The 244,821-nt window shown below is 42.2% G+C and overlaps 1 protein-coding gene across 1 annotated transcript; it reads right to left on the bottom strand.

Annotated features, from left to right (window-relative positions):
- Nucleotides 1–38,264: 38,264 nt before the first annotated feature.
- Atp8b4 (ATPase phospholipid transporting 8B4 (putative)) lies at nt 38,265–196,470 on the bottom strand. The gene is made up of 28 exons (XM_075962061.1): nt 196,327–196,470; nt 186,096–186,160; nt 183,308–183,366; nt 165,782–165,895; nt 162,184–162,282; nt 161,189–161,250; nt 147,595–147,667; nt 142,353–142,423; nt 138,906–138,988; nt 129,040–129,198; nt 122,503–122,591; nt 120,025–120,221; nt 115,713–115,921; nt 111,397–111,440; nt 106,830–106,995; nt 100,631–100,819; nt 91,820–91,935; nt 87,688–87,852; nt 86,666–86,777; nt 77,885–77,990; nt 71,510–71,657; nt 68,994–69,177; nt 68,255–68,478; nt 58,005–58,088; nt 51,974–52,219; nt 46,166–46,304; nt 42,391–42,521; nt 38,265–40,247 (listed from the first exon to the last, which is right to left on the bottom strand). Exons 2-28 carry the CDS (start codon nt 186,124–186,126, stop codon nt 39,966–39,968), a joined length of 3,582 nt encoding a protein of 1,193 aa, XP_075818176.1. The 5' UTR covers nt 186,127–186,160; nt 196,327–196,470; the 3' UTR covers nt 38,265–39,965.
- Nucleotides 196,471–244,821: the final 48,351 nt, after the last annotated feature.

Here is a 244,821-nt window from a genome sequence, read left to right on the forward strand (position 1 = left end):
CCTACCCCTGTCCAGTAAATCCACCAACTGTGTGGACTTCAACATCACACAAAGCCTCACTACCTAGGGAGCCAACAGCATCAACCAGGAGCTTGGGAGTAATGCAAATTTATCAAACCCCACCATGGGCTGCCTTGTACCAGAAACTGCAGTCTGATATAGTTTCCAAAGGGCTCATTAAAGTTTGAAGAACACAAAGGATACTGCAGAGCTCTTTCAGAAAGAAATTTTAAGTTGGTGGTCCTCAAGCATGTACAATTGGAATTACACGGAGGAGGAATTACCAGGTCAGCTCCCTGATCTGCTGCTGAGGACTCTGTGAATAGGAACTGGACAGTCTGCATCAGCTGTTTCATTTTGTTTAATCTTATCTTGCTGTGTTTTGTTTTTGAGGCATGGTCCCTTGTTACTCAGTTTGCCTTGAAATTCCAAATCCTCCTGCCTCAGCCTCCCAAGTGGACCAGCAGGCTGAGCTAGTTAGAACCTGTTTTTGTTCTTTGAGATGGGGTCTCAAGTTGCTCAGGCTGAGCTCTACCTCTGTATGTAGTCTAGGCTATCCATCCATTTGCCTGCAAATCTCAGGATGTCATTATTTTTTTTTGTTGTGTAGTACTCAATTATGTAAATGTACCACAATTTCAATATCCATTGTTTGTTCGAGGAACATTTAAGTTGTTCCCAGGTTCTGCCTATGCCAAACAACGCTGCTATGAACATAGTTGAGCACATGTCCTTGTGGTACGATTGAGCATCCTTTGGGTATTGTGATATTGCTGGGTCTTGAGGAAGGCTGCTTCTTAATTTTCTGAGAAATTGCCACACTAACATCCAAAGGGGCTGTACCAGCTTGCATTCCCACCAGCAATGCAGAAGTGTTCCCTTTCCCCCACAACTTCTCCAGCATAAGTTGTCATCAGTGTTTTTTTTTATCTTGGCCATTCTTACAGGTGTAAGATGTAATCTCAGAGTTGTTTAGATTTGCATTTTTGTGATGGCTAAGGGTGTTGAGAATTTCCTTAAGTGTCTTTTAGCCATTTTAGATTCCTTTGTTGAGAGTTCTCTGTTTAGATCTGTACCCCATTTTTTTACTGGATTATTTGTTCTTTTGATGACTAATGTCTTGAGTTCTTTGTATATTTTAGAGATCAGCCTTCTGTCTGATATGGGATTGGTGAAGATCTTTTCCCATTCTGTAGGCTGTCATTTTGTCTTGTTGACCGTGTCCTCTGCCTTAAAGAAGTTTCTCAGTTTCAGGAGGTCCCATTTATTAATTATTTCTCTCAGTATCTGTGCTACTGGGGTTCTATTTAAGAAGTGGTTCACTGTGCCAATGCGTTCAAGCGTACTTGCAATTTTCTTTTTTATGAGGTTCAGTATGGTTGGCTTTATATTGATGTCTTTGATTCATCTGGACTTGAGTTTTGTGCATGGTGATAGATATGGCTCTACTTTCATTCTTCTACATGTTGACATCCAATTATGCCAGCATCATTTGCTGAATATGCTTTCTTTTTTCTATTTTCTATTTTTGGTTTCTTTGTCAAAAATCAGGTGTTCATGGCTGTGTTGATTAATATCTGGGTCTTCGATTTGGTCCTCTTGTCTGTTATTATGCCAATACCAGGGTGTTTTCAGTACTGTAGCTCTGTAGTAGAGTTTGAAGTCAGGGATTGTTATACCTCTAGAAGTTCCTTTACTGTACAGGATTGTTTTGACTATCGTGTTTTTTCTGCCCTTCCATATGAAGTTGAGTACCGTTTTCTCGAGGTCTGTGAAGAATTTTGCTGGAATTTTGTTGGGCATTGCGTTGAATCTGTAGATTGCTTTTGGTAAGATTGTACAGGTAAGTCTTATAGGAGGCGTTTTCTCAATTGAGAGGCCCTCTTCCCCAAAGACTCTAGCTTGTGTCAAGTTGACAGAAAGCTAACCAAGAAATAGGGATGCACCAACACCCAGCTTTTGAAGGCATGTTTGCAAGAAATTTGAACTACATAAGAATGAAAGAAGTGTCCTGACCTCCAAGAGTGTTGCTCTATTTGGGGACTCCTGGGGTGGGTGATGAGAGCTTAGCAACTGTCTCTGAATCACAACACAAAATAACAAAATTAATCTGTAAAGGCCACAAGAGAACTGAAATTAATTAGCCTTGTGTGGAATATGGGGCAGACCTGTAGGGTGACTTGCTCTTGATATTAGCACCACCCACAACCACTTGTAAATCTGCTTGGCTGCCTTCTAAAATATGGTGTCTTAGTTAACTAACTTAGTTCTGTTGCTGTGATAAAACACCTTGACTGCGGTAGTTTGAGTGTAATTGGCCCTTATAAGCCCATAATCTCACTGGGAGTGGAGTTATTAGGAGTTATGGCTTTGTTGGAGTGGGCGTGATCTTGTTGGATGAAGTGTGTCACTGTGGGGGCAGGTTTCGAGGTTTCACATACTCAGGATACCACCCGATGTGTCAGTTCACTTCCTGTTGCCTGCAAGATGTAGCAGTCTCAGCCCCAGCACCATCTCTGCTTGTTGCCATGTTCCCTGCCATGAGGATTGTTGACTGAACCTCTGAAACTGTAAGTGAGCCCCTCAATTAAATGTTTTCTTCATAAGAGTTGCCATAATCATGGGGTCCCTTCTCAGCAATAAAAACCCAAACTAAGACAATGACCAAAAGCAATTTGAAGAGAAAAGGGTTTATTTCATCTTACACCTTATGGTTCATCACCCAGGGAAATCACAGCAGAAACTTAAGGCAGGAACCTGGAGGCAGAAGCAGATGCACAGGCCATGGAAGAAAGCTGCTTGCTGACTTGCACCTCACGATGACTCGCTCGGTCTGCTTTCTTACAGCACCCAGGACCAAAAGCCCAGGGATGGCCTCACCCACAATGAGCTAAGTTCTCTCACATCAACCACTAATTAAGAAAATGCCTTACAAATTGTCTCCAGACTTGCCAAGAGCCCAATCTTACAAGGCATTTTCTCAGCTGAGGCTCTCTCCTCTCCAGCACCTCTAGCTTGTGTGAAGTCAACAAACAACTAGGCAGCATAGGTGTACTGTAGCACAGCCATGAGAGAAGAAAGAGCTCATAAGACAGAAGAGGAGACAAAAGTCCCATGAGACTGGGTGGCAGATGATAAAGGAGAGAGGACTAAGGACACCTGTATAGAAATCTATGCTGCTTTCTTTGGGGTGGATTCAACCATCCTGATCGTTGTACCTGGAAACGACAGAAGACGAAAAACACATGCCTTCTATACACTGGCACTCGGTAAGCACCTGCCATCAAACAGAACCTCTTAACCCAAAGTAGTCTAGAATTTTCCCCAGAAGCAACCACCCTGTGAACTCAAAGGTGACTGCACAGCTTAGTCTCTCTCTTCTTCCCTCTAGATTTAGGGTGGAGCCAGGTAGTGAAAATGGACCCAGGACTCCTGAAAATCTAGGAAGAGATTTCCTCCTGTAAAGGCATAGAAGAGATAGTGCGTGAGCTTCTCAAGGGAGGCCCCTATTCAGGAGTGTATGCTCAGATGTCCTCAGATGGAGATCCCCATCTTAAACCCACTTCTGAATATTCAGGACTCCAGTGAGTCCCAGACAAGAGAGGAAGGCTTCAGCAGCATAGTCGTGGGATTCTGGCTCGGGTGCCACCATCTATGAGGTGCAAACATAAATAATAAATTCCAAAAGTGCACAACCCTGGATGGATACACATGTGGAATGCTTTGGCACATGCAGACTCCCGCCAACAAAATGACCGCCATTTGTTAACTATGCTCCTGGCAAATTGCCCATCATTCTACCTTTATTGCCTTGATCAGTCCACACAAGGGATCCTTTCAAAAGGCTCCATTTGCTTCAATTTCCAAATGGAAGAAACAATACACAAAACGAGTGAGAAGTCTTCCCAAGAATAAAGTGAGGTGGAGTTTTAGCTTAGTGATCACTCTCTGAAAGCAACAATGTGATTCCATCCTCATTTCCTCCAGGAACGCTTTTATGACTTCCCCCTTCATTGGGCACACATCAGCTTTGATGGCACTTGCAGAACAGGCTTTAAATGCTATGAGGTAATTACTTAAGACCTCATGCCCTCTTTGAGGGTCTAACCCAGCTCAATACCCAGCCCACAGTTGTCCATTGACACTTATAGAATAAAGAATGCACATAAAAATATTTGTCTAGATTAAAAGGCACGGGCTGACAGAGAGAAAAACTGTCAATCACACTTAGGAGCCCAACTGAGACTATCTGGCTGCCTTCCCTTCTAGCCCCAGAGATAACATTTGTCTTTGAGACTTGTACCCAGCCTCTTCAAATACCAGCGGGGAATAACAGCCCCTGGAAGTCAGGACTTTGACCTCCTCTTTGCCCAGTTAACCACATCAGAACATTCTGGTCTAATCAGTTTGTGATTCTAGCTGTGCTACAAACATCTTTCCCCGTGGACTGGGAGCCAAGGGAATGACTTAGGATGACTCACAGGGAGTCCAGGGAAAGTGAGGGCTGCTGTGGTTTCTCTTCTTTCTGGAAAGGTCAGATGTGCTGGGCTGAACACCCCAAGAGGGCTGAACTGCTGGGCACCCCACGGGGTCTGAACAGCTAGCCTGACATCGTTTTTCTCTTCTCATTTATCCTCATAGCTCTTCCTTCTCTTCCCCTCACAACCAAATGACCCCTCAGGGGACTCATGTCTGAATCATACCAGGAGGTCAAGAGCGAGGAAATAAGAGATTTGGACGGACATCCTTCCCTCAGCTAAGTGGATAATAGTCCAAGTAGTCATAATAGCCAGCAGCCATTGACGTGTGTGGTATGCCAGCCACTGCGCTTGGAGCTGTAACGCATAGCAAATGTGAGCGCTCTCTTTTGTTGAGTCCTCTCTCTGTACCAGCCACAATTCCAGGACCCTCATAAGCACAGGCTCCAGAAATATTCAAAACAGGCCCATGAGGTGGGTCCTATTATTATTACCTTATTACAAACCTCACAAACCCACAGTGGGGTGGAGGGAGAATAGATTTATTAACTTGCTTAAGGCAAGCAGAGCTAGAAGAGGAGGTAATGAGGGATTTAGAACTAGATTTTGGAGCTTATTAAAGAGCCTACTTAAATACATGATCCTTACAAGAGTTCCTCGCTGAGATCAGCCCTGAACTTCACAGATGGCAAATTCAGCTCAGTGCTGAGAGTTAGATGCTGGCATTATCTTAGTAGCAACTACCTGAAATGGAAGGGCTGAGACTCTTCACTGGTCAGTTTCCATAGCGCCCTGCAGAGCCGAAGCCAGGTTGAGATAGATCACAAAAACTATTATTAACAAATCATCAACACTGAGTTCTCCAGAAACAGTTTTCGAGAGGACCTGGGGAGTCCGACTTTGTGCAGGACACCTTTTCTTCAGCATGGCTGATGCCTTCACCTTTCCACTAGTTAACAACCCTCCCAGAGACTTTCACACACATGAGTGAAGCCCACATGGGGACCATGCTGCCCACTGTGTCTCTTGAAGCTGATTTCGGAGCCCAGGAAGCAGCTCAAGGATCGGGCACAGGAGCTATCTTATTGGCTTTTGTTGGCCCTAAACTCAGACCAAAAGCTTAGACCCCAGAGGAAATTCTGCACTTGTACATTCTCTTCCTTCTATTACCCAGCTCTCTTGGTTGTTTACTAAAGAGTGGAAAAGAATAAACAGAACATAGGTAGCCATTTTAACTCCACAGTAATCTTAAAGACTGGCATTGGTGATTTCTTTATGAGCTGGACTAATTCCAGGACTGTGTTCTTAATTTCTGGCTCAGATGCGGAGTTGCCACTTGCTTATATTTCGCTTCTTAGAGAACCATATTTGTCTTGATTCCCCTCCAGGCATGTGGTTTGAGTTACCTTGTCCCAAATCCGCATGTGGGGCTGGATCTATATTGAGTCTATGGAGACTTCACAAAGGTTTATGTATGGAAAGCATTTGGGGCCTTCTCTGGTTCAGCGATGGGGACAGGTGAGGTAGGATTGACAGCTTTGTTTCCAGCTGCCAGGTATAGGGAGACACCCTCCTCTCCTGCCTAATGTGCTTCTAATAAAGCAGGCACATTTCATTCATCAGCATTCAGGTAAGCACAGAATGATGATGCCATGGCTTTTTTGCAGAAGAGGACACTTTCTAGATGTCCCTTATGAGCTCCTCTGAAACACTTCTAGGCAGGTCTGGCATGAGCAAGACAGGAGAGTGGAGAAGGGAAGAAGAGTTCTCCCACAGCTCCATTATCCTCGGTTCTCCAGAGCAGAGATGAGGCAGAGCTGTTTGGCCAATTCTCAAACATTTGGCTTTGAAGAGCTGTAGAGTATACAGCCTCCCTCCATCGCAAGTTCACAGAGCCAGGGGAGACTGAAGAGACTCATTAATTGAACTATAATTGACTCAAATTCTAGACCCTAAGCTAGCTCAGTATAGCTCCTGAAATAGTCCCTGCCATAGAACCATATAAACACCCAAATACACACTTACTCAAGGGGGACTGAAGTTTTAAGACAATATTTCTTACCCTAGATTCATGAGCACAGACTGTTTGAAAATTCAGCAGCACCCAAGCTTCTTTATACTCTGCAATCCAATTTAACTGGACTGGCTTGATATCACAGGATGGATATTCTTAAGAATTCTAGCCATAAACAAAAGGCATCAAGCCTATAGTTCATGATCCTAAAGAAACTAAGTAATAAGGTGAACCCAAAGAAAAACATATATTGACTCACCTGGAAATTGGAATCAAACAAAAATTTGAGAGCAGGGGGCAAAGGGGTAGAAAGAAGGGGAGAAGTAAGGGTTGAGGAGAACTTGAAGGAATGGGATAGATAGTCTAGATGGAGGAAGGACAGATATGAGAGCAAGGAAAAAGCTGTCTTGATTGAGGAAGCCATTATGGAGTTAGCAAGAATCCCAGCTCTAGAAAAATGCCCAAGAACCCACAGGGATGACCACAGCTAAGACCTTAAGCAATAGAGGAGAGGGTTCTGAACTGGCCTTACCCTGTAGTCAGACTGATGGTTATCTTAAATATAACTATAGAACCTTCATCCAACAACAGATGGAAACAGAGGCAATGGCTCACACTGGAGCACTGGACTGAGCTCCCAAGGTCCAATTGAAGAGTGGAAGAAGTGAGAGTATGAGCAAGGAATTCAAGACCATGAGGGGGTCATCCACTGAGACAGTTTGCCTGAGCTAATGGTAGCTCACCAACTCCTACTGGACTGGGAGTAAATGAGATAGGGAGATGCTATAGGAATAGTGAGGTGAGAGCTTCTATTTATTCTGCATATGCTCTGTGCCAGTCATTCTGACTTACGTTTCCCATAACTTCCAAAACTCCCCCATATTTTTCCAATAGAGGTCAAGTACTGCCTCTAAAAGTCTCATAATCACTTGGTATCAAAGCAAATATTGCTTTTTAATTATAACAACACTTCTGATACACTATTTTGAAAATGTTTTCCTTTTGCCAATTTCACACATGAATGTACTGAATTTTGGTCATTTCACACTATTTCCCTTTCTCATTCTTTTTCTCCATTGAAACATTCCTTTTTCCTAGTCAAACCCCTCCTATTTTGATATTTTTTTGATCCCCTGAACTTAATTAGGGTTGCTTATTGGAACATGATGGGGGGGGGGGTTATTTACTGGAACATGGGCAATTTATCAGTGAGCACATCATCAAAGATAATACTCTGTTTCTCTACCACCCTTAACTTCTCAAAGTCCTACAGTGAGTGGTCTCCTGAGTCCCTCAACCATGAATGATGAAACGGTGTCAGGCCAGTTTTGTGCATATCCTGCACAGGAAACCACAGCTGCAGTGAGTTCCTACATATGATGAAAGTGTCGTGTTCAAGAGGCACTATGTTGTCAGACTTCTCCGCAACCTCTGGTTCTTACATGGTTTTCAGTCTTCTCCTCTATGATGTTTCCTGAGCCGTGATCACCTCGAGGGTGATACAGATGTCCTGCTTAGAACTCAACACTCCATAATCACTTAATCTTTGCACTTTGGCCAGCAGTAAGTCTCTGGTTTAATCTGTACACTGCCATAAGAAGTTCTCTGATGAAGGCTGAGACCAGTACTAATCTATGAATATAAACACAATTGTTTGGAAGGCAGTATGACATTGTTTCTATTTAGTAAAGCAACAATAGTATATTCCTAAATTCCATAACATCCCTGGCCAAAGTGTTTTGAACAGGCATACACACTTCATCTTCAGACACTTCAGAGAGCTAAAGAATATGACATTTAAGATGTTTTAATAGTATAGGCTTCCTTTATGACAATGAGACACATCTTCTCCTGGCAGCTTCAGATAATGGCCATCAAAGAAACTCCATATGGAGTTTACTTTCTTTGTGGTAAAAGTAAGCTACTGGGCAAGAAAATTTCCTTGGCTGCTGACAGTATGTTGTCCTAATTGGACAAGCAGAACACAAAAAGAAACTGACTGCCAAACATTGACAAGACAAGGAGAGACAGCCCTTCAGAATATCCTGCTTCACAGAAAAGTCTGTTGGATATGCTAAGCTTGTAGACTGAAGATAGATATCCCAACATTGCAGAGGAACTTTGGGTGACTGTCCAGGCAGCCAGCTGTTTCTGTCATTACTCACATTTTTTAAAAGTTGCTTTCTTGCATTTCCTGTTTACTCAGTTAATGTTACTTCCTTCTTGGGTTTCTGAGGGAGTTGAAGACTAGATAGGTATAGTGATAGTTTTTCTTGTTTACCAAATGCAGAAAGCAAGTTATGATAGAGGTAAATTGGGTACAGGACTTTGAACTCATCAAGATAGGATAGATATGGAATATTTTCTCTGAATTTGTCAAATGTTAATGGAGTAGACATTGTTAATGTATTTATTGCCTGTATACATTGTATATAGTCATTGTACTTATTGTATTATTTATATACAATATTTTTTATTATTAGCTATAGCCTTCTTTTTTATTTTAGACAAAAGGGGGTAAGATAGTGATATTTCATTGGTATTTTATTAAATAAAGTTTGCCTGAAGACCAGAATGCAAAACAACCACACTAGTCAGTTATACAGACCAGGCAGTGGAGGCACACACTTTTAATCCCAGTAGCCACACTAGTTAGCCATAGAAGCTGGGTAGTGGTGGTGCACACCTCTAATCCCAGTACTAGAGAGCAATATAAGGTGGGATTAGACTAGAAACTACTCTCATTCAGTCTGAAAATTTCATAGAGATAAGAGCTTTCTAGTGGTTTGGCTGCTTTTCCTTTCTGATTTTTAGGTTGAGCCCCAATATCTTTCTCTGGATTTTTTATTATTTGTGCTACAGTTTTGTTTTGGTATCTTTTTGTTTCTGTAAATTTAATGGCACTGAGTTTTTTTTTATTGCCTTGAACCTGTGGGTTTGGTAGAATGACTATGTTGCAAGGAACCTCTTGTTCGTTCTGGCCGCTCAGAACCAAAATAATCACACCGAAACTGTATTAATTAAATCACTGCTTGGCCCATTTGCTCTAACTTCTTATTGGCTAACTCTTACATCTTAATTTAACCTATTTCTATTAATCTGTATATCACCATGAGGCCGTGGCCTACCAGCAAAGTTTCAGGATGTCTATCTCAGGCAGCAGATCCATGGCATCCCCTGGCTCTGCCCTTCTTTCTCCCAGCATTCAATCCAGTTCTTCCCTGCCTACCTAAGTTCTGCCCTGTCAACAGGCCAAGGCAGTTTCTTTATTCATTAATGGTAATCACAGCACACAGAAGGGACCCCTGCATCACAACTACTTTTATATTGATTCTTCCAACCCAGGAGAATTGAAGGTCTTTCCATAGTCTAGTGTCACATTCAATTTCTTCTTCAGTGTTTTAAAGTGTTCCCTGGAGAGGTCTTTCACTAACTCTAGTTAGGTTACTCTAAACCTTTGGAGAGCTACTGCAGCTATTGTCTTTGAGGATTGTGAATGGGATTGTTTCTGGGTTGGTTTTTTTTTTTTTTTTTGTATATCTGCCATTGATATATAGGAAGGCTACTGATTTTTGTATGTTAATTTTGTACCCTAACACTTTTTGTTGTTGTTGAAATAGGGTATCACTATGTAGTCCTAGCTTGCCTAGAACTCGCAATGTAGACCAGAGTAGCCTCAAACCCATAGAGCTCTGCCTGTCTTTGCTTCCTTGTTCTAGGATTACAGGTGTGGATCACCATGGCTAGCCCTTCAGGAGTTTTTTTAAGTGAAGTCTTTAATGTAGAGGGAGAACCATGTCTTCTGCAATAGAAATCCCTTGACGTCTTCTTTCCTGTTTATATCCCTTGTGTTTTCTTCTCTTGTCTTAATGCTATGGCTAAGTCTTCAAACACTATATTGAATAATAGTGGGATAACTGGGCAGTGTAATTTTGTTCCAATCTTAGTGAGGATGTTCCAAGTGTTTCTCCATCTATCATGATGTTGGCTCTAGGTCTGTCATGTATAGCTAGTTCTTGTTGTGTTCAAATGTTTTCTCTATTCTTTACCCCTTTAGGACTTTTATCATAAAGGGATGTTGGGTTTGTCAAAGGCTTTTTCTGCATCTATTGAGATGATCAAGTGGCTTCTGTCCTTGAGTCAGTTTACATGACAAGTTATATTTAATAATTTACACATATTGACCTATCTGTCCATCACTGGAGTGAAGCTCACTATTAATGACTAATAATTACTATTACAATTATTATTACTAGCCTCATTCTTCACTCTAGTTGACAAGTCAGGAAATGATGTCCAGAAAAAAATATAATAAATTTTCAAGATCCAATACCCTATTAATGGGCCCAAACAGTCTGCCTGTGCCAAACTGCATGGCCATTTTCACTGTTCAAAGGAGTCAAGCACTATGCTCTGTTCCTTCCAGTCCCCTAAATCTTGGTACTGCTCCTATTCATTCCACTGGTCTCAGATTTGCATTCTGCTGCTTCCTTTATTGACCTTTTCAAGAATCTACCACTTTGTAATGACCCACCCTGGTCCTACAGTTCTTTGAAATAGAACTCAGCAATTTTTTGGAAGTCAGAAGGAACAGATGAGTAGGCCTGGCCGTGGGGTCTTTTTAGTGCCATGATTAAGTTACTAATTGGAGGGCAGAGTAAGGAATGATAGAGTCACACTCATTTGCTTTTTCCATTTGGTTTTTCAAGACAGGATTTCTCTGTGTAACAGCTTGGCTATCCTGGAACTGGTCTTTAAAGGAATGATTTCCAACTGTTTCTATGAATTACAAAAGCAAAAGAAATTGGATGGTCTGTCTGTGACCATATGTTGGGGACTGTAAACCCCCAGACCCTGAATTTCTTGTGCCAGTGTAAATGCTTGCAGCTGCTCCGAGCAAAACAACTTGTTTTCCTGAGCCTTGCAGCTGCTCTGAGCACGAGACCCTGATGGCAGGGGAGTGGGTTCTGATGGGTCTGCAGCTGAAAGATTCCTATTGCGAGAGCCCTATATAACTGCCCCTGAGCATAATAAAGTTGGCATTCTTTTTTTTTTTTTTTTGGTTTTTCGAGACAGGGTTTCTCTGTGGCTTTGGAGCCTGTCCTGGAACTAGCTCTGTAGACCAGGCTGGTCTCGAACTCACAGAGATCCACCTGCCTCTGCCTCCCGAGTGCTGGGATTAAAGGCGTGCGCCACCATCGCCCGGCTAAAGTTGGCATTCTTGTATCAAGGATGACCCGTGTTCCTGTGCCTCTGTTCCTGTGTCTCTGTCTGTCTGTGTGGGTGTGTTTTTAAATCTCCAGGCTCATGCCTGAGGCTTGCATACTGTCCCGTAGTGGCCCGGTGCTATAACCATAGATAGGCTGACAGACACCAGTGAGAAAGAAGGTAAGTTCTACACACTTCCCCTCAGAACCTTCCATCTTTGTGACAGAGCAGCATCTTTTTTCTAGCTATATTCCAGCTCATTTTCCAAAGAATTGAAAGAAACTTACAGCAGCATGCGTGCATAGAATAACAGTGCTGAAATATAAACAATGAAGTCGACCAAGGCTTGGGAAAAGATAAATATAAAAGTCATGTCTAAGGAAAAATGCTTTATTATTCAGAAAGGAAAATATGCTTAAATCCCCAATGGCTGAAGCACATTTAAAATAGACCTTCCATGCACGTGGTAAAATAGACCTATGCATGTATTTTAGTCAGTGAGGTATTTTTGAGGGCTCAGTTACTGCTGTCATGGAATTTTCTCTCATGACAGTTATATGCCCAGAATGATTAGATCAACAAAACTATAGAATTTATCCTCAGGATGTGGTCAGCACAAAATATTTCAACATCCTTGGTAAATTTGCATATGGGTTTTCCAAGTCTAACATTGCCAGAAAAACCCACGTCAATGCCTTTTATTTCAACAATAAGCCTGAATCATAATCATTCCTTCATTTAACAAGTATTCTGGCAATAAATTTTATGCCAGAAACTTTGCAATACACTGAAAATCCAAAGACGAATGAGACATTGGCCCTTTCCCATAGGAATTCCCTCTCTAGAGGAGAACATAGGCTTGCAACCTGTCATGCATGTAGCAGGTGTGATTGCAGAGGTATATACTCAAGGGGGTGCAGAAGCAGAGACAAAGGTTGGTAAATGCACCTTAACTTCTAATCAACACACACCTGCTTACAAGGGCACAGGGGTTCTTACTTGAAGACACTGTTCTTATTCAAATAATCCCGAGGGAGCCATAGAATACCTTTGTGACTTGCCAGATATGCCCATATTTCTGTTTTGATTGTATAGAGAAATAAGGTCGGGGAAAAGGAGTAGTGACAGGTTAAAATGTTGGTCAGAATGAATAGGATAGAAAAATATAGAGAATTTCTGCAGTAAATAATTTGCAACATCCAGGTTAGTGAGGCTGATTGCTTAGCATAAGAGGGACACTGGTTTTGTGAATCTTCCCTGTGATCAAGGGATCATCAGTTTTAGAATCAGCTTTCTGGATCCATTCAAAACCTTTTACAATCACATTTTAAACCAAGTCTAGCATAATGAGAGACAGTAGAAATAGGACGTTTATCTACTAATGATCTACACAAAAATCTAAAAGCCAAAAGCCACGATCTTTCAAAGCTCCGGTACAAAGCTCTAAAGTTTGGAGCCTTCCTGCTCTGGTTGGTCTGGATTAAGATTGCTTTAGTAGCCAAAACAAATAGTGGCCCTCCCTTGTCTTTGAGGCACATGTTCTAATGCCCAGTAAATACATGAAATTATATGTAATGTCAATTCTGTTGTCATTTTCCAGTACAAGCATATTGTCTTAGCTAGGGTTTCTATTGCTGCAATGAAGCACCATGACAAAAAAAGCAATTTGAAGATGAAAGGGTTTATTTGGCTAATACTTCCATATCACTGTTCATTACTGAAGGCGGTGAGGACAGGAAATCAAATAGGGCAGGAACCTGGAGGCAGGAACTGATGCCGAGGCCATGGAGGGGTGGTGCTTGTTCCTCATAGCTTTCTCAGCCTGCTTTCTTATAAAGCCCAGGAGCAGCAGCTCAGGGATGGTCCCCTCCACAATGGGCTGGGTCCTCCCCCATCAATCACTAATTAAAAAACATTAAGAATATTTTAATGATATTAAAAAGTGTCTTTGTCTAACTGTCCCCGCCCCCCCCCCTTGTCATTTCTCTCCCTAAGCCTTCATAATGAATTTGAGACGTAATTAAGAGAGATGGATTTGTGTTTTTAGATAAGAAGTTTGGACAGAAGGCGCTGGAATTAGAAGCTCTTGATGTGACCTTGATTCTGGCCAGGAAGAACCTGTCTCATAGCCAGAACCTCCTGCACTGTCTCTGGGCACTGCGAGTGTTTGCCTCCAGTGGTAAGTTCTAGGCCTGGGTTGGGACGTCTGGAAACCATGTGGTGGTGTGGGGGAGTGAAGGTTTGCATGGAGGTGAGGATGCATGCGGTCCCATTCAGACCCAGAGAGGAACAAGACAATCCAGAGACTGCAGAGGCCAGGAGCTGTTTATTTATTGCCTTGGCCAGATAGAGCTCTTGATCTACTTCCGAGGCATTGAGTTTCCTTTGAGTTGCATTCACAGCATCCCACGGTTCTCTATCAGCACCACCGGATAAAGAATTCGCGCGGCAGGAGAAAGGCAGGCTTCCTTCAGGCCTTGATATAGCCATAACATTATGTGTTATGTTTGTTTGTTTTTATTTTTTTTAAAAAAAGAAAGCAACATAATGGCTGGGGAGATAACTCAGCCAGCAAAGTTGTTGACTTGCAAGCCTGAGGCCTTGAGAACCCATATGAAAATATTGGGATGGTGATATGCAATCGTAATCCCAATGCTTGGGAGGTGGAGACAGGAGGACTCCTGGAGCTTACTGGCCAGCTGGCGTAGCCTGATTGGTGAGGTCTAAGCCAATGAGAGACCCTGTCTTCAGGGAAGTGGACAGCATTCTTGTGGATGACACCTAGCCTCCTCTAACACGTGCGTGTGAACCCATCCACACGCTTGTGCATCTATGCACACACACACATTAAAGAGGGGGAGTGGGGAAATGTTTAGCTCAACTAAAACCGATAAATTATAAAGAAATATAAAAAACAAAAAATAAAGGCTAGTCCTTCTTAATCCCATGAAGCTGCTCACTGTTATAACAAAATTGTTACTGATTTTTTTTTCTAACCTTATGCTCTTTCCCAACAAATCCTCTCTCTGGGTGATTGCATCAAAACATGTCAGCTGATAGTTATTAAGCATCTACTTAATTCAACTATTTTTAATTATCACAATAATTATGCGTTTAGATCTACATTTTTATATCTCAGCAAAGAAAACACCAGCAGCTTAAAAGAGTGAAGCAATTACTTAAATTTATACAGATAAAAAGTCCTGAAGGCTGGCTTTAAAATTCCAAAAATCAGCCGGGCGGTGGTGGCGCACGCCTTTAATCCCAGCACTCGGGAGGCAGAGGCAGGTGGATCTCTGTGAGTTCGAGACCAGCCTGGTCTACAAGAGTTAGTTCCAGGAGAGGCTCCAAAACCACAGAGAAACCCTGTCTCGAAAAAACCAAAAAAATAAATAAATAAATAAATAAATAAATAAATAAAATTCCAAAAATCACGTTAATTCTACTCCACGCGGAGGCACTTTTCATTAATAGATTAGATTCTATACCTCCTATCTCACATGTAATGAGTGTAGACTTTCATTTCTCCTTTCTGAGCTCCCTTCCTGGGGAATAACAGTGACAATTATTTAGATGTAATATTCTCTGTAGGGGAAAGAATGTGGGCTTAGAGCCAGGGAGCTCTGGCTTTGACTCTGGTGCTATTTCTTATGAGTCATGGAACGCGGTATTTGACCTGATTAACCTCATTTTTTTTCACTTTGTAAAATTATAGCAGCAATAATTATTGCTGTTAATCTGCTAGGTTTTTGTCTCCCTAAAACAATAGGAATTAATTTTCTCATGGTGCTAAAGGCTAGAGGTCTGAGATCAAGATGGGGGCGAGGCTTGTTTCTTCTATAGCCTGTCTCCTTGGCTTTAAGAAGAATCTGTCATCTTGCTTTGTCCCCACGAGGTTTTCCCCATGGGCTTGGCTTGCACATTCATAGTCTCTTTCTATGCTTGAATATTCCTTATGACAGGCACAAGACAGATTAGGTTATATTCCTCTTCCAGTGTGCCCCCTTTAAATTAATTACTTACTTCTTTGCATCATGGGGATGAGGGCTTTAAAATTCATTTGGGGGGATGCGGGCAACCCTCAGCAAATTTCATAGACTTGTCAGATGGGATAAGATCGTGTGCATAGGTAACACCATGACACAGCAGCTGCCCTTTCCCCACCCAAAATTTCTCTAATAATTTGAAATCGCATGTAGAGTACATGCAGGAAGAGTAACTATGTAATTTCTCCAGATAGTCTAATAACTGCTGAAATATGCCAATTTTAATCATTTTTATTTTGCTTTAAACATAGGGTCTCATGTAGCCCAGACTGCCTTCAAACTCATCATAAAGCCAAAGATAACCTTGAATTCCATATCGTCCTGCATCCATCTCCCAAATGCTGGGATTGCAGCCATGTGCGGCTATGCCTGGCTCAGTATCTCAATTTTCTCTGTTGCATTTTCTTAATAAACACGGGGAATACATAAAGAGACAATTTTCCTTCAGAATAATAATGAGATGGATTATTGGCTTTTTGTTCACAGACAGTGGTTTCTCTTTCTCTCTAGCCTACACATACCTACACAACCATGCACGCACGCGCACACACACACACACACAGAGAGAGAGAGAGAGAGAGAGAGAGAGAGAGAGAGAGAGAGAGAGAGAGGACACAAAGACTATCAGAGTACATTTGGTAATATCTGAATGAATCTATACAAACCTGTCTCCAAAACAGTAAAAGAGGAACCGTGGCATTTTATGAAAGACAGCTGTCATTAGTGAGTAACCTAAAAGCATGTCAGCCAATCTGGATCTTGGGTACTCTTCTCAGTAGGAGCGCAGACAGAGGAACATGTACTCCATACAACATACAACATATAACCCCTTATAACAATCAAGGCATTGGCCACAGTCTCTGTCTTATATAAAGGACTCTGATATCGCCACCTCCAGAACCTCATTCCTTTCCTGTGCCCTGCAACAAGTTAATCTTGTTCATCTCTTTGCATCTTTGAGATGCCTTGTTCCCACTCATTTTCCCAGAATAAGTCAGGCCCAAAGTACCAGGCAGTCTAGATCTACCCTCTCTGAAGCACTAGTACAATGGAGGAGAGAGAGGAGCCACCTTATCGGAGGATCATTTTTCTTCCTTCACATCCTTGTCCCCTCCTACATTTCTGCATCTCCTAGCTTCCTCTTCTGTGCTTTTCTCAGATTCAGCTGAGTTGAGAAGGGGTATGGACCATATTGGAAAGAAGCTGGGGCATCCTGGGAGATGTCAGTGACATCTGGAAGTTTTTATTTACCTGGCGTTCCCTTGACTTTCTATAATTCAGATCTAGGACCATGTTTTAATAACTGGATGAAAAGGGAAATATTCTCAGGCTGGTTATATTGGAGCAAAGGACTCATTCTTCTACTGGTATTCTAATAGAAATCAGTCAACTTATTGCCTCAGTTTTGGGGGATTCTAGTATTAAAATTGAGGAGGACTAGAAACTGAGGTAGAAAGAAAGAGCTACCCCATTTACTATACTGCTGGAAAGAGGTTTTAAATTTTTTGTTGTTATTTTATTAACCACCTTAAAGTTGTCAATGATTAAATCCAAATTGTATTAGCACATGTTCCTGTGACAATAGCTACTAACTACTGTCCTTTTCGTCATCAGTAACCACAGGAGCAATGCTGGGAATTAATGGAGCCATGGAACTTCTCTTCAAGGTCATTCCTCCTTACACCCGAAAGCACACAAGGACAATCAGGTACCAGACATGTTCACAGTACCTCTGGGCTCTGTGTGAAGGCTGGCAAGGCGGAGATGGCTGCCCTTATATCTTGATGCTCCTGGTCCAATCTGTTGCTGTTTTCTTCCTTGTAGACATACAGTGTCTGCATCTCTACTTGCTCCAAAGTTTCTTCCTTCCCCTTATCCTTATATAATAATACCAAATGAGCATATAACCCACAAGCTAAAATGCAGAGAGAGCTGGATCTAAGGTTACAGTGCCAGGGGATAGGAGAGGTGAAGTTAAAATCCGTATCATTCAGACTGGAAACCTCATGTTCTCTTTTGTTGTTGTTGATTTTGGCCTGGTGCTTTCAGATAAGCCCTTTTTACCTGCAGTGATAAATGAGCATAACCCTCACACGATAGCCCAGAAGTGACAGGGTCTCCAAAGAATCAACCAGTTAAACTGCTTAGATGAGTTCCAAGCCTCCCAATAGCCCATCATTGTTGTGTGCTGGTCTTGTTACGTGGTTATATGATTGGAGAATGAAACCTGGCCTATTCCCTCTGCCTCTGCATCCTAGAGTGGAGTGAATCACTGAGTTAAAAAGGGGAGATGGCTTCACATAAAGGCGTTAGAGATATTCCGAACCACTAAGATCCATCATTTATGGGAGTGACTCAGCGAGGACCTTGAGAGAATATTAGAAGAAATTTAGCCAATTTCTAAGATCTATGGTGTCATTTGGCAAGTAGCATTTCCATGCCCAGCCATGATATTTTCTGCATCCTGGCATCAATCTTAGGCTCGTGTTTCACCTGATTATTTTTCTCTTGGGTCACCACAGTGATGCCATCATCATCATCCATTCTCCCCTACGGTTCTCTACACCAGCATTTCCTGAAGTGAAATACATTACATATCAGTCCCCAAAAATGGCCCCATCAAATAAACTGAGACGTTCTGGCTTACACAAAGTGAGATAGGTTTTCTTTACTGTGAGACTTCACAAAGCCCTCTATCCACACTGGGCCTAACTCTAGTGTGCTCCATTACAAGGCCAATTTGGCCAGGGAATTCTGCTTCTTACCTACCACCTTTGTAAAGGGGCTAGGACAGTGTGCATTTCAGTTGCAAAACGGAGTCAACACAACTCTACCAAGGGACCTTTTTGTAGTAGCTGAAAACCTCAGAGTTAAAACCAGGGGTAAACATAACCCCTTTATTTTTCTGTAGCTTTACTTTATTTTGGTCTTAAATGTTCCCTGCATCAGATGACAAAAATTCTCATCAGGCATTGAAGTCAGATTAGCGATCCTTTAGCCCATGATGCCTTCCTTCCTATTGTGTTCCTCTCCTGGGACTGTATTCTAGATCTTAAGAAACTGTGACTGCTCTTCGGACTGAAAAGGGAGGGGGAGAGGAGTGGGGGGAAGGGGAGAGGAGTAGGAGAAGGGGGAGGGAAATGGGAGGATCAGGAGAGAAAAAGGAAGAATAGGAGGCTTTGGAAGTAGAAAGAATGGAGAAAAGAATAAATGAATATATATATATTCCAGATGTGCAATATATATATAAATTCTGGAACGAACATCTGGATTGCACATCTAGAATGACCACAGATGTGCAACAGATGTTCATTCCAAATGTGCAATCCAGATGTGATTCAATCTGGAATGAACATCTGGATCCCACATCTGGAATGACAGCTGGATTGCACATCTGGAATGACATCTGGATTGCGCATCTGGAATGACATCTGTGGTGCACATATGGAATGACATCTGGATTGCACATCTGGATTGCACATCTGGAATGAACATCTGGATCCCACATCTGGAATGACAGCTGGATTGCACATCTGGAATGACATCTGGATTGCGATCTGGAATGACATCTGTGGTGCACATCTGGAATGACATCTGGATTGCACATCTGGATTGCACATCTGGATTGCACATCTGGATTGCACATCTGGAATGCACATCTGGATTGCACATCTGGAATGCACATCTGGAATGCACATCTGGATTGCACATCTGGAATGACATCTGTAGTGCACATCTGGAATGACATCTGGATTGCACATCTGGAATGACATCTGGATTTGCATCTGGATTGCACATCTGGAATGACATCTGGATTGCACATCTGGAATGACATCTGGATTGCACATCTGGATTGCACATCTGGATTGCGCATCTGGATTGCACATCTGGAATGACATCTGGATTGCACATCTGGAATGCACATCTGGATTGCACATCTGGAATGACATCTGGATTGCACATCTGGAATGACATCTGGATTGCACATCTGGAATGCACATCTGGATTGCACATCTGGAATGACATCTGGATTGCACATCTGGAATGACATCTGTGGTGCACATCTGGAATGACATCTGTGGTGCACATCTGGAATGACATCTGGATTGCACATCTGGATTGCACATCTGGATCCCACATCAGGAATGACATCTGGATTGCACATCTGGAATGCACATCTGGAATGCACATCTGGAATGACATCTGGATTGCACATCTGGATTACACATCTGGAATGACATCTGGAATGCACATCTGGAATGACATCTGGAATGACATCTGGATTGCGCACCTGCAATGACATCTGCGCTGCGCACCTGCAATGACATCTGCGCCGCGCATCTGGAATGACATCTGCGTCGCGCATCTGGATCGCACATCTGGAAATGGACATCTGGATTGCACATCTGGGCCACACATCTGAAAATTAAAGATACATTTTACTCAAAAAAAAAAAGAAAAGAAACTGTGGGTGCAGTTTCAGGCTTGCCTACAGCCCAATCTTATGGAGACATTTTTTTAATTGAGGTTTTCATCTCTCAGATGACTTCAGCTTATGTCAAGTTGACATAAAACTATCTAGCACATATATCTATGATGAAGTTCAATTTATAAATTAGGTACTGTAAGAGATTAACAAAAATAAACAATAAAAAACAGGAAGGTTACTGTGGTAGTTTGAAAGAAAATGGCCCCCAAAGGGAGTGGCACTAGTAGGAGGACTGTCTTTGTTGGAGTAGGGGTGGCCTTGTAAGACAAATTGTATCGCTGCGGGAGTAGGCTTAAGTTCTCCTTTGCTCATGCCACACTCAGTGTGATAAGACAGTTCACTTCCTGTTGCCTGTGGTTCAAGATGCAGAACTCTCAGCTCCTTCTCCAGCACCATGTCTGCTTGCACAACACCATGCTCCACCATGATAATAATGGGCTAAACCTCTGAAACTGTAAGCCACTCCAATTAAATGTTTTCCTTTATAAGTGTTGCTGTTGGCATGTTGTCTCTTCATAGCAATAGAAACCCTAACTAAGACAGACTTTAGTACTAGGGACTGGGATATTATTGTGATAGGCCTGACCATGTTTTTATTTGGAGGAATTTGGACTTGGGTATTTTGGGTTAGAAAGCAGTGGAATGCTTTAAACACTGCTTAATGGGCCATACTAGTAGGATCACTGAAGATGTGAACTTTGGGGGCCTGACTCAAGAGGTTTCAGAGAAGAAGAATTTTAGTATGTTGCCTAGAAATCATTCTTGTGTTATTTTGGCAAAGAATGTAGCTACTTTTTGCCATTGTCTAAAGAGTCTGCCTAAGGCTAAAGTGAAGAGTTTGTATTAATTCTGTTGGCGGAGAAAAATCTCAAAATAGCCTAGTATAGGCTCTGCTGTGTGGTTATTATTGTTAAGTCTAATGAATATTAAAATAAAAAGGAGCAAGTTGAGCAAGAAAAAATACAAACTGTACAATTTGAGGAGAAACATAGCACCATGAAGTGGGATGGAGCTAAGTCCTGTGTTCAAGGAGATAAACAGATTAAGAGAGGAATTGAGAGAGTGGTGACCTCAGGGCAAGAGCACATCCAGTTAATTTTCAAACTTGTAAAAAGGAATTAAAGAAAAAACTCAGAGCCAGGAGTAGTGGTGCATGGCTTTAATTGCAGCACTCCAGAGGCAGATGCAGACAGATCTCTGAGTTTCAGGAGAGCCAAACATAGATAGTGAAGGAAACTGTAACTGGAGATTTCTCATCCTGCCTGGTTCCACAGCCACTTTTAAAATAACCACTCAGAGGCTTAATATTAACTACATACGGTTTGACCTATTAGCTCAGGATTTTTATTAATTAGCTCTTACATCTTAAATTAACCCATTTCTATTAGTTTATGTTTTACCACGAGGCTTGTGGCTTATATCCTCACACCTTGCTTCTCTGATGCTGCTGGCATCTCCCTGACTCCACCTTCCTTTTTTCTTTATCTTTGCTTAGATTTTCTGCCTGGATCTATTCTACCTGACAATTGGCCAAATTAGCTTCTTTATTAATCAATGATAATTAAATATATTTATAACATACAGAAGGGCATTCCATATCAGGAAACCATCAAAAACAGAGAGCTAATGAAGATGTAATTGAATAAGGGGCTATCTTCCAGCCCCAACCAGCAGAAGAACTTGGCAGCTTTGGCCATGTAGTTTTAATTTTAGGGTCCAGGATAGAAGAAAGGGATTGTGGAAGCTTCTTCACAGCAACAGAAACCCTAACAAAGACAATTATAATAATAAACTGGAGTAAAGTTATGTGAACATGGTTATTCTCTCAACCATCACAAGCCAAATAGCATACAGACAGCACATATATACTGAGCGAAGGGATGGTGAATAACGTATGCAAGAATAATCAACACCAGATTAGATTTTATTACCCTGTTCTGACTATGTGCAAATTAAAAGCTTATCAATTGTTTCTAGAATTTCTACACATACTTCTGATAGTTAACCATGAACTGGGGCATGGAAAGTAAAACTACAAAGAATGGATTAGGGTTAGGGTCACAGAGCTACCATAGTGTGAATGCTGAAGAATGGAAAAAGGCAACCTGCAGAGATTTGCCAGGCTCCCTTTCTGTGTCTGCGGGGACCCCAAAGCAAAGGGCTTCATGGACAATCACAACTTGCCTAATGTTGTCCCAAGGTGAGAACTGTATTTCTGTTGCAGAAACGAAAGCAAATACAATAATGTTTCAAGAAAATAATCTATTGTCTTCCTTATGCTGGATCATAGATTGAAATGTTCTGGGATATTTGATAGCACTATGTGAAGATGCGTCACTGTTTTACCTGCCTGCCTAAAGCACCTGACTGGTTTAATAAAGAGATGAATGGCCAATAACTAGGCATGAGAGAATAGGTGGGATTTTTAAGCAGAAACAGGAACTCTGGGATGAAAAAGAGGCAAATTAGCCAGCAAGACATAGGAGTTGGACGTACAGAATGAAGGAGAGGCAAAGAGCCATGAGACAGAACACAGATGAATAGAAGTGGGTTAATTTAAAGTATAAGAGCTAATGGAACAAGCCCTAAGCTAAGGCTAAGCTTTCATAATTAATAATAATTCTCCATGTCATTATTGTTGGTTTCAACAAGTCCAACAAGAAAACTCTGCAACATTGAAAAGTTGGGAAAAAATGTGAAAAACCTGAGGAAGACTGTAGAATGTTTGATAAGAAAATTAGTTAAATGGAAGAACCTTCAAGAGACTTGTGCATATTGTGCCCCCAAACTAATCCACTGGGAACTGAAATGACTGAGTCCGTGCACTAAAGGTCTATGAGAAATGGCATTAGTTTGAGAGTACACGATGCAAGAGAATCCCATGCCAAGATCTGAAGCCCAGATCCTCCATTGCATGTCTCTGAGAAGGCTACTTACCCTGTAAAGGCTTTTATCTCACTTAACAATGGGAGAAATTATGGTGTTAACCTGGCTGGGTTGTTAGAACAAATGTAACAAAACTTACTCTATAAAGAACTGTCCACCAAGCCCTGCTTTTCCAGGTGGGTAAACAGGCTTGGAAAAGGCATCTTTGCTATACAGTTTTGGGGGTGACTTAAGGACCTTCCAAGTGACAGGCATAGCCTGCCTTCTCTCCTCCTTTTCCTAGGAGCATGGTGTAGATTCCCTTCATTTCTTTCCTACAATTCAGTTTTCTTCATGACTCTCTCACAATGATGACTTGTTTTAGAAACTTCTCATGATCAAGCAAAACCAAAGGTTCCCATGATTCTTAAGCCCTTCCTTTTGCCAAAACATGCCAACACTTGAATTTTGTTGATGCCACTTGCTCATAGATGCTTTTACACCAAGAACACTGAGGATGGGACACTATTCTCCTTTCCTATTTGAATTTCAGAATTTTGGGATTTGGAAACTATTCTTCAACTACCATCTTTCCCTTGGTTTCTCTATTTCCTTAGTTTGTTAGCCTTAAGGAATTCCCTCTCAGATCATGCTGGGATTTCTAAGAAAGATTAAAGTACATTTGAGGTTGGGAACTATTCCAACTCAACACAGACAACTTTAAAGATCACAGGAGGTCAATAAAAGCAAGATTTATTGTCTTTTCTCATAGGCAGGAGCAAGGGAGTGCATTGTGCTAGTAAGGAAGCACTTTGGGCCAAGAGAAGGGAAGTTCCTCAGCACTGGGGCCATCCAATTGACCTGCCTGCTACCCTAAGTTACAAGCACAGCATCACTGGAAGAACTGAACAGAGGGTGAATGCCAGGTATCAGCTTATTCTAAGGTGATATCTGCATTGAATTGAAAGCACGTGATCCCCGGTCAGAGAGCAAGGTCATCACCTGTCACAGATGATGACTAAGGCCAGCTCAGAAGAGGAAGGGGCTACAGGAGACGGTATGAAAGAGGACAAGCCATCCACGGCAAAACCCTGTCTCAGTCATCTCAGATGTGGACACTGGAATTCTAATCATGTATGCACTAAACCAAGGCAGCCCCGTGGCCGGAGAGATGACTTGGTGGTTAAGACCTACAGATGTGGTTATCAGAACCCACACGGCAGCTCACAACCACTTTACTTCTAGGAGTTCCAATGCCTCTTCTGACTACCTCGGGTTCCTAAACACCAGGCCGTGTGCATTTATGCCTTCAGGCACACACACTCATACACACACACACACACACACACACACACACTAATATTACAATATTAGTAAACACAAAGTCGCAGATTAACTTCAGCATATTACTGGTGTGTGTCTTCCATATTCTATTCTCACCAATAGATAGATAACCCAGACCAAAAACAATAGAGAAACACTGTAACTTATGACATCATACATCAAACAGTCATTTACAGAACACCCCACCCACACACTACAAAATACACATATTTCCCAGGAACCAGTAGAACTTAGGACAGATAATATATTGAAACACAAAATACATGCCTTAACAAATACAAGAACATTTAAATAACTCCTTGAATTTTATCTAACTGTAACAGGATAAAGCTAGGAATCTACAGCAAGAGAAACTATGGGAAATATGCAAAGTCAAAAAGATGAAACTACACACTACTGAATGATTAGTGGTCATTGAAGAAATCAAAGAAGAAAACAAAGATATCTTAGAGTTAAACAAAATGCATACAGCAAAACAAACAAGATAAAATAAAGGTAGTCTTAAGGCAAAAATTTATAGCTCTAAGTAAGTGGAGACATTTAATAATTCGAGAAACCTCAAAAAAAACCCTAAATTATACACCTTAAGACATTACAAGACTGTATTAACTAGTTTGTATGTCAGTTTGATACAGGCTAGAGTCTTTTGGAAGAGGGAAACTCAATTCAGAAAATACCTCCACCAGATTGGCCTGTGAGCAAGCCAGTAAGCAGCACTCCTCCCTGGTCTCTGCATCAGTTCCTGCCTCCAGGTTCCTGTCCTGAGTTCCTGTCCTGAGTTCCTGGGAGGATGGAGTGTGACCTGAGAGTTGTAAACTGAGTCAGCCCCATCCTAGTCAAGGACTTTTGGTCACAGTACTTTCAGCACAGCAATTGAAACCCTAAGACAGAAATTAGCAACAAACAAGTCCCAAAGCAGTAGATTGAAAAAATAACGATAATCAGAGCAAAAAATAATTAATTAAAATCAACTAAACTAAAGTTGGTTCTTTGGAAATATATATTAAAAAAAAACTTGATAGGGCTGGAGAGATGGCTCAGAGGTTAAGAGAATTCACTGTTCATTCAGAGAGGAGACTCAAATATTTACCTAGGGCCTTGAGAAAACTGGAGAGAGAGAAAAAAAAAGATATGGCTCCTTTAAGAAACTCTGCTATGAAGAAGAACATTTAAATAGGCTTTTTCATGCTAAGCAGAAACAAAAAAACTAAGAAAAAAAAAAACTCTTGCCTTAGTACAGGGTACTGGCAATCCAGAACTGGGGGGTTGAATCTTACCAAAAGCAACCTACAGATTCAAAGCAGTCTCTGTTGAAATATGAACTTCATGTTGATGAGCACAGAACAAACGATTTTGAAATTCATTTGGGTCGGGCAGTGGTGGTGCACACCTTTAATCCCAACACTTGGGAGGCAGAGGCAGGCGGATCTCTGTGAGTTCAAGGCCAGCCTGGGCTACAGAGTGAGTACCAGGACAGACTCCAAAGCTACACAGAGAAACCCTGTCTTGAAAAAACAAAAAACAAACCAAAGAAAACACAAGCAAAAAATTCATTTGGGAGTACAAAAGATCTCACTTCATGAAAGCAAAAAGAGATACTTGCTCCGTCATGTCTCTTGCTGCTCTGCTTACAAAAGCAAGGCATTCCTCTACAGATTAGTGGAAAATGGAATTTTGGGACCCATACATAATTACATTTTATTCTGCCATAAAGAAAAATAAAATTGTGTAGTTTGCAGGAAAATGCCTGGAGCTGGCAAATATTATATTAATTGATGTCACCCAGGCTCAGAAAGGCAAGCAGCACTTCTCTCCTATGGGGATCTGAACTTCTGATCTTCTATGTGTGTGGATCTATGTGGGAGTGAGAGGGGGCAGGAAACCAGGCAGGGGCCTATGTGGGGGAAAAGATTCCTTTAAATAGCAGAGAATTACTCTGTAATTAACCTCATTTAAGGTTTCCTATCTTGTATGTATAGCCTAAAAGACCGTGGTTGATGAGATTACTGTCAGGCTATATGTGAGATATTTTAAATCCCCGATTATGTTCTGTGGAGAATTGCTATTGGAATTTAGTTCCCATTGTATTGTGGCCAGGCAAGACAGGGCAGAGATTCCTCCATCTATATTCTGGCCGAAGCCATTTCAGGTTGAAGCTAGAATCTGATCTCCTTGACGGAGAATCCCATTGAAAATTACCCAGCTCTATTCTAGAAACCTGAGGTCAGGATGCCCCAGATGATTTACCTTAGATTATGCTAAACTGCTTGTTTGTGTGAAAACCCCTCCAATGTCAGGAACCATTTTCCCAAAAAGTATAGTGGGCACCATTGTCCTGGGGATGTTTGCAGAGAGCCCCACACCCCAACTGTATTGAGAACTGTTTGTTGGCTGAGCCCACCCCACACCCAACTATCTTGAGAGCTATCTGTTAGCGGAACCTGCCCCACATTTTAACTATCTAGAGAACTGTTTGTGGTTGGAATCACAAAAGGAACGATTCCGCTTGCATAGAGAACACTAGGTGTGTTGACTCGTGACCTTGTGAGCGACGACTTGTGACCTCGTGACCGACTCGTGACCAAGTGTCAACTTGTGACCATTGCTGCAAGATCCATTCTGCCCTTGCCATGCTCCTGCCCCCCATCCCAACCCAAATTCCTCATCCAGGGGCTATATAAGCCACAACCATTATGCTAATAAAAGGAGACCTTGACAAGAACTCTGCTTGGTCTCCTTCCTCTTTCCCGCCCGTGTCTTTTCAGATAGTGCCTTTCGGGACCCTGGAATAACTGACCTGCCAGGCGGGTTACAACCCTGAAATAACTGACCCGCTAGGTGGGTTACACTTCAGCCAACAGCTTACATTGGCTTCTGCTAAATTGCCTTCTTGTGCAGAACCCCCTCCAGCTACACACCAACCTTAGCATCTGTTAAATTGCTTGCTTCTCTGAATCTCCCCTGCAGCTGACAAGCAAGATTCCAGGGTGTGGTTTTGGCCTTCAAAAAGCCCATGCTCTGGACATTCGGGGCTATACTTAGGACCTGAAAACTGAAGTGTAGTATCACCTGACTGGAATAAAGACTTTCAACAGTCTCTAAGCTGTATCTGAGCAGGCATCTCTAGTTGGCTCCCTATACCAGTATTTCCTCTCCTAATCAGTAATAATGAAAAATTAGAGAATTCTGGGTTTTGCACATTTCTGTACACTTAACTATTCCCATTGAGTTTAACTTTCATTTTGATCTTGATGCCTTTCATCTTTTATCCATTCTCATGTCTGTTTTGTGCTCTGTCTTGGGTTTAAATGTCTATGCAACACGCTACCTTCTACACAGAGATGACCACAACAGAAGCCAGAATGAAACCATCAGACTTTACCATTAGTGCTTGCCTAGAGCACAGAGAGTTTGGAGCAACAGATCACAAGTTGAGAACACCCAGATTGATCATTATTTTAGTTCCAACTTAAGTTAGCCACCTATGTGCTGTATAAGCATTGCAGCTTGGACAGAACAGTATCCTGGCAATTGGGATACTCGTGAGGTCAGAAAGAGATAGCGATATGCAGAAAAGACAGAATCAGATGGGAAAAAAACTTTAAATGGTTTACAGTGTATTTAAAAAATATACCTAGATTTTGGAGAGAAAAGAGAAGGTATATACATTCATAAAATATAGTTTTAAAATAATAAAGTCCTTAAAGGGGGGAATAAAGTCATATGAAGGAAATAAGTCATGTAAAGAAAGAAAATATACAGAGAGTCTAGTACTATGAGTTATCTTTAAATTGTTTGATTGATGAAGAAGGAGCAACAGTTGCTAAGAGACATTTGGTTATAAATGCTGCTGGATTAAACCAACCTATATATTTAAAAAATATCTTGACTTCAAAATTTAAGTCAAGATATGTTACTTTGCCCAGTCCTCGGGGCGGCCGGCCGGGCTCCAGTTCCTTTGTTTCTGTGGCCTGCCTGCACCAAGCAGGGTAGGAGCTTTGTTTGCGAGCTGCCCAACCAGCACAGAGGCCTGATCTCTCGGCCCCAGGAGAACCAGCGTTGGGGTGAGTTTTTGGCCCGTGGCGCCAGCCTGGGACGGGGAGCTTGGGGGTTCCTCGGCCCCCTGGCCTTCTTGGGCTATCTGCAGGGCTTCTACTCCCTGGGTGCTGCCTCTTTCTTCCTGGCCCACCCAGCTTCCATCCAGAGGCCTCCCCACTTTGGACCCACCGCCCTCTTTTGGCGTGTGGCATCGCCCAGCCCAGCCTGTCTGGGCGCTAGGTCCGAGGCCTCGGGGAGCCCGGGCGGGCTGCAGTTCCTTTGTTTCTGTGGCCTGCCTTCACCAAGCAGGGTAGGCGCTTTGTTTGCGAGCTGCCCAACCAGCACGGAGGCCTGATCTCTCCGCGCCAGAAGAGCCAGTGTTGGGCACAGAGACCTGATCCCTTGGTGCCAGGAGAGCCAACATTGGGGAGGCCACGTTGGGTAGGCAAGGAGACCTGATCCGGTAAAAGAAGATCCATAAGGGAGCATTTGGAAGAAGAGATGGGCAGACGCCAAGGCAAGAATTCACCCAACAAACTGAAAAGCAACACGAAGCCACCAGAAACCAGCAACCTCACAACAGAAGGACATGAACACCTTAATCAAGAAGGAGAAAAGATTGACTTCATGAAAGTGATTGACGCCCTTAAACAGCATGTAAAAAACGCCCTTATAGAAATGGATGAGAAATATAACAGAAAGTTTGAAGAATTGAATAAATCAGTGAATGATACCCTAGAAAACCAAGGAAAAGCAATCAAACAGATAATGGAAACAGTTCAAGACTTGAAAACTGAAATGGAGGCAAAGAAGAAAACACAAACAGAGGGCCGGCTGGACATGGAAAATCTAGGTAAACAAATAGAGACTACAGAAACAAGCATAACCAGCAGAATACAAGAGATAGAAGAAAGACTCTCAGATTCTGAAGATACCATAGAGAAAATAAACACTATGATCAAAGAAAACAGCAAGTCCAACAAACTCTCATCACAAAACATTCAGGAAATATGGGACACAATAAAAAGACCAAACCTAAGAATAATAGGAGTAGAAGAAGGAGAAGAAGTGCAGCTCAATGGTCCAGAAAATATATTTAATAAAATTATAGAAGAAAACTTTCCCAACCTAAAGAAAGATATACCTATGAAGGTGCAAGAAGCATACAGAACACCGAATAGGCTGGATCAAAAGAAAACATCCCCTCGCCATATAATTATCAAAACACAAAGCATACAGAATAAGGAAAAAATATTAAGAGCGGCAAAGGAAAAAGGCCAAATTACTTACAAAGGTAAACCTATCAGACTTACACCTGACTTTTCCATGGAAACCATGAAAGCCAGAAGGTCCTGGATAGATGTACTGCAGAAACTGAGAGACCATGGATGCAAGCCCAGATTACTATACCCAGCCAAACTTTCGTTCACTATAAATGGAGAAAATAAAATTTTCCAGGATAAAAACAAATTCAAACAATATTTAGCCACAAATCCAGCCTTACAGAAAGTAATAGAAGGAAAATCACTAACCAAGGAGTCCAACAACGACCACAATAACTCAGACATCTAGAGACCCTTCATCAACACAAACCAAAGAAGGGAAACACACAAACTCTACGACTAAAAAAAAAATGACCGGAGTTAACAACCACTGGTCATTAATATCACTTAATGTCAATGGACTCAACTCACCTATAAAAAGGCACAGGCTAAGAGATTGGATAAGAAAACAGGATCCAACATTCTGCTGTTTACAAGAAACACACCTCAACCACAAAGACAGGCATCTATTCAGAGTAAAGGGTTGGGAAAAGACCTATCAAGCAAATGGACCTAAGAAACAAGCAGGTGTGGCCATACTAATCTCTAACAAAGTTGACTTCAAACTTAAATCAATCAGAAGAGATGGAGAGGGGCATTTTATATTCATAACAGGAACAGTCCATCAGGATGAAGTCTCAATCCTGAACATTTATGCCCCTAATATAAAAGCACCCACGTACATAAAAGAAACATTGCTAAAATTCAAGGCAGCCATCAAACCGCACACACTAATAGTAGGAGACTTCAACACTCCTCTCTCACCAATGGACAGGTCAATCAGACAGAAACCTAACAGAGAAATAAGAGAATTAATGGAGGTAATGAAGCAAATGGACTTAACAGACATCTATAGAACATTCCACCCAAATAGGAAAGAATATACCTTCTTCTCTGCAGCTCATGGAACCTTCTCGAAAATCGACCACATAGTCGGTAACAAAGCAAACATCCACAGTTACAAAAAAATATCACTAACCACCTGTGTCTTATCAGATCACCATGGATTAAAGTTAGAATTCAACAACAATGCTACCCCCGGAAAGCCTACAAAGTCATGGAAACTGAACAGCCAACTACTGAACCATACCTGGATTAAGGAAGAAATAAAGAAAGAAATTAAAGTCTTCCTGGAATTCAATGAAAATAAAGAAACAACATACTCAAACTTATGGGACACTATGAAAGCAGTCCTAAGAGGAAAGTTCATAGCACTAAGTGCCCACTTAAAGAAAACAGAGAAAGCTCACATTGGAGACTTAACAGCCCACCTGAAAGCTCTAGAAAAAAAAGAAGCAGACTCACCTAGGAGGAGTAGGAGACTGGAAATAATCAAACTGAGGGCTGAAATCAATAAAATAGAAACACAGAGAACAATCCAAAGAATCAATGAAACAAAAAGCTGGTTCCTGGAGAAAATCAACAAGATTGACAAACCCCTATCCAAACTAATCAAACAGGAGAGAGAGAATTTGCAAATTAATAAGATCAGAAATGAAAAGGGGGACATAACCACAGACACAGAGGAAATTAAGAGAATCATTAGATCTTACTACAAAAGCCTATATGCCACAAAACTGGAAAATGTAAAGGAAATGGATACTTTCTTAGATAAATATCATTTACCAAAGTTAAATCAGGACCAGGTGAACAAACTAAATAGACCTGTTAGTCGCGAAGAATTAGAAGAGGTTATCAAAAACCTCCCTACCAAAAAAAGCCCAGGACCAGATGGTTTCAATGCGGAATTCTACCAGAACTTCCAAGAAGACCTAATACCTATACTCCTTAATGTATTTCACAATATAGAAACAGAAGAGGCACTGCCAAATTCCTTTTATGAAGCTACAGTTACTCTGATACCAAAACCGCACAAAGACTCAACCAAGAAAGAGAATTATAGACCAATCTCACTCATGAACATCGATGCAAAATTCCTCAACAAAATACTGGCAAACCGAATCCAAGAACACATTAGAAAAATTATCCATTATGATCAAGTAGGCTTCATCCCAGGGATGCAGGGCTGGTTCAACATACGAAAATCTATCAATGTAATCCAGCATATAAATAAACTGAAAGAAAAAGACCATATGATCATCTCATTAGATGCTGAAAAAGCATTTGACAAAATTCAACATCCCTTTATGATAAAAGTATTGGAGAGATTAGGGATACAAGGGTCATACCTAAATATAATAAAAGCTATATACAGCAAGCTGACAGCTAACATCAAATTAAATGGAGAGAAACTCAAAGCCATCCCATTAAACTCAGGAACACGACAAGGCTGTCCACTCTCGCCATACCTCTTCAATATAGTGCTTGAAGTTCTAGCAATAGCAATAAGACAGCATAAGGGGATCAAGGGGATTCGAATTGGAAAGGAAGAAGTTAAACTTTCGTTATTTGCAGATGATATGATAGTGTACATAAGCGACCCCCAAAACTCCACCAAAGAACTTTTACAGCTGATAAACAGCTTTAGTAATGTGGCAGGATACAAGATCAACTCCAAAAAATCAGTCGCCCTCTTATACACAAAGGATATGGAAGCAGAGAGGGAAATCAGAGAAGCTTCACCTTTCATGATAGCCACAAACAGCATAAAATATCTTGGGGTAACTCTAACCAAGGAAGTGAAAGATCTATTTGACAAGAACTTTAAGGCATTGAAGAAAGAAACTGAGGAGTATACCAGAAAATGGAAGGACCTCCCTTGCTCTTGGATTGGGAGGATCAACATAGTAAAAATGGCAATTCTACCAAAGGCAATTTATAGATTCAATGCAATCCCCACCAAGGTCCCATCAAAATTCTTCACAGATCTTGAGAGGACAATAATCAACTTTATATGGAAAAACAAAAAACCCAGGATAGCCAGAGCAATCCTATACAATAAAGGATTGTCTGGAGGCATTACCATCCCTGACTTCAAACTCTATTACAGAGCTACAGTGATGAAAACAGTGTGGTACTGGCATAAAAACAGAGAAGTCGACCAATGGAATCGTATAGAAGACCCGAATTTTAACCCACAAACCTATGAACACCTCATTTTTGATAAAGAAGGATATGGAAAAACAAAAAACCCAGGATAGCCAAAGCAATCCTATACAATAAAGGATTGTCTGGAGGCATTACCATCCCTGACTTCAAACTCTATTACAGAGCTACAGTGATGAAAACAGTGTGGTACTGGCATAAAAACAGAAAAGTCGACCAATGGAATCGTATAGAAGACCCGAATTTTAACCCACAAACCTATGAACACCTCATTTTTGATAAAGGAGGCAAAAGTATACAATGGAAGAAAGAAAACTTCTTCAACAAATGGTGCTGGCATAACTGGACGTCAACCTGTAGAAGAATAAAAATAGACCCATATCTATCACCATGCACAAAACTCAAGTCCAAATGGATTAAAGACCTCACTATCAGTCAGAACACATTGAACCTGATAGAAGAGAAAGTGGGAAGTACCCTACATCAGATGGGCACAGGAGATCGCTTCCTATGTGTAACCCCAACAGCTCAGACATTAAGGGCAACATTGAATAAATGGGACCTACTAAAACTGAGAAGCTTCTGTAAAGCAAAGGACACTGTCACCAAGACAAAAAGGCAACCTACTGACTGGGAGAAGATCTTCACCAACCCCACAACAGACAAAGGTCTGATCTCCAAAATATATAGAGAACTCAGGAAACTAGACTTTAAAATGCTAATTAATCCAATTAAAAAATGGGGCACTGATCTGAACAGAGAATTCTCAGCAGAGGAAGTTCAAATGGCCAAAAGACACTTAAGGTCATGCTCAACCTCCTTAGCGATCAGGGAAATGCAAATCAAAACAACTTTGAGATATCATCTTACACCTGTCAGAATGGCTAAAATAAAAAACTCCAATGATAGCCTTTGCTGGAGAGGCTGTGGAGGACGGGGTACCCTCATCCATTGCTGGTGGGAATGCAATCTTGTGCAACCACTTTGGAAATCAGTGTTTCGGTTTCTCAGGAAATTTGGGATCAACCTACCCCTGGACCCAGCAATACCACTCCTGGGAATATACCCAAGAGATGCCCTATCATATGACAAAAGCATTTGTTCAACTATGTTCATAGCAGTATTATTTGTAATAGCCAGAACCTGGAAACAACCTAGATGCCCTTCAATGGAAGAATGGATGAAGAAAGTGTGGAATATCTACACATTAGAGTACTATGCTGCGGTAAAAAACAATGACTTCTCGAATTTTGCATGCAAATAGATGGAAATAGAAAACACTATCCTGAGTGAGGTACTCACTCATAATTGGTTTCTAGCCATAAATAAGGGACACGGAGCCTACAATTGGTGATCCTAAAGAAGCTAAGTAAGAAGGTGAACCAAAGGAAAAACATATAATTATCCTCTTGGCTATGGGAAGTAGACAAAGTTTCCGGGGAGAAAATTGAGATCTTGGGGGTGGGGTGGGATGGGGGTAAGGGGAGATGGGGAGAGAAAAGGGAGAAGGGGAGGAAGGGGGGAACTTGGAGAAAAAGGAGGATTGGGATAAAGGAAGGTTGGATAGGGGAGCACGGAAGCACAATTCTTAGTTAAGGGAGCCACCTTAGGGTCGGCAAGAGATTTGAACCTAGAATGGCTCCCAGGTGCCCAAGCCAAGGTCCCCAGTTAATTCCTTGGGCAGCTGGGGATAGGGAACCTGAAATGACCCTATCCTATAGCAATACTGACGAATATCTTGCATATCATCATAGAACCTTCATCTGGTGATGGATGGAGATAGAGACAGAGACCCTCACTGGAGCACTGGACTGAGCTCCCAAGGTCCCAATGAGGAGCAGAAGGAGGGAGAACAAGAGCAAAGAAGTCGGGACCACGAGGGGTACACCCACCCACTGAGACAGCGGAGCTGATGTATTGGGAGCTCACCAAGGCCAGCTGGACTGTGACTGAAAAAGCATGGGATAAAACTGGACTCTCTGAACATTGCGAACAATGAGAGCTGATGAGACGCCAAGGACAATGGCAAGGGGTTTTGATCCTACGTAATGTGCTGGCCTTGTGGGAGCCTACCCAGTTTGGATGTTCACCCTCCTAGATATGGATGGAGGGGGGAGGACCTAGGACTTACCACAGGGCAGGGAACCCTGACAGCTCTTTGGACTGGAGAGGGAGGGGGAAAGGAGTGGGGGGAGGGGGAGAAGGGTGGGAGGAGGGGAAGAAGGGTAGGAGGAGGGGGAGGGAAATGGGAGGCTGGGAGGAGGTGGAAACTTGTTTTTTTTTCTCATTTTCTCAATAAAAAAAAGATTAAAAAAAAGATATGTTACTTTGGGAAATAGGCTCTACTTTATTTCCACAGAAAATGAGAGACTGGATTATGAAAAATCAGGTAATGAACTATAGAAATGATCCCTAAAACAACCTACATGTCTCTCAACTAAAGAATGGATAAAGAAAATGTGGTACATTTACACAATAGAGTACTACACAGTGGTAAAAAATAATGACATCTTGACATTTGCAGGCGAATGGATGGATCTAGAAAAAAAAACATATTGAATGAGGTAACCCAGACCCAGAAAGACAAATATAATATGTACTCACTGATAATTGACTTCTAGACATAAATCAAAGAAAAACCAACCTACAGTCCACAACCCCAGACAACCTAGACAACCAAGAGACCCTAAGAGAAACATACATAGATCTATATAGGTAGAAGTAAAGGCAAGATGGCCAAACTAATGATAATGGGAAGGAGAATGGCAGAGTCAGGAGTCACAGAGGCACAGAGGGAGCAGGAGATGAATATGCATGCTAATAAAGGTACCACCACATGGCAGAGCATAAGTAAGGAATATGGTTAACTTAAAATGTAAATGCTAGTTAGTAATAAGCCTGAGCTATTGTCTGGGCATTTATAAGTAATATTAAGCCTCCAAGTCAGTTATATGGGATGCAGTTACCAGGTATTTGGGAACAGGTGGAAAGGAGAGGAATGGCAAATTGCAAAGCAAATCATAGCAGCTTACAGCTCTGCTCCAGGGAAAGGTTTCTGGGATGTTTCCCCGGTGAAGTTGTTACAGCTCTGCTTGGGTCTTCCAGAGTCTAACAACTCTGCTGCACTAGGGGAAGGTTTCCCAGCAAAAAAGTTGCAGTTCTGCTCAACTCTGCAAGATGGTTGTCTCCTAGACCTCGTTCAAGAGATTTATTGGGAGGGAAGAATTTAGGATGTATCTTCCAGGGAGTTTTGAAATTTCAGGACAGATAGGTCCCTTTCTTCATTAAGTTATAACTGTAAACTATAAAGATTCTCCCAGAAAGCCTCCAACTCTGTCACAATGAGCACTTTGAAATACAAGGGCAGTGTATCTCTGGCTTCCAGACAGCTCTGAAGAAGGCTTAGCTTAGAGAATTGCAAAAGTCTGTGATTTCCTAGTGAGGACTCGGGACATGACGCAGTAGAGTGAACTGTAGACCTTTAATGCCAGATGTTAGTACAAAACTGGAAATCACCATTCCCTGCAACTATCCTACCAATGTCCTGCAAAATTCCATTAAAGCTTATAAGTCACAGCTTCTGGATTCTGCCTTAATCCTCTATTAATTGATCCAAAATCACGTCAAGGCATAGTTAACAATATTACCGACTTAATCAGTCTTAGGGATTTTGATCAGGTACATACAGAGTGATGCAACTTACTGTGATAAAATAGTAAGTAAGGCTTTCTGGTGTATCTTTTCCAGTGATTTTTTAAAAAAAAAAATTTGAGACATGTTCATTTCTCTTGTGTGTGGGGGGTGGGGGGTGGGGCGTCTGACTGGGAGCAGGCCTTTCTGTAAAATATCAAAGATTCAGCCCTTCATCTCACCATACCTCAGTTTACCAAAAACAGGCTGAGCATGGATGTGCTGAACACTACCGGCTGTAAGGCCCAGCAAATACAGTCTGAGGCCATGCACACTCTGCCCCATGACCATGAAGAATGTTACTCCGGCACTGTTTCTCAACCTGACTTCAGACAAAGAAAAGCTACTTTTAAGTGGCCTTTCTCTCACTTGGTGGGAGAATCTGACCTTCTGGTCTGCATACCTTTGATATTAAAACAGTAGCAAGGAAAGGAAGGTGAGAGAAATCTGTCTCCAGAAAAGCCTGGGAGAATCATCTCTGTCAGGAGCCCAAGACAGGGACTGCTTAGATGAACACAAACAGTACAAAAGCCAGGCCCCACCCTCAAGAGAGCATCCAGTTCGATTCCCCTTGCCTGCCCCTTCTCTCCTCCCCACTCCCCACACTCTTAACAATCAAAGTCAATTGCACATAGCAGTGCAGAGGACCAGAAAAGTCGCAGAATGAGCAAATGAGAAAGGACCTTGGAGACCCATCTGTCCAGCTCCCAGGTGATGGATGAAGAGACAAAGCCCCACAGGAGGCAGCTGCAAGTCTTGGCCACACAAATCAAGGCTTCGCTGATATGAGAAGCCAGAATTCCTGGATTTGTTCCAAAGGGTTTTTTGTGAACTCATACAGGATGTAAAGAAATTTTGTTATTCAAGTCTCTAATCTCATGGGTTCTTTAGAGCGATCGTATTTGTTTTGCAGAATCGTAGCATCTCAAGAGACGTAGAACTAAGAATGCTTATCCTGCCTCCCACCTTCTGGCTTTTCCTTTCTGTCTTCTCTCCCTTTTGCTTGCTTCACCTTCTCTCTTTTCTTTCCTTCTGCACACATATCCCAGGGAAATACAATTAGCTCTTGCCTGGAATTGTTCAAACTTGGCCTGAGGTTTTATTTTTTATTTTTTTTACATGCAAAATAGAATTTTATTCAACTCACTCAGGATAGTGTTGGCCTGAGGTTTTAAAAGTTAAGATCAGCACAACTTAAGATCTAAGGACCTTTGAAAAAAGGGAGTCTCCCCAAATAGTCTGATACATTTATATAAAATTAAAATTGTATTTTTTTTATTTACATCGCCACCGCCCCACCAACTTTCATCTTCAGGTTCGAAATTATCCCATCTGGTTCAGTATCTTACAGTGAGCTGTGTAAGTTTCCTTGGTTCTCACAGGACCAAAGCAAACTAATAAAATGTTTCTCCCACAATCCTCTGCACTATCTGTTCATAATTAGCTTTTCAAAAATTGAACTGAACTTTCCAAAATTGACCACTTCTATCTAGTACTATACATGAATCCAATTGGTCTATCTAATTCTTGACTCTAATGGACATTTCCCCATTTTCCCCAGGCATATAAAGGAGGGACAGAGGGTGAGGAATGAGGGGAGGGGATAGAGAGAGAACAGTGAAATGAAAAATTTCCCCAGTGAGTTCCCAATAATGAACAAAACACCAAGAGTTGCAAAAAATTTACTGAAAATTTCCAAAGTTTTTGAAATTGTTATAAAACATAACCAAGTACACTGAACCTGATCATGACACACACACACACACACACACAAATCTTACTTTTTTTCTAGGTAGATATGTAGAGAAAAAAGAAATAGCTACAAGCTTTTGTCATTGGTTTAAGCTCTAGGTATTAGACTCCTGCATACATATTGTCTCATTAAGTACCATCCAGAAAAGAATTACCCTTAGAAACCAAGACCACCTGGGCAAGGGACACTGACCTATTAAAACCATCCTAGCCCATCATCTATCAAGGCCACAGAGGATTAGCAAGCTCTCTGTGGAAGGTACTTTCACCTGATCAGCAATTGGATAGGGACCAGAGAAAGGAGAAAACCAAAGGCTGATTTTGGAAAACTAGCAAGACCTGATGCTTTATTTCACTTCCTTGCAGCTAAATATACTCCCCGGGCTATAATTTCACTTGCTTTCTATCATACTTAGCAACCTCACCTCATCCCACTCACGACTGACAGCCCAGGTCCTGAGGTCTCTTCCGGTGGCTCTGTTGTTTGGATGAGGAGCTGTCTGAAGCCTAACTTGTACATTCCTATTGAGAACTGTATTTCTAATAGTTTGAGAACTTGTGCTTGATGGTCATCAACCACTTGAGGTAGGTAGTCCCTCCTCATTGGGTAGAGGAGGAAACCCGGTCTCCAAAGGCACATCGCCTGCCCACCACAGAGGTAAAAGGTGGCAGAGCAACAATTTGAACATAGAGCCTATGGAGGAAATAAATTAGTGGCTCGTACAGCCATCCCAAGTCCGGGCTGCAGTCTCTGTTTTAAAGCTCAGCCCCACCCATCCATCTATTTAGATGTTTGAGTTATAAACAAGACAGCTGGATACTAAGAGGAATTGCGTCTCCATGACCTAAACCTGAGTAAATAGTAACAGTAGAGATTGCCTATTAACTCACTCCCTTTCAATTCTTAACTTTTGAAAATGGGATCCATCAGCAGCTTTGGCCCCTAGGCTATACGGAACACTCTCGAAAGAGTATGGCGGTCTCTGTAACGTGCTACAGATCGCTACTGACATTGCTACACAAGCCACGGGGACATTCGGAGACTTCCTGGGGAGCCACTCCTGTATTTGGTCCCTACATAGAACAGACTAAACACTTTCTGAATAAATCTGACCACATTAGCAGCCCCTCTGCAAAGATATTCGGCCTGTTTTGTCCCTGGCCTGGTTTGGAAAACAGGGAACTCAATGGGCTTTTGTTGCATGTTCTTCAGGCATGTGACGGTTTGTTGTCCGGGATGGACTGGTAAACTGAGGTCACAACTGGAGAGAGACTGACTCTCAGTCTGAGAGCACCATACTGCAGACTGTAAACTCTGTGGTTGCCTTTGAGAAAGGCAGAGCTTCACCTACACGGTGTATCTGTAAACCTGCGTTTCACCCTTTTACAGACCCAGGACCCATCCAGTGTAGATGCTAATTTACAAGCTTTTTCTCCCCCATAAATAAGATTCAAAATTCAGATCATTTGATGTTTAAGTTAATAAAATTCTGTGCTTGTCTCTTGACGGAGGGCTTGGTCCACAGACTCACAAACTGGATGGTGCCCATGGGGCCCGGTTCCCTGCAGAACACACCAGTATGTGACAGGCATTGACAACTGGAGGCCACAGATGTATGCAAGGCGATCTGCCCTGTTCTTGGCCGCTGAGCAGCTGAAGCTCAGCCCCAGACGAGGTGTAAAGAAAGCCTTGTGGTTCAAGTCCGTCTTGACTCACAGTTTCACTGTCTTATCGTGACTAAAGCCGCTCACCATGTCTGTGGTTTTCTTACATAAATTTTCAATCCAGCTCGTGTTGTTGCAAAGCATCTTTTCCAGCCCTGATGTCGGGGCTGGATTTTTAGCTCGCATATTTTTTCCAGATGTGATGAGCTCTCCGTAGCCCTCTTGGTGAGCAAACGCGTACCCGGATCTTCTGGAGCTTGACCTGCGGGTCTGAGGCCTTCGGCTTCGGATGGGCCTTTCCTTTCTCTGAGCCTTCTGCCACCTGCGGATCTGAGGAGGACGAGAGCCATGGTGAGATGATGAACCCAAACATTAGACTCCAGACATTCGGCCACTGAGTAAAACCTGAGTGTCTGCTGCAAGGAAACATTCCCCTTCTCTGCAAAAGGAAACTTTAAGCCAAAAAGCCACAATATTCTCCACCCCAAAGATCACACTAGGCACCAAGCAGGGTTTTTTTTTATTCCTATCGAGAAAATCTTATATAAATAAGAAATATTCCAATAAATTTCATTACTGTCTCCATTTCATTAGCCTTCTGCTGAATTTGGGGGAGGTGTTTGCTTTGCTTTAGTAGCAATGCTGGGAAAAAAGCCCAGGATCTCGAGTATATTTTTGTATAGAAATATTATGAACATAGTCCCAATACCTATAGTCTTTCCCCTTTTCCCCTTTTACAGTCTGTCTGGGTCCTGCAGTTACTGGATTAGGAGAAAATTTGGAAACTTGGAGTCAGAATTTTCCCCTCTTATAGAAGATCAACTTATCATGAAATTTTCAGGATTTTTATTTATTCTGTTTTGGTGTGTGTGTGTGTGCTTGTGTGTGTTTGTGTGTGTGAGATGCACGAATATGAATGTGTGGATGTGTGGACTTTTAAAGAACTAAGCCTGCTGTTGAGAGCTGATGGGTGGATTCACTGTCTCAGGGACACTATCTAGAGCTGCAGCTCTTCCTGCCCCTCTTCAGGAACATTTTCTGAGCCTCAGGTGTAGGGCTGTGTTGCAGATGCAGATATTGTATCATTGGAGTTGTTCTCTGCATTTTGGTAAGTGCAGCTCTCTACAGTCGGCCCCACCTGCTGCAAAGAAGTTTCTTTAATGCAGGGCAGGGACTACACTTGTCTGCAAATTTCACGGAATCCTATCCCAGGTGAAGAGCTACAGAGAGTCGGTGGCTATGGGAAAGGAAGAGTCAGTTTCCTCAGGGACAAGCTCCCATACAGGTTGTCTGGTCTCAAGCGGTCATCCCTAGAAGTGTGTGCCCTATCTGCCCATGTCTGTACAGGTAACAGTAAACAGACTCAGCAGAGTCATAGAAGAAGAAATTATGAATTCGGGAGGGGGAGCACAGAAGGAATTGGAAGAGGGGGGAAGGGAAAATGATCTAGATGTAATCCTCATATGAAATTTCAAAAAAATTAAGAATGAAACATCAGCCGGGTGGTGGTGGTGCACGCCTTTAATCCCAGCACTCGGGAGGCAGAGGCAGGCGGATCTCTGTGAGTTCGAGACCAGCCTGGTCTACAGAGCTAGTTCCAGGACAGGCTCCAAAGCCACAGAGAAACCCTGTCTCGAAAAACCAAAAAAAAAAAAAAAAAGAATGAAACATCATTTAGGTGGGTTTCCAACATATCTTCTATCTCCCTGTAAAGGGTTAAGTAGAGAAAATGACCAGAGGTTTTGCACGAGTGCTCACTTCTAACTTTCACGTCTGAAGACACTCATTAAGCAAATCATGGTAATCATCTTTAACACAAGAAAAATGAGCATCTTCGGGTTGCCCATCATTTTCTGGGTTGGATTGAGCTCAGAACCAACAGGCACAAAGGACTCTGCCAATCATTTCACACTTTGCCCCCCTCCCCCCCCGGAATGTAAGGGACATCACAGTAAGAAAGGCCACCTTGAAGTCCTCATCCTCACTGATCTGGCCCCATTATCTTTCCTCATGGGATGATGCCAGTACGTCTCCCCTCCTCCTCTTCCTCCCGTCCTGTGTTCCAGCGTTGCTTTATTTGTCCTCTTTTACCTAGAAGCCGCCCAAATGATGAGATCCCTTGCCTTGACTTGTCTGGATTCCTTGTATGGTGCCCTTAGCTTTCCCTATAGCTTGCTCTTCTCTTAAAGAAATACTACAGCATTATCCCAGTGAACTTCTTTTCCCAGAGTCAGGGGTAAAAATACTTTAACTCTCCACTCCCTATCCACATTTAGCCTGCTACAGTTCTCTTCGCTGACATTTAGTCCTAGGACACTAGCGTGGGGAGGAGAGATTCCGTCTATTGCGTCCTGATGCTGTGGACCTGTGGGAATGTCACTGTTCATTCCTTGTGCACCTGTTCAGACAGAGAAGGACACCATTCACGAGAGCCACCAGCCAGCTTTCAAGCACTCACAGTATGGCAACATACCTGATCACTTAGGCTTGGGTACAAATACATCTTCAGAAATCTGAATGCCACCACCGGCATGACCGAAGCCACTGCGATCAAGAGAACGACAAGCCAGACGAACTTCTGACTCAAGGAGTGCCATGCGTTTCCTACCATTAGAGAGACACAGACATCCCAGGCATAAAACACTGCATCGCTATAAAACATGTATAATTACATAAATTAATTTGCAATTATAGTTAGTGATTATTAATTAAATTGATAATCATATAAACTTAAAGAAAAAAAGGTTTAAAACTATTACAAAACCCTGGGGAACTGCTAGCCCGATCAAGCATCCCCTCTTCCACATTCCATCCCATTTGACTCAATTCCTTCTTTCAACCTTATAATCTGTGATCAGATTAGAACTTCTGATTAATGTTTTGATTCAGACCCATTGTCAAGCAAGGGCCTCACTAGCTACCTATGTCGTAGGGATGCACTGTGTCTAGCACAAAGCTAACCTCTGAAATGCTAGGCAGCAGCCCAGAAAAGCTGCCTCCAAAGGAGCCTGCTATTCCTTCAATGCTCCCTCGGTCAGGAGCTAAAGATCTAAGATGATCCTGGAGGCTTCTGGGTTGATGAAAAGAGTTCTCCATGACCACTGATACATCTACCCAACATGAGAGATGGTGGACCAGAGAAACCCATCGCCAAGCCTGAAGCCAGCTTCCAGACTTTATACTCGTTCTTTACGTATTTATTGTCTGTCTAATCAAGGGAGCAAGGGGTAGACAGGCAGACTTCATGGGAAGACACCATCCCTGTCCCAGCTCATTTTCTATGGATTTATCATGATATCTTCAATCAACCGGGTCTTTCCCCACCTCCCACCCATGCACGTATGTTAACACCATTCAAATGGGTTTTGGATATGAGAGCTTGGCTACTGATGGCTATGTCTGCCTTTTCTGGCTTCGGAGAGAAAATCTGTCTACCAAAGAGCACTGGCTCCAGTTGCTGTAAACCAAGGGCAGAAGCAAACTTGACCCAATCAATTAGATGTCTTTTTGAGCTCCTTGATGCTCATTACCCACAGGCAATGCTGAAAAAAAAAAAAAGCTTTGCTTTAAAGCCACTCCCCCCACCACCCATCCGTTGCTGCTAGTTACTAAGGAAAAAAACTTTTTTTTTTTTTTTTACAAAACCCCAGTGTTGATCTAACTTTTGTAAACTTTCATTGGATCTCAGTAATTAATTCATGGAATGGCATGCGCTTAACTAAAAGGAATTAGTCTGTACACAAACTACATTCTCCAGGGAAGCAGTCCCATTTTGCACGTTAGAGTGGTCTTTAGGATTGGAAATGCACAAAACGTTCAAATCTGGTAACACAGAAGTAAATAAAGTGAGACTTAGAAACAGTTCTCGAGTCTTCCTTTCCTAACTGGCGTGTTCCCATGACTAACCAACATGTTTTTCCGCATGATTGGAATCTTTTGGTAAACAAAGTATTAGTGGTGTATTGAGCAAGACTGTTAGGATGTGAAGAAGTTACTGTACATGTAAGAAGGGACAAAGTTGAAGAATGGTGTCTGAGCACAGCTGAATGGAAATAGAACCCTAGCATCAGTGAAGAAGCCACTTCAGAATCCATCTGGTGGCACATCCTGCACAGATCGGTCTCTTGAGAATAGTTCTCTAGGCTTGATGTGGGAAGTCCTTCTGTATATGTATTGCTTTTATTGGTTAATGAATAGAAATATCTGCCTTGGCTGGTGATAGGGTAGAATAGAACCAGGCAGGGAAAACTAAACTGAATGCTGGGAGGAAGAAGGCAGAGACAGATGTTAGATGGAACTTTACCCGGTAAGCCACAGCCATGTGGCAATGCACAGATTAATGGAAATAGGTTAGTTTAGGATATAAGAGCAAGCTAGAAATACGATTAAGCTATTGGCCAATGAGTGATTTAATTAATACAGTTTCTGTGTAATTATTTCAAGTTCTGGGCAGCCAGGAACGAATAAGCAGTCGGCCTCCTACTACATAGACTGGAATAATCATAGGATGGATTTGAAGCACTGTGCTGCCTGCTTGAGCTCACAAGACTTGTCTCTGTGCATCATTCCTTCCTATGTTGTTGAAGTGAACTCCAAAAGTCTCTGCCCTTCACTTACTCACCTCTACTAGAGAATTAAAAAAACTACTTGGAAAATATATTAATAGTTCTTGTGTAAAAGTTGGTGACCTTTCCAGAGTCATTTGGAAGTGTGAACTCAAGCACAGGAACACTGGATGTGCCCTCCTTATTGAATAATGCAACCTCAAGACTTAAAGGAATTGTAGGGGTTCCTCACCACCCCATCAGACAGACATTCAAATTCTCCCATGGTGCTCCCAAACATAATCATCAGGTTATATCCTCTGGAAGGATAGTGTTATTCTGGCTCGTTTTTATGTCATCTTGCACAAGCTAGAGTCATTTGGAAAGAGGGACTCCAGTTGAGAAAATACCTCCATAAGATTGCCCTATATGTAAGTGTGTAGCATTTTCTTAAGTAATGATTGATGTGGGCAGGTTCATATTGTAAGCCCACTCCTGGGCTAGTAATCCTGGACACCATAAAAAAATCAGAATGAGTCAGGTATGGTAGCACATACCTTTAATCCCAGCACTTGGGAGACAGAGGCAGGTGAATTTCTGTGAGTTCAAGGCCAGACTGGTCTACAAAGAGAGTTCCAGGAAAGCCAGGGCTGTTACATAGAGAAACCCTGTCTCAAAAACAAAACCAAATAAAAAACAAAAAGAAGAAAGGAAGGAAAGAAGGAAGGAAGGAAGGAAGGAAGGAAGGAAGGAAGGAAGGAAGGAAGGAAGGAGAAAAATGGAAAGAAAGAAGGAAAAGTCAGATTGAAGAAGCCACGGAGAGCAAGCCAATAAATTGTGCTCCTCCATGGTCTCTGTGTCAGTTCCTTCATGTCTGGGCTCCTGCCTTGAGCTCCCCGTCAACCTCCCTTTATGATAGACTATGATCAGAACACGTAAGATGAAATAAACCTTTTCCTCCCCAAGCTGCTTTTGGTCATGGTATTTATCACAGCAACAGAAACCCTAACTAAGAAAAACAGTACCATCAGAGTTAATATTTATTTTACTAGAATATATCTTCACATTTCATATGTAGCAACTCATTTGATCTTCAATTTTTTCTATTGAAAATGGGAACAATTAATAACCCAGTTCATAAATAAATCCTAAATCATGGAAAGGCTAGAAAATGGGTTCAACATCACTCAATTCGTTAAGTGGTGGAGTTGGTGTTTGAAGCCTGACTATCTATTCAGCCATCTCTTCTGGCCACCTCTGGAAGGATGTTCAGAAATCTACAGAGGGCAGTAACACCTGCAACATTTCTCTCTTATCTAAATGCTGGTAATGTCTACGGGGGAGCTTTGACAGATATGCTTATCCTGGAATAAGGAGAACTGGGCATTTTTTCCTCTTTTCTCTGCATAACAAATGAACTTTTCACAGCCTGTACAGTTGTCCCAATGCACAAGCTATGCCCCCTTATTTTCTAGGGCACAGTGCATTGCATCTGGGCTGTTAGCACCTCTACGTTGCCCCCGGCAAGGGAAACAGCAGTCTCTTGGGATCCCCTTCAAATCTGAAAGGCTTCAGAGACATGAATCTCTGAAAAAGGCAAAAGGTTGTTAGCCACGTCTAGTCCCACACAACACAAAAAAACAAGTCACAAAGACAAAGAAATTTCAGTGTGACCCAGGGCCTCACAATGGTAGAGCTCCTTACCGACAAAGGGGAACTGTTGTGGGAAGATTCTAAAGACGCCGTTACTGTGCATGGCCAGTAAAATGGAGAAATACGTAGCCACACTGCCCCAGATAAAGACATGATTAATCACCGTCCAGTAACTGGTGTCCAAGGCTATCTGCAAATACAACCAAATGCAAAAAGAGGAGTCACTGTAAGCAGAAGCTTGCCCCAAGGACTGCTCCGAGACCACCAGGCCAGCTGCGCACACCTCCACATCTGCAAACACACCAGGAGACGGGCATGTTGGACAAGTGGCAGGAGCTCAGCTCTATGGGCAACTGCATCTGCCAAGGCTGAAACAGTCTCGAGGAGTGGAATAAAACACTAGGGGTTTTATTTTTTAACAAGAAATAAGACAATTGAATGATTTTCTAAATTGCTATCAAAATATTTCTATTGGGAAAAATCATGAGTGGGATTAACATCTTATGAGCTGTGTGTAAAATTTCATAAGTTATTTTTACACAGGCGATTTTTATATGAACATTCCCACTCATTTTGATGACCCCTGTCTTCATTACTCAAATCACAGCAATGAAAAATCTTTGACTTTTTGTCATAAAATTTGGGGTGACTTGAGAGTGTGTTCCCAAGCCCTTCTTCCCTTCCAGTGTCTTTTATGGGAACAACAATGTGATTTACACGGCAGAGGCCTCAGGAGATGTTCAGGTAAAAGATCATAGGCTCCTTCTCTGCCTGAAAGGACCCTTTCTGAGACATAAACATATCCTCTGTCGACATGGAAACAGGCTCCCCACCCACTGCAGTTTGCTTCCCTCTAAAGGATTGTAGCAGTGGGACCCTGGAAGCAGAAGATTTGAATTACAGAGTTGTTATACCTGAAGACAGACAGCCCTGCCGTCCACCCTGGTCACAACCCGCTAATTATCTGGTGTTTTTGGTTACCAGGACACTAAACCAGGACCACCAATCCATTTTCCCATCAACTGTCAGTTCATCACTAGCAAAAGGAAATAGCCTTTTTATTATATTTATTATATATATTTATTATATATATTTATATTACAAGCAGGAAAAGAAATTATTACCCATATAGAAGACCTAGCAAAACGAACAAACATCTCCCATTGAAATGAAACTAATAAATGTGGCAGACAAGGACTATCGCAACAGCTAAGCATTGTGATATCTCTTAAGGGGATACAATGCAAGCCTGAGGGGAAAACACCACTTCTAATTTTAAAACTCGAACAGAAAACCCAAACAAGAATCACCATTGATGAGAGCTAAATTTATATCCTGGGGTGAACGGATGCAAACAACAGGGAACACAAACCAAGAAGTGGAAACAATTTGTGGACCTGTAGGTATCAGATCTGTGAGCCCAATATACAATTAACAGGATCTTTGAACAAAGTGAAGGAATAAGAAAGAAGATTAAAGATCTGACAGAAGCCAAGTGCCCTCAGTCAGCAGCAGCCTAGGTTTTCAAACTGAGAGGACTCTTTAAATCTCAGGCAAATTAGTGTGTCGGGGGGTGGGAGGATCACATTCTGCTGGCATCAGAGAAATAAAATAAAGAGCATAAGCTTTTAGACCGAAAGGGTACTGAGGGGAAAGGATCAGCTGACATCACCCTACCACAGGGGAACCGGGAGATAGAAAGGTAGCGGTACAGTTGACAGGGGTGCCGGGTGCGGTGGAAGGTGCTCTCGCGCTCAGTAGTCCCGTTATCACCCAATATAGTGCTTAAATACACGATAAAGAATATTTAAGCTCAAAATTTTAACATTCAAATCCTCTTTCTGAACTATTTCCTGAAAGATATTGTTGTACCCAAATCAATCAAAACAAAACCTCAGAACAGTTGTAGCATAGAATTAAAAAAAAAAAAAGGTGGCTCACAATGATTCTAGGAAATTTATAATTAGTTCTAAATAAATAATGATGTGAGCATTAGCTAAAGTGTCAATTTGGAAAAAAATTGGAACCTTTAAAACCTATACTAAAGGAGTATTCGGCAGCATTCTGAATCAAAACCATACCATTGTTTACATGTTAAAATTGAAGATAAGAGTAAAGACAGAGAGAGAAAGGAAAAATAAAAACAGTCCTAAACTACAACCCAGCCACAAAGCCTTTGGAACACAATGTTGCCTGCAGGATATGCTGGTGAGATTGTGGCCCAGGGCTTGTGGGGGTAACCAAGCAATATCGTACTTGACATAAGGCCCACTCCATGAGATGGAACCCATGCCTGACACTGCTTGAGCGACCAAAACTCTGAGACTAAGCAGCACAGGGACCTAGTGTAAACCCAAACACCACTGTTATACAAAAAAGTAGCAATAACACGACCCCTGATGACATTCCCCTGTACTCATAGACCAGTGCCTTGCTCGGTCATCATCAGAGAAGCCTCTTCCCACACCAGATGGGGACAAATACAGAGACCCACAGCCAGACAGCAAGCAGAGAGTGAAAGAACACTCAGCCCTAAGTGAACACCTCCATCAAATCCTTCCCCTCAGGGTAACCAGAGGAAGAGGAGGCAGAAAGAATGTAAGAGCCAGAGAAGATGGAGGACACCAGGAAAACAAGGTCCTTTAAATCACCATGACTGACAAACATGAATACAGTTTTTGTTTTATTATATAGTATAGTATAGTATAGTATAGTATAGTATAGTATAGTATAGTATAGTATAATCATTCTCCCTTAGAAGCCTGTTGGTTTTCTAATAAGAGACAGAAAAGGAGTGGACCCAGAGGGGAGGGATACCAGATGATGGAGAGAAACTGGGAGGAATAGAAGGAAGGGAAATCATAATCATGATATATTATATTAGAAAAAAATACATTTCAATAAAAAAAGTTTAAAAGACAGAGAACAAAACAAATAGCTCAAATTTGTTTCATTAGAGGTAGATGAAGAATGATCTAGAACAAGAGTGTAAAACGTTTGGTGACAATTAAAACTACTTAGAGATTCCACCTCAATTAAAATGGCTAAGATCAAGAAAGCAGGTGTCAACAAACACTAGTGAGGTGTTGGGAAGAGGGGAACCCTTTCACGGTGTTAGCAGGAGTGTGAACTGGTGTAGCTACTGTGGAAATCAATGTGGTAGTTATACAAGAAGACTTAAAGGAAAACTATTTGGTCCAGCTGTAGTATACTACTTGGAGTGTCTATAGAGAAAGCCAGAAAGTGCTTGTGAAAGGCAGGTGGAAACATACATGTTATAAAGGAGAAGGGAGGAAAAACTTAAAATGAAAACGAGGCAGGTGGATCTTTGTGAGTTCGAGACCAGCCTGGTCTACAAGAGCTAGTTCCAGGACAGGCTCTAAAACCACAGAGAAACCCTGTCTCAAAAAACCAAAAAAAAAAAAAAAAAAAAAAAAGAAAGAAAGAAAAGGAGTTTGAATAAAGTTCCCTGTATTGGTGGTGAGTATTGGTCCCACAAGACAAGAAGTATTAAATAAAATTCTCAGAGCCAGGCATGAAATATTCCCTATTGTTATGAGCCCACCCCTCACACAACACAGGCTATCCACCGTTGCCCTTGGTCGCCCACCATCACTAGACAGTAAGACTGTACTGGTGAAAACACCACGTGCTTTGTTTGCAGGGCATACAGAAATCAATTTCTCACTGACAGGGAAGCTTTCTCCTTGCTGGCTAGCTTACATGGTGCCAGTAGATACTATGGAGATTTCTAGATGAAAAAATGGCTATACCCAGTGCTTGGACCCTGCATGCTACAGTACAACCCGACAGACTAGAAATGGAATCAGCCTAGATGTCCATCAACTGACAGATAGACAAGGAGAACGTGATCCATACACATGGCGCTCACGGGTACAGAGCGGTTGTGCTCCAGAGAAGAAGCATGAAGAACACAACACCTCTCTCTGACCCTTCCTAGAATCCCACAGACGTCTCCAAAGGAAACATCAGACATGCAAACTGCAGAACAGTTTACAGACCCTCTGACCACGATTCTTCAGATTTATTACAGATGGAGAAAGACCACAGAGCCGTCAGAGGTCAGAGACAATGGCAGCATGACAGCGAAGTACCCTGTGGAACCCTGTGGTGGACAGTGGAACAGAGAAAAGTTATTAACAGAAAAGCTAAGGAAGCCTGAGCCACGCCTGTAGTTTAGGTAACAATACTGGTAATTTCTTCTAATTTCCGTAGGTGCCATCATGGTTGTGGGTCAGGCTGAGCAGACTCGGGCACTGTCAACTACAGTGTCAACTATTCTGCAAATCTACAATTATTTCAAAAGAAATGCTTTATTAATTATTCTTGTTTAAATTGTGAACATAACAAAGACTTTTAAACATCAATTATTTCCCAGGCAGCCAGAGGCTGTAGACTCAACATTGTGAACTAATGGTCTCTTATTGGTGTAGGCCTGGCTGAGAAGGGGGTTTTACACTCATCTGATGAAAAAAAATCTAATTAAGAAGATGTTTTGCAATGAGTTAAAATAAGAACATCAAACTTCCATATAGTCTTGGACCTAGAATTCCCCTTTTAAGAAGACAGCCTGGCTGAGCATGGTAGCACATGCCTTTAATGCCAGAACGTGGGAGGCAGAGGGAGGAAGAGCTCTGTGAGTCAGGAGCCAGTATGGTCTATATTGTGAGTTCCAGCCCAGACAGTGAGACCCTATCTCAAAAAAAAAACCCAAACAAACAAACAAACAAACAAACGTGAAATATCAATAAAGAATATGCTTTAAGGCAATAAAGACATACTGAGGATTTGGCATATGAAAGTTTGCCACTGAGCCATTTCTCATAGTGAAAATCATAGAAGGAATCTAACAGTGTCCTGGATGCTATGTTCATATGCTCAAGTATTGGCGCCATAAAAGGGACAGTTCAGAGAATAATCCAAAGACAAGTTCATACTTAGGAGACAAAGATAAGTACGAAACAAAATTATAAAATCACACAAAATTGATTTCTATAATTTTTGCCATGTTAGCACCAGTGTGGAACTGTAGATGAATTTTAATTTTTTTCTATACTTTTCTGCTCCTTCCAAATTTACTCTATGTGCCCAAGTTCTGTGTGGGCCTCCCCCCGTGCAGAGCCTTGCTTTTTTTTTTTTAAGGCTTATGAACCTCAGGAGAGACCACAGCCCAGGGTGCATCCGTGGTTGTCCTAGGCTCAGCATGGGGAACTGTTTCTCAGGCTGTTTGAGAACTAGCCTTAGATGTGTCTGAAGACTGTAGACGTAATCTGGAGAAGCAAGTCAGTTTTCATTATTCTTCTCTAATGGTTGGGCACACCCTGGCAAGCTGTTTATGATAGGATTGGAGAGAGGAAATTCCCCTTTTATTATCTCCCCCATTTATTTAATACTCAAGAAATGCTCGTGTGACCTGTGACATGAGATCATCTGATTTTAACAGTTCACTTAATAACCAAAACCAAAGTAACACAGAGGCTGTATCACCCACCACATCAGTTCGGTGCTGCTGGTATTCATGGACCAGAAGTTTGTATGAACGCAATTGCACTAGAAAACAAACCAAATCACAATGAAGAAGACCAAGAAAGAAGACCTATCAGAGTGTCTCCTTAATATGCCATTTGAATAGCGCACTGAGCCTCCTCACGCACGGACAAAGGTGAGTGCACCCACACACAAATGCATACATCTACACACAAACAGAAGGAATTCCTTGTACTCCCTTAGAGTTATTCCCAGACTGGAACCTTAACAAGCAGAATCAGCAGATAGTGAACTTCAACATATGTGTAAACCAATCACACCAAGGCAGAGCGGCTTAGGGAACAGGGTTACCTGTACACTGACCACAATGACCAAGGATGTGGCCATGGTAACCGCAAAGGACTGGTAGTCAGCAATGTGCTGCCCGTCTTCTCCAGCCACGTTGTAAAAGGACCCATAGGGAATGAAGAAAAGGGCTAACGAAGTGTAGATTCCATGTGCCATACAGATGAAAAAGATACGCTTGTTGAAAAGTAGATTCAGTTGGCCAGGTTCATAGAGCTGAGGATAGTCCATGCTGTTCTGGTCACTCACATCCTGTAAACAGAGAGTAGTTTCAGAGAAGAGTCAGGGAGGCCCTGTATTCCCTATCCTCAGAAACAGACAAGGTCATTGTAAGCATCACCTGCTACCTATTACTCACTGGGCTAGAATAAAACATTACCGTGTTTTTATTCCCAGAAGAACCTACTTACCAGATTACAAATGACCCCTACTTTGATATGAAGACATTTCCATCCCCAATAGAAACAGAGGAGAGGGCACCCAGATCTTAAACAGCACAGGCAGGATTTGTCTGAACTTGAATGCATATATTTGAAATCCAGTCAAAATTTGTTTGCTACGTCCTCTACAGGCTGCTCTGGCTGCTGCCATCTTGGAAGGATTGAATGTCCAGGATTCCAGCACATTATGTATAGCCGTGGATCGTAAGGAAATTGCTAACATAATCTGCAGAGGGCTCCAGAGTCAGCACTGGCCCCCTGGGCATGAGGTGAGCAGGAATGATGAGAAAGGGGGGGGGGGGAACGCATGTGGTGTTCAAAGTGGGAAGGGGGCTGAGACTAAACACTAAGGACCTGAGACTAAACACTTTGCCCAGAGAGAATTCAGCAATAAATGCCAAGGGCTCAGGACAACAGAAACAGACAGAATAGGAAGCTTCAGATTTAGCAGCCACCAAATTCTAGAAAAAAACTGATTTCTCTAAAACTTAATGGACATATGAATCTATAAAACAGATTCTGCATTTCTGGCTGTCTACAAAAATGATGCTAATAGCCACGGTGTGAGCATCAAAATGAAGGGACAAGACTAAAAGATGGCCAGCATAGAAGTCTAGACAAAAACAGAAGCCCAGCCAGGGAATGGTGGCACTCAGGAGGCAGAGGCAGGCAGATCTCTGCGTTGGAGACCAGTCTGGTGTACAGAGCTAGTTCTAAGATAGCCAAGGCTACACAAAGAAGCCCTCTCTTGAAAAACAAAAGAAACAACAACAACAACAACAACAAAGTCTATATGTAGAGAAGAAGCATCCATGGAGCCATGCATGATAAATTCTAGAAGTCTAATACCCCTTCATCCTTGCCGAACGGCCCAGACTGCAAAGAATGGGTTCTGTGAATCCTGACACGTTCTCTTTAAGAAGTCCTCCCTGCAGAAGCCGTCATATGAGAGTACTTTCTTCTAGAGTGGTGACTAGTACAGTTACAGTCACAAGCTCTGAAACCACAGTGATGAGCTGAAGGCCTGGTAACAGGTTTTGGCAGTATGTAGTCTTGTTACTTAACCCAAGTCTTGGTTTCTTCATCTGTAGAAATGCAGACAGTAATACCTCCCACACAGAAAACCACTGTCATGACTAAGAATCCTTGCCCCGTACTAAATGGTCAATAATCTATGCTCTAACATAAAATGTTGATGAAATGATGGTAATAATAAATGATAACGATAGTAAAATGTAGCGGCCCAAACTCAAGTGAGCTCGGGATGGACTTAGTTCCTCCACTTATTGGCTGGTCGGTCTGTGACTTAACCCCCTGGCCTTGCTCCTTTTACGAAATGAGTGACCCCAGAGATGACCCCTGCGGCCTTCTGGCCCATCATCCATGACTCTGCCATCAGCTTAAGGGCCAGCACAGACAAACCAAAAGAGGAGAGGAACAGACATTCAAGTTGATGTCAATCAGGAGACTTATTATATTTTGTTTTGCTTTGCTCTGCTTTTTTCACATTGCACAATGACTGTTTTTGGTTTCTTCTTGTTGTTGTTTTCTTCCCAGAACTGCTTTATTTTTACTATTTGACTCCACGTTGTGGGCAGCTACAAAGCACCAAGAAAAGAAACAGTTGTGAACAGCAGCCCTTGGAAGAGCGTGTGCTTAATTAATCCTTTACATCTAAGGTCTTTTTGAAGTTCAGGACTTTGTGCGGATGCCCTTTTTCCATATGGACAGCGACTCAGAAGCAACTACAAAGCAGACAGAACGGGAGAAGGGAGTGACCTCACTGCGCGGGGATGTGCATTGCGCAATAGATTGCTTTGGGCCAGAAAACGAAGTCTAGTAAACAGGTCTAATAACAGATTGGAGAAAATCTGGTCTCAAAAATACTTCAAAAAAATGTTTTAAAGTAATACACTTTAATTGTGCCATGGAAACTCTACTGGCTAGGCTTCTACTTCCCCACAGGCAGCCAGACTTCCTTCCTTGCCAGGAAGTACGTTCCAAACCAGAGTAGGCTATGAAGCACCATTCTGGTAATTGGTTTCTCCCCGCTCGCCCATCTCACACACAAAAACACTGAATAAAGTCTGGGTTCTTTCTCTCCATCACTGAGGACTTGTGTGTGCTCACCTGTCTTAGATGGGCCGGTCGGTGCCCTGGGGTTGCTCCGTACTGGCCACGAAGGCCTCACTGTACATGCTGATATTTTATGCACTGCCCCTGCCGCCCCTGTCCCTTCATTTTTCCTTAGCCCTGCACAGCTCTCTCCAAACCCCCAGAGGCTAACACAGCACTTCCCAGCATGTGGTCTCAGAGGCACTAATTCTGAGACACTTTAGTGCTGAAGCCAGAGCAACAGGTTCACAAAGTGACCTGAATGAAAGAACCCTCCAGAATAAGGTTTGTTAGGAGAGAGGGAGAGCCTTGTTAACTATGAAGGAGGCGGGGAATGACAGGGCTTGAATTGGGAGTTCATTAGGACATATAGACACTACCAGGTCCCAAAGAAACCCTAGACAAGGCTCACTCAGTACCTGTGGCTCCTCCCAGAACTTCTCACCATGCCCCCTACCTTAAAATTCTTCAGCCCAAGGACTTTGCTTCCTTTCTCATGGCTTCTCATTCCTATATAAACCTAACATTCAGTTCTCTTGATCCTGTCTTGGTCCACTTCCCTCACTCCTCTTCTCTCTCTTCTCTTCCTCTCTTACCTCCCACCCCCACTTTCATGGCCCAGTTCAGTCTAGACTCTTTCATATGCCTCTGGCCCTCTCCCTTGTATCTACAATAAAATCCTTCTCAACCATACCTTGGAGTGGTCATGGCCTCGTTTTCATTCACCCACCGTGTCTAACATGATGGGAAGCTAAAGAAAAGCCTTCAAGGCTCCCAAACAAAGGAGATTTACAGACTTTCAAAGGGATGGCAGGAATTTCCATACCACATTGTTTGGGAGGCAGATATCACAGTTTCAAGTTTCCTTTATCCTGGACAGCAGAGGAGGAAAGCTAGCCAAGTGTGTGTGTACTCTAAGTGTCACTGAAGTGTCTTGTCAACTCTTTGACAGACTGTAGGGTTGTTGTGACCCGGTGAAGGGTGGAGAAAGCTAAGGAATCTGTTCGCTAACATTTAATGAAAAAAAGGGGGGGAAGAAGTAAAGATATATAGCTAGATAGCAAAGTGAGAGACCTGCATAATGAAAACCTTCAAAACACCAAAGGGAAAAACTGAAGAAGACCCAGAAGATGAACAGGTCTCCCAGACTCATGAACGGGTGGATTTAACATTGTAAAAATGGCCATCCTACCAAAATCGACCTAAGGACTCAAGGCAATCCCATCAAAATTCAAATGCAATTCTTCACCGAAACTACAAAGCATTAGCATTAGTAGGGAAGCAAAATAGACTCAAGATGAGCTAGGACCATCTGAAACAATGAAGACGGCTGGAAGCATCACCGTTCCTTAGTTTAATTTAAACCATGGAGCTATGGTGTTAAAACAACATGGTACTGGCACACAAACCAAGCACATTAATCAATGGAATAAAATGGAAGCCAGAGATATAAGTCCACACACCTAGATCCACCTGACCTGTTTTATAAAGATGACATCAATAAACACGAGAGTAAACAGCATCTTAAGCAAATAAGACTGGAGAAATTTGATAGCTACATAGAGAAGAATGAAACTAAAGCATGTATCTCACTGTGCAAACAAATCAACTCCAAATAGATCAAGGACTCCAAAAGAACTACTAGGAAGAGTAAGGGGTACATGTCAGGACACAGGCTCAGTTAAGGGTCTTCGGAATCTGACCCTGGTCATTCAGGAAATAGAATCAAAAATCAATGAATAGGATCTCATTAAATTAAAATGTTCTTGTTCACCAAAGAAAACAGTTAATCAAGTAAAAAGAGAAGCTTCAGAATGGAGGAAAACTCACCAGCTACACATAAGACAGAAGGTTAGTGTCTAGAACAGGGGTTCTTGACCCCTAATGCTGAGACTCCTTAACACAGTTCCTCAGGCTATGGTCACCACCCAAACATAAGCTTATTTTTGTTGCTACTTTATAACTGTAATTTTGCTATTGTTAAGAATCATAATGTAAATATGTGTGTTTTCCAATGGTCTGGGCAACCCCTGTGGAAGAACTCTTTGGCCACCCCCAAAGAGGTCATGACCCACAGGTTGAGACCTGCTGGACTAGAATATACACACATTTCAATAAAAGAAATAGCACAGTTTTCAAATGAGTTATGAGTCTGAGCAGAGATTCTCAATAGAGAAGTATAAATGGATAATAAACATTTAAATTTTTCAACATCCTTAGCTATCAGAAAATGGAAATCAAAACTACTTTGAGACTCCGTATCACCTCAACTAGACTGGCTATCATCAAGCAAACATGTGATAGCAAATAGTAGTGAGGATGTGGGGACCAGGAACCCTCATCCTGACAGTGGGAATGCAGACATGGGCAACAACCATGGAAATCAGTGGCAAGGTGGCTTTAAAAGCTACAAACAGATCTACCATGTGAACCCTGGCAGATATCCAAAGAACAAACATCCTACCACAGAGATCCATGCTTATCCATATTCACCACAGTAACTAGGATATGCAAACAGCCGAGATGTCTACCAGCTCATGAGACAATAATAAAAACGTGGTAAACATGCTCAGTAGAATTCTATCCAGCTGTATAGGAAACTGAAACTATACAATTTGCAGGTGCGTGGGTGGAACTGGAAAAATATTATATGGAGTGAGGTAACCCAGACCCAGAAAGACAAAAACAATGTATTCTCACTCATCCATGGAGCCGGCATTCGCCCTTTAGATTTATGTGTTTAACTTTAGTACCTGCTGAATCCAGGAAATTGGAGAGGGCCCATTGGTGGGGAAAGAAAGAGCTTAAGGAGGGAGGATAATGAAATACAAGCAATGTGAAGGAAGAAAGTGGAATGATGGGAAGGAAGATCTAAGTGGGGAAGGAATGGAGGGGTAGGATAGAGGAGGGAGCAGGAAGAGGGATAGCCAATGTTAGGATGTTTTGAAAGTCATGTAGAAACCTATTCTTTTACAAACTTTCTACACAGAGAGTGAGAGAGAGAGAGATGTGAAGCTAAGAGGGTCAGTTGGAGTGTTGGGGTAGATCTGGGAAGACTTAGAAGTAGGAGTTGGGGAACAGTGAGTGTGGTCATAATACATTGTGTGTGTTTATCAAAGCCTCAAAAAATTTAATTTAAAATATTATAATTTTAAAGATACGATCATAGAAATTTGAGAAATGATGGACTTAAATGAAAGAAAAGACTTCATGCATGACTTCTCAGAACCTTACATCAATACTGTGAGATGTGAAGCCCTAAGAACAGATAGGGCACACTTGGATGGAGAACGTTTTTGGAGAAGCAGCAGGCAGGGGAGGGAACCCAGAAGGACTTGCGACCCATGTAACACTTCTAATTAAAACTGCATTCCTAAGGATCTTCCCATGAATCAGCCTTCTACTTAAAAGCTATCTAGCAATAGCTGAAAGATTCTACAGAGAAAGTAAGCGACAAATACAGAAAAAGAAAAAGCACATACCTGGTCAAATATCCCCATGGCTAAAACAGGTAGTGATGTGTAAACGATGTTAAAAAGAGTGATGAACCACTGGTCATAAACAGTCTGAAAAAAAGCAACACATCCATGAGAAACACTGTCCACAGAGTGAAAACAGGCATTGGAGAAACACCGTCCACAGAATGAAAATGGGCTTTGTCAGGGCTAAGTAACTCAGAGTCAGGGGCAAAGACTGGAACTCTTCCTAGGTTTTCCCTCTTTTGGGGGTTGTTGGATTTTGAAGGTGCTGTCTTCTCTGGGTGTTTTGTTTGATTTGTTTCTTACTGTTTTTAAGGAGGGGCTTTGATCACTAGGTAGCCCAAACTGGTCTCTAACTTGAAGCTATCTTCCTGCCTCTGGCTCCACGTGCTGGGATTACAGGCATGCATGACCATGCTCAACTCTTGTTCATCTCAGAAATGACATCATATCTGCCATGTGTGTCAGTGGGGGTGAGCTGTACCAAAGTGTGCAACATACCAAATCAACACACAATACCAGACATATGTGAGACCCCAGACTCTTGTAGTGGGTTACTATTGTATTCTCCAAGTTTTTAATAGCTTATGACAAGTTCAAATGCATGATCTAAGTGATATTCAAAGAATCCACTAAAGTATTTCCAAAGAAACACAGAAATGAGCCTTTTATCCAGACACTATATTTAAACCATTTCTTGGGAATGGCTTATAGCAAAGGGAGCACAAATCCCAGGGTTCACTGCACTAAATATAAACAAGACAATAAACTCATCCCTCACATGCACAGAGTAAGGTGCTCAAGACAGGATTGCATAGGGGACAGGGAATGCAGCTCAGTCTATGGAGTGCTTGCATAACGTGCATGGTGCCTTGGACTTAATCTTAGGTACTAAATATGCCAGAGCTAGAAACACAGGCTTGCAGTCACAGCACCCATGAGGTGGGAGCAGGGGACTTTCAATTCTAGGTCGCCCTCAACTACATAGTGAGTTTGAGGTCAACCTGGCCTAGAAAAAGACCCTATTTCCAAAAAACAAACAAATAAAATCTTTGCATAAGTCCTAGTAGAACAGTAGAACAGAAATTGCATGCCACTTGGTTGATGACATAGAAAAGCACAAAGAAAATCTTTAAGAGTTTTTTTTTTATTATAGGAACATGTAAACATTAAGATACAGATCTCTGGCTCCTAACCAGTGATTATCTTACCACTTTCATAACATTCATTTATTTATAATTCGGTGTGTATTGAGAAATCGATACGCACTAAATACTAGGTTCTGTGTAGCAATAACTCAACATAATCACTCACACAGGAATTTATAGAGAAATCTACGTTGTAATGGCAAAGGGAAGACACAATAAAAGGTCAAATTTTGAAGGAGGAATTGAGTGAGCAGGTGAGCAAGCGAGTGAGCATGAATTAGAAAATAATAATTACCAGGGAGGAAAGGAGATAGGGATGTGAGAGGGTTATCATTGTACAAGGTGATTGCAGATGATCTAACAGAGAAGTGACATTGAAAGAAGGGATGGAGGGAGGAAGGGAGTAAGAGAAGGAGAGAAGGAAGAAGAGATTTAATGAGCAGATTTCTAGCACAGGCATACTCCCATGATCCAGAAAGATGTAGTGAAGCGTACCTTAGGCAAAAACCATCCATATGCCCAGCAAACAGCACACCTGTCATTGACTGACTCAGGGTTACCAATAAAGGGGATGATAGACATCAAGAGCTAAGGTAGAGCAGCCAGGCATAGTGACAATCCTTTACAACACCAGCACTTCGGGGGCTAAGGCAAGGGGGAGGGGAGAGCAAGTTTGAGATCAACTGAGAGAACATAGTAAACTACTGTCTAGATAGATAGATAGATAGATAGATAGATAGATAGATAGATAGATAGATAGAGCCCTGAAGACAAGGTCACTGTGTGATTAACTGATTGAAAGCACTAGAGGGTTGATACTGAACTGGGAACAGACTGAAGGACTATGATGCAGCAGCAGCAACCAAGGAGTCTTCAACAGCCTCTTACTAAAAGGCAAAAAGCCCTGGGCCAATCTGTCAGATTCTCAGTAGATTATGAAACACGACTTCTTTGTGAGGAAGTGCTAATGCATTCGAGAACTTTAGAATGAAATGAGTCAGAGATGGTAAAGTGGGCTGTACTTAGTCACATAAGTAAGGTGATCCTTTCAATTATGTCCTGGAGATGCAAAGCATCTTGAAGAGAAAATAGTCTGGTTTCTTTAGATGTTAAATCTGCATTTGAAGTATGCTGTGTCTTAGCACCATCATTTATTTTTGAGATGAGGACAGATTTGTTAAAGAAAAAGAGAAGTGAAAGCAAATTCATCCAAGGCAGAATCTGAACCAACAAGGCTCTGTGGCGGTCTGCTTGACTAACGCAGACACACTGCAGTGCTGGCTACTGGACTTGGAGACATTGTTAGCATGGCTAGATTCTGTGGTGAGAGAAAGTCACCAGAGCATCGCTGTCCTTAACTAGAGCTGAAGGGGGAATGAGGTGGGAGAAGGGTTGGCAAAGGACTGAGGAAATGTATGAGGCCCTTTCCTGCCCATGGAAACATTCTCTCCAGGAGAGGGAAGGAAACTCGAGTGGTAAACAGACGCTTACATGCATGCAAAGGCATAAACTTGGAAGATTCTGGAAGCCCACTGCAACCCCCAGCTTTATAAAAGGAGGAAACAGCCACAGCAGCAAGAGAAGACCGACCAACTGAGCAGCAAAGAGAGACTTAGACCACTCGTGCTACCTTCAAGCTATCCAGAGTGCTCCAGGGCGATAGCTTTCATGGGGGTTACCATGTGGCTTTGTGGTGATGCTGATGTTTGGGTGCCAACTCTGACCCTGTATCTCCTCACCCATGCTCCTGCTAGTAACCCTAATGAAAGTTCATTGGTTCACCTAGATGGACATCACTGTAATTGTTCTTTTGACCCAGTGTGGGTTCCATTTCATGGGTGAGTGAACATATGTGCTGTGTCTCCTCAGGAAAACTCTCACACAACAGAGAGAAACATTTTTATTCTCGCTATCTGTGCTGGTTTGTAGACAAAAATTTCTATCCTGCCCGGTCTGCAGATGTTCAATCACAAATAAACACACAGAAGTTTATATTAATTATAAACTATTTGACCTATTGCTTAGGCTTATTACTAACTAGCTCTTACAACTTAAATTCACCCATAATTCTTATCTATGTTTAGCCTTGTGGCTTGGTATCTTTTCTCAGTATGGCATTCTCATCTTGCTTCCTCTGAGTCTGTCTTTGTGATTGTCTCTGCCTTTCCTCTACCCAGAATTTTCCTAGTCTGGTTGCCCCGCCTATACTTTCTGCCTGGCTACTGGTCAATCAGCATTTTTTTAAACCAATATGAGTGACAAATCTTTATAGTGTATAAGAGCATTATCCCACAGCACTGGTTAGTTTTTTGTCAATTTGACACAAGCTAGAGTCATTTTAGGAGAGGAAATTGGAGATTCCTTCCTCTCTCCAACAACCCTCATCACCAAATTGTTCCTCAAATTCATGATGTCATCCTGTTCAATGGCTGTACCCCTACCTAGCCAGTACTCACTCCCCCTCACTTTTCCTACAGCCCCTCAGCTTGGTTACCTCTCCTCTGATTCCAGCCTGTTTAGCTTTGATTGGTCCTGAGGAATCAACTTGGTGTAGGTCTTTTCAGGAGTCTTTCCGAGCTAGTCCACCCCCATCCCTCGTAGTGAATTAACCATTCACCTTAGGGCCTGCTTTCCCAGGTAATGGGAAAAAGCTTGAAGCAGTCTGGAAGCCAAGAATATCCAAAAGCAGAAAAGCCACAGCAGCCTTTCTCCCACAGGCTCATTCCAGGGCTGGATTCCAGGCCACTTGTTAGTACCATGACTCACTACATTTCAGGGCTTTATAACATTGACCTGTAATTGCTTACATGCGGGTTCCAAGCCCCATCCTATCAACCTGTCAGCTCCTGGAGACTTACCCATCTAGGAGCCCAAGAACCTAACTCAAAGTCTAGCATGTGACAAGTACAAACAATGTCATAAAAGGGTTTGGTTTGGGGACACAGTGCTTGCCTAACATAAACAAGGTCCTGGGTTTGAGCACCAGCCACCAGCACTGGAAAAAAAAAAACAGCAAACCTCTTTAGAAATGTATATCCCTGTATTTGCTGTGTGTTGTAGACAGAGGAAAGCTGTATAAATTCCTTCAGCCCTCAAAAACATTTGTCTGTTAAAGAAAACACACTGGAAAATAAAGAGGAGGTGTCTTATTTTAGTTTTTTAGTTGCTGGTCACCAATTAGCAGGGACTCACTAGGAGAATCAGGTAGAGGGGTCAAGCCTGAACAGCAGCCTGGCCCAGGGTTTCCACAAGGCACATCTGGATGGGCAAAAACAGAGGAACTCCCCTGCCTTGTGGAAACAGGCTTCGGGTATCAGAACCCATATCACCACTGGCCTCAAGGTTAGTCTCACTCTTTCCCATCACTTTCCAAAGTTTCACTGTGCATTTTCTTGATAATCTGACAAAAACTTTCCCAGCCTTGACAAGATAATTGCTTCCATATTACATGGAATTTTTTTCAGATACGCATCTCTGTATCTCCCTGACAATGATAAATTGTCATCAGATAATATCATCTTAAGTGCCCTGTGCCAACATTTACACAGTTTTTCAAATGTGAATCTCCTAAACTGGGCCTCAGCAATTTTGAAAGGGAACAACTCATCTTTATTAAAGCCCCCAAAGGACTGAGTGCTTTTAAAATAAGTTACAGATATTAACAACAACACACACACACACACACACACACACACGTGCACGCACACACGCACACACACACACAAAAAAAACCCTCAAAGAACATCATGTGTGCTCAAACAGTGGGTCAGGGTAAGGCACGCCCTGCAGAAAGACACATGATCCAACCTTTATCCAATCTCTGCTAAACTAGAAATCCAGCTGAAAAATCTCATCAGGATAGGTTATGTTTATTTGTCCCCCAGGGGCGGTTCAGTTGGGTACTTGTCAACAGAAGGCAGACTCAGGCTCCCAGATGATTCTAGAAGGAAGGCAGTTCACCTGAAGAAGCTTGTTTGAGCAAAGTAGCCAGAGAAATGAAGGGGCAAGAGTTGCTCTCCTGACCATGCTCACCACTAATCCCCAGCTCTTAAGGGATTCAGGTTCTTTCTTTGTAAAATAAAGGTTTACACTCCCTACCTCCAAACTCTCAGCCAGAACAAAGGGTCTACTTTCAACAAGACACGCTCTTTGGGAGCCATTCAGATGGCTCAGCGGGTAAAGAGTCTTGCCCCTCTACCTGATGACCTGAGTTGAAGTGTAGAACCAACACAGTGAGGGAGAGAAGAGACGCCTGAAAGTTGTTCTCTGACCTGCACATGCGCTCCATAGTACATGAGCCCCTCCCCCGCCCCGACATGCACAAAATAAATTCTTTAAATATTGCGTATTTTCTTTTATATGTAGATGTTAGTATCTAAACTTTTGATATGTTTGCTATAACCTGAATAAACACAGAAGTTATATCTCTAGTAAGGGACCAAGGGGGAGAAGAGGGCCTTCCAAAGAAGAGAAAATAGAATATAGTGTTATGGAGAGATAAAGGGAAAACCAGAATAGGAGGCTGAAGTGTGGGGATGGGAGAGAAGGGTTAAGGAGGGAATATGGAAAGGACAGCTAACACTAAAGGCTTTATGAACAATCATATGGAAACCTATTGCTGTAGAAGTTTGCGGTGGCTTGGATAGGAATGGCCTCCTTGGTTGTTGTATTTGAATGCTTGGTCATTAGGGAGTGTCACTACTTTAGAGGAATCAGTAGGTATGGTCTTGTTGGAGGAATTGTGTCACTTGGAGTGAGATTTAAGGTTTCAAGGGCCCTAGCCAGGCCCAGTGGCTCTCTCTTCCTGATGCCTACAGATCTGATGTAGAACTCTTAGCTCCTCCTCTAGCATCACGTCTGCCTGTGTGCTGTCTTGCTACCCTGCATGCTGACACTGGACTGAACCTCTGAAACTGTGAGCAAGTCCCAGTGAAATGATTGCCTTTACAAAAGTTGTCGTGGTCATGGTATCTCTTCACAACAATAGAACACTAAGACAAGGTTCTGAAAACATATACATATATTAAAGGAATTTAAATGGTGTTACAACATAATGGGAAAACATCTTATGCCACCAAGTAAAAAATCCCCATTGCCAGGAAGGGGTTATATTCTGCCGAGTCATTGTTCAAAAGGGTGCCATGGACCCTCAAACATTACAAGCTATAGCCAAAGCTACCGGCAGCTCTTCACAACCCGGCAGTAAGGCCCTATTGTGGAAGACAACATGTACATGGAATTGAACAAGAAGACAAGCTGGTGCCCAGCTAAAAGCTTCACCCCTACTCACTAGCACTCACAGTGCTGAAGGAACTCTGTGTGACACTGGAGGAGAAGGGGAATCATTAATGTCACCCAGCTACAAAATCTACAACCTGTGAAAGCAACTTGTTGTGGTGTGACAGTGACCCAAATATTAGGGGAATAAACAACCACTTTTAAAATTTGTGTTTACGACCCATTCCACGTGATGGAACCCATACCTGATACAGCTAAAATGGCCAAGAACTTCAGGCTGAATAGGTCATGGACCTAGGATAAAGTCTACTATTATTAAGTAATAATAATAGGGAAGAGAGCAATAAAGCGACTCTTAGAGACATAGTGCTTTACCTCCACCCTCTTCTTCTCACAGTAGAGGGAAATTAACACAGAGACACCCAACTGAGCAGCGTACAGAGAGTGAGAGACCATGTAGTCCTCAGTCCTGAATGGGATGTTTTCATCTAACCCCTCCTGTCAAGACTCGGGGCTCTATGGAGATGAGGAGGTAGCTAGATTGTAAGAGTCAAAGCAAGTGAATGGCTGCAGAGAAACAGAGTCTTCCTCAGACAATAGGACTCACATACATACATGAGCCTTGTGGCAGCATGCGTGTGTCTTGCACAGGCTCAAGACAAAACCCCAACACTGCAAAAGGAAAGTAAACACAATGTCCTACCCCTAACCAAGAGGCAATTGATACCCATTGGGAAAGGAAAAATCCATTTTCCTGTGGAGTGTCACTGGGTATATCAACCACAATTCGGGGCAGGCTCCACGCCCAGGAGTAGTTGACCGACATACCAGTAGTGTTTGTTTGTTGCGGGGGGGGGGGGGTGTTATTTCATCCTGGGGGTTGGGGGAGGGAGGCATTTTTGTCTTATTATGTTTTGGAAGTTTTCATTTTTTTTTTTTACTGTAAGTTGTTTTGCTTTGTTTTTGAGAGAGAAAAAAACATGAAATTGGGTAGATAGGGAGGTGGGTTCTGAGAGGAGTTTGGGGAGGGGAAATACCAAAATACATTCTATGAAAAAAAATTTAATCAAAAAAACTTGGTTGAACAAACAAGAGAAACATGACAATGGAGTGACCGAACAACTGTTTCACTTTCTACAGGCACACAGTCCTGTATATATGACAGGGAGCTGCATCCATAAAAGCTCAACAATATGAAGTCTTAACACCTAAATAAGACCAGCACAATGACAACACCAGCTGACATGCCAGCATGAATAGAGGAACTCTCACAAGGTCACACCCGAGATGAAGAGTCACAAACAATTAATGGCTGCAGAGATGGAAAATCAGTCTTTCCCAGGGATGAGTCCCCTGATAGTTTATTCAATGGTCATCTATAAACAAATACACATAATAACAGCACTAAATGGACTCAGAAGGGGATGTATGTATTGCATGCATGTGCGCATGCACAAACATAACAGTAAATAAGGAAGAAACCATGAACCTGAGAGGGAGTTGAGGGGCATAGCCATTGTTTGAGGAGAGGAAGAGATGAAAATGATGCAAATTCAGTTCTCATAAATGATGTGCCCAAAATGTTCTTAAATCCAAAACAAGAATAAAAGTACATAACCATACAAAGATGATCACAATGGTTACTATAAACCTGATGTGTGAATTCTAAAGCCATCAAACAAAATTTTCTCAAGAGTTTGTAAACAATTGGGAGGAGAATTCAGCAGCAGGCCGCTTGGGAAGCATATGACAGGAAGAATTTCTTCCTTTTACATGACAATTACACGCCTCTATGTGATCAAACCATGCAACCCTGAAGTGGCCAGATTATTAGGCACTCAGATCTCCACATGGGCCTGAAAAGCCATGTCCTCCCACGCAAGCTAAAACAGCCCTAGAATGACCTCAGCTTCTTCCCCATGATCGTGTATTAACTTCAATTATAATCTTTCTGTTTAGACTTGCTTAAATATCTATTTCTTAATGAGAAAAGTTCTAACTGGGTAGGGAATGTATCATTCAATATTTATCTTTTCTACCCAAGATGGTAAGTAAGCATCCTACTAGCAGTTTGTGATACTGAGTGGCTTGAACTAGAAGAGGAAAACGATGACATCTAAATGTCCTCAGATTCAGAATAGTTGAATAATTTATAATAAAACAATAGTTCAGAATATTATAAAGGAATGTAAAATTCTTGAAGAGCATAAATCAGAGAGGTCTCTCAAAAAAATCTGTGTTTTAACAAGAAAAATACAAAAGACTATAATCACAGTCATAGAGTCAAGACATGGTCAGGTGTAAATATTTTTGTAATCTAAAGAGCACAGTGAAAAGCATGGGGAAAGGCTTTGCAGCATTGAAATGTAAACCACGGTGTTGCTGTATAATATGGTCTATTCTCAGAATGGAAGGGGACCTCAAGTATGGATAGGATAGAACACATGTGTGTGATGTCAGAGCAGAGGCAGGAGTACTGGGAGGGGACAATTCATACAGGAGCGGAGGGACAGGTCAGGGTGGGGATAATCACAAAGGATGTATAAAAAAGCCATAAGGAAGATCTACCTCTTTATAAGTTAATTAAACATATAAAAATGTTTTGAAGGATTTGTCTTTCTGAGTTTGGATCACCTTACTTAATATTCTACTTCCCAGACCTGTTCATTCCCCCATGGAAGGAGGAGAACAACTCATTGAGAAGAAGAAAGGGATCAGTGGAAGTAAAAGGAGGACCAAGAAGGAGGAATGGGAAATATAAATGGATAAGACACATCATAGACAAAGTGAAATATCAACATTAACTGTTCTCTACATTAGATAGATGTTTACATCTACATATACATTCATAAACAGAATACTGTATATGAATGTGCTATTTACATGATATCAACATCGTCTGTAGATGAACGTTAGATGTCAACAACTCTGACGTCAGAGCATCAACTACTACTTCTTGACATAAAATTTCACACAACCTTCTAAATCCACATCTCTGTACCCATAAATTAGTACAGCTTTTAGTTTCTGTGTGCAGTGGTTGATGGTTAAAACAGGAACTCACAATCGAACCATGTGTTCAGGGTCTGTGGAATGCCAGGCCATAAATGGGACATCTAGATTACACTCCATCTCCCCAAGAGACCACTGGGGAGGAAGGAGCAGAAAGATTATAAGAGCCAGAGGTCGGAGCAGGGGAGGAAGATACCAGTGAGATGAGAGACCTGTCCCCTCTGGACGTGACAGGCCCTGCACTCATGAGCACACAGTGACTATGATTGCCTGCATGAGACCTACTTGACCCAGGCCAGTCACCATCACAGCCTGCATGGGAGCAGTGCTCATGACCCGCCAACTTGGCTAAGTTTTCACTGTTGATGGCTGACGGTGGAGGAAAACTCAGTTCTCTTGAAGGCTGCAGTCCCTGGAAAGTTGACCATGTGCCAGTGAACAACCACATGCCTATGAGTTTCTGGGCAGCACAAATTGGACTTGGCAGGTGGTAATTTTTTAAGACATATAATTGGGCAGGGGTGGAGTTGAAAGAATCTGGAAGGAGTTGGGGTGAGGTGAGTGCGGGATGATCAAACATATTGTAGGCATATGTGAAAATTTTAAGGCATAAAAATATAGTTTAAAAACTCTTTATTGAGCTTACCTGTTATCATGCCAAAACATTTCAATAAAAGCGAAGAGATATGTGGGAAGTAGTAATTAGTTATTCTATAAATAAGAAAAATTCCAGCTACACTTTTTTTTTAATGTGGGATGGTGTCTCAAAGTGCCTTTTCTCTATTAGTAAAATAGTGTGAAGAAGAGTGGGTGTCTGTCACCTGTGGGAGAAAACTCGGGGTGCTTTTTACTCACCTGTGCCGAGAAACCACAGAAGAAGGCAAACCAGAAATGCACGAGGGTGAAGGCAAAGTTCTTGTAGAAGAAATAGCATAAAAACTTGCACATCCTGTAGTAGGACCACCTTCCGTGAACAAGAAGCAGCCGCTGGAGATACTTAAACTGAGCCAAAGCATAGTCGCTGGCCAAGACTGCTTGCAGGCCTTCCTGGCCGCTGATGCCAATGCCAATGTGAGCACCTGGGGGGTAAAGAGGAGCTTTATCACCAAACAAAATGGCAGGATCTGTAAGGAGCTTCTTCCTCTTTTATGTTAGTCGTTTATTGTAACTGTATAGCCTCAATAATTATTATAGTTTTCACATATATCATGCATTCGTCACATAGTTAAGTATCAATTCTAGTTTTATATAAAAACCGGGCCAGGAAAAGTTTGGAAATTTGCACCTTACACAGGTACAGAACTAAGATGGGATCAACCCAGCTGCCTAGAATGAAGACCTGGCTCCTTTCACCTGTTCTGATGAGTTTTCCCCTCATCTTCAAGCAGGAGAAAGCGAGAAATGTGCAAATGATTTCACTGAAGAGCAGTATCTTAGGGATCCTAATAACTGTGGATGCGCTGGGCCCAGAAAGTATCATTCATGGAAGAACCATGGTAAAGTTAAATTAATGCACATTTCAATGACGTATTATTGCATGCTGAAACAGGACTCCGAACATGTCGTGTGCCTTGTTGAGAAGACACGCTCTTACTTTTAATCATGCTGACGTCATTGGCCCCATCGCCGATAGCCAAAGTTACAGCGTTCCTGTGCTTTTTGACCAGCTCCACCACTTGGGCTTTCTGGAGTGGTGTGACTCTGCAGCAAACCACAGCTTTGCACATGCAGGCGAGTTCCAAAAGATCGTTCTCCACATCACTTTCTAGGGCATGGGCCTGTATCATCAAAACACACAGAAATGAACAGTAACAGAGCATATGACCGTTGTCAAAGCAAACGTCTTGGTTCTTAACTGACTTCACTTCAGAACCATCTCATTACCTTGTCGAGTCAGAACCACAAAGGCAGTAACAAGAATAAAGGCATGAATATTGAGCCATCAGTGAGTTTCAAGGAGATTTAACATAGAAATAAGAGACAGGCCCTTCGTCTGTCTCTTTGACATGCTACCTTGTTTTCTTGGCAAGATATAGCTATAATAGATGCTGGAAAAGTTCTAGGAGCCTTCAGTAGAAGCAACAGAGAGAACCCACACACATCTCAACAGTTTTAAATGACCTGCAAACCACGGTGACTTCTACATTTTGGGCTGCTAGTCCCCTTTGTATTGTCTTGCACAGTTACTGTTTGTGAATGCCAGTGTGCAGACAAGACAACATGGCGCGGGGTTGGCCCTGAAATGCACAGTGGGTGAAATCAGAAGCCTGAACAATGGGCTGGCAGGTAGCCTGTGCTTCAGCCAAGGTTCCCCAACCATTTCCGTCCTTGCTCGGCATACCAAGAGCCTTTCTATGCTCTAAGACACCACTGAGAAAAAGAGCACAATTCTCTCCACGTAACTGGACAATGACCTTTCTAGAAACATTTTATTTTGCACTTTATAATAGACACGTTCAAAGGAAACAAGAATCTATTTTAGCCACAGAGACAGCTGCTCTGAGCTAGTAGACTCTCGCGGACTCTGGCCTGACAGCTGGGGAATCTGCGTGGACGCAAACTAGGCCCGGTGAATACGGGGCGACAGTTGTGTGACTTCATCTGTTGGGGGAGGGGCTGGCAATGGGACCAGGACACATCCTGGGGGCATGAACTGGCTATTTAAAGCCCATTCCCTCTGGTGGGATACCTTCCTCAACCTTGATACGGGGGGTGGGGCTTGGTTTTGCCTTAACTTGGTACTGTAGACTTTTTTGACTCCCCAAAGGAGGCCTTAGCCACCTCTGAGGAATGGGTGGGGGAGGGTGGGATGGGAGGAGGTGGGAAAAAGCAGGAGAAGGGAAGGGAAACTGGAATTAGTATTTAAAATGAAAAAAAAAGAAAGGAGGAATCTACTTTTAAGTAATAAATATTTGAGTAACCTGAGCAAATCCTTAGCAAGCAGGGCTTCTGAAGAGCATCCATCTTAGCTCTTTCTTTCAACCGAGAGAAAGACAGGGCAGGTGAACATCACCTGAGAGCCCACACCCCCGTGCTGGCTTCCTCAAGCCCAAAGAAGAGTCAGAGCATACATAACCTATTAGGGATCCTGTCCTACTGTGTTGGCTGGGCCATTCAGCTCTAGATCTTAGCAGACAGACATAACTTTCAGTTGGTGTTCATCTGTGCAAGGGAAAAGTTCATGTCATCTGGACCAGCTTTCGACTGAGCTTGGCCTGCAGCTGAGCTCTGTAACTTTCCATGGTGTGGAAGGCAACACATCGCTGTGTCTGGGATCCAGCTGGATGGAGCTTAGAGCAGGCAGATGGCCACAAGGGGGAATCTAATAGACTCGCCTCCAACTCCTTTTGTCCACTAAGAAACCGTCCTCAAGAACAAATGTTCATTTTCCAAACTCCAAAGTGAAAAATGAGCATCAAAGCCAAAGAAAGATGTGAGATTAAGTCCTTTGTACACATAAACGATAATTTCACTAGACTGCAGCCGGGGCTTTTGTATTCTAATTAGAGACTTGGAGGAGCCATTTGAGTTTCATTCGGAGCTTGGAACCTGAACTGCGTAAAAAGTACAATGCAAGTTTATTCTATTATGACAAAAACCAGATTTCCTAATCAAATCAAATTGTTTGGCTTTGCTGTAGAATGTTGCTATTTAGAAAAAAAACACACCAGAGGTATCTTAATGGCAATGATTTGGTGTGGTAATTCTATGAAGGTCAGGTTATGACTCGCAAATCACAAACATTAGCAAGAGCAGTAACTGGAACCCATCCATCCAGTTGCATTACTTCAATTAAGTGAGACTGAGCTGTGACATTCCCCCCCTTACACAAGCACTTAAACAATTCTCCTAAGTGACTGTTTAGGCAGAACTCATAGATCCGCCGGGAACTGTTGCTCCAGCACCTCGCAGCCAGTGTAATCATCCAGACGATGTAGGAAATGCACCCTAGAAGTCTTCCCTTTCGTAAACAGGAAATCCTGTGCACGCCCTGGTTCTTGTAGTGTCATTTGTTTGGAAAACACAAAAGGGGTTCTCATTATGACAGCACAAAAGAGATGATTATTGGGGCAAAGAAAAAGAAAGGACAATAGCCTCCGGCCAACTCACCAAACTGTGGCCATTTATGACTAAGGCATAGTCTCCTGATACCGCTTCTTCTGCACCCGAGTCCAGCTCCAGCTGCTGCTTACTTTCATTAAGTACGTGTCCATTGGAAAAACTCGTGTTTTGTCCAAACAAATTTTCCTTGGCTTTCCTTAAAGAATAGGAGAATTTAAAAAAGGCATAACAAAGTACACAGCGCCCATCTATATAACTCTACCAAAAGGCTGGCCTAGGACTTAATTTATTCCATCACTATTCAGACAGAAATAGGCCCAAGAACTAGGTCCACCAAACAAGCTGATAGGCAGACAGCAGTACATGTCAAAGAACCGTATGATGTGGGGGCGAGGCACAGGAAATAGACAGGGAGGAATACCGAGCTGGGTGGTGGCACACACCTTTAATCCCAGCACTCAGGAGGCAGAGGCAGGTGGATCTGTAAGTTCAAGGCCAGCCTTGTCTGCAGAGCGAGTTCGAAGACAGTCAAAGCTGTTACACAGAGAAATTCTGTCTTGAAAAGAAGGGGGGAAAAGAATGTTTTAAACTACCCCAAAACTAGTTTTAACTAAGGGATCTTGATAGCTTTGGCATCTAAAGGTGAAGAAACTATTCTCTGGCATACAATATTTTAAATACGCTAAACAGACTAAAGACAATGACTGATACCTTGCCATTGCACGGCCAGTGCCCTCCTCCTTCTCCTTCCTTCCCTCTCCTTTTCTGAATTCTTCCCTCTCCCTCCCCTTCCCCATGCACACATACGCACGCTCGCGCGCACACATACACGTGTGGTGTATGTGGAGTAAGTGTGGGGGATGAGTGTGTGCGCATGCCCATCAGTTTGACATCCAATGTTAAAGGAAACTACAAGTACCAAAGCCGGAGGCTGTGGCAAATGGAAATCCCTTGCACTGCTCTAGACCTGCTCAGCAATAGTTACAGAGTCCTGCACACATCTTCCCCATGTCTCCCGTTTAAGAGAAAGTTTGTTTGGTGACATAACACCATGAGAAGTGGCATTTTACTGTCCTTTTAAAAAATGTGATGATGTCTTTAAAGGAAGGGAAATTCCCTCCGAGAAGACCCGTGTGGCACGTGGTTATAAATAACGGTTCTATTGGCATAACCACGGGAGCTTCCATCATAGGAATGCCAGCAGATGCTGCCGCACCAGGGTACCCAAGCTGGCCACTTGCAAGGGAATGTACAATTACATGTGCAGATGAACGCCAGGGGAAAAACAGGAAGTAAGGAATAAATTAGTAGATGTTTTGACTGATGGCAAAATGAACTGTCTCCCCGAAATCCCACCCAGTGTGGAAAACATTTATTAAAATAGGTTTATATTGAAGTTCCTCTGATAGGAGAGAACGACCATATTAAAACAAACATGTTGCCTTCAGGCTTTTGAGGCATTTAAAAACGCATCACTAAGAATTTACATTCGAAACTACAAAGGAGACCCAGAAGCCCTGAAGCCACCTTGTTCCCTGGCTCAACATTGCCTTCTGCTGTCCAGGACCAAAATCGCGGCTCACTTAAAAATCCTATCCCTCTTCCTGGGTTCCCAAACAGCTAACAGACAGTTCTCAAAAACAAACACGAGGATGGGTAGAGATGAGAGTTCCGTGGGAAATGCACGGCAGGAAGGCAAGCCCGGAGAAGGACTGTCGCGAGCGGGAGGTTCAAGCTTCCACAGGACACAAGCAATCCAAGGAATGCTCATCGTGGCCCTGAAAACTGACAGCGCCACATGCTGAATGGGAGAAAAACTGGGCGCGAGCTCTTCTATGAAAGTGCTGCAGATCCCACAAGCTGGGTTTTGAGAAGGCACTGAAGCAAAAGCCCATCTCCCAGGGTTCCCTGTGTAGAGAGGCCCTCACCTGCTGTATAAATGACTCAACCTGTGTCCCTCTTGGAGAATAAAGACATTCCCAAGGAGAGCGAGGTTCGTGACCACACTAGTTGAGATCCTATTTACTTAGTTTCCCCAACAGTGTCTTCCTAACAGGTGACACAAACCCTCATTCTAGGCAGAAAAGGGACAAATTTTATACTCTGCTAAAATTCCTAACGCTCCCTCCTCCCAGACTTTGACTCCCTGCCGGACTGGATGCGCACATGCTCAGACCTAGGTGGGTGTGCATAGCTGTCATTTCTTTTCCTTCCTGAAACCCAGTTCTCCAAATACAAGCTCGTTCTCACCAAAGCAATTATTATTAGGAGGGGGGAAGCTGCTCATAACACCTTTCGATGAAGACGTGCATTGTGTAGGCATCACACACACTGTCTAACAAACAGAGGCAGAAACGAAAGACTGCCTTGCTTCCGAGCATTTGTAATGAGGGGCAGTTTAGCACAATGCTGGAGTGCAGGAGGTGCGCCGACGACAGCCCAAACCATCAGAGGCTCAGTACAGCAGAGCGAGGCCTGTACTCGGGCATGCCTTCCATTTTGTCAGCCCTTTGCTGGCCCTCGAGATCCCAGAATTAAAAAGATCTGTTGGGCAACAGGTTTAAATTATGACATCGTGTTTAAAGGGAAGGAATTTGGACTTCAGTACAAAGGCCAGTTGCTTCGTGGTTGCTTATCCCTGGGCACTTGGGTATGCCTCGGGCAGATTAGCTATCTGACTTTTGGTCACTTGATTAGTCCATGGCAGGCCCGGGAACTGGTTACCACAACAAATGGCTTCACACGTGCAATCCGCCACAAGCTATCTCTAGGACGGAGTAAGATAGGATGACAGAGGCAGGCAATTAGAGACCACACGACACGACCACTACCAACAGTGGAGGCAGGGAGAAGGTGAATTAAGTTTCTAATGCAAGCTTCGACTTTATCATCCCTCACTACCCCCAAAGACCTATAAAGACACTGGTCCATTATCAGAAAGTGGGAACTGGCCTAGATAGGGGCACGAACCCCTGAAAACAGGCTGCATATATGCTATGTAACTTGAAAATTATACATCCATATTGACAACATCTAAACATATTTGACAGGTTTAACTACAAGCACTTAAGTAGTTTCCCTCCATTGACTCCTATCCCCCAGGTCCTACTCTTTGACACACTTTTTTTTTTGCATGAACTTTCACTGAACTTAAAAACACAACACAAGAACCCAGAATGTCACAAATTTATGATTTTAATATCATCCCCAAAGCTGTGGGCTCGGGTATATAAATCACCAAGATGAGGAACACAGCAGAGATTTCCACACAGGAGCTCTTAGGTGCTCGCTTCCCTCAGCTTCCATAGAAAGCAAATGCATTCTGGAAACGTATTCATTCTGCCAGGGAATTTTCTATTGTACATTGCTGCCATGTTAGATTCAAAACATGAAGGCACCTCCAAGTCTGGACTGAAATTAGCATTGCCAGCCTTGTCAATGAGCAATGGAGCCTCATGGGATGTGAGATGCTACACCGACCTGTACATATTTTCCTTTGACTATTTTTCTTCTCATTAAAAAATAAGCATGTTTTTAGGTTTTTAACCAGTTGCAAAACTTTGCACAAATACTACTATTTATGATAACATAACCAACAAGGAGATAAGCTTGTTGCTTAATTCTATTACCTAGAAAGAACCATGGCGTGTATTTCCCAGGGCTTGATAGGTAGTTAGGTAGGTAGATGTATAGTAGTGTGTGTGTTTTCAACATTTCTCATTCTATGTGTGTTTTATAATTTCATTTTTTCACTTAAATATGTCACCTATCTTCCAAAGTCAATCAAATCAAAATCATTTTTGCTGACTATTTTGTATTCCATTACTGCAAATATCACAGTATTTGGCAAAATTCTTCACAACTAGGTCTATGAGCTATTCTTAATTATCTAATATCATACCCAATGCAGCAATAAATATTTCCTCAGTTACATATTCATATATTTGTTCATTGTTTCCTTAGAAGAAGTTGCTGGAACAGGGATCACTGAGTCAAAGGCATGCGTGTTTATATTTCTGGAGTGCATTGCTACTTTCCTCTTATAGAGAATTCTACCATTCAAAGGTCCCAACAATGATACGTAAATAACACATGTTTTCCCATGTTTCCTCCATGGAATGACAGCTATGACATCTAAGTAGTCAACTAGTTGTAGTTGGATAAAATCTTGAGGTACTAACTCAACTGCTTCTCCAACTAGTCCCATGAACTCAGGGGCCTTCTCTTTACTCGGGGGCACATCTTGCCTGGGAAGGGAACTAAACACAAAGATGGGGGGTCAAATTCTTGGTTTCTGAGATCCAAAATAGACTCTTGAAAGGTATACTATCAATATCACTATCGATATCACTCTGAATCTTAGCTGCCAGGAATGTTGCTAACTGAGTATTTTTGAGAGGAAAACAGTAAGGTTTCTTCAGGTCTCAAAAGATGAATTTGTGCTGTCTTCAGGAACAGAGTAGAAGGCAAATCTCTCATGACGACGAGTGGCTAAATGAAGGCTTTGCCATGTCTGTAAGAGAGTCTCTTGATAGATGGTTGATGTGGGAAGGCCCAGTTGGTGGCAGATCTGGGGTATAGGAAAGCTAGCTGAGGGTTACTAGTGAGCCAGTAAGCAGCATCCTCTACGGCTTCCTCTTCCAGGTCTATGCTTTCAGATGCCTCCCTTGAGTTCCTGCCTTGACTTCCCCCCACTGATGGACTGTTTCCTGGAAGTGTACTATAAAATAAACCCTTTCTTCCCCAAGTTGTTTTTTGAGAGATTCAATGAAATGTAACTTCTTTGGAGGCATTATTTACCTCTTCAAACATAGTCTAACAGAAAATAAACGGTCTCCTATGCTCAGACACAGCCAACTCTGCCCGCTGCCTTCCATTCCTGGAGATTCACACTGATGCTAAGATTTTGTTTTGGAGGCTTTTGTTGCTAGTTTGGTATTTTTAGACTTCCAAAAGAACTGGGAAAGTCATCATTAACTGCTGCTTTGGTTTTTTTTTTTTTCTCTTAGCCTCTGTGAAAATTCAATGCCCATGCCTTAAGCTTTGTTGTTTTAAAAAGGTCTTCATGAAATCATTTTCTCTAAAATAAGTGGATACATTTTAAAATTGTGCCTCACAATAAATCTTGACAATGTTATTTTTGAAATTTTAGGTTTACTTGTGCAGGTTAGTTGCAAAAAAAGAAAGTGGTTTTAGTTTTAATAATTAAAGTGCAAATCAACTAACTACACCAGGAAATAAACGGGAAGAAAAATCTTTTGATTAATTGGTTTTACAATTTGTATAAAACACCAGAAATACATATACATACATATATGAACATAAATGACAGTTTACCTTAAATTAATATTTTAATTAGCCTTCCAAGTATTACTATTTCTCCCAGAGACTCCATGAATTCTATCATAAAAATGACATCAAAAATTATCAAAAATCATTAACTCCAATAAAAACATGGCCAGTATGCTGTCAATAAACAAATAATGCATTTTAAACTATATAAATAATTAAAATATATCAGTAATAATTAATGGAATTTTCTATTTTTATTTGACAAAGACATATGTGGTCTCCTGCTAGAACTCCTCACCACCACGCATGAGTCCTTTTCTACATGGGGTCACACAGAAACAACAGCAGATTCGACCTACAGGTATCAGTTGGTGAGATGCCGTCTAAGCCTCCCTTCCCTATCCAGCAAGCTTTAGTCAGAGAAGCTGTGGTAGCAGCAAGCAGAGCTGTTACAAGCCAGCCTTTTTCAAATCTAGAGGAAAAGAATTATGTAGATTTCTAATGTTTTTGTCCAAATGAAGTGACAGGAAATAAATATAACGAACGGAGAAACGTTAAGAAGTATTAGTTCTCCGAATTTAATATTTCTGTACTCCTAAGTCCAGTGTTTCCTAGCGCTAGGGGGTAGCTGTACAAGCAGCAGGCAGCCTGGTCTGAGCACTCGCTCTTCCGATCATGCGGCATCTCCTACTGTGTTCTCCAGAGTTACCTTATCACACTCGGGTGCCTAGTAAACACTAATTCCAGTGCTCTATACCTCGGAGACAGGACTCAAAGGTGGAAGGAAGCCAGGTAACTGGTATTTTTAAAACACGCCTTCCTTGACATTGTTATTCATCGTCACTTAATATCGTCCAGGCTTTTGCTAAGAAACAATTTTAAAGAACAACATACACGACTTGAGATTCTTCCCTTACAACACATGGGAAATGTAGGCACCCCGGAGACTCGTTGCCAATGTTAGCTTCATCCTAGCTTTTGTGTCGAGCGTGAACGAGACTGAAGGAAAGCTTGCAGGAACACCCGCACTAAGAGGAAGCACTAGGGATGGCGGCTTACAAACCTCTGCTTTCCCAAACTCCTGGCAGTCCTTTCCCCTTCCCAGACTTCTCCCTTTCCCTCCACACACACCTGAGTTCTTGCCGCACTTCTAGAGCTGTGTTCCCCGTTATCACAAACACGGCATCCATGGCGTCCGTCAGCACATTGCAGGCGTAACCAATATTAATGGCAGTCTCTGGTACAAAGAAAGATCGCCTCTTGTTACATAAAGTTTTGAAGCTGTGACTGTGTCCCCAGAGACTACCAGACCCACTGATGTTAGCACACACACACTGCAGCAGAGGTCTAGACCTGAAGCCCAGAACCAAAGTCACCCCTCACGAAGCTGTTGGAGGTTGATTTTCAAAACTACCTTTAGATTCTCAAATCAATACTCACTTGTATATCCTAAGCTCCTGTGATACAATGAAGAAAAAAGATAAACCTTTTTTTACCAGAAACTATAAATAATTTTGAGTGCCAAAATACTAGACTTGGCTAATATTCAATTCTAATATGACAGGCTTAAAGCATGGGATAAAACCTGACTCACTGAACATAGCGGACAATGAGGACTACTGAGGACTCAAGAACAATGGCAATGGGTTTTTGATCCTACTGCACGCACTGGCTTTGTGGGAGCCTAGGCAGTTTGGATGCTCACCTTACTAGACCTGGATGGAGGTGAGTGGTCCTTGGACTTCCCACAGAGCAGGGAACCCTGATTGCTCTTTGGGCTGACGAGGGAGGGGGACTTGATTGGGGGAGGGGGAGGGAAATGGGAGGCGGTGGCGGGGAGGAGACAGAAATCTTTAATAAATAATTAATAAAAATAAAATAAAAAATAATAATAATTTAAGACAAACACATAAAAAATTTTGTAGTTTTCATGCTAAATGAAGAAGAATGGAATTTACTAATCAGTTAAGAACCATCCAGAACTGCTCTGCCAGAGACCTGGAGAATTAGACGGTAATTTCTGTTCGAGTTTTATAATCTTTTATTCGAAAAATACAGAATCATGAAACACTAGCTAGTTCTACAAAATGGTTAGGCTTGTCCTAAAACAAAAAAGACAAATAATGAAATCTCAGTGTATCTTTTATATAAAGAAATCAGATAGATAATGGTAAATGCATTGGTACTTGTAGTAATTGAATAGTTGAGCCCATAGAGAATAGGCCTATAATCCTAGCTATGTGGGAGGCAAAGGCAGGGAGGGTCACAAGTTCAAGGCTAGCCTGGGCAGTTTAATGAGAACCTGTCTCAAAACAGGAAGGATGGGATATGCTGAGTGGAAGAATGTTTCCTAACATCTGTGAATCCCTAGGTCAAGTCAACAGCACTGCAAAGAGACAGACAGGCAGACAGTAGGAATATAGGTGTGTATATATAGTTACATAGGGAATCAATTTATCTCAAATGTAAGACGCTAAATGTTCTATAAGGTATCTAACAAGATGGATAGATGTAGTCTTTAAAATAGGCACATGCTAGTTAACTGAATATTTTCTGTTTTCTAATGATCGAACATAAAATTTTAAGCTTTCATTGTTAACAGCAGATTAAAAACTTATTAAACTATTTTTCTTCCTTAAGAAAACAACACTCAATTCTATCCCCCAGGACCCTTCCCCTTGCCCAGGCCATCCCAGCTTCTTACCAGATCTGCTGCTGGGTTCTGGGCCCCAACCTCAACCCCAACATTCAGGCACAGGCCACACCAGTCAGAACTGGTAAGAGACCAGCCTGCCAACAAATTTGACCTACTCTCTCGATTCTATCCCCTGGGATCTCTCCAAGCGCATATGCCACCACTGCTGGGCCCAAGCCCCAACCCCAGCAGACTTCTCCCACTCAGGAGCAGGTCACACAGGTTAGAGCAGGCACAAGTTACACCTGCTTAGACTCCAGCTGCTCAAGTGCAGGCCACACCAGTCAGAAGAACAGAGACCCTCTGCTATACCAGAGTCCAAGCTAACCACCAGAAGGATAATTCCCAACTTGGAGAGAATCTCCCAACTAGACCAGAGATCATGCCAGCAGTCAGAAATCCAGGCTACAAAAACTAGGAAAAAAAATAGAAGAAACAGAAAGCAAAGAAGAAAACACCCATCTAACAAAGACAAACTCAGATATCAAAGACTAGAACTTATCATCCAAAACCCAGATGACTAAACACCAATGTGAAAATACAATCAGCTACAGCCAGAGCAATACAGCATCACCAGAGCCCAGCTGTCCTATGACAGAAAGACCTGAATATTCCACCACAGACAAAGCACAAGAAAATTACATATAAAAAGCTTTATGAAGATAATAGAATTTCTTAAAGAGAACATTAAAAATTCCCTTAAGGAAATCAAGAAAAAGACAACCAAATAATTAGAGGAAATCAACAAATCCCTTAGAGAATGCCAAGAAAGCCAAGAAAAAAGACAACAGGTGAAGAAAATTATTCATGATATCAAAATCACAGTAGAAGCAATAAAGAAAACACAAACTGACCAACTGAGGGAATGATGGAAATGGAAAATCTGGGGAAACAAATAGGAACTACAGATGCAAGCATCATCAACAGAATACAAGAGATGAAAGACAGAATCTCAGGCATTGAAGATAAAATAGAAGAAATAGATTCATTGATCAAAGAAAATGTTAAATCTAAAAATACCTAACACAAAATATCAAGGAAATTGGAACACCATGAAAAGACTAAACATAAGAATAATAGGTATAGAAGAAGGAGAAGAATCTTAGCACAAAACCCCAGAAAATATATTTAACAAAATCATAGAAGAAAATTACCCTAACCTTAATGTGGGATTCCCCTCTGTATGCTGTGAATGTGTTTTATTACCACTGGTTAATAAAGAAGCTGCTTTGGGCCTATGGCATCACAGAATAGAGCAAAGCGGAAATTCCAAGCAGAGCTAGAGGCAAAAAGAAGGCAGAGTCAGAGAGATGCCATGTAGCTGCTGAAGGAGAAGCCTGCCCACCGAAACGTCATCTATAAACCATACGCCTTATGGTAAAATATGAAATAATAAGAATGGGTTAATTTAAGATGTAAGAGTTAGTTAATGAGAAGCCTGAGTTAAGAGACCAAGCAGTGTTTTAATTAATATAGTTTCTGTTTGATTATTTTGAGTCTGGTGAGCTGGGAAATGAACAAGCAGCTTCTGCCTACATAACCTAAACAAGGGCAGGCCTATAAAGATAAAGAAGCTTACAGAACACCAAAGAGACTAGACCAGAAAATAAATTCCCTTGTCACATAACCAAAAAACTAAACATACAGAACAAAGAAAGAATATTAAAAGTTGCAAAGGAAAACAGCCAAGTAACATATAATGGAAGACCTACATCAGAACTACACCCAACTTCTCAACAGAGATTATAAAAGCCAGAAGGTCCTGAACAGACATTCTGCAGACTCTAAGGGATCACAGATACAAGCCCAAACTACTATGCCTAGCAAAACTTTCAATCACTAAAGATAGAGAAAACAAGATATTTCATATCAAAGCCAAATTTAAGCAATATCAACCCACAAATCCATCCCTATAGAAGGTACTAGAAGGAAAATAATAACTCAATAAAGTTAAGTGCACCCACAAAAACATAGTCAATAGATAACCTCACACCATCAAAATTGAAAGTGAAACACACAACACTACCAACAACAAGAACAACAGGAATTAACAATCATTGGTCATTGATACCTTTCAATATCAATGGACTCAATTTACCAATAAAAAGACAGACACTAACAGAACGAATATGAAAACAGAAGTCATCCTTCTGTTGCATTAAAAAAAAATCAACATCAAAGATAGATATTATCCCAGAGTAAAGGGTTGGAAAAAGATTTTCCAATCAAATGGACCTAAAAAAAAACAAGCCAGTGTATCTATTCTAATATCTAACAAGATAGACTTCAAACCAAAAGTAATCAAAAGAGATGAAAAAGGACATTTCATACTCGTTAAAGGAAAAATCCACCAAGGTGACATCCCAGCTCTGAACATCTATACCCAAAATGCAATGACACCCACATATGCAAAAGAAACATTACTAAAGCTTAAATCACACATTGAACCCCACACATTAATAGTGGGGACCACGCACTCTCACTAATGGACAGGTTATCCAGACAGAAACTAAACAGAGAAATAATGGGACTAACAAATGCTGTGACTCAAAAGAACCTAACATATATCTACAGAACATTTCACCCAAACACAAAAGAATATATCTTTTCAGTACCTCGTGGGACCTTCTCCAAACTGGTCATATACTCAATCACAAAGGAAATCTCAACAGATACAAGAAAATTGAAATAACCCCCTATATCCTATCAGACCATCATGAATTAAAGCTGGATATCAACAACAGAAACAACAAAAAAATCTACAAACTCATGGAACTGAGCAACTCTCTATTGAATTACTACTGGGTCAAGGAAGAAATAAAGAAAGAAATTAAAGATTTCCTATAATTCAATGAAAATGAATGCACAACATACCCAGACTTATGGGATACAATGAAAAAAAAGTGCTAAAAAGAAAATTCATAGCACTGTCTGCATGAACTAATTAGAGAATTATCATAAAAGAGGCTTAACAGTACACCTGAAAGCTCTAGAACAAAAAGAAGCAGGCATACCCAAGAGGAGTAGGTGACAGAAAATAACCAAATTCAGGACTAAAATCAATAAAATAGAAACAAAGAGAATAACACAAAGAATCAATGAAACAAAGAGTTGGTTCTTTGAGAAAATCAAAAAGATAGGCAAACCCTTATCCACACTAACTAAAAGGCAGAGAGAGAACATGCAAATTAATCAAATCAGAAATAAAAAGAGAGACTTAACAACAGACACTGAGAAAATCTGAAGAATCATTGAGTCATACTTCAAAAACCTGTACTCCACAAAATTGGAAAATCTAAAAGAAATGGACAATTTTCTCAATAGATACCACCAACCAAAATTAAATCAAGATCAGATAAATTATTTAAATAAACCCATAAACTCCAACAGAAGCAGTCATAAAAGTCACCCAACCAAAAACAAAGGCCAGGGCCAGATAGTTTAAGTGAAGAATTCTACAAGACCTCCAATGAAGAATACTCCTCAAGTTATTACACAAAATAGAAACAGAAGGAACAATGTCAATTTTTTATGAGGCCACAGTCACCCTGATACCCAAACCACATAAAGACTCAACAAAGAAAGAGAATTACAGACCAATTTCCCCTCATGAACACAGATGCAAAAATACTCAATAAAATACTTGTAAACTGAATCCAAGAACACATCAAAAAGATCATCCACCATGATTGAGTCAGCTTCATCCCAGAGATGCAGGAATGGTTAAGATATGTCAATGTAATCCACCATATAAATAAATTGAAAAATAAACAGACCTTGAAAGAATAATACTCAACTTCATATGGAAAACAAAACACCCAGGATAGCTAAAACAATCCTGTACAATTAACGGAACATCTAGAGGTATCATCATCCCTGATTTCAAGCTGTACTACAGAGCAGTGGCAATAAAATACTAATGTATTGACATAAAAATAGACAGGTGGATCAATGGAATGGAATCAAATCCCCACAGCTATGGACAGTTGATTTTTGACAAAGAAGCTGAAATTATACAATGGAAAATGGTGCTGGCATAATTGGATAGTGGCATGTAGAAGCACTCAGGAGGCAGATTCTCTGTGTGTTTGAGGCCAGCCTGGTCTAAAAGAGCTAGTTCCAGGACAGGCACCAAAGCTACATAGAGAAACCCTGTCTCAAAAAACCAAGAAGAAGGAGGAGGAGGAGGAGGAGGAGGAGGAGGAGGAGGAGGAGGAGGAGGAGGAGGAGGAGGAGGAGAAGGAGAAGGAGGAAGAAGAAGAAGGAGGAGGAGGAGGAGGAGGAGGAGGAGGAGGAGGAGGAGGAGGAGGAGGAGGAGAAGAAGTAGAAGAAGAAGAAGAAGAAGAAGAAGAAGAAGAAGAAGAAGAAGAAGAAGAAGAAGAAGAAGAAGAAGAAGAAGAAGAAGAAGAAGAAGAAGAAGACAAATAGATCCATCTCTATCACCCTGCACGGCACAAAACTCAAGTTCAAGTGGATCATCAAAGACTTCAACATACACTAAACCTGACAGAAGAGAAAGTGGGGAATAGCCTTGAACACATTGGCACAGGAGACAACTTCCTGAACCAAACACCAATTGCACAGGCACCAATTAATAAATGGGACCTCAGGAAACAGAAAAGCTCCTTTTGACACTGTCAAAAGGATAGAACAGAAGCCCACACAATGGTAAAAGCTCTTCACAAAGCCCACATCTGAAGAGGGCTAATATAGAAAATATATAAAGAACTCAAGAAACTAAACATCAACAAACCAAATAATCCAGTTAAGAAGATCTAAACAGAGAACTCTCAACAGAGGAATCTCAAATGTCCAAGAAACACTTAAAGAAATGTTCATCATCCTTAGCCATCAAGGGAAATGCAAATAAAAATGACACTGAGAGTCCATCTTACACCTGTCAGAATGGCTAAGATCAAAAACACAAGTGACGGCTCATGCTGGAGAGGATGTAGAGCAAGGGGAACGCTCCTCCACTGCAGTGGGAGTGCAAACTCGTACCACTGCTTTGTAAATAAATATGGCTATTTCTCAGAGAACTGGGACTCAATCTACCTCAAGACCCAGCTATACCACTGGACACTGGCTCAACTATGTTCATTGCAGCATTATTTGTAATAGCCAGAACCTGGAAACAACATAGATGTCCCTCAACCTAGGAATGGATAAAGAAAATGTAGTACTTATACATAATGGAGTATTATTCATCTGTTAGATACAATGACATCAGGAAATTTGCTGGCAAGTGGATGGAACTAGAAAAAAAAATCATCCTGAGTGAGGTAACCCAGACGCAGTTAAGACAAACATGGTATGTATTCACTCATAAGTGAACATTAACCATAAAGTAAAGGAGAACCATACTGCAACCAACAGACCCAGAGACGCTTGTTAACAAGCAGGGGTGGCTCAAGGAGGGATGGGGATACATGAATATCACTGCAAATTGGGAAATAGAAGGGGGAGGAGTATGGAAGGGGTTGTAAGGATGGAAACAGGAGGGACCAGGTTGGGGGAGGATGGAGAGAGGAAGTACTGGGAGAGACAGTTGGAATCTTGGGGCATTTCTGTGATGAGCTAGAAATCTAATTCAGTGGAAACCCCCAGGAATCCATGAGGGTGAACATAGCTAAGACCCCTAGCAATAGGGCATCCAGAGCCTAAACCAGCTGTCTCCTCTAAGCAGGCAAGACTTCCAGTGAAGGGACTGAGACACCAACCCAGCCAAAAGTCTTTTGACCTACAGTTGTCCTGTCTACAAGATGTGCCAGGGTAAAGATGGTGCCAAAATTGTGGGGGTGAGCAACTAATGGCTAGCCCAGCTGGAGATGCATATCCTGCAAGGTACCCAGAGGGCCAGACCCCAGACGCAGGATACCCCAGAGACCTAGGGTCTAGACCTAGAACCAAACATAAATGGCAAAAAAAGCCAACAAAAGATCCCTAATGATATTCTGAATACTCATAAAATTAGTGCCTAGCCCAGCTGTCATCAGAGAGGCTTTACCCAGCAACCAATGGAAATAGATGCAGAGACCCACAGCCAAACATTAGACAGAACTCAGGGAATCCTGTAGAGGAGGGGGAGGAAGGATTAGAGGACCAAAAAGGGTCAAGGACACCACAACAAAACCCACAGAACCAACTAACTTGGGCTCATAGGGGTTCACAGACACTGAACCAATAACCAGGGAGCCTGCATGGGACTGATGTAGGTCCTCTGCAGTACCATATATGGTACTGCTATGTAACTCAGTCTTTGTGTGGGACTTCTAACAGTGAGAGCAGGGGCTATCTCTGACTCTCTTGCCTGCTTTTGGGACCCTTTCCTCCTACCGATTGCCTCATCCAGCCTTAGTAGAAGGGAGGTGCCTAGATTCACTACAACTTAATATACCATGACAGGCTGATATCCACAGGAGGCCTCCCTGAAACTGAAGAGAAACAGTGGAGGAGTGGATGGGGCAGGGAGTGGGGTAAGGAGGGGAAACTTTGGTTGAGATATAAAAACAATAAATAAATAAATAAAGCTTTAAAAAGAAAACAACACTCACTCAGTGTCTAATCATTCCTAAAAGTGGTTCAGCTTCCACAGACAATCCTGGAATTCAGCCAGGTGCACAGATTGGTACAACTGTAGTTGTTAAGATACATTAACACGACCATAAACAGCTGAGAAACAGCTCGTGCCCTTAGCCTCTCGGGAGGTTGCTCAATACTCTGAGTTCTCCTAGAAGATCTCCCACACCTCCCTGCCATCAGGAAACTAAAAGACAATGTAGGGTCTCCAGTGTCTCCCTTCATGACTGATATAATAACGCTCGTATGAAAGCAGTGTTGAGAATGTTTCTCTATAAGCCGGGTGGTGGTGGCGCACGCCTTTAATCCCAACACTTGGGAGGCAGAGGCAGGCGAATCTCTATGAGTTTGAGGCCAGCCTGGTCTACAAGAGCTAGTTCCAGGACAGGCTCCAAAGCTACAGGGAAACCCTGTCTTGAAAAACAAAAAACAAACAAAAAAAGGATGTTTCTCTGTAAAGGCGGCAGCTCTATAGAAACTCTGCTGACCAGAGAATATACTATAAGAGGTATCGTTGTTAGTTTTTTCAGAAAGCATAGAGAACTAGGAAAATGTTGACGTACTTAAATTTGCTGGTTAACACATTTTTTTCAAAGAATTATTTCTCCTTCAAACATTGTCACCCCTTTCCAAGTTACCTTGTTTGTCTCCTGTTAGAATCCAGATCTTAATATTGGCTAGTGATAGACTTGCAACTGTTTCAATAACACCTTCTTGTAACTTATCTTCTACGGCAGTGGCACCTAGTAGCTTCGATGGAGAATGAAAATTAATGTTAATACATGCAAAGAACACATATAGCACCTGTAGCTTTCAGAGTTTAAAGATAAAAGAATGGAAAATGAAGACAGCTTATAAAATGTGAATATAGCAAGCACCCTATTGTGTATATAAATCGATCAATTGGGTAGAAACCCAAAAGAAAGCTCACAAGCCAAGCCTACTCAATAACAGAGGCTCAAGGAGGTAGAATTCACATGAGGAGGATGGAATGCGCAGATAACAGGCTTGCAGAAATGAGCCTAGGCTAACCCACCTCTAAGGATTTAAGAAGTCCCTAGCCGCTTCTCCACATTGAGCAGCAAGGGAGAGGTCCAAAGAAAAACCCTCCCCCCATAGTCCAAAAACTAAGGGGACAAAAGGTAGTATCATTCCATGAATTAAGAGGTCAGCGATAATCTAATAAAAAGTCAAGATTGTTCAATTTTCACCAAGTGATGAGACCTGCTTCCTATAACTCCCAGCTACCAACCCCCTTGGTCACTGGGATCTCTGAGAAGAGTGACTTCTAAAACAGACCACACTCTGGGTAGTCATCAGTCTTCTGGGCCTGGAGTTCACGCCTATAGCCCTGCTCCCTACCCACATCAATTGTCTCTGCACTAAAAGTGGGGTCACAGAGCATAGAGAGGAAATGAAGAGGCTGTATCAAAGATAAACTGGCAGTTGAGAAATAGGGCGTCTACTGTCCTTTACTTTGGGAGTATTTCCATTTCATAAGCTATTATTGCTGACAAAGCCAGTCCTCTAGATTCACTGGGGCCACACGTAGTAAGCTCAAAGCCAGCATACAAAGCGAGACTCAGCACCGAAAGAGAACTATTGCAAGATGACTTAGCCAAAGGTTTAAGCCTAAGAAATCACACTTCCAAACTTATACCATCAAATCTCTTTCAATTTCTTCATAGAGCCCAGACATCCTTTCATCCCTCTCCGTGGTGGCGGCATTTGCATCTTCGAGCATCTCCTGCCACACTTTAAAGTATTTGTCGTCAAGCTCTCTATAAGCAATCGCCAAGGTGCGAAGGCCTTCACCTGCAAATTCCTGTAAGAAAAGATGTAATCTTAGGAACAAGAAGACACCAGTAAACACAGCCAAAGTTCCCACAGTGTGGGAAGGGTTTCATTCACATCCATTTTGTCCCAAGAGCACTGCATGGCCATTCTGACTCCAGCTTCCCATCTCCTCAGACAGAGGAGAGAATGGTTGTGTTTTATGTTCATGCCTACAAGGTTTGACCTGCAGGGCACTAGTTTACCCCCTAAAAGCTGCTGAGAATGCCTGTTGAAGTGCTTTAACTGGGAGGAAAGGAATAGTATGGAAGAGAGATCTGTTTGGAACAACTGTACCTTCTTTATCTATAGGAAACGTTCCTGTCCGTGAGTCACAGGCCTAACTCCCAGTGATTAGAAGAGAGGCACTTGGAGGAGCCACAGATCTCCAGGCAAAGAGAAGAAGCCCTTTTGCAGACTGTATCAGGCTCTCTCACCAAGCCTTTCCACAGCCCCTAGTATAGTATCCTTGATGACCATGACCTTCTGGTTTTCATTGTTTCAATTGAGAAGTCAGGTGTAATTCTGACAGATATGCCTTTATATTTTACTTGGCCTTTTTCCTTTGTAGCTCTTAATATTCTTTCTTTATTCTGTGTGTTTAGTGTTTTTATTATTATGTGGTAATGGGATTTTTTTTGATCCAGTCTATTTGGTGAAATGTAAGCCTCTTGTATCTTCATATGCATATCTTTCTTCAGGTTGGCAAAGTTTTCTTCTATGATTTTGTTGAATATATTTTCTGTGCTTTTGAGTTGGACTTCTTCTCCTTCTTCTAAACCTATTATTTTTAGGTTTGGTCTTTTCATTCTGTCCCATATTTCCTGGATATTTTGTGTTAAGATTTTGTTAGATTTAACATTGTCTTTGACCAATGAATCTATTTCCTCTATTGTAACTTCAGTGCTTGAGAGTTTCTCTTTTATCTCTTGTATTCTACTGTTTATGCTTGCATTTGTGGTTCCTGATCATTTTCCTACATTTTCCATTTCCAGAATTCCCTAGGTTTGTGTTTTCCTTATTGTCTCTATTTCAGTTTCCAAATCTTGAATCATTTCTTTCACCTGTTTGATTGCTTTTTCTTGGTTTTCTTTAAGGGGATTTGTCGATTTTTTTTTAATTTTCTATTTGTCTTTTCCTCCATTTCTTTGAGGGAACTTTTCATTTCCTCTTTAGGGGCCTCAAACATTCTCCTAAAGTTATTTTTAGGTCGTTTTCTTCTGCTTCATCTGTATTAGAGTGTTGGAGTTGTGCTATTGTAGAGCCACTAGTTTTTGGTGGCATTGTGTTTTTCTTTGTGGTGTTGAGTGTGCTTTATTTTTTACCTTGTCTACCCATATTTTCCTCTGGTGTACTTGTGGCCGTGTCTCTGGTAATCACTCTTCCAGGTGCTAGTAGATCCAAAGCTCAGATGGTTGTTCCTCGTGGTGAGTCAGGGCCATGGTTCTAGTCACCCTGGAAGTCACTCAGCATAATAGGATGTTTCTCAGTGCTCCTGGAGTTTGCTCTCCAATCTCGGAGGTCGTTTGGGTCTGCTCTCAAGGATGTCTCTGCTCCAGAGGAGGTCCTTAGCTCCTGCATGATCCTGCAAAGGTTGCTGGCTCAAGCCTGCTCCCATGGAGGTCGTTGACTCGGGCCTGCTCCAGTGGAAGTCACTAAAGTTTCATTTTTTAATAATAAAACTTCTTTGAAATCATGAAGACACAATCATCAAGTCAGACAAGCTCAAATATTCATTATTTGTTAGAAACTATGTTTTCTGGAGTTAATTTTTTGTAAGTAATCAAATATTGGGAATTCATACTTTTCCTAAGGTTAGTGTTAATTGTCAACCTGACACAGCCTAAAGTCATCTAAGAGGAGACTCAGCTGAGGAATTGCCCAGATCACACTGACCTTTGGATATGTCTATGGGGGGATTGTCTTGATTAACGGATGCAGGAAGGCCCAGTTCACTGTGGGCAGGACAATCCCTAGGCAGGTAGTGCTGGACTACGTAAGAAAGCTAGTGAGCAAGAGGCTGTGGGTGGGTGAGTGAGTGAGTGATCCAGAGAGTGAGCCAGCAAACAGTGTTCCTCCGTGGTTTCTGGTTGAGGTGCTTGCCTTGAATTCCTGCCCTGTCATCCCCAATGATGAACTGTGACCCAGACATATAAGCCAAGTAAACTAGACCACTTGGTAAACTGACAATCTCATGATTCTTCTGGTACTTTATCCTTCTAACAGGGGTGAGGGGTAGGAGACTGGTGGCTCCTATGTGTCTCACACAGCCATATTAGCTAGAAACATACATAGATATGAGTTCAGGGGCAATGTTGAAAACCTCATGTCACATCTGCCTCCAGTGGTCACTTTATGGGCCTCCAAACTATGAGCAAAGCATTTTAATGGCCATTTCTGCTCCTTTGGGCATTGCCAGTCTTTAATCATGTTTCTCTGTCATCTTGATGTATGGTGCAGATAGAGTTTTGGGATCAGACACGTGCTAAATCATGATGCATCCTAATGAGTAAAAATGAAAAGCCAGTGCACAGTGCAGAGATGTGCTTTAGCCCAGAAAGACCACAAGACACATCAGCTGAATCCGTCACCCAGGCAGTTGGTAATAGCGGGGACATTGCATTCACATTTACAAGCCCTATCTTCCAAGAACATCACCGCATCCCCTTCTGATCTAAAAATCTAGTTACAGCCTCAAAACCATCCTTTGTCTTTTCAATTTGCACAGACGTGTCTTTGTCTTTAACTCGCAACCCCACTGGGCATTGCCACTGCCTCCCTCTCTGTTCCGCACAACAGTGAATCAACTCGAGGAGGATACTAGAAAAGAGGACAGATGCCTTAGGTCATCTAATTAGTCATGAAACACACAGTTAATCCGGAATGGTCATTTGAGCAAGGCCTTTTCCTATCATTAAACTATCCAAAATCAATGATTAAATACGGATTTACAGGGCTAGAATGCAGAAGCCAAAATGACGAACGTGAATGAAGGGAAGGGCGGGTTCGATTGATCTGCCCTCAAAACAACTCAACTAGAAAGGAAAATGAAAAGACCAAATTCAACTTTAATATGAAAGGAAAATGTCTACAGCCTTGGTGTTTGGGTAATGACAAAAATCATATAGCTATTACTCCAATATTGTTTTAATTAAGAAAATTAAACAACCATGTCAGTCTCTGGAAAACATTAAGAGAAAATCAAGAATGTTCTATTAAAAAGAAAAAAATAGCTATGTTTGTAACAATTATTACTAAACCATCACTTTAAACTTAAAAAGTCAAGCAGAATATTTACATTTTGTTTGTTTTTTAGAAGAACTGAGGGGATGTTTATAATAAAAACAACATCCAACAAAGGAACATGAACCTTCAATAATTTTGATGGAGGAATAAAAACTGATAAAATGGTCATTTTGAACCATTATCTACAAATTTCGCTGGACTCAACCAGAACCTCAAATAAATTATTAGTATCCCACATGGACACAGGTTTAAATCCACAGTGGTCCTATAATTTCATAGGCCCTTGCCTTTGAGAGGAAAATGAAGGTACAAAAAACCCTCTATGCCCTTCAGAAATTTCTGGAAAAACTTGCACTAGTCTTGAATGTGTCGGTTGACAACCAGAAGACATATGGGACTCAAAATTTGTAGCCCAAGTGAAAGAAGCCGTAAAGGAGAAAGTTGGTTATCTCCAGAGATTCTCTTTCCCTCGCCCTGGAGGACCCTGAGCTCACCCCCATGGTGTGGCTCTCCCAGCTGTCCAGTGCTGATCCACCTGTGCCGAATCTCTGAGTGGCAGCAGGTTTCCAGACACTCCCTGGCACTGCCCTCTGTGGCAATGGCTCCCCAGCTGCTTTCTATTTCAGAAGTCAGCTTGTTTGCTGATATTCACTAACAAGTACCATAGGGGATGGCAAAGGGCTCCTGTGCTGACCTTACTATGGGGAACTTACACTGAGATGGTCTGACGTCAAAGACAGCAGGTCTTTGTTGGAAGGATGGAGTTTCTCAAACAAAATAGTGTCTGCTCCTTTGGAATAAAGTTTTATCTGTCCTTCTGGATTTCGAACTGGGAAGAAAAAAGAGAGAGAGTTTGGAAAAGCAGGTTATATTATTGAAATCTGTGAAAAGCAGACTCTCCCAGGACTCCAGCTAGCCCATCTGGGAATGGACATATGGGTTGAGTCAAGAACAAAGAAACTATTCAGGGCCTTTGGCTAGACAATCACTACCTAAGTCAGTAGGCTTTATTCCTGCCCAATTAATTTAAAAACACTCCTTCTACTGAAAGTTTTTGATTTTCCATACTCAGAAACAAGTATTTTTATACTTTTATACATGACCTACCAACCTCCCTATTGCAAAATGGTGGAACGACTTAAATTAAGCCATATGTATTAAAGAGAATTAAGAGCTTTAGTTGAGAGTTGTTGGTGTGGAATTCAAGATCTTCTATTCAAGTAAATATCACTGTCATACCAACTCATTTCCACGTGGAATTCTAGCCCTGGAGTTGTTACCATCTAGGGGTCTTGATAGGGTTCATTTTCTCTGCCATTCGAAGAATTAAAAGGCAGCAAAAAAATCACAGAGAGAGCTTACAGAATCAAGCAGTGAAGAAAGACTTTTATTAGAAGCAAGAATATACACACAAACACAAACACACACACACACAGAGAGAGAGAGAGAGAGAGAGAGAGAGAGAGAGAGAGAGAGAGAGAGAGAGAGAGATTCCAAGCAGAGGGGAACTCTAAAGTCCTAATATCAGTCTCTCCTTTAGGACTGGGAGCTTTAAACATCTTTGGGAGCTCTCCCTCCTCTACTTTAGAGCTGGCCAGCTGGCCAGTCTGAACAAAGACAGGGTGACTAATAGGGCCCCAACTTGGTGAACCTGTTCTAATCCCTCCTTTGTGGTCCAACAGAAAAAGAGCCCTATTGGTGAAGACAGAAAGACTGCCAAGCCTTTGTTTTACACTGTCAGGCTTTTGCTCGGGTCAGGAGGGTGAGGGGAAAGCTACTATGGCTGGAACTTAGTTGTGGATTCCTCCCTGCCTGTCTGGCCCCCTCTGTACCTGATCCACCCAACTCCTAGTCCCTCCGGGTGTTAGATGCACAACAGTTTTGGTCCTTGCTTTGCTGCTCTTTTAGGCCCTTTGTTGTGAGGAAAAGCTCGTTCATTTCAATGGTTTGTTCTTGGGTCAATCATAGCTACAAACATACTTCACAGAATTGAAAGAAATAAAGCTTCTACCCTTCTCCCACAGGAAGTCTGCTATTTGTAGGGCTGTTTTCCTTTCTTCTCCAGACACAGGAATTACAGCCATCACACTAATCTCACCTACATGTTCTACCAAATCTCACTCTCAAGTCATAAAAGAGTTGACCCAACTTTGTAGGCTTGGTTTTACATTTTGTCACACAGTAGGCACCCAATAATCTGAATTAATTAATTAATTAATATGAATATATTTCTTCTTAGGAGATCCAACAATGTGAAACAACTACCTGGGCCACAATTTCACTTCATAGTGTGAATACACGCCTTCATAGTTAAATCATAGAGATCAGTTTATCAGTTAAATCATAGAGATCTTTCCATGCTTTCGGCTTCCTGTATCCTCTAAAATCAGAATGCCTCCGCGCAGGGTAACATAAACACACTTTACTATTCATTTAGTGGGAATAAGGTGGCAATAGGAAAAAGGTTGGAAAGGGGTGGGTGTCCCTGTACTCTTTTCCCTTCATGAAGGTAATTATAAGAAAAACTGTACCAGGTCATGCAGATAGGAAAATTGGCCAAGGGTCTTAAAATAGAAAGCCATGACAAGACCCAGGACTAAGAGATTCCCTGAGTGCTGTGATCTGCTCAAGCCGGGAGGAATCTAGAAAAGAGTGTGCTGATTAAGCACTTGTTCTTCTTTATTGGTTACAGTCTTTTGATGAAAGTTTGATGGTTTTAATAATTTGGGGAGTGGAGATCGGGTCTTAGACTTCCTATGTGCTGAGATTAAAGTAAACATCACACCTGGATATTAGACCCATAAGCTCTTAAAAGTTTACAGTTGAGAAATCTTCAACTCAGATCAGATTTTGAGAGTCAATGTAATTTATTCTTTAGTGGTTATCTGTCACCTACCTCTATTCAATAGCTTTTTTGTTATTGTTGCTTGTTCCTTCTTATCTCTAGACCTTAGTGTACTTAATTGGTGCAATGGGTTCTTCCATAATGGTATGAGATTCATGTTAGCTAATAACCTTTGACAAAATACTATAGTTTATTTAAATAACTTGAATAAGGGCCCTTGTCCCCAATTGAAAGCTAAGCATGCTGGTATTGAAATTATACATTAATAAGTTGATGAATGACAGTCCCCAAAACAAACAAACAATAACACAGAAAATGAAGAAGGAAGCAGAAGAGGAAGAAAGGAAAGAAATGGCAATGGGACACTGAGGAAGAGATCTCAGCAGCAGTGCCTGAGCCCTCACAAGGACATTGTCCTCATAGAACAAGCCACACGTGACAATCAGGAGGCTGGCATTGCTTTTCGCCTATAATCAAACATACTTTTGTACTCTAGCAAAGCCCCTCTTGAATCCCCCTGACACACCAATTGAAAACCAAGCAGCCAGAGCGAAGTCTGCCAGCCCCATTCTGCACTGAGTGTTGCCCTTACCCATATGGGATCCATTAAAGCAGACATCTGATGTCTGTGGTTAGACTGAGAATTCCCCACAGCCTGTAATGGTGACCAATGCTGAGCAAAAGTCAAACTTCTCCCCATATAACAATCTTAGGTTTTTGTCAACACCCTCAGAACAAAATGAAATCCATGCTGAGCCAACTGAGGACCATTGACATCTCCCCTGGGGTTGTAAATAGAGGAAAGCTCCTGCTGATGCAATGCTAAGCCAGCACCTAGGACAGCCTGTGTGCTTCTTAGTCAGTGGAAACTGCCTATGGCCTGTTATCATAAAATAATTAAAATGAACAATCTCTCCATACCATGTTCCAGTAAAGACCCCAAACCCTACCACTATGGATACATACATTTTCCATAGTAGGAATTAATTTAATACAATGACCAAGGTGTTTGTAAATTACAAGGTGAAGCAAATTAGTAAAACTCAGAGGGAGAAATTGGGGTTCAACCTGAAGATCCAAAAAGCAAAGCAGCCAGTCACTGGCTGTTACCTCGACCTCAGACTGAAAATGGCAATTCTACCTCCAGGGATCTCAGAATGAGACTATGTTGAGAGCTGATTCCTCCCATTTTATAATCCTCTCTAGGGCTGGGATTAAAGGCACGCACCACCCAGTTTCTATGGAAGACTTGTGTGGTTGCTGGGATTGAAGGTATGTCACATTGCAGCCTGGTCTGTAAGACTGGCCAGTGTGGCTATTTTACTCTCTGAACTTCAGGCAAGCTCTATTTATTAAAATACAAATGAAATACTGTTACATTTTCCCTTTTTATCTAAAATAAAGAAGGCTACAACTAATATAAGAAAACTATATATAGTAGTACAATAACTATGTACAATATATACAGGCAATAAATACATCAACAATGTCTAGTCCATTTGCATTTTAAAAATTCAAATAAAATACTCCATATCTATCCTATCTTGGTGAGTCCAAAGTCTTGCACATAACTTACTTTCTATCACAACTTGCATTACCAACCAAAACTATCTTTTGTTATCTCTCAACCTTAAATACTTTACATTTCTTTAGTGAATTTCTTTTTTGAGTCTTGTAAACAAGGGAGACTCTAACTATAACTATCTAGTTTTCAACTACCTCAGAGACCTGAGAAAAAATAATATTAACTGAATAAGCAGGAAGTACAAGCAAGTGACTTCCAGAAAATGTAACAACAGAAACAGCTAACTGCCTGTAGAGTCACCCCAAAGTTCCTCTGCAACACTGAGGCATCCATCTTCAGCCTACAGGCCTAGCATATCCAACAGACTTTTCTGTGAAGTAGGATATTTTGTGTTCTGTTTATCTAATTAGGACAGCATACTGTCAGCAGTCGAGGCAAGGGCATTTTCTTACCCAATGGCTTACTTTTACCACAAAGAAAGTAAACTCCATGTGGAGTTCCTTCAATGCTCACTATCTATTCTGAAATAGATTGGTGCTTCCAGGAGCATACATGTCTCATTGTCATAAAAAAAAGAAGAACCTAAGTTATTAAAACATTTTAAATGTCATATTCTGTAGATCTCCGAAGTGTTTGAAGATGACCTGTTTATCTAAAATATATCTTCATTTGTCCTTAAAAACATACCTAATGTGACTACAAGTTTGATTACACTAGGTTATTAACTACTAACCTATATTTTCTTACTATCCTAAACAGTTGGTAACAACAGTTTTCAAGGACTAGAGATTTGCATTGCAAATGAGCTATATAGGTGCAATACCTTGAACAAGATTAGAAATGTATGTACAGTATGTTTTAACAAAATTAACCTCAAATTTGTATCAATATACAAAATTTGCATACAGTATACAAAAGTCAACCCAATGTAAAACATTTAAAACTAATAGCTGCTTTTTAAAAGTAAATTCAATAATCTACCTTTTTATCTTATCATTATATCCTCCCTTTTTCTGAGCAGATTCAGTAATCTGTACTTTTATTCTACTATATCTATATCCCCATTTTTTTTCTTTTCAAAACAAGCTTATACCTATAGCTTCCCTTTTTTCTTTTCAGAGTAGATTCAAGAATCTACTCTTTTTCCCTATCATATCTGTATCCCCCCCTTTTTCTTTTCAAAACAAAAACTTGAATCTAGTTTCCTTTGTTAATCTTTTTTTCTGACAATTTTCTATACCAACTTGAAAACAACACTCTAAACAGGGACAAACATCTATAATCCATTTTGGGGAGGGTGAATGTGGGCATAGTTTTCTAGGCAGTTCCTACTGATAGAGATCATCACTAATAATCTTACAGGGACCCAAAGAAAATTTAGGGTTATGTTCAAGTACTGACTGGAATATTCTGTGAGGCAGGGTCATCTCAGCCTGCAGTCATAAGGATTCATGAAGATGTAGTCATGGATGTAGAACTCAGATGAAACTGCAAAAAGGATGCTCTGAAATGTTGGATCATCTGGGCCATCTGCTCCTATCAGAGATTTCTCAGGGGGTCTTCCTCAATCAAACCTTATTTTTATTAACCAAGAATGAATCCACAATTTATCCAACCTTATTTTTCGTAACCAAGAATGAATCCCCAGCCTCTCATGTCCTGTGGAAACGGAAGTAAAACCTCTTCTCCAAAGTAACATATCTTTTGGCTTAAATTTTGAAGTCAAGGCATTTTCAAAATATATATGTTGGATTAATCCAGCAGCATTTATAATCAAATATCTTTTAGCAGCTGTTGCTCCTTCCTTGGCAATCAAACAATTCAAAGACAATACAATAACATACAGTATCCAGACTCTCTGTGTATTTTCCATCTATGTATGGAAGCTAAACTAGGGCAGACGGGAGCAAGGAAGGCTAGTTTTTTCTCCTGAACCCAAGTGGATAGGTTTGGGTCCGACTCTGGCCTGAGGCAGTGACTAAAAAGCCTCAGGCAAATGGCTTTTTCATAAATTTGTGCCCCAAAAGTTGGGTGCCAAAATGTAGCATGATTAATAAAAACTCAGAGAGAGAAACTGGGGTTCAATCTGAAGATCCTAAAAGCAAAGCAATCAGCCACTTGCTCTTACTTTGACCTCAGAACAAAAATGGCAATCCTGCCTCCAGAAATTTCAGAATGAGACTGTGCATGATAGCTGTCTCCTCCCGTCTCTCTAGGGCTGGGATTAAAGGCCTGCACCACCCAATTTCTATGACAAACTAGTGTGGCTACTGGGATTAAAGGTTTGTGTTATTGCAATCTGGTCTGTAAGGCTGGCCAGCATGGCTGTTTTGCTCTTTAAACTTCAGGCAAGCTTTATTTATTAAAACACAAATGAAATGCCACTACTAAATACTACCACAAAGAATTTCATTTGATGAATATTTATAGAGTTTATGGGACAGTCCAGCGATTGGCCCTGGGTAGTGTGAAGACAAGGCTTTCTGACCTCAGTTAGCACCCAGCCTATATGCTGCTGCTATAACAGGAGCCCCAGGAGAGAGAATCTCACCACTGTGCTGAACAAAGCATTCTGGGGAATACCATAAGAAACAATTACTTGAAAAATAAGAAAAGCAAATGACATTTAAGATTGGACACTATCGGATGAGGAGTTTTCAGCAAAAGGTAATTAGGGGAAAAGATTGTTCTATATCTACATTAAAAAATACATACACAGAATATAAAAGTATGCAGTGCATCCCAGGAATAGTGAAGTATGATGACACTTCAGCATAAAGTTTAGAAAGTAAAGATAAATAGGTTGGCATCACATTGCATGTGACCTCTCAAACCAAACTAGGAGCATTGCCCTGTGAATACTGGGAGGCCAATGTTATTTAAGTGGTGACATAATCAGTCTATGGTTTAGAAAGAGTGGTATATTGCCAGCATAGAGGGTTATTTTAATGGGGACAATTTTGAAGACTCTGCAATAATTCAAGTAAGCAGTGACAAGACCCCTAAATGAGGCGATGATACTAGTAACTAAGAGGAAAGGACAATAGAATTTTTATGGGAAAAAAATGTGGTTTAGTAGACACTTGATTTGCGAATAATTCTAGAATGCATTTGGAAAGGGAAGATTTAGTATTCCGTTGACAGGATTCTAGAGAAATTCTGGATTTAGAGAGTAACAAAGAAGGATATGGTTTGAGAAACATCTCAAATATTACTATGAAAACTGATGACTAAAAATAAGGAAATGATAGCCTGGTACCTTGTTTCTCCCCTGAGGTGTATCATCACCATCACATAGGAACTCATCAGAATTGCAAACCTGGAGACTCTGCCTCCAGTGAACTAACACACACCAGTGGCCAAAGCCAAGTGATCTGTATTTAATAGATCTTCAGCTTACTCTAATGGGAGCTAAATTCTGGGAATTATTATCCTAGTACTTAAAAGATATGGAAGTATCAAAAGCAAGTGAACTTCCAAGAAGTCAAGAGACCAGTTTCATTTGAGGAGTGGCCTTTTTGGTTTTCAGCACAAGGGTTGAACCCAGAGCCTTGTGCATCCTATAAAGCATTTTACCACTGAGCTACGTCCCATAGCCAAACTTTAGAAGACAACCCCACATTTCATTATTTTCTTTGCATCTGACGGGCTGTGTAACATGTTATATGCTATGTGATACTCTTGGACAAATGTTTGGTTTCTTGTGTCCTATGTGAGGATAATATATTGTTGCAATAGCCCTCACCAGAGAAGTTTCTGTTCTCAGTAGATGATGATTGGCTTAGAGACCCATTACTGATCAACGTACAGAGAACGAGAAACTGTGGGATATTCAGCCATAAATGGAACATCTATACCATACCCCGCATCCCAAAGCTTAGAAATCGTTATGGAAGAGGGAAACAGAAAATATCTGAACCCAAGACAGGGGATGACTACAGAGAAATAGCATCTTCTCAACACAGCAGGCAGCGGCGCACATGAACCCCCAGCAGTTGCATCAGCATGCAGAAGACCTGTGCGGGCTCAAGGCTGATGAAATCCCAGCATGGAGTGGGGAGGGGGTGACCATGAAGTCTCCTAGCCAAGGAACTTTTGAGATTAATAGCTCTGGGAGAGGAAGAGTCCGTTTTCTTTAAGAGTGTAGAGCCTGGAAAGTTGACCACACTCCAGTAGGAGGCCACACACCCAAGAATACAGGGGCAACACAAATTGAACTTGATAGGTTAAAGAGGGAAAAAGGGAGGACAGAGTTAGGTGAGTGGGGAAGGAGGACTTGATCTGGGAGGAGAGGGGAGAGGGAGTAGAGATGATTAAAACATATTCTATAAAATCTTCAAGAAGCTAATGAAAAAAAGGATAATTTTAAAGGATTTTTTTTAAAAAAAACTGCTCAGAGATCAAAAAGAACTGGGAAAAGAAGCATGTAACTAGTCTGAGACACTGAGACGGTGCTGAGGGTTAGTGCTGAGTTATCGAAGCTTGGATGGGATGTGGTAAGTAGTGGACCATTGTCTCCAGCAAGGGGATAATCACAAATAATGAATGATGTGAGAAGAGACGATGCTGCTGAACAGAAAAGATGAACAATATGAGAATGGCCAACGAGGCCCACAACAACCAGCACAAGCTACAACAATTCAGAAATTCTCCTGAGCCAGAGCTGAGCAGTTCTCTGTCAGATTCTCGTGAACTAGAGCTGAGCAGCTCTCTCAGATTCTCCTGGGCCAGAGCTGAGCAGCTCTCTCAGATCCTCCTGGGCCAGAGCTGAGCAGCTCCCTGTCAGACTTCTGGATTTGACTTCACTATGTTACCAGCTTTGTGGATTCAGTCAGGGAAGTTGCTCAACTTTTCTTTATCTCAGTTTGATTATTTATAAAATGGGCATAAAAAGAATATCATGTACTTTACTAGGGTTGTTGTGACAAAGCAGTTACTTTGGGTAGAGAATTCAGAATAATGTTGGGCATGGAATAAGCTCTTGTTGAATTTTACTCACATGTTATTACACTTCTGAGGTTAAGTTGAGGATCATGAGAGCTCATAAAGTTATGAAAACATAGCACGTAGCCAGGAGTTAAATTACCCTTGAAAAGCACAAACAAATTAGAGAAGCATCAAAAGATAAATCATCATCTCAGCAAGCAAACATACCTATGACAGACATCCTTTTCCTGATGTTGTTGAAATCCAAAAAGGCAAGTAACTGATAAGTAACAGGTGTTCCCAATTCTTCCACTGTTATTGTCTCTGGGGTCCGAGACTTGAAAACAAACCCAAAATTTCTAGCAGCGGTAACTAGAGCTCCCTCATCGGGTGATTGAACTTGGTAAACCAGCTGTCCTAAAATGAAAAGAGACAAGCACATTCAGGGCTGAGGGTAATAACTCATGTTCATAACTCCAATGCTAACCCCAATGCATTCTTTAATACCCAACTTTGGCAGCAACTCTAAACATGTTTCTGTCCTTAGATTACATCCTCTCACTGACCATCTAGGAGACCCCAAGTCTTCATGTGTACCACCATGCAGTCCTTCCCACCAAAGTATCCAACTGGAAGGCTGCCTCTCCTCTGGGATCAAAGTTTCTTGGGTCATGTATTATAGCTCTTCACTTTCAGTGACTAGAGGTTCTAACTAAAACATTGTAATACATTAACTCATATGATCCTCAGGATAAGCCTTTGGAGGAAATGATGATTTAAATAGCTATTTTCATTTTTATACAGATGGGGCCTATGGCTGAAATAGATGATACAATCATTAGGAAGATCAAACAAGAAGTGAGGAAGCAGATGCTCTGGCCTTTCCTTCATTAAATGTTAATGACCATTTTATGAGACCAAATGCATAAAAATTCACCAAAATATAAAGGATCAAATCAAGATGTTAAAGACTTGTTGCTTACTAGTGTGTGTGCTGGGGAGGAGTTAAAAGGAGAGAGAAAGAACAAAACATGTGGGAAGACTACATGGGTAGATAGATGTTTACTATTTATAGTGCTCAAGATATATTGTTAATAATTGGGTTTTCTATTAGTAGATATACTATTCCTTGTGAACAATAAAAATCCTACTTGTCTTCATATATTCTTGAATATACATTTACAAGTAAGTCCAAGAGCAAATCAGTTAAGAGGCTAACGCAGAAGGATTTCCATGAGTTTGAGGCCAGCCTGAGCTTCAAAGTGAATACCAACCGAGTCGGGATACGTAGCAAGACTCTGCTCAAAAATCAAAACAGGAAGAAGGATGGTAAAATAGTTACTTCAGACTCTTTCATAGCTTACCAGCAATAGGTAAGATGCAAATTTATCACTAGTAGGTAGAAATTTCTAAATAAATAAGCATCATCTATGGATTAAAGAAGAAACAAATGTTACAGAATATAAGATAGGTAATTATATGAACAAATCACACAAACTGACTATAGTTATAAAAATAGCACCTGTGAGTTTTTAAAGAAATGGAGACTATGATGAGAATATTCCATGTGCCAGGACAGGCTTGAGAACCACCGAAGGCTCTTTGTTTTACTCAAAAGATGCCTCATGCTTTCATGAGTTTACTATGTTAAAATCTTGATGTTAACCACTAAAATAAAATAATAAAAATACATTGTTTCCAAAGTAACAGGCTTCAAAAGGACTAAATCTATGAAAAGACAAAAAAATAAGCGTGTAAGAAAGGAAAGATAGGACAGACTAAGATGGTTGAAAAGAACTTCAAATGTTATCAATACTTGAGCTTTAAGTATTAAAACTAAGTGCAGTGGCAACAGATAAGCAAATGAACCTTGTGCTCTCTTATCCTTAGTGTTGTCTACACTGGTTTATTTTTAATGTTAAGATATATCATATACAAGAGATGTCTCCAAAATATAAGGGGAGACAAAGGAAGAGCAACAAAAGCTGTCTACACTGGTTTTATTTTTAATGTTAAGATATATCATATACAAGAGATGTATCCAAAATATAAGGGTAGACAAAGGAAGACCAACAAAAGCTGTCTACACTGGTTTATTTTTAATGTTAAGATATATCATATACAAGAGATGTATCCAAAATATAAGGGTAGACAAAGGAAGACCAACAAAAGCTGTCTACACTGGTTTATTTTTAATGTTAAGATATATCATATACAAGAGATGTATCCAAAATATAAGGGGAGACAAAGGAAGAGCAACAAAAGCTGTCTACACTGGTTTATTTCTAATGTTAAGATATATCATATACAAGAGATGTATCCAAAATATAAGGGGAGACAAAGGAAGACCAACTAAAGCTAAGTACACAGATGTCTATGAAGGAAGACCAGTCCACTACAGTAACCTAAAAATGATTACTGGAGACAATGAGATCAGACAGGCTATGATTCAATGAAGATGGAAGTCTGAACTATTGTCTAGCATGACCTTATAAAGCAAACATTGGCAAAACTACAAATATCATACAAGTATGCTGTTCTATTTGGTGCTCTAGGCATATTTTGATGAGCTGAGGAAGTGAGCTGTCAAAATAATCCATTAGAAAAACCCGGAAGATTGCTCACACCTTTAATTCGAGCACTTAGAAGGCTGAGACAGAAGGATTGCCATGAGCTGAGGGCAGCCTGGGCTACAAAATAGCAATCTGTCATCAAACAAACAAACAAACAAAAGAACAAGAAGCGTTAGCAATATAATTAAAATATTGTTGGATATACATGTTTAGAACACAGTACCCTCAAATTATAGAATATGCATTCATCTCAAGCATTTATTAAATGTTCATGAAAGTCAAGCATATACCAAGCCATTTTCAAGCTTCAATAAATTTTAAAATTAATACAAGTCAATAAAACAAGTTTTAAAAATATAACAAAACTTATGTCATTTACTAAAACAGAAAATAAAAGAAAAAGTGTCCTACCAGGTGGTAGTGACACACACTTTTAATCCCAGCACTCTGAGACAGAGCCGGGAGGATCTCTATGAGTTTGAGGCTAGCCTGGCCTATACAAAGTAAGTTCCAGGATAACCAGTGCTACAGAAAGAAACCCTATCTCAAAAACAAAAAATCTCCCTAAAGCACTTGTGTTTCTCACTCTCTTATTCTGAAACTTCACTCTGTCAGAGACTGAAACCACAGTCCCTCCAGATAACTTCCCCATGAAACAAATGCCATATGCAAAGCAATCTTCTCAACCAGGAGCTGAATTTTAAGTATTAAAACCAAATGTTAGATGTGAACTCTCTCCTTTTCTCTAAGTGACATTTAAGCAGTGAAGTTTTGTTTTGAAAGTTCCTTAACATGTATGGATTTGTTTGAGCCTGACCTACACATTCCACAACAAAAGCTTTGAAACAAAAGCAAGTTCACATTACCTCAAAACATAACCCTATCGGTGGGATTTGATGTCTGGAGACAAGAGGTAGAAACCATTGAAAACATGCCCGTTTCTAACTCTTGTCTCTTCAGAAATCCTTGTGAGTGGCAAGAGACATTGACCAGCCCCAAGAAAAGCTGAAGAGTGACCTCAGGAAATGCCGAGTGTGGAAAGCAGACTGGAGCTCTCATTTATGTACAGTGGTGATATAAAATGGTATATTAATATTTTTAAAAAGTGGTTGAACAGTTTCTAAGAAGTTTAAACATATCCTTATATGATGAGCTGGAAATTTCCATTCCTAAGTATTTAGACACCCTCCTTCCAATTTCTTAAACAAACAATTTTTAAAAGACATAAAAAGTCTTCGTGGCAACTTTACTCACAAAAGCTGGAATAACCTAACTGTGTATTAACAGAGAACTGGAAAAGGTTGTAGCATGTTCATACAGGGAAATGCTACTTTAATAAAAAAAGAAATTAGTAACTGAGATACCAGTAGTGATGACAGAACACGGCACAGAGAGTATACACTGTACAGTTCTGCTTATATGGAGGACAAGAAGGGCAAACTCATCTTTAGTGATGGAAGTCATGGCAGAGCTTGGGTGGGCTAGAGTTTCTAGAAACTAAATAGGAAGGTCAGGAGCAACTTCGCTGCACTGATGAAAGAAATTTATGTCTTGATCCAACTAGTACTTCTAGGGATATTTGTAGCTGTCAAAGCTAACCCAATTTCAATGTTTATGCATGTGTATGCATGCATGTACTTTGAAGATCTGGGCACTTCAATGCATTGAGTTGTAGCACAATGTAAATTTTTAATAATACCAGAATTGAAAATGATTCTACAAATGTGAGAACTATCTGAAAGATAAAATGCCAAATTGATCAATAAAGAAACAAAGATAGAGGAGGAAAAATAATAGTTCAAAACAATTGCAGAAGAAAAATGAAGGCAGAGGTGAGAGAAAGAAAGCACCAATAGTCTCCAAACTCAGTCAACAAATGGGAACAGAATCTTGGAGGCCTCATTAGTTAAACTACTTAAAGAGCTCCATTCGGCACCGCTGGACACTGGGCTCCTTCTCCAGCAGCTCACTCTGAATGGCAGGCTGAAGCAATACTTCTTCTATGGATGCATCCTTAAAAATATTTTTCTACACTGGTTGGGTTCAAGCCACCTCATAAAAAGGTCAAGACCCGAGTCTGGGACCCAAGACTAGAGGTGAGAGAATGCAGTCGCATTAGACTACCACAGACTAGGAGGTGAATGAGAAAGCGAACCTACCTATACATAATTCTATCTCTAATAAGAGCCCTGGCAGACTCCTTGTCCTAGCCCTGGAAAAGTAAGACAGTAACATAGGCAACATGACTTCCAGAACAGAGACTCCATATCCAGAAGGTCAGTTACATGATCTTCTTCATCCATACAATCTTGAGCAACAGATTGAAGCAATAAATGCCATTCACCAAACAGGAATTCTCTCACACAAAGAGGAACAGACAACCAGAAATCACCAAACACTTGAGAACAACACAAAAGTTAGATGCAGAAGAGGGGGAGGAAGGGAGGGAGTGAGGAAGGGGGGAGGCAGAGAGGGAGGAAGGGAGGGAGGAAGGGAGAGAAGAAGAGAAACGACAAAGAAAGAGAGACAAAGACAGAGAAAGACAGAAAGAGAGAGAAAATACTCAATAAAATACAGTATACTGGATGAAACAAAAGCAAATTTCAAATTAACTATAATTAATATCCTCAATGAGTTCTAAAGAATATCATAACATTAATGGAAAACAGATTGCTATTAAAATGAAATAGGGTTTGGGAAATGAAATAAGCTCAAAAGGCAGAAATAAAAGAGACCTCCTTAAGGCAATTCCCAGAAGGGAATATAATAATTCCTTGTGGTGTTAATATTATAAAGATCAATTAAAGCCATAAATAAAATTATGTGGATCTTCAAAGCAATTAAAATCTAAAGAATGGGTTAACCCAGCACTTATTACTTCCTTGGGTAGTAATTTTAACTTAATATTTGGTAGCAGAAGGGAAAAAAAACCTACAGGTGAGACCGTTAGGTTTCAAAGGAAGAAGCTGATTCTCCAGCATCATGAATTACCTCCAAGCATCAAAATGGAAAGTAAGCCAGCTTGTTTTGATGCATTTTATGAACTTGAGCTCCACCAACCATGTAGCATGAAAGAGGCCTTGACCAGAATGATGACCACAGTGCTTTAATATAAGTTTACCCCCATTCTATGGTCACCTTTATCCATTAGACATTCATGTGTCATGTGACTCAACTCTGTTATCCATTTGTTCTGGGTTCTAGAAGCTTCACAGCCAAATGTGGTGCTCAATCAAAAGAAGCATTTCATCCAGCTGAAGGACCTACTTGGAGCTTTCTTTTCTTATTTATTTCTTTTTTTCTGTAGCTTTGGATCCTGTTTTGGAACTAGCTCTTGTAGACCAGACTGGCCTCGAACTCACAGAGATCCTCCTGCCTCTCCCTCCCAAGTGCTGAGATTAAAGATGTGCGCCACCACCACCCAGCCTGGAACTTTCTATTGGTACTGTATCTTTTTTTTCTTTAAAGTATTTATGGGGACTGGAGTGATGACTCAGCAGTTAAGAACACTGGCTGCTCTTTCAGACAATCCGGGATTCATATCCCAGCACCCACATAGCAGCTCACACCTATCTGTAACTCTAGCCCCAGGTGATCAGACACCCTCTTCTGGTCTCCATGGGAACTGCACACAAGTGGTGTACAGACTCGCGTGTGGGCAAAACACCTATACACATAAATAAAATTAATACAAAATAAAAATATTTCCTTGTTTATGAGAAGCACCCAGGATAAAAACAAACTGTTTGGAATAGTCTACCTTTATTTAGTTCAGAAATCTTTCCATTTTAATATCAGGTCTTATCTTTGTTATATTTTTTAAAAGATTCCCTACTCGAGCACACTTCATTTACCTGCACCGTCCTCCTCTGACATTACAGTGTGGCAGAGAGCAAGCAAGCGAAGGAATTCGTGCACTTTGGGGTCCCCCAGGTCAATGGCTTCCATCAGACTGTGGTTAGAGAAATGAAGCACTCTTTCTGACTGACATTTGCCTGGGACGTCCACAGCCTCCCTTTTCTACAAGAGAACACCACCACCGAGTCAAGCTTTTTCCAACAATAATCCATTGTTGTCTTTTCATTTTTGACCTTTGTACTCTTCATGGGGCTGTTACTTTTAAAAAAACACCTTACTTTAAAAAAAACCCTACAACCATTAATTAATCCCAAATTGTTTGAAAAATATAAACTCTAATATCCATTTCACATGCTGCTGTGTATCAGAGTAAGGCTTCCATCCCAGAGGGAAGTTCATAAATACATGGGATGTTAAGGATGAGGTGAAACATTTCACCCTGCAAAGAAGATTAATTTTAAACTCAGTGAGGACACAACTCAGAATAACTTCAGGAAGTCCCTGAAACCAAACAGATCCAATAGACCCCCCTCCTTCCACAAGTATATAAGCAGTAAAGACGTGTATAAGCCGTGAAGGATGCTCACCAACAGGAAACACTGCCTGAAAGGGCCAGAGACCAGCCAGCTGCCTGGAAGAGACTCAGACCCACTGAGCTGCCTGGAAAGGACACTCTCCAATCCTGAGCTGCCTGTAGGTTGTATGGGTTTCCAGCTTCCATGAACTGTCACCACTCTAAGGTGGGTTCTGGTAATGCAGCTCTCTGAGATAGTCTGTCATTTTAGTACAATGGCAAGATGGATTGGTGACCCCAAAACAGACGTCTCTAATAGGCAAAATCCTGCTGCCTGGGCAGCAAGGCTATATATCCTGTATTATGGGACTTCATGTCCCTGTCAGTCCCCAGACCATAGGTGCAGGGCATGCGGCTCATTCCCACTCCCACGGCCTGGACTCTGGCTGAACTATTTAGTAAAGTGGAGAGAGAGACATGGGACAGGGAGGAGCCCTGGTGAGGGACTTACAACAAGAGCAGGCTGCAGAGTCAGAGCCAGCAGCCCTCACTGGTGTGTGGCCGTGTAAGACTGAGAGCGTTTCTATCAGCTTCTGCTGCTTGTGAAGCCACCAGTGTCGACCTCTTGGTGTGGGATTTAATTGTCCGTCCCACCAGGCCGGTGAGTATGCCTTCCTGGGCCAGCATGGAGATGAAGGAGCAGGTTAACTGCTAGTTATGGGTCCTCTTCTGCTCACCAGTCTTGAACTTCCCTTTCTTCATGTTCTCCCTGAGACAAACCTCACAGTTTACAGTCTTGGCTTCCACACACTTCAGCAGGGTTAGCTAGTACTTTCCTCCACTCATGGGCTCACTGGGCCTTCTCAGGCCAGTCTTCTCTCCACCGTCTGTCTTCTACCATCTCCTTCTCCCCAGGGCTGTTGAACCCTCTTGTCTTGGCTTGGTCTGATAGAAAATGAGGAACCTTTCCCACCATCTGTAAGTGCCATGGGATTCAGTTCACTACCCTCAGCAAGGTGCAGCAGGCCCGTGCTGATGATGGGACCCAGGTCACTGACATCAGCACCCAGTCAGCTGTGATTGTCTCCTAAAAGCACCTTGGTGATGTGGGAGATGCCAGGCCTAGAAGGCTGTGTTGACCTGACAGAGAAGATGGTGAATGAAAGTATTGCCAATCTTGGGAGCTATGTCTGTGTGGTCATTGGTAGAGGCAGGAAGGGTGGCCAATACGCGGGCACAGCCACCACACAGCTGATCTTGATAAACAAGAACTGATAGATCATTATGAGATTCTTGAAGCTTCCCAGCCAAGACATTGATGGTGTTGGGCTGCATCAGCGACAGCTGCCTATCTGAAGAACTTATGATCTCGGCTACTCCGTCCTCTCTGCATGTAGCTAATGGCAGAACTGAGTTCTGCATGTCACCCTTGTCACTTAGTTGTCCTTGCCATGGGAGTGCTGCTGAGGTGGGCACACTGCAGCTTGACTGCAGCCCTTACCTGCTGCCATCTCTTCTCCTGCTGCATAGGGTCCTTGATATAGCTGTGATTGTCCAGAGAGGCTGGTAGCTACTGGATAATGTGGATGGGAGTCAAGGGAACCCCACTGAGGATGCTTCCCAGAGGTTTCACCAATGGATAGAGTTTGCTGGGAGAAGTATGCATTTGAACTCGTAGGCATGAATCAGTCACCTCCTCCATACCACTGGTGCGGGTGCCCTCAAAGTTAGCCAGGGCCCTGCCTGTCTCCAGTACCGGGGCGGTGGGGCAGGGGGGGAGGTCTTGCCTCTGTCTACATTGGTCTCCTCAGTCTGAATTGGCTCTGGTTTTGTTACTGTAATCACTGCAGGGCCTGCATGGCTGTTTGTCAGTTCACCTTCAGTACAGATAGCCTAGCGTCATACTTAATCCTGTGACTGGATACCACTTTCAGTAGCAAGGCCTGCATGCTTCATGATAACCCATCAGGCTTCATCTGTCTACTCCTTACCCCTCCCCCAACCCAGGGCTCATGACCAATATGGTGACTTTTCAGCCCAACCAGCTCAAAGATAGGCCCAGAGATGACAATGCGGCCTGCGCTGTTTCTTGGAGAGGTGATGTGCTTCCGGCCTGGCATGGCAATTATGTGCTTGACTTGCTTGGGGGCATTGCCAATTGCATAGCCTTGGCTCCCAGGACTGAAGGGCTTTAGTGACATCTTTCATGTGGCCCGGGATAGGGCCCACATCCATATTTCTGCAGTTCAGTAACATACTAAGCATGAGTGTTCCAATAGCTGAGAATCAGCTGATGGCAAAGGTGGTGGTATTCACGATGCCATCTTTAGGCATATTCCCACCAGTGTAGAGACCTTACCTTGCTGTGAAGATGAACCCATATGCCGCCCCTGGCATTTGATCTCAACGCCACAGAGCTCCACTTGTACCCTTTGACACCAAAACTAATGGGACATCCTGACCTGACTAACTTCATTTTGAGAGCAAAATCTGACCTGAAATAGTGTGTGTTTTGCTATAGCCCCCTTTGAACTACTAATACTTATGAATTAGCATTTGCTATTACAAATACAGTAATGTGTTCTGCTGGTAAGCACGCCCTTAAATCTCATTAACCGTCACTAAAGAAAGTGGTGGGTACAACGTATTATTTTTCTACAACCCAAAACTTGGGAATTTCTAACCATTCTTCCCTAAATTTATTACTGGTATGTATTATCGTTTGGCATTTGATTCTGAAGTTAAAAGAACAGATGATCTTCTAACCACTTTTTAAAAGAAAAACAACGCTGAGAGAAATTATCCATTCTGAGATCTGGTTTGTCAACACCTGAAGTAAAATTGCAGCCAGGTGCAGGCTCTTTCATCCTCAAACCAGCTTTATTCTAAAATGAGTAATACTGAATAAATATTATTGATAGTGGGCCAGAAGGCAGGCTAACAGCTTTATGAATTATGGGGCATACGGATTCTAACAAGCATCTGGAACAGGCGCTATTTTCCCCATTTTAAGATGAGAATCTGAATCTCAAGGCCAGCTAGAGAGGAAGTGGCAAAGTCAGAACTGAGCAGAATTTTCTGTTTTAATATTTTGTGTTTTGTCTCAATAAAAAAAAAGAAAAAAGTCTTCAAAGAGAAAAAAAAATATTTTGTAGCTACAGCTTCTAATCTAACTCTTGATTATTTCTGTACCCAAACACAATTTAATAACCACTACCATTTATCACATTTGCATTATTCTAGCTTTTTTCATGTAAGCGTTTGTTATATCTTGAATGTAATAAATATTGAATGTCCTTGAAAAGTCCATGTATGGAGAGTTTGGTGTCCAGAGGGGTCATGTCAGGCAGTGCTATGAACCTTTAAAAGGAGGCAATCCCAGTGGGAATGACTTTGATCATTTACAGTATGTCCTTGAAGGGATTAGATGCCTCTTTTTTTTATATGATTCAAAATGTAACTGTTTGCAATATCTAGCAATGTGCAGACACCCATGCATTTTTATGTAGTAATTCCATTTATTAAAATGCATTCCACAGGACACTCCAACATCGTGAAGCAACATAAGTACCCAGTTTTCCTCTGAGTTTTCTTTACTATCAAACTATAAGAAACATTTTATATTCCCATTGATGCTTCTTTATATATATATATATATATATATATATATATATATATATTGTAGGACATAGATATAACAGGTTATAATTTAACAATTGAAAATAATAAGCACTTAAAATTGATCTCTTAAGGTTTCTGAGGCTGAAGGTTAAGGAAGAGTGTGCATATTCTACCATCACACATTTATTATAAACAGTGAAGCACATTTGTTCGCATATGCAAAAATGTCTCTAAAGGTTTGGAAACTGTTTGATCAAGGTACCTAGATTAGAGGAAATTTTGAACCATGTGAATCTATTTCTTTTTGTATTATACTATACTTTATGTGTCTCATGGTGAGTGATACAAATCAGGCCCTTAGGAACGTGTCACACCTTAAAAGCATATACAGTTTAAAATTAAAACAGAGAATGAAATGTCTTCTCTACCTTAGTTATTTCTTCCTTCTGGCCCAGGTCATCTAGTACTTCACCTGCTAAAACAAACATTGAAAGTAAATAGAAAGTAAAATTGAAGCCAATTTAAATACTTAACTTTAGAAAATAAACCTAGTATTTTGTTTTGTTTGGGTTTTGGTTTTTTTACGCTTTGGGGAGACTATAATATAATTACATCATTTACCCCTTCTCTTTCCTCTCCCTGAACACTCTTATATACCCCTTCTTTCTCTCTTTAAATTAATGGCCTCTTCTTCCCTTAATTTCTATTGTATATGTAAATCAATATATGTAAATATACATATATCCCTAAACACAGCCTGCTCAGTCTGTATAACGTCACTCATATGTATGTTTTCTGGGTTGACCATTTGTATAGGATAACAAATTGGCGTGCTCTTCCCTGAAGCACAACCACTAGCTGGAACAGAATTTCAAGTACTGGCCCAATATTTTCAGCCCTATACATGGCAATTAATGTAGTGAGATGCTTAAGATAAAGCTAAAATAAGTAGGCATTAAAAAGAAAACGAAGAGACATGTATCTCCATCTTAGGCTTCGCTCAGCCCGCATCAAAGCAGCTTTGTTTTACAGTAGATAGTGATTAAGCCAGAGACCCACAGCTGAGAGGCTGTGGAATTCTCGGTCCTAGAGAGAGCATCTGTATCACACCCCCATTCACCCAAGGCTCAGGGGTCATGTCAGAGGAGGGGACAGAGAGATTGTAAGAGCCATAAGAGGTGGATGACTCCAAGGAAACTGTATTTTGGACGCCACAGGGCAGGTATGAACTCAGCATAGTTGAGACACCATGCCTAAGACCTGCATAATCATGCCTAGGTCATACAAAACGCCAGTGCGGAGAGGGGATGTGGTCACCAAGTCACACTCCCAGCTAAAGATCTGTTGTCATTTGATAGCCACTGGCAGAGGGGAAGTCAGTTTTCTTCATGGGTGCAGCCTCTAGTGGGTAGAATATCCTTCAGTAAAGGCCACACATCCAAGAGCAGATATATGTGCAGCATACGTTAAGCTTGATGATGGGTTAAAAAAAAATAAAGACACCAGGTTGGATGGGTAGGGAAGGTGGCAGGAATCCAGGAGTAGTGCTGGAACAGGGTGAATGTGATCAAAACACATCGACGAAATTCTCAAGGAACTAACAACAAATGAGCAAACAATAAAATGGGGAACACTGAACAATAATGCTTCCCATAAGAGCCATAGACTCACAAAAACCCCAGTGCCTGCCCTGGGAAATCTCCTTTTGATCTGGTGGTCAGGGTGAGTTCAAGAGCCTTAGAAAACAATATAGATGGTTATCTCCCAGAACTTAAAAGCAAAATCCTACACTAAAGACACTTCAGACACAGGTCTTGGAGAAATCAAGCTGGAACTAACCTGGAAGACTCTTCCCTGAGAACTAATTTTAATAGTATATGAAGATATTATGTGAGCTTTCAAAGGGAAAAAAAGAACCCTTATTCTACATTGCTATATGTTGGAAGTATACAGTTACTTTTATTTTTCAGGGGTCACAGTTAAGAGATTACCTTGAGTCTCAGAAGAGACTTTGGGCTTTTGAAGTGCTCTAGGAGTGTTGACGACTATAGGAACTTTTGAAGTGCTCTAGGAGTGTTGAAGACTATAGGAACTTTTGAAGTCAAATGGAGCACATTTTGTACCAAGAGCTGTCCATGAGCCTAAAGGATGGCCATGAGCCTTAGGGAGCAGAGCTGAATGCCATGGTTTGAGTATGACATGTCACTCATAGGCTCCCATGTTTGAACACCTGGTTCCCAGCTGGTGGCACAGTCTGGGAAGGTTGTGGAACTTTGGGTGTTTTTCTAACCTTCCCCTGGGGCTGACACGATTGAGTAGGACTCTTTTTTTTTTTACAGTAGAGAGGGATTTGCATCCACCTGTACCAGATACTTACGTCATCACTTTCAACAACCTGGCATCAGGAAGCCTTTAAAGCAAGTTTTATGGATAAGGAAGTAGAAGAACAAAGTCAAAAGTGGAATGACTGTATTATAAAAAGTCAGTATGGTGGGAATTTATAACCATGTCTTTTTCTTCACATATAACTTTGTGACGATGATATTTGATGTTTGCTTGTGCTTTTCCTGGGGTGCAGGTCTAAGCTATGAAGGTAGCTCACCTGCCATGCCGGAGGAGTCCTTGAGCTAGTAATGAATCTAGTCAACCTCCTGAAACACAAATCTTGGGTTCACATGGTCACGGTCCTATCATAATCACACAGGCATTAATTCTAATGAAATGTTGAAAAGAAGAGAAACAATTGTGTCTTTGTACTAAATGGTCCCCCAAAGAGATCTCATTGCAGGACTTGTGATAAAACAGAAGAAAAATTAAAGTCTAAGGAGGTAGTAGTTCTGAGTCCAAACACAAGATGTGGATAAGTATGCTGGCTACTTTTATGTCAACTTGACACATGTTAGAGTCATCAGAGAGGAGGGAGCCTCAACTGAGAAAATGCCTCCATAAGATCAGCTGTGGGGCATTTTGAAAGTCAGTGATTGATGTGGAAAGACCCAGCCCATTGTGGGAAGTACCATCCCTGGGCTAGTGGTCCAGGGTTCTATAGTCACACAGACTGAGCAACTCACGTGGAGCAAGCCAGGAAGCTGCACTCCTCCACGGCCTCTGTGTCAGCTCCTGCCTCCAGGATCCTGCCCTGCTTGAGTTCCTGTGCTGACTCCCTTCCATGATGAACAGTGATGTGGGAATGTAAGCCAACTAAGCCCTTTTCTCCCTACACTGCTTTGGTCATGGCATTTCATCACAGCAACAGTAAACTAAGATGACAAGTCAGAGGAAAAAGCTACAATTTCCCAAAGCCCAGATCTATGATTCAAAACAAGATTAAGCTGTGCCCAAATTTAAAAAAAAATTCTGAGCAGTCTGGAGGTGTGCAAGAAAGAACATGTTTTAAGGGTATAAATATATTATAAATTATAATCAGGGCCAAAAGAGGATATTTAACCCTTTCCCTTCCTTTCCTGTATACTATGAGGGAAATTACAAACTTTCATAGGCTTTTTAAAATATGAACATTTACAAAGATCTTAAGACCTCTACTTGAAAATGTCACAAAAGTTGTCTCTAAAAGTAGTCTGCAATAAACATTTCTACAAATGGCCTTTGGCCCACATGTCTAATAATTTCAAACTGCTTCTCAGAAAAGATGCTACTTATGCTAATATGAAGAAAAAAAGATCCTTAAATTTTATGATATCCTCTAATATTCTTAAATATTCTTACTTACACTACTATTTAGGTCAAGGCAGTATTCTTAGAAAGCCTCTGAAAATAATGCCCATACGTTTTCAGTAATGGTTCTATGCTATTTACTAGGAATGATGGGACTATAAGGCATGCAAGAGTGCTTAGGCTGGAGTCGCCATGTCCACTCCCGAAGAAGGCAGGATTTGCAGCAAGGAGTACAAAGGAGCTAAGGAGACCATTACTGCAGGGGTGATGGTGGTGGGGTTCAAAGAGGGGGAAGTCAAAAGGCAGAACAGTGTTTCTCCATCCCTTGTTTCCCTTCAGGGTCAAATCCTGCTTTAAAATATTGGCAATGTGTGAAGTTTTCTTCCCGTTAGGAGACAAAGAAAACATAATCTCTCTTGGAACTCCTTGACTTCCCAAAATATCTTGACTTTCATGAATTAAGGTAAGAGATTCAGAAGAACACTGTGGAAGGCCCCATTGGACTCCCATATTCTCTATGAAAGAAACTGTCTACTAACTAGCTAATACCCAGTTCAGAAGGGCCAGGTATAAAAAGAATGCTTGAAAACCCAAATACAGATTATTTACTCACATAGAAGGATGGATAGGGGAACTTGGCTGTGAAGGAGTCCTAGAAAGTATGCGCTTCAGGAAATAAATATTAAATTTCATCACAAACACATGTATTGACATTGGTCCCACAGAAAACCATGAGAGGAAGCAAAAGACATTGGCTTAACAAGATAAATAATGCTAGCTAAAACTCATCCTTCCAGGGAATTGGGCCTCTGGAGCATTACAGAGAAAAGCCACATGAAAGAGTATCAAAGGGAACCGTCTCTACCCATGAATGGGCAACAGATCCTAAGTTTCATCAAATTGTTCCAAACGTGTACAATAACTAGTTATGGGTATCCATTACCAGCCAAGCATCATGGCAATGTTTAATAAAAAAGCCATGATGAGTTGGGTAATGGAATATTATTTTTAATGATGTTGCTTATTTATTTATTAAGTTATTGCTAAGAAGAAGAAACTATTCCCTTACCATAGACTCTCCCATTGATGGAACATTTTTTAAAAGTCATGATGTTTTGAGTGAGAGTTCCTGTTTTGTCGGAGAAAATATATTCTATCTGGCCCAGTTCTTCATTGAGTGTGGTCGTCCGGGCCTCGGCAGGCATTGCCTTGGCGGTGTAATACATCTTCCGGTCCCAGTTTATAAAATAACTGTGTCCCAGGCGGATTACTTCCACGCTGTGGTCCGTTAAGATGAGAAAAAGAAAGAAAGAAAGAAAGAAAGAAAGGAGGGAGGGAGGGAGGGAGGGAGGGAGGGAGGGAGGGAGGAAAAAGAAAGAAAGAAAGAAAGAAAGAAAGAAAGAAAGAAAGAAAGAAAGAAAGAAAGAAAGAAAGAAAGAAGAAAGATTCCGTCAACATCTGAACACCATGCTTTGCCAAATTCCTCAAGGGTTTCAAAAACAAAAAATGTAAATGCTCTGTCCCTAGGTCCTAGCGACCTTCAGAAATGCCTCAGCTGAGAATCTGTTATCTGTTCATAAACCTTAGTGTCCAAGTGATTTCCTCACAAGCATCATAAGGCAAAATGGCTGTCTCATCAGGAAACCTCAAGCAATGGCCTGTGGTTCTCGATGTTGAATCAAGCCCAGTGGAGAGTTTTGTGTGACATGTTAATTTGAAACTCCATCTGCGTCTCAGAGTGAACAAACCCTTACTGAAGATATTTGGCATACATCTAGCTGGAAGAAATGCATTCTAAGATATTGATCAGGTTTTGTTTTGCAAATAAGCCAGCAGTAAATCTCTATTAAGTAGCAAGCAAAACGTGATGAATCTTGACTAAAAACAGGGTTTCCCACTTCCTTTCTTGCATTCCAGTAATAACTTATATATTCAAGCTCCAGAAAGGCAAGGTTTGCGGACAAGGGTCTTAGTCCAAAGTTGTCATCTCTAATGCCAGATTGTGACAAAATGAGGCACGGCTCTTTAGGAGACTTTATGGAGGGCTTCTCTAAGGTTTGTGCTAAATTGTTCACTGCTTTCATAAAACTAAGTGCAACTTCAATAAAAAAAAAAGATACATTTTCCTAGGAATTTCATTTTGAAAAGCACTTCTATTGATAACATAAAGTGATTTTATTCAGTTTTCCTTTGTTTTTATATAGTTCCACACCACACCTGAACAGATTTGTTCCTGGACATTATGTAATTTTACTGATAGGAGAAGTTTTTAAATTATTGCTGACCTAAATGAAAGCTTGAAAGTCTCTCTCTCTCTCTCTCTCTCTCTCTCTCTCTCTCTCTCTCTCTCACACACACACACACACACACACACACACACACACACAGAGACATCACTCACACTATTAGAAGCTTAGATGAATTCCGGCAGTGGTGGGAATTATTTTGGATGCCCAGGTTCATAATCACTTGCATGCGTTATTTTTTTTTCTGGATAGGTTTATTTTAGTTTGAGCTTCCTGTCTTTGCTCACTGGATTTAAATTCATGTCTTTATACATTAACAAGAGCTTTCAGAGAAACATAACACTGTACTGATAATAGCAGCACCTATAGTTTATTTCTTATCTTTTTTTTCTCATCTGCACTTGAAGAAGGCTGGGTGATGCGCACATCTTCCTTGTGTCCTGAACGCTGTACATCCAGTTCTTCAAGTACACTGGGAGCATCTACACTTCCAGCTAAGGATGGTATGAGACAAGGTCATCTCCGAGTTTCTCCCATGCTGCAGTACAAGCCAATGGAAAGCTGCAAAAATCCCTCACATTCTGGGGCCTTAAAATCTCCTGTCGAGAATGTGGGTCTCCGTTTGGCTTGGGAAAAAGAGGGTCTAGGAGGAAGACAGTACAACATGCAGCCCTCTCCTTCACACCACGCACACACACACACACACACATACACACACACACACACACCCTGTGACTGGGCCTTTCTTAACGCATAAACACACTGACAGCATGGAAATATCTTTTTCAAAATAAATGTCTTTGCTCACCTGGAACTGTTAACTGTTCAAAGTGAATCACGAACTCTCGCCATCTGGCACTGGTTTATGTATTGTACCTATCCAAAAGCCTCATAGAGGTTTTTGTGGATGCCTTCAGTCCTCATCACAGAGACACCAGGCAGTTCTCTGGTCCTGCATCACGGTGTTTAAGCACTTAGGACCAAACAGCCTGAAATTTCTTGGACCACTCTTCCCATTGGGTTGAGATCACAGTTATTCAGCACGAGGGAAGTCTCAGCTTTTCAACATCACCAGTCCCAAATCCCATACGGTTTAGAGACAGAGAAAACAGGGTGCAGGGGCCAGCTGTTTGGATTTAGACCTTCAGATCTTCATTCTGACTATGCAATTAGTTATGTAATCCTGACTAAATAAACTCCCCATTTCAACAGAGCCTTTTGAGAAGATCTGGGGGACACATAAACTAGATAACGTATGTGACGCTCCTTATGCAAAACTTTGAAAAAGGAAGCAAGGCCATCTATAGAATGTGGCAAGACCTCATATTCATGTTACATTATAGAGCACCAGAGAATGGTTTTGAAATCGGAAAACACGATGCAGAAGAAGGTTGTGAAAGCAAAGTGCTGGGCCAACATCAAATAAATGTAAACACATACTCATAGAACGGTATCTAAAGGTAAGTGCCATGATTTGGATACAAAGGAGTTCAGAAATGAATTATTTTTAATGTCCTCATTTTCTAGAGCAGCACATATTTGACAAATACAAGACAAAAAGAAGCCAAGTACTTTCATGAAGGCCGAGGATATTATTACCAATGCTAACATCAAAAACCTGGGCTGCAAATATTATAAGTATGGTTTTTGGCTAACAACTACTTACTAAAAGTATCCCTAAAAGCAAAAGGGATGCTAACCTGGGAATCTAGCTGTGTTTAAAAAAAACGAAAACAAAAGCAAAAACAAAACAAAACTACCTCTCAAAACATTAAATGAAAACTACCAGAGCAGTACAAGAAAGACGATACAAAGAGCCTGTGTCCTCCACAAGGGCATAAACCACGCATACACAGATGGTAAGGCACTGTACGCATGTGCAGATGGTAAGGCACTGTGCGCATGTGCAGATGGTACACCTCTGTCACATTGGTTATTAGGACACGAGAGGAAAGCTACAAAGTTAATATAGCTTTTATGGCAAAGAGCAGCCTTTACTACCGGCTTTGTAATGGGGTTCAAGCACGAGAGAGTCTCGGTATCAAAGATGAGCCAGCAGAATACAGATCACACAGGGCTCAGGCTGCCCACAGCTGCAGAAGGCCCGGAGTGATTTATGGTGCTGTGGCCACATGCCTCGACTTCAAGTCAATTTCCCATCACTTGACATTTCAGCTTCCTGACCTCTATCCAAAACAAGAGTGAATTTTCTTCATAACTTCCCTTGTTTCACTGAAGCTCAGTTTTTGGAAAGAGAAAAAAAGAGGTTAGTCATAATTAGTGGAGATTTGGAGCTGGGGGTTTTGTATGTTGTTAAAGTCCTGAAGGCAAGGACTGACAACCAACCAAGTCCTAGCTCGGCTCCAGGATCTCTGATACTGTCTGACTCAGTCTTGAAAGAATTGGAGGAAGTCTCTGGGTAGATGTATCTAAGTCTCATAGAGCACACTCATTCACACACACACACACATATCTGCATGGAAAAAGGGGAGGTGGAAGCAGGGAGGAAAACATGCATATGTTTGGAGAAAGAAAACACATACATAGGGAGCAAACATACACTCACACAGAGAAAGAGAGAACACAAACACAAGAAAGATGAAGGCAGATACAGACAATGACTGACAATTTTAATAACGCTTTGTGGGACTAGATCTAGAAATTGTAGATCAGGATAGTGGGAAAGATGAACTATACTTACCTAACAATGGCCAAGGACTACCACCTTACTGTGAGTCCTTTCTATATTTATAATGGCTGCCAATAATAAGGTAATTTTCCCATCATTACAGGGCTAATGAGTGATAGGCAGGAGCACCTGTCTCCTGGCACCTGCAGCAGACCGATGACAGGGGACCACATCTCAAAATATCCCAGGTTTTCTTTTTCTTACCTTAGACCAGCTCAGTTTTATCAATCAGATTGCAAGAGCGTAGCGCAATTTACATGTTCCAAAGAAATGCATTTCTAAGAAACCTTACTAATGAAGAAGAAAATAAAATATATTCATTGTGATTTTTTAAAAAGTACGGGTTAAACAGAATTAAAGAGCAAAGTCACCTCATTCCTAACACACGCAGCAGATCACACAGAGGGGGAGTGATGAAGTGATTCCATTGCAGTGTAAACGCTCACCTCACATATAACGAAATGGGCACAAGTGTGTTGAGGATGATAACGTATGACCAGAAAGTTAAGAATCCTGAGAATAAGGAACTCTTCTCGCCTTCGTTCTGAAAGAGGAAAGTTCTGAACTGGTCTCCAATTTTACTCTCCCAGATTGAATTTCCTATTGCAAGAATAATTCCCAAGCATACCAGAAATCCAAAAATCTGAAACAAGAATAGAAGTATAGAAGTGAAGGTTACCGTGAACCCTAAATTTGTCAAATCAACACAATGTAGCTACAAATCAATTTCCCATAAGAAACTATCATTTGAAAATCAAATTATATAAACCTTTTCTTACTTAAAATAAAGCATATGAATAAATTTCATGTGGCTAAAATATGACATGCATTTTCTCCACTCTCACTAAGGCAGATACGAATATTCACAGATTAAAAACAAAAGAATAAGCACAGAAAAGACTATGTTGCAGATTGACCCCTATCACAAAGGCAGCTACAAACCCTTACTCAGAAAAATCACGTTTCAATGCTTTAGGTCCAATGATTGAAGTCCCTAGAGGTCCCAGGGCACATCTGCTGTCCAGCTATAATGTACTGTAATGATTCACTCCAATTGATAGTGTGATGGATAGACTTTAGGATCAACATGGAAACAAGCCTGTAGCTAACTCTAGATGATCTAGACTCGATTAATTGAAGAGGGACGACCCACCTACATGTGGGCAGCGACAACGCACCACCTGTTGTTCCCAGACTGCTTAAATGAGAGAGCAAGCTGAGTGCCAGCATCCGTCTCTCTCTGCTCCCTAACAGTGTGTGTCACGTGACCAGCTGCCTCCTGCTCCTTCTGCCACGTCTTCACCACCATGAATGGCTGTATCCCCAGAGCTGTGAACCAAGCTGAATTCCTTTTTTAAATGACTTTTGTCAGGTGTTTGATAACAGCAACAATATGAGCAACTACTACCCCGACTGGTGCTCCCTCTCACCACCTCACACTTGGAGCTCTTCGCTGTGGATCTGCCCACAAATCCTTACATGGGGACAGCAGAAAATAGGATGAGCTGAAACACCTTGTGATGTAGATACTTTGTGTTTGAAATCTTTGAAATAAGTGGGAGATAAGGCAAAAATGGGTACCAGATTTTAACATCACCATTACTATCAGAATTAGAAAAGCAAACATTTTAGAAGTACATCAATCAGAGACAAGGAGTCATCGTGAGTCTAAACCCTCAGTCTCACAGATTAAGGACACAAATGTGGTGTCCTAAAAATGAATCTGGGGAGATTTGTTCTGCTAAGAGTTCCTCTATGTCAGAGGCTCACACTAGTCACTCTTGAGGCAGAAGTGGATGTACAAAGTATGAATGTGTCAAATTTTTCTCCAAGAAAGACTTTTCCTGAGGTCTTTAGCTGTTTTCTTCTTCATTCTCATGAATAAAATAGAATATGAAGACAAAGTTGAAGAAACCCTTACTGAAGATATAGTAGAAAAACTAGATATGAGAGAAAAATTGTGTGTCCCCTATACCCTACCAATTTGGTATCTACATCACTGTAGCTTCTCCTTTTTTTTTTTTTTGGTATCTTCTCCTTTTAACAGTTGGTATTATAAATTAATTGAATGGAAATACTTTAAACAATTGAAATTAATGATGTTTGGCATTAAATGCCCAACTTAAGAAAAAATTTGGCTTTTAAGTCCCGAGAAAATCATCCTATTTACAACCATGGAAATGGAGGACAATACCAGCCTCTGAGAGAGTGACTTTACCCTATAATAGATGATAAGTGATGATGATGATAATAATGATATGATAGATAGATAGATAGATAGATAGATAGATAGATAGATAGATAGATAGATAGATAGTAGAAAAATGACAGAAGATAGATAGATGATAGATAGATAGATAGATAGATAGATAGATAGATAGATAGATAGATAGATAGATAGATACCATTATCCACACTATGTAGAGAGGATTTGAGCAAAGATAAAATTTTACTTATCTCAAAAGTGAGTTAGCTTTCCAAACACAAATCCTTGAAGACAAAGGCCTTTTATAAAAACTAGGCTATCTCTCACACTAACTTCTACCACTGGCTGAAAATTTATTTTGATCTAGGAAATAAAAGTGAGTAAACTGAGCCTTAAGTATAAAATTGACAAATGCAAGTTTCAAAAAGAGTTCAGACTTCTGAATGAATTCTCAGAAAAGCAAATTAAATATATTAAGATAGCAATGACTTGTGGCATTGCCCAATTCGATCACAGTGACACACCCATGCCACGAGCACACTCATCACCCTCCCAGGGACTCTCCCACAGAACCAGAGAGTGCATCACCCTGCCAGGGACTCTCCCAGAGTACTAGAGTACTGCTCAACTGGCAAATTACTCACCCAGAGTACTAAAATGTGCCTCAACCTCTTAATCCACAGCACAAGGGTTGCTCATCAACCTGTGAGAAACTTACCCACAGGACTAGGGTATTCATCAATCTGTCAATGCTTGTCCTTTTAAACTTTGTCTTGCCACTGTTCTGCATTAGTTTAGTGTCAGGACCTGTAAAAAAAGTAACGATTTTGAAACAAAAACAATCTAATGGCAGGTATCAATACATACCTTTCAATAAAAACTGAGTGTTATAAATTCCCCCAATCAAAGGGCACAGACTAGTAGACTGGCTCAAAAAGCAGGAATCTTCTGTTTTCTACCTTTTAGAAAGAAGCCTACCACAAAAGGCATAAACTACTTTAGGGCTAAAAGATGGGAAATATATTCCAGCCAACAGAAATCCATAAAACAACCAGGTGTTACTGTTTCAATGTCTAACAAAATAAACCTCAAATCCAAACTAGTGAGAAAAGATAAAGTAATTTCATATTGATTAAGGAGAAACCCCGTAAAGAGGATACTATGATTCTGAACATACATGTCCTGAACACAGAACACCCAATTTCATTAAACAAAAAGCACTAGATATAAAGTCACAGATTAAGTTCAACCAAATAGTAGTGGGTGACCTTAATTCCCTACTCTTACCAACTTACAGGCCATCCTGACAAAATATAAATAAGGCTGGAGAGATGGCTCAGTCATTAAAGGCTAGGCTCACAACCAAAAATAAACAGAGGAATGCCTGAGTTAAATGGCATCGTAGATCAAATGGACTTAACAGACATCTGCAGAATATTCCATCTCAACAGTGCAGAATACATGTTTTCTCAGCAACCCATGGACTAATCTCTAAAATAATCATCAGGACCCAAAGCTAATCTTAACAAGTAGAGGAAATTGAAATGATTCCTTAAACATAGAATAAAACAACAGCAACAATTAAATACAGAATCATAGTTGATAATATGACTCATCCTCAATCTGGTCAATAAAGCTTCTTAATTCAACTTTCTAAGAAGTTTCTGACATTCCTCTTCTCTTGTCCCATAGTCCCTATCTTGGTCTAAATATCATCATCTCCTAACTGCAAAAGTCTCGTTACTGGGCTCCATGAATGCCCTGAATGCTGGTCATTATTTCCCTGCATCTCAAACCCCAATTGTGCACTCATTTCAGGACCTACTGTCCATTTACAAACACTGTACATACTACAGGCAAGATTCCATCCTTCCCATATATTTATTTAAAATATTTCATATATTCTGCCTCTTAAACACTCTTGGGATAAGGACCAAACTTTTACACATAAACCACAAGGTCTGCACAGCCCAGCTGTTCCGCCACCTCCAGTCACATCCCCATGAGCATCTCCTGTGTTTTCTGAAGGTTTCTGACCTCACTCGCACCACAACACCTTGCCTTTAAGGCAGTTAGCTCTTTGCCTTCCTTATACTCTCTACTTTCTTCCACTTTCCTGACCCTTCATCTTTGTTTGTCTATAAATCTCAGCTCAGGAAAGTTTTACCCAAAGTCAAGATCTAATCACATTCTTCCTTTATAATTCTACTACTGTGATGCATGTTCTTCTAATCAGCACTCATCTCTGTTTGAGATGATATAATCACCATCATAATTATGTGGGAGTAGCATATTGACAATGTCATATCATTTCTATCCTACAGGACTGACAACCATATGAGTAAAGGGAATACATTTGGCTTTTTCCTCCATTTAACCCCTAGTCAATCAATCATTACCTTAGGCAATATAGAGTGTCTAGCATGTACTTGGCATTCAGTAAATAATTAAATTTCCCAAAAATTTAATATTTCTTATATTTTAGGTAATGTGCAAATGTACTTTTATTTTATTTTGATAATTTCCTGTAAGCATATTGTATTTACATCATTTCTACTTCTCCTCCCCCACAACTCTTCCTAAGTCTCTTGCGACTTTCTCTCACATTCATTGCCTCTTCATCTTCAATTACATATATATATCTCACATATGTGTTATATATATAATTTGTTGGGTCCACTAGAGTTGCTCCTATGTACATGTGTTTAAGACAGAGCAGTAGGGATTAAATAACCTGTCAGGGGTTCATCCCTGGAGACGGCAGAGTCCCCTAATGCTTATAAGGTGACAAATAAGTTCTTGCAAGTCAAGAATTTAACTTTCCTGAGACTTCTTATCCTATAAGCCCAGAGACAGAACTTGAATCTTGACATATCTAACTTGAAAGCTCTTGCTCTAAATTAATATTTGTAAACTACATGAGACAATAAATCAATGTATATTTAATTCTGTACCTCATTCAGGATCCTAACAGGAATCACCAAATAAGATAATTATAGAAAAGTTTATGTAGAAACTCCATAAAGTATGGGTAGGGGCATGTTGACTAATATGGCAAGAGAGCTTAGTAACAATCAAACTGTTTCTCCACCTAAGACAAAGTGATGGTGTATTATTATTGGCCCTAAGGGGAAGGTGTATTATTTATTGAATCCTAAAGGTAGGAGCTCTAAATTTTCAGCCTTAACAAGAGTAATCTTATGTTAAAAGAACCCAACGAATCTGAACTCACTACATAGGGATGTAGATTTGGTGAATAAATACCTAGAGTTTAATCGTTTTCCTCCTTTTGATTTTTTTCAAGACTCACCAATACAAAAAACAAAAATTAAGGGAAGCTGTGAATACCAGCCACAGAGATGAGCCTGCAAGGCAAGAGAAGGGTGGAAAATGAAGAGATAAGACCCCTACAAGAATATGAGTGGCGGCCAGCACAGCAGGGACTTTATATACACCAGGACGGTACTGGGCCTACAGACTCCTTGAGTGAGTATGGCCCCTTCTCTCAGAAACAAGCTTTGCTCCCCTCCTGAGGACAGCCACCAGCAGGGAAGCATGACCAGATATTCATGTGTATTAACCTTATGAACGATAAGTTTGTAAAGTAAACCATCCCTCTGAAGTCCATCTTTGCACCTCCTAAACAGGATGTATAAGTAGGATTTAAATATAAAAAGAAGAGTTGATAGTTCATTTTGGATTCTATTTTCACAAGATCTAAGTACTGCCTGCGACTTGTTTCCTAAGTCAAGACTTAGGGACTTGGGGTACCTATCTGTTCAACTCTGATGTGGACAAGAACAATCATGACTTTCTCTGCTTGCCAGTATTCTGACTAAGGTCTCTCTTAACTAAAGTCAATGCAAACATTGTCTGCTTTACAAACATCTACCTGACAAACGCCATCTAAAAGTGAACATCTGGGAGTCATCACAAAAGAACAGAGAGCTCCTTTTCTCCTCCACTAAAATACAGAGAATAGTTCCATTTTCCCAGCCCTGCCCATAGAGATATTAGTGTGTTCTGAATTGTTGGTAAAAGAATTGAGAAGCAGGCATGAAAAAGATATCACCAAGTATCCTCTTCCATACACATCATGCATTGTACCTAAGCAAGGTACTCTAGTGTGCTAATATTATCCTGTGATCCACACAGGGAGGTGCCCTGGAAGTCTTAGAGAAAGGATTCGCTGCCTGATCCGGCTGATCCCTAGTCTGTGGACTTCTGTTCAACTCAACTCCTTCCATTCATATAAGAGGGTTTTCCTACAGAGACATTTTTATGAAAACCTTGGCCCCTCAACAGCTCTCAAGACTGACTCTCAACAGTTGTCCTAGGACAAGCAATATGACTCAGTTGAACTAGAGCCTTGAACTAGTCATTTTGAACAAGATCATACAGATGTAACAAACTTTTGAACGACAGCCCATCCCTAGGACGAGGCATCTCCACTTCAGTGATAACAGACATCAAATCAAGAGAATGTTTACCGGGAGACCTTCAGATGGGGAGACTGCTCTGAAATCTCCATGCTTTTAAGCTTAATGTAAAAGAAATATATGGGTAAACTTGGCTTTTTTTCTCTGCAAAAAAGATGGAAATATGACATAAATAACCATAGACTTACTTAACCTCATTAATAAGAAAAAAAATCTGATGAAACTACATTCAGCCTCAGACAAAAGCTTGATTCTACTTCATTTCTAGAGATTTGCTGGGTCTTTATACATGGCATTGCCCTGGGAGCAAAAGCAGCGCCCACGCACACAGCTGAGGGTATTTAGAAGCATTTTTTTTCTAGCTCTGGAATGCATTGAGTCTTTAATAAGCATTTGTTGTTGCTAAGGAAACTCAGTTAAGAAAAATAATCCAATTTCAATTACACATACAATCAGCAGAAACAAAACACATCTTAATTTGGTGTCACAATAAGTAGGATTTTTTTAAATCAAGGACTAGAAAATGAAGCTACTAGTCCAATTTGGGTGGCTTTGTCGACTTGTGCTATTGTTCCTCAGAAGGAGAATGCTACCTCAGACTCACAGACACAAAGAAAGCAAAAACAGTGGATAAACAAAAGACCCCTATCCTACCACAAGGACATTTGTTCAGCTATGTTCATGGAGGCTTTATTTATAATAGCCAAAAACTGGAAACAGCCTAGTGTCCCTCAACTGAAGAGGATGTGACATTTACACAAGGGTGCATTACTCAGCTATTTAAAAAATGACATCATGAAACTTTCTGGCAAAGCTGTAGCTAGAAGAAAATCAGCCTGAGTGAGATGACCCAAACCCAGAAAGAGAAATATGATATGTACTCGCTTGTAAGTGGATATTTCGCTGTTAAATAAAGGATAATCATGCTAAAACCCACAGACCCAGAGAGGCTAAGTAACAAGAAGGGTTCTGGTGGGACACATGGATCTCCTTAGAATGTGGAAATAGAATAGATTTTGTGGATGGAATGGGGGTGGTTGAGGATGGGAAAAGGAGGAATCCGATCTGGGGGGAGGGTATGGGAGAAGAGAGTATGGGGAATAGGTGGGCACTTAAGGGTGATGTGGAAACCTAGAACAGTGAAAACTTCCTGGAACCTCTGAGGGTGACCCTAATGAGGACCCTTAGTAATAGAGAATACAGAGCCTGAACCAGCCATCTTCTGTAACCTGGCTAGGCTCCCAGTGGTGGAAGTGAGACATCAATCCAGGCCCAAAACCTATGATCCACAAACCTACCTGTCTTTCCTGCAAAATGTGATGGGGTAATAGTGGCTCAGAGCTTGTGGGAGGGTCTAACTTGAGGGCCATGTTTAGCAAGGGAGCCCATGCTGAACACTGCCTTATGGCCCAGAATCAGAAGTTAGATGGTCCAGAGACCTAGGGCAGAACTAAACACAGCTGGTGGGGAGAAAAATCAATGAAACGATCCCTAATGATATTCTGCTATACTCATAGGTCTGTGCCTAGCCCAGGTGTCACCAGAGAGGCTTCCTCTGGCAGCTGATAGGAGCAGATGCAGAAACCCACAGACAAACTTTAGCTTGAAATCAGAGAACCCTACAGAAGAGAGAGAGGAAGGATTGTAGGAGCCAGAAGGAACAAGGGCACTGGGAGAACACAGCCCACAGAGTTAGGCTCATGGGGGCTCAGAGGAGTGAAGCATCAATTGCAGAGCCTGCACAGGTCTGCATTGTTTCCTCTACACACAGGCTGTGTTTGTTTAGCTTGCGGTGCTTATGGGACTTCTGACAGTGGGATCGGGGTTATCTCTAACTCTTTAACCTGCTCTTAGGGACCTTTTACTCCTACTGGGTTGCCTGGTCTACCCTTGATATGAGGGTTTGTACTTAGTCTTATTGCATCTTAGGCCATGTGATATTCCTAGGAGGCCTGCTCTTTTCTGAAGGGAAATGGAGAATCAGTGGATTTGGAGGAGGGGGAGCTGCAAGGAGTAGGAGGGGAGACTAAGGTACAGAGGAACAAACAAAAAGAAAGAAGACAATGGCACCTTTTACCATCCATCCATCCATCCTAGTCCCATCAAGCACAGCCTTCAGACCCATCTGCCCTGGTGACAAACAGATATGATTGCTCTCCAAGAAGGCTTTCTCAAAAGAGCCTCCTGACCTTTTCCAGTGACAACCAATGTGAGCAGCAGAGTGAAGGAGGTGCCTTCTTTCATATCACTCTTTGGTTTTAAGGGCAAGTTATTGCATAGACTAACAGACGCATATGATGGGGCTAAAGAGAAAGAAACTGAGCAGTAGGTGTGTAGATACCACCACATACTGAAGGCTTCAGCATCCTTAAGAATGAATTCAAGGTATCAGTGGTTCCCACACGCTGGGACCACATGGACTATACTCAGAGCACTGCCGTCTCTTCTAGGATACCACATTCTGGGGTGAACTCAGAGTCAGCCCTTGGCACTCAATAAGAACTCTGTGAGAACCTAGACAACAATGAGGACCCTAAGAGAGACATGCATGGATCTAATCTACATGGAAAGTAGAAAAAGACAAGATCTCCTGAGTAAATTGGGAGCATGGGGACTTTGGGGGAGGGTTGAAGGGGAGAGGAGAGGCAGGGATGGGAGCAGAAAAAAAATGAAGAGCTCAATAAAACCAATAAAAAGGAAATTTAAAAAAATAAGAAGATCTCTGTGAACATCCACATCCATCGAGAACTATGCACTACACTGAAGTGACTCCAGGAAGGGACGGCGCAGAGATGGCCCTGGTTTACTCACTGTACCTGCAAAAAGGACCATTCCAAAGCACCAGCTGGTGTTCCTCAGGACGCAGCCTCTCAGGATTATCTTCTGGTTGCTGAGAGTGTGCTTGCTGTCCTTCCAAGAGAGGACTCCAGAGAACTTGTCTAACTTGTTGTTAGGTGCCTCACAGACGACAGTCCCTGGAAAGGAAGCAAGTCTCTTTAGACTCCCTGCAAACTCGCTCCGGGAGCCCCTAGCATTATGTCACCACCCGACTGCCGATATGCAGTGCGCTGTCCTTCCCTTCTTGACAGCATGCTGTTGCACATGCAGGATGTGTGCTGGGAGAAAATAAACTGCAACAAGAGAAGACGGAAATCCATTAAGCATTTTAAAGCAGGACTGTCTACACTGATCAACAAGAACAGAACCCACGAGAGCCAAGGGATTTTTTTTCCCTTAATATGAGCAAGGGGTCAAGACCATGACGGGGACACCCACAGAAACCCTGAGCTAGTGGGAACTCACTGACTCCAGAATGACAGTGGGGGAACCTGAATACTACCAAATCAGGCCCTCTGAATGTGGGGGACAGTTGTGTGGCTTGGGCAGTCTGTGGGGTCACTGGCAGTGAGACCGAGTGCATGAGCTGACTTTTTGGAGCCCATTCTCTATGGAGGGATACCTTGCTAAGCCTAGATACAGGGTCAAGGGACTATGTCATGCCTCAAAGTGATGCACCAGACTTTGTTGACTCCCAGTGGGAAGCCTTACCTTCTCTGAGAAGTTGATGGGGGGGGGGTAAGGTGGGGGAGAAGCTGGAGGGAATGGGAGGAGGGGAAGGGGTGGGAACTGGGATTGGTATGTGAAATGGGGAAAAGACTGTTTTAAAAATAAATAAGTAAAACGAAGAAAGAAAAAAATATTTCAAAGTACCTATTTTTATTCTTAGAGTTTATTAAAATGGCTGTTTACAACTATAAAATGATAAACTCCGCATTTCTCTTCTTGCTTACTGTAAACTGCCACATTGAGTTAAGATGCCACAATTTTGGTTTCATGACTAAAGTTAGTCAATTTTCTATATTCATAGTAAGGATTTGGGGTCCTGTATAGCACACTCCAAAGAAACCTGAGCTTTCCTTGCCCTGTGTGCTGAGATTCCTTCCAGGTGCCTATGACTCGTGTCTTGATTTGACTCAAAGGCAGCTCATAGATTGCTCTAATTAGCCAGAAAACGGTCCTAGCTTTTTGGTATTTTGGTTTGTTTTGGTTTATTTTTAGTTCCAAGTAAGTAAGGGCCTGCTCCTTCCAAATCAACAAAATCGACTCATTCCATTATTTCAAGCAGAACATGCACACTCAGGGTGAGAGCTTTCTAGATATAGAAAGAGAAAACAGAATTGATTTTTATGGACACTTCACAAGACGTAACTACCAGATTCATGTACATCTACACGACAGACAAATGTGCTTCGTTTGCAGAAGTAATGAGTAGAAAGACATAGGGAAACAGAATGAACGCTGGGGAAAGAAAGGAAGGAAGAAAGAAAAGAGACAAGGGAAGGATAAAAAGGGAGGATGGGGCAGAAACATCTGGGCCCAGGTCAGAGTCAGAAGTAAGACTGGCATCTTACAAGTTTACTGTCTTAGAAGCAACAAGTACATTTTTAAACCAGAAGCCAAAAAAGCAGTTTGGAAAAATAAAGGCAGAGGGTAAGGAGAGACCAGGAGTTCTATACAGTGCCATCTTGGTGAGTATGTTATTGCTGTACTGAAAACTCGATACCAAATAAATAAATAAAATGTGGTTTGGCTCTTTGGCTCATAGCTTTGGTGATTTCTGGCCAAAATCAGTTGGTGCAGATATTTTCAGTCTGTGGTGGCAGAGGACAGTAGGAGTGTCTGAAAGCGATTCTCTTCTCCAGTCCCCTTCAAGGACACACCGCTAATGACTTGATCCTCCCTCTTGGCCATATGTGTCACCACCACACCGCAACACTGAGCTGGGCTTCTTCATCTAAGACGTAAGATCGAAAGCATAGTGGAGAGAGGGGTCCCATCCTCTGTCTAGGCCACCTTCTGATGCTGAAGAGATTTCTTGCAAGGGCTTTGTCCCTTCCTGGAATGCGGTTTCCTTTTCAAACAATAGATGCAGTTGCAGCTGGGAATCAAGTAGCCTGACGACTTGACCAGTCAGGCTGCTCATATTTCAAAATCAGAATGAAACCTTTCTCTAACCTCTCCTTACCACTTCCTAATTAGTAAAAAAGGGGGAAAAACTCTATTTGGTCATTCTGTGGGCCTTCCCAGAGAGCCAGTGCTAAATGGCAGCCTGGAAGCCTGGGTTTCACTGAGACAACAACCTTGTGTAGGTTGGTCCTTAGACCAAGTATCTAAATTGTATTTAGCTCTCATGATAGCTTATTTGTTTTTTAACATGTAATTAAAACAAGTTTCAACTGGCTCGGGTTCTTTAGAAAACTACATTGTAGACCCAGAGCTTTTTAAAAACTGTCAGATTTTTGTGATCATCTTTTCCTGTGCCCATGTGTTGTAGAGTACTTCCCACTTTCTCTTCTATCAGGTTCAGTGTGTTCGGACTGATATTGAGGTCTTTAATCCATTTGGACTTGAGTTTTGTGCATGGTGATAGATATGGATCTATTTTCATTCTTCTACAGATTGACATCCAGTTTTGCCAGCACAATTTGTTGAAGATGCTCTCTTTTTTTCCATTGTATACTTTTAGCTCCTTTATCGAAAATCAGGTGTTCATCATCTCTGAGTTTCACATAACCTTGAATTGAGTGGGTCTCACCAGCAAAATCTGCACAAATAACGGACTAATAAAACCCTCAAAATTCATTCCGATTTCTTCACCTAAGATTCAATTTCCCAAACTTCAAATATGGCCACTCTTCAAAAAAATGTGATTTGGGCAAAAACAGCATGATACATAGTTCCTTGTCAATAACAATAAAAAAAAAGCAGTTTATTTTATCATTTTCATCGTCATAAACAAAGGTTGACAAGGACATAAATTTAACCTTGAACGTTTTGGCTCACTATGCTCAGCAAGAAGACGTGCCCATATTTGGCCTCTTGTTGAGGGGGCCTTTCTGCCAGGTTCTGTATGAGCTCCTGGAGGCCGAGCCCAGCACAGCTTCCTAAGAGTGTGGTCCCGGGGTTCCAAGGGTTCCATCATAGCAAAACATTGGGAACAAAGCCAAACTATTTTTTAACTGATAAAAATGCTGGTTCCCCTTTCTTAGTTCCACTGGCTTTTTAAAACATGAATATTCCCACTTCTCTTTCACGCTTTCCAAAGGGAGTACCAGCTTCCTTTGGGAAACACTGCACTCACCCCTATGTGTTCCCACATTGTCTGCAAAATAAAATTCTATATCACATGCACTCAGTCATAAGTGGTTTTTAAACATAAAGCAAAGAAAACCAGCCTACAAATCCCAATCCCAGGGAACCTAGACAACAATGAGGACCCTAAGAGAGACATACATAGATATAATCTACATAGGAAGTAGAAAAGGACAAGATCTCCTGAGTAAATTGGGAGCATGAGATCTTGGAAGAGGGTTGAAGGGGAGGGGAGAGGTAGAGAGAGGAGCAGAAAAAAAATGTAGAGCTCAATAAAAATCAATAAACTTTTTTTAAAGAGGAAAAACTAAAATCATTTTTAAAAGAAAAAAATCCTAAAAATATTTGTTGGAAACATAGTTGGGGGAAATGGTTTCAAGAAGGGATTGTGGGGCTGGACCAATAAATCAGGGGCTAAGAGCACTTGCTGCTCTTGCAGAGGACCCATGTTCATTCCCTGCACTCCCACGGCAGCTCTAACTCCAGTCTCAGGGTATTTAATGGCTTCTTCTGCATCCAAGGGCACCAGGTACATGCATGGTACTCCCATATACATGCAGGTAAAACACTCAAGCACACAATTTTCTTTCAAAAGGGAAGAGGTTGAGAGATGACATAGGTATTATAGCAAATCTATGATAAATGAAAAGGTAGGTATGTTTTGAGAGGAATCATGAAAATGGAGACTTGAATACCAAATATCTTCGTATGATTTAACTGTAATAGAAGCCAGAGAGAATGATGAAAACAGGCACATCAGAAATAAGCAAAACCATTTCCCACAGTGTAAGAATCAAGAGAGACTTTCTTGGGACCTTGCTTTCTTCCCTCTATTTCTACTAAAGGAGGAGATGATAAATGATTGGAAAGGATGAGAAAACCATTGGGGAAAATAGAATCATTTCTCACATGATCACTTTGCTGCAGATGAGGCGCCATTACTGCTGGTCAAGAATTTCACCAGTCAAGAACTTCTCAATGTTTAGGCAGTTGCCCAACTACTGCTGTGCTGGCTACTGAGATGACAGTCTCTTTCCTTAGAAAGCAAAGATGTCATCTTCATAATTTCTAAAGCCAAGTGATTCTACTTGAGTTTTTGGAAGCCAAGCCCCAGCACAACCTTCTCAAAACTGAGCCGTCAGTGCCCCAATATTAACGCCACAAAGGCCATATTAGCGCCACCAGTCAAAGAGAAATGAGTCTTCCTTCATGTCTTTTAATGGAATCCCATGTATCAGGTGTGCTGTGTTGCACTGTGCTCTCATCCATTTGAGTGGAAGAGTTATCTGGTAAATTCTGTAAAGTAACAAGGTGCTAATCACGCCCATTTATTACTTACTTACTTATTTTCACCAAGAAGAGAAACCATTTTTCTTTAATTACACACCACAAAGTACACAAAGGTTCCTAACTAAAGAGTCAACCCCTTCTCTGGTTCAGATGGGCATTAACAGTCACACAAAATATGTAAACATGTCACTAGTTGCAAAATACAGACCACAGTCCAGTCAGTAACAATATACAAATGGTTCTTGAATACATGTGTATTAGGGAATTTCCCCAATGTGTAAAAATATCTAGCTTACAAATGTGTGATTGACAAAGGTTTCCAGGTGTTTATCTATAAGTGTTGTTTGATTCCCATAAGACTTAACATGAGAAGCTTCGTCAAACTCAATTTATTTTTGTATTTATTATAATATTAAGTCAAGTTATTTATTTTTTTCTTATGAAGGTTGACTACCTATAGTGTTTTCAGATATTTGAAATGGAAAAAAATATTTATTTGTATGGGAACTCTTCAAATAAACAGATTCACCTACTGAAAGCTGCCCCGTATGTATGTATGTGTGTATGCATGTGTGCATATATGCTATATGTGTGTATGTGTGGATGCATGTATATGTGTGTGCGCACATGTATGTGTGTATGCATGTATATATGTGTGTGCGTGCACACATATATGTGTATGTGTATATGCATGCATGCATGTATGTATGTATGTGCATATGCATGTATAAGCAAGAACCTGCCTCATATGTGGGTATTGTCTGTTTCAACTCTCCAAAACTAGTCAGAACATTATCAAAAGTAGGTAACATCCTTAATGGAAGCTAAAGGATGGAACGTTTGGTTTTGATTTCCATAATATATGGGGAAGTCTTTCTGGTCACCAGAAGACGCCCTGGAATGTATTGGTTTCTCTTTTATATTCATGTTTGACTTTTGGCCATTGTACACCTGTATGCAAGGAACTGTGATTATACTCACACCCCATTGCCCTCTCTTATTCCTCAGCTCCTCCTGACCCCCTCTTCCTGGTTAGCCCCCTCCACACTGCTGTTTTCTTTTTCTGTGTGCCTGTGGGAGTCTGTTTGTGCTTGCAACGCCAGGTCATTTCTAGAAGAAAGTGTTTCACAGCACGGCTCCCCAGTCTCTGACTCTCCCAGTCTCTCCTCCTTCTCTTCTGCAGTGCTGTTGGGACTTGAAGGTAGTGACACAGGTGCCCTATTTGGGGCTGGGCACTCAATAGCACTTATCCTCAGCACTTTGGTCAGCTGAGTGCCAGTTTTGGCAATCACCTGCTGCAAGAAGAGGCCGAGAGTTGCAAGAGTCTATGGGCTTAAGCAAATATTCACAAGGCAGATTAACTACATGTCTTACTAAGGCTTCAGCATCAGGTGCACTCCAGAGTCAGTGACCTCCCTAACTTAGCAGGGTTTACAGCATCCACTTTGGATTCCTTCATATAGAGCAGATCTCAAAACAGCCAAAAAGTGATTGGTAACCCCAGAATACCCTCATACCAGCTGGCATGTGTTTCTGGGCAGGTAAGTGTTGTTGCACACATAATCTAAAGCTGGGTAAGATCACTGATGATTTTTTTTCCCCCGACATGCTACATAACACCTTCCAGCACCTTCTCGCACCTTCTGGCACTAGGAACATGAGTCAGAGGGAGGAAGCTTCCTGCTCACTTCTAGCATTTTTCTATGTTCTATAAACAAATCTATGAGGCGTCTTCAGCACGAGGGTTTTACTGTCTCATTCTGGTTGGCAACCAAGAGTGACGGCAATGGTCTGTGTCATTTGGGAAACTTCTGGGTGCTCCCTGGCTAAGAATCCATTCTCTCTGTTTGGATAATCCAGTTCTTCTGTCCCTCAGGCCCTGCTGTTCTTCTGCCCTCCATATACCCTAGCAAGACTTGCCCTACATTCTCTCTTTCCCTTGTAGAATCCTTCATTTCCAGCTTAATTTCATTTTGTTTTTCTTTTCCAGAAATTCTATTTCTTCCTTGAATTTTATCTCATATCCTGAACTGACTTCCTAAATTCAGCACGTATTTGTGTGTATGCTTTTGGAATTCATTCAGTACTTTATAAGAGTTTTCTTTAAATTCCCACGAGAGTTTAATCCATGCCCTTTGTGAATTTTTTGAACATATGTTTTTTCAATTATTTTTCTGGAGTTTTGTCTAAACAGCTTCTATTTGGGACTCTGTGTGTGTGTGTGTGTGTGTGTGTGTGTGTGTGTGTGTGTGTGTGTGTGTGCAGGTGTGCTCATATGTGTGCAGATGCATGTTTATGTATGAATGTGAAGGTCGGAGATTGCTCCAACTTGTATACTATTGAGGCAGAGGCCCTTGCTAAACCCAGAGCTCATCATTTCAGTTGCTCTGTCTAGCCAACTTGCTCCCAGAATGTCTTGTCTTGGCCTCTCGCATGCTGGGATTACAGTGGGCCACCACTCCCATCTGGATTTTATGTCAGTTCTAGGGCTCTAACCCCCAGCAGTGTTTGTGCAGCAAGCACTCTACCCATTGAGCAATCTCCCCAGTCTAATCTTGGGTTTTTATATTGGCTTACACACCTTTCATTAGCTGTAGCCTTTGGCATGGGTTTCAGATGCACCTACGTTGAGCGGATGTTTGACTCTCTGCTTGCTGTTACTGGGGTTTGGCTGGTTCTGGATCAGTTAGTTGAAGTTTTAAGTTCAATTGGGGTTACTCGGTCCTGATTTGAATGTGAGGGAACTGAGGTGATCCTAGCTAGGCTAAGTTACACTGTGACTTCTGACTTCATCAGCAGGCATTTGCTCGAGTTAGCAGAGGGGGGTGCCTGGGTGGAGGGGCTAGGCCTGAAGATAGTAGGGTTAGGGGACAAGAGACAGCAGGGATTGTAGTTGACAGGAACTCTGCACAAATCCTGAGATAGCAGGGTTAGGATGCCAATGGAGGGAGGGGGTATGGCCTCTGACCTGAGGAGACAGGAGCTCCATGTGGGTCCTGCAACACTGGAGATTGAAGCCCCACAGGGCTATAGAGGTGTGGCCTCTCACCTGGGGGAAATGCCATTCTGGGAAAATCCTAAGATGCCAGGGTTATGTGGCAGGAATGGTAGTCAAGGTGGTCACGTCAGGCACCTCTCAACAAATAGCCACACGTCAGGCACCTCTCAACAAATAGCCACACGTCAGGAACCTCTCAACAAATAGCCACACGTCAGGCACACCTCAACAAATAGCCACACGTCAGGCACCCCTCAACAAATAGCCACACGTCAGGCACCCCTCAACAAATAGCCACACGTCGGGCACCTCTCAACAAATAGCCACACGTCAGGCACCTCTCAACAAATAGCCACACGTCAGGAACCTCTCAACAAATAGCCACACGTCAGGCACCCCTCAACAAATAGCCACACGTCAGGCACCCCTCAACAAATAGCCACATTTGTTACTGCCTAACATTCCTTACAATAGCACCTGGGCTCATGAAATATAAGACAAAAATGTAGATAAAACGTACAGTGTCTCCCATACCTCACCTTTACCCTTTGTCCAAGTTCCATGGCTACAAAATGGGCTCATCTGCCCCACCCACATCAGAATGGACATGAGCAGGAAATGACTTTTACTGTGTTCACACCACTGAGATCTCAGGGGTGCTTGCAATGGCATTGTAGTCTAGGCTACCTGAATCAAAATCTATGTAGTGGAAGGAAATAGTTCAAACAACCATTTTATGCTTTCTGGTGGTTAAGAAAACTAAAGCTCTTAGATTTATGCCTCACTGTAGACTGGCAGGCATAGAAAGGTGCAGCTTTGCCAGGGAAGAAGTGAATAATGGCAGATTATATTTAGCCCTCCTAGGGCTCCATAAATAGTCAAACAAGTATTTTAAGAAGTATTTTGATTCGTGAATACAATTTACTTTTCTTGGATTCACATAACAGTAACAATTCATTGAAAAAAATTACTTGGTTAGAAAATTTGTAATTTGTTTTAATCTAATCAAAATATTTCTTGGGCTATTCAAAGTTTCCTAGCTACTCCTCTAAATTAAACCTTAATTTGGAAGAATATTTTTCTATAAACATTTATTATAGCAACAGTCATTTAAGAGAGATTAAAATATTAACATAATCTAGGCAGAATTTACAAGCAGATGCCAAGCACAAACCATATATATTCTGAAATGTGTGTTGGAGAGGATTCATATTATAAACTTGCCTGGCCTTTAACTCAAGGGGCATTGCCAAGACCCTTTATCTTCATTATCTCTCAATAAACTCCAAAGAAAACATTTCGGAAGAGTAGACTTAAGTTCGTAAGACTCTTCAATAAATCAAAGCAACCTATGTGGGAATAGTGATCTCCAAAACCAAACTTGCAAGTGAGGAATGTTAAAGACAACTGAGGGGTGACAGGAAAGCCTCAGACTCCCTAGCGTGATGGGAAAATGCTACAATTAGTGTCTCTTTCTCTTTACTTTTAAAGGAATTCCTTTGTGGTCCTGGAACCATAACATGCAGCTATCTAGGGTGGCTGGTCTCTAGAGGCTTCTGTGGTTCTTAAGAAAATAATGTTAGCACAAGATACAGGCAGAAACATGGAGAAGCAAGGACCTGCTGAGGAAGCGGGTCTGGGTTGAATGAAATGATGATGATGACCGTGACAGCGAGGGCAATGATGAAGATGATGCTGAGAACATGGTCAAAAATTTAAGGCACCTGATGGCTGACTGTAACTTGGAGATTCTCGTTGAACGTCTATGGGTTTCTAAACGGTATGCCATTATGCAAACTAGAGAAGGCTGGGTGGCAGAAGACCTATCTTCGTGAGTCATCATCAATGCCCTGGTTTTGTTACAGAGCCATTGGATGAAAAGCCAGACCTAGAGCTGGAACTAAAATGCCAACCTGTTCACCCTCAGCAAGTCTGCACAAGGAAGTCTGTTCCAGGAAGCAAAGGGCCAGCAAAAGAAGGGCACCATGGGCAGAAGGGCATGAGATCCACAAAAGAAGACAGGAGGATGAACTAGGTGGTGACTTACAAAGCCATGCTTGCCTTTAGCATGAGCGCATGGAATGACAGCCATTAATGCCGCAGAATTTATGTCCTCCAACTAATAAGGAAGAAAGAGGAGAAGGAGGAGGAGGAGAAAGAGAAATGAAAATGGAATCTCAAATAATTTGCTACTGCACTTCCTTCTGGCTTGTAGCTAGTTTGTGCATTTAAAGCACTTACCATCAAACTTTGCGAGGCTGCTAATATCTGCTCCCAGTTCTGAGGTGACAGGCAGTGCTTGACGGACTTTCAGATTTGTTTCCCTGTTAAATAAAAGACATGACATGAATCTTTGGACATTAACTGTAGCATTAATAATAAAAAACCCAGAGACAGAACCTGGGGTTCAACCTGAAAACCAGAAAAACAAGGCAGTCAAGCTACCAGAGAAGTCTTACCTCTACCAAGGCTGGGTGACCACAGACTAAGCACCTAAGCCTCTCTCTCCTCCTGTTTTATGTTCCTTCTAGTGCTGGAATAAAGGCATGGCTCCCTAGTACTGGGATTAAAAGTGCAGGACCCAAAAACCCTACATTTGTTCCTGCACTGATCTTGTGTAGCCCAGGGTAGTCTTGAATTCACAGAGATCATCATAGATCTGCCTCTAGCTCCAAAATCCTGGATTTTGTGCCATCATTCCCTGACCTCTAGTGACTTTAGTTTTGTCTCTGTTCTTTGGGCAAGACTTATTTATTAAAACACAAATAATACACCATTACACAGAACAATCCAACAACTTCTTACTAAAATAACTGTGTAGGGGCCAGCACACTAAATGTAAATGACGGGTTCCACAGAGCCTGGCTTTGAATGTCACACACACCCCACATCACATCATCATAGCAGGTGTGTGTCTAGGATTTCCACCCACAGCACACCTGTGTAACAACACGGAGATCTGCTTTGCATTTGTGTTCAAAAGAACACAGAAGAAAAACGGCCTTGTCTGAACCTACTCACACATCCTATATAAGCTATAAAACACACTGGAACTAGGAATACTGTTGCCAAAGGGAGGCCAACGTCACTCCAGTATCTGCTGTCTGTGGAGCTTTGTTTGCAAAAGACAGTCACGGCTACTTCTAGAGTAGCTGAAATTTTAATGGAGAAAACTCTTAGGTGTCGGATGGCACGACCAACACCCTGGGCAGATCCCAGCGAACTGCTCTCCTCAACAGGACCGCCTATCTAGTAGACAGACAGCAGACTCTGCTGCTAGTGGCCAGCGGGGACCATATGACCATCACTCCTGTCTGGTGTGAAAGGGGGTGACACACCAGCTTCCCTGGAATTCAGCAAACACTGATCTGTTTCCCAGGAAGCCACGTGACCTTTAGGACTAGCTGGTTTTGCCTGGCAACTTTCTCTGAAGAATCAGCCCCATCAGCCCCGTCATTGTATCTATTAATAAGTTGTTCCTTTGTGGTTTTTTTTTAAAGATTTATTTATTTATTAAGCATACAATGTACTGCTGGCAAGGAACGCACCAGGTCTCATTACAAATGGCTGTGAGCCACCATGTGGTTGCTGGGAATTGAACTCAGGACCTCTGGAAGAGCAGCCAGTGCTCTTACCCTCTGAGCCATCTCTCCAGCCCCCTTCCTTTGTGTTATTGAGTAGTAGACCACCGCACCCCAGTTTACTCGGCCATTCACGTGAAAGAGATCCACGTTGTCTCCTTCCTGGTATAAGGAATGCATGTGCCCTAAGTATTCACTATAGAGTTTATGTAAATGTAAGACTTTTAATTCTGAATAAAAGTTCAGTTTGAATTTGCTGAGTTATGCGGTAATTTTATGTTTCGCTTTTAAGAAACTGACAAATTATTTTTCCAAAATGAGCATCGCAGTTTACACGCCCTCAAGTAATGTGAGGGGGATTGTGCTTCTCCAAACCGTTGCCAGATGTGGAGCTGTCACGGTCCTAGCATTAGGCATTCCTATGGACCTGAGTAACAGCATTGTGGCATTAACTTTTACGTCACTAAAGATGTTGAGTACCTTTTCGTGTGCTTGGGTAGATGCTTTGCCTAAGTGTCTACCAATGCCATTTGCCTATTCTCTAACTAATGTTGCTTACATTTTTAGTCTTAAAGCATTTGTATATATGCAAGGTAATTCAGGAGACGCTCCCCCCTTCTCTCTCTCTCTCTCTCTCTCTCTCTCTCTCTCTCTCTCTCTCTCTCTCTCGTGTGTGTGTGTTGCTCTCTATATCCACCCACTCAGCCGCTGAAGAAACCAGCCCAGGGTCTTGTGCTTCTTAGGGGAGTGCTCTAGCACTGAGCTAAGTCTCCACTCTCTGTAACTCTTCTTTGTCGAATTTAACAATTTTTGAACTAGCCCAGATCTCAATGTCTTTCTCCTATGTTTTTGCCTAAATTTCTTATAGTTTTATTCCTTACATTTGAATTCAATTTCTTTATGAGTTATAAGGCTAGTCGAGTTTTCCATTCCATAGTGAATGCATAGTCTGTGCTTTTGAGGACTGGTCACTTCCTTTAAGTTGTCAAATGGACGTGTATACAGCTGTTTGTAGTATGTCTTCATAGTCCAGTTGCCATTTTCAGGAGGCTTTGTCCATTTACCATTTGTTAATGATGTTGCTAGGCTGTCCCATCTTTCCTTGCTCTTTGTCAGCCTTTCTTGAGGTTTGTGGATGAACTGATATTTTCAGAGAACCAATCCGGTCCCGTTGTTTCATTTTGTCCTGTTTCGTATGAGTTTTTTGGGGGGTTTACTTTTGACTTGGGGTTTATTTTGCTGTTTTCTAGATTCTTGAGAAGGAGTGGACAGTTGATTGGAGGCTCATTCTCCCTTGGTACATGAATGGCTTCAGTGCTGGCCATGTTCCTCTTAGCACTGCGTTAGCTGTGCCTGAACCTGTCCTCTGGGTTACACAGGCTGAACTGCTCCGGTATCTCAACATTGCAACAACCTGACAGGCACTGCCTAACAAAGTGTGCCTCCTGCTGTCTGGTCGAGTCTTACTACCACTCTTTATCAGCTTGAGCAAGCTATCTGGCCGTCTGGCCCTTGGCTTCAAGTTCTGCAGTAGGTCTCATACAAGACCTCCATTGGGATTCCGTAACATCTGAGTCGTGCACATACCGAGAGATGGTTCCTATCCTATACAAAGTGAGCAGCCAATGGTATAAGCCGGACAATGGAAACCTCTGAAACTGACCGCTAAGTGCTCTGTAGCTGGACTCTCGAAGCCAGCATCAAAACTGCATTATATTCATCTCTCTTCTCTCTGTGTGTCGCTGGCCTTTCAAAGCCATCTCAGTCTTTCTTCTCAGGAACCTTGATTCCTACCCTCTCACTTCCTTAGAAAATTAAATTAAAACAAACAAAACCCCAAAAAGGAACCTTGCTGAATAGTCCAAGGGTAAGCTCATTCATGTTCACATGTTTAGCATAGTGTTTGTGCTAAAGGGAAAAGTCAGTGTTTCCCAAATAAATTCAAGAGAAAAACTGTTTCAAAATGACTGCCAAGTAAATAAATAACAAGGGACTTTACAATTTAGACTTTTCTGTTTCACAAGAAAATAAAGAATAAGATTTGTCTTTCTTCTGAAGACACTCAGGTTACACGGCAGCCAACCGGCTGCTCTGATTTAGTACTCACCCATCGAGCTCAGCTGTTTCAACATAGCAGAGACCATGTGGCTCACTACTTGACAGGAGCAGCAAGTCGGCCTGGTTGAGAAACCATGACAGAGAGAACCTTAAGAATCAGGGTTGTTGAAAGGATGCACACTCATACCACAAGGACACTTGCTCAACTATGTTCATAGCAGCGTTATTCATAACAGCCAGAAACTGAAAACAATCTAGATGCCCCTCAATTGAAGAATGGATAAAGAAAATGTGGTATATTTACACAATGGGGTACTACACAGAGGTGTGGGGGGGGAACAATGGCATCTTGAAATTTTCATGCAAATGGATGGAACTAGAAAAAAAAAACATCCTGAGTGAGGTAACCCGGACCCAGAAATACAAACACGGTATGTACTCACTCATAAGTGGATATTAGATTAAAGCAAAGGATAACCAGACTACAATCCACTGATTCAGAGACGATAGTAATAAGGAAGACCCTAAGAGAGACACATGGATGGCCCAGGGAGGGGGAATTAGATGAGAGCTCCTGGGTAAACTGGGAGAAAGGAGGGGGACAGTATAGGGGAAGGGAGGGGAGATGAGAGGGGAGAGGGATAGAGTGGGAAAGTAATGAAAGAGGGAGACACTGGGTTAGGGATAAACCTGGTGCTAGGGAAATTCCCAGGAACCCACAAGGATGACCCCAGCTAAGACTTCTAGCAACAGTGGAGTGGGGGCCTGAACTGGCCTTCCCCTGTAAGGCCAGATTAGTGAATACCCCAAATATCATCATGGAGCCTTCACCCAGCAACTGATCCAGCAACTGACAGAACCAGATGCAGAGATCCACATTCAAACACCAGGCCAAGCTCCGGGAATCCAATTGAAGAAAGGGGGGAGGAAATATATGAGCAAGGGAGGTCAAGATCTCAAGATCATGAGGGAGAAATCTACAGAGACAGCTGAGCCAAATTCGTGGGAACTCAGGAACTCTAGACTGACAGCTGTGGAGTCTCCATGGGGCTCAACTAGACCCTGCAGATGTGGGAGACAGTGGTGAAGCTTGGACTATCTGTGAGGCACCTGGCAGTAGGACCCAGATCTATCCCGAGTGCATAAACTAGTTTATTGGAGCCCGTTCTCTATGGTAGGATGCCCTGCACAGCCTTAATGCAGGGGGAAGGAGCTTGGTTCTGCCCCAACTTAATGTGCCAGACTTTGTTGGCTTCCCATGGGAGCCCTTACCCATTGGGAGGAGTGGATAGGAGGTGAACTGAGAGGGAGGCAAGAGGGGGCGGGAAGAGGGGTGGGAGGCAGAACTGAGGATAAAATGTAAAATGAAATTAAAAAATAAGTTTAAGAAAATAAAGAAAAATCAGGGTTGTTGAAACCTCTCCCTCCTGCATCACCCCTGGGCAGCCAGGGAGCCTCGGCAACTGTGAGGAGGGAGGCAGGCTCTCCCATCCCTTTGCCCCTGCTGTCATGCCCATGGACCATCATGGTAGGAGCAGGGCTCCAGGCGACATGCAAATTACTAGTGATTTACGTTGATGTTTTTGAAAGTCATATGTAAATTCTAATTTTCTGGACTTAATCATTTCTAATGAGAAGCAGAAATCTCTTTTCAATAACTAAGCTAATTAACGCTCCTTATGTGTTGGCATATGAACCATTCGAAGCAGGGAAAGAGCAACGGAGGTGAGGAGAGGCAGATGAAACAGAAGGAACAGCAGAGAAAAGAAAGAAAAGCAAACGAGAGCGGCATGGAAACAAATAGGAGAGATGAGGACAACCGTAAAACACGGGAAACGGGAGAAAACGTGGAGCCCGTGCAAAGAGCACAGACAGTGGCCTGGGAACAGCGGACAGGACCACTCAGACGCCACACGGCTTGCATCTCCACAGTCCATTCTGCTTTAGAAAAGAAATCATCATTCGGTACTAGAATTCTGACAAGTTGGGGAACTTTCTTCCTCGAATTTGAATTTTTATTTTAAAATAAATATAATTCTGAAGGATTCATCTAAAAAGAACTGACTGACTTAAGTTTCAGCAGCTTGTTACGAAACTTTAGCCTAATGATTTTCTACCTATGTCTGAATGATTAACAGCTCAAGCTTTTTTTATTTTGAAAATCATTGTAATTCCTTTATCTCCAAGTCTTAGGTGTTAAGTTCAAAATCAATCTACTCATTTAATTGTCTAGGTTATTAAAATTATCAACTAACATTAGGGTAGGGAAAATGAGTGTAGCTTTGTCTAAATGAAGGCTCTGTGACAGTTCCTTGAGGAACGAATGCATTTGCATCGTGGCGATTCCTCCCCAGCACTGGAGGAATTGCCACAGAAGCCGTCAAGGCAGAAACTGCTTTAGGAACCCCTCAGTGTGTCCCACAGAAACTTACACAGAGACTGTGTCCAAATGTAAGCCACTCTTGGACCAAAGTTTACCTAATCCTGACCCCAGAAAAGAAATATCTGAACTGAGGGGCAGATCCATCTTGACCCTGAGTGACTTATCTAAGTTTCAACATGTTCCAGCAGAAGACAGGACAGCAAACACTCTTTGAGGCTGTGACTCTCCATCGTAGGGATAAAAGAATAATTTTTAAAAAATCTAAAATGCCCTAATTGTAATCATGTATTTACAATGCACAAATAAAGATGCCTTTGGTGCCTAGTGCTACTTTGCTTCAAAACTCTGTATAGAAAATGCTGCAATATTCAGGCACACTTTTCTGGTAAACAAGGGTCAGCTCTCAGAACATGCGACCAAGGTGCCACCGCCACCTGGTGGCCAAGTTCCTCAACCAGCTGTCACCCTTCTTCCCAGAGACTGAGACACGCTTAACCTACCCTTAAGCCTCCCTATCTCACTGTTCCTACTCTGTCTCCTGGATACCAACCTTCCTACCTCTTCCTGTACCTTCTATTGTTGCCAGTGCCTGTGCTATCTCCGGCCTTCCTCTCCTTGCCCGCTCCCTCTTCCCTTCCCCACTCCTAAGAACTCCCTTAGAGGTGTTCTCAGTTATCATTGACAAGAATGGTGGAGGGACGGGATTGACAGTGTCCCAAGGCAGTCTCTCCAGGACACTCAGCAAAAATCCTGAGAAGGAGAACATCTCCCAATTTCCCCCAAATAACTCAGCGCCTCTTAACCAAGTCATCTCACTCAAGGTTTGCCCGTGTGTAGCTATTCCACACCTATGAGTAGTTTGGGAAGCAAGCAAAGCTTTTGTAGACAAAGCACTATCATCACCAGAGACAACTGGTGTTCCTCCCTGCTGCCTGGAGTTAGGGCCTGCAGGAAAGCGGGTGTGCTTGTCTGGGGAGTGATATTCACAGATCTCGAGAAAAGACCAATTTAGGGTCTACTACAGTTGTCTCCTTCTCTTTTAACCAAAGAGTTAAGCAGAGAAGAATAGAGAGTTTTAAAAGATGTTATCTTTCTTGCTGATAACACAGTTAGAGTCTGGGCTTTGGGACTGTGGACCAAAGATTCTTGTTTGTACTTTGCCAGAGGCAGAGATGAAGAGATGCAAGGTATTGGGAGTGTGGGTTTGGTGCCATCCCTCCATCAGGGAAATGAGAGGATCGTAAGCATTCTCTCCCTAACATCTGCTGTGCCCAGCGTGGAAACCACGGGTCATACACAGGCATTTGAATATAGAACAATTGACTTCAAAATACATTCTTACGTTTGCCTCCCGGGACCCATTTCAAGGGAGGCACTGCAACAGTAAACAGAGACTTATCTCCCAGCCAGTTCCTTTAATGTTCTACCTCAACCCCACTACAGAGGATGCTCTTCTAGCAGCTGTCACCTCCTCCTGCTGTATTCCCAATCTTTACTGAGTGGAAAATAAGCCAGACATGGCATTTAAGTCACATGATAGCAAAGCAAATCAATTACAAATGAGAACCTGGCAGACTATCCCATGTTTGAGGGGGTCCAAGCCACGGGGCAGAGACTTTGAGACCTCTGTTTTGGCTGCCCTGACAACCTCTTGCTTATTTTTGTTTGGGTTCCCAGCTATTTTCCAAAACCTTAAGGTTGCCAGGTAAAAAGCCACCTGAAGTATCAACTCGTCCACAAATGGCTAATCCACCGGAAACTACTCTGCGCATGCTCCTCTGCACTCTGCGCAGGCTTTGCGCATGATCCTGGGCGCTCTGCAGGGTTTGCACATGCTCCTCTGCACCCTGCAGGCACAGACAGGTGCAAAGGTGGAAGGCTGCTTCTGAGAGGGCGTGTCCAGCACTCTCAACAGGTTATTCTTTTAAAGAGATTTTAGGGCCAGATTTTTCCATCATAAAATATCACAACCTTAACAATATAGCTTGGTTCAGAAAAATTGCACACAACTCAAAAACTTTCATAAGTGATCTAAAGTATAATTTTGATATTTTATTTTATACTATGATAATTTTAATTTTTAGTTTCCGATCTGTACCATTTTTATCACCTTAAATTTGACTTTAACTGTAATTATTTGTCTACATTTTAGTGAGTGAACTTTTACTTAAGAAATTGCAAAAAGTGATTGCTTGCAAATATAAATTATGATGCATTTGATGTGCAAAATCCTCACTAACTCACCTTTTATCAGTTCAGAATCCTAACATGAATTTTATCTTTAGTGTCTTCTAAAATGTTGTCATTTAAGAACACTAATTGCAGTATTAAGAAATAGTATTCAGGGGCTGAAGAAATGGCTCAGAGGTTAAGAGCATTGCCTGCTCTTCCAAAGGTCCTGAGTTCAATTCCCAGCAACCACATGGTGGCTCACAGCCATCTGTAATGAGGTCTGGTGCCCTCTTCTGGCCTTCAGGCATACACACAGACAGAACATTGTATACATAACAAATAAATAAATAAATAAAAATTTAAAAAAAAAAGAAAGAAATAGCATTCAAAGTGTATGAAAACAAACCATTTAGGGTACTTAGGAGCATTTTTAAAACGCTTATTTACATAAATAATTTAAATATTGATTTAAATTTTTCTGTATTTGTATGTTTCCTTAAGGCAACAAACAGGGAGAGAATTCGCATTACTCTATGGCATTCTCCGCATCATCCAAGTCACCTTTCACTGAAAGCAGTGTCTTTTAAAATATTTATAATTGAGAATTTATACTGCATAATGGTAATCCTTCCTTGGTGACTCTAGATTATTACAGATTTACTAAATTTGCAAATGCAAATACTTCAGTGTGTATTATGCTGATCTGAGATCGAGTCACGCAATAGTGAATACTCACAGCAACAAATTGGTTATTTTCTAATTTAATGATGTCTCCAACTTTAACGTTCATCCATTTTTCATTCTGCAACCTGAGAAAAGAACAGAAATATTTTGTTCAGCAATGCAGAAGACTTAAAAAGTATAACCAAAGGTTATATCCATATGCCTTAATAGAGCAGAAGAACCAGACGAGCCTTTGCTAAAATGGGAAATTCCAGGGATGCATTCACAACCAGTGAGCAATGTGGGTGTCACAGAGGTTACATAATTTGTCCGTGGATATCCGGCGAAGTAGTGACGTACCTAGACAAAGCTCAAAATGCCTAACTCTTGGCTGAGGGTCTGTGGAACCCAGCCATGATGCCAGCTTGATACCACCTCTGTGGTGTCTCAGAAAATCCAACTACTTGCATTCTTTTCAAGTTCTCCGCTAGCAAGTACAAAAACAGTAAACAGCGCTACCATTATCTCAGAAGTCACTTACCGCGAGACAAAATGAATGAGACGATAGCGCAAAAGAGAGCAGTCTAGGGCAATAGGTAAAATGCAAATAAGAGGAAAATTATATAGAGGACAAGAAAGATGGGTGGCAAAAGAATGCCTGAAAGACCGATTGAAAAAGCCTACCCAGTAGCCACAGTGCTGCTATGGAAGGTGGCTTTGGTGGCATTCTACCAGCCTAAGACTAGCGGCTCAGAACAGGGGTCAACAAGCTGCAAACTCTCTTTGAAGCTTGTGTATGCCATGGAGTTCCGTGCCTACTCTTCAAGTTTACAAAGGGTTTGGGAGGACCAGCAAGTGTGTTTATTGGATCAAGCCCTGGGGGACAAGTGAGTCAGGGTTGCCCAAAGCCAGACAGGCCTGGAAGAAACCGACCACCTGTGGCTGGATACTGCGCCATTGCTCCTGCCTTCCAAAACAAACTTCTTAAAATGCAAAACTGCTTGGCTTTCCAACCGATAGTCCTCATACTGCTTCTTAGAAATCCCTTCCTAGAAGCAAAGACTGTTGGGACAGGATAGGTGTCCCTAGAAAGCCAGGTGGATTCTGCTGGGCAGCTTTTCAGAACTGGCCCAACGGACCTGCTTTAGAGACTGGAGAATAGATTTAAATATTTATCCGACTATGAAATGCGCCTCCCACTATCAACCCTGCTGGGTCATTTGGCTCAAGAGCTCAAAGGATTGTTCTTTAATATGGATCCAAGTACATGTTGTTCTGGAAATTTCTCAGCTGTAGCATTTTTTGTCTCTAGCCAAAATTAGAACACTTTTTTTTTTCAATGCCATGCTCGGCTGTAGTCTCTAGCCCGGTGACTCTGTGAGAACGGAAGAAGGCTTGTGAACCTCACTTGTCTTTCTCTCTAAGGTACAGAGTATTGCTGTTTATTTCTCCTGGGGACTCCCCCCTTTCTCAGGGGACTGTCTACTGGACAGACACCTTGCATAGCTTATGGCAACTGCATTGCTTCTGAGATGCTCTGCAGTCTCTGTGGAAAGTGTCTGTTTTCAGAAGAAGCTAGGACTATGTTAAGTTTCGTTTCTAAATTCTACACCTCCCACTTCCACGTTCTACCCTCACTTGAGTTTCAGATACAACCAATTATTTTACACACAAGCACGCACTTTGTGACACTTGGGATGTTGGACCCTGAACGTTATTGCTATGAGTCTGGAATTGGAATGCAAATCGTCTTACATTTAAAGTTGTTGCCCATAGCAACACTATGAATGGTTGTGTCAACTAATCCTCATGACAGCCCTTGAGCTGGGTCCTGTTTCAACTTGAATTTGACAAGACCCTGGGATTCAGAGAAGTTGGGATCTTTTTTTTTTGGGGGGGGGGGATCTTTATTTGGAGAATCTATTTAAAATTCAGGCGCCCACATACTTTGACGTAGGCATCCCACTTTAAAGAGCCGATGATCTGAGAATGTAAACATGGGCATACAAAGATGAGCAGGGCAGCATTATTTACAGAGCTCAGCAGAAACTCCTAATATTCCACGGTAGAATTATTTCATCATATATCATACATGTTCAGCAGAATTAAGTGCTATCACATGCATATTCAGCAGAATAGTGTAACCAAGAGAAGCTAGGTCTAAACATGCTGATGTGAAATGGGTCTAAGTTCCATTGTTATTTAAAAGAGGACTGTTCAGAAGCCTGTTTGTGCATGGCAAGATCCATGTGTTGAGACAGGGGTGTTCTTATACAAGTTTTTTTTAACATTTTCTTTTATTTTTTTGAGATTGTAATATAATTACACCATTTCCCCTTCCTTCTCTTCTCCCAATCCTCATATATACCTCCTTCCTCACTCTCTTTAAAATTCATGATCCTTTTTCTCATTGTCATTACATGCATATATGTACATGTATATGTATATACATATATGTGCCTAAATACGATATGCTCAGTCTGTATGTTACTTGTATGTATGTTTTCAGAACATTGGTTTGGATCACCAATTAGTGTACTCTTTCCTAGGAAAGACTCTTCCTCCCAGTCTCAGCATTCCCTAGTAGCCTGTAGTTCTTCATGTAGTCTTGAGGCTTGTGAGCTGTCCCATGTCATTGTTAGTGTGGCCGTTGGTGTCATCCTTGTTGAGCTCCTGCTTAGGGAGTCACATTGGTGAGACTTCGCCGCTCTAACTTCTGGCACTCTTAGAAGACGCATCTCACAGCAAATTCCCTGGTCTTCTGGCTCTTACAATCTTCCCCTCCCCTTCTTCAGTGTTCCCTGATCCTTAGGTGGAATTGTCATATTGCAGATATTGCATCGGCCCCGGGCTCCACAACTGCATATTTTAATTAGTTGTGGTTTTCTCTAACAGTGTCCATTTGTTACACAGTTCAGTTTCCTTGATGAGGGGTGAAAACTACACTTACTTGTGGGAATAAAGACAAATATTCAGAGTGTAGTTAGGGGTTGTGATGGTTTAGTAAAAGCAGTGGTTGTAGGTTTTCCTCTAAGATTCCTGACTTCACTAGCGCTGGGTGCTTGGCTAGGTTTCCAGTCCCAGGCATGATTTCCCTCTTGCTGAGTGAGCCTTAAGTCCAACTAGATACCTGTTGGTTACTGCCAAGGTGTGTATGTCATTCCTGCATCCTTAGGACTATCTGCCATGTGATCATTGTTTACATATATATTTTAACATGCTGTTCTGGTTTGACTCTGTTGCTATGAGAAGGGTATTGGATCCCCTCGAACTGGAGTTTCAGATGGTTGTGAGCCACCATGTATATGTGGGAATTCAACTTGGGTCCTCTAGAAAAGTAGTCAATGCTCTTAACCTCTTGGCCATCTCTCCAGCCCCATGAAAGCTTTCTTTACATATAAGTGGCAAAGCTTCAACTAGAACCCAGCTTTAGCTATGAAATACATACCATTAATAAGTCTACATTTATTGCTCACCTTACTTTGCTTTCTATATTAAGTATATCTGACCTGCTTAAAAATGTAGAAATGGGGCATGCCAGCAGTAACAATAAAAAAAAATCACCTTTCAGTGGTTTGATATGGTTTGCTCTACTCTGAGAACCAAATGTTTCTGGACGCAACATCCCTGATTTCTTAACACAAAATCTAACTAAAAGTAACCCCAAGAGATTATGAACCTTGTTCCTTATTAGATCTGCAGTCAGATTTAGTGCTAAACAGTTTCTCAAAAAATGTTTTAATTCACTTTAAAATAAATTGTGATGTTTATCTTCTTGAGTTCCTCAGAAACAGACTAACGGAGGGTAAAATTCTTGAGTAGCTGACCACCCACCAACATGTGATGTCATCTTTCGTTAATGAATTCAAGACCACCCTAATATGGCCAGAATCATTGCTGGAAGCTATACACAATGCTTAATGTCAGGGCTATAAGGGCCATTAGGTATAAAATATATATATCCAATAATCTAGAAATAGTGGAAAATATAAATCTGGTTCTTAAATAGATACCTATAAATCATCCTCGACCTCTAAGACTTGAAGCACATGGATCCTCTTCTAACCCCAATGAAGAGCAAAAATGACCTCACTATTAGAGTGTTGGCCATGCTTTTGTCATCAGTAGAACAGTGAGAAAATTGATAGAGCTGAGGGATCGTCTAATAAAGGATGTATTAACTTTCAGTCCTCAGGATATTCCAAGCTTTCCCCCATGTACAGTGAGCTCATCAGAAAACTATCTGCCTGGACTCTATTATGCTCATCCCTCTAGACTTGTCTTCTCAGAACCATGATTTCAATCAGGATTTACTGAGGGTCATAAGTGAAATATCTCTCTCGCTGAGGCTTCAGCCATTACATCATCCGCATTTCTCTCAGCACCAGGATAAATCACCCCGGTCATGAGCACCAGATAATACATCTGTCCATTGGGCCATCCGTTTTGTATCCTCGGCACCTCTGTTATGAGGAGAAACAGCGTTTAAGTTCATGTTCCCGATGTATAGACAAGTCATAGAGGATCGTTTAAACAAAAACTAGAAAATTCCACTAAAGGACTCTGTCTTCTGAAAATAACAGATAATTTTGATACCTGACAATACAAAACTCTGTTTAGAGAGGATTAGAGGCTGGAGTTAATTTTTTTTTATTTTGTACTCCAAGGATAAAATACTGGCTTCCTACTTATGACAGAAACCATGTAAAATGCTAAAAAGAGTACATGTTGTAGGACCATGTTGAAATGTCCCGCCACCCAGCTAGCTTTACCAGAAATAATTACACGGAAACTGTATTCTTTTAAACACTGCCTGACCCATTAGTTTCAGTTTCTTATTGGCTAGCTTTTACATATTGATCTAACCCATTTCTATTAATCTGTGTAGCCCATGAGCTGGCTTACCAGGAATGATCTTAACCTACGTCTGTCTGGAGTGGGAGAACCATGGCGACTCCCTGACTCAGCTTCTTTCTCCCAGCATTCCGTTCTGTTTACTCCACCTACCTAAGGGTTGGCCTATCAAATGGGTCTAGGCAGTTTCTTTATTAATAAGAAATCACTCCCACATCAGGACCACAAAGCATACACTTTACCACTAATCAACCATGGGACTTTGCTCAAGATTCGACTGAAACTGGAGATTACATCCATGACATGTGAACTGGCACCTGACAGCCTTTCACAGTATCTGTTAGATTGCATAAACCCAGCTGGCGCTTAAACAGTCATCTTCCATGTCATTTGTAACCCTCAAATGAGACAAATTCTTAAAAGTATTTCTAAACTGTAAAGTAATGCATGCATCTAAAGTGCTGTGGTTATTTTGATTATTATTAGACACTTTGTCATAAGGATAGCAAATTGATTTTTATTGTGAGTCCTTGAAGGAGCCATCTGGGCTCACTGTTGGTGCCGTGATAACTGTTTGTGTTTTCTCCTATCAGGATTTGTTGCCACCAATCCAGAGACTCTCTCGTGACAGTTGGGATTCTACGGCCATAACTAAATAAATAATACTTTATTTTATTCATCACGGTTGATGGCTCTTTTTTCTCTACTTTCTCTGCTTTATATCCAGAACAATAGATTCAGGTGACTTTGTTTTACCTGCTAGTCATTCTGCTGTGGTTTAGAAACACCCACCAAAGACCCATTCGTTAAAGAGCTGGTCACAGCCTGTGGTGCTACTGACAGGCAAGGAAACTTTTAGTACACGGGGTCTAACAAAAATAAGGTAGGTCACTGAGGGGGAATCTTGAGGAGGCAATTAGGATCCAGACCCATACCCCAGTTTTGCTTCCTGGCAAAGAAGAGGGGAGTGATCTCCTCCTGCACCCACTCCTGTCTTAGTTTTCTAGGTTTCACTACAGGTCCAGAAACAACAGAGTCAGCAGACTATGGGCTAAAAGGCCTTGCTGCCTTTTTCTTCGCTCTCTCACGTGTTTCGTCCTCTAGAAGAGGTGGGGCCTGAAAAGGGGCTCCAGGTAGAAGCACTTGCCACAAATCATGAGGACTGAGTGAATATCAATGCACACATAGCAAGCTGTATGCCCTACAAACATCTGTAACTACAGCACCGAGGGACACGTAACCTAAAACTGAAGTTAGCATTCTTCACAATTACCCATAAGAAATGTATCTTGACTGAGCACGGTTGCTCATGCCTGTAATCCCACCACTTGGAATTCTGAAGCAGGAGGCTAACCACAAGTTTGAGGCTATCCTAGGCTGCACAGTGAGTTCAATAACAGCCTGGGCTATAGAACGAGACCCTGTCTAAAACATAAAAATAGTAGCTGGCCTTTGTTAGCCCCTCAGAACTCTTCTTTATCCAGTACCCCAGCATTGATGGGGACCTTATTACTACCCAGCTCATTTCCAATCTGGGGCTTTTACACTTCTTATGACTTTTACCCATGATCTTGCCATAACTATCTCCCTCTGAAACAAAATCTTACCTCAGTCAAGAGGCCATCATATCCACCCCCACTAACTCCCTGCCTCCAGCCACTACCCGTGGCATCCAACCCCAATAACTAACCCCTTGAGTCCAGTTGGTGCTGACCACACATGCATTGGGGTGGAGCCATTCACTTGGACATGGGGAACCTGAAATCACATTGTTTATTCACATGACTGTCTTAGCCTGGAAAGCAGGCTAAGGCTGTCTGGCTATTTGCTTCTATAGGAGTGCACCTGCCACGCTGTGAGTTTGGGAGATATTTGCTGAGCGGAGTAACGATGCATGTATAGTCATTCACACGTGTGTACGCATTTACACAGTTAGCTCTAGAATAAATGTAAGAAACACTTTCATATGACTGTTCTGACTGGTGAGACCTAAGACAGTATAAGAGAGAGAACACAGAGAAAAGCAAGAAGCGAGGGGCGCTGTGGATGGCTACAAAACAAAACACACCAGGTTGGAGAAGAACAGCATTGTTCATTTTTTTTATAAAGAACAGACTTCAGATTTACATTTCACATGTTCAAAGAGTCAGGCTGAATCTCTAATAGATCATGCCCTTCATTCTTCTGTCTCCAGTTTCTCCAGAATAATCTGTACCTTGAATGCACCCTGCTAGCTGAAAAAGTGAGTGTGTTCTCCGAATTCAACATATAAGGAACACCTTACTATCAGCCAATCTTGAACTAAGCAAGGGGTTGTGGTATCAATCAGTTCTTAAGAGTCTGACAAGGAAGAGTGCTGAAGAGGACTGAGTTCTAGACTGAAGTGCTGCGCACTACGGTGGCATTTACGGTTGCCATGGCAGCACAAAAGTTGATGGGAAGAGCTAGAAGGAAAGAATGTGTTGGAGTTCTGAGAAGGCCAGTGTTCTGGTGTGGCAGGAGGGGGTGCTAGAAAGACGAGACTCGCTAGAGGCCACTCTGGCAGAAGTGGGTGGGGAAGCTTTAAAATAGGAATGTATTTGATCTGCGCTATTTTGTGAGAAGGAAATAGGGGGGAATGTGGGTGATCCAGCAATGCCCAATCCAGCTTGGAGAAGTGCCACTCAAGCCAATGAAAACCTTTAGGTAACACCCTAGAATACAATATTGATTTCTACAGGAGGAATGTTTTTAGAAGACAATATTTAAAATATATTCCCTCACGGAACACAAAGAAATGAGGGTCAATGTTAAATAATGAGTATAAATAGGCAAGTCACAGAAAAAAAAGAAATTAAAAAAAAACAGATAAATATGCTGGAAAACGAGAAATCAGGTGTGCAAGACTGATCTCCACACTTAACAGATTAACCCAGACTTTTAAAAGCTAATGCTCAAAGTCATGGTGATGCTGTAGGAAAGCTGCATCCATTCGTTCAGATAAGAGGATAAATGTCAGATAGCAGGATGGCATAAATGCCCTGGAAATGAACTCAACAACACGGGATGCGAGAAGGGATACACTGCAGGTACAGAGAGAGAGGACGAAGAAAGAAGACGAAGAAGCAACAGTTAGTCCCCAACACAGTAGGAACAGGCATCCCTGCCAGGCTGGCTGCAGGAAGATTGGCGATCCCTTAGCCGCACGAATTAATGCCCAAGGGAAAATAAGTCTTTCGAAATTCCCTTCTGTAATGAAGGGTCGAGTGTAAAAGCAGAAAGGCCAACCAAGAAAATTAGATGCTTGCTGAGTTCTCCATCTGGACAAAAAGTAGCACAGACCCTGGTGCCCACAGCATATGGAGAAGGGGACATGTCCCTTTTCCGATTTTTAATTTGTCTTGTTCCTATATGTTTAAATATATTCTATACTACTTGTTTGTGATTTTTGATTTGTCTTGTTCCTATATGTTTAAATATATTCTATACTACTTGTTTGTGATTTTTGATTTGTCTTGTTCCTATATGTTTAAATATATTCTATACTACTTGTTTGTGATTTTTGATTTGTCTTGTTCCTATATGTTTAAATATATTCTATACTACTTGTTTGTTAAAATTTCAGCAGGATGTGTTATGTGGAAGAAAGCAAATTTCCCTCCGAAATCCGGCACCTAGCAATTTAAGTCCTGGCTCCCAGATTCCAGACCATAGTTCTGCTGAGCCAGTGTTTGCAGAGCCCACACCCCTCCACTGACGCTGATAGAGACAGTGAACAGACTGCAATCAGGGCCAGTAATTTCCAACAGACACTTAATAACTAAGTCTAGAAAGGGGGGGACACAGTTCTTTCCTTTTGGCAGAAAACAATATTTTTTCTATTCTAAAACTATTTACAGTTCATATGGTTTCCAGACCCCCTCTCCAGAAGCAAGGGCCTCATCCCCCTGCCTGTCTCAATGCTGCACATGGGAATCCTCAGGCAGCCAGCCAGAAGAGCATTTGATTTAAAATGAAGCCTTAGATTTAGTAGTGTGAAGGGGAAGCCAATCTGAACACACACGCCTGGAAGGAACAAGGACACCAGATGAGACCAAGGGTGAGTATGAACTGTCAGCCCTACAGTTTAGGAAGCCTTGCTAAGGGAGCAAGGTCTGTAGTACAGGCACCATGGGCCATCTCTGCCCTCCATGCCGGTGACTAGAGCCAAGCCAGCCTGGTAGTTTTAACTGTCTGCCATGCTGTACCATTTTTCCTCCATTGCTTAGAGTCCATTTCATTCCTCCAGCAACAGTCAGTTCCCCCATCCACGGCTCTCCCCGGGTTTCCTTATTTTACCAACTGGTCAGTCGCACCTGCCAGTCATTTTCTCAGCCAGGACATTACCCAGCTTCTCCTGTGTTTAGATCTAATCTAGAAGTCACTAGCCTGCTATAGGCACTCTCTGGGCTGTAGTAACAAATCACCCTGAATATGTAGCCTAAAAGAGAAGAATGTTATTCTCTCTATGTCAGAAACTTGAAATCTGAAAGCAAGGTGTCAGCAAAAACAGAATCCCTCAAGAGGCTGGAGGAGGTGTAGGGGGTGGTCTGCTTTCCCTGATAGCTTCTGGTGGCCCCTGAGTTCCTTTCTGTGGGGCTGGGTAGCTTGAATACAGGCCTTCATGGGCACATTGTGCTCCTCTCTCTATCCCAAGAGACTTGTGGTTGAGTCTAAGACATACCGTGATCCAGCATCATCTTATCTCAACAACTTAATTATACCGCAAATATTTCAAATAAGGCCACACCCATGGGTTCTGATGGTGGGAGGAAGATAGGCTACAAGGGCAGTAGAATATAGAATAATCGCAGTTGTATCCAAAGAGAACATTGCACAGTGGAGAAAAACAGAAACAGCAAAGGCAAAGGAAACAGAAAAGTGCAAAAGATGCATGAAATATGAATCACATGAGTCTGGGAAGCAAGACCAAGAAAACGTCTATATTTTATTTATATTCTTCATTTTCTACAGTTTCTATCCGTAGTATATTGGCCATATGTTAATTTAAAATTCATGGAGAAAATGAACCCATTAGGAGTATCTCGGGGAACTGAAGGCAGAATGATCCAATAATAGACAGTTTTAGTGAGGAAATGCTGGTGGGGGTAAGTAGTCAATCTTATACTATCAGGATATTGCTTTGCTGTAGACAGCCTTGAGTTCAGACCGAACAAAAGTATATTTCTAAAGTTAATATTCTTACATCCCTAAGGTCTTTGAGTTTGGGTTTTCAAAGGGAATTCGGAACCTCAATCTATCACTTTTTGTAAAGAAGAAAATGAGCCAAATTTCAAAGCTTACACGGGATCTGCTGTTTGTTTAACTCCCATCGTCGCCCATAATAAGGGCACTCGTTATGACAGCAATGGGATCCAGTTGGAGCCAAGAAAGACTCAAGCCAGACTTAGTGACAAAGCGAGGTCACACATGAGCCCCAGATGCTGAGAAAAGACAATGGGCCCGCCACACTGAACCCCAACACGGAAGGGGGAGGAGAGTAAAAGACCAGAAGACATTTCTAAGGTGGGGGAAAGTTGGAATCTCATATGTTTGCTGAGGGGTATGGGATATGAACCTCCTCTACAAAAGCTACGGTCAACTCCTCCGCCCTCTCTAAGGCTATTGTGTGAATGGCTCTTTGAGGGGCTTTAACAGTTCTCTTTGCTATATAAACCTGAGAAGAAAATAGGGCTGCTACTGAAGGCTCCGTGTGCAGAGCTTTGAACAGGCGACTGCTCCCTGTTATAGCAAGATGTCCTCACCTGGGGAAACAGTTGCCCTTTGGAAATTCAACCCTTAAAAATCCACCTATGCAGCACAGTCATTGGATATGATGGAAAACTGTTATAATAACTCTAACAACTTTGTGGCTTGCACACAGGAGTCAGCCCTTTGGCAAGCAGCGCCTTCTGTCCTCAAAGCTGAAAAACAGAAACTGCCCAAGAAATAAACAAGACAAGACTTTCTAAAAATGCAAGTAATTTTTTGAAGGTGAAACTTATTTTGAAATACTTTTATTATGAATTAGCAAGAAGAGGTCAAGATAAATTTCATATTTGTATTTTCACTGCATCCAAACAGCTCTTCAAACTCTTCCCATGACTTTACTTTCAAATTCATTGTTAAGTTCATGAAAATACGTCTCGTTGACATTGTTTTTGTAAAACAAAATGATTCTTCTCAAGTTTTCCTTACAAATCTGCAAGCTCTTTATACAGGTTATATGATCACAATGGTATGATCATAATGTGATCATATGTAATCAGAATGGTGTAACTATAATGTAATCATATGCGATAAGAATGGTCTGACCATAATATGATCATATGTGATCACAATGGTATGACTATAAAGTGATCCACAATGGTATGAACATAATGTAAACATATGTGATTATGATGGTATGGCTATGTGATCATATGTGATCACAATGGTATGACCATAATGTGAATATATATGATTACAATGATAGGACCATAATGTGATCACATGTGATCCCAATGGTGTGACCATATACAAACAATTAGGTAGCTGGAGGTAAAAAGTACTCGGACTGTCTTCTCCCTTGTATGAACTGAAAGTCTCCATTACAATCAAAGTAAGATGATGTAACTCAGTGGAGGGTGTATCAATTCTCCCATGGGATCAAGAGTCCCAGTCTTCCATTTAGAAGATACACAGAGACATACTCAATGTGTATTATCAGCAGACATGCTAAATTCATGATGTCTGAGTTTGTTGTTACTGCAGGTCCTCAATCAGAAAGTGTAAGAGCCTATCAGGAAGCAGTACAGAAGTGGAGGAAAGAAGGAATGTCAGAGCCAGGGGATAGGGGAGATGTGCAGCAAAAAGATGTCTTCTGGAGGTGACACAACCATTGCATCCGTGAGCTGTCTTCATCTGCACAAGACCTGCACAAAATTGGGCTCCCAAAATGTTACCATAGATGGGGTAGATGGTTTTACTGCTGAATTTTACAAATCTTTTAAGGAAGATTTAATACTAACACTTCTCAAACTTTTATATAGAATAGGAAAGGAACACTACCAAACTCATCCTAGGATGCCATTATACCTCTGATGCCAAAACCAGACAAAAAGAAAACCATAAACCAATCTCCCTGATAGACACGGTCTTCAACAACATGCTTTCCAACTGAACTCAACATTAAGAAGATTGTTTTCCATAAGCAAGATGATTTCACCCCAAGGATACAAGATACAGTCAATACAGCACATCAGTAAATACAATAAACCACATTTAATTTCTGCACTTGGGAGGCAGAAACAGGCAGATCTTTGTGAGTGCAAGGACAGCCTGGTCTGAAGAGGGAGGTCTAGAACAGCCAGGGCTACACAGAGAAAACCTGTCTCAAAAATAAACAAATAAGGAAGAAAAAAAAAGAAACAAGTTCTGCTGAAACCAGGAGCAAGCAGAAGACAGTTCAGGATTTAAAAAAAAAAGGCTACATGTGACAGACCTATAATTGGCATTATAGCAATTCCCAGCACTCAGGGAGGCAGAGGCAGGAAAATCTCTGTGAGTTCGAGGTCAGCCTGGTCTACAGAATGAGTTCCAGGACAGTCAGATATACACAGAGACTCCCTGTGTCAAAAATAAACAAATAAATACATAAATAGGAAAAGTAGAATTTAAAAGATATGAAAAGTGGTCCATTCAAAAAAGAGTAAAATAAAAAGAAACAATGGAAGGGAACTTAAAGATTTCCCTCTTTAGCCATTAGGGGGCAAGCAAGAAACCTGGCACCAGGGAAATTCTCAGGATCCCACAAGCATGACCCCAGCTAAGATCCTAGGCAATGGTGGAGAAAATGTCTGAACTACCCTTCCCCTATAATCAGATTGATGACTACCTTAATTGTCATCATGGAACCTTCATCCAGCACTGATAGAAGCTGATGTAGACACCCACAGCAAAGCAGTGGGCTGAGCTCCTGAGAGGAAGGAGCAATAATATGAGCAAAGGGGTCAAGACCAAGACCCACAGAAACAGCTGACCTGAGCTTGTGGAAGCTCACTGCCTCTGGACTGACAATGGGGAAACCTGCATAGGACCAAACTAGACCCTCTAAATGTGGGTGACAGTTGTGTGGCTTAGGGAGTCAGTGGGGCAACTGGCAATGGGACCAGGATTTATTTCTAGTGCTTAAACTGGCTTTTTGGAGTCCATTTTCTTTGGAGGGATACCTTGCTCACTAATGGTGAGGGCCTTGGTCCTGCCTCAAAGTGATGTGCCAAACTTTGTTGACTCCCCATGGGAAGCCTTACCCTCTCTGAGGAGTGGGTGGAGGTGGGGAAATAGGGAGAGGGAAGAGAGTGGGAACTGGGATTGGTATGTAAAATGAGAAAAGACTGGTTTAATAAATAAATAAAATATTTCTCTCAATTTTCTAGAGTTTTCACTGTTGTTTGGGTATATATTCATGTTTGAAATAACTACTGATGTCAATACTTTTTCTACAGATGGTATTTATTACATGAATTAATTATTAATACATGAAATTAAATGTGAGGAAAATTCATGTTACTGTAGATAATGTGTCCTAAATTCCTCTTTGGGAGGAGTATAAAATCCTGTCAGCTCTATTTACTTGGTACTACAATATCAAAGATATGTTTGTATTCCATAAAATAAACTCCCAAAGAATTAATTTCTAATAAATTATAGAAGGACAGAAATACGCACTATTAAACTAGAAAGCCACCAGTCCCTGAGACCTGTTTGGGAGCCCCCAGAGCTCTTACTAAAAGCCCACAGAACGAGTTTCTTACTTGCTGTTGATGAGCACTTCCGACTGCCGGTTATTCACTTGATTATCACTCCGGTGACGAAACTGGAAAATCAGAATTTAGGCAAGAACATCTTAAGTCATACTTTTTCAATTCTAACAGCAACACTGGGTGCATTCTCAGTTCAACTGTTCAGACAGTGCGGCTATCCGTCCAATGTGAGCACAGCTTGCACTTGCTTTCAGCGGTCTATGGACAGCTAATCAACACTCATCTCCCTACATCTCATCCTGGCATATGCATCACCATGGAAATCGTGTGTGTGTGTGTGTGTGTGTGTGTGTGTGTGTGTGTGTGTGTGTGTGTGTGTATACGCACATACTGTGTGCTAGACCCACAGCTCTTAATCCTTACACATTTCTAGTTGCTTCCAAGAAGGCAGCAATGCCATTTACCTCACAGTCCAGAGACAACCATACACAGGTTTTGAGAACTTCGACCCGGAACCAGTTCTTGTTTCTCTCACATGCGCACAAAGTCACCTCAGCATACTAGTGCACAACCCCAGATGAACAGGAGCACTTTCAGGGACTTGAAGTCTGAATTTCATAAAGTTTAATAGGAGTGAGAGATTTTCCTTTTGTATTTCAAGATGAAGTGTGTGTGTTTGTACAAACACGTGCACACACATGCACCACTTTCTACTACCATCAGACCTCTTTTTCAACCTCAGATGCTATAGGTTCATTGTGTACACTGAAATATGCTCGGCACTTTATCAGGAAACAGAAACATAGCACATTAAGACAAGTGTGCTATCCATATGTGTGGGGACAGTTTTAAGCAACTCATACCAAATTGTGGGTTTGTTTAAATTTCTACATGCAACAACTGTGGGAAAACATCCCATAAATCAACTTGGTAATTATAAATCTTTCCCTCTGCCTCATGCTTGACTACCCTTCAGCAGCGCTGGCTGGGTTCCCACTTCCTGTTTGACACTGAGACATCAAGCTTCCACAGGAGCGAATACCCACATAGTCGTCGGTAGCATCCTTGACAGCTGTCATGGAGATCACCAGGACCAGAGGCACGATGGTGGTGAACCAGGTCAGGGAAGAGATTTCTGGAATGAGCTGAAACGAGCATTTCCAGATGTTTAAGACGTTTTAAATTGGGAAATACATCTCCTGACCTTTGTCAACATATTATATAACACTTACAGAAATAAATTGACTTTGTTCAGCTATTTGTACCAAAGTAAACTTGCTAAAACAATTCAATTACATGCATTCAACTGCAAAACATATAGAGAAATGCCTTCCTGCCAATATTCAGATTTTCTGTGGTGTAGGAGGCCCTTTTGTATTTGTGTTGCTTTCATTGGTTATTAAAGAAACCGCTTTGGCCTAGTTGATAGGGTGGAACTCAGGTAGGTGGGGAAGACAGAACAGAATTATGGGAGGAAGAAAGCAGAGACAGGCAGATTGCCATGATTCTCCTGCCCAAGAGGGATGGATGCTGGTTAGACTCATGCGGGTAAGCCACAGTGAATTAGTGATACACATTAATGGAGATGGGTTAAACTAATATGTGAGAGTTAGCCAATAAGGGGCTGGAAATAATGGGCTTGGCAATGTTTTAATTAATACAATTTCTGTGTGATTATTTCAGATGTAAGCTATCAGGGCAGCCTGGACAAACAAAGGGCCCCCGTGCTCTCAATACAACAATCTGACAAAAATTAAAAATAAATAAAAACTTGAAGCTAAGTGAGAAGCCGGCTCCTGAGTTCCTTCGCAGACACACATCTGTCACTAGTCTGTTGCACATCGCAGATCCATCGGCTTCTCTTCTCAATTTTTAATAAGTTACCGTCTCCTCTTAATAACACTTGCCAGAGGAGCCTTTGTTCCTCACCCTTGCAAAGGTTAGGCAGGTGTTTCCATCTTAATAATTGAATGCTCGGAAAACTCAGTTACTTTCCATGCTAGAACGTTTTGTACAAAGCCATGGGTTACAAATCCACAGAACTAACAGTCCCCCGACTGTGCACAGTCCCCCGACTGTGCACACCAGAATACACTGTGAATGGTGACCCAGTGTCAGATGAAACAGAGCTGATATCACGTCCTTATTTTCCTAACCCAATTCTATAGCTCGAGCATCTAAGGCATTGAAAACTCTAGCAAGAACACACACTGCTAAAATATGCATCCAGATCTCTTTGACCCCCACACTATCCCTCTGTGCCTGTATCTCTAGCACTACCACCTACAAGAAACGCGGTAACAAGCATGTGATCCTCTTAGACTAGTGGTTTTTGTTTATTCAAATCAAATCACATTCGCTTGGGATCTCCTCCAGAGCTGTTAAGCAGGATAGGGTCCAGTAGAGACTATAAATAAGTCCCATAAATAATTCAAAACTAAACCATATATAACAGATTCTGTGCAATTTTTAAACTTCAAAAAAGTCCCTGAGGGCTATGTAACAGACACAAGCTCCAGTGTCCTACATCACACTAGGTGACTGTAGGACAAATAAGCAACCAGAAGACAGGAGTTTAAGGGGCTGGGGAGGTGACTCAGTGGTTACGAGCATTGGCCGCTCTTCCAGAGGACCTAGGTTCAATTCCCAGCACCCACATGGCAGCTCACAACCATCTGTAACTCCAGTTCCAGAGGCTCTAACATCCTCATACAAGCATACATGCACACAAAACACCAATGTATTTATTCATTTATCTATTTATTTAAGAAAAACAAAAAGCTAGGTGCTCAAGGCTTCCCAACACAAAGAACTGACCAATGCCTGGGGATGCAGAAAGCTGCTTCCCTAACTTGATGGCACATTGTGTTCATGGTCTGAATTCTCACACTATACTTCATAGATATAGTATATTATCTCATGCTAATTCAAAAAATAACTTTAAGAGACACAATTAGAAAACAAAACCAAAAGGTCCCTGAAGATGCAGCAGAAACACTGGGTGGGTAGCAGAAAATCCCACCATTCTCTGCTCTCGTTAATCTGTGACTTTACCCATCATCTCTCCTCCGGGGCTCCCAGATATTCACCAATAAGTAATATTAAACCAAGCCATCTCAAATGTCCAGATTATAAAATTGTGTGAACAAAGGCCTGGGACTGTAAGCAAGAATGCCATTAGAGAAATAAATTCAAAATTCTACAATGGTATGAATGGTCACATCAAGACTCCAAAAGCAATTCAATGACACTGTGGGGGAGAGAAATTGGGTCTTCATTTCCTTTCATGAATAGCAGCTTGTTTATTCATCAGGTTCTTTTGGTTGGTTGGTTGATTGGTTGGTTGGTTGGTTGGTTGGTTTTATTCGGTCTGGTCTGGTTTGGCTTGGGTTTGGGTTTTGTTTTGGTGTGTTGTTTTGTTGTGGTTTATGCACAGTCAGTATTCACTTATTCTCAACTGTATCTTTTTTGCTTAGGAAGCTTTCCAGTTGTCCAATTTTAGTTCTTTTACTTTTAGTGAGCTGACTCCATTCTGATTCAGGTTTTGACTCATGCTCAAGATAATAACTGAACCAAATTTTTTAGCAACAGTGATTAGCTTAGGAGATGGATGCAATCAGAACTAATACCAACAGAAAAGTGATATTTTCTTATCTCTCTCTCTCTCTCTCTCTCTCCCCCCGCCCCTTTCCTTTCTTCCTTCACAGGAGCTAGACAGCTTAAAAGGTAGATTGCGAAGCTGGCAGGAATACCAGATAGGTGAGACCTGACAATATTGAAGGAATCAGAAAGAGAAGCCATGTCCTACTGCAGTGGCTACTGTTTTTGAATTCAGTCACACAGGAAAAAAAAAATAAAGCTTGGCATATATTCATCGTCTGGTGAGGCTAAAAGAGATCTCTAGCACTTACCATCAAAAGATTAGCACACAGAGTTTATTACTCAACACTGGTCATCTCACAGCCAAGTCAACCTCACAGATCTTATAAATAGCACAACCCTCTTCTGGGTCTATCAATCTGATTTATTAAATCATCCAAAACAAAAACTGATGTGTGTATAAATCTTTCTTGATGTATGCCTTTTTCCTTTCCTAAATGCCAATAAAAGTTGACATTTCATTTAAGCCCGATTTTAGTTAAATGGGGGGAGGTTATTATTGACCAATTAATGACTCCAAACTATAAAAAGTCACCCTACAGTGAAATAACATATATTAGGCATCATTTACTTTATAAACAAACACAATATGCTGTTGTTCTTGGACCAACGGGAAATTTGTCAAGTTCCACAACCTCTGCGATCTTAGGAGCCCTACCCTGTCAGTGTAGGAGAATTGATAGGAAAAGGAAGAAGGTCATGAGTAGCAATTGTTAGACTTCTATATGGTTCAAATAAAGATACATATTAGAATGACCTAGGTGTTTACGCTAAGATGAAGGCACTATTTTTGCTTTATTTATTCTTAGCCCTCTCTATTTTTAAGATGAAAAACAGTAATAACATTAAAACTCTAATGTTATTAAAACTTTAAGAGTGGTCCTATGCAATCATGAATGTTTACTGAGTAAAATGACTTATGTTTTAGAATTATACAAGTACTTTCAACAGATAGATAATGAAGAAATACAGTGTAAAGATTACCTGTAGTATCAGGAGAAAAAGGAAATAGGCATTCGCCACTCTTTGGAACTGTTCAAATAAATTAATTGGCAAGAATGTGAGAACGTTGTACTTGGACGTATGGATACGGTTGTCCTGAAAAAGATAGCGTCGTGTTAGTTGAAACCAAGGCACTGCCTGATATGACTCTTCCACATACAAGCCTGGCACTGCTATGCCACAGCAAGCCAGAGCAGTTAGTTATCTAGGAAGTCCTAAGCTCCACATAGCCAAGACCATAACATCTGCCAAGATAACACTGCCCTAACTCTAGGCAAAATGACCCAGTATCAGATCACCCATGTAGCCATGGGTTATCACACACAAATTGGCTTCTGAGATTTTTCCCTTCTTATGCACTCTTAAGTAGATATTGCAGGAGTGCCGCTGTCTTGCTTGAGTATCCCTGAGCTCGTGCTGGGGTGCACAGACTGAGGGCATTTGAATGATGATCAATCTGATCTATCACCCTTTGGGAAACTGACAAGGAATTTTTTATTTTTTTTAAATTTATTCTTTGTGTCTTTTACATCATGCATCTCCATCCAATTCATCTCCCCATCCCTTTGTATCCACCCTTTGCCCTTGCAACCTGCCCCTCCTAAAATAAAATAAAAAATTTTAAGAAAAAGAAAGGAAAATCTTGTCGTGGAAGCTGCAGTGTGACCCAGTGAGTCCAAATATCTTTACTTGTGAGTGTTTCTTGCAAAGAGTCATTGGTCTGATTCGAGGCCTCTGGCTTCTACTACACAGATACTGGGCCTTCACTGGGACTCCTCTTATTGCCCTGTGTTGTGGAGCTCCTACAGTTTTGCATCTGCAGGACCTGCCCCTTCTCATGCTCCAGCAGATCGTAGATGGGGTGGATGCCCTGTTTCTGGGCCTGGAGAGTAGCAGAGTTGATCAAACCACCAGCTCTCCCCTATCCTCACCAACACGGGGACCTCTCCAGCATTGCCCCTACTAGTTCACCCTATATAGCAATAAGCAAAGGGCAAGGCTGGTTCTCTTGCTTTCATGCCCTAGGAGCCAGCTCACCCACATCTACACCACCAGGGCCAGCTCTACTGTGTTGCCCAGGCGAGGTGCAGGGACCACTCTCCTGAGTGTTGCAGTGTGGAGGCCCAAAAATGTGAGCCTATTTCCACCTTGATCAAAGGTCAGAGAGTTGGAACTTACCTCTAGTCCTTCACGACTAGTGTGTTTCTACCCCCAAACAAAGGTTCCACCTAGATTTAGGTGGGAGAGTTCTGCTCACTCAAGGTTATTGTCAACAAGTGTGGCTAATAGCCAGAGAACTTGAATTTCAAGAATAGAGAAGTAGATATGTTTCTACTTCAAACTAAGTCCAACTAAGTTCCAGTTCCCTTAAGGAGATAACTTTGGATTCCACCCAGGGAGTGGTTTGCCTACAGAAGGTTTCGGTCTAGGGTGTGAGCATGACTTGTTTTGTTCCAGCAACAGAATGTTTAATTATGGAGGTATCCCACGACCTTCAACTGGTCTGTTCACGTCCTTGTCTCACAGTAATGCAGTCTTTTGTCTTACTCCTACCTTTTGGGGCCAGGGGTATTTTAAGCAATTGGAAATTAACTGTGGGCGAATTTCAGTACTCACTGGAATTCCCTAGTGATATTATCCTATATGTTTCTCCGTTTTATTACTTTCATTCACATCTTCGTATTCTTTATGCTATTTCTAAATTCCCACACCTCTACCCTGGCAAGAGGCATTTTTGTCAAGGCTGGTCCCCAACACTGCAGCTGGTGAGGGTCATGAATAGCTCTCTCACTCTTAGGACCTCAGGGCCAGCTCTCCCAGCTGTCACAGGTGGTGAGGGGGGCATCTCTTCCTCGCCAACACCACCATAGGGAAGATGAGGGGTGAAGCCAGATCTCCTCCGCTCACTTTCTCGGGGCCAGCTCACCTGTGCCCCTATCAACAGGGACAGTTCCACTGTGCTGCCCAGGCAAGGTGCAGGGCCTGCTTCCCTGAGAGCTGCAGTTGGTAAGGGGAGGGGGGTAACTCTCGCCTGCCACAGAGAGCAGGGTGAGGCGGGTAGGACAAGGAATTTCTACCTCTGGACATCTTCTGGGATACTTGCAAGGTAGCCTGTCCTCAGTAATGGAATTACTGGAAACAATCTTTATCTTCACTGTTATCTCTTGCTCTGAGCCAAGGCAAGGCCCTCGGGTCGCAAACGCCAAGTCTGAGGCCTTTCCTGGCGACCACAGTATAATACTTGAATGCTGCTTCTCAGTGACCTTTTATAGCTACCCCTTCCTGGCCACCCTTTGCAGAATCCACCCCGACTTCTCTACATCTGTGCTAAGATGCAGTACCTGCATCCAAATGCAAAATGCAAACATGGCCAATAGCAGGGCTTTGTTATCGGGTGTTTTGAACCTGCCCTGACATTCCATTAGCTTGGTGGAAACTGCATCTCACTGTGTTTCCTTAGTGAGTTTTAATCACCTGAAATGACCTGAGGGTGATTAGGAGATACACTTAAAGGTAAGTGTTCTGTAGTCTCCCTTGCCTCCATTTCCTGACTCAAAATCTTTAGATGTGAGTATAACCCACAGTAATCACGGAAATGGGGAAGAAACTATAAAAACTTCTATTAAGTCAGTTTTCTTTCCTAAGCATTTAGTTTTAATATCAATATGAAAAGTCTTTCATGTGTCCCTAAACCATTATTTCAACTCGCGTGCATTACCAAAAACATTAAATATGCCTTACAACTTTGTGATGTCAGGAAGATTCAAATGCATGTGTTTTATGTGTTCTTATAAAGCTAAAGACAAATACACTAAAAAAGGACAAGTCCACAGGAAAAGAACTTATTACTGAAACAATAAAGCCTGGGATGTAACCAATGACCTTTCAGATTGACACAGCTCTCTGTTCGGTCATTATATGAAATACAGGGGGCTGGGAGGAACTCAACTAGTAACGTGTTTGCCTTGACACACAAGGGTCTGACTTGATTCCCAGAACCCAAGTCCAAAAATAGGGGTAGGGAAAAGGTGTCGCTTGTAATCTCAGCTTTGGGGAGGCAGAGACAGGCAGGTGCATGGGGCTCACTGGTCAGTGGACCTAAGCCTACTTGTCAAGTTACAGTACAATGAAAGTCCCTGTCTCAAAAACAACTGACTAAACATGGGTAGCACACATGTGCATATGTACACACATACTCTATATATACTGTAATGAATATGTTTTATTCATCTCCGTATGAATCTTTGAAAATACATTAATTTTTATTTAAGCATTTGTAAGTCCATTTATCTACATTCCCATGTAGTTTAATTCTATCTTGCCGGGACTGGAGAGATGGCTCAGAGGTTAAGAGCACTGGCTGCTCTTTCAGAGGTCCTGAGTTCAATTCCAAGCAACCACATGGTGGCTCACAACCATCTATAAGATTTGGTGCCCTCTTCTGGCGGGCAGGCATACATGCAGACAGAACATTGTATACATGCTAAGTAAATAAATAAATGTTTAAAAAAAATTTCTATCTTGCCCACAAAGATAGCATAACAAGATTGAATAATAAGACATGATAAAATCCAGAATCAATACAGCAAGGACAAAGGTCCTCCCACTCCCCAGTTAAAGCCTCCCTGTTTTTCCCTTCATATAACCGCTATCCTGCTGGTCTCCTCTCCAGTGCTGCCCCCCTTCCTCCCACGTTCTCTTTGCTTTCCCCATTTCCTTTGTTACTGTGGCTTATACTCACATCTAAAGATCTGGAGCCAGGAGATGCAGGTGAGAGAGAATACGCAACACTTCCCTTTCTGGATTTGGGTTACCTCACTCGATATGATACCTTCAAGTTCCATCAATTTAACAGCAGATTTTGTGGTTTAATTTTTCTTTAGAGCTGAATAGCATTTATTGTGAATTATGTATATATAAGTAACACTAAGGTTGTTTGAAAAAGTCATAAGGAATCATTATTTTATATTTACTTAATTATACATAATACACACACACGTGTGTGTGTGTGTAGTTTAAATGAAATTATATCAGTTGGGATGATAACGGTTCCAAGACCCAAGATCCATAGACTATCTAAATAAACCAAACCCTAGCAACAGGCATAAGAAACCTCCTCTCAAGTAGTCAGTCAGGGGAGTCCAAGAGATTTCTAGAACAATAGAGGCTATTGCTGCTTCCTTGGTTGCCTCCCAGAAGTTGAAGAGAAGTCTCTATTGCTGAAGATATCATACGCTTTGGACACAAGACTTGGAGCTCTCAGTCTGATATCACCAGAAAACCTCCTCCCTGTAGACTAGCTTTCACGGAACTGGAAGACGCTTTGCAAGCTGCTGGGGTGGGGGAACATTCAATAGTCCTACGTGAGCTATTATGCCTATGAATCACAATAATGGTCAGTATGGCGAGATATCTCTAAAAGCGCAATCTTAGAGCCGATGTCTTGTCGATAACCAGGAGCTGTTAATTGGTCTTAAGGTCCACAGGAGGGGAACGATGCCTGGTACTGTAAACCTAGACAACCATGCCTGGCTAGTGAGATCAGAGATCTCGGAGGAGGACACGCTGCTGCCACTTTCCTAAACCAGTACCTAAACTAGCTGCATTCCAAATAGTCATCCTTACAGCTGCAGATGAGTTCACCCCTCATCAAAGAGTAGATGGTGCAATGATTCAGCCACACAACATGGCTGACACTTCCGGGTTCCAGGGCCACCCACGCATGTGAGGAACAGCCCTCATGCAGAAGTGCCTAATGGCCCCGGGGAATCATTCATGATGTTTTCCTGAACAGGGAATTTGGATAAAACAATAAGGAAGAGGAAAGTCAGGAGAAAGGATTAATTAATCAAACCTGTCTTCCAGGACTGAGGATGTATCTCGGTGGCAGAATGTTCTCCTAGTATGTGTAAGACCCCAGGATCAACCCCCAGCACTGCAAGAAAGAAAAGTCTCAAACATAATCGTTTTGTATTTTTCATTTAAGTTACTAATGCAGAGGTTAAGTTTGCATGTTGCTTAAAGGAGTGTCAAAACCATAGTAAAAATTTTAAAGAATCTCTCCTATAAGCCTGGACTCTGGACAAGTGAAGAGCCCGTTCTGCAGGATAAAGTGATGATGCCAAACAGAACCTATGGTCATGTTCTACACTGTGTTCAGCTTTATATACAGTAATGATTGTATCATTCCGTGGACACTGCTGTGACGTGACCACATGGTGAAGCCTGCACAGCTTAGACAGGGGCAAGGAACGAGGCCACCCTTCACGACATGCTCTAAATATATCTTTATTTTTGGTTTTCAGTCAAAAGGGAAACATGCTTTCATTCCTATTGTCCTAACCAAAACAATATTCAGAAGACCTTCAATCAGATATATTGCTATTTAGTCATATTGTTTGTTGAGCCAGCCTACTGGGGCACAAATTCTGGAGCAGCTCACTTCCTGACCCAGCACTGAAAGCCTTCCCCACTGTCCTCTTATGAGACTTTTCTACCGTAGACCACTAGGACCAAAGAAGGCTCTTTCCAGAGCTACCTGGGGAATCAATGTGACATCTTTGATGTTAGTAAAAAGCAAAGCTAGGGGCCATGACTTTCGTTCATTAGTCTGCTATACAATAAATATTACTTTACCTAGGCAAAGATGTGTTACATTTGTTTATGCTATATTTGTTTAACAATGTAAAGATGTGTTGCTTTGCCTGCCTAAGGCACCGGATTAGTCTAATAAAAAGATGAACAGCCAATAGCTAGGCAACATAGGGATCGGTGAGGCTGGCAGACAGAGACAATAAGTAGGAGAAGGAATCTAGGCTCAGGTGAATGAAGGAGAAGAGAGAGAGACCTCCCAGGTACCAGCCAGCCAGGCAGCCATGGAGGAAGCAATGAAAGTAGGACATACAGAAAAAAAGAAAAGTATAGCTCCCTGGGGCAAAAATAGATGAAGAGAAACAGGTTAAGTTATAAGAGCTAGCAAGAAACAAGTCTAAGCTAAGGCAGAGCGTTCGTTATTCAATCAACTAATAATAAGTCTCCTTGTCATTATTTAGGAGCTGGCTGCTGGTCCTAAAGAAAGCCTGCTGTCTTAGTCAGCTAGTTAATTAGCCCTAATGATGAAACATACCATCATAGGTGAAGCTGAGCCATGGTAGGACTTCCACACAATAGGGCAGAGCCTACCCATGGACGAGCAAAAATTATCTCTCTAGAGGAAGCTTGCTCTCTAGGGGAGATGGGGGTGGGGCAGGATACTGAGGCCAGTTATCCTTCCAAGCTTAGGTAAATGACTCCACCTCTGGCTTGGCAGAGTAAGAAGTTGGGCAGGTAAACAGTGCACCAATAGGGAGCCTTCCCTTGGAAGGCAACACCAGGAGAACAAAGGATGAATTCCTGAAAGTTTTTTTTTTTTTTTTTATTTTCGAGACAGGGTTTCTCCGTAGCTTTTTGGTTCCTGTCCTGGAACTAGCTCTTGTAGACCAGGCTGGCCTCGAACTCACAGAGATCCGCCTGCCTCTGCCTCCCGAGTGCTGGGATTAAAGGCGTGCGCCACCACCGCCAGGCTACTGAAAGATTTTAAGTGGAGACTTAAATCTGGAACATTTGTTTAATGATGCAAAGATGTGTTTGATTAAACAAAATTCACGTGTGGTCCAGAGACTGAGACAGCTACTACTAACAGGAAGTAGTAGGGAGAGCCACGTGGAGAAGGGTTCATAAGGAGTGGTGAGGCGCAGCATGAGAACTTCTCGGGAGATGCGAGGAGGCGAGCTAGGTGAGCTGCTTGCTATTCAGCCTCTCTGGGAAGCAGGATTCTACTTTAACCTTTAAATCTTGAATTCTTTAGCGGGACAGAGATTTAGATAAGTTTTCTTTGTAGTTTTGAAAGAGCCAGTGACTGAGGGAACAGAACTTCCTCAGGCTGCGGCTCTTGCTGCCTAGCCGCTGCTGCTAGCAGTGAAGCTGCAGTTGCTGACGAGGGTGGCCGTAGTTTAAAAGACGGACAATTAGAAAACAGGACAGCAGGAGACGTTAATGACAAGATTTTTAGAAAATAACTGGATGGAGAAGGAATTGAAGGTGGCACAAAAATACCTCTGAAAGGAGTTCTTGTAGAGGACTTTGAGTTATCCAACTAAGAGGATGGGAGGCTGGACCAAATCAGCGGTAGAGAGAATGGCAATAAACAATGGTGGTTGTGGTGGTGGCTAATGTTAGCCAAGCCCTTACAATGAACACCGTTCTAACTTGACATTTTGTACTTTGATCTATCCTCAGGACATTCTTGTGAAATGGGTACTATATTCCCATTCTATGGGGCGAAAAGCCAGAGTTCAGAGAGAGTAATCTTTACAAGGTTCCATAGCTTCTGGGTAGTAATGCCAGATAGGGACTCTCCACCTGGAGCCCTCGCTATCACCTCTGTGCTGGCACTACAGCCCAGTGCAAGCAGTTGCTCCTCGCTCCACAGCCTTCATTTGCCTCCACTCTTCATCCCCAGCCCTTCTGCTACCTTCTGTCTACCTCGTTCCTCCTTGTCCGCGCCTTAGTTACAGTCCTGGTTGTTGTTGGTTTGGGGGGCAATTATAGTTCCCTTGTGTTCCCTTGCAATTCCCTTTGATAGCAGCTCCACTGGCCCCTGACAAGTACCAACAAAGACCAAAAGAGTAGATAACTAGACCTTCCTTTCAAGTTTCCAATCAGCAGCAGCGGTGGCCAAACGTCTTCACATGTTCAGTACTGACGGCTCAAGGAGAGGCAGAAAGCGTAAGTGGAACGTTCTTCAGAGACAGGCCACCACAGAAAATGCCAGTAAACTGGAAGGATTTGTTTTGACACTGAGAGTCTCACAAGCTGCGTAACTGTATTGCTGAATACACACAAAGCCAAGATAAAAGAGCAAGCACTGGTAAGTTCACACCAAAGCACTCGGGGACTTTCCTCGGGGTTCCTCTGGAAATATTTCTCACGCTGGATTATCATGGAGATGAGATCTCAAATTAAAATTATCTTGCGAAGTCAAAAGATTTATACAAATACTGGATTTCATGAGCAAATTCTGAACTAATCCCCCAGGGGATTTGTGACTGCAATGTACTAGACAGGACAAACTCTATCACAATAACAAACCACTCCACTCTGGGTGACTTCACCCCCCAGCAGTTTATTTCTGGTTCTGCTACTCATTTAACCCGAGTCTGCTCCTAGTCACTGGTCGTGTTGGGCCAGGACTATCTCAATACTTCCAATACAGTACCAAAGGGAAAGAGAGTCTCTGGAGAGCCACACCCATCCACTAAGACCTCAGCACTAACGCCCACAGCACATGGCTAACAGACAACAGAAGGGCTGCCTCCGCCAGAAATGAAAATTAGTCTGTGATGTCTCAGCTATAATATAACTGTATATATTTATATATGTAAGTATAGTATAATATATATTGTGTATATATTATATAATATTGTACAATATTGTTTATACACACGCGCACACACATATCCGCTTTCTGTGTTCCAAAGCCAATCCTGTAAACAGCAGGTGTATTTGACTGTGTTCTCAACCACTCTGCTAACAGTCCTCCATCGCAGTGGGTTCAACTCCCATCTACAACTCCAGGGTCAAGCTCAGATTCACTTACACTAATCACACAGCCTATCTTCCCAATCACATTTCTGCGGTGAGAAAATGGTACATAACCTGACTCAAGAGACTTTCTCTTACCTACTGCATTCTAACCTGGAAGGAGGGAGCCCTAGGGGCACTACTCTTGGGATCCTGAACCTCCTAAGAATAAAGTAAACACCTAAGACAGAAGGCTAGGGTGTGTGCGATAACAAAGGAAAACTGGACGTGAGTGTGGCGGCGCACGCTGCGTCCTCGGCAGTGAGAGTGACGGCACAGGCTACATCCTCAGCACTCAGGGAATGGAAGCAGGAAGGTGGAAAGTTCCGGGTCAGTCTGGGCTACATCCTGAGCTTGACACCTTGTATTGAGACCTCACAGAAGATAGATAGATAGATAGATAGATAGATAGATAGATAGATAGATAGATAGATAGATAGATAGATGGATGGATGGATGGATGGATGGATGGATGGATGGATGGATGGATGGATGGATGGATGGATGGATGGATGGATGAATGGAAAGATAGATAGATAGATAGATAGATAGATAGATAGATAGATAGATAGATAGATAGATAGATAGATAGATAGATAGATAGATGAATAAAATCTAAAAAGAGAGTTAAATTAGGACAGGGCTTCCCGTAGGTCCCACGAGCTGTTACTTACTTTTTAACTATATGTTCTGTTGACATCTGTCTTTGCCTAAGTCAGTTTGAAGCTTTTTTCTTTTTTTATTCCCAATCAAACACCAGGCACAAGCATTAATAACACATTTATTGTCCATGTAATAGTGTGACTTTTTCTCTACTCTTGCCTACCACACTGCATCATAGAAGGTAAACCTCCATGATCTTAGAGCTGTCTGGGCACACTTCCTGCTTCTGTGAATCCCACAGATCAAACCCAGGAACTTTTGCAAGAGCGCCATGGTTTCCGCATTATCAAAGCCGCCTTCCTCATCTGATGAGACACTCTATGTCATGGCAACTGTATGAATGTCTACCTTTCCTTGCTCCAGGAATGCTCATGTGTAACGTTACTACAATACAGTCTAGATTCCAGGAAGACAAAAAAATCCCGCTAAGGGAAAGGGCACCTCTAAAATGATCTATTTAAAACCGAAGAGAAACCATGCCCACAGACTGCTTGCGTAAAAGAGGAAGTGGCCGGAAGGCATTTGCGCCACTCAAGGAAATGTGTGAAACACCCACGTTTATGCAAAGCTTCCCCCAAAGAATGTGGGGGGGGGGGCACACGGGCAGCACAGTCACCTCTGGCACCTGCCTCTCTTATACCACACTCCTCCATAATAGTCAAATGTTGCCTGGTGCGTTTCCATGGGCTCTGAATCGGGAGCAATGCAGACGAGGGAACGCTGCAGAAGAGACTGTGTGGAGAGGTGGCTAGAGACGGTGGCTACCAGCAGCATCTCAGCAGTCTCCTCAGCCAGGATCCCAGCCATGCGCAAAATATATTTCTGTAGTGAGAAGAGGAGGCCATGCTACCCCTAACTGTCATTCATTCATTCAGCTCCTGCTTGCAAAGGACCTCCTATGTGCCGGGCATCATGTCATTGAGCCAGGACTGCGAATATGGACAGATGGAAGTCCATACACACATAGGGGAAGTCTGCATTTTAGCTGGGCAGGCAGAAAGGCAGGAATAAATAGAAAACAAGCTTGGCCACTGGTGACAGTGTTTAAGGAAGTGACAAGCACTAAGTTACAGAGAAGAAGCACCAAGATTTCCCTTTAGGAAGCCCTCTTGTATGACATCCCTAGTGAAGGTAACCTCGGGATGACCCTGACAGGGAAAGAAAGAGGACATGAAGTTGGGACGGGTGGGGAGGTAGGGACAGATCTGGAAGGAGCTAGAAGTGGGGGGGGGGTGAATATGATCAACATTGTATGAAATTCTCAAAGAATTAATAAAAAACGTATGTGTTTTTGAAAGACTCCCCTGATGAGTCTGCGGAGCCCCTAATGCCAGGGGTGCCCACCCCCCACAGAGGTACCAAAAGAAACCCTTGTGTTAGCTAAAAATAAAAAAAAAATAGGTGTATTTTAAAAAAACAGCGTTGAGGTATACTTAATGCCTATTTTCTTTACTATACTTGTATGTTTATGCTCACTATAGATTTGTGACTATGGTAAGGGCAATATCTATATGCAAGTATTTATACATGTGTACACATGTGTTCATATATGTATGAGTATGTGAAACACACGTATACTTGTGTGTATATATGTGTGCATGCACATATACTGCATCTATAGTGAAAAGACTATATGTATGTGTGCAGGTATACTCAACAGTTTCACTTTTTTCACAAGTAGGGATTGTGTTCACTTTGAGGATGCATGAACAATCACAGTTACAATAGAGAAAATGAGCATGGCCAGGATGGGAGAGTGTGGGGCACCCGGGGTGATAGTTCCTCCGCAGCCAGCAAGTGCTGTCACCTTGCACATGTCCACAGTCCTCAGAACCTCCACGAGCCATGAATGAAATGAGGGAACTGGAGGCTGAGGGCCGTCTGAAGACTGCCGCCAAAGGTCATGTCCTGTGTTAAAACGCTGTGTTTGTGCAGGGAATCAGAAATATGGAAAGCCCAGCTTCCCTCTTGGGAAAGGATCCTCCGATCCTTGAGATACAGTGAAAGGTTCGCATTAATTCAATCAGCCTGAGCAGTCACTTTCAGCCTGAATCGGAGTCTGTCACCAAGCTGCTCTCGGAGCTCACCTCCCGCCTGCCCTCAGTAGCAGGGCCAAGAAGAGCCCCGGGCTTAGGTCTCTTCCGAAGCAAATCTGCCAGGCATCCGTCAGAACCGTCTTCTCCTCTCCGCTCTCGGGCCTTAGTTTACTGGTTCCGCTTCTGAAAAATCATTCTAGAACTAGCAGCGTCCTACAAATAATGATGTATCTATTTTGAAGAATTACCAGGGGGAAAAATTAAATTCTCCTCTGAGGTTAATTTAATCACACTACTTTTTTTTCTTGCTTGTTTGTTTGTCCAGGATATTTAGACACTTAGGACATTTTAGACAGTTCTAAACATAATGTTAACTTATCTTTTATGACATTTTAAAAGGGACTTAATATTCTTGGTAAGTTATAAAAGGGTAAGTAAGGTTCAAGACAATGGAGAACACAAAGCAAGATTGTACTTCAGGGCTTCAGGGCCCTCTAGGAGCAAAGTGGGCATCCCTCTGAGCTGGCGTTAGAGCTACTGGGGCAGATTCCTTTTCTTAACTACAGGGAGGTGTTAAAGCACAAAGTCCATAAAGTTCCTTGTTTGTTAGAACTAAATAGATCGCACTCACACCACTGTGCAGTCTGGGAACTGGGCCAAAGTTCAGGATCTCAGAGTTTACGACAATAACAAAGGCACAGTGGAAGAGAAGGGCACACATAAAGAACTTTCCAGACTAGTAATCCTTCCTTGGACTCTTCTTACATCAGGGTTCTACATAAATAAAGCAGCCTCCAGCGGTACCCTCAAAGACTGCAATTGGGGACCAGAAGGAAGTCCCTACTACTCTGTGCTTCTACTCCAGGTCTCCTGCAACAGTCCCCATCTTTCCAGTCTACAGCCCCTTCAAAGGCAGGACCAGGCAATAGATCCAAATCCACACGAATTCGCAGTACCTGCTCTGCATCTTTGTTGCCTGGATTTTGTCTGGGAACGAGGTGCTGAGCGGGAAGGACAGAGGACTGGGTCAGCAACAAGAACAGACAAGTCTCTAGGTTGGTGATGGGTGGGGGTCAGAAGACTTCAAAGTATCTTTGTATCATTAAAACAATAATAATGATTTGTAAATAAAATGTCATTCTCCGATATTTTATCATCACGACAAGCACCAAAGGTTTAATGAATTTCCACCAAATTTTGAAGCTAGATGAGGTGGTCTGAGTTAAATAAACACTGCCTTCACCTTGTTTCAGGACAGACAATGAGACTCCCTGAGGACATGCGTAAAAACAGCCATAATCTTCTGCAAGAGCTAACAGAGAGGTTCAGTGAGAGATACAGTAGGAACCAGGGGTGAGTGCGGGGCAGACCCCAGCATACCTGGAGTCTGTGTGGACTGGCAGTAATCAAATACTGAAAGACACTGAACCCATCTTCAGGAGGGAAGCTTCCATAGGAGCAAGTCCACAAGCTAGGCTCCAGAGCAAGGAACCACGGGAACAGGTTTATTCCATAGCTTACTATCCAAGATGGGCATGGGGGCACACGCTTTTAATCCCAGTACTAGGGTAGCAGAGGCAGGCAGATCGCTGTGAGGTCAAGGCCAGCCTGGTCTACAGAGAGCCAGGGCTGCACAGAGAAACTGTCTTGGGGCAGAGGGGAAGCTGACCATCCAGCCAAGCATCACTGGGAGCCCAGCTAAGACTAGCAACCAATGCACAAAACTGCTTTAGGACAAAACCAACTAAATCCACGCCACTGCCTCCCGAATGAATGAACAAACAAGGGGCTATCAGCCGCCATTACCGAACCTTTCCCACCCCATCTTCCCTCCTTCATATCATCTCTCTGTTGTATTCTGCTTCTCTGTCTTTTGCCCAACTTTACACACACATGCACACGTATGAACACACATGTGCACATATATTGGTTCTCAAGAGGAAGAATCCACAGAGGTTGCTGTGTATAGGAGAATAGACCCTGGAGGCATTGTGTGGGCTCAGTAGATTAGACTCTGTGTCACCCCCATGAAGGGTCATCAGTAACACTGACATTAGACAATGCATTGTACCAATGAAGAGGGGAAACCTAGAGGCCTCTGAGGTCAGCTCTACTTTTTACAAAGCTCTTTTCGCCTGGAGTGGTGGCCAGTGCAAGCACTGGGCCTCTGAGCTATGTCACCAGTCTTGACTTGGGATCTTCTGTCTCACCCTGCTGAGTGGCTGGGATTGTAAACCTGTGTAACCAGGTCCACCTTAACATTTATTTTCTAAAAACTTTTCTTCATACTATGACAAAAACAATAACAGTAATTGTATAATCTAATTACACAAATGCCGGGATGTTGACAAAGTCAGTAGAAGATAAAAATGAAAAATTGGAAGTTAACAAAATGAACTGATTAATGGGCCAAGAACAATCCGTAAAGAGGTATCTACTGGTGAGAAGCACATGGCTGTCTTAAACAGTGTTGTGCCCAATATTGTTAATCCTAACTTAGATCAATGTATCAGTTTATGCATATATGTTTATGAATATGTGTGGTAAGCATACACACATGTATGCCTGTTCATGTGGGGGGTGCATGTGTGTGAAAACACATGCATACAAGTATGTCTATGATGTAGAGGTTGACATTGGATGTCTTCCTCTATTGCTCCCCAAATTATGTATTGAATTATATATTGAGTCAAGGTCTCTCACTTGAGATTGCCAGTTTGGCTAGTCTAGTGTTGAACTCCATTCCTTGCATGTGTGTGTGTGAGAGAGAGAGAAAGAGAGAGAGACAACAGCCCTCTGCATAATCAGGAAGGGAGCCTAGTCGCCGGAAGTGGAGCCAGAAGCCAGAGCGCAAGAAGCGGAGGGAAGTGGCCGCTTTTTTAAAGAGAGAGAGACCACGCCCCAATGGGCTGGTATCTCAGCGGCTATTGGCTGAAGGAGCAGAAGGAGCTCCCGCAACACCTTCTCATTACTTTCCGGTAATTAGCACGGAATGATGTCACCTCTTCTACATATCCCCATGGCACCTGGACAGCTTCAGCTAGACTCGCAAGAAGTTTGCAATCAGGAAGGCATACATACATAAAACCAGAGCCATCTGGGCTAGGGCATCAGCAGCTACAGATTCAAATCACCAATCCAGACATGTCAATCCTCTGCTGTACAAACTTATATCCTCAAAGTACTCCCACTAATCAAACCAGAACATTCTTAAGATGTTCCGCACATACTTACAGCTACTATGTCAGGTAACAATCATGTCTACACACAAATCACCAAACCAACCCAGTTGTAAAGAATTACAATTGAAGTTTAATTCTTACGTAGCTTATTTTATCTATGAAAATAGATTATACTGGGGGGGAAGGTTGGCAGTTGACTGACACTATAAACTCAGTATTGGCAAGCTGAGGCAAAAGGATTGCTGTGTGTTCGAAGCCAGCCTGGTCTACAAAGCTAGTTCCAGGTCAGCCTGAGCTATAGAGTAAGACATTGTCTCAAGAAACAAAAACAGCAATAGCAACTTTTTAAAGTATATTTTTAGCGTTCTCACTCCCAAATGGTAAGTATATTAAGCAAGGTATATATCAATTAACTTGATTTAGCCGTTCCACAATTTAAATATATTTCAAAATATTTTTATCATGAAATTTACAACTTTTATCTTTCAAAAAGGAGAAACAGAATCACATGAAAAATACAACAAAAATGTAAGCATTGGTTTCATAACAGTGGACATAAATTAGATCCTATATTTTTGCACGAATAATTTGACTAACCTTCAATCTACAAAAGGTAAGATATGACGGTTATTGTGATTTTAGCGATCTAATCATAGAATCGTATTGTTTGGACTAAACTACACTAAACTAAACTAAAACTACAGAAATGTAATAAAAACCACTCGGTGACGGTTGGAAAGAGTGGTTTTCCGTTAGCTGAGAAATTGTTACTGAAGTTGCTCCACTTGGTCCACATGATGATTTATGGGCCTATTTCATCAGACACTGACTGTAAAGGAAACCGAATTGTGGTTCTCCTCACTGGATCAGTTGCTTTTCTTCCTCTTGCATCTGCTCATTGGTTAAGTCTTTACAGAAATACATCCCAAAACAGCCAAATTATAACAGTTCTCCAAAATTCTACCATCAGGGATCCCTAGCTCAACTCTTCTAATTCTAATTGCACATTATTTCAGTTCACATCGAGCCAAAATAAAGCTTTTTCTCTCTAGATTGTATTTTAGGTATGAACCTAGTGACAACAGTCGGTCTATATCGGCACTTATACATAAAAAGTAAGGAACGTAAGTCAAAGGTATCACTTTGCAGACCGGGTGATTCATGGCTCACGCAGCCTGAAGTCTGCCTCCCGCCATGACAGGAGCCAGGCAGAGCAGGTTCCTCTGCACTGTTCCAATTCACTGCGGTCCCTCCGCACAACTGCCCAGTGGCTATCAGTGGGAAAAGTCAGACATTCTCTTTACACATGACACATTACAGGGGCTGAGATAGTCTGGGAGCAAGTAGAATCCAAATATAATTGCTAATCATAAGAGTAGCATTTCCTGTAGATGTGACCAAACTCTGCTGGGCGGGTTCTATCAGCCAGTCTTGATCCGGGTCACGCGGTTCAATTAGACCTCAGGAGTCTCTATGTCAGTGGCAACCTGTGGGTCAAGACCCCTCTTGGAGGATGAATGACACTTCCACAGAGGTCACCTAAGACCATTGCAAAATGCAGGTATTGACACTATGTTTCCTAACAGTAGCAAAATTACAGTTATGAAGTATCATCAAAAATAATTCTATGGTTGGGAGTCACCACAACGTGAGGAACTGTATTTAAGGGTCACAGCATTAGGAAGGTTGAGAACCACCATTCTGTGTGATTGCATGTGTGCTTTGAGATTTGCCAGTTAATTGGAAGAATGTGAATTTTGTGTGTATGCCTTCAAGATCTTTACCAGTGCACCCAAGTTTGTGTTTAGTACTGCAACTACATGCTTGGAGTGTTATGTTGGCCATTGGGAGTTCTTGGATCTTATCATACCGTGATGTAGGCCTGTGACATTTCCTGTGTATATGGAACTAGGTAAGATTGTATATTCATTGTAATGTTGCTAACACTTGTTAGCACTACAGACACTGGGTTTAAATAGTAATCTGAGTATTTGAACCTGTGAAGCTGCACCTTAATGTTTAATTTCTGGCCAATTATTTATACAAAGTTTCCTACATTCCCAACATGTGGGGGAAGTTGCTATACCTACAATGTGATAACCTATGTCTAGGCAATACAAAGTATACCTTAACATTAGTGGTGGCTTTTCCTTCAGAATTTGGAAAAAATATTTCACATATTATGTAGAGTCTAATGGATTGTAAAAAGGGGGGGGAGATTAAAATCACCTTCTCAAGGTCTTCCAGCTACAATCAAAAGTGTTTCTCCATAGTTCTCAATCCCCTGAACCCACCTTTAGAACCAATCAGCCACCAATTTCCTGAGACGCTACCTTCCCCAGACTTCTATTGTTCTCTTCTTTTCTCCTCAGCCATTGCTCTCTTCCCTTCTTAGGCTTCCTCCTTCCTGCCATCTCATTCATGTCTGCCCCTCCCTACAGAGTTAGCCATCACCCCAACAGCTTCCACTTTCCTTTCGATATCTCCTAGCTCCCCCCAGATCTACAACTCTGGCCACACCTGGGTTCTGTTCTGTACTAACTTGCCATTTCCATTTTGGTATTCATTCAGTTCATTTAACATGTAGACCAAATAGAATACTATTTTATTTTGTGTCTCCCCAGCCCCTAGGAGCCTGTTACCCCATGCACAAACCACAGGGGCTGCCCTTGCATATGCATATCCTGCCTCAGCCTAAGAGGATTGGGACAACAGGCATGCATCACCATGCCCAGCATCACACTCGGCTTCAAGCAACTACAGCTCACCAAAGTGAACTAAGCATGAATTCTTGAGAAAGAATAGACTTTATCATCCTCCCATGTCCACCAAGTGGTCAGAGCAGAAGAGAGATATGTGTGAGAGAAAGCACATGGTGCCGTGCTTTCAAAATGGGCCCACAAGGAAAGCTTTTTGTCATTGTGAGATTCTACAAAGGCTTGGATCCCTCTTCTAGCCCTGAGTAAAGCCCCTCCCCCAACACACTGTGCTGTGTGGTCACTCACCGCATACTGGAATTTCTCATTGTAGTCACGGTCATTTGCTTTTACCACCCGCTCTACTTCTAAAAGAGAGAGAAATCAGATATGGGATTCAACGTTAAACCTTGTTAAAGTAACATCTCTGAGATTCCTTTGATTTTGAGTTCTTTTCTTTGAAATTGAAAGATATTAATTTCTGTCTAACCTGAGCATTAGAAAGTTCTAAGTAGGGCTGGGGAAGTGGACTGGGGAAATAACTTACCAGATAAAAGGACCTTCACAATCAGGAGGCCCTGAATTTGAACCTCCAAACACATGTGAAAGCTGGACATACAACATAAGGCATCTATAATCCTAAAACTCCTACGGGGGGATGGCGGTAGAGACAAGGAACCCCTGGGTGTTCTCAGGCTGGCCAGCCTGGTGTAAGCAGATGAAAATCAGCAAAGACCCTGCCTCAAACAAGTGAGAGGAAGACCAGTGCCTGATTGTTCTGTTCTGTAACCTCTACATGGGCACTGTGGCATTGTGTGCCTGCATTCACACTCAAGAATACAAACGCACACACAAGAATGTATGTGCTTGTACACACACACACACAAGAATGTATGTGCTTGTACACACACACATCTTTAAAAGTTAAAAGAAAGTCTCAAAATAAAAAGCTATGTTTTTCATTATCTCTTTAATGAAATCCATAAAACAAGACGTTGTATTTCTCTAGTTTGTACAACCATCCAGTTCCACAAAGACCATTTCCCTTAACTTCATGTCATTTGTGAAAGAGAAAAACCCACTATAGGCCAAACTTATCTTAAAAATTATTTTTCTTTTCACAAAAAAACCCACAAAATATAACAGAGGCAAATAAAATCATATAGAATGGGTCATTTAAGTCACTGGCCTTATGCTTTATGGCCACAGACCCAAAGGTGGTATTTCTAAAAGGCATGTCATATAACTAAGGGCCTTCAGTAGACAAGCCAGTAAGTTAATCTCTTACGAAAGGAAATGTATACACCAGCACACATAATAAAAAAATAGACAAGCCCAAATTTTGTGAAATATGTTATATTAATATATTAATAGAGTTAGACCTAGATCTTGGATCATGGTCTTAACATAACAAAAACTTGCCACTCCCGGTCTTGTTAGAAGCAGCCACAGTTGAGCAGATTAACCTTGGGTTTACACTATAAAGACTGTACCAACGATTTGCATAAAGGTTTTCATATGACCATGGAAAAAGACGGGAACAATTCTAGAGTCTTATATTGGCATTGGGAATATCAACAAAACCCTCTACAGAGGACATAAGTAAAGCCTTCAGGTAGACACTACACTGGGAAGAATTCAGCCCATGATGAAGCTGAACATTGCAGTGTGCCCTACAAGGGAACTGATGCGAATGATTACAGATGCAGGAGCCAATCGCCTGCTAGAGATGTTGTTAGAAGGAGAGATGGGGCACTGAATAAACTCAAATTCAACCTTTGACCTTTAAAAAACTATGGTCAAAAAATAAAGTCTTAGTAGTGAGATATAGAATGTTCATTGAAATAACAACTGCATAGTTGCTGTCATTGACTGACCAGAGATGAAATGAAAGAGCAAAACTCTCTGTGGTGCTCTAAATAAGAATGACCCCCCCATTGGCTCATATATATGAATGGTTAGGCATCAGGAGGAGCACTCCTTGAGAAGGATTAGGAGGTGTGGCCTTGCTGAAAGAAATATGTCAGTGGGAGTGGGCTTTAAGGCTTCAAAAGTCTAAGGTAGGCCCAGTGGCTCTCTCTTCCTGCTGCCTGCAGATCCGGATGTGGAACTCTCAGCTCCTTAACCCCTTCTCGTGTCTACCTGTGTGCTGCTGTGCTCCCTGGACTAACCCTCTGAAGCCAGCCCCACTTAAATGCTGTCCTTTATAAAAGCTGCTGTGGTCATGGTGTCTCTTCCCAGCCATAGAACCCTGACCAGGACACTCTCTGAACCTGGAATGCCATTGCTATCGCAAGCTGAGCACCCCTGAAATTCTGAAGCACAAAGGGCTCTAAAATCTCAAACTGCTTGAGCACTGACATGATATTTAAGAGTTTAAGAGCTTTGGAGAATCTCAGATGTTTTTGCATTTACAGGATAGGAGTACTCAACCAGAAAAGATCTATGCAAATATTCCAAAATCTAATTTTTTTCATTTTATTAAAAACTAAAAAAACAGAAAAACTAAGCCCCAGAAAAACTTCTGGCTCCAGTTATCTCAGAAAAGCTATATTCAGCCTATTTTCAGGAGACTGATAATTAAAACAAACATATGAGCCAAAAAGTACATTTCCTGCTGCCTTGACCAAACTCATTTGTCCTGTATGGATGCAGTTTCAAGTATTTGTGTATTCATGCAATAAAACACTGCTTTGAAATGAAAAAAAAATAAGGAACAAACCACAGAGAGACACAGCCACACAGATAGACATACAGTGAAATTTTCACACTAAGCAGAAGACTCACAATTGATGAATATGTGCTGTATTGTTTTATTTATATTTATCTTTAAATAGGCAATAATAAACTGGCAAAGATCAAAAGGTGGCCGGGGATTCCAAGAGGGTGAGCCCAGCAACACAAGGGACTTGATGCAATGATAGAAACTTCTGTATTTTATTTCATGCGCCCTTGGGCATTGCATGGGTAAAAACAATTGTTGAAGCTTTTTGAGCTTTAAACTAATGTATATGTTTTCTGACTAAACCAAGCCTCCAATATAAAATAGCATTACAGTTTTTATTGTTTTGTGTTATCTGAAAAACTCAAGCCTTACCAGGCAGCTTCTTCTTACTGAAGAACATCATCCCCCTGAGTTTTTACCACGTCACAAGCGCTGGCCTATATGTTTTTAAAAAGAGAAACATGTGTTAGTATTTGAAAGACGCTCAGTATCTTTACATTCACCCTCTTCGGCTGTCTTCCTACACAAATGTAGACGACAAGTTGCTAATATAATAAAGAACAATAAGTTTAGTTTAATGTGTTTAACAACCATCCTGTGCCATAAAAGTGCATGCTTGTATTATAAATGTATCGGAGATGGGAAAACCATACTTCCAAGTGAAGGCTTTAGGAGCAAGGCTTCTCCTTGACCTGCTGCCCTCTCGGTTCTCATCCCTCATATCCTCTTTCCTACAGTCCAAAGAAGACTTGGAGGTTAGAATTCCTTCTTCCTAAGACAGGTCACAGAACCCAGAGCTCCTTCCTCCCAATCTAGCCAGAAAAGCTAAATGACTGTCCCTAAACACCTCCAATCATATTTCTGTATAGAACTGTCTGTGAAGAAATCCTCTGATATATTTTTTAACTAAAGGTTATAAGACCCCCACCCCCATTCCTTAAAGGGTCCAACCCCACACCCCAGTGGAAAAAACATCACAAATGAAAGCTAAGAAAAATCTGGGCAGATGGGTCTCATGAGCATTCTCCACATCAGCACCTTTGGTGGCCCAGACCTTTTCTGTCCCATCACAGACGACATGACTCTGTCTCACTGAAGCTGCCCGTGAAAATGGTTGGTTCACCCTGGATCTTTCTTTGGATCTTCATCCTAAAGGATCCAGTGTCATTTGTGACACCACCAAAGTTCAGCGCATTTTCTCAGTCCTGTTAAGTTGCCTTATTATCAGTTTTTCCCAGCAGATTCGAATACATTACTTCATGGTGAAACTTGGAACTTCCCAGTAAAGACTTTACGGCAACCCTAGGTAAGCATATATGTGTACTGGATTTTGGGTTAAGTTTGAATCAACTCTTCTAGTTCACCCCAAACACTAGCAGTTAGAATCTCTTGGGGCTGTGCAAGCATCTGCCTTTCACTTGAATGTACTTGATAATTCCCCACAGAGCCTGAGCTGGTAATCATGAATGTGGGGGCAACATATAACAGGGAATTGTTGATCAGCCTGCAACTAAACACAATCCAAAATGTTCCACTCATTTATAGATATGGCCTTCTCCTGGTTGTTACCCAAAACACTAATAAAATAATACCATCATTACCTTTTTACCACGAGCAAATGCACTGATTACACACAACATTCATAACCCATGGAAATGAGCACAGGCTACTTTGCAAACACCATAGCAGAGCAAGCACACGTATGGAATTGGTGGCATTCTTTTGATTAGAAAGAAAAAAATGATATATCTACTTCCTGTTCAGAGATGTTAAATGCAGAAGGCACTAAGTGTACTCAAAGAAATATTGTGTGGGCAGCCACCAGACACCAGATAAGGGGAAGAATGGTGCATTTGGCTTAGCCGTTCCAAGAAAGGACATTTAAGAGGAAGTTCATCAACACCCACTGTTCTAATATGGATCCTTCGGTGCCCAAAGTGCCGGAAACCATCAATTTGTCTTCCTGTTACCACCCTTGGGCGTGCCTGACAAAAAGAGGCACTGACGGTAGGAGTCTAGACCTCCCTGGTGCCCAGACTCCAAACCTGATGAGTATAGAGGAAGGTTGGTTATTGCTGCCGTGTGCTCTCAGAAGCAGAAGTAGTTCTCAAGTTTAACCTATTAGAAACACCCCCGTTCCCTCCTATCCACCTTCCAGTCCATCAGCTACAAGGTTGCCCAAACCATCCCTCCAAAGGCCTCTCACTGCCCAGTCCCTGTCTAGGCAGTGGGGTCACCTAGGACATTTTTGCTGACCACAGATCATTCTTCCCTGTGCATATGCTCACAGGTCTGATCCAGACTTGGGACACTATAGGTCAGAGTCCACATCAAAACTACAGACATCTTCCTTAACGGGGAATGACATCACATCGTGTCGTGACCCAGCTAAGGAACCCAGAACACCTCTCCTACCCTCCTCCACTGCCCCCATACCTCTATTCACTTCTCGCGTCTACACCAGAAATATTCAGTTTAGCCTTTTGCCATTTGGGGACCTTTACCAATCCTCTTACCTATATCTATAACCATCTGGGGACCTTTACCAATCCTCTTACCTATATCTGTAACCATGGAACCACAGTCCCACCCCTCATATACCAACTCATACGGCATTTCCTCCAAGAGGCCTTCAGTGACTTCTGACATCAAAGACAGGGACCACTTCCTATGTGTTCCACAAAACCTGGTACTGTTCACCTCAGAGTCAATGGTACTCTAGACTCTATTTGTCTATTATATTGGTCTTCTCCTCACTACAAACTCCAGTGGGACACATACGTCCTCATCTGGTCTGTGGTTGTGTCCCTGCCATCTGACATGTGTCTGACTCACAGAGCTATTCCATGTGTTTATTGAGTATTAATGAATGATTTCTGTGTCCCTAGGGTATGGAGCTAAAAGTCCCTCCTCTCTTAGTGACCGTCCTTTCTAAGACTCAAGCATCAGAACAGCTTTGACCTGCCATCCCTGTTTGGGGGTACCTAAGTTTTAGGGGTATTTCCTGTCTCTATACACCATCATCTTCTAAACACCCTTAACGCAGATGAAAAGAACACTTAAGAACAAGCATTTAGTCTTACAGCAAATTGAAGAGCAGGAGAAAGAAGGGAGAAGTGGCCAGATCTTGGAGCTGAAATGGGAACTGCAGCTAAAAGAAGACTCATAGGCCAAGTATTTGTATTGGTTACATTTGTTCTTTGACAGCTACACAAACGTGCGTAGTGCATTTGGTCGACTCACACCCGCAACCTTCCCTTATCTCCTTCTCAGCTCTGCCTCCCTCCCTTTCTCCCTCCTCCCCTCCTTCTCACCTCTGCCTTCCTCCCTTTCTCCCTCCTCCCCTCCTTCTCACCTCTGCCTTCCTCCCTTGCTCCCTCCTCCCCTCCTCCTCATCTCTACCTTCCTCCCTTCCTCCCCTCCTCCCCTCCCTTTCACAGTCAAGTCCCCTTGGTGTCTTGAGACGCTGGTTTTAACCAGAGGCACCTGTGTAGCCACAGGTTCAGCACTATGTGTTGCTGCCTGCTGGTCTCACTGCTGGGTACACAACTGAAGGCAATTCATCCCAGAATCAGTCCAGTTTCCAATAGGATACAAAGGACGTTTTTATGTAAGTCTCTCCATTGAAAAAATATCATACAAAAGCAGTCCTAACCCATGAAGGACTTTCTTCTTATTTCCTTAGTTATTTATTTATCTATTTATCAATTTTGATACAGGGCCTGAAGACCTGTCGTGTGCTATATCTCGCAGGCTATCCTCAAACTCAGGGCAGTCCTCCTGCCTCAGCATCCTGGTTGCTGGAATTACAGGTATTTCCACCATATACAGCTTTTTCATCATCTCTTCTTTGTTTCACACGGTAGTCACCAAAAAGGAATCAGAGCAGAGATTAAATGGCATTATCGGGGAGAGACATAAAGCCTATGGGGATGACATCTGGGGCTTCGGGTGACCCCATCTGGCCAGAGAGAGACTAATCAACAAGTCTAAGCCAACTTGTTAAGACATGAAAATTCTCTTTGGGGACTATATCAACATAATCTGTTTTCACGGGACCAAAATCCCTTATTGGTTTGTTAGATGGGGCTGAGAGAACGGCACTAACTGATAACCAGTGTTAAAGATGGAGCTAAATGCACTCATGGGCTGTCATGGAAACCATGGTAAAACAGCCATGTAACTCCTCTCTTACTTTAGATCTCTCTGCAAGACGATAGGGCTTAAAAGAATGCCATATCCCTCCTAGAATTTCATTATTTCATACCACTTTTACGTTTTTTCTTTCAACTTCTCACTACCACCTTCCAAAATGTCTTTGAAACCATTTATTTTGAAGATACCAAATAAATCCATTTTAACTTTAAACATTTTTACTTTTATAGAAATATTCTCTACTCATAACTTGGAATATAATATCATCATTGGTGTGTGAATTAAACTACTTCTGTATAATTTCTAGAAACGTTTTCCTCAATAGCAATCTTACTCAAAGGTTTTCTAATCTCTAAAACATAATAAGAGCTGGACAGTGGTGGCGCATGCCTTTAATCCCAGCACTCGGGAGGCAGAGGCAGGCGGATCTCTGTGGGTTCCAGCCCAGCCTGGTCTACCAGAGCTAGCTCTGGAACAGCGCCCCCACAAAACAAAAGCAAAAACAAAACATTATAATGAGAGAAGATAGAATTTACCTTAAAGCTCCTGTTCCCACCCATCCAATCTTTTCCTTGTAACAATGGTCGTGCAGGCATATTTTATGGAAGATTGAGACCAGTGCAATAGATTTCTGTCAAACTTGAAGGAAATAAGATCTCCCTCAATGGTGTATTATAGTTCCTATAATACTCTTCCTATTCCTCACCAAACGTGCTCATCCTAACATGTTCTTCCTCATCTGGGGTAAGGGTGTCAGGAGAGAGTAGTATATAGAACGATGGAGGCCAGCAAGAGAGATGAAATACCCTCATTCTCTCTTCTTTTCTTTTTTTTTTCTTGAGATAGTGTTTCTCTATGGCTATGTAGCCTATCCTGGAACTAGCTCTTGTAGACCAGGCTGGCCTTGAACTCATAAAAATTTACCTGTCTCTGCCTCCCGGATTCTGGGATTAAAGGAGTGCACCACCACCACCCAGCTTCATTCTCTTTTCATAATGTGTAAATGTGGGGGGGGAGGTGTTCACACACATGTGCGTGAATGTAGCATGGTGCACATGCGGACGTCTGAGGACAACTTCTGATGTTGGTCCTGGCCTTCTGCCTTGACTGATGCAGAGACTCACCACTGTGTCCACTATGCTAGCTAGCCTGCAGACTGCCGGAGAGTCTTCACCTCCTGTCTTCCCATAGGAACGCTGCCACCCCAGGCTCTCCGGGAGTTCTGAGGAACCAAACTCATGTCCCTTCGCTTACACAAGCACTTTACCCGCTGAGCCCTCAAGCCAGCCCTAGGCTTTTTCATTCTTGCACGGTCATCAACCCTCCAGAATAGCACACACAGCACTTGTTCCAGTCAGAGGGTGTCAGAGAAGAGAAGAGGTCATCTTGTGTTGAACTTTGGATCCCTGGAGGTCTGAGGGACAGAAGTTTGTGAGACATAGACTCTAGCCCTCGGAGTAGGGACTTGGAATTCTGAAATTGAGCCATTTAGAGAGTACTGAAGTAAATGAGAGTCGCATAAATATGTTCCCCTTTTTAAAACTACCCTAAATCATAGAAATAAAATATATTTTACTGTGGGGTAGATCATAGCTTTCCCTTAGCTTCATCTCGTGCAAAGGATTGATATAGTGTTTTCTCCATCAGAAGTTCTAGTAATATAGAAATGATTTATAAAGACAATATATAAAAGATTAATATAGATAAATACCCCAATAGATATCAATAGATAAGTATATGATCAATAGATAGATGATATATATGGAAAGATGACTAGTAGAGATAGGTAGGTAGCTAGAAGATGAATATTGACAGCTAATTCAAATAGATAAACAGAAGATAAAGAGATAGTAGACAGAAGTTTGATTATCAGTAAATACATACATGTATACAAGTGAAAAAATTAATAGGAAAATAGAGAAGAAAGGTAACATATATGTATATATATATTCATTTAAAAATTAAATAAGTATATTTTTTTTAAACTCAAAGTTTTACTTCTAAAAAGATTTTCTCTCTTTGACCCATGCCTTTTTGTACCCTGAGCTGTACCTCCAGCCCTTTTCTTTCCAGTCCAAGTTCAGGTATGAATCACAGAAATAATTTTTCTAAAGAAACAAACAACAAAGTCAAAGGGGGATGTCAACTGGTACAGAGGAAATAAGGACTTCTTGACTGGAACAATGACCAAACAAGACACCTAGGAAACCCCGTGTGGAAGGAGGGTTCCTTGTCCATGTTGCTACTGGACAAGAAGGTCTCCCCTCAAAATGAAAATGGGCACACCTGGGGTACAGGTGCCTAGGTGCTTTAAGCTGAGGATTAAACTGGAAATTCCTTCTAATGATGGGCACCCATTCGGCAATTAGGTTATTACAGACAATTCCCCCTGCTCCAATTCCACACTCACCGAGCAACCTGCTAGCAATAAATTGGTTTCCCGCAGAAGCCTGCCTACAGGGAAAGATCACACCAGTCCTGCTAAAGTGAACATCTGGTCCTCTCCATGACTGTGTTACGTGTTTTAAACTAGTAACTTGCCTCACTTGCTGTGGCTTCCATGTCCTGAATTTGTGTTTGTCTGCCTCGGAAAGATAAAGCTACTTCTGGTGTCCTATTAAAGTGCTATCCAAAGTCCCCAAGACAAAAGGTCTTTTCTAGCCATAGACTGCCAGGCTGTTTGGAGCCAGGAGCAGGGCGGTTAGAAGCTTGTCCTCTGGGCCTCCCGCTGTCCCTACCGTGTGACTCCAGAGCCAAGCGTGAATCTCTGTAAGCCTTGGTCAGACCCACCTTGACTACAGAACAAGTTGCTCTGAGCAGCCACATTCCTAAAATCCAACTTCTGAGTCTGGAATATGGATGCCGTGATGGCTTCCTCCAGCCACTGTATTGTTAACACACAGTTCCCAGCCCAGATGTGTGCCCCTCCCACTTACTCCTTGCCAGCCCACTCCTCTTGCCCCCTTCCTCTCTTCTTTCCAATATCTCAGTTCCTCTCTACTTGTTTTCCTAGGTTTTCTTCTCCTCAGGTGGTTTGTGTCCCAGGTGTGTGCTTAGGTGAACCTTGAAAATCCACCTGCAGAAGCAACAAGGCCTGAAGTTGGAAAACTGGGAGGATGGGTGAAGGAACAGCCCTTTCTTCTCACTGTCTCCCATAGTCCTCACCCACTGTCCCTTGCCTCCCTCAGGCCCCAGGCTCCCGGAGCTGAGAAGCAAAAGTCCTGCAGATTCTCTCTCCCATAGAAAGGAGGTCTGGCCTTCAAACTATAGTCAACCTTGCTTGCTAGCTCAATGCAAGACCTCTGAGGGACAGATACACTTTAAGAGCCTTAAGAAGAGAGATCCTAATGAACCTTAGCCATGGGAGATGAGACCAGAGAGGGAGAAAGGGAAACACCAGGCTTCTGGTCCGCATGAGTTTAGCTGAGTGTCAGAAAGAGGGTGGAAGGTATGGAGGACGCATAGGTCACATTCGGTATCAGTGACGGCTATCTCCAGTCACAGGGCTTGTAAGTTTCACATAGTATACTAACATAGAGGTGAAAAAGCCTAAGCCTACCTCTGTCTGTATGTGTGTATGTGTGTATGTGTGTACACATGTGTGTATGTGCCTATGTGCATGTCTGTATATGAAGTGATGGCTATTACAGCCAAACTTATGTTAGTTAGCAACTATGTCTAACTACCACGCCTCAACTGTAAATTCTTTTTTTTCTTATATAACATCTATCTCTATTTTCATCTGCCTCAGCTCTATAGCCACTCTTCCCAAGATCCTTCTGTGTGTTCACCTGTTCCTATCCTTCCCCACACTGTGAACTTCTGGAGGAAGTTCTTCCTGTGTCTCTCCTGACCAGTCCAAGGTTGGCTGATGGGCCATGTTCAGAGACAAATGAAGAAGTACTGGAGGTTAGGGGTTCAGAGGACCAAATACTGACGCCAGTACAGGTGGAGAAAGAGGGAAATGAGAAGGGGAAGGAAGGTGACTAAGCCAGGGAGGCACGTCTGGAGGAGACAGGACCAGAGGAGGAGCAGGGGCACATGCAGAGAGAGAGGCAGAACGGGGCAGGCTAGGAGGAGAGGGAAAGAGGCAAGGACGCGGTGGGGGATGAACACAGGGAAGAAAAGATTTAATATTTATGGATTGGTAATGGCTGCATGCTTAATACAATATAAACAGACTTCATGTCGCCTGATATACATTAAATAGAAAGAAATACTCACTGGGCACTTGACCTAAGGCTAAGCCCTTAGTGTATATAATCTCATTCCATTCTCGCCAGAACTCTAAAGACAGGAGCCAGCATTATCCCCATTTTATATATGAAATGACACAATCGTGTACGTTCAAGAACCTGTGGTTGGCCCTGCCAGTAACAGACAGGAGAGACCTATGAAAATGGAACCATTAAACTCCAGCCCCAACTTGCCGGAGTTTTTTGTTGTTGTTCTCTAGGTCTCCTTATGCCAGTCCACTATATGCATGTTTTATTCATTTTTAAGAATTTTTAAAATTTTTGTGTGTGAATATTCTCCTGCATTTATGTATGTGTGACACTTGTATGCCCAGTACCTATGGAGGCCACCAAGGTGACAGACGGGCCTTGCCTATGATGACAGGTGTCAAGGGAGAAGGAGAACATGGACCAGCAGAAGAAGAATTACCAAAGAACAATAATAATTCAGTCGGATTACATCAGCCTCTTGGTCGTCTTCAAAGCCCAATAGAAGGTGCAAAGCCAAAGGGCAGACAGGAGGGGCAGCGTATGAGCAAGTGCTGAAGCTGCGGAGGCGGACGGTCTCACGGAGGAGGACGGTGTCGCGGAGGAAGAGTCAGAAGGAAGAGGAGCAAGGAAAGACCTGCAGCTGAGAATGCACCAATCAAAGAGCAAGGATACAGCAAAGGGAAGATTCGGCCTTCAAAGATGGTCTAGGAAGGGCTACTGAAACGAACTAGTGTTCTGCTACACTCTTCTCTGAGCCCAGCACGAGACAGGCCGGCGCTCGCTCGGCACACTGCAGCCAAGTGAATGCAAGCAGAGAGGAAAAGGGAGGGGGCCTCAGAGTAAGGGAAAAAGCTGTTTCCAGAGGCACAGGTTGCTCAGAATAGTTAATATTCACTTACAAATGTATTTATTAACATCGAAAATACTTAAGATGACTCAGAAGTTATTTTCTCTGCCAGCCTTCTAGGGGAAATCCTTAGACAACACCACCTTTGAATTCCAGTGTCACACAAGAGTGCCTGGACTGTGTGATTGATTCTGAAGCTGAGACTAGAGGAGAAGGGAGGGAGAGAGAGAGGGAGGGAGGGAGGGAGGGAGGGAGGGAGGGAGGGAGGGAGGGAGGGAGGGAGGGGGAGGAAGACGGAAAAGGAGAAAATGTTTTACTTCAAATATTAATCATCTGCTAATGAACATTTCCATGTGGCTGTACATGAACAAAACCACTCCTGTGCTCAAGCACACACACCCGGTCTCCCAAGGGACAAATACCACTCGTTCTATTTTTAAAGATTTATTCATACAATACCAAGCGATATAAAAACACATTAGTAGATAAAGGCTACTCAGAATCTTTCTGTGTTTTCATCTCCAGTGGAGGCTGACCTGCAGCCACATCTAAGAAGGGAAGGTTCATGAGCACAGGCATTTGTACCCCACATGATCCCTCCTATTTCCTCATCCTTTTCTTGAAACACTTCAGTACCCAATTAGCTTTTCTCAGCACTTTCTTTCTTCTTCAAACAGCTCACTGGTAACCTGAGACCTGAAATGCTCCCCACGTCCATGAACGAAACAGCTAAAAGCTAAACAACTTTTCTCTTCAAACAGATCCTAGCCCTGAAAATCTGTCCCTGGAGCTTCAGAAACACAGGCCCGTGGGAACCACACATCTGTAGCATGAATTCATCATAGAATAAACTGGACCTCGAGCTGTGCAGATGAAAACCTGCTACCAAGCACTCCAAACCCAAGATGTTCCTTCCGCTGCTCTCTTCGACACTTCAGATGTGATGCTCACAGAATAAAAAGCTGAAACTTCAAGCATAGAGAAAAGAAAATGCCCTATCTCCTATCTACAACTAATTTTCCCAAAAAAAAAAAAACATTTTTTAGGACAAGGCAAATAACACACAATATTTTCTAAGCCTCAACCACATAGACAAAAACAGCAAAACAAACAGGAATTTGGAAGAAAGTCTCAACTAGTCCAGAGCAAAACTCCTCTTGCTCTCCTTAACCACAGAATGGTCCCCACCTACTCACCTCAACCTGGACCCAACCTTCTCCCATAAGAAAGGATTTTTCCAGCAATGCAGATAGGTCAACTAGGTATCCAGCATGGATGTACTGAAAGCTCTAGTGCTTACAGAAAACACACTCTCTGGGGCATTCTAGAAAGCTCAACCCACAGAAAGAAAAAAACAAAATCCTTGACCACTTACCACCACCACAACCGAAAGCTGCTGGGTAGCAACCGAATCAACAGTCTTCAGGAAAGGATGCTGTCATGTCAAGAGGGCAGCTCCCCCAGCTGTGGGGCAAATGGGGGGCAAGAGCCCTCCTTGGAAAGAGTCTGAGCTCTGAGGAGCATCTCCTCCTACTGTTGTCTGCTACCACAGCCAGGCAGAACTGGTTAAAACAAAAGGGGACTCCCAAGAGACTGGCGGGAGGATGGCTTCCTCTGTGGGAAGCAGCAACTCAAGGTGGGAGTGAGCCACACACGCCAGCTACCTGTCTGCTCACCAAACTCCTAGCAGCCCTGGACCCAGGAAGCTAAGCCAGCAGCTTTGGAGTGCCCACCTGTTTTCCCAGAGATTAAAGAGCCAGCAGTGGGAGTTAACTCATCACAAAGGGAGTTGGGCTCGCTCAGGGAGGAAACCTAAGCTAGCACAAGCAATATCTAAGGCTCAGTGCAATACTTCTCCTTTCCCAACATCCTTGATTTCAATGCAGATGACTCCAGCATTATTAACCCTTTCATCTGTTTCAGAGGATGTAGATCTTAATTTTCCAGTGTGGAATCATTTTTTGAGGGATTCGGGTTTCTTAAGTAGAATTAATGAAAATGATATCTCAGGGGTTTCGGTTTCTTTTTTTTTTTCTTTTCACTAGAGAGCTCTCCAGCTCACGGAGATCCACCTACCTCTACTTCCTGAGGGCTGAGATTAAAAGTGTATGCCACCATACCCGACAATTTGTGACTATCTTTTTTTACATAATTTTGTAAATTGTATACACGAGTTGTATTGCATCATCTTCACCCCTCCCTCTCTCCCTTCAGCTCCCTCTGTGTCCCCCACTCTTTCTCAAGTTCATGATCTCTTCTTCCTTAATTAGCATTGATTATCATTGTTGTGCGTGTGTGAGTGTGTATGTGTGTGTTAACACAACCTGCTAAGTCTATTTAGTGTTGCTCATATGTGTTTGTGTTTAGGACTGACCACTTGGGACTAGATAACCTATCAGGGAGCCTGTCCCTGGAGAAGGCAGAATCTTCGTCTCTCATCAGCCATTAATTGTCGGGAGCTCTTTATCTAGAAGAGGGGTATTGTGATATTCTCCCAGCCACGCTGGCGTCTCAACTATTGTTGCCATTGTGCAGGTCTTGTTTAGGCAGCCATATTAAGATTTACAGAAGACACAACTTTGCAGCAGCCGTCCTGGTCCTCTGGCTCTTACGATCTTCCCACTCCTCTCCCGCAGTCTTCCCTGGGCTGTAGCTGTAAAGAGTGTTTTGCTGATGTCTCAGTTAGGTTGGGCTCCACACTTTCAGTTCTCTGCATTTGGACCAGTTGTGGATTTCTGTCTGTGGAGGCTTTCATCTGCTGGGGGGAGAAAAGTGTTTTTTGATGAGATACGAGAGCTACATTTGTCATGGATATAAGGATGCATTTTTAGAATGTAGTTGGGAATTACATTGGTTTTGGAATATGCCATCAGTAGGTTCTCTAGGGCCCATGACCTCCCCAGTCATGGGTAGTCAGCTAGGCTTACAGTACCAGGCATGAATTCCTTCCTACTGAGTGATCCTTAAGTCCAAGTAGATGGCTATTGTTTATGTCCAAGATACAAGCGACACTGCTGTACCATTGGGTATACCTGCCACGATGGTCTAGTCTTACGGTTCTTAGGCTTTACAACTAGGTAAGAGAATTAATTGCTTTTCTCCCATGGCATCTTGCACAGCATCTTTGTCTACTATGAGAGCTGGTCCTCAGGGAGGAAGCTTCCAAGTCAGCTCCAGCTTGATGCCTCCAAGTTCTGGGTGTGACATGTGTGGTGTCTTCAGACCTTATTGCTCTAGCTATTTTTAAGGGGTGGGGTGGAAGAGGGGATGTGGTTTTTTTTCATCATACCTTAAGACATTCAAGAAGTGTCCCAGAGGTTACATCAGATTTGCCAGGTAAGCACTGGAACCAAGAATTGTAACATGAAGGCCTGCTTGTTGGGGTTTCTGTCCTACCTGGTTTCTGTCCTCCGACCAGGTCCCATAACCATTCAGCCCCAAAGAAATCACAGAGGTCCACATAAGTTATAAATTGATTGGCCCATTAGCTCAGGCTTCTTATTAACTCTTATAACTTATATTAACCTGTTATTCTTATCTTTATTAACCACATGGCTCAGTACCTTTTTCAGTGGGACAGGTCACATCCTGCTTCTTTGGTATCTGAGCAGGACTGGGGAGGAATGGGCTTCCTCCTTCCCAGAATTTTCCTGTTCTCCTTGCCCCACCCCTACTTCCTGTCTGGTTGTCCCGCCTATACTTCCTGCCTGGCTACTGACCAGTCAGAGTTTATTTAAAACATAATTGACAGAATATAGACAATTCTCCCACACCAAAAAATGCTTAATCATGTTGCTATAGCCAGAGCAAGCTAGCCCCTTGCGATCCCTTGGGCTTCAGCTCCACTGTCCTCTAATATCCTCAGCCTAGGTTCCCAGTTGGCAAAGCAAGCCGAATAGACAAAAATTATGATCCTTCCCTCTTACACATCCCCAAACTACAGACTCCTGGAAATAAGGCCTATGGTCGCCCCTTATAGGCCACAGAGCACCAGGAACAACTTGGGCAAAGAAACAATCTCTTTACAGGGGCTAAGATGAGAGATACTTTACAATGAAAAGATTGAGTGTGGCCTCACTATTTTTAAAGTCATTCTACTGGCCAAGAGTAAGTTCAGTAATTACAGTTACCAGAAGGGACAAAGCAGCAGCAGCCTGGGAACAAAAGGAGGAAAAACCTGAGGTGTGAACTATGCTGCCTGCAGACTACCTGACAATCTTCAGACTCAGCCATACTGCCTAAACTGAGAACAGTGGGACCTTTTCTCAGATGTTTACCAACATTGATATTAAATACACCTTAAACGCGGAGCAAATGAACTAAAGACTGAGTTAGCATGCAAATTTCATGTGCAGTGAACTGAATAAGAGAAAGCCACACATTACCCAGCTCCTCTGCACACTTTTTCCTCATGCGAGCCAGGACCTACTGTTCCCAGAGCCTTCTCAGCGGCTGCCACATGGGCTTTTTCAGAAGAGCAGGAAGGTGTCTGTACCATAATCTAGTCCACAGCTCCAGGTTCTTACATCCTGATCGAACCACCTGCCTTGCCTGCCCTCTAGGACCAAAGTCCCCATGGCTGTCCTTCCACATCGCTTCCATATAAAATAAGACCGACAATCGGATGAGCTCAGCCAGGAACAAAAGTTCATGCCTGTCATCTCAGCACTCTGGAGACTGAAGGGAAGCGACTGTGAGCTGGAGGTCAGCAGGAGTTTCATAACGAGACCTTAGAAAGGACAAAGAAAATGGAAGAAAGAGGGAACAAGATGGGAGAAGACAGGAGAGGGGGCAAGAAAAGAAGGGAGGGAAAGAAGGAAAAAGGGAAGAAAGGGAGGAAGTGAGGGTGAGGGAGGAAGGAGAGGAAAACATGGGATTAATAAGAATTAACAGAAGTTTTGTTATTTTCTTCCTGCACCCCAGGAGACTGCTGTTCATAGATCACCCACACATACACACACCTCCTTTTCTACCCACCCCACTCCCTCCTGTCTCCATAGACCCCCACCCACACACCCTTCTCTACCTACCCCACTCCCTCCCATCTCCATAGACACACACACACACACACTCTTCTCTACCCACCCCACTCCATCCCGTCTCCATAGACACACACACACACACACACCTCCTTCTCTACTCACCCCACTCCATCCCGTCTCCATAGACACACACACACACACACCTCCTTCTCTACTCACCCCACTCCATTCCATCTCCATAGACACACACACACAAACACAAACACACACCTCCTTCTCTATCCCCCCACTCCATCCTGTCTCCATAGACACACACACACACACTTCTCTACCCACCCCACTCCATCCCGTCTCCATAGACACACACACACACACACACTCTTCTCTACCCCCAGTCCATCCCATCTCCATTCTTCCTACACTACTCATTTTCATGTCCTTCCATATCTTCTTATCTTGAATTGAAACCAACTCAACATCCCATTCGGAAACAGGGCCATCGAATCTTTGAAGTCACAAATAACCATATGGTTTTTAATAACTAAAATCTAAATTTTTTAAGATCTAAAAATCTAACCTTTTTTGGCTTTGTATATGATCTGGTATGGTGTGCTGGGCTAAGATTCACTGTCTTAATTACCTTTCTATTGCTGCGAAGAGACACCATGACCAAGGAAACTCACAAAAAAAAGAGTTTGGGGGAATTACAGTTTCAGAGGATGAGTCCATGACCATCATGGTGGGGAGCATGGAAGTGGGCAGGCAGGCATGGTGCTAGAGCAGTAGCTGAGAGCTCACATCTGACCCATAGGCATGAGACAGAGAAAGCACACTAGGAAACATCAAAACCCATCCCCAGTGACACACCTCTTCTAACAAGGCCACACCTCCTGATCCTTCCCAAACAGTTCCACCAACTAGGGACCAAATATTCTAACATATCAGCCTATGGGATGGGGGCCATTCTCATTCAAACCACCACATTCACCAAGAGAAAAGGTAACACAACACAGCATCTTTTAATCTTTTGTTAATCTTTTGTGAGACACAATAGGTCTCCTTACATTGGCCAGTATAAGCTGACCAACTACTAGCAGTATGATTTCTTGTGTGGGAAAAATTTCCACCCTCTATGAAAGGATGTACAGCTGAATTTTATTTATTACTCAATTCAGAAAAAAAATTAGAGAACACAAGCATGAGACATCTTTTTTACAGCTAAGGATAGGAGCATAAGCATTTCCTGTTCTACTAAAATTCCAAGAATTAAAATGAAACTAAAAAAAACTGCCATTACATGAAGATTAATATGGCATGATTTAAGATAATTAAAAGGATTCCCATGTTCCTGAATGTTTAAAAACCCTCACTAGGGAACAAGGAAAGCTGTCTGGTCCTTTCTCAGGGCTCATATCTCTTTAGCACCTGTGCAGCAACCAGAAGATGAAGCTAAGGCTTCTTGTTGTGCAAACCACTCACTAAAACCAGGCGATTTGCATTTAACTTGCCCCTGTAGATGCATTCTGTGTTCCAGAGCCAGATGACACAGCTTTAAACCACACAGCCGAACCCCAAGCCAGACAACTGATAAAGTCATCCACTCCATAGCCAAAACTGGATCCTGAAATAGACTGACCGCGCCAGAAAGAGAAGCACTTCTCAATAAGGTGCATCGGCCTGTGGCGGTACACAGGCTTCTCTGTGTACCCAGAGACAGAATCTGAGCCCGTATTTTTATGAATTGACATCATAAGATTTCCTTCCTGCCGCGGCAGCGCTTGCCAGAAAATAAGGTGGGAGGAATGGATCCAAGAAGGATGAGTTTGTGAGAGTCCTTGCCATCTCAGGACCATTAAGACGGGGGAGTCAGACAGCCCTTTTAAAAAACACACACACACACACACACACACACACACACACACACATACAGTTTCTCCTTAGCAAATTATGAGCCCAGAAAGAGAACCAGAGTCAAATAACTTTAATGAAGTTCTTCTCTTCACCTCTGGGGCCTTTTGGCCTGTCCTGCCTGACAATTAGGTATGAAGAATCCCTGTCCCATAACAGGGCACTGGGAAAGAACAAGGTAGACTTCCCGTTCAAAATCAATCACTAATCAGAATGAATCTCCCAGACCCTCTGTGCATTCTTTACCATTTTCCAAGCCAAGTTCTATATCTAATGTCGAAGAAACTCAAAGTAATAGAATTGATGTTATAAAGGATTTTTTAATAGATTGGCTTAGGAGACATTAAGTCACACAAAGTAGAGTTTAGCTAAGGGAGCTACCTCCAAAATACCCCAAAAGTAAGTAGTGTGCTAACCAAACCTGTGTGAGATAAGTGAAATATCAGAGTCTAGGATACAAATGTTTATTCACCAGCAGTCAGAAGCCATTAGGTTCCATTCCCATAGCAAAGGAGACAGCCCTGACTTACAGCAGCCAGTAGACTCAGCCTCATTGTCTAGGCTGCTTTGAAACACCACGACCAAAAAGCAAGTTGGGGAGGAAAGGGTTTACTTGGCTTGCACTTCCTTCCACATTGCTGTTCATCAGGACAGGAACTCAAACCAGGACAGGATCCTGGAGGCAGGAGCAGATGCACAGGCCATGGCAGGGTGCTACTTGCGGGTTTGCATCTAGGGGCTTGTTCAGCCTGCTTTCTTACAGAACCCAGGACCACCAGCCCTGGTTATTAATTGAGAAAATGCCTTACAGTTGGATCTCATGGAAGCATTTCCTCAACTGAGGCTCCTTCCTCTCTAGTTTGTGTCAAGTTGACACACAAACCAGCCAGTAGACGCATATCAAAATAGTGCCTCTCACGGGCAGCTCCAGGGGACAGCACAGGGTCACAGTGCTGAGTTCTGACCTGCCATAAAGCACCCAGTTCTCTTCTTGAGAAAAGCACAATTCTGCAAAGTGTGTAAAATGATCCCTGGTGGTAACTATTTGAAAAAGAACAACACTAGTGTAGTTAAAATAATTCTGAAACTATGCAATAAATATATTTTTGCTGTGTAAATCTTCCATCAGCCTAACTGACCAGACTTCAGACTCCTGTCTCTGTTTAAATAGTACAAATGTGACCGTGACGTGGGGCCGGGACCTGAAGGAGATCTTAGGGTGATTGTGTTCATTAAATGGGTAAGCCTGAGGTATATATAAGTCAGCAAAAATTTCTATTCAAGTCCAGCTTTTCTTCGGGCATTAGCCAGAGCCAGACACGTGCTATATTAAAGAGCTTTTTTCCTTCATTAATCTCTCAGCATATAGAATGACTGGGAAGGCACATAGATTCTAGAACAAATCAACCTCTCTGCAGGGCATGGAAGACCCCAAGAAACAATGACCTAGCCTGTGCCCTGCCGAGTAGAAGGCAAGTGAGCTATCTGCATGCTGGACCACCATGTGGTACAAACGGAATAACAGTACACACAGCCCCATTCAGACTTTAAAGGTATCGGAGACGAATATCTTTCTATGTAGGTGTGGAGGGCCAGTGGGGGAAAACCTCAGCAGAGCACTTGAAGTCAAATTCAGAAAGGTGAGTAGGCAGCTAGAAGGTGTTCAAGATGTTGTTCTAAAATGCCTGACGGGAAAGGAGGAAGATTTATTTTAGCTCGTGGTGTCTGAGGTCTCCGGGTGGCTAGCACTGTTTCTGGGTCTGTGGGAAAGCAGAATAGCATGTTAGCTGGACTGTGTGCTAGAAAAAGCTGTAACTTCATGGTGTCCAGGAAGCAGAGAGGCAGAGGAAAGGGTCTAAAATGTGATGTAGCCCCAATGACGTGCTTCATTGACCAACTTTCTCCAACCTCTCCTTGCATCTATACGCCCCACCACCAAACAAACCATGACTCTCTCAATGAATTAAGCCATTAGTAAAGGCAGAGCCCCCATGAGCTGATCCCTTCTCAATGATTGGATCCAGCTGGGGACTACACCGTCAGCATCTGATGAGCCTTCGGGAGCCATTGTATACTCCAGCTATGACAAGGAAGATCCTATTAGTTTCACAAGCTGACAGTCCAAGAAAAAAACTGATCCTGGAATGCTCTCAGCACTAGAAGATCCCATTGAGGCAAGAAGTCGAAGCTAGAACGGCCCTGGGAAGATGGCGCCATTGAAGGCAGCTCCTACGTTGTCCTGCCCTTGGAGGGATCCCACTCGTAATGGAGAGGAGCAGACTCCAGGAAGACTGATTTTGGAAATAAGTTCCCAGACAAGCAAGAACAAGCCATTGTTCTGGCTCTGCAGCCAACCCCACTGATGCTGAGCTACCCCGGGGTAGCGTATCCTCCACTCTCAAACCCTGGGACTTGATGGCTGTGTAGACCATGGAGTCTCTCTACCGTGTCCTCTATGTGTCTGCATGGGCTTGGGTAAGGAAGGCGCTATTTCGTATCTTCACATAGCGGTAAGCTAGTGTTCTATATTGTATCCTAACCTATCAGGGAGAGGGGATATGAGTAGCACCCTAAAAATAATGAAAAGAAAAGAAGGTCACACCAGATGCCAGAGAGAGGGGAGCCATGGAGACAGACACCATGGTCTTGCTTTATTCCTAACTTTGGACCTAAAGAACTCTATAGAAATAAATACCCAGAAACATGTGGAGGCACCTGAGAAATTTGTGCCAATGACCTCGTTCAGCTTTAGAGGTTGTCCTTGTCCCTCAGTCTCACAGGCAACTGGGCTGGGAGCACTTGATAGGGCGGCGGCGGCAGCTGACAAGGGTGGCTTCAGCTGATCAAGGTGGACAAGGTTGATGAGAGATCCTGTGGAAAAGAATCCCAAGGACCCCAGGCGCCTGCTGCCCCTCCCCCACTGTCAGAGCCATACAAGTCCTGTAGAGTGCCTTCCTGGAGAAGAGTAGAGGAGGAGAGACGCCCCAATAGCCTGAAAAGATTACTGGTCAGAGGACCCTGTGTGGGCTAGAAGACCATGACGAGGAACCTGGTCGCTTAGAACTAGCCATGGATTCTTTCTCTCCCCAATCACCCTTCAGGGTACACAGGCTAGCCAGGAAAAAAAGCCAACCTGCTGCAGAGTTAAGTCTTTACATTTTTAAAGGCACGCAAGCAGTAGCATGAGAAAAATCCACCCTGGTGTACTCAGCTCCTCCACTGAAAGTTGGCTGCTCTGCTGGCTTAGAGCATCAAATTGACACAGGCTAGAGCCATCAGGGAGGGAGCAGCCTCAGCTGAGGAGGCACCTCCCTGAGATCCAGCTTTAAGGCATTTTCTCAATTAGTGATCATGGGGTAGGGCCCAGTCCATGGTGGGTGGGGCCACCCCTGGGCTGGTGGACCTGGGTGGTATATGAAAACAGGCTGAGCAAGCCAGGGGAAGCAAGTCAGTAAGCAACACCCTTCCGTGGCCTGTGCATCAGCTCCGCCTCCAGGATCCTGCCCTACTTGAGTTCCTGTTCTGACTTCCTCCAATGATGGGCTGTGATCTGGAAGTATAAGCCAAGTAAACCCTTTCCACTCCAGCTGGCCTTTTAGTCATGGTTTTTCGTCACTGCGATAGAAACTCTAAGACACCATCGCTTTTTGTTGTTGTTACCACTACCTTGAAGAGTTAAAATCATACCAACAGACGTCATAGAAATGCCTTAGCAAAGTACCACAAAGTGAGTTTTGAGACATGGCCTCAAAACCCTCCTGCCATGGCTCTCTAAACACTGAGATTAGAGGTATACACCTCCCTGCGTGGATGTAAACTAGCTGCTTTGTAAACAGAGATTTATTCTTTCACGCAGTTTTGAAGCTCGAAGTCCAAAGCCAGGTATCAACCAAGCTGATTCCTTTAGAGGTTCTGGAGGAGACATGGCCTTTGCCTGTTGCCAAGCTTCAGGAAGGCACCAGATTTAAAAGCATCATAGCACCAACATTTTAACCCTTTGTTGGCTGAGGCGTGGAATCTGCACTCACTTTTGGGATGTAGGCAGAATGTGCCATTCATTTCTAAACGTTCCCAAGTTTGTCTACTTTAAATAATTATTGACAAATTTTCATCATGTAAGTTGATCGAGGGGGTTGGGGTGGTTAGATGAGAATGTCCACCACGGGGTCATCTGTTTGAACACTTGGTCCCATTTAGTGGCACTGTTCGGGGAGGTTGTGAAGCATCTTCCAGGAGCAATTATGTCCCAAGGACAGCTGTTGAGAATTGATAGCCTCACCCTAGTTCCAGGCTGCTCTCTCTGCTTCCTGTGTGTGAGCAGAGTTGTGACGTCTCAGCTTTCTGCTCCCCCATCGTGTGACTCAATCCCATGATGGACGCTTACCACTGTGAGATAGGCCTTGCTACCATGCCTGGCAGTCTGAGCCCAGACCCCCAAGGCCTGCATGGTGGAAGGAGAGAAATGAATTCTTGCACACTGTTCTCTGACCGCCACATGTGCGCCACAGCATTCAAGCATTCAGCCATACATACAGACACACCCAATAAATAACTGCACGTGCTTTAAGAATGCTGTTGAGCTTCATAAAAATCAATTAATTGTTACTTAGGATTAGGGCAGCAAGGGGCCATAAAAGTAACTTTTACCTTTTTGTGTTGCATATGTATTTGAGGCAGTATTCTCAGCAATAAAATTATAAAATTAAAAATATCAATCAGCTCTTTAAAATATCTAAAATATTCTTTCTACATACCAAGAATGCAGTCAAGCTTCAATCTTTCATTATTAATTTACTGCGACAATTTCATTCATGTATCTAATATAGTCAGGTCACAATCATCCCACCACCATCTCTAACCCCTGGCCACCAGCTCACCCTTCCTCCTACCCGGTTCCCATGCCACCTTCATGTCTTGTTCTGATTTTGGTTTTCTATTGTGACCAAAGTCAAACACTGGGTTTAAGCAGGATCACACATGTGAGCATGGTGTGAGGTTGTCCTCCTGTGATTTGACTCTTACCTTCTGTCCACTCTCTCTTCCATGAGCCCCAAGGGGATGAGGTGAGGACCCTTCTGATGCTGAGCACTTGACAGTCCCTTGTTCTCAGCACTCGACCAGCTACGAATCCAGGAAGCTTCAATTCTCTGTGTAAAAGTAAGCATCAATCCATATGTGAGAGAAATGCCTCCCTACTCCAAGCATGTGGGTGTTTGGTCTCCAATTGATAGTGTTCTTTGGGGTGTTGGGAGTTGTGGCCTTGTTGGAGGAAGTGTGTCGCTGGAGGCGGGCTATGTCCTCACTAGTGTGGACTCCAATCCTCTGGAACTGTAAACTCAAAGTCTTCTATAAACTGCCTTGGTCCAGTTTGGATGCTCACCTTACTAGACCTGGATGGAGGTGGGTGGTCCTTGGACTTCCCACAGGGCAGGGAACCCTGATTGCTCTTCGAGCTGATGAGGGAGGGGGACTTGATGGGGGAGGGGAGGGAAATGAAAGGCGGTGGCGGGGAGGAGGCAGAAATCTTAAATAAATAAATAAATAAATAAATAAATAAATAGAAAAAACTGCCTTGGTCATGGTGTTTTATCACAGCAACACTAAAATAACTCATACAATATGTAAGCTTGCTTTCATATTTAATAGTTGGCAAAATGACATGTATATGAAAGAATTGTTTTAAATTAAGCTTCTTTACAGTCTTCATCAGTGACCGTTTGATTTGTGTATATACAAGCATGCCTAGAGCTGTACAGAATTCCTCAGATGTAAAGAGATCTGAGAGGGAGAAGTCTGGGAAGTCCTGCTTCAGCTGACCCTTCAGGGGCACATTGGGCAACGCTCTAGACATTTTCCAAAATTCAGGGCAGCATGGGGGCAAACCGGAAACCCAAGGGCAAGAGTCCTAGCAGGCTCTTTACCTGGCAACACCAGACACAGATGTTTTCTGCTAAGCGAGGAACTGAAGTCTACAGCATCCTGCACGTCTTTTCGTAGGTTTTCATAATTGAAACCTGACATACATAAAACTGTTACTAAATCCCAACGCCCTCGGGGCAGAGCCCCAGAAAGAAAGGCATCGCCCTATCTGATTGGGAAACCCTCTGGCCAGTTAAAGGAATGCAGATGCGGCTTCAAAGGGCCTCGGAGGGAGGGCCGAATTCTCACCCCGAATTCTCACTCCGAAATTAAACTTCTTAATCCTCAGGCTTCGTTTTCAGCGCAAGGTGGAGCCATTTTTATTTAATCCAGCCTCGAATGTGGCGTTCCTCCTGTTCCTATCGATGCAAGTGTGACATTTTAGCGCACACAAGCAGCAGCTGTTGGATGCCCTCCTCTCGTTGATTACTGCCCTGATGCCTGCTCCAGCCTGGAGTTTAGGTAAACAGGACCACCCCTCTCTGCACTTACCTCGGGATTGCAATGCAACCTTTCTTGTGCTTCAGTAACATTCACTTGCTCTTAAGGTGATTACACACTGTGGGGAATGGAGAATTCCCCGTTGAAGAAATCCACATTGAAGGAGAATGCCCCCACAGGCTCACATGTTTGGATGCTTGGTCCCCCCATTAGTGGACCTGTTTGGAAATGACTAGGAGGTGTGGCCTTGTTGAAGTAGTAGTATCATTGGGTGGGCTTTAAGGTTTCAAAAGCCATGCCACACCTAGTCTGGGTCCCTCCCTCCCTGTAACTTTTGGATCAGATGTATGCCTTCAGCACCATGCCTGCCTGCTTGCCACCGCGCTCCCCACCATAACAGTGGTCTCGCCCTCTAAGAGGGTAAGCACGATTCCAATTACATGCCTTCTTCTATAAAAATTTCCTTGACCGTATTGCCTCTTCATAGCAATGGAACAGTAATTAAGACATATGCACGGTATTGTCAGGTAATTTTCGGATCTTCCAAAGCTTCCAAAGCTCCTGGCTCTCCATGAACTTGCTATCAGGTAAGAACTAAAGGGAGGGACGATGCACCTCGGCTTTTGAGCGCTGGCCACAGCTTTCTATGTGGCTTTAAAACACGGAAATGCCGAGGAGAAAGATGAAGAGGCCTTCATCCCAGAGAGGAATGAAGCCCAACCAGAGCAAATGTACCTTATATATTAGCTTGGATTTTTCTAGAACAAAGACATTGTACCCTTATTGCTTCCTTTATTAGGGGGTGGTGCTTAATTAACTGGTAAGCCAAAACGAATTTATCCCCTCTTCTCACAGGGTTCATTTTGTTTCTGGTTTTTTGTTTGTTTGTTTGTTTGTTTGTTTGTTTGTTTGTTTTTTTAGACAGAATCTCTCTATGTAGTCCTGGCTGTCCTGGAGCTCTTTATATAGACCAGGCTAGCCTCAGACTCAACAGAGATCTGCCTGCCTCTGCCTCCCAGGTGCTTGAATTAAAGGCATGAGGCACTAAGCTGCAGCACGGATAATAAAAACCCAGAGACAGATATAGGCCTTAAAGCTGAAGATCAGAGAAGCAGAGCAGTCCGCCACTAGAGAAGCCTTTTACCTCTACCACTGCTCAGACCGAAAGGGCGATCCTCAGACTGCCTAGACTGCACTGTCTCCACCAAACCTCAGACTCCAGACTGCAGTGAGCTCCTGTCTCTTCCCCTTTATATTCCTCTCTCTGCCCAGCCATATCACTCCTGTCTCCACCTCACTAGTGCTGGGATTAAAGTTGTGCAACTCCAAAACACTGGGATTTAAGGTATGAGCCATCAAGGCCTGACTGTTTCTGGACTGATCTTGTGTAGCCCAGGCTGGCCTTGAACTCACAGAGATCCGTTTGTCTCTGCCTCCCGAGTCCTGGGATTGAAGGTGTGTGCCAGCACTCCCTGGCCTCTAGTGGCTTAGCTTTGCACTCTGACATTCAGGCAACTTTTATTTATGAAAATACAGGTAAAATATCACTACACTAAGTCCAGCTTCTCATTTCTTGACTTATCTTTTATGATATGTACAGAGGACAGAGCAGAATCCATGTATGAGAAAGGACAAGCGTTGTTTGTCCTCTAGGACCTGAGTTTTTTCGCTTAGAATATTTTTCCAACTCCATCCACTTCCTTGAAAATTTCATAATTTTTTCTTTACAGCTGAGTAGTATTCCGTTAGGCATATATATATATATATATATATATAGTCATATGTATATATATGTGTGTGTGTGTATATATATGTATACATATATATACATAATCTGTTATATATAAAATCTTCACCATTTGTTCTTCAGTTGTAGGGTATCTAGACTGACTCTATTTCCCAGCTATCCCAAATAGGTTAGCAATAAATATGGAAGTGCAGCTATCCCTGTCATGGAGTATAGAACCCTTTGGGTGTGTGCCCAAGAGTGATATAGCTAGGCCATATGGTAGTTTAATTTTAGTTTTTCTGAGAAACCTCTATATTTATTTCCAAAATGGCTGCACCAGTTTACACTCCCGCCCACAGCGTACAAGGTTCCCCTTGCCCCACATCTGTGTCGCCTTTGTTGTTGGTGGTTTTCTAGTCTATCTTATTATATCTGTATGGGTGTTTTTCCTGCATGTATGCATTTGTACCACATGCTAGTGCCCAAGGAGGCCAGAAGGAGAGTGTCAGATCCCCCTGGAACTGGATTTGCAGGTTTGTAAGCCACCATGTGTTCCTGGGAATTGAACTTGGGTCCTCTGGAAGAACAGCCAGTGTCATCTAGCTAATTAATTAACCACTAAGCCATCTCTCCAGCACCATGTTATTAACATTCTTGATGATAACCATTCCGACAGGGATAAAATGGGTTCTTAGGGTATTTTTAATCTGTATTCCCCTAACAGCTCAGGCTGTTGAACACTTTAAAGTGTTTCCCGGCCATTTGTCTTCCTCTTTTGAGAAGTTTTGCTTTAGTCCATTGCCCATTTTTGTACGTGTATACACCTTGTTGAGTCTCTTTACATTGTTTATGCATATATGACTTCAAGGTTGACTTCAAGACTTTGGACAATCAATAAGAAAGCTCACCGCTGTGAAGGGCAAATCCCGCTTTCCCCAGCTGTCAATAACTGTCAGTTTTCTTTACCTAGGGATAAGACCCGATGAAATTGTACCCCTTCCATGCCGCATGCCCACTGATATTATGATTCTTCTGGTCTTGTTTATGCAAACATTTCTAGGAAAGACTGCATCAAAGCAGTCTGGTATTCTGGCTCCTGCGAGCTCTCTACCCCCCACTTCCTCTGTGTTTCCTGAGCCACAGATGCATAAGTTATGACTTAGATGTATCTGCCTGGTGTATCAGGATGACTCTTTTGAGATACTTATTCATGCAGGAAACAGATGCATCCAGTTTCAGTATTTGTTCAGACAAGTTTCGCAATAGCATTCGAGTCCTCTTTGACTTAATTGAAAAGGTTTAAGCTCTCTCTGTTCCTGAAGATCCGATCCCTCAGGCTCCTCTCTAGCCGTGTGACAGAGCCCAACCCGCAGCCTTCACACCCCCATCTCCTGTGGATCCCACAGACCACCTCCTCCTGGCCTCCCTCCCCCAGCTCATTGCTGTGTCCCAGCCCCCATTTCCGGTGGACACTCCCTGTTCAACCACAGGCCAACTCTGCCAGAAGACCAGGTAGGTTGCCCACAGAACTTCCCCCACTCTCTCTGTTCCCCCAAAATTAATCTCTCAGACTCCTCCCTAGTGCTGCAACAGAGCCCCAGATACAGCCTCCCTTCCCCCGTCCATGTCTCCTGTGGATCCCATCAACCATTCCCTCCTGACTCTCCCCCGCCCCCTTCATCCCTGCATCCCAGACTCCAACACCAGCAAGCATTTCCTGTGAACATACCAGCCCAGCAGATCAATAAAACAGGCAACATACAACTATCATACTCTCTCAGAATCTAGAGAGGAAACAGAACCCTCGGAACAAAATATCTACCAACAAAAAAGTAAGAAAGAAAGAAAGAAAGAAAGAAAGAAAGAAAGAAAGAAAGAAAGAAAGAAAGGAAAAACCAGAAGTCAAAACCTAGACTTATACTAACCCCCAGCCCAGATGCCTAGATGCCAGCATAAGAACACACTCAATAACAGCAAGGACAACTCCAATAGAGCCCAGCTATCCTACCTCAGCAGGTCCTGAATATTCCAACATAACCGAAGCACAAGAAAAAGACCTTAAAACCAACTAGAAGAAGATGATAAAGGTCCTTAAAGAGGAAATTAATAAATCCCTTAAAGAAATCCACTATATCACAAACAAATAATTGGAGAAAATGAACAAATCCCTTAAAGAAAGTCAATGGGGAAAAAAACAAACAAGCAAAAGAAACAAATAAAACTGTTCAAGACCTGAAAAATAAAAATAGAAGCAATAAAGAAAACGCAAACTGGGAGAATTCTGGAAATAAAAATTTAGGAATTAGGACAGGAACTACAGAGGCAAGCTTCACCAACAGAATACTAGAGGTGGAGGAATCTCAGGCATTGAAGATACGACAGAAGAAACAGATGTGACAGTCAAAGAAAATGTTAAATCTAAAGCACCCAAGAAATCTGGGAAACTATGAAAAGACAAACCTAGGAATAGCATGAATAGAAGAAGGAAAAGAACCCCAGCTTGAAGGCCCAGAAAATATTTTCAACAAAATCATAAAAGAAAATTTTCCTAACCTGAAGAAGGGCATGCCTAGAAAGGTGCAAGAAGTTTACAGAACACCAAATAGATTGGACCAGAAAAGATTTATATCTCCTCACCACTTAATAATCAAACACTAAACATACATAACAAATAAAAATATTAAAAGCTGTAAGAGAAAAAGAGCAAGGAACATATAAAGGTATATTAGAATTATACCTGATTTCTCAAAGGAGACTCTAAAACCCAGAAGGACCTGGACAGATGTGCTGCAGACTCTAAGAGTCCACAGATGCCAGCCCAGACTACTATACTTAGCAATATTTTCAATCACCATAGATGGAGAAAACAAAATATTCCATGGCAAAGTCAAATTCAAACAATATCTATCTACAGATCCTACCCTACAGAAGGTGCTAGAAGGACCTGTTAAAACATGAAATAGCCAGGTAGTGGTGGTGCACGCCTTTAATCCCAGGACTTGGGAGGTAGAGGCAGGCGGATCTCTGAGTTTGAGACCAGCCTGTTCTACAGAGTGAGTTCCAGGACAGTCAGGACTGTTACATAGAGAAACCATATCTCAAAAAAACAAGAAATAAATAATTTCATACCAATAAAAACCAAAAGAAGGGAAGCACACATACACAAAACAACAACAGCAATAAAAAATAACAGGAATCAACAACCATTGGTCTTTGATATTTCTCATTATCAACGGTTTCAATTACTCAGTAAAAAGACACAGACTAACAGAGTAGATTTGAAAACAGAATCCATCCCTCTGTTGCATCCAAGAAACACACATCAACATCAAAGCTAGATATTACCTCACAGTAAAAATTGGAAAAAGATATTCCAAGCAAATGGACCTACTATGCAAACTGGCATAGCCATTTTAATATCTAACAAAATACACTTCAAACTAAAATTAATCAAAAGAGATGGAAAGGGACACTACATGTTCATCAAAAGAAAAATTCACCAAGACAGCATTTCAATTCTTAATTGATGTGGGAGGTGATGTATGCTGTGAATATGTTTTATTGCCATTGGTTAATGAATAAAGAATCTGGCTTGGCCTGTGATAGGGTAGAGTAGAGCTAGATGGGGAAAACTAAATTGAATGCTGGGAGAAAGAAGGCGAAGTCAAGAGAAGCCATGTAGCCCCGCAAGAGACAGACACCAGGGACAGAATTTTACCTGGTAAGTCACAGCCATGTGGTGATACACAAAATAATGTAAATGGGTTAAATTAAGATGTAAGTGCTAGCCAATTAGAAGTTAGAACTAATAGGCCAAGCAGTGATTTAATTAATATAATTTCTGTGTGGTTATTTCTGGGCTGAGCAGCCAGAAACAAACAAGCAGCCTCCTACAACACATAATATCTATGTCCTGAACACAAGGGCACCCACTTTTTTTAAATATTTATTTGTTATGTATACAATATTTTGTCTATGTGTGTGCCTGCAGGCCAGAAGAGGGCACCAGACCTCATTACAGATGGTTGTGAGCCACCACGTGGTTGCTGGGAATTGAACTCAGGACCTTTGAAAGAGCAGGCAATGCTCTTACCGGCTGAGCCATCTCTCCAGCCCCAAGGGCATCCACTTTTGTAAAAGAAATACAACAACTTAAATCACATATTGACCCTCCCACACAGATAGTGGGAGACTTCAATACCCCATTCTCACTGATAGGTCATCCAGACAAAAACTAAACAAAGAAATACTGGAACTAACAGACATTAAAAACCAAATGGACCTAACAGATATTTACAGAGCATTTCACCCAAACACAAACAATACACCTTCTTCTCAGCACCTCATGGTTCTTTATCCAAGATTAACCACATACTTGGGCACAAAGCAAGTCTCAGCAAGTATTAAAAAACAGAAATAACATCCCACATCCTATCAGACCACCATGAATCATTAAAGCTGGATATCCGAAACATCATAAAGCTTACAAACTCAATGAAAGCGAACAACTCTCTACTGAATGAAAAATGGGTTGAGACAGAAATAAAGACTTTCTAGAATTCAATAAAATGCACATACTGCAAACCTAAACTCCAGGGACACAATGAAAGCAGTGCTAAGAGGAAACTTTATAGCACTAAGTGCCTACATTTAAAAAATTTAAACCAATCTCATACTAGCAATTTAACAACGCACCTGAAAGCTCTAGAACAATAAGAAGATAACACACACCCAAGATGAGTAGATGGCAAGAAATAATCAAACTGAGGGCTGAAATCAATAAAATAGAAACAAAGCGAACAATACAAAGAATCAATGAAATAAAGAGTTGAGAACCAACTGCTTGACCCCGTTCAGCCTTGTGCCCCCCCAGTAGCAGGACTTCTGCCACCACCACCAGAGGCAAGACTGGAGAGATGGGCACCTCCCACCAACCCTGAGGAAATTTCACCAGTCAGAGAGCACAGCTATTTTACTGCAGCCTGAGCCCTGGGCCAGGACGGGCTTCCCAGAGTCCCTGCCGTCCTGCCACTACCTGGCTCCCCAAAGTTCCAGGAGCCTTATAGAGACTCTGGTCTCTATCTGGACTAAGGCAGAGATGGCATGGCAGACAACAACCTAATAACGGAAGGTCTCTGAATCTATAGGAAGGTCTGACTCCATAATCTACGTGCTGGGGGAGGGAGGTGAGTGCAGTTTTCTTTTTGCCCTTTTCTGTGAGTTCTCATGTAGCCCAGACTGGCCTTCAGCTCAGTGTGGCTGAGGATGACCTCCAAAGCGTAATCCCTCTGTCTCAACCTCTGGGGCACTGAGATTACTAAGGTATACCACCACACCCATTTGTAGAATTTGTTTGTTTAATTTTGATGGGTTTTGTTTGGTTTCTGGTCTGAAATCCCCATTAAGCCTCCGACCTCTGCCTGCCAGGGACTGGGCTGTTCAACCACTGTTGTGAGATTCTGGTCAGTCCCCCACACCACTCAGCCCCACCCCCACCCCCGCCTCCAACCCCTGTGAGGTTTTTTTCTTTTAACAGCCACCTTATTTGATATCTTTAGGTTGTGTTTTTGCTTCTGTCTTAGGGTTCCTATTGCTTTCAGAGGTTTATCCCATTATCATCATGGTGAGAATTGGTGGCATGCAGGCAGACATGGTGCTGGAGAAGAGCTGAGAGTTCTACATCTTTATCTCCAGGCCACAGAAGGAGTCTGTGAAATTGATCTTGAACATATAAGACTGCAAAACCCACCCCCACAGTGACACACTTCTTCCAACAAGGCCACACCTATTCCAACAAGGCCATACCTCCTAATAATGCCACTCTCCATGGGGACCATTTTCTTACAAACCACCACATTCCACTCCCTGGCCCCCATAAACTTGTAACAATACCATAAGACAAAAATACATTTAGTATAACTTCAAAAGTCCCCATAGTCTATCACAATCTCAACAATGTTTAAAAAGTTCAAAATCTCTTCTGAGATTCATGAAATCTGAATCAGAAATCTGGAAACAACCTAAATGCCCCTCGATCCAAGAATGGATAAGGAAAATGTGGTACATTTACACAATGGAGTACTACACAGCAGAAAAAATTAACAACAGCTTGAATTTTGCAGGAAAACGGATGGAGCTAGAAAACATTATTTTGAGTGAGGTAACCCAGACACAGAAAGACAATTATCACATGTACTCACTCATATGTGGTTTTTAAACATAAAGCAAAGAAAACCAGCCTACAAACCACAATTCCAGAGAACTTAGACAACAATGAGGACACTAAGAGAGACTTACATAGATCTAATCAACATGGGAAGTAGGTGTTCAGATCTCCTGAGTAAATTGGGAGCATAGGGACCTTGGGGGAGGATTGAAGTGGGGAGGGGAAAGGCAGGGAGGGGAGCAAAGAAAAATGTAGAGCTCAAAAAAAATCAATTTAAAAAAAGAAAATAGAAAGTTGATGGAGATGAAATTGAATAAGGAGACTGTGTTCCAGACCCAGTAAGCAGCAGAACCCCGCAACTTTGGCCACATGGTTCTGGAGTTAAGGATAGAAGTAAGGGGCTATGGAATTTGCTGCCATGACTAAGGAAAGCTGCTGAGACCAGGCATGTGACAGGGGTGTCCCTGAATAGAAGCCTAGAGGGGCCATTGCACGAAGCTGTGAAGTTGAAGCCTGCATTGTCTTAAGACCCTAAGATATTGGAGATGCCAGAGTCATGGGATACCTGCCAAGGAAAGCTGCTAACAGGGAGTGGAACTAGTTCAAAAGACAGAAGTGTGTTGCAGTCAACAAAGCTGAAACGAAGAAAGTTGAAGAGCATTTTGACATCAGACATAGAGATGTAGAGTTTGGAGCTTGCCCAGCTGGTTTTCGGTGTTGCTTTGGTCCAGTATTTCCCCATTATGCTTGCTTCCCTGCAATTTCGAATAATAATATGTATCCTGTGCCGTTATATGCTGGAAGTATGTGATCTGCTTTTTGATTTTGATTTTATAGGAGCTAAACTGCTAATTCCTTTTCACAAGATGGAAGCTAAGATGGATATGGTTTTGCCATGAGGTCACCACTCCCTTTTTTCCACGTCTTAATTTGTTTATATCCTTGAACATAGGACTGGGCTCTATTCTGCTCCCTCCTCGAATTGTACATTTTATGTTTTTCCTTTCTCACTTTGTTCCTTTTCATTACAGATCTGCATAAGAGTGATCGCTATAACTATATGACAGAGTCAATACGAGGCTGTATTGAGATCTCTTCTACCAAAGGAGTTAATCCAAAGCACTTCGTTTAAGTCTCAGGCAGACTTTTTGGACAAGAGCAAAAAGCAGCCACATTTTTCATCAAAATATCGCAGGAACGGTCTCTAGGCAACATACTAAAATTCTTCTCCTCTGAAACCTCTCTAGCCAGACCCCTCCCCCCCGTTCAAATCACTCTTAACACCACTGTCTTCCATGTTCCTATCAGCATGGCCCATTAGAAAAGCACTCACATGCTTTCCTAATCCAAAGATTCAAAGTCACATTCCTCCAAATAAAAGCACACTCTGGCCTGTCACAACAATACCCTAGCCCCTGGTACCAACTTCTGTCTTAATACGGTTTCTTTGCTGTGAAAAGACACCATGACCATGGAGAAGGAGCTGAGAGTCTTGATCCACAGGCAGCAGTAGGGGTCTGTGAAAGTGAGCACAGCCTGAACATATGAGACCTCAAAGCCCACCCCCACAGTGACACACTTCTTCCGACAAGGCCACACTTCCTAATAGTGCCACTCTCTGTGGGAACCATTTTTTTTTTCAAACCATCATAGTTTTGCTGTGCTTTGGTTTTCCTTTGAGGCTCTTTCCTGCACCACCTAGTTCTGGTGTTAGTGGGTTTTGCTATGTATTAATGCTTTCCAGATTGCTTATTAGGGACCCACTGTGTTTCATTTCTATTAACTGCAGATTGATAATAAAATTTTTTGGCCAGGTGGTGGTGGCACATACCTTTAATAATCCCAGCACTTGGGAGACAGAGGCCAGTGAATCCCTGTGAGGTCGAGGCCAACCTGGTCTACAAGAGCTAGTTCCAGGTCTACATGGGAACTTCTCTCAAAAAAAAACTGGGGGGGAGAGAGAAAGAGAGAGAGAGAGAGAGAGAGAGAGGGAGGGAGGGAGGGAGGGAAGGAGGGAGGGAGGAGGAGGAGGAGGAGGAGGAGGAGGAGGAGGAGGAAGAAGAAGAAGAAGAAGAAGAAGAAGAAGAAGAAGAAGAAGAAGAAGAAGAAGAAGAAGAAGAAGAAGAAGAAGAAGAAGAAGAAGAAGAAAGTAGGGGAGAAAATTGGTACTATAGACAATTGCTACAATCATTTAGTAAAAGCATCAAAGGGGCAGTTGAAGAGATGACTCAGTAGTTAAGAGCACTGGCTGCTCTTCCAGACGATCTGGATTCAACTCCTAGTACCCACATGACAGCTCACAACCATCTGTAACTCCAGTCCTAGGGTATCCAATACCCTTTTCTGGCTCTGCAGGCATCAGGAATGCGTGTGGTACACAGAACAGACATGCAGGCAAAACACCTAGACATATAAAATTCGAATTTTAGAAATCTCAAAGGTAAATGAGACCTAGCAGGCTAGGAAAACTCAAGTAAGGCTTTTTCCTCTTATGTCATGGGGAGTCTGAACGCAGTGCAGTGAGAACCAATGAGAAAGACAGACAAACACACGGGGCCTGGTGGATCTTGGGCAGATCCAGCTGGGTAACCACAGCAACAGCAATGGCAATTAGCAAGCTTCCACTCGGCAAAGCCCTCTCCACGAGACGGAACCCATGCCTGACACAAGAACCTGAGACTAGGTAGTTCATGGGCCTAGCGGAAAACTACTATCTTTCTACTAAAGGAACACGGAAATGAAGTGACTCCTAATGGCACATTGGTCCATGCCTGTCCAACCCTCGTCAGCGAAGCTTCTTATAGCGGCTGGCAATCAACACAGAGACACAGCCGGACAGTGGGCCGAGAGTGTGAGATTTGGGAACACTCAGCCCCCAAACGAGGAGGTTCACTTCCTAAGTGCTCGTCCATATGATCGGCAAAGTGATGTTGGCTGTTGAATGGGAACCTCAGATTCTCTCCAAGGGAGCCCCCTCCTTAAAACTGCCTTAGAGACTGGCTTCTCCCAAAGTGACTGATCCAAGAGACTGGGCAGAAACTGCAGGGTTTGACAACCTGGCCTCAGCTGGGGCACACTTTTGCCCTGGCCGTGGCAGTTCTGTGTTGGGCTCAGCTCTGATTCAGTGTGAATGTCACAGGGTGCGGGTTGGAGGTATGGGGATTTCCAGGGGTCATCTTTGAAGACAGCTACTACAAAGGTAAAGGGACGTTCTATGCACACCCTGGGGGCTCCCCTGGTGAACGGAAATAGGAGGGGCATTCTGCACTCCTGATCCATGGAACAACAGATGTAACCATAGTGCCGTAAGCAGTCTCTGTCGGTTATGAGTAGAGGTGTAAGCCTGGGAAATGCTGATGGTCACTGTAGGCTGCCTTGCACATTTGTAAAAGGAGCACAAAGTTTGCATAGCTGTAAATGGGATTACACACGCTTTCTCAGCAACGTGTAGATGGATAAAAACCCTAAAATGTCACAATGGAAGGCCTTCTCAAGGCTAACCTTTCCTCAAGAGGCGGCTGCGTCCTGAAGCTGGACCCTTTGCGGGGTGAGCCAATGAAGGAAGCGCACGTGTTCAGCATCATGTATTAGGAAGGCAGAACCAGAAATAGCGCGCAGCAGCCAGATCGGAGAAGGAATGAATAGCTGGGAATGTCAATGCAACATTTGAGTTCATTTCAAGGAATGGGAATCCCATAGGCTGATATAGAAGAGGAGAGATGTGAACATCCTCCAACAACTCGATGAGTGAGACAGGCTTTTGCCTTCATAACTGAGCCATATTTTTTTTTTTTTAGTTTAGGGAGGGCGGAATATCTTACTTGTAAACGACGGCATGACTTCAGTTATATGAGCTGTATTACATCTTCCTATACACGGTATCGCCTTTTCCAACCACGAGATCATCCGCTACTCCCTTCAGTAACACTTTCTCCTCTCTCTCTCTCTCTCTCTCTCTCTCGCTCTCGCTCTCGCTCTCGCTCTCGCTCTCGCTCTCGCTCTCGCTCTCGCTCTCGCTCTCGCGCTCTCTCTGTTGTTTTTATCGAGCTACACATTTTTCAGTCACTTTCCAAACCCACTCACTTCCAGAAGCCTTCCCGGACACTGCTCTCGTAGCATCAGACGGCTTCACCGGCACACCCATGGGAACTGCTGGTGCCATGTCGCATCATGCTAATAAATAGTGCGCCTTGTCTTAAACCGTTTCTTGAAACTGTGGTGGTATTTTCTCAGGTTGGGGTTCTAAATGCCCCATCATCCCACCCCAGGGAACCCAAACATGGCCCTTAGCAGCAGGCGACACAAGGCAGAGCACAAAAGAGCCGGAGAAAGGGCAGGGGGCCATAGGATGCCATGCGATTCTTAAACTGCAGACGTCTCCTCAGACCCCAGAAAGGCTGTTTGTGAGGGAGCATGAATTCTGGGTCCCCTTTGATGCTGAAGGGAGCTTGCACATGGAAGGCCCTTGGAGCTGGCACCTAGCAGAGCCACAAAGGGCTCAGACAAGAGGGAGAGCTGTGGGCTTAGTCAGAAGCGTGGTGTTTCTTCTGTCATTCCTGAAAGGGTGGTGAGATTGTAATCTCAGCTGGAAAGAATCTTGATATTTTGTTTAGTTGGGGGGGGGTGTCTTATTTTTTCACTAGTTTTTAATATCGAGATCAGAGTTGAAATAAAAATACTTGAACTGAGATCTTGATTGAGTATAAAAAAGACAGCTTGGCTAATCTAATTCGGTAACGTCTGCTGTTGGTAGCATCCTACCTGATGTGAGAGGCTATCATGAATCAGTAATAAAATGGTTCACAAGCAGTCTTTTTTTTCCACTATAATAATGTTTCTGAAGAATGAGAAGAATTTACAGCTAAATCTTTACCACTTGAAGAGTGCGTGTTTTTACAAGATTTCTGCGCGGGGGGGGGGTGGGGGGCGCGGGGGTCATTGTCCCAAGCATGCTGCACAGTTCGTCTTTTCAAGTAATCAGTCATTTTTTCCAAGCCCCATAGGAATGCTATTCTCAGAGTGTTTCTGCCATCTAGTGGACAATAGGAATAAGTGCATCTTATGGCTAATGTTCACCCTCTCTGCTTGTATCACTGCTATCTTCTTTTTTATCGGTTCCCTCCTTTTTGCTCTAACACATGTAAAACAAAAATGGAAAATATTCTGTCAGTCATTGGAAGTTTCTTTGAAATCTGGAACTCTGTTCCTTTCTCAAAATTCTAACAATATTTCTCACTAGCCAAAAACTTGTTAGAAACACAAGTGAGTCTGGGCGGTGTAGGCGTACACCTTTAATCCCAGCATTCGGGAGGCAGAGACAGGTGGATCTCTGTGAGCTTGAGGCCAGCCTGGTCTACAGAGCAAGTTCCAGGACAGCCAGGATTACACAAAGAAACCCTGTCTCAAAAAACAGAAACTCTTATAAGAGGAATTCAGAATGGAAGTGTTTTTGTACAACAAAATGAAAATGAGAAAAATAATAAAATGTGCTTATTTTTGCAAAGAGAAAATACAATAAATTTACGCGGAAACTAATGGGATTGGTGACTTTCAGGGAAAGGGTGCATAGTGTGCAATGCAGGCAAAGGATAGACTTACTTTAACATACAGTAACTTTTAATACATTTTAATCAAAATAGAATTGCATCACCTCCCTCTGTCCCTTGCCTCCCTCCAGTCCCTCCCATGCCCCCTCCTTGTTCTTTCCCTCACTCTCAAATGGATAGCCTCTTTTCCTTTGATTATTATGGGGGGGGGGTGTGCGTGTGTGTGTGTGTGTGTGTGTGTGTGTGTGTGTGTACATACACGCAAAATAGTTTGTTGTTTGGGTGGATGAGATTTCAGGACTGACCTTCTTGCATTGGGTAACCACTTACGGGGCTCATCCCAGGGAGAGGCTAACTCTCCTCTCTTAGCAATTATTGTCTGTAGTTCTTTGCCTTGGGGTGGAGCCCTATGAGCTTTCTCCCTTCCGCATTAACACATCTGCAAATATCGCCGCTGTCCTGGTCTCTGCGCGGCCCTTTCTAGGGAGACAGTCTCACAGCAGACTCCCTGTATTCTGGCTCTTACAATCTTCCTCCGCATTCCCTGCACCATAAATGCAGGCGACGCTGCGGATGTTTCCACTGGTGCCGAGTCGTGTCCAGGTGTGGTTTTCTGTGGTGTCTCCATGGTAGCTATGCTCATCTGTGGTATAAGGAAAAGATTTAGAATACAGTTGGAAATTATGCTGGTTTAGTAAACTGGTGGTACCAGGTTCTCTTCTAAGGTCCATGAGCCCATTAGCCCCGGGAAGCTGTCTATGGAAGCTAGGCCACAGGACCGAGGCTTTCAGCTTAGATCCAGTTCAAATGATGCTAGTCCTGTGTAGTGTCTTCAGCATTAGGGACCCACTCTCAACCCCGAGAGGTCTCGTTGATAATCTGTATTGTTTTGGGAGTCACTTGCACTACTGAGCTCCTCTTAAAGAAGGTACTGGGGGTTGTGTTAGTCTATGGTTCTTGCAGTGAGCACTGTCCACCCAAGTAGCTATAATACAATAATAATAAATAACTTCATTTAATATATGTAATTTTAGGTGACAATAGAATGATATGGTTCCTTGAGGCTTTATCAAACAGCCGTGGTGTAGAATCTGTCACTCTTCCCTTCTCCTTCTGTAGTGACCTCCCTCCCCACACCCACTTCCTGTTTTGCCATTTCCTCCTTCCTGTCGACTGTATTCTGTTATTCCCTTCAAAACACCCACAGGCTCCCTTGCTACCTTCCTGGTCTCTGTGATTGCTCCATATTGCATTCATATCTAAGGCCTTGGAGCTAGGAACCACAAACCAGAGGAAGCGTGTGCTGTTTATATTCTGGGTCAATATAATCTTTCTAGGTCCATCCATTTACCTGAAAATTTCATGATTTCGTTTTTCCTTAGAGCTGAATAGTATTCGTGTGTGTGTGTGTGTGTGTGTGTGTGTGTGTGTGTGTGTGTGTACGCATGTGTGCATTTTCACTACCTATTAATCTGCTGAGGACAGATTGTTTCCATTATCCAGTTATCATTCACAGGGCAGCAATGACCATAGCTGAGCAAGAGTCTATGGAGTAGAATGGCGAGTACTTTAGTTATACCCAGGAGTTTAGCTGAGTCAGATGATAGAGTTTTTTTGTTGTTGTTGTTGTTGTTTTTTGAGGGTTCTCCATACTGATTTCCAGAGTGAGTACACCAGTTGTGTTTTATCACACAGTGGGTGAGGGGGACCCCTTTTCCCCGGCCTCATCAGCATTATTTTAGATTTTCTTTTGAGCTCTTAATTTAGATCCTTAGCCTATTTATATCTTTAATGGTTTCTGTTTTGAGATTATAATATAATTGTACCATTTCCTCCTTTCTTTTCCTCCCTCCAAAGCCTCCCATACATTTCTCCTATCTCTCTTTCAAATCTAAGGCCCTCTTTTCATTAATTGTTGTTACATGAATATGGTATATGTATATGCGTACATATTCCTAATTACATAAATGCAACCTGCTCAGTATGTATAATGTTACTCATATCCCTGTTTTAATAGCTAAACATTTGAATAACCAATTGGGAAACCCAGGGGAAAACTGTTTTTCCTGTTCTCTGCTTTCTTTAGTTGCCTGTAGTTCTTGGCATAAGACTGAGGCCTCTGGTCTTCCCTCCCAGCTATATTAGCATGTCTATTGTTGTCCTTGTCCAGCTCACATTTGGGCAGTCCTGTTGATTAGACTTTTTGGGTCTTGGTTTACTAAAGTGGTGGTTGTAAATTCTCCTCTGAGATCCATGAATTCACTAGTCCTGGGTAGTGGCTAGGTTTCCAGTACCAGGAATGATTTTCCTCCTGTGGAGCAGGCCTTAAGTTCAACTAAAAGGCCTTTGGTTACTGCCAAGACGTTCATGCCACTATTGCACCCCTAGGGTTACTGTACCATGCTGGGAGTTGATGTGGTTCATAGGTATCCGTCTTAGATAGGGTCTCTATTACTGCAATGAAACACCATGACCAAAAAGCAAGCTGAGAAGGAAAGGGTTTATTTGGCTTACACTTCTATATTGCTGTTCATCACTAAAGGAAGTCAGGACTGGAACTCAAACAGGGCAGGATCCTAGAGGCAAGAACTGATGTCGAGACAATGGAGGAATGCTGCTTACTGGCTTGCTCCAGTGTGCTTTCTTATGGAACCCAGGACCACCAGCCCAGGAATGACACCCACCATGGGGTGGACTCTCCCCCACTGATCACTAATTAAGTAAATGCCTTACAGCTGAATCTTGGGGAGACATTTCCTCAGCTGAAGCTCCTTCTTCTCCAATGACTCTAGCTTATGTCAAGTTGGCACACAAAACCAGCCAGTACAGCATCATAGCTCATTAAGACTGTTAGTTGCTTTTCTCCTTTGGAAACTTGCCTGGCGCTTTCTGATACCACGAAAGCAAGTACTTAGGGAGGAGACATTCAGGCCAGTTCCAGCTCGGGAGGCTTTGGGCCTTGTGTCTGAAGTTTATCGTGTCTTCAACAAAAGGAACTTACCTCCCACCTCTGGGAGACAAACAAGGACAACCGCAATGGCATGTAATATTTTGGGAGTCCCTTGACTAACTCTGACCAACACAAAGCATGGCTGCTCATGCCTGGTGCTGGGGTCTTTGGCTCTTAGAGGGAGCATTGCCAGTACAGGTGAGATTTCATTGAAACTGTACATGTATATTTATATACAGGCTTACATGTATTATAGGGCTTTTAGGTAGATGTTAATAGTATGGTTCCTTAAGACCTTTTTAAACATCCTTACTGCTGTTTTACCCTCCTCCCTCCTTCTGTATTTATCTCAATGTGCAAGGAATAAGGGGCTGTAGAATGCTCAGCCCTAAGTGAGATGGATGTTCTTATCATATCTCTTCCCACAAGAAAAGGGGGAAGGAAAAACAGGAAGATCCAGAGGTGGTGGGTAAGTTCAAGGAAGCAGTGTTCTCCAGACATAGCAGGGAAGTTACACATATGAACCCACAGTGAGAGTGACAACGTACAAGTGACTGGCACAGGCTCAAACGAGACGAGAGCCAAGCATGGAGAAGAGGTAGGAGTGAACTCTCACCATTTGCTGAGGATACACTGGCATCTGAGAGCCGCTGGGAAGAGGAAGAGTCACTCTTCTTCAACAGTAGGACCCCTGGGACACTGGCCACATTCCAAGGCAGGCCCCACCGAGAGGAGTTGAGCAACACATACAAAATAAAAAAGAAAGAGAAAGAAAGAAAGAAAGAAAGAAAGAAAGAAAGAAAGAAAGAAAGAAAGAAAGAAAGAAAGAAGGAAGGAAGGAAGGAAGGAAGGAAGGAAGGAAGACTCAAAGTTGGATGGTTAAAGAGGTAAGGGTAGGTCTGAGAGAAACTGGAGAAGGATAAAAAAATTATCAAATATACATTGTATGAAATTCTCATATAATTAATAAAAATAGTATTCAAAAATAAAACCTACAAATTTGGTCAACCTAAACACATTCCACATAGCTCACATGAATAATGTAGATTGCTCAGAACAAGTAAAACAATTAATGGAAATAATTTTTGAGTGAGAAACTCTAACATTCACTCTGGAGAATATCCTGAGGATAATATTGTAAAGAAGATCTTTGTTGTGGGCTAGTTTTTTTTGTACACTGTGAAGGTGTGTCTTTGCCAAGATGCCTTCTGATTGGTTTAATAAAGAGCTAAATGGCCAATAACTAGGCAGGAAGAGGTTAGGTGGGACTTCCAGGAGAGAGAGGAACCCAGGGGAAGGACTCTAGGTGCAGGAGCTACCAGCAAGACACAGAGGGAGTTGGACTCACAGAATGAAGAAGTAAAAAGCCATGTGGCAGAACATTGATTGCTACAAACAGGTTAGTTTAAGTTGTAAGAGATAGTGGGACAAGCCTAAGCTAAGGCCAAGCTTCATAATTAATAATAGATCTCCATGTCATTATTTGGAGGCTAGCAGACCCGACAAGAACGTCTGACTACAGATCTTGAACTTCAGCTGCTAAGGTAAGTGTGTTGCTATTATTGTTATTGGTAAAGGAACGCTGAACACTGCCTTGTGCACTCTCGGATGTCAAATAGACAAATACAATGATGCTCCAGGTTTCCCATAAAGGAGGGTTGATACAGAACAGAAGACAAAGCAACCCCTGTGATCTTAGACTAGGTGATGGGAAATACTGTATTTCCTAGCTTTGAACCCTGAAAGAACCTTGTACAATGGCCTTTGCTGTGGCACACTACAGTGAGAATACAGCTGACAGAATCACTAGCTAACACTCAGCTTGCAAAGCTTTGGGAATATCTGCCTTTGGAATAGTCACTGTCATTTCTGTAAAACCCTTGTGAAGCCATGGTGCTCCCTTTTCTACAGTGGGACTCGTCCCCAAAAAACCCCAGCAGTGTATTAATCAACTATTGGGCACAACTCCCTAATGTACTGTTATATTGGATGACGTTTCGTTTGGCTATATAATCTTGATATATGGAATATATACTGGGTGCCTTGAATTCTCAAAAAGGACCCAGAGAAAGGAAATTCTTCTCATTCCAGTGTCAGTGGGAAAGAAGATACTGCTTGGCCTAGAGGCTGGAAATGCCAGGCTCTGGATTTTACACCGCCGCAGCTTTTCCCTTTGATCTAGCCACCTTAGACATTATCTCTAGGGCCAAGAGATTCCCTTTAATCAGCTAGCATTTGGAGAAAATCCCAATGAGTAGCAAGTGCCATCCATTTTCCTCCCACAGCTTATGCCCTTGCCATGGCTACAACAAATGCTGCATTCCCAGCCGCCAGGGGAACAGAAATGCTTAGAAAGTGCACAGCAATGCCACGTTTTTTCCCCTTTTTTCCTACATTTATCAACTACACACTTCTAACTGAACTAACCACACAAATGTAGTTAGCACACAAACTCCCTCTCCCCGTCTTAGAAATCACAGCCCCGTACTTGATTTACCCTTTACAGATATGCCCAGGTCCTTCACAACCATGCCCCCTCAGAGACCTAAGTAAGCTAATAGGCACCTGCTTTGTCAGCCTTGTCTGACTTTTTGGACTCTGAAATGCATGGCTGGTATCCTTCCGTGTGAGGCATAGTGCTCACTGTTCCCTCCTAGAGGACCCCACCCTTACTAAACTGCCAGAACCTTTGTCTTATACCTCCAACCAAGATTCATGAACTATGAGAAAATAGAATTTTTGTTCTTTCTAAGTTGTGTGGTCTCAAGTATTCTGCTGTAGCAGGCACAAAGGCAAACATCACTGAAGTAAGGGAAATGTGAATAATGACGTATATTAAATTTGATACTAAAATTGCATCAGTTTTAGATTTCTCAAGTGTTGTAAATATTATTGAAGAATGTTCTTGTATTTGAATATGTACTGAGATGGCCCGGAGCAAAAATATCATACTGTTACAACTACCTCTCAAATGATTCAGTATTGCTTTCTCCGTAAATAATTTTCAATGGGACTCAGAAAGTAAACCTCTCCTCTTAAAAACAACATATGAGCCAGTCTAGCTTCATGATGGAGTTCTTGTCTACTCTGTGGAGGGCCCTGGATTTGAGCAGAGACCAGTCAAGAGAAATAAATAACAAATAGATTGCTGATTTCAAAATTTCAGTGGTCAGTGTAACACAGATGATAAGCAGAATCACTAGAAAAGTTAGGTCTGGTGCAATGCTGAGAACTGTGGTCATAATTCTGACGCATGCTGGGAGGTAGCCTGAGAGGATGTTGTGGTTGACGGGGTAGGTCTGCCCTGGTATCCATGTAGTCCCTATTACTGTCTGGGTCATCACACCAGTGTAAAACAGACGAGGAGGTAAGCACTGGTCCAGAGGGTAGATAGGATAGATAGGACTCTAGTCTGATCTTAGATGGCTGAGCTCTCTGTCTCTTGAGATCATGACTAGACCTGATTTCCTAGTACAATGTTAATAATACGATGAAACAAAAGCCAAGGGTGGGATGCACACCCATGTGCCCTAAGCCTTGAAGAAGCTCTGGCTACTCGTGTGGTGGGAAACAGCTAAGGAGAGGAGTTTGTTAGTGTCATCAACAATAGTAATTAACAATAATGAGTTCAAGAGGGAAGTTTTTTTAATGAAAACCTAGTTTATTAGAAGGAAATTCTATTACAGGTATTGGAACCGCAATTTCAAACAAGTGGCTATGAGGTAAATACATAGAAAAGGGAATCATAGAGACCGTGTTTGAAATGAGCAATAGGCAAAAGAGATTGATTGAGCATTCACATTACTAATGTCCATGAAGAAAAGAATCTGCATGACGGAGAAATTCATACTTAAAAATATACACAAGGGGCTGTGGAGATGCTGAGTAAGTGGGAATTCTAATCTGCGGTTATGAGGACCCAAGTTTGAATCCCCAGAACCCATGAAAAAATGTAATGGACACAGCTGTGTATCCCTGCCAGCCCAGCACTGTGGGCTGAGGAGACAGGAGAATCCTAAGAGTTCACTGGCCAGCCAGTCTACCTGGAACAGTGAACTTGTGTTTCAGTAAGTGACCTTGTGCGATGGCTATTCTTGGTCAACTTGACTACATCTGGGATGAACTGCAATCCAGAAATGGAGGACACACCTGTGAGAGACTTTTCGCTTGGTTTGAAGTGGGCGAATCCACTTCCGGTCCCAACCTTTGCAGCAGGAAGACACACACCTCTCATCTGGATCTTGAGGCAGAAAGACACAGTTTCAATCTGGGTCACACCTTCTGCTGGAAGCCTATGTGAGGACAACGAAGAAGGAAGCTTTAGTTCTTTGTCTGCCGGCTCTCACCTTGCCCCCAAGTCCATGTCTTCCTTCACTGGCATTAGAACCTACTTATTCAGGATTCCAGTGTCTACTGAAGAGCAGCTGAGACATCCAGTCTCAGGGACTGGGCAACCTCTGGATTCTTGGACTTTCCATTCGTAGTTAACCATTGAACCATTGTTGGACTAGTTGGAGCACAGCTTCTAAGACATTCTAATAAATCCTCTTCCTAAAATATGACAGAGAGAGAGAGAGAGAGAGAGAGAGAACCCTGGCTAATACATCCTGTGTCGAGGTGGAGGTAGAAAGCAATAGAGAAAGATGACATCTTGGGCTGGCCTCTGTTGTGCACACACTCAGTCATGTATATTATATGTTCATATGCATGTAACACAAAAACATTTCGAGAAAACTTTTCAGAAATAGAGATGGGAAACTAGCACTATTTCTTTGAGCCAAAGTCTCACTGTGTAGTCCAGACGGCAGGCATAGACTCACTTTGTAGACTAGGCTTGGCATTAACTCACAGAGATTCACCTGCCTCTGCCTCCCAAGAGCTAAGTGGCACCACCTCACGCTGCTAGAAATTTAATTTTAATATAAAAGATTTTGTATAAAATTGAATTGAGTTAAAAAGAATAGTTGTAAAAACAGCTGAAGTTCTGCATATTAGAATTCATGGTGCACATCTAAACTAATAACACAATAAGAAGAGAAATTCATAACTCCAAGCACAAATCTAAACAAATAAAGAAATTAAATAAAACCTTCATCTGAAAGAGATGGGAAATATGGAACAAGTTTTATATTAGCACATGCGTATGGTTTTAATATGGTCTATCTCCCCTAAAGAGGAGTTTAATTCCCAGTGTGAGTATCTCAGGGTTTTTAATTGCTGTGAAGAGACACCATGACCACACATCTTATAAGGAAAGCATTTAATTGGGATGGCTCATTTACAGTTTCAGAGGTTCAGTCCATTATCATCATGGCAGGGAACAAGGCAGCAGGCAGGCAGACATGGTGCCGGCTACACCTTGATCAGAAGGCAACAGGAAATCAACTATGACACTGGGAGTAGCTTGAGCATAGGAGAACCTAAAGCCCATGCCGACAGTGACACATTTCCTCCAACAAGACCACACCTACGCCAACAAGGCCTCCTAAGAGTGCCCCTCCCTATGAGCTTATGGGGGCCAATTACATTCAAACTCCCACAAATGAGGTTTTAAGGAGGTAGCAATAATTCAACAATGGTGTGTAAAGACAGACCCTTTAGCATAAAATAGAGGCATCAGAGTGGAATTCCAGATTGAGTCCTGATGGTTTTATGAGAATGGGGGAGAGACAAGAAGACCCAAAAGTACAATCCCTGTTTCTTGAAGTGTGATGATGCCCTGAGCCACACTGGGACTCTGCCAGCAAAAAGGTCATCACCCTGAATGACTCTGTACACTTTGATCAGCACTGGGACTCAAAATAAACCTCCTTCTTTCACAATTGACCCATCTGAGGTATTACTTAACTGGCAACAACAATGAACTTGAAAATACTTAAATAAAAGAAAGGTCAAGTAAAGATAGATAGGTAGGTAGATAGATAGATAGATAGATAGATAGATAGATAGATAGATAGATAGATGATAGATAGATGATATAGATAAAAATTTTAGTGAAGTAAATAGAAAAAAATAGATCAAGTTAAAATCCTAGTTTTTCTAAATATAGTAGGTAACCATAATCTAATTTAATAAGGGCAAAAAGTAGGGAGCACTAAGAATATGCTATCTCAAAAAAATGACTGTAGAAGACAAGAATACACCCACCCAAAACATGACTATTTTTAAATGCTATTGGCATATATTAGTTATACACGAAAATAGGTTTTGATGTGACATTTTCATATAAGTTCATGGTATGTGTCAAGCAAGGTATGTGTTCACTGCTTTGCCCTCTCTAGGACCCTCCCACCCTCACAAATCCCCTTCTTAACTAACTCTCTTCTACTTTCACATCTTTTTTTTTTTAAATGGCCCAATGAGTTTCTTAATAAGACTTACTGGAGCATAGGTGAAGGCTTGTTTACAGAAGTCAGATGCCTTACCAGGCGTTCCAGCACCAATGGTAACCTGTCTCCCTCTTACATCAACTGCATAGAAGTCCTCAGGGAAAGATGGGTCCCCATGAGACTCACCCCACTCCATGACAAGATGTTGACATGCATCTCACACAGGTGATCACAGCCGCTGTAAGCTTAAGAACGGAACATTCGTGTCATGCCTGGAAATGCACATGCCATCCTCCGGTCCTTACTTACTGCCTCTGGGTCTCACCTTCTTTCTGCCCCTTCTACACCAATCCCTGGGCCTTGATGGGATGATGCAGATTTTCTATTTATGGCTGAGCTTTCAACAGACACTTGTCACTACTCTATGCACCACCCACTACAAAAAGAACCTTCTCGGGTTTGTAAGGCGGCTCGGTGGGTAAAGGCATTCGTTGCCAAGCCCAACAATCTAAATTCCACTCCTGGTCCCACACGGTGGAAGGCAAGAACCAACTCTCGCAAGTTGTCCTCTGACCTTCACAGTCACAGGCCACACCTTGTCCCCCATATACACACATACGTGGCAAAATAAATAAGTGTAGAACAGTTTTAATGTCCTTTAAAGACGCTTCTCCAACAGCGTTGACAGCAGCACTGATCTACGGGCGTGACCATACTCATGAGGGTAGCACTTTGATGGGCACATCTTATTCGTTTATCCAAACCCCAGCAGTAGCTCTCGGGCTGCTCCGTCAGGCTAGCTGCAGCTTTTATGGCCACAGGAAACCGGTGTCTTCAGCAGTGGGGTCTCTTTCTCTTGTTCTGGTGTGCAAACTCCAGCAGCGTCCATGGCCTGTCTTGTTTGGCTAGTTTCTTGTCTCTCCGCACACTCATCCGCACATAATGCACGTTGTGAACAATAGGTAGGATCTAGGGCACATATGTAAGAGAGAACACGTGGACTTTGTCGCTCTGAAACCATTACCTCACTTAAACTCGTTCCCAGTTCCATCCATTTATGAGCTAGTTTCATAATTGGGCTTACCTTCACAGCTAGAAAAAATTCCATTGCGCACCTGTACTCCATTTTCACTAGCCATCCGTCTGCTCGTGGGCATATATGCCGGCTCCATTTCCTTGTTGGCTGTGAATAATGCAGCAATAAATATGAATAAATAAATATCTCTATAGGATATGAAGTTCTTTGGGTACGAGCACGGGAGTGGAATAGCTGAGTCACATACGGGCTCTATTTTTAGCATTTTGGGGGAAAAAAAAAAAAAACAAGATCTCCACACAGATTTCTATGGTGGCTGCACCAAGTTATACTCCTGCCAAGAATACATAGAAGTTCCAGTTTCCCCACTTCCGCACCAGCGTTCTGGTCCTTTGTTTCCTTGGTGATCTGTTTTAATGCAAATGAGACAGAACCTCAAAGTACTTTTAACTTGCATCTCCCTGATGTTAAGGATGTCCAAAACCTTTCCAAATTTTTGTGGAAATTGTTATTTCTTTTCTGGAAATTTTATTTTTAGTTTCCAACCCATTTTTTTTAACCAGGTAGCTTATTTTCTGTTGTTTAGGCTTCTTACTTATATTCTGAATAATAATCTCCTCTTATGTGGCTAACTGGTAAATATCCTCTCGTTCTGCAGGCTGCTTCGGTCCTTGGTTAGATTCCCTTTGCTGGACATATGTCTCTTCATTTCATGGGGAACCATTTGTGGAGTGTAAAGCCTTACTCAGCGTCTTTACCTATGCGTAGATCTTAAATTCTTTCCGTGGCGTCCCCTACAGCAGTTTCTAAATTTGAGTTTTCAGGTTTAAGACATTTGATCCGTCTGGATTTCTGTGCCAGATGAGAGATGAGGGTCTAGTTTCTTTCTTCTACACGCAGTTGTCCTGTTTGACCAGCACCATTTATTAAAGACCCTGTCTTTTCGCCAATGTGTACTTTTTGCTTTTTTGTCAAAAATCTTATGAATCAGTCCATGCTCTTGAACCTGAGTCCTTTCTTCTAGTCCACTGATCTACATGTCTAATTTTGTGCCAGGATCATGTAGTTTTTATTATTATGTGCAGCTCTGTAGCTTAAATTGAAATCAAGTATGCTGGTAACTTTAGCAGTATTTGTTGTCCGGGATTAGTTTAGAAATTCCTGTGTTTCCATATTAATGCTTCATACATTTTAATTCAAATATAATTATGTCACTCTCCCTTTTCCTTTTTCTCCCTTCAGCCTCTCCCCAGTCCCTCCCTCCAACTCCTTCCATGTCCCTCCCTCATTCTCAAATTAATAGCCTCTTTTTATTATTTTCATTACATATACATGTATAAACATATAAATATAACCTGCTGGGTTCATCTTTGGTTTGTGCGTGTGTGTGTTTCGAGTCTAACTGCTTTGTATTAGATAAGCAGTTAGGGGACTCATCCCTGGGAAAGATGAATTCTTCTCTGGGCTATCATTAGCTGACTGTGGTTCTTTACCTAGGGATGAGACCCTGTGAGATTTTCTCCCTTCTGTGTTAGCATGTCTATTGTTATTGTCAGGGTTTAGGTCTTGTTTGTGCACTCATACGAGGAAAGATAGTCTTAGAGCAGACTTCCTGATATTCTGGCTCTTTCAATGTTTCAGACTTCTACTGCTATGTTCCCTGACCAAAGGTGCAGGGCCTATGCTACATATCTATCTGTCTGCCCCCCATCACACACACACACACACACACACACACACACACACACACACACCACTGATCTCTGCCTGTGTCCGGTTGTGGTTTTCTGTAAAGAGAGGCTTTTTTGGTGAGGAGTAGCTGCACTTATCTGTGGATATAAATATAAGATCTATAAGGTGCTGGAGAATTATTCTGATCTAACAAGCTGAGGTAGTAGACTCTTCTCTAAGACCCATGGCCTCACCAGCCCTGGGAAGTTAGCTAGGTGTCTGGTAATAGGAGTGGCTTCCTCCTGTTGAGGGGACCATTAAGTACAATTAGACAGCTGTTGGTGACCACATGTAGGGAGCTGAGGAAGTCTCAAGTGAATTCATAAGGCGTGGAGGAAGTCCTAAGTAAATGTGTATTATTGACAAGAACCAATGCCTTGGACTCATGGGAACTGACAAAGCCTTCTCCTGGTCCATATGCAAATGTTGGTAGAGTGTCCAGGAAGCACTGACTACAACTTCCTCCTCCCAGATGTTTACAGCCTGAGACTGCTCACCTATAGAGACCTCCTGCTGAGGCTAGCCAACCCTTCCCCCATGCTGTGCACAGGAGATGCACTGAGGTTCTGGTTTTGTAGTTGGTACCAGTCCATCCGAGTGATCACAGTCCACATGACCCAGCTTTCCTGTACATGTGTCTGTCCTTTCCTTGGTCCCTCGTCACCGCAGTTAAGCTTCCAGGACCAACCTGTGAGTGTCAATTGTTGCACCTTTATGGGCCCCTTGTCCTGCTGGTCATTGTCGTTAGTAGGTGTCACCAATGCTGTAGGACAATTACTTAATCAAGTCCCTTGAGAGCTTTGTAGTATTTGCTGATGCCATGGACGCTACCCTGCAGAAAGGAGTCTTTCGGGTTAAATCCAGCTCACTAATCTGACACACATTCTAAGTGTCTTCAGCACTAGGGGCTTACCTTCAACCTCTGACAGGCAACCTAGGGCAGCAGCAATAGTCGACATTTGGGGTGAATCGTTCACGCTACTCTGACCAACTATTTGAAGATTTCTCATGCCTGGTATTGAGATTTTTGTTAATGTATGGTTCTTGTGGGGTTTAGCCCAAGTAGCATGACCTCCTTTAAGAAATACATACATATACACACACAATATATATACATACATATTTGTGTGTGTAGCTTATATATACACACACACACACATATATATACACACACACAAACATACACTTGTATGTAGCGTGAAAATCAGAATGGAGAATCCTCAAAAAACTAAGAATGAATCTACCATGTGATCCAGCTGAATAACTCCTTAGCATGTGTTCAAAACTCAGCATCCTACTCCACAGATACTTACTTAGCTATGTTTATTGCTGCTCTATTCACAATAGCTAAGAAATGGCAATAAGCTAAATGTCCCTCAGCAGAAGAATAGATAATGAAAATGTTGTGCACGTGCACAATAAAATATTATTCAGTTCTAAAGAAAAATGGAAATTGTAGGTAAATGGATATACTTAGAAATTTATATTATATAAGTATATATATTATTATATTGAGTAAGGCAACCCAGACCCATAAAGACAAACACTGCACGGTCTCACCTATCTGCATCCCCAGCTCCAAATCCTCAGCCGTACTATGGTACGTACTATGGTCAGAGCCGTACTATGGTACGTACTATGGTCAGAGCCACAGAAACCAGGAAAGTGTAAAGGGACTGCAGGGGAGGGGTGAGAAGGGAATGACAGGATACGAAGGGGTGAATGGAGAAACAGGAAGAGAGCCCTAACTAGGGAATGGGATAGAGGTCACCAAAGAAGGAGGGAGGAGGTACAAAAAACACGAAGGTTGTTTGATAAAGCCTCACAGAGCCTTATAATCTTATATTTGCCTAAAATTTATACAAGCATATTAATTTTAAGATAGTTTGTTCAAAAAGATTATTTATTCAATGGTGTGAATGATGTCACTGGAATTTTGATAGGGATTACATCGAATCTGAAGGTTGCTTTTGGCAGAATGGCCACAATGCTAATTCCCCCCATCCACAAGCGTAGATCTTCCCACCAACCACCGTCTGCTGTATTTTCTTTCTTCGGTGTCTTGAGGTTCTTGTGAGAACCTTTCATGGCCTTAGCTGGGTTTATTTAAGGGTGCCTTTGTTTGTTTTTTTTTTGTTTTGTTTTGTTTGGCATTGTTTTGCTTTATTGTGTTTTTGTTTTTGAGGCCGTTGTGAGTTATTTTTCTGACTTCTTTCTCAGTACATTTATCACTGATGTATAAAATGCCCACTGGTGTAAGTGTGAGTTAATTGAGTATCCTACTTCTTTGCTGGAAATGTTTGTTAGTTCCGAGAGTTTTCCAGTAGAATTTTTTAAGATCTTTTATGTATAGAATCATATCATCTACAAATAGAGATTTTGATTTCTTCCTTTCCTGTTTCCCTTGTTTTATTGTTTTAACTAAAACTTCAAATATTATATTGAATAAGAGTGAGAAAAATGAACATCTTTATCTGGTTCCTGATTTTAGTGCAAATACTTTGATATTTTCATTTAATTTAACATTGGCTATAGGTTTGTCATATGCAGCCTTTATTGTGTTGAGATATATGCCTTTTAGTCTAAATTTATTCAGAATTTTTAATGTAAAAGGGTATTGAATTTGATCAAAACCTTTTTCTGCATCTATTGAGATGATCATATAATTTCTGTTCTTGGGGCCATTTATGTAATTTATAACATTTGTTGATTTATGTATATTGAGCCAATCCTCCATCTCTGGAATAAAGTCAATTTGCTCATATTATCTTTTTAATGTGTTCCTGAATTTAGTTGGCAAGCATTTTGTTGAGAATTTTTGTTTCTATGTTTATCATGGAGATTGGTCTGCAATTTTCTTTTTCCTGCATCTTTGACTGGTTTTGGTATCAGAGTAAGACTAGCTCTGTAAAATCTTTGTTGGCATTCCTTCCTTTCCTATCCCAAAGGAGAGTCTTTTCTCTTATTTCTATCAGTTCTTTGAGAATTCTGTACAGTGTATTTTTACCATTTCACCCCTCCCCACCTCACACTCTCCCCAGATTCATTCCCTCTTCCCTATCCTCTCAGCTTTGGGCTCTTTTTGATTCTTTAACCCATCAAGAATAATTTGTGCTGTGCATACATTTGGTTGTGTGGCCTTTCACTGGAGTGTGGTCAACCCACAAAGGACCACTCCCTTAAAGAAAACTGACTGTCCCTCTCCCAGCAGCTATTAGTGACAAATAGCTTCTTCGCTAGGGGTGGGGCTTCATGCCCACGGTTCCTTCGCCATACTAGGATTTTGTTTGACTTGAGCTTGCACGGTTTCTGTGCCTGATGTCTCAACTACTGTGGATTCTTTCATACAACTGTGTACAGAAAACCCTGCTTACTCATGGTCCTCCACCACCTCTGCCTCTTACAATCTATCCACCACCACCACCCCTTCTTCCACAATGATCCCTGAGTGCTGGAAAGAAGTGTGATGTTTATTGTCCCACCTAGGGCTGGGAACCCTAAAGATTCTTGTTTGTTCCACTTTGAGCAGTTGTAGGTCTCTGTGTTCATCACCATTTACTGAAGATGGAAGTTTTTACCAAAGTAATAGTAATAGATTCTCTTCTTGGCACTATGCCCTATATAGCCACAGATTCCAATGAACATTGCTGACCAGGTGTTTCTGTAGGATATACAATCCCTTGGGTATATGCCCAACAGGGGCAAAGCCGCACATATGGTCAATTTATTTCTAGCTTTTTAAGGAAACCGTCACACTGGTTTCCACAGGAGCTACACACCCACTTGCACTCCATCAGAATAAATAAGTGTTCCACTTTCCCCGCGTGCATCCCAGCATTTTTCATTAGCTTTGCTTTGATATTACCCTTCCTGGCAGGGGTAAGATGAAATTTCAAAGTAGTTTTAGCTGTAGTAATAGGGGCGGCAGGGCTGCGTCCCCAAACACCCCAGCCGCCGGCTCCGGCTAGCTTATGCCCCGAAATAATTACACAGACACTGTATTCTTTTAAACACTGCTTGGCCCTTAGCTCTAGCCCTTACTGGCTAATTGTCACATATTAATTTAGCCCATTTCTAATCATCTGTGTAGCGCCCCTAGGTGCGCTTACCGGGAGGATTCTAGCCTAAGTCCATCCTGGGTCGGAGCTGGGGCATGGTGTGCGTCTTCCCTGGAGCAGGCAGCATGGCGTCTCTCCTGCGTCTGCTCTGGAGAGGAGAGCTGTCGAGTCTGACCTCACTTCCTCTTCCTCCCAGCCTTCCCTTCTGTTTACTCCACCCACCTAAGGGTGGGCCTATCAAATGGGCCTAGCAGTTTCTTTATTGCTTAAACAATGAAATCAACAGATTGATATATGACACTCCCACATCACTTCCCCTTTTTCTGTTTAAACAAAAAAAAAGGCTTTAACCTTAACATAGCAAAATTACATATAACAAAACAGTTATCAAGTAAAAGTTACATCAGAAACATTTATACATATAACAAAATTGACCTTAAATCTCTATAAATAAAGCAAAATCTATACTAATTCAAATTATTCATATCTATATCATATCCCCCTTTAAATGTAAAAGAATTTATAAACTATATGTGGGAACATGGGCGCAGTTTTTTCTCTCCAAACTGCTTCCTGCTGAATGGGGGCGTCGTTAATTAGGTCTTTCTTGGTATAACCTGTGTGCTAGTTTCATCTCAGTTGGCAGTTGAGCGAAGCAATTTTCTGAAGATGTTCACAGCAACCCTTCAGGGGGACGTGGTCCATCATACCAAATCGGGATAAATGCAATCCACAAGGTCTGATCCTCTGTGAAAACAAAAGAAGACTCTCTCCAAAGCATCATATCCTTAGATCCAAATTTTGAAATCATACCCTCATGATATCCGTTCTGGTTCCACTTGGCAGCCCTTATAATGAAATGTCTCTCTGTACTTAGCTCCTTCACAGTCAAAAATTTTAAAGAAAACACAATGTACATAATCCAGACTCTCTGTGAATTTTCCATCTTTACGCGGCTTATATTTCTTTATTTCTTTTAATCTCTTAACTATCTGTACTCTGTCTCTTTAAAGACTTTACCTTTTTTTTTAACATTAACTTTATTCTCTATATTCTTTTTCTTCTCTCTCCCAAGCCTACGTACATTCATCCAACAGTGTGACTCCTTTAGTGGTCTGAATCTGTCCTATTGTGAATCTGCAATTTTTTACTATCCAGGAGCACTTTTGATTTGCGCCTTTAAATCATTAGGCGCTTAAGAATCTAAGCTGAGACATTCCTAAGTTAACTTTTTGCTTTTTGAGAGTATATCTGTAGACCAGGCTGCCTTTGAACTCTCAGAGATCCGCCTGTCTCTGCCTCCCAGGCATTGGGATTAAAGGCGTGTGCTACTACACCTTGAACTCACAGAGATCTGTTTATCTCTGCCTTCTAAGCACTGGGATTAAAGGCGTGTGCTACCACACCTTGAAGTCACAGAAGTTTGCTTTAAGAATTTTAACTTTTAGTCTGCATATATTTTTAACACACTTTAAACCATTCAGAAATTTTCTGTCTTTGAATCTCTCTTTACTGTATATCTCTCTTTTTCTGATGACAAGAGCCTTTAATTTGCCAAGCAATATCAGTAGGACTAAAGGCGTGGCTTTGCCAGCTAGATCCAGTCCATTCCTTAGCTTTCCAGCCTCATGGCTGAGGTACAGGCTGCAAGGTCCCTGCCAGCCAGCGAGCTACAACAGACAACACTCAAATCCTCTCTCGGTAGCCGGCCCTCCTGCCTCAAACAGTCAGAGTTTGCCCTGGCAGGACAGCCCAGAAAGCCGGCATTTTTAAATGGGCAGCTTTTTTCCTGCTACGGCTGAAAACCGAAAAGCATGCGTTCAGCTTTTCGTCAACACCGTTTAAGTGTTTCGTTGCAGGACCTCTTAATGAGCTGCAGGCTTTGCAGCTGAAGCTGAGTCAGGAAGCCTCTCGGGGCTACCAGGTAGAGGCGGCACTCAGCACTTTAATTCTGAGACTGAGCGTGCAGCACAGAAATTCTTTTCATCCAAGTTACATCCAAATCTGACATGCAGAGCACTGTGCAGTCTGAAAACACGTCCCTGTATGGCGGCAGGAATCCGCCATGCTCTTCCGCCTGCCTAAGCCTGATTCTGCCTTCTGCCCAGGAGCAGGCGGGGAGCTCTGAGTCATCGCACGGTCTCAGAGCACTCTCCTTCCGATCCCAAGTGGGAACACAAACATAAAGCCAGAGTTTGCACTGGCGGCACAGCCCCAGGAAGCCACACTTTAAAACAACACAGCTTTTTTTTTCTGCTGCTGTTGCTGAATCAGGAAATCTCTCTACAGCACGCCACCAACAAACAGCAAAAATCTGTGTTAAACTCTCTCTCCCTTATTTTTAAGCCTTCTCAGGTTTTTTAAGTGGGTTTAGTTAGCCACACGTCTGGGCGTCATTTGTAGTAATAGGGGCGGCAGGGCTGCGTCCCCAAACACCCCAGCCGCCGGCTCCGGCTAGCTTATGCCCCGAAATAATTACACAGACACTGTATTCTTTTAAACACTGCTTGGCCCTTAGCTCTAGCCCTTACTGGCTAATTGTCACATATTAATTTAGCCCATTTCTAATCATCTGTGTAGCGCCCCTAGGTGCGCTTACCGGGAGGATTCTAGCCTAAGTCCATCCTGGGTCGGAGCTGGGGCATGGTGTGCGTCTTCCCTGGAGCAGGCAGCATGGCGTCTCTCCTGCGTCTGCTCTGGAGAGGAGAGCTGTCGAGTCTGACCTCACTTCCTCTTCCTCCCAGCCTTCCCTTCTGTTTACTCCACCCACCTAAGGGTGGGCCTATCAAATGGGCCTAGCAGTTTCTTTATTGCTTAAACAATGAAATCAACAGATTGATATATGACACTCCCACATCATTTAGCTTGCATTTATTTCTTTGACAGCTAAGGATGCTGAACATTCTTTAGAATATTTCTCAGCTGCTTGTATTTCATCTTTTAAGAACTGGTTAATTCTGTGCTCATCTTTAAATTAGCATGTATGTTTTCTTGGTGTTTAGGATTTTTATTTCCTTGTATATGTAGATACTAACCCTCTGTTAGATGTATAAGCGGATCATGACATTTCCCCATTCTTTTGGCTGTGTCTTCACTTGAATGATGATGTCCTTTTCTGTACAGAAGATTTTAGTTTCATGTAATCCCATTTATCAGTTGTTGATCTTACTACCCATACTCCTGGGGTCCTGTTCAAAATTCCTTTTGTGTGTCTGTAAGCTAAAGCATATTCCATACTCCCTCCTCAATCAGATTCAAGGTATCTTGTCTTATCTTGAGGTCCATTTGGAGTTGAGTTGTATGTAGAGTGAGAGATGAGGACATAGTTTCATTATCCTACATGCAGCTATCCAGTTTTGTCAGCAATATTTGTTGAAGATGCTGTCTTTTCTGTAGTGTGTATTGTTAGCATCTTTGTCAAAAAAATCAATGGCTGTGTGTGTGGGTGTTGCTTATATGTTGGGCCCTCAGTTATCTTCTATTGATAATTGTGTCTATATTTATGCCAGTAACATGCTGTTCTTATTACTATATCTCTGCAATATAACTTAAAATCAAGTAAGGGGTAGCTCAGACAGTTGGGGTTTTGTTTGTTTGTTGTTTGTGAGTTTTTATTTGTTTATTTGTTTTGCTGTTGTTTAGGGTTCTTTTGGCTATTCTTGGTCTTTTGTGTTTCTATATCAAGCTTACGATTTTTTTCAGTTTCTGTGAAAAACTGAATTGGAATTTTGATGGAGATTTATAGTTTTGATGATGAAAGTGAGGAGCCTCAGTGGACTTGAAAGATGGGATGAGGTGGAACCTAACTCCTGTCTTCCTGAAGGTTCACTACAGCGGTAACACTGGGGACTTGTCATATTTGAGACCTTCATACCAGTGCAATCTTGAGTTACACTAAAGCCCAAAACTGGGCTCAATATCCATTTCAGTATAAAAATTATACTTTAGAATGGACATCATTGTATACAAAATAAATTCTTTCTAAAAATGTTTGTATGTATGCGACAAACCTTGTTTTTTTTTCTATCTTCAAAATTATTTTTTTTTCATTTGTACTTGAAATAGCAGTTCACTGCTACCCAACAGGCCTTGAGCTCAGCTGTGCCTCAGCCTTCTGAGCAGCTATAGTAGGGACTGTCCAAACATATCACTGTGCTTGGCTCCTATCGTTTATATGTTGCTATAATACATAATTGACTCTGATAAAAAAAATAACCAATTTAAATGTACAGCACAGATATATTTTCTTTTAGTGCTAAAATGCCTTTTACTAAATAATGATATATACTGTTGGGGTGGGAGTGGGGGACCTAAATGGAAAAATATAAAGCTGCTTATCTTATTTTTAAGGTCAAAGGTTTATTTTAAAATGTTGCTGGACTGAGAAATCTAGAAATCTAAGCACTACCTAAGGCAGATTGGGATTTAGAGAGGTAAAGAGGGGCTGCAGAAGAATTCTCATGGGGTTTCCTTGGCTATAATTGGACTTGCTGCAGTGGTGTTTCTGAAAGAAGCCACTGGAATTAAGTGCAGGTTCATTGTTAGATGTTCGTTGCTAGTTATATTTTATTTATCATGCAATCTCAACAAGTATATGTTAATTAAGTTAATAAATGCCTGAGTCATATTCAGAAGAGTAAAACCAAATTTGAACTTCATGTTATAGATTGTAATGTCTCAATGGTGTCGTGAATAGACCTTCAACATACTAAGACACTGATAACACTTTGAGGGAGCCAAGTAGGAGCCACTGCCTAAGCAGCTCCAGCCCTGGGATATTCTAGAATGCTGTATAAAACGGATTGTCTCTAAATATGTGTGTGAAGAGGGTGGAGAACAGTGAGGTGCTGTGGAGTGATGCTCTTGAACACTGTAAAGATCTGTCACTCATATTGGTTTAATAAAACGCTGATTGGCCAGTAGCCAGGCAGGAAGTATAGGTAGGGCAACTAGATGAGGAGAATTCTGGGAAGAGGAGAGGCAGAGATGCAGTCATCAGCCAGACACAGGGGAAGCATGATGGGAATCCCTAACTGCGAAAAGGTACAAAGCCAAGTGGATAAATATAGACAAGAATTATAAATTAATTTAAGTTGTAAGAGGTAGTTAGTAATAAGCCTGAACAATAGACCAAACAGTTTATGGTTAATATAAGCCTCTGTGTGCTTATTTGGGACTGAATGGCAGTGGGACTGGGCAGGACAGAAACTTCCTTCTACAGTGAGAAACCTCTAACATCACTGAGTAGCAGAGCTGCCAAAGGAGAGACCCTTTCCCAGAAATCCACGGGTGTTTGTGCCTCCTCCACCCTCACATCTTAGTGAATTCAACCCCAAAGGTGGTTATTGGGGTTGAGTCTTGCTTTGTGTGGTTGGTGTCCTGATTAAATAGGTGCAAATCAGCCCCTTTGGCCCTTCTCCCATGAAGACATAGATTCAAGCAATATCAAGGAAAACGTTGCCTGTCACCATACACCAAACATGGACTTTGCAGTTTTCCAAGAATATGAGAAATTATTTTCTGTTTTGAATAAGCTACTAAGTTCATGGTGTTTTGTTATAATGATACAAATAAATAGAAAAACCATTAACTGGGTGATAGGGCAAAGGTGGATTTCAGGTTCAAAGTTAAACTCACTGGGCTGGAGTTCCCCAAGCCACATGTTGGTTAACTTTCTTCTCTATTTGCCTTTGGAAAAAAAATTCCTTGTCTCCCCCCCCCACACAGACTTTAAGGTTTATTTTAATTATGTGTGTATGTCTGTGTGTGTGTGTGTACCCGGGACTGTGTCTTTGTGTGTGAGTCAGGTGCCCTGAGAAGCCAGAGGCTTCAGATCCCCACGGCAACCGACTTACAGGCAGCTGTGAGCTTACTGACTTAAGTGCTGGGAATCAAACTCAGGTTCTCACACGCTTTTAACCCCTAAGCCATATCACCAGCTCTGTGTCCTCTTTTCATGGTACTCCCAAGTTTCCCACAAAAGGTCTGATCAGCAGTTCTCAACCTGTGGGCTGTAACCCCTTCAGAAGTATCCTATCAAAGGTTCACATCAAATAGTAGCAAAATTACAGGTATGAAGCAGCAACAAAAGTGATTTTGTGGTTGGGGTCACCACAGCATGAGGAACTGTGTTGAAGGGTCGCGGCATTAGGAAGGTTGAGATCCGCTGCTCTAGATAGACTTAACTGATATACACCCAGCTCCGTGGTGAGCCTTGGTTAGGGTAAACCAGCCAATAATTCTCTCCTCCAGTCCCCACAGAGGACTAGTTCAGGAATATAAGCTGGTCACAAAATTTTTAAATGCAGGCTTCTAAGAAAAAAAAATATATATATATATATATATACATATATATATATATATATGTATATATATATATATATATATAATTGTATTTCTCTGACACTGATCCAGGAAGCACATACCTCACCGGTTCAGGCAACCATCCTGGAAGCAGGAGAGGCAGCCTGGATACGAACAGAGGCAGTAAACAGAAAAAACAGAGAAATGGAAAATAAGTTCAGCCTATATAATTGCTGGATTTACCAGTTTCTGCCTAATTCCTGTTTCTAATTAAGCCACTTGGGCCTTGTTTGCTTTCACTCACCCCTGAAAGATCGTCCAAGTGCACGGTTAATGTGAGGGGAAAAGGAGGGGGAGGGGAAGGGCACCTGTGGTAATCTAGCTTTCTGGGTGAAGAGCCCAAGAAAGAGAAGTGTGGTCAGAAGGCTACGCTGAAACAGGATGGAAGGGCTGGCAAGATGGCGCAAACCGGTTAGCATGCTTGCTGTGAAAGCTTGGTGACCTGAGCTGGAGTCTCCGAACCTACATAGAGGCGGAAGGAGAAAAACCAACTCTGCAAAATAGTCCTGTGGCCACCACATGCATGCCAAGACACACGCACATACACATCACGCACGCATGCACGCACGCACACGGGCCATAAGTAACTTTTTTTAAAGCGATGGAATGGAAAAGAAGAGCGGACCCTGAGCTTCACAGGAGGGAAAAAAAAGTGCACAACAGAATGGCTTCACCACAGGCTTTCTCCTCAGGCCTAATGAAGGCCCTCAAC

This window comes from Microtus pennsylvanicus, chromosome 2 (genome assembly GCF_037038515.1).
Source record: "Microtus pennsylvanicus isolate mMicPen1 chromosome 2, mMicPen1.hap1, whole genome shotgun sequence".
NCBI lineage: Eukaryota > Metazoa > Chordata > Mammalia > Rodentia > Cricetidae > Microtus > Microtus pennsylvanicus.

Coding starts and splice junctions, on each gene's coding strand:
- Atp8b4 (XM_075962061.1), bottom strand. CDS start 186,126: ATGATGTTCTTCAGTAAGAAGAAGCTGCCTG. Junction 138,989..142,352: donor GAAACAGCTGAGCTCGATGG/GTGAGTACTAAA, acceptor TTTATTTAACAG/GGAAACAAATCTGAAAGTCC. Junction 52,220..58,004: donor CCATGGGGATATTTGACCAG/GTATGTGCTTTT, acceptor CTCTGTTTACAG/GATGTGAGTGACCAGAACAG.